General features: G+C 42.6%; 2 protein-coding genes across 4 annotated transcripts; one reads left to right on the forward strand and one right to left on the reverse strand.

Annotated features, from left to right (window-relative positions):
- The first annotated feature begins 17,730 nt into the window (after nucleotides 1-17,730).
- On the forward strand, nucleotides 17,731-36,861 carry ptbp2b (polypyrimidine tract binding protein 2b). Of its 2 annotated transcripts, XM_064939180.1 has the most exons (14): nucleotides 17,731-17,855; nucleotides 18,536-18,566; nucleotides 18,663-18,714; nucleotides 19,917-20,092; nucleotides 22,096-22,239; nucleotides 22,432-22,707; nucleotides 22,889-23,084; nucleotides 25,075-25,152; nucleotides 27,731-27,846; nucleotides 31,170-31,203; nucleotides 31,757-31,849; nucleotides 33,179-33,395; nucleotides 35,203-35,280; nucleotides 35,445-36,861. In XM_064939180.1, exons 1-14 carry the CDS (start codon nucleotides 17,848-17,850, stop codon nucleotides 35,572-35,574), a joined length of 1,629 nt encoding a protein of 542 aa, XP_064795252.1. In that variant the 5' UTR covers nucleotides 17,731-17,847; the 3' UTR covers nucleotides 35,575-36,861. The 2 variants fall into 2 exon arrangements, with proteins under 2 accessions (XP_064795252.1, XP_064795259.1); XM_064939187.1 differs by lacking the exon at nucleotides 25,075-25,152.
- Nucleotides 36,862-60,680: 23,819 nt separating this feature from the next.
- On the reverse strand, nucleotides 60,681-198,314 carry dpydb (dihydropyrimidine dehydrogenase b). Of its 2 annotated transcripts, XM_064939191.1 has the most exons (23): nucleotides 198,030-198,309; nucleotides 187,449-187,559; nucleotides 180,982-181,064; nucleotides 153,090-153,177; nucleotides 152,707-152,868; nucleotides 142,688-142,884; nucleotides 142,131-142,212; nucleotides 132,956-133,043; nucleotides 125,001-125,108; nucleotides 124,468-124,637; nucleotides 120,577-120,787; nucleotides 117,380-117,564; nucleotides 116,910-117,125; nucleotides 97,458-97,622; nucleotides 95,193-95,261; nucleotides 83,504-83,587; nucleotides 75,053-75,173; nucleotides 74,555-74,674; nucleotides 71,918-72,060; nucleotides 70,351-70,530; nucleotides 61,801-61,950; nucleotides 61,302-61,442; nucleotides 60,681-60,896 (listed from the first exon to the last, which is right to left on the reverse strand). In XM_064939191.1, exons 1-23 carry the CDS (start codon nucleotides 198,057-198,059, stop codon nucleotides 60,726-60,728), a joined length of 3,075 nt encoding a protein of 1,024 aa, XP_064795263.1. In that variant the 5' UTR covers nucleotides 198,060-198,309; the 3' UTR covers nucleotides 60,681-60,725. The 2 variants fall into 2 exon arrangements, with proteins under 2 accessions (XP_064795263.1, XP_064795270.1); XM_064939198.1 differs by lacking the exons at nucleotides 60,681-60,896; nucleotides 61,302-61,442; nucleotides 61,801-61,950; nucleotides 70,351-70,530; nucleotides 71,918-72,060 and adding an exon at nucleotides 72,992-74,342 and having other exon boundaries at nucleotides 198,030-198,314.
- Nucleotides 198,315-288,358: the final 90,044 nt, after the last annotated feature.

Consider the following 288,358-nt stretch of genomic DNA (forward strand, 5'->3'; position numbering starts at 1 on the left):
ACACAACAAAAAAAATCTACCTTGTCTAGCGTATTTTGTTTCCATCAGGCCATTTTTTATTTGATTTCTTATACCGTACTTTACTTGCATAAAAATGTTGGATGGAAACCTGGTTATTGAGCAGTGGTGTAAAGTACTTAAGTAAAAATACTTTAAAGTACTACTTAAGAAGTTTTTTGGAGGTATCTGTACTTTCCTATTTATATTATTAACAACTTTTACATTCCTAAAGTAAATAATGTACTTTTTACTCCATACATTTTCCCTGACGCCCAGTAGTACTTGTTATATTTTGAATGCTTAGCAGGACAGGAAAATGGTCCAATTCACACACTTGGCAGCGTAGCCTAGTGGTTAGAGCGTTGGACTAGTAACCGGAAGGTTGCAAGTTCAAACCCCCGAGCTGACAAGGTACAAATCTGTCGTTCTGCCCCTGAACAGGCAGTTAACCCACTGTTCCTAGGCCGTCATTGAAAATAATAATTTGTTCTTAACTGACTTGCCTGGTTAAATAAAGGTAAAAAACAGTCATCCCTACTTCCTCTGATCTGGCAGAATTACTAAACATACATGATTTGTTTGTAAATTATGTCTGAGTGTTGAGAGTGTGCTCCTGGCTATCTGTAAATTTTAAAAACATGAACATTGTATTTTCAGGTTTGCTTTAATATGAGCAATTTGAAATTATTTATACTTTTGATACTTAAGTATATTTGTGAAATTAAATGTACTTTGATACTTAAGTACATTTAAAACCAAATACTTTTAGTCAGTGGTGTGAAGTACTTAATTAAAAATACTTTAAAGTACTACTTAAGTAATTTTTTGGGTATCTGTACTTTACTATTTATATTTTCCCAATTCAGAACATCCCTGGTCATCTGATCTGGCGGACTCACTAAACACAAATGCTTTGTTTGTAAATTATGTGTGAGTGTTGGATTGTTCCCCTGGTTATCCGCCAATAAATCAAACAAAGAAATTATGCTGTCTGGTTTGCTTATTATAAGTCATTTTAAATGGTTTATACTTTTACTTGTACTTTAGGTACAAATACCACTTTTACTCAAGTGGTATTTTACTGGGTGACTTTTACTTGAGTCCTTTTCTATTAAGGTATCTTTACTTTTACTCGAGTATGAAAATTGAGTACTTTTTCCACCACTGCTTTTAGACTTTTACTCAAGTAGTATTTAACTGGGTGACCTTCACTTCTACTTGAGTCATGTTCTACTAAGTTATCTTTACTTCTACTCAAGTATGAAAATTGGGTACTTTTTCCACCACTGTTATTGAGACAGTGAGAAATGTAGGAGCTATCATCTCGCGGCGTGCCCTGCTTATGATTTACTGTCTTGCTGACTGCCGTGCTACAAACTTAATTCCCCCGGAGACAGGAATCAGAACCTCTCGTAAATTAAATGAATTAGCACAACATAAAATGCTTTCAAGAGGCATAATGAGAATAACATTTGAGATGTGGTAGGGACAGCGTAAAAAAAAAAATACCAACAGGTTTGAGGAGTAACTGATCCCTATATGTAATCAGTTACATTTAATCTGAAGACCAATTATGTTTTAACTGTAATCAGTTACATGTAATCTGATGACCAATTATGTTTTAACTGTAATCAGTTACATTTAATCTGATGACCAATTATGTTTTAACTGTAATCGGTTACATTTAATCTGATGACCAATTATGTTTTAATTGTAATCAGTTACATGTAATCTGATGACCAATTATGTTTTAACTGTAATCGGTTACATTTAATCTGATAACCAATTATGTTTAAACTGTAATCGGTTACATGTAATCTGATGACCAATTATGTTTTAACTGTAATCAGTTACATGTAATCTGATGACCAATTATGTTTTAACTGTAATCAGCTACATGTAATCTGATGACCAATTATGTTTTAACTGTAATCAGTTACATGTAATCTGATGACCAATTATGTTTTAACTGTAATCAGTTACGTTACCAGCAAAACTACAGATTACAGAAACTTTTGGAAAACTAGAAGATTACTTCATGGATTACCTTTAAATTCAAAAAGGATTTTTGTGAAAAAAATACATTATGACACCTTTGTTTTCTCGATGACTTTCAATTCAGTTTTGAAAAAAGGCACAAGTTTAAGTTTGCTACACCTGAGTGAGTCTGACCGCAAGTCAGAGACCACAATGATGACACAGTAAATGCATTTGATTTATCGTTTTTGTCTTCTTCTAATGCCTCTTAAGGGGAAAGTAACTGAAAGTAATCAGATTACGTTACTTAGTTTGGGTAATTCAAACGTTATGTTACTGACTACATTTTTTGACAGGTAACAACTAACTGCAATGGATTACATTTAGAAAGTAACCTACCCAACCCTGAAAACCAAGTAAAAAGGTCAAGAACACATTTGCTCTTAATAAAAGAAGTCCCAAAAGATATCGAGTTCAGGTTCTTGTAAGAATAGCCCTCATTACCTCGTCATGGCAGAGAGGATCACACCACTCATACTGAACACTGCTTGCTGAACCTAGAAGCATAAGTGAACATAAGATATTTAATTAACTGAAAATGTTACAGCATTTGTCTATTCAACTAAGCATCCTTGGTATCTTTTGACCAAATCCGTCTAAAAATCACATTATATGGCTGTGAAGGTTGCATACATATTTCAGTCTGGTATTGACTACAATAGCTAGAATATAAACAATGTTTATTGGTTTAGACTGTGCACGCTTCTTTTAAAAGCAAATAGGCTGGCAGAGACCGTGGTGAATGGACACGGTGAATGATGTCTGACATTACTGGCAGACTTTTCAACCTTGCTCTGAAAAACAAGGGAAAATGCTTTCATTCCTAGACACGACCTCACAAAGATATAACCACATCATGATTCTACCTATTGACTGGTATCATCAGTCTGATCTCTTGGCTCACAATGACACCGAATAAAGAAAGATCTGGGAGAGAAATAACTCTGGATGAGATGATAGACACAGTACAAGTCATGAGATGATAGACACAGTACAAGTCAAGATAAACTTTGACCAACCCCAGCCCAGCTCCAAGATCCATTTGCAGCCCTTGAGCAGAGCTGCCAACCATCAAACACTTCAAGCCGTCACGGCTGGGGGAAAGTGAGTGGCCATAAGAACAGAACTGTAGACAATTTAGAATAAGAAGGCCAAATCTCTACGGGCACATAAAACAAGAAGGCCAGTAACCTAGTGTCCTTTTCACACACTCGGCCCACTAAAGGAATCAGGGAGGTAATAAGAGTGGTGCCCTGACATTTTAAAACAGACACTTCACTGACCGAGAGTCCATTTCAAAGGCCACTTGGCTTTGCAAAAAAAGGAATGGTTTGTTGACTGAAGTTACAGAGGTCTTCTAGAGAAGCCCTTATGTTATTTGGGAAATGTGTGTTTAATTGATCTAAGGACTGGCTTTGTTCCATTTTGCTTTATTGGTATCTTTATCAATTTTGTCGCACAGATATGCTCAGGGTATTATGCAGCCCCAATGTCACCCATTTATTCCTTCAAGTACTTGATTGGTTCACTGCTCTTATTTTTTACATGTTTCATTTAGCAGGCACTCTTATTCGGAGCAACTTACAAGAGCAATTAAGGTGAAGTGCCTTGCTCAAGGGCACTGACCTTTCGGTTACTGGCCCAACACTCCTAACCACTAGGCTACCACTGCACAGCATAATAAGATGCGTAAAACAGCACCAGCGGATTTTGCCTAATGTTTTGACTTGCTTCTTAAGAAATACTGGCGGCCATGACAGAAGCCAAATGTGTGTTGACTTGGGGTTGTGGTTTGATGTGTGTGTTTCTTGGGTGTATACTTGCCAGACCCATCTATTAGAACCTTGCCCACAGCTGTTTAACCCCCAGTCAATAACGACAAACAAACCCCCTGCAGGTTTGAATAGGTTAGGGAGCTTTGAATTGGTCAGTAGCCTACAGAGTCATGAGAAGAATGCAATTGATCAATTTATGTAGATATTCTAAACTAAATGTTTCGATACATTTCAAATGTAGTAACAGGTCCATGTAGAATAAACAACCCTTTACATAATACCATAGAAGCAGGGTTCTGCTAATATAACACTTTTTATTGTCATTCTCAGCCGATACTATGATTATGTGCATTTTGTCTGGTGGTAATGGGGCTACATGTACCTTGGCAAACATGTCAGAGTGGTCATACCTTCCTGTGTGGTGTCCCAACCTCCCAAGGCAATAGCAAAGTCTAGAATCAATACTATTCATCAACAGCTCTCCTGCATTCACCAACGACACAAATTAATATACCTGCCTAACGACACACATCTGTAAAGCAAATTCAACAAATACTTGTCGTACCTTAAAATGGAGGGACCATGTACAAAAGGTGCTGTCATTTCTAAAAGGTTCATCCGATATGTATGAAAATACCCTCAAATTACAGCTGACAGTTTGGACTTCACCCTCATTGTCATTGTATCCTTTCAAACTCAAAGTGCTAGAGTACAGAACCAAAATAACAAAAAAATTGTCACAGTCCAATGAATTATGGTGCTCACTGTATAAGACAGAAGTTCCCCGATCCTCGTGAATACACAGGGTTTCTCCCTCCCCATATTGACCTATACAATTCAATAATAAAAAAAGACAATACAAGTAAACGTTGTCTAGTAAAAATGAAATGCAGAGTGCCAGGTCTCTCCATTTAGAGACTATAGTATCAAGCCTGTCACTCCGGACTCCATCTTGCAAGTCTCCAAGTGCTGGCTCCATAAATGCATCTGTGAACACATACACAGTCACTGTTCTATTACCCGTGGCAGTTAAGATAGTACATGTTTGTTTGTCAAATATCACCTATGTTGAAGTTTGAACAGGTCAGACTAAACCTACCCAATTCTGGTCTCCCCATCAACGACCGTTGGTGAGCAGGCAAGAGGTGAGGCAAGGTCTTTGCTAACGCCCCATCTGATGCAGCACTCCATCTCCCTCTTGGTCAAACAGTCTTTACACAGCCTGGAGGTGTGTTGGGTCATTGTCCTGTTGAAAAACAAATGATAGTCCCACTAAGCGCATACCAGATGGGATGGAGTGACAGGCTTGATACTAAAGACTGTATGACCAAGAGGGAGAGTGATGGCGTGCTGCATCAGATGACATGGACTCCACAATCACCCAACCTCAACCCAATTGAGATGGTTTGAGATTAGTTGAACCGCAGAGTGAAGGAAAAGCAGCCAACAAGTGCTCAGCATATGTGGGAACTCCTTCAAGACAGCTGGAAAAGCATTCCAGGTGAAGCTCGTTGAGAGAATGCCAAGAGTGTGCAAAGCTGTCATCAAGGCAAAGGGTGGCTAACCTGAAGAATCTCACATATAAAATACATTTTGATTTGTTTAACACTTTTTTTGGTTACTACATGATTCCCTGTGTGTTATTTCATAGTTTTAAGTTATTCACTATTATTCTACAATGTAGAAAATAGTAGAAATAAAGAAAAACTCTTGAATGAGTAGGCTTTGCACAACTTTTGACTGGTACTGTAGGGCGTCACTAGTTACCACAGTCACAAAGCCCGGCAATTTCTCTTTTTAAAATGTGATTTTAAACCTAACCCTAACCTTAAATTGCAATATAGCCTTTTACAATATTCCCATAATTCTATGCTTTACAGATGTATTGCAGACTGACTGTAGCTCCAGATCGGATAACATTCCGTTACGGTTTGTTGCTCCGAGTTCACTATATTAGTCAGATTTAAATTAGCTACCACGATAGCTGCATCCATTATTTAGTTTCCCCCTAGACAATACAGCATACAGTTGTATGAGTGACAAACTAACTACGCTAACGTTAGCTAACCTGCATCACTATCAAAAGATATCTACCTACACAAACAGCAATAACGTTATCTAACATTGTCGTTAGCTAAAATATACCAGAGGTCATTATATCCCAGTTTCTCAGGTTATGCTCCCCACAAACGGTTGTTGCACACCAAACGCTAGCATTACTGGTGCAGACTTGGGGACCGACACACTCCAAGCATCTATTCTGCATACTAGATAAGGTCCTTCTTCGGCAGGGCATGCAAACCATAGAACTTTGGCTGCGGAGTCATGATCAATCCGTATAGGGTCCGTTGTCCTTTGAACGCATTGCGGACGATGAAACAACAGAGCCCCATTCAATAAAGGGAAGTGAAATGGGAGGAGGGGAGATTTGCACGTGGATCTTTACAAAAGGGGGCATGATTTGTTAGACACAGACTTTCTGACAAATATTATCCTATGTATACTTTGTAGACAAATTTGACACTAGAATAAAAGTTTGACTCATATCGATGCCACATTTGCCGTTTTCAAATTGATTAGTTGCTTTTTAGGGGTAGTTGCTCTCTAATGAAAAACATCAAGTTCAGTATAGATTGGAGCAAACTAGTGCTATTATTTAGAGATTGAAATAACCCAGATCAGAAATTAATAATGACCTATCAAATTGAGAAAAATGTGAGCCTAAACTAATGCCTTAATTGGTCATCAACTCCAGGGCTTTGGAAATGACTTAATACTTAAATGGGTAAAGCCTTAGTTTTATAAAACACCTTCTGAGGAAAGGGGGCTAATGTAATTGGATAGAGAAACTGCCTGGATGAACACCTCTCATTGATTAATGTAGCAATGCTATCTAATCATATACCCACATCACTAAAAGACAACCCTGTGCTGTTTCCCAGATTAACAGTTCTCACAAAAAAATGTAATAGCTCAGAAATGATAGATTAAACACTTCAACATACAGAGCCACAACCAATCACTCTATATTCTTTCCTTTGTGGGGAGTGAATTGGTAGTTTTCTGGTAAAAAAAAAAAAGTGTCATACTAAGTGTGTCACGTAAACATACAGTGCTGTAAATCATTAACAGGTCTGTGAATTCTCAGCAGTGAAGGTTTATTTGAGGACATTAATCCACTTGACATTCTCCAGTCCCGTTCATCTTCCCTGGATAAAGAAGTAATCTTCAGCAGTGCCCTCTGAGGTGAGCTGGGGAACCAATGGAACAAAAACAGTGTGGTTTTCGTGAGGCAATAAATGAGAGAAAGCTGTAAAAGGAACTGTGAAAATCTAATTTGGGATAAAATATTAAAATGGTCCAACTCATGAAATGAAAATAAAGCAAGCGAATGGTTTGGAAATTCTGATGTTCATATGCATTGTATTTGGTTATTTTATGTAATATTCTTTTTATGGATTTAGATCACAATAATCAATCTATATTTCCTTGAGTATAATCAGTCTCAAGGTGCATTTTCTGTATCTTGGTAATTAAAACAGAAAGACATTGATTACAAAAAAATACTGATAATCAATGAAATCCTATGAACCCAGTAAAATGTATTGTTGAGTGGAAACTCCTTCAATCTCTAGGCCTATATGATGTACAACTCTCAGCCTAAAACCCCCAAGTGACAGATTGCATGGGGGTGTAGACATAGTGTGTGGGTTTGTATTACCATCCTCGAGGTTACCAGAAATTCTCCCTCGTGGGGACATTTCCCAGGTCCCCAGGAGGACAACGGCTATTTTAGGACTTAGGGGTTAGAATTAGGGTTAAGGTTAGGGTAAGGGTTAACGGTTTGGGAAAATAGGATTTTGAATGGAAATCAATTCTAGGTCCACACAGGGATAGTAAAAAATGTTGCTTTCAATACACTGATTCAGAAACAAAAAAGGGTGGACAGAAACAAAAAGGGTGGAATTGCATACTCCCTGTTCACTTTGTGACTGGGCCCCATTGCAATGAGTGTCCTGAAAATTGGAAATCTATTGGATATAATGACCAATGACTTATATACACACACACACAGTGCTGGAACCATTGTGGGCTATGCCTGGGGTGGTGAGAGAACCCATGACCAGAAAATGTCAACCAAAGAAAAACACGTATTATACACTGAACAAAAATATAAATGCAACAATTTCAAAGATTTTAATGAGTTACAGTTCATATGAGGAAATCAGTCAATTGAAATAAATTCATTTGGACCTAATCTATGGATTTCGCAAGACTGGAAATACAGATAGGCATTTGTTGGTCACAGACACCTTAAAAAAAATGTAGGGGCATGGATCAGAAAATCAGACACTATCTGGTGTGACCACCATTTTCCTCATGCAGCACGACACATCTCCTTCGAATAGAGTTGATCAGGCAGTTGATTGTGGAATGTTGTCCCACTCCTCTTCAATGGCTGTGCGAAGTTACTGGATATTGTCAGGAACTGGAACGTGCTGTCATACGCATCTATCCAGAGCATCCCAAACATGCTCATGGGGGACATGTCTTATGAGCTATTGAAGAACTGGGCATTTTCAGCTTCCAGGAACTGTGTACACATCCTTGCGACATCAAATCGAATATTATTTGTCACATGCACCGAATACAACAGTGAAATGCTTACTTGCAAGCCCTAACCAACAATGCAGTAAAAAAAACAACAACAAGAAAAAGAAATAAAAGTAAAAAATAATTAAAGAGCAGCAGTAAAATAACAGTAAAGGCTATATACAGGGGGTAGCGGGACAGAGTCAATGTGCGGGGGCACTAGTTAGTCGAGGTAATTTTTATTTTACCTTTATTTAAATAGGCAAGTCAGTTAAGAACAAATTCTTATTTACAATAACGGCCTAGGAACAGTGGGTTAACTGCCTTGCCCAGGGGCCGAACGACAGATCTGTAACTTGTCAGCTTGGGGATTCGATCTAGCAACCTTTCGGTTACTGGCCCAACACTCTAACCACTAGGCTACCTGCCGTAATATGTAGGCAGAGTTTTAAAGTGACTATGCATAGATAATAACAGAGTAGCAGCAGTGTAAAAGGGGGGGGGGGCAATGCAAATAGTCTGGGTAGCCATTTGATTAGATGTTCAGGAGTCTTATGGCTTAGGGGTAGAAGCATAGGGACGTGCATTATCATGCTGAGACATGATGTGATAACGGTGGATAAATGGCATGACAATGGGCCTCAGGATCTCGTCACGGCATCATTAAAATGCAATTGTGTTTGTTATCCGTAGCTTATGCCTGCCCACAGCATAATCCCACTGCCACCATGGGGAACTTTGTTCATAACGTTGACATCAGCAAACCGCTGTCCCAAATGACACCATCTGCCCAGTTGAAATGATTAATCCCTGAAGAGTAAACTTCTCCAGCATGCCAGTGGCAAGGTGAGCACTTGCCCACTGAAGTTGGATATGACGCCGAACTGCAGTCAGGTCAAGACCCTAGTCAGGACGACGAGCACACAGATGAGCTTTCCTGAGACGGTTTCTGACAGTTTCTTCAGCTGTGCAAACCCAGTTTCATCAGCTGTACTGGTGGCTGGTCTCCGAAGATCCTGCAGGTGAATAAGCCAGACGTGAAGGTCCTGGGCTGGTGTGGTTACATGTGGTCTGTGGTTGTGAGGCCAGTTGGACATACCGCCAAATTCTCTAAAACGACATTGATAGAGAAATTAATATTAAATTCTCTGGCAACAACTTCAAATTTGAAAGAAATAAGCTTTTCGTGGATCTAAATGGTTTTTCCTCATAATCTCAGACCACCATTTTATTATGTTTGAAATCGCAACAAATGATCTGCTCAGACCCCAACCAAGGATCATCAAAAGCTGTGCTTTAAATTCTTGGACAACCCAAAGGTTCCTAGATTCCTAATTTTGATACTGCCGCAAAGCTAACTAAAAGCAGCATTCCCCAAGAGAGGATGGCTTTCACTTCAGCAGTGATGAATTCACGAACTTCATTAGATAGCAAATTACGGACTCCTCTTTGAATCTACGTATTTTGCCAGGACCTAGGATCAATGGCGAAATTCCAGTTTTTTTTTTGTCTTGACACATTCATGAAAATAGCAATGTCCTCTAAACCGGAAAGCTGCATACTGCACCCTATTCCAACTACTGAAAGAGCTACTTCCTGTAGTTAGCCCTCCGATGTTGAAAATAATAAATGGCTCCCTATCCACCGAATGTGTACCGAACTCACTATAAGTAATAAAGCCTCTCTTGAAAAAGCCAAAACTCCCATTCCTCTCGAACAAAATTGAAAAAGCTGTTGCGCAGCAACTTACTGCCTTCCTGAAGACAAATAATGTATATGAAACACTTCAGTCTGGTTTTAGACCCCATCACAGCACTGAGACTGCACTCATTAAGGTGGTAAATGACCTTTTAATGGCATCAGACCAAGGCTCATCTGTCCTCGTACTCCTAAACCTTAGTGCTGCTTTTGACACCATCGATCACCACATTATTTTGGAGAGATTGGAAACCCTAATTGGTCGACACAGAGAAGTTCTTGCCTCGTCAAGATCTTATCTGCTGGAAAGATATCAGTTTGTCTCTGTGGATGGTTTGTCCTCAGACAAATCAATTGTACATTTCAGCGTTCCTCAAGGCTCCATTTTAGGGCCACTTGTTTTCACTATACATTCTGCTTCTCTGTGATGTCAAATATATCTGCTGTTGGATCTGACAGTTAATCTTGATTATTGTACAGTTGTCTCAAATAAAACTTTGAAGGACCTCAGATTTACTCTGGACCCTGATCTCTCTTTTGACGAACACATCAACAGCTTTTTTCCATCTTTGTAACATTGCAAAAATCATAAACATTTTGTCCAAAAATGATGCAGAAAAGCTTATCCATGCTTTTGTCACTTCTAGATTAGACAACTGCAATGCTCTACTCTCCAGCTACCCAGATAAAGCACTAAATAAACTTCCATTAGTGCTAAACACAGCTGCTAGAATCTTGACTAGAACCCCAAAAATTATCATATTACTCCAGTGCTGACCTCTCTACACTGGCTTCCTGTTAAGGCTAGGCGTGATTTTAAGGTTTTACTGCTAACCTACAAAGCATTACATGGGCTTGCTCCTACCTACCTATCTCTCCGATTTGGTACTGCCATACATACCTACATATACTCTACGGTCACAAGACGCAGGCCTCCTTATTGTCTCTAGAACATCTAAGCAGCTGGAAGCAGGGGCTTTCTCCTATAGAGCTACATTTTTATGGAATGGTCTGCCTAGCCATGTGAAAAATGAAGACTCGGTCTTGACCTTTAAGTCTTTACTGAAGACATATCTCTTCAGTAGGTCCTATGATTGAGTGTAGTCTGGCCCAGGGGTGCCAAGGTGAACGGCAAGGCACTGGAGCGACGAACCACCCTTGCTGTCTCTGCTTTGCCGGCTCCCCTCTCTGCACTGGGATTCACTGCCTCTGACCCCATTACAGGGGCTGAGTCAATGGCTTACTAGTGCTCTTCCATGGGTGCGTCACTTGAGCGGGTTGAGTCACAGACGTGATCAGACGTTATATCCTGCCTGGTTGGCCCTGCCCGGGGCTATCGTCCCCCCGACACCCCCCCATCTCAGCCTCCAGTATCTATACTGCAATAGTCTATGTGCCGGGGGGGCTAGGGTCAGTCTTTTATATCTGATGTAATTCTCCTGTCCTCAAATCACATTTTATTTGTGACATGCGCCAAATACAACAGGTGTAGACCTTACAGTGAAATGCTTACAAGCCCAACTTGTTGAGGATAGGGGGCAGTATTTTCACTTTGGATGAATTGCGTGCCCATAGTGCATCCTACTCTGTCCTAGATTGCTAATATATGCATATTATTATTACTATTGGATAGAAAACACTCTGAAGTTTCTAAAACTGTTTGAATTATGTCTGTGAGTATAACAGAACTCATAGGGCAGGCAATCTTCTAAACAAGAAGTGAAATTCTGAATGTGGGGCAACTTTGACGTCACCGCCCCCTCCTTTCCCAACAAGATATGGATCTGGTAGCACTTCCTACGCCTTCCACTAGATGTCCTCATTCAGTAGAACGTGTAATGGAGCATTTGCTGTGAATTTTGACCGAATGGGAGGGGAAATAGTCAGTGTCCCGGCAGAATGCCATTTTCCTGTGGCGCATTTCTCTGTGGGTGCCACCGTCGTTCCATTTGGCTGCAGATGAAAATGTATGATCCGGTTGGAACGTTATTGGATATATATGATAATAACATCCTGAAGATTCGACCTGGAATATATCTTTTTGAAGTTTTCATGCGAGTTGTCCTGGACCAGCCATCAGTTTTTGGGCACGTGAGCTGAAAGTGATAGCAAATGCAGCTAATTGGACACTAGCATTGGACATTATGGAACAAAACAACGATTTATTGTGGAACTATGACTCCTTGCACTACATTCTGATGAAAGATCATCAAAGGTAAGGGAATACTTATGATGTAATTTCGTATTTCTGTTGACTCCAACATGGCGAAGAAATACTTTTATGTCTAAGCGCTGTCTCAGATTATTGCAATGTTAGGCTTTTTCCGTAACGTTTAAAAAAAAATCTGACACAGCGGTTGCATTAAGAACCAGTGTATCCAGTGTAAAAGAACCAGTGTAATTATATGTAGAACATGTATCTTTAGTCAAAGTTTATGATGAGTATTTCTGTTATCTGGCGTAGCTTTCTATAATTCCTCCGGATATTTTAGAGGCAGTTCTGAACATGGCATCAATGTAAACCGAGATTTGTGGATATAATTATGCATATTATCGAACAAAACATAAATTTATTGTGTAACATGTCATATGAGTGTCATCTGATGAAGATTTTCAAAAGGTTAGTGATTCATTTTATCTCTAATCCTGCTTTTGTGACTATCTTTGGCTGGAAAAAATGGCTGCGTTTTCCCTTTGATTTGGTGGTGGTCTAACATAAATATATGTTGTGTTTTCGCTGTAAAACATTTTAAAAATCGGACATGATGGGTAGATGCACAAGATGTTTATCTTTCATTTGAGGTATTGGACTTGTTAATGTGTGAAAGTAAAATATTTCTAAAGAATATTTTTGAATTCCCTGCGATACCTTTTCAGCTGAATGGGGGGTGGCCATAACAACAACAACCAACAATGCGGTTAAGAAAAATACAAAAAAATTAACTTCTTGAAACTTCCCATCCCGGATCCGGGATCGTGACTAAAGCCTCAGGGTCATTAGCATAACGCAACGTTAACGATTTCTGAAAATTGCAAATAAAATGAAAATAATGCGCCTACTCTCAAGCTTAGCCTTTTCTTAACAACACTGTCATCTCAGATTTTCAAAATATGCTTTTGAACCATAGCAATTCACTAATTTGTGTAAGAGTATGCTAAGCTAGCTTAGCATTTTGAGTAGCATTTAGCACGCAACATTTTCACAAAAACCAGATAACCAAATAAATAAAATCATTTACCTTTGAAGAGCTTCGGATGTTTTCAATGAGGAGACTCTCAGTTACATAGCAAATGTGCAGTTTAAAAAAAATATATTATTTGTGTAGGACAAATCGCTCCGTTTTGTTCACGTTTGGCTATGAAAAAAACCTGTATACAGTTATAGCCTGAAGCTCATTAGCATAATGTAATGTTAACGATTTCTGAAAATCGCAAATAAAATGAAAATAATGCGCCTACTCTCAAGCTTAGCCTTTTCTTAACAACACTGTCACCTCAGATTTTCAAAATATGCTTTTGAACCATAGCAATTCACAAATTTGTGTAAGAGTATGCTAAGCTAGCTTAGCATTTTGAGTAGCATTTAGCACGCAACATTTTCACAAAAACCAGATAACCAAATAAATAAAATCATTTACCTTTGAAGAGCTTTGGATGTTTTCAATGAGGAGACTCTCAGTTACATACCAAATGTGCAGTTTTTCCTGAAAGCGTCTTTGTGTAGGAGAAATCGCTCCGTTTTGTACATCACATTTGGCTACCGAAACGATCCGAAAATTCAGTCACCTACAACGTCAAACTTTTTCCGAATTAACTCCATAATATCGACCGAAACATGGCAAACGTTGTTTGGAATCAATCCTCAAGGTGTTTTTTCACATATCTCTTCATTGATATATCGTTCGTGGAAGCCTGCATTCTTCTCTGAATTCTGTGGAAAAATACTTGCAGCTGACTTTTGCGCACCAATTTCGGCGCAGGACACCGGGCGGACACCTGGTAAATGTGGTCTCTTATGGTCAATCTTCCAATGATATGCCTACAAATACGTCACAATGCTGCAGACACCTTGGGGAAACGACAGAAAGGGCTGACTCACTCCTCTCGCATTCACAGCCATATAAGGAGACAATGGAAAACTGAGCCTCAAAAATCCTGCTCATTTCCTGGATGCCGTTTCATCTTGGTCTTGCCTGTAGCTCACGTTCTAGGGCACGCACAGAAAATATCTTTGCAGTTCTGGAAACGTCAGAGTGTTTTCTTTCCAAAGCTACCAATTATATGCATAGTCGAGCATCTTTTTGTGACAAAATATTGTGCTTAAAACGGGCACGTCTTTTTATCCAAAAATGATATAGCGCCCCCAGAGTTTCAACAGGTTAAATAAAAGTAACAAATAAAGAGCAGCAGTAAAATAACAATAGCGAGAGGCTTAAAAGAGTAACAGTGACTTAATAAAAGAGTAGCAGCAGTGTAAAGAGGGGGAGGGGGGGGCAATGCAAGAAGTCATTTGATTAGATGTTCAGTAGTCTTATGGCTTGGTGGTAGAAACTGTTTTGAAGCCTCTTGGACCTAGACTTGGTGTGCCGGTACCGCTTGCCATGCAGTAGCAGAGAGAACAGTCTATGACTGGGGTGTTTGACAATTTTTAGGGCCTTCCTCTGACACTGCCTGGCATAGAGTTCCTGGACAGCAGGAAGCTTGGCCCCAGTGATGTACTGGGCTGCACACACTACCCTCTGTAGTGCCTTGGAGGTCAGAGGGTGAAGTAGTTGCCATTCCATGCAGTGATGCAACCAGTCAGGATGCTCTCCATGGTGCAGATGTAGATCCTTTTGAAGATCTGAAGACCCATGCCAAATCTTTTCAGTCTCCTGAGGGGGAATAGGTTTTGTCCTACCGTCTTCACGACTGCCTTAGTGTGCTTGGACCATGTTAGTTTGTTGGTGATGTGGACACCAAGGAACTTGAATCTCTCAACCTGCTCCACTACAGCCCGGCGATGAGAATGGGGGTGTGCTCGGTACTCCTTTTCCTGTAGTCCACAATAATCTCCTTAATCAAATCAAATTTATTTATATAGCCCTTCGTACATCAGCTGATATCTCAAAGTGCTGTACAGAAACCCAGCCTAAAACCCCAAACAGCAAGCAATGCAGGTGTAGAAGCACGGTGGCTAGGAAAAACTCCCTAGAAAAGAAAAACTCCCTAGAAAAAACTCCCTAGAAATTTAATCTTGATCACATTGAAGGAGAGGTTTTTGTCCTGGCACCACACGGCCAAGTCTTTGACGTCCTCCCTATATGCTGTCTCATCGCTGTTGGTGATCAGGCCTACCACTGTTGTTAAAACAGCAAACTTAAGGGTGTTGGCGTCATGCCTGGCCGTGCAGTCATGAGTGAACAGGGAGTACAGGAGGGGACTGAGCACGCACCCGAGGGGCCCCCGTGTTAAGATCAGCGTGGTGGATGTGTTATCTACCCTTACCACCTGGGGGCGACCTGACAGAAAGTCCTGAATCCAGTTGCATAGGGAGGTGTTTAGTCCCAGGGTTCTTAGCTTAGTGATGAGCTTTGAGGGCACTATGGTGTTGAACGCTAAGCTGTAGTCAATGAATAGCATTCTCACATAGGTGTTCCTTTTGTCCAGGTGTGAAAGGGCAGTGTGGAGTGCAATAGAGATTGCATCATCTGTGGATCTGTTGGGGCGGTACGTAAATTGGAATGGGTCTAGGGTTTCTGGGATAATGGTTTTGATGTGAGCCATGACCAGCCTTTCAAAGCACTTCAAATCAAACTTTATTTGCCATATGTGCCAAATACAACAAGTGTAGACTTTACTGTGAAATGCTTACTTACAAACCCTTAACCAACACAACTCTCTAGGTAGTGTGGTCTACAGATTATCATGAGATACTCTACCTCCAGCGAGCAAAACCTTGAGACTTCCTTAGATATCGTGCACCAGCTGTTTACAAATATACATAGACCCTCACCCCTTGTCTTACCAGAGGCTGCTGTTCTATCCTGCCGTTACAGTGTATAACCCACCACCTGTATGTTATTCATGTCATCATTCAGCCGTGACTCAGTGAAACGTAAGATATTACAGATTTTAATGTCCCGTAGGTAGGATATACATGCTTTTAGTTTGTCCCATTTATTTTCCAGCGATTATACGTTGGCCAGTAGTACGGATGGCAAAGGCAGATTAGCCACTCGTAGGCAGATCCTCACAAGGCAACCCGATCTCTTTCCGCAATATCTTTTCTGTCTCATCTCTTTCTGGGATGAGGGCCTGTTTGGGTGTCTGAAGTCAATCTCTCTCGTCCGACTCATTAAAGTGAAATTCTTCGTCCAGTTCAAGGTGAGTAATCGCTGTTCTGATTTCCAGAAGTTCTTTTTGGTCATAAGAGATGGTAGTAGCAACATTATGTACCATATAAACTGTGAAAAAACAAACAAAATAGCATGGTTGGTTAAAAGCCTGTGAAAACGGCAGCTGTCCTCTCCGGCACCATTTTACACTTATCTGGTGTCCTGTGAGAATTTAAGTATACTCCCTCTAATTCTCTCTCTCTCCCGGAGGATCTGAGCCCCAGGACCATGCCTCAGGACTACCTGGTCTGATGACTCCTGGCTGTCCCCAGTCCAGCTGGTTGTGCTGTTGCTACAGTTTCAACTGTTCTGCCCACAGCTATGGAACCCTAACCTGTTCACTGGACTTGCCATCTTGTCCGGACCTACTGTTTTTGACTATCATCTATGAATGTTTGAACATCTTGAAGAACAATCTGGCCTTAATGGCCATGTACTATCTCCACCCGACTGGCCACCCCTCAGAGCCTGGTATCCTCTCTAGGTTTTGTCCTTTCTAGGGAGTTTTTCCCTAGCCACCGTGCTTCTACATCTGCATTGCTTGCTGTTTGGAGTTTTAGGCTGGGTTACTGTAAAGCACTTTGTGATATCTGCTAATTTAAAAAAGGGCTTTATAAAAACATTTGATTGATTATAAATACATTTGATTGATTGTGTATATGGACAATTTCAGCTCATGAAACATGGGTCCACTTCACATGTTACACTTATATTTTTGATCAGTGTAGTTGTACATTGATGAAGGATCTGAAGTTGCATATGTCATGAATAAGTAGTGTTAGTGAGGTCCAGTGGCTTGTGATTGAGTTTTTGCAAATGGTTTTATTTATTTAACTAGGCAAGTCAGTTAAGAACAAATTCTTATTTACAATGACAGCCTAGGAAAAGTGAGTTAACTGCCTTGTTCTGGGGCAGAACAACAATTCTTTACCTTGTCGGCTTGGGGTTGTTAGCTCAGGGAATCGATCTAGCAACCATTCAGCCCAACACTCTAACCACTAGGCTACCTGCCAGCTAACAGCTGAAGCTGTTGTTTCCCTTATTTTGTTCCCTTGTTTTCCTTATAATGACAATAAATGCAAGTGCAGGAATGTTTTGTTCAATAAAATGCTTTTAAAAAGCTAAGTAGCAAACAATAACACTTGCCTAAACTCATATTTAAAGAAAGTATATCTTTAAAATGTGGAATTAAGCCATACCCACTGATGCACTGTAGATAAGTGGAAACTCGGTTTTGTTCGGCATTTTCCGTCTCTCGGCACACTTCATGACAGCATTTGCGACCATTTTGCTGACGTGCTTGTGTGTCTGAGTGGAGCTGAGGTTTAAAGAATAAATATATACACGAAAATAAACCTCATTCGGCAATGGACGGGTATGTGTTCACGTTTGCATGTTGCTCTTAATTAGATTCGCTAAAGGTTTTAATGTTGTATGGAAATAGCTATTCAATAACGTTAGCAAGCTAGCTAACTCACTGGGCCACGTTTGCCTTCGTTCTTGACATGGTGCCCGTCTGCCACCCATCTTGTTAGAATTACACTAGCTAGCTAATGCGAGTACAGTAGAATTTGACATCGTGTGTCGATTGGTTTAACGAGCTACCCAGGAGGTGTGATGACTACGCTAAAATTGAATAGCGTCAATATTTCTACAAGTTCGTTTGGCAAACCATTCACAATGTCGTGTTGTTAGTCTCAGTATGTTCGCTACTACCTAGCTAGGCGTGCAGGCACCCCTGCGCTTTGTTATGGTAGTATGGCAGGTTTCCTTTGTCTCTTCCGATGAGTTAGGTGGGCACTTTAGCTAGCTATCGTGTACCGCAAGGTCTGCTACTCGAATATACTGAAGTAGAATTTGCAATGCGCGTTTATATTCAACCTGTAAATACGATGAATACACATTTAGCTAAATATAACTGAAAGCCAAAACTCACGCACTCTGGGAGCTGGTTTTAGCCTGGTTGGATAGTAGGCGTAGCTAACTTTATTATTAATTGCACACACCCTAGCAATATATTTTTTTGTTCCGTTAATTTTCATGTTTCTTATTCAGCATTGCCACTGATGTTGCAGTTGGCGTGAAGGTAAGTTTTCACTTTAGCACCTGACTTTTCAGGACACTTTCATCAATTGGGAAATGATGTACCAAATATATTAATGTATGCATTCTTATTTTACAGAGAGGCTCAGATGAATTAAATCTCTACAGCACCAGCCCTAACTCTGTGACTGGTGAGCACTTTTTCTCTCCCATATAGGAAAGTAAAGCTAAAGCCATTCACATTCTAACATATTACCCAGTCAATTGTCATTGACATGTTTTAAAGGCCCAGTGCAAACAAAAATGTGATTCCTTCCCCTGTGTTTTACATATATATTTCCACATTGCGGTTGGAATAATACTGTGAAAATGATGATGCCCTTTTTGTGTAAGAGCTGTTTGAAAAGACCGCCTAAGATTTCAGCCTGTTGTGGTGTGATGGAGTGGCGCAGTGGTCTAAGGCACTCCCTGGTTCAAATCCAGGCTGTATCACATCCAGCTGTAATTGGGAGTCCCATAGGCAGGCGCACAATTGGCCCAGTGTCGTCCAGGGTAGGCCAACATTGTAAATAAAAATGTACCGCCTCTGAGGCAGTAAATTAGTTAAACTAATAAGAGTTCCAAACTGCTCTGCCAATAAACAGCTAGTTTTCCCCTCCCCACTTGTTGCCCAGAAATGATTTGATGTTATGTTATGCTTAGTATTGTTGCTGCATTGTTGGGTTCAGGCCTTGTAAGAAAGGCATTTCACTGTACTTGCAGTGGTGGGGGAAAAGTACCCAATTGTCATACTTTAGTAGAAGTAAAGATACATTAATAGAAAATGACTCGAGTAAAAGTGGAAGTCACCCAGTAATATCCTGCTTGAGTAAAAGTCTGTTTTTACATATACTTACACATACTTTACATATACTTAAGTATCAAAAGAAAATGTAATTGGTATCAAAAGTATAAATCATTTCAAATTCCTTATTAAGCAAACCACACGGTACTATGTTTTTTATTTAATTTACAGATAGCCAGGGGCACACTCCCAACACTCAGACATCATTTACAAGTGTAGCATTTGTAATTGGTGAGTCCGACAGATCAGAGGCAGTAGGGATGACCAGCAATGTTCTCTTTTTAAGTGTGTGAATTGCACAATTGTCCTGTCCTGCTAAGCATTCAATATGTAACTAGTACTTTTGGGTATCGGGAAAATGTCTGGGGTAAGAAGTACATTTATTTTCTTTAGGAATGTAGTTAAGTAAAAGTTGTCCAAAATATAAATGGTAAATTACAGATACTCAAAGTATTTGTTCTTAACTGACTTGCAAGTTAAATAAAAAATCATTTTAAGGGCTGAGGACAGCTGATGCGATATATTCATGCATGATGCTTGATTTCACAGCTAACGGCAATGACAGCAGTAAAAAACTGAGAGTAGAGGACAGGATGGAGAGTCCCCCATCCCGGGTGCTCCACATCCGGAAGCTGCCCAGTGAGGTGTCTGAGACAGAGGTCATCGCCCTGGGCCTACCGTTCGGCAAGGTCACCAATATCCTCATGCTGAAGGGCAAAAATCAGGTGAGTTTTGTGGCGGAAATTGTCTTTGGTATTTTCTTTTATGCCGTTATTGTAGTGGCATGATTAGGGCCAGGAGTTTGTCCTTACCATAAAAAGCAGGGGTATGCAACTATGGAGCGGCTGTTCGGGGTGCTGAATAATATTATAAGTTGTACACTGCAAATTGACCATAACTATGCACAAAAATTAGATTTGTTTTTAAATATACAGAACTTAAAATAAGAACGCAATATGTAAAAAGATCCCAGAAATGTTCCAACTTATTTTTCTCAAATTTGGTGCAAAAATTTGATTTCATCCCTGTTTAGTGAGCATTTCTCTTTTGCCAAGATAATTCATCCACCTGATGGGTGTAGCATATCAAGAAGCTGATTAAACAGCATAATCATTATACAGGTGCACCTTGTGCTGGGGACAATAAAAGGCCACTCTGAAATTTGCAGTTTTGTCACACAACACAATGCCACAGATGTCTGAAGTTTTGAAGGAGCATGCAATTGGCCTGCTAACTGCAGGAATGTCTACCAGAGTTGTAGCCAGATAATTGAATGTTTTCATTTCTCTACCATAAGCTGCCTCCAACATCGTTTTAGAGAATTTGGCAGTACTTCCAACCGGTCTCACAACTGCAGACCATGTGTAACCACACCAGCCCAGGACCTCCACATCCTGCTTCTTCACCTGCAAGATCATCTGAGACCAGACAGCTGATGAAAATTCTGTCTGTAATAAAGCTCTTTTATGGGGAAAACCAATTCTGATTGGCTGGGCCTGGCTTCCATGTGGGTGTGCCTATGCCAACCCATGGCTGCGCCCCTGCCCAGTCATGTGAAATCTGTAGATTAGGGCCTAATGTATTTATTTAAATTAACTCATTTCCCTATGATCTGTAATTCAGTGAAATTGTTTACAATGTAGAATGTTGAGTTCATATTTTTTGTTCAGTATACATTAATTTCATACATTGAGACACGAGCACATCTTTTTTCAAAACTTTTATGGGAAAACTTGGTGAACAGATATCATAAATGGAATCCATTTTTTGCTGAATTCCTGGTGATTTTAGTCTCGAGTTTTTTTTTTAAACCAAAACAAACATGGGGCTGGTTTTTGGTTTGTGGACCGCCTGTTGCCGATCCCAAATGAAAAGGGATTTTTTTTTTGCATTGATTTTGGCCCTTTGCCTACTTCTGCAGAGTTAGAAACTTGTGTATATACCATTTGTATGTGTCTGCGTCCAGTATGAAGGGAGTTGCGAGGTAGTTTCTCGTACCAATAACTAACTAATGTTAGCGCGATGACTGGAAGTCAACAGCAACAGCTAGCATGACTTTTGCGCTACTGCTAGTTAGCAATTGCGCTAACCCTAGTTAGCAACTTTCTTCAAACTGAAGCAGAGCGGGAACATGGTATGAGTTTCTGACTCATCTAGATGAAGGGCTTCATTGACAATTTTGAAGTTTCCCTTAGCCTCACAATTGTTTTACCATTTTCTTTTCAAGACAACCAGGGCTACAAGTAGAACACAAAACATTTTGACAAACGGTTGCATTCATGACTTTTATTTACAAATAAGGTCCACCAAATCAAAAACTGATAGAAATGGATTCATATGAATGCAGTAAGTACAGAAATTGTTTGCTCACCGGAAAATGAATATCCAACTACTTAGTAACAACTGTGTGGAGTTTGACTGCAACTATGTATCTATCTATTGGTATCTACGGATGCAGTAGAAATGGACAAATCCAATTAAATCTGTAGCTTAAACACACAGTTTAAAAGGAGTTAAAGACCAAAATGCGCCTGCGTTACGGTGGGACTCTTGTGTTAAACCTCGCCCGAGCATTCCTTGTTCAGGACAAATGGTCAGGAACTCCTGACCCTAAGGTTTTACTTTTTTTTTTTTTTTTTTACCAAGCAATTTAATACTTTAATACTGGGCATAGAACAAATGTTTCCTCTTTTGTCTTTCTTAAAATTGTCCTTTGACCATGTGTAAGGCGTTCCTCGAGCTGGGTACAGAGGAGGCGGCCGTTACAATGGTGAACTACTATACGGCAGTGACGCCTCAGGTCCGCAACGTCCCAGTGTTCATCCAGTTCTCTAACCACAAGGAGCTCAAGACAGACAGTGCTCTCAACCAGGTGAAATTCTGTCCTTTCCCAGAAAATACACCTGTGCATGACTAGTATTGAGTCTCTAGTGTAGACACACAGAAATGTTGTACTAGGCAGCCTTGGCATTTGCGACTAAATCTATAAAAGTGCAGACTGCCATCTTAATTTCTTATTTTCTCTCTTCCTCGCTCTTCCTCTCTTTCATACATACCCGCCCAGCGTGCACAAGCTGTCCTCCAGGCAGTGTCGGCGGTTCAGGAGGGTGGCTCCCCCAACTCTGACACCAGTGCGCTGGATAGTGTTCTTGCGCAGGCCCCAAGCCCCGTGCTCAGGATAATCATCGACAACATGTTCTACCCCGTCACTCTGGACGTCCTCCAGCAGATCTTCTCCAAGTTTGGAACAGTCATGAAGATCATCACGTTCACCAAGAACAATCAGTTCCAGGCCCTGCTTCAGTTCAGCGAACCAGTCAACGCCCAGCAAGCCAGACTGGTGAGCAGGCATTCAAACCAGTAGTATATTCAGTTCCTCAGTTCTCAGTCAATTTACCTGTTAAAATGAAGGTTGATAACAATTCCGTTTGTGTCCTGGGCTCTCCAGAATATCACAATGTTGAAAACAAAAATTATAAAAACAAAAAAGCTATTTATATTTCATTCATCACTTTCTCCAGTCCCTGGACGGCCAGAACATCTACAACTCATGCTGCACACTGCGGATCGACTTCTCCAAACTGGTCAACCTCAATGTCAAGTACAACAACGACAAAAGCCGCGACTACACCCGGCCCGAGCTGCCCGCTGGCGATGGCCAGCCCTCCCTAGACCCTGCCATGGCTGCCGCCCTCAACAAGGACTCCTCCCTGCTTGGTAAGACCTGCCTCCACCTGTCCAACCATCTTCTCTCTCCCTCTGTTCTCTCTTCTTTTTTTTCAGACCTGTCCAGTCAGCTCTCTCCTCTGTATAAAAGTCAATACCACAAAGTGTTTTCTCTCAATGGGAGGCTGGGTATATACAGTTGAAGTCGGAAGTTTACATGCACTTAGGTTAGAGTCATTAATTCATTTTTTCAACCACACCTCAAATGTCTTGTTAACAAACTATAATTTTGGCAAGTCAGTTAGGACGTCTACTTTGCCTGACACTAGTAATTTTTCCAACAATTGTTTACAGACTGATTATTTCACTTATAATTCACTGTATCACAATTTCAGTGGGTCTGAAGTTTACATACACTAAGTTGACTGTGCCTTTAAACAGCTTGGAAAATTCCAGAAAATTATGTCATGGCTTTAGAAGCTTCTGATCATTTGAGTCAATTTGAGTCAAATGGAGGTGTACCTGTGGATGTATTTCAAGGCCTACCTCCAAACTGCCTCTGTTTGACATCATGGGAAAATCAAAAGAAATCAGCTAAGACCTCAGGAAAAAAAATTGTAGACCTCCACATGTCTGGTTCATCCTTGGGAGCAATTTCCAAACGCCCGAAGGCACCACTTTCATCTGTACAAACAATAGTACGCATAAACACCATGGGACCACGCAGCCGTCATACTGCTCAGGAAGGAGACTCGTTCTGTCTCCTAGAGATTAATGTACTTTGGTGGGAAATGTGCAAATCAATCCCAGAACAACAGCAAAGGACCTTGTGAAGATGCTGGAGGAAACGGGTACAAAAGTATCTATATCCACAGTAGTATGAGTCGACAAAACCTATTTCGACATAACCTGAAAGGCTGCTCCGCAAGGAAGATGCCATTGCTCAAAAACTGCCATTAAAAAAAGCCAGACTACGGGTTGCAACTGCACATGGGGACAAAGATTGTACTTTTTGGAGAAATGTCCTCTGGTCTGATGAAACAAAAACAGAGTTGTTTGGCCATAATGACCATTGTTATGTTTGGAGGAAAAGGGGGAGGCTTGCAAGCCTAAGAACACCATCCCAACTGTGAAGCACAGGGGTGGCAGCATTATGTTGTGGGGTTGCTTTGCTGCAGGAGGGACTGGTGCACTTCACAAAATAGATGGCATCATGAGGGAGAAAAATGATGTGGAGGTATTGAAGCAACATCTCAAGACATCAGTCGCAAATGGGTTTCCAAATGGACAATGACCCCAAGCATACTTCCAAAGTTGTGGCAAAATGGCTTAAGGACAACAAAGGCAAGGTATTGGTGTGGCCATCACAAAGCCCTGACATCAATCCTATAGACAATTTGTGAAAAAGCATGTGCGTGCAAGGAGACCTACAAACCTGACTTAGTTACACCAGCTCTGTCAGGAGGAATGGGCCGAAATTCACCCAACTTATTGTGGGACGCTTGTGGAAGGCTACCTAAAACGTTTGACCCAAGTTAAACAATTTTAAAGGCAATACACTCAATTTGTTTTTGATAGCATGTAAACTTCTGGCCCACTGGGAATATGATGAAAGAAATAAATAAAAGCTGAAATAAATCATTCTCTCTACTATTCTGACATTTCACATTCTTAAAATAAAGTGGTGATCCTAACTGACCTAAGACAGGGATTTTTTACTAGGATTAAATGTCAGGAATTGTGAAATTGAGTCTAATTGTACTTGGCTAAGGTGTATGTAAACGTCCAACTTGAACTGTACATATCTAATACTTTGTAGAGGTAGTAGGTGGATAATAGAAATCCCTACCAGTCCAGTAACACACCACGAAGTGACAAACAAAAGGAGGAACGAGAACAAAATGGGTCACTATATTATCGGCAGTCTGTTCTAAGCCATAAAAGGGCCTTGTCGATTTGCTTAAGCTTGTCTACATTATAACTACTCTCATGCCGCCCTACCCAACGTCTATATTTTAGCCTTTTCCTGTACACTCTGTAGGTACCCCCTCAGGAATGGTAGCTCCCTACTCTAGCGGTGGAGGGTTTCAGTCTTCTCTCTCTTACTCGCAGGGCGGAGGTAACTATGCTTTACGTTATCTTTTCTTTCTTTCACTCTCAAGTCTTACCTGGTGTGTCTTGTCTTGGGGCGAAAGAGACAGAAATAGCTGGTGATATAGCAACCACTCCTGTCAGACCAAGGAAGAAGACAAAATGTCTACTAGCATGTTTGACTTGTTTGAAATACACTGAACAAAAATATAACCGCAACAATTTTTATGATTTTACTGAGTTACAGTTTATATAAGGAAATTGAGAGATTCATTAGGTCCTAATCTATGGATTTGATATGTCTGGGAATACAGCTATGTATCTGTTGGTCACAGATACGTTTTTAAAAACAAAAAAAGAGAACCAGTCACTGTCTGGTGTGACCACCATTTGCCTCATGCAGCGCAACACATCTCCTTTGAGTTGATCAGGCTGTTGATTGTGCCCTGTGGAATGTTGTCCCACTCCTTTTCAATGGCTGTGCAAAGTTGCTGGATATTGGCAGGATCTGGAACACGCTGTCGTACATGTCGATCCAGAGCAACCCACACATGCTCAATGGGTGACATGTCTGGTGAGTATGCAGGCCAGAAGAACTGGGACATTTTCAGCTTGCAAAAATTGTGTAAAGATCCTTGTGACATGGGCCTGTGCATTATCATGTTGAAACATGAGGTGATGGTGGAGGATGAATGGCACGACGATGGGTCTCAAGATCTCGTCACGGTATCTCCCTTGCATTTAAATTGCCATCGATAAAATGCAATTGTGTTGGTTGTCCGTAGCTTATGCCTGCCCAAACCATAAGCCCACCACCACGATGGGGCGCTCTGTTTACAACGCTGACATCGGCAAACAAGCATTTCGCTATACCCGCTATAACAGCTGCTAAATATGTGTATGTGATTTGAAACCACTCGCCCACACAACGCCATACACGGTACGCTGTCTGCCAGGTACAATTGAAACCAGGATTTGTCTGTGAAGACCACACGTCTCCTGCGTGCCAGTGGCTATCGAAGGTGAGCATTTGCCCGCTGACGTTTGTTATGATGCCGAACTGCAGTCAGGTCAGGACTCTTGAGGACGACGAATACGCAGATGAGCTTCCCTGAGATGGTTTGTGCAGATATTCTTAGATTGTGCAAACCCACAGTATCATCAGCTGTCCGGGTGGCTAGTCTCAGACGATTCTGCAGGTGAAGAAGCCAGATGTCTCGGTCCTAGGCTGGCATGGTTACACGTGCTCTGCGGTTATGAAACCGGCTGGACTTACTGCCAAATTCTCTTAAACTAAGTTGGCGATGGCTTATGGCTGAGAAATTAATATAAAATTATCTGGCAACAGCTCTGGTGGACGTGTCTGCATGACAATTGCACGCTCCTTCAATTTACATAATCTGTGGCATTGTATTGTGTGACAAAACTGCAAATTTTTTTTGTTAAAAAAAATATTTGTATTGTCCCCAGCACAATTTGCACCTGTATAATGATCATGCTCTTTAATTAGCTTCTTGATATGCCACACCTGTCAGGTGGATGGATTATTTTGGCAAAGGGGAAAAGCTCACTAACAGGGATGTAAACAAATTTGCGCATAATTTGAGAACATTTTTTATGTGTATGGACATTTTCTGGGTTCTTTTATTTCAGCTCATGAAACATGGGACCAACACTTTTACATGTTGGGTTTTCATATTTTTGTTCAGTGTATGATAGTTGCTTGAGAATAACCAAGGATGTCGTTATGAACGTGTGGAATAATGAAAGGTTAGCTTTAGAGTTGACTAACCGTTCGTGTGTCTAACCTTTCGTGTGTCTTGAATATCTTTTGACGGGGTTTGTGTTTGCGTGAGCACGTGTCTCTGTGAGTGCACATGCTCCTGTGAGTGTGTCCGGCCCATTATGTAAATGTTTGGGCATGGAATGCACACTAGTGCATCGATTCCCAAACTAGGGGTTTGCAACCCCACGTGGGGTCGCCTGGTTTGAAAATGGAGTCGTGAGAGAAACTCGACAAGAACAAAGTGCTCGGTTCATAGAACCTCGGTACGTCAGTAACCTCTGGTACTAGCTGCTAGATGCGGTTGTAATAAAGTGGTGCCTGTTTTCCTACTACCAGTATGTCTTTCTTTTTAGAACAGTTTAATACTATGACCCCATCACTGAAAGAGAAGACTCAGGAACACGTACCTGTCTTCTGTTGTGCTTTACAATGCCCACAAGCCTCACAGAACTCATTAAAACAAAGTGGGCAAGACCAGGCACTAAATCAGACTGGGGGGGGGGTATTCCCCATTGCCTGATGATCTTCTAAACTTCCCAGTATCTGTCTGGTGCATTTCAGTCATTTCAAACCATACTTCCTTCAGATTAAAAAAAAAGCCCCAATTAAAAAAAAAAAGATTACATTGGCTGTTAATTGCTTTAGTTTTTTCTTTTATTATTATTTATTTATTTACATGGCGGGGTTGTGAAAAATGTTTATCAAAATTGGACCAACCCCTGCTGTAGCAGATGGCTGTGTGGTGTGCTTTGCCTGTGCTTGCTCTCTTGTGTCCCCATTTACCATGTTAACGTGCCTGGCTCTCTGGCCATTCCTCCAGGAGCCATCAGTCCTCTGAGTGCTGCGGCCGCAGCGGCGGCTGCTGCAGGGAGGGTGGCGCTCTCCGGACACTCTGGCTGCAGCGGCGTGCTCCTGGTCAGCAACCTCAACGAAGAGGTCAGTAACATCCCCCAGACCTCCCCCTTTTCTCTCGCTCTCCTCATACAGGGGGATCTCATGCTTCGCTGGCGTTACACACTTGTTCATTGTTTCTGACATGGACTTATGACCGGTGTTATTTCATGAGTGGAAAGGCTCAGAAGTTTGGCGGGAAATATCCCATCTGTACAATTTGGCTATTTAGTCCACCCTCACATTTAGTTGCACAAGTACTCAATATCTGCATGGAATTATCTATTACACCCCTTGATCAGTACACAGATCTGAAAATATATTTTATAAGATGGCTAAGACTTAAATCACTACTATATTCAGTGTTGCTCAGTATTCCTTGACTGTTATTCTATAAAGCTCTGCTGCACACACATCTAGTTTAGCCCTTAGAAATGAGACTGTCAAGAGACCCCTAATAACCTATTTCTGGAAAAAAGTATAATTAACCTGATTTTGCCACGCAGAACACATTTTGCATCGATTAAAAAAAAATATATATATATATTTTTCCCTGTATAAAGACTGACATACACGGGTTAGCTGACAACAAATAAACCTCACAAACGATGCCCACGATTCAATGGGCAGAAGTCTGTGTTGTGATTCTGTAGGAACGGATAGTTAGTAACAGTGAAAATAAGTGGCTCGTCTTGGATAGCATATTGTTTAGACGTCTGCAATAATTCGCTAGCTAACCAACAACTTTATCAACGTGTTTTGAGACAAGTGCTCATTGTGCAAATGTTTTTGTTTTCAATAGACATGGACAACAAATATAGTTTACATGTTGTCAACAATCGAACAGCCTAATAACTACACCGTGCGTGAGCGTTGCAAAATACATTTTGAATACTGTTATTCAATTATTGCACTAACACTGCTCGCGCACGCCAACGAGCGTCTGCGTTGCCAAGGGCTAAAATAGAAATCAGTTCTATTTCTGAAGCAGATCGCGCTTCAAGTTCTGCCTCTCCCATCTCCTCATTGGTTTATAGAAGTAGGTACCCACGTGCCATCTCCTCATTGGTTATACCCACGTGGGTGACTGAAAGACGCATTACCGCCACTGACCTCATACATCTAATTTATTAAATTTGCCGATCGCAATATAAAGTCAAGAGAAAGGAAAAAGCCTGGAAGGAAGAGAGATGACTAGAAACAATCCGGTTGACCGTTTTATGCGTGGATTACTTGGCGTAGTAGAGGACCTTGTGCATTTCAGGGACAATAACAACTCAATGTTTGTCCCAGGACAAATTAGCTAGCAACCGCAAGCTAGCTAAATAGGTAAATTGCCATAAATGTTTAATGCTTCTCGACCTGTCCCCAAATTAATATAATTGGTTCAGAGTTTGTTTTTTGATATTTTAACCTGTGTGTCGTGATCACGTTTGGTGTGGGGGGACAAAATACATTTATGCATGATGGCACACGCGCGCAGCCGGTTTGGGTTCCATGTAAACCAACCCAGTCTGTTTTGCCCCATAGTTGCGCACACTGTTTTGTTGCTAAGCAACCAATCCATCTATATAGACAGGTTAGCTTACAACGTCATGAAAATGATGCGTGCGAATCGGTGTCCAGAAGCCGCACGTTATGATTCTGAACGGTCAGATAGCAAGAAACAATGACAAGAAACAGCCATGTGGGGAATCGTAGGTGTCTCGTTTCAACTCCTTGTATCCTGTTAATGATCTTGTTTTTGACTGATTTCATGTCAATGCTAATATGGTTAAAATTTTCTAGCTAGCTAATCAACAAATGTATCGATGTATTTGAGACATTTGCCTATTGTGCAAATGTATTTATGCTTTCAATAAACATTTGGAGGCAACAGTTAACATGTCAACAGTCGATAAGCCAACCCTGTCTGTTTTGCCCCATAGTTCCGCTGCTAAACAACCAACCCGTCTATAGGACATCAGGCTTTAATTGAAGGGTTAGTCTGAGGGTGTAAGTACCAAGATGAGTGGATAGTGTTTCTCTGTCAAGCGTCATTCACCACGAGGAAAGACCGAAGGGTGGGAATGAACGAGGTTGCACATCCAGTCAAGAGATGTAATGCGAGGGATGATGATAATGAGGATGATGATGCATTCTCACATCGGTGCTCATTTATGTGAATTTTATGTTAGCCTCAGTGCTTGCATATGTTTTTTGTCTCCATAGCCTAAGTCAACTGAACTGCAGTTACTTCTCAGGCTCTGTCTTAGTGAATGGATGGGCTCTGTTCACTCTCTCTCTCTGCTATGCATTCTGTGCAAATTTTAACCACTGTCCTAAACTCTTTCTCTCTTTCTCCCCCTCCCTCCCTCCCTTTCTCCCTCTTTCATGTCAAGTGATAGTCCTTCCTAACTGTCATTCTTTTCTTTCAAGCCCCCCCTCCTTTACTCCTCTCTCCCAATGCCTTTCTCTAAGCTATGTCAAGTTGGTATGAACTGTGGGGGCTGTACCAACCACTCCCACCCCAAATTTTCTCAGCCACTGTCTCTCTATCTATGCTATATCTATAAATTCTCGACAGAAGTAATATTCTCTGATCATTTCTCTCTCCAAACACTGGTTTTGTGGACTTGAACATGATAAGTTCTGTTTATACCATAACTTTGTAAGGTGGTTTTCATGTCTTTACCTGCATGCCCCAAACGCTCCTCCTGGAAATTGATAGAGGGTAGCGCCCCTGCCACCCGCTTTAACCAATATTCCTGCATTTCATATGCTACCAAGCTTACTTACGTTACTAAAACCTTAACTTGAGACTCTTCTGCATGCCCAATCCATGCCCCCCCTCATCACTATTGGCCACAAACTAGGCTTGGGTGTAAATGTACTCTACTCCCCCTTTGGTCTCAGGTGTTGACATTTGGCACTATTATTTCCTTGTATGTTTGGGATTAAAGCCCCCCACAGCAAAACCAAATCCAGCCATTTTCTGACCAAACTCCTGCATTTCCAATGTACTGACCTGTTTTTATTTTTGTCCCCCACCCCAACTCTTTGTTTTTGATTTTACTCCGCATTGCTGCCCCCTCCCACCCCCCCTTCCCCTCGTTCATTCCCACCCTTCCGTGTTTCCCCCTTTGTGTCCTGTCCGCACCCTCCTCCTTTCCTCCCCCCTCCTTCCACACGTTCATGCTTTGTGCCTGAACAAAAATGTTCCTCCTCGGACCAACTTCCCCAATTAACTGCCTTGAACCCATGCTCCATGACCACCTCACCATTCTACGGGAAACCACCTCCGTTATGGATGATCTGTCCATCTCCGCTCTACCTCCGACTCTTCTCTCTACCTGTCTTACGCTGCTTGCTCTTCTCTCCTTCTAAAGATGGTTACGCCCCAAAGTCTGTTTACCCTCTTCGGTATGTTATCGTTAGCACTCTACCTTTTCCGTTTTTAGTTGTTTGTTTTTTTTACTCCATGTTCTTTGTTTTCTCTATCTCATTTGATTTATGCTTAGTATTTCCATAGTTGAGTAACTGTTTCATGTTTTTCTTTCACGTTTTGTTTAATCGCACATATTGATTCAGTTGAGTACAGATTTTGGCCTTCAAGGCCTCTAGTCTCATCTCTCTCCATCTCACTCCATGAAATAATTACGCTAATGCATGGTTGATTATTTGGCATGTTTTTATTTTTCATTTCACCAAGCTTGTTTTTTGGAGGGATTTTATCAGCATAGTCTCTCTCTCTCTCTCTCTCTCTCTCTCTCTCTCTCTGTTATAAGGCTATTGTTCGAAGACTCTTTGATTGGTTTAAATCATATGGATGATTGCTCCATCCTGTTTCACGTCTCATATTTAAACTCCCTAAAGCACTAACTTTGTCCTTCATGGTTCACTCCTCCCTCTCCTCTGCCTGCCTTTTGCTCTCTCCTCCTCTCCCTCCCGCCGTCTGCCTATCATTATAATGAAGGGGTGTACGGTGATGCTCAGCGCGTGAAGATCCTCTACAATAAGAAGGACAGTGCTCTCATCCAGATGTCGGACGGGAACCAGGCCCAGCTCGGTGAGTGGGTTCCCATTTGCCTTTCACATGCGTAGGCAACGGTTGGCAGGCTTCAGAGCGTCAGGCATCATGCATCTTGAAAACACGTAATTTAAAAAAAACAACAACCTGATTTCATATTATGAGGCGTCTTACCTTGCTTGAAAGTAGCATAAAGCCAAAATCCGACCATATCGTGGAGGCAATTATTGACTTCCATATTCCATTGCAACCAGTAGCCTCTCTCTTATGTTCTATTGGTTTTCAAATCGCCTTTCTTTCATTGTCCGGTAGTCATATTTGTAACCCGTGCTAGTTGTTGCATCTTTACTTGTCCTTTATTTTAATAAATATTTTTAATGGATATTTTTCTGTCAGATTAAACCCATCCCATGTGTGGTGTGCTGTTGACAAGTGTTTTCCTGCTAACTGAGTTATGGAATGAACATTTGCGCGGCATAACCTATTTATTTTTGCGCATTGCCTGCGCTTATAATGTGAAGACATTAAGCTAAATGTTCTGATCTGTTGCATCAGCCTCAAAGCTTCTTAAAGTTGTTTTGTATGTATCCTAGGCCTGCCTACTGGTTGTATGAATTTGGATCTATCGTCCCAGAGTCTGTTTGGAATAGGCATTCTTTCTCGCACAGAATGACTCGTCTTTGCTCGTCTTGTTGTCTGAGGAAGAATAACTGTCCACATTTACTTTATGAGGTGCGCATCGGAATTTCGTAAGGACGCACACCGTTGCATCCCATGCATCTTCGAGTTGCATGTTCTGTTTAAAATGAATTTCCACAATTTTAAATGTAATTAATTTCTGTCATTCTGAGCAGCACCCCTAATCGGGTTAAGTACCCAATGCATATTGATCCGATACATTTCTCAAATTTCCAGTGAATTCAAATCCTGCTGGTCAAATGTCCGGGGCCACATTTTCCTGGCGGAAACCTGTTCCTAACTAATCAGTTAATGAATCAATCAAGTACGAGGGAGGAGCGAAAGCCTGCAAACACTCAGCCCTCCGTGGAATGAGCTCGACATATGTCCTCCTAGGTGGATCCTAAAGCAACTCTTAACATTTCTAATACATGGTAGATATAAAGGATATAGACATTTGTATACTGTTAATGTTTTTTCTTTTCTTTTTTCGACAGTGTGCAGGCATCTATCCTTTCTATTAGGCTGTTTTTTAAACCTACGCACTTGTGATTGACATTATTTTGAAATAAGGACTATAAAAGAGCAGACGGCGTGTCATTGTTTCTAATTAATGGCAGAGAAACATCTCCACATTAACCACATGAGAAACATGTCACTGTACCATGTTTCCTATGTGCCTTTCCTCAGCAATGAGCCACCTGAACGGCCAGAAGATGTACGGGAAGATAATCCGTGTGACGCTCTCCAAGCACCAGACGGTGCAGCTGCCCAGGGAAGGGCTGGATGACCAGGGCCTAACCAAGGACTTCACCAACTCCCCCCTGCACCGCTTCAAAAAGCCAGGCTCCAAGAACTTTCAGAACATCTTCCCTCCGTCCGCCACGCTCCACCTCTCCAACGTCCCGTGAGTTTGTCTTGTGGTTTGGCTTGATTCTGTCTAACATTTCATGTTTGTTGTGTGCTAGCTAGTGCATTAGCATGGTCTATGGAGTTCCTCAAGGCTCTGTTCTCGTACCACTACTGTTTTCATTATATGCGGCCTCTGTTACACTACATGACCAAAAGTATATGGACACCTGCTCTTCAAACATCTCATTCCAAAATCTTGGACATTTAATATTGAGTTGGTCCCCCCTTTGCTGCTATAACAGCCTCCACTCTTCTGGGAAGGTGTTTCACTAGATGTTGAAACATTGCTGCGGGGACTTGATTACATTCAGCCACGAGCATTTGAGGTTGGGCACTGATTTTGGGCGATTAGACCTTGCTCGCAGTCGGAGTTCCAATTCATCCCAAAGGTGTTCGATGTGGTTGAGGTCAGGGCTCTGTGCAATCCAGTTAAGTTCTTCCACATCAATCTCGACACAACATTTCTGTATGGACCTCTTTGTGCATGGGGGAATTATCATACTGAAACAGGAAAGGGCCTTCCCCAAACCTTTGCCACAAAGTTGGAAGCACAGAATGGTTTAGAATGTTATTGTAAGCTGTAGCGTTAAGATTTCCCTTCACTAGAACAAAGGGGCCTTGCCCGAACCATGATAAACAGCCACAGACCATTATTTCTCTCCCACCAAATTTACAGTTGGCACTATGCATTGGGACAGGTAGCGTTCTGCTGGCATCCGCCAAACCCAGATTCATCCGTCGGACTGCCAGGTGGTGAATTGTAATTCATCACTCCAGAGAAAGCGTTTCCAATGCTCCAGAGTCCAATGGCGCAAGCATTACACCACTCCAGCCAACGCTTGGCATTGCGCATGGTGATCTTAGGCTTGTGTGCAGCTGTCTGCCAAGGAAACCCATTTCATGAAGCTCCCGAGAAAAAGTTATTGTGCTGGCGTTGCTTCCAGAGGCAGTTTGGAACTCGGTCAAGTGTTGCAACCGAGGACCCACTATTTTAATGCGCTTCGCGCTTTAGCTCTCAGCCGTCCCGTTCTGAGAGCTTGTATGGCCTACCACTTTACAGCTGAGCCTTTGTTGCTCCTAGACATTTCCACTTCGCAATAACAGCACTTACAGTTGACCAGGGCAGCTCTAACAGGGTAGAAATTTGACTAAATGACTTACTCGAAAGGTGGAATCCTATGATAGTGCCACGTTGAAAGTCACTTAGCTCTTCATTAAGGCCTTTCTACTGCCAATGTTTGTCTATTGAGATTGCATGGCTGTGTGCTCAATTTTTATGCACCTGTCCACAACGGGTGTGGGTGAAATGGCAGAATCCACTAATTTGAGGGGGTGTCCACATACTTTTGTGTATATGTATAGAGTATGTTATTTGGTTGCAAGAGTGATAGAACATTAGCATTGTTTATTTTTGCACAAGACTATTATTTTGCAGTTTTGCTACTGTATTTAAAGGGATACTTTGAGGTTTTGGCAATGAAGACCTTTACTTCCAGAGTCCGATGAACTTGTGGGTACCATTTTGTATTTCTCTGCGTGCAGTTTGAAAGATGCTGCTAAATAAAGTTAGCGCATACTGGATGCAGAGACCTAAAAATGGTATCCACGAGTTCATCTGACTGGGGAATTAGATAAAGGGCATCATTGCCAATATCCCAAAGTTTCCTTTTAAGGGTTGGCTGTAGTGCTGGTTCGGTCTTGCAATACACTTTAAACTACTTCAATTTACTTGTATCATTGCATTGACATGGCTGAATGTGCTTGCGTTGAGTTTCGCACACTGTTGATTTCGGATTCGACAGGGAGGACGTGACTGAGGAGGATCTGAGACAGCTGTTCTCTAACGCAGGTGGCACTGTGAAGGCATTCAAGTTTTTCCAGTAAGACACTATCTTTTAACTGCCTGTAACTTCTTATCAAATTTAGTCCCAAGGCTGGACCTTGGAACACCATTTGGTATATGCCACCATAATTTTACGACCTGTGTGTGTGTGTGTGTGACTAGATCGTGGTTATCTGATCACGTTCTTCTCCCCCAATATAGAGGCCACAAAATGGCGCTACTCCAGATGTCTACAGTCGAGGAGGCCATCCAGGCCTTGATGGACCTTCACAACTACGACATGGGCAGCAACCACCACCTGAAGGTCTCCTTCTCCAAGTCAACCATCTAGATGAACCATGCCATCACAACCCACCCCAACCCCTTCTCTGACAAATCTCAATGTGTGGTGCTCACCTGTTCAGTCCCCTCGGGGAGACCACAATGATACTCACCTCCTAGGGAAAACATTTGAACCAGTCATTCCTTTTTAGACAATATTGATTATCAAAAGACCCCACTCTAGATGTGACGGTAGTTTCTACGATGTCATTGTCGTAAAACATCACCTGTCTTGGTCCCCTTATCCCTCTCCGCCTTAGTTTGTGTGGTTGGCAAGCTCCCTCCCTATGTTCTTCACGAGAATGAATTGGATTCCCTCTTTTTCTTAGAATGAATCAGCGAAAATGTGCCTTACTCAGCAAAATATTCTCATCGTTTTGCCTCCTTACGTTTCTAAAAGTGATAGAGGTCTAGGCACATTCTGTTTGGTTGTGGTTTCTGTTTTGTTTTACCCTCCCCTTTTACGTTACTTGATGTTTACCCATTTGAAATGTAGATTTAATAGTTTTGCTTTTGCGCTTTGTTGATGATTAACCTGATTTAGCGGACTTAGATAAGGAAGCCCATCTCTATTCAGTTGGTTTGGTTGTTTAATCCCAAACAAGTCAAGACAAGGCCATTTTGTCCGGGTTGAGAATGATTACTGTAAAGGCTGTTGACGCCATTGTACACTTCACCTGCTAAGGATGACTGCTTAGGTGTTCCCTTACTGACTGTAAATGCTGTCTAAATGTTTTTCAAACCTTACTTGCGTATGTCAATGTTCCCCTTTTTTTTGGTCATTTTTTTTTCTTTGATTGGAAATGGCAGTGAATCTTTTTGAGCATGTACTAATGGGTCATGGTAGTAGTGAAGACATGTTGCTGTTGCATGCGTCCAACATCCAGATGGGTAATGTGTTCACTAGTCAAAGTGAAGTATGATTGTACATGAGGACGGACTACCTGTTGGGACCAAAGTAAATGTGCCTATAGTCCTACTTTACAATTTAATTTAAAAGAAAAGTATTTTCCAAAAACAAATGTGGATTATGTGTTTGAGAGGGGGAACAATACAAATCAAAGTCGAACCCTCGCAGAATGTTTCTCCTTGATTCCAATAATATTCTGTGCTGTTTTTTGGTCAAGAATTACCCTTAAACTACACAGCTTCAGTTGAAGCAGCAACAACAACAAAAAGATTGGAATGTGTGGGGAAAAGTTATCAATATTTTCTACATGGATTGAGTTTTTACATCTCAATTGTAATTATCAATATAGTTTGGAAAAGGCACGATTAAAAGCTCATTTTCTACCGAGTGAGTCCATGTTTGATGGTTCCTGCTGTGTGTACCTACTCTGATTTACATCTGTAGCATGCTCAATAAACTTTCCTGTAGCTCTATTCACCCTCTTCTGTCTCTATGCTCTCGCTTTCTTTCTCTTCTACACCTCACTCTTACTGTTCTGATTTTCTCTGCCCAGGGTGGGAAATCAAAATTTGTTTGTGGCACAAAACTGCAAACCAGAAGATAACTACATTTAAAGCATATTTACTCAATTTGAATTTCCCACCCTGCTTTCCACTCTTGCTTTACTGAGATCTCTCTGACTCGACTGTCACTGTATGTTCTCTAACCTCTACATTTTCAGCATGATCTCCTGTCTTTTGCTCGCTCTTTTATCTAAATCTCTGAAATTAATATTGTGTTATTATATTCGCCTATTTTAATTGAACTGTACAGTCCTGGCACATGTGTCATACTGGACCATATACTCAACCATAGGGGATGGAAATCCATTCTCCAACATTGTAATCTAAAGATGTGCAAGAAAATGACCTAGACCTGGGGTCTTCAACCATTTCTTGCCCAGGGACCCCCTTCATGCGTTAGTAAAATGTCTCGTCTTATCAGGTCAATGATAATGGGAAGTAGAAGTAATCAACATTTTAAAATGAATAGATGTGGTATATAGTTTATCATTATTTTCACCTCCACATAATTGTAAGTGGAAGTGTAAACTATTAGCTAGAAAGGTAACTCCAAACCATAGAGATAAGGGGACTCATTATAGACATTATAGTGTCTGACGGCATGGGCAGCGCCATTGAGGCAATTTTGAAGTAGTCCATTTTCTTCACGATTGGTTGATCACTCCTGGTGATCACGTTCGAAGTCCCACCCAGTTCACTACATTAAAATGATGGAAGACCTCAGTGGCACTGCTCAGCTAGTACAGCCTTTCATTCTCTATGCTCAACACATTTTCTCTAACAGGAGCTGCCTTGCTCATTAATCCATAAGAGTCTATTCTAGGTAACATTTAAAAAAATCAATTTAACTAGAGATATGTTTTTGTTGTTGAATGGGCTGTCTTAAGGTGGTTGAGCTACAGCGGTGTTTGTCAGACCAGGAGACATCCTGAAAATCAGTCTTGTCACAAAAACCTCTGTAGCGTCCGAACGGTTTGGCTAAACTAATATGAGCACTCTATGGAAAGATGAGACTCTCGCGAATACGACGGTGTTCTCCGTTTTTCACTATGACTCCCACAAGCCTCGGGACTTGTCTGAAGTTAACACTTACAAATGAATGGAAGAATGGTGGTAGTTTTGTGCTAAGACAAATATGTATCCAAAAAAACAAATATTTCCTGAGCTTTCTTATATCTCCTTCAAAATCTTATTCCTTATGATTTTTTGACTGTCTTTTTTGCCATTTATGAATGTGTTAGTCAATTTGTTTCTATGGGCTATAGTAGTAAAGCCTATAACCCTATTTGGATGGGATTCATTTTACTCGGAGAGGTAGGGTAACATTATGTGCACAAGCACAAAGCACCACATTCTTCATTTTTGTCACTTGCGAATATGCCATGTCAGTAATATTCACATGGGAGAGTAACAATTCCAGCCAGAATAGCCTACTCTTTTTCGGCAAACTTAGGTCCTCTGATAGTACTTACTGCGTGTAAATCTACATTCTTGTGTTTTGAGGGGTATTACAGTGTTCAACACCAATTCAGTGGCCTTGTGGTTAAAGTGTCAGCCCTGAGATTGGAAGGTTGGGAGTACGATCCCCGGCCGAGTCATACCAAAGACAAAAAATGGGACCCAATGTGTCTCTTCTTGACACTCTCCATTAAGGAGATACTGTAGATTGGGGGTAAGGCGTTAGATTGGGGGTACAGCCCTTCGATAGATTAGCATCCTGTCCAGGGGTGTACTTGTACATCATGGTGCCTCAGGCTACAGAAACATGTTATACTGTTGTACCATTGAGAGCATTGTGACTGGCTGCATCACTGCTTGGTATGGCAACTGCTTGGCATCCGATCGCAAGGCGCTACAGAAGTTAGTGTGTATGGTCCAGTACATCATTTGGGTTGAGCTCCCTGCCATCCAGGACCTCTATACCAGGTGGTGTCAGAGGACGGCCTTCACATTTTTTCAAGACTAGCCACCCAAGTCATAGACTTCTCTGCTGCCGCGTGGTACAAATTCACCAAATCTGGAACCAACAGGACACTGAATAGCTTCTACCCCCAAGCCATAAGACTGCTAAATATTTAACCAAATTTCTACCTGAACTATTTGCACTGACCTCCTCTTTGCACTAACTCTTTTGCACTAACTCATAAAATATGCCACTGCTACTGTTTATCCTGTTGCCTAGTCACTTTACCCCCTACCCATATGTATATATCTACTCAATTACCTCGTAACCCTGCACATCGAATCGGTACTAGTACCCCGTGTATATAGCCAAGTTATCGTTGCTCATTATGTATTTATTCCTCAAGTTATCTTGCTATTCTTTTTCTATTAGCATTGATGGGAAGGGCCGTAAGTAAGCACGCACATGACAAATACATATGATTTGAGATAGGCTCCTGCTACTATAAGCCGTTTTGGCTCGCACAAGCCAAGGCTCATGCAAGGCTACTTACAGCATTTAACAGGCACTGCTCACGGTTTGGGTAAGAACATGGGAACAAATTGATCACTCAAAAATTTGTTGCAAAAAAAACTGTGATATGCATGCGGCCGACTGATGAATTATCTGTTATGTCATATATCAGCTTTACAGTGCCTATTTCTCTTTTAAAAGATGAAGCTGATGACATTGTGGCAATGAATTGATAAATTGCCAAATACATCAGTTAATTAAATGTCTGCATACAGTTCATGGTTCTTATTGAAATTATTTGGACTTTCTCCAAATATTCACATCTAGAACAGCCTCCAGGCTTCCGTCGTCACGGTCAATTTTGAATGAGACATTTTTTGGGGGGACGGGTCAATTTGGTAAAACTAATCCCGTCCGAATTGTCCTCTGGAAAAACAGATGAGCTGGGGTAATAATTAAATAACCAACGTTCTATAGTAATACAAGTCCCACATACTCCAGTGAGTGTAATTTGCTCAATATTAGGAGTTGAGAATTAAAGTTGATATCATTACACAGAAGATATTCTCATATTTTCTACTGTAGGTATGTAATTCAAGATGTATTTATTTTGTTGTTGCTCGCAATATTCATATAAACTTTTGGACCCCCTGCAATACCTCAGACCCCCGGTTGAATACCCTTGATGTAGACACACTCCCAATGGACCTCCAGAATTGTAATCTGGCGGTCCAAGAAACAATTCTAGAAACATCCAATGGACCCCCAAAAAGGTAATCTCGACCAATGACTAGGGGGTCTTTTCAATCTGTAGAGTTGAAGCATACAAATTCTGCGATAGAAATGTAAATGTGATTTCCGATTGAGCCGATATAAGAAGCGTTTGCCGTGAATACAAACCCCTCTTTAGCGATGCGGATTGAATAGAGATTTAAGTATCAACTGTTAAGCAATCCCCAGGAGGTTTATCCAAGTCCAAGAAGTGTGTCCTAAATCTAGCTATTGGCTACTGTAAGTGATAGCAGGTGGACGTTTATGAGTCTTGTCCTGGAGGCAGAAATGATCGATTTCCCCTTAGATAGACCAGCTGTAAAGTTAAAATGGTCTACATTTGCTTTTTGGTCTTAATTTAATGTTAGGGTTAGGCATTACGGTTAGCAGTGTGGTTAAGGTTAAGTTAGAAATCAGATTTTATGACTTAACTTGCTAAGTGGTATTGCAATCATTTGGAACCGTGATTTTTCAAGATTATGCAAATTGCTAATATTTCTTCATCGGTTTTAAACATGGTTTAAAAATCGAATACACATTTGTGGAAACAGCGCCACTGTTTGCTCGAGTGCCTTTGTTATTGTTTTTATTTTGTTGATTAAAATGGAGAGGAGTGTCCGGCAGAATGGTAAAATAAATGGAGGAGCACTGAAGCGCTTTAGATACATGTGCGCAGAGGTTGCTTAAAGTAAACGGCATTCTAATGTCACCTTTTATGGAAAACAAGCCAAGAGTTTTACACATGCTCTGTTCTTGGGTCTCCAGTGCTGCGTGAGTGAAAAGTTGAAATGGAAGTAATGGACTCCCTCGCTTGCTTCTTTTACGGGAAAAAGTCCACAATGAAACTGACATTAAATGTGGAGAGTTATACCTTTGCATCTGTTGGCCAGCAAGTAGGCTCTTAATTTTGATGCCATTGTAGGCTACTGTAGCCTACCATTTGATGAAATGACGATATCACTGGAGTCATTGTAAATCGATTTGTGCCACTTGTGTAGCATACCTGGAGCAGGCAAACGGATAAAACAAATTGCCTATAGTTTGTTTTTGTTGTTGTAGCCTTGTGTTATTATGCAATTATTAAGGGCCATGTTTAATTAATTGAATTGTAAGTTAAATTGTGATCATTGTCACAGCTCTATCGCAAATGTATCATGCTCCATATTTAATGTCAGTTTCATTGTGGATTTATCCCTGAAATGAGATGTTGGTTTATCAAGTGCTATAGGCTACCTGCATCTAGCTCAGCAAACCATGGCAAAATTGAATTGGAATTACAATCCCAGATTAGCTTCAGCATATTGAAATAACAAGTCAATCTCGCAAATATGCCATAATAACAGCACAATTGCCAGAAAATAGCCAAACTTTAGTTTTTTGAAATTCATTCAAGTGTTTCTTGCACAGAAATGTCGAGATTCTCTGTCCAGCATTCATCACTCAAATTCATCTGTCGGATTTATCTATAGTTATGCACAAACATGATTTTATTTACAATTATAAACTGGGTGGTTTGAGCCCTGATTGTTTGAAAGCTGTGGTATATTAGACCATGTACCACAGGTATGATAAAAACATACGTTTTACTGTTCTAATTACGTTGGTAACCAATTTATATATATTTATACAACAGGTGGGTCTAATCCTGAATGCTGATTGGTTAAAACTGCATTCCACCCGGCGTCTATTCCATAAATTGCCACCGGCTAAATATATGACAATAAAATGCCTATTTACTCATTTCCATCTGACTGCGCAATCCATTGTCCATCAACCCAACCAAGCAATTTATGAGCTTGATCTCCAGTACAAAAAGCATCTAGACATTATCTCACATTTCTTTTAGACTAACATTTAGTTTTCAACAGCAGAGATTTGTATAAAATCTGTCTCTCCGATATTTGCAACATTGTTTTAATATTTAAATTCGATCTCCTGCTGTCCCATAGTAAAGAACGTTTCGGGAGTCGAGTAAAGAGACAGAAAGGCAGGCAGCGTTTCTCAGCCAGTCAAAATCATGAATCAGCAGGCAACAATTTTCTGGATATATACAACAAAAATATACATTGAAAAAAGGTAAAATGAAACACCGGTATTTGCAGTCTTTCCAGCATCAGTTTGAAGTGATTGTGTTACATTAGCTGTGTTGTTGGCTAGCTCATCTGAACAACAGTGTCCTGACGAGTGAGCACATTTTCTATTCCAGGCGAAATCGCGCCTCATTAGCTTCTTGTTATGGATGTAATCTAAATAAATGTCACTAGAAAACAAATGCAAATGCAGCTACTTTGCTGTTATTCTGGCTGCACTTTTTGACGTAACTGTAAGGTAGCCGTAGTTGGCTTGCTAGCAATCAAGGGATAAGAACGTTGTAACCAGTAGGTCAATGGAACACTGAGTCGCTTCCATAGATACAGAACAAAAAGACTGAACGACTGGGTCGCGTCTCTAGCAACCATAGATGGACTATATCTTCTGGAAGGATGAAATGGTATGAATAAATTCATCACAATATGTCAATTATTATTTGAATATGTTGGTAATCCATTGTATAATAGTGATAATGCCCTTGAAGCCGGTGTTTGGAGGATATATTGGCAGGGGTGTGGTTAGGCCCAAACACCGGCTTTGAGGGCATTATCACTTATATATATATATACACACACACACACACACACACACACACACACACACACACACACACACACACACACACACACACACACACACACACACAGTTGAAGTCAGAAGTTTACATACAATTTAGCCAGATATATTTAAAAACAGTTTTTCACAATTCCTGACATTTAATCCTGTTTTAGGTCAGTTAGGATCACTACTTTACTTTAAGAGTGTGAAATGTCAGAATAATAGTAGCGAGAATGATTTATTTCATCTTTTATTTCTTTCATCACTTTCCCAGTGGGTCAGAAGTTTACATACACTCAATTGGTATTTGTTAGCATTGCCTTTAAATGTTTTAACTTGGGTCAAACGTTTCGGGTAGCCTTCCACAAGCTTCCCACAATAAATTGGACGAATTTTGGCCCATTCCTCCTGACAGAGCTGGTGTAACTGAGTCACGTTTGTAGGCCTCCTTGCTCGCACATGCATTTTCAGTTCTGCCCACAAATTTTCTATGGGATTGAGGTCAGGGCTTTGTGATGGCGAGTCCAATACCTTGACTTTGTTGTCCTTAAGCCATTTTGCCACAACGTTGGAAGTATGCTTGGGGTCATTGTCCATTTGGAAGACCCATTTGCGACCAAGCTTTAACTTCCTGACTGATGTCTTGAGATGTTGCTTCAATTTATCCGCATAATTTTTCTTCCTCATGATATCATCTATTTTGTGAAGTGCACTAGTCCCTCCTGTAGCAAAGCATCCCCACAACATGATGCTGCTACCCCCGTGCTTCACGGTTGGGATGGTGTTCTTTGGCCTGCGAGCCTCCCACCTTTTTCCTCCAAACATAACGATGATCATTATGGCCAAGCAGTTCTATTTTTGTTTCATCAGACCAGAGGACATTTCTCCAAAAGTATGATATTTGTCCCCATGTGCAGTTGCAAACCATAGTTTGGCTTTTTTTAGGCGCTGCTGCGCCTTCTTCACGATGCTGTCTGTGTGAGTGGACCAATTCAGTTTGTCTGTGACGTGTATGCCGAGGAACTTAAAACTTGCTACTCTCTCCACTACTGTTCCATCGATGTGGATAGGGGGGTGTTCCCTCTGCTGTTTCCTGAAGTCCACAATCATCTCCTTAGTTTTGTTGACGTTGAGTGTGAGGTTATTTTCCTGACACCACACTCCGAGGGCCCTCACCTCCTCCCTGTAGGCCGTCTCGTCGTTGTTGGTAATCAAGCCTACCACTGTTGTGTCGTCCGCAAACTTGATGATTGAGTTGGAGGTGTGCGTGGCCACGCAGTCGTGGGTGAACAGGGAGTACACGAGAGGGCTCAGAACGCACCCTTGTGGGGCCCCAGTGTTGAGGATCAGCGGGGAGGAGATGTTGTTACCTACCCTCACCACCTGGGGGCGGCCCGTCAGGAAGTCCAGTACCCAGTTGCACAGGGCGGGGTTGAGACCCAGGGTCTCGAGCTTGATGACGAGCTTGGAGGGTACTATGGTGTTGAATGCCGAGCTGTAGTCGATGAACAGCATTCTCACATAGGTATTCCTCTTGTCCAGATGGGTTAGGGCAGTGTGCAGTGTGGTTGAGATTGCATCGTCTGTGGACCTATTTGAGCGGTAAGCAAGTTGGAGTGGGTCTAGGGTGTCAGGTAGGTTGGAGGTGATATGGTCCTTGACTAGTCTCTCAAAGCACTTCATGATGACGGAAGTGAGTGCTACGGGGCGGTAGTCGTTTAGCTCAGTTACCTTAGCTTTCTTGGGAACAGGAAAGATGGTGGCCCTCTTGAAGCATGTGGGAACAGCAGACTGGTATAGGGATTGATTGAATATGTCCGTAAACACACCAGCCAGCTGGCCTGCGCATGCTCTGAGGGTGCGGCTGGGGATGCCGTCTGGGCCTGCAGCCTTGCGAGGGTTAACACGTTTAAATGTTTTACTCACCTCGGCTGCAGTGAAGGAGAGACCGCATTTTTCCGTTGCAGGCAGTGTCAGTGGCACTGTATTGTCCTCAAAGCGGGCAAAAAAGTTATTTAGTCTGCCTGGGAGCAAGACATCCTGGTCCATGACTGGGCTGGATATAGATACTTTTGTACCTGTTTCCTCCAGGATCTTCACAAGGTCCTTTGCTGTTGTTCTGGGATTGATTTGCACTTTTCGGACACCAAAGTCCTTTCATCTCTAGGAGACAGAACGCGTCTCCTTCCTGAGCGGTATGACAGCTGCTTGATCCCATGGTGTTTATACTTGCATACTATTGTTTGTACAGATGAACGTGGTACCTTCAGGCAAAATTGCTCCCAAGGATGAACCAGACTTGTAGAGGACTACAATTTTTTGTAATTGTGATACAGTCAATTATAAGTGAAATAATCTGTCTATAAACAATTGTTGGAAAATTACTTGTGTCATGCACAAAGTAGATGTCCTAACTGACTTGCCAAAACTATAGTTTGTTAACAAGAAATTTGTGGAGTGGTTGAAAAACGAGTTTTAATGACGCCAACCTAAGTGTATGTAAACTTCCGACTTCAACTGATATATATATATATACCCCCTTTTTCTCCCAAATTGGTAGTTACAGTCTTGTTCCATCACTGCAACTCCAGTACAGTATTGGGAGAGGCGAAGGTCGAGAGCCATGCGTCCTCCGAAACACGACCCTGCCAAACCGTACTGGTTCTTGACACACCCCTCGCTTAACCCGAAAGCCAGTCACACCAATGTGTCAGAAAAAACACTGTACAACTGGCGACTGCAGTCAGTGTGCATGCGCCTGGCCCGCCACAAGGTGTCGCTATTGCACGATGGGACAAGGTCATGCCGCCCGGCCAAACCCTCCTTTAACCCGGACGACCATGTGCCAACATAGTCCGGGATCAAACCCGGGTCTGTAGTGATGCGTCTAGCACCGCGATGCAGTGCCTTTGACCACTGCCCCACTCGGGAGGCCTCTGGTAACCAGTTTATAATAGCCATAAGGCACCTCAGGGGTTTGTGTTATATGGTCAATATACCATGGCTAAGGGGTGTGTCCTAAGTATTGTCCTTAGCCGTGATATATCGGCCATATACCACAACTCCTCGGGCCTTACTGCATGATCATAGCAGTCAAAACCTGTTAAATCAACATGCATTGATGGAAAATTATCTGGCGAGTTTAATAAGGGCAAATAAATTTTCTTTTGCAACATATTTTTAAACTCACAATAATAATTATTTTGAGGGAAAACCGTATTTTACAAATTACACCGATTAACTCTTCTCTTGCTGCAGGAAAAAAACATTTAGGCTAGTTTTCCGACCTGGGCGGGTTTTGATGGGTCATTGGCCTAGAAACTTGAGCTAGACCTGGCAACCCTGCAGATAGACATTATACATTTACATTTAAGTCATTTAGCAGACGCTCTTATCCAGAGCGACTTACAAATTGGTGAATTCACCTTCTGACATCCAGTGGAACAGCCACTTTACAATATTCCAACTATGGGGCAAAACAGATGTGGTTGGCTTAGATTGTTCACATGTAAATTATATTTAGTCTCCAATGTTTATTGAAAACACAATTAAAGTTGCACAATGAGCACTTATTGTCTCACAAATACATTGTTACAGTTGTTGGTTAGCTAGCGAATTTTAGCCATATTTGCATAGACATGACATCAGTCAAAACACCTCAAAACAAGACATGGTATCAAGTACAAGACAAAACTAACTGAAATGAGCCACCTACGATTCTCCACTTGGCAGTTTCTTGTCATTGTTGCTAGCTATCTGGCCATCAAGAATCACAACACACAGCCTTCTGTCCCATTGAAGCGTGTGCATCATTTTCATGACATTCTGAATCTCAGCCAACCCATCTTTTCTGCTGTGCTATCGCACGTGTGATGATGTCAAAGTCAGTGAAAAAAAATACTGTTGTTTACAGTAATTTATTTGTTGCTGTAATATCCCAAACAGATGTGACAGTTTCACCAAATAAGGATTTTAGATTTAAAGTAGCCTCTGGTGTGGCCTCTTGGAAAAAAGAACAAAAACAGCAAAGAGCTGTTGCTATGTCCTGTGGCAGATCTAATAAATGTAATTTGAGCACCATGGGGCCAATGTGTACCTTACCAATTTCACAATATCAAGGTGATTTCCAAAAGATTGTAGAACATTTATCTAAGACAAAGATGTTCATGGCACCATCTTGACTTGGGGAAATTGCTGCCTGTCTCAATAGTAGTCAAAGACTGAATAATTCAACATCCCGTTCACTGAGCATATTTCATTAGTGCTGACCTCCATCTCGATCACATAATGTCAACAAGAGTGAAACAGGTGTCATTTTATTACATACAGGTCAAATTCTCCTCATTTTCAATACATTGTGTTTGTTAAGGTGCATTGGAGAAGCATCAGAGGAGTTTCTAAAAAAATCTTTTGGAGAAACAGCTGGTGGGCAAGACCGCCCCATGCAGTAAGGGCCCATCCACTACTTCTACATTGTTGACAGTTTTAGTAGAAATCCAGCAAACCCTTTCTTCTTCAGTAGACATCTTCATTCCTCTGCCTCTGACAAGCATTGGTGCTGGTGGGACACACTGCATACATTTATTCACAGATTAAAGCCGAAACGTGGCGAATGGCCCCTTTAAAACAAAATCGAATGGACTTTTATCTATATGCAAATGACTCCTCTCTCATACGTGGTTTCAATAATTAACGTGGATGACGGTTGACACTGGGGCCAGGATGTCTTTTGTCTCACTAGATAACCTGCTCAAGCTGCCTCTCATCTCTGATCGGAAACAATTAGTTTTGTTTGGAGACACAAGCTGGGCTCCCATGTTGCTGGTGTGCTTCTGTATACCTGAGCTATGAAAAGAGGACTGCATCACTCTGTACGGCTTTTTGGGCTTTGTAATTCCCCATATTTTCTTGAGCACATTTTTTTACATACATTTTTTTTTGTTGCCTTGACAGGACAAAATAAAATCACATGAACATCATATATACACCGTCATTTGAAAAGGATCCAACAGCATGAATTTGACATAGTGAACTCCCGCATCTCATTAAACTGAGCTCTTCCAGCTGTGTCTGAATAGATCAATGAAAAGACAAAGCAAATCAACAGCAGAGCTCTCTAATTCAGAAGCTCATGAGTTCCTTTGTGTTTGTCTGCAGATGTTCATGTAAAACATTAGTGACTATCAAAGTAGAGGGGCGTGGTTTGAGGCTGCAGGCTTCAAACATCACGAGACAAAGACGGCTACATTGAATTGGGATCTCTTTCTGCATACAACCGTGTCTTCCCCTCAGTACCTCCTTAGTAGGAATTGGGAGTTGCTGTGTTTCTTTGGAGTATGAAAATAGGGAGATAGTGGTGATGAATTCTCCCACTCCTCCTTTCTCTTCTCGTTCTCACTCTCTCGGCCTGTTTCTCTATCTCTCTCGCTCACTTAACCTGTTTCCCTCCCTCTCTTCTCTCCTGCTCTCCCTGAGCTGCTGACAGTGTGTAGCTGAGAGAGCCTTTTTTCCACAGTAAAAGTAATCACCTCCATTACCATCTATCAGGGGACCACCATTTAACAGCTGTTTCAGGCAGGCCTCTAAAAGGGAAAATATCTCCTGTTTCACACAGCAGAGTCTTGGACTTAAAACAGCAGGGCAAATGCCTGAGATTGGAACTGGTACATTTCGTTTCGTTGGAGCTGATGCTTAGAAAATCCTATTCACTGTACTTCCACAGGACTATTAGAGAGGAATTGTGTTCACCCCTGGAAATGTGGCAGTACAATTAACACACTGATGAAAATGCTTATTTTGCCAACATCATTAATTGGTAATTAATTAGTGTAAGGAAATGGGTTTGCTTCGGGAGAGGTACTTATGCCAAACCCTCTTCATGTTTGGCTGGCACAATGATGCCCTCCTGTTTGGTTTTTCCAATCCCCTGGCACCCAGCGCTGCCTGCCATTCCCGCTCCAGAGATCCTCAGTGGGCATAGGCCCAGGCCTGGCATTGCTACAGACCCAGAGCCAGGACCAGATCATGCTTACGAGCTGGTTATTGTTGGATGCCCCTTACCATGCACGTCTTGGATGCCCTGCCATGGATGCTCTAGCTTGCTCCGACAGATTGATTCAATTAAGGGCTCTATTCAATCAGATCAGCTTCAGCTGACATCCGCATAGCGGTTGTTTTGATAGTGTCGGAGGTGTAACTGTTTGAGCTGTCAAATCCACAACGGGCTCCCGGCATTATACCTAGAATGGATATTGCCATTGGCTGCACGGATTCGCATGAACAGAAATACCATGGAGCCTTGTTTACAAGTTCCAACACTAGAATGTGAAATGTAATTTGAGCGCAATTATTTCTACATAGCCTACACTTTCTCGTTCTGAACTTCTAACGCAACATCCGCTATGCAGGTGTCTGCTATTGCTGGTTCACACTTGATCTGATTGAATCTTGGCCTAAGAGAACGAACATCCCGGTTCTGCTTGGTAGGAAGCCATTTCTTAAAGCACACAGATTAGATCAATTATTGCTGGACTTAATTGGATAACATTGTAAAACTAACTTTGATAATACAGTTCAAACGAAACATGGAGGTTTGTTTTAAAGACTAACTTCTCTTGATGGGAAGCAAACCATGAGTAAGATGGATCAGTCAGCATTAGATACTTTTAACTCACACTAATGAATATTCAGGTGTACTGTGGCTAAAACAATACAAATAGTCACTGTTATGCATGTGTGCTCCGCCTAACAGTCACTCTTAACTCCATTACCCATCCAATAACCACTACAGTTGACACGCCTAGATAACTATTCAGTTGAGTTGAAGCCATCTAGCATTTACAATAAATGATCAGCCATGATGGCTCTCTCCTGTTGTCCTTCTAATTTGCCACACGCCACCATGGAGGAGCATGAACACCTCTCTTTGAGCTTCCTGGTAGTACCAATTACCTGAGGTCAAAGGTCAAGATGCTCACCGGCAGCTCCAATTTAACACTGTGTCAATATGCTAATTCACTGACATGGTGATTGTCAGACTGCAACTTGCAAATTAGTTAACAGGAGCAGTGGTACAATTCCTATTTCCTACTGGTGTTACTGGGAATTATTAGGGAAAGTTTTGATGAAGAATGCATGTCCCCTGTCAAACATCAATGCAAATACAATGATTATCTATTACACAATTACTACCGTTTTTACAGTGCTTTCAGAAAGTATTCAGACCCCTTGACTTTTCCCACATTTTGTTACGTTACAGCCTTATTCTAAAATTGATTAAATCCTTTTCCCCCTCATTGATCTACACACAATACCCCATAATGACAAAGCAAAAAGTTTTTGTTTTGTTTGTGCACATTTATTACAAATTAAAAACAAAAATACTTTATTTACATAAGCATTCTGACCCTTTGCTATGAGACTCAAAATTGAGCTCAGGTGCATCCTGTTTCCATTGATCATCCTTCAGATGTTTCTACAAGTTGATTAGAGTCCACCTGTGGTAAATTCAATTGATTGGACATGATTTGGAAAGGCACACACCTGTCTATTTAAGGTCTCACAGTTGGGGGGGCATGCCAGAGCAAATACCAAGCCACGAGGTTGAAGGAATTGTCCGTAGATCTCCGAGACAGGATTGTGTTGAGGCACTCCTGAGAATCATAGACATAGATGATTAGCTGCTTTGCTCCCTGACACAGGAGCAAGCAGTGCAAGACACGGCTTCCCTTGTAACCCACCTCATCGTTTTAGGTTACAAGGTAACAAATAGAACATAGAACATCTAGGTGTGTCTCTAATCGGGGCAACACTATCGGATGGCCACATCACGTCGTTCCGACAGTTCCACAGGGGTTCACCCTCAGAACTTTTATGTGAGTGCTCAGAGACTTCCAGCGTTGGGTAACTGCTCAACGCCTGTGTACACGACGTCACCTCAGTTGACAAAAAGATAACAGTAACCTCAGAATCTCTCTTTTTTTGTGAACAATTATTTATTTGTTTTTTCTTGCTTGTCATAGATAATTACGATTTCAAGATACAAATATGTACAATTCAATAAGGGGAAAACAAACAAACCAATTGTAAAAACACAAAAATGAAAACACAAAACAAATGAAAAAAGACAAAACAAAACATATTACAGATGGGTGCTGCAAAACTAGGCTATGAAAACAATCCCCAAAAATGATATTACTCCTGCCTGAACAGACAAAAATAAAATAATTAGAAATATTACATCAGAGAACATAATTTAGCTGCAGAGGATCAATAGCTTCTAAAAAATTGCTGTGGATTAAGTTTTTCTCACAAGCATTTACAGTCCGGAAGGCCGCAATTTGGGCAGCGCACACACCAAACATAGAACAGCTTGTTGCGTTGTGGCCATAGTTCTAACTCATAGAAGGATTTTGTAACCTCTGACCCTGGCACTTAGACTGGTACCCCTGTAACGTTCGTCGTTAAGGGGAGACCAAGCGTGATTGAAGTTCATCATATTTTATTAAAATGTGAACCAGCAAAAAAAACAATAAACTCTACAACGAACGAAAAGCTTCGTCGTGCAAAAATACATGGAACCAAACAAAGACAAGATCCCACAACAAAGGTGGGAAAAAGGGCTGCCTAAGTATGATCCTCAATCAGAGACAATGATAGACAGCTGCCTCTGATTGGGAACCATACTAGGCCAACAAAGAAAAAGAAAACATAGATATACAAAAACTAGAGTACCCACCCTAGTCACACCTTGACCTAACCAAAATATAGAGAATAAACAGGGATCTCTAAGGTCAGGGCATGACAGTACCCCCCTCCCCCCAAAGGTGCGGACTCCAGCCGCAAACCTGAACCTATAGGGTAGGGTCTGGGTCGGCATCTACTCTCGGTGGCGGACGTAGCCCGAACTGCTCTGGACTGGGAACCCCCGCTGGAGGCTCTGGACTGCAGCTCGTCGCTGAAGACTACGGACTGCGGATCGTCGCTGGAGGCTCCGGACTGCGGACCGTCGCTGGTGGCTCCGGACTGGGGACCGTCGCTGCAGGCTCCTTGCCATGGATCATCACTACCTGCTCCGAGCCATGGATCATCACTGGAGGCTTCGTGCCATGGATTACCACTAAAGGCTCCGGGCCATGTATCATCACTGGAAGCATCGTGCCATGGATGATCACAGGAGGCTCTAGGCCATGGATCATCACTGGAGGCTTCGGACCATGGAACATCACTGGAGGCTTTGTATGTGGAGCCGGAACAGGTCTCACCGGACTGAGGAGACGTCCTGGAAGTTTGGTGCGGGGAGCTGCCACAAAACGTCCTGGCTGGATACCCACTCCAGCTCAGTGAGTGTGGAGAGCTGGCACGGGACGCACTGGGCTATGAAGGCGCACTGGAGGCATAGTGCGTAGAGCTGGTGCAGGTTATGCTGGGCCGTGGAGGCACACTGGAGGTCTAGAGCTCAGAGCCGGCACAACGCGTCCTTGCTGAATCCCCCCTGTAGCACGGCAAGTGCGGGGAGCTGGAACAGGCTGCACTGAGCTGTGCTGGCAAACTGGGGATACCGTGCGTAGAGCTGGCGCAGGATATCCTGGACCAAAGAGACGCACCGGAGGCCAGGAGTGCTGAGCCGGCACAATCCATCCTGGCTGAATGCCCACTCCAGCACGGCAACTGTGAGCACCGGGTTGTGCATGCGCACTGAAGGCATGGTGCGCAGAACCGAATTACACGGTGCTTGACCGGTCACTCGCTCCCCACGGTAAGCACGGGGAGTTGGCTCAGGTCTGAACCCTGACTCTGCCAATCTCCCCGTGTGCCTCCCCCAAAAATTTTGTGACTGACTCTCGTGCTTGTGTTGTTGAGCTAACTCCTTGTATCGTCGCCGTTCGGCTTTCATTGACCTCTATCTCCTCCTTCGGACGGCGATACTCCCCGGCCCTTGTCCAGGGTCGTGCTCCCTCCAGGATTTCCTCCCAGGTCCAGTCCTCCTGACCACGCTGCTTGGTGCATTGGTGGTGGGATCTTCTGTAATGTTCATCGTTAAGGGTAGACCAAGGTGCAGCGTGATTGAAGTTCATCATATTTGATTAAAATGTGAACCAGCTAAAAAAACAATAAACACTACAATGAACTAAAAGCTTTGTCGTGCAAAAATACATGCAACCAAACAAAGACAAGATCCCACAACAAAGGTGGGAAAAAGGGCTGCCTAAGTATGATCCTCAATCAGAGACAACGATAGACAGCTTCCTCTGATTGGGAACCATACTAGGCCAACAAAGAAAAAGAAAACATAGATACACAAAAACTAGAGTACCCGCCCTAGTCACACCCTGACCTAACCAAAATATAGAGAATAAACAGGGATCTCTAAGGTCAGGGAGTGAAAACCCCCTTTCCTGCAGTTAAATGACCAAATAGCCCTTTAGTGGCCACATGTTTCAAAATGAATAAACATTATTTTATTTTTAAAGCAGAAAATCTGGTGTTTCTGTCAAACGGTTTTGTTATTTTTCAGTTGAAGTCGGAAGTTTACATACAATTAGGTTGGAGTCATTAACACTTGTATTTCAACAACTCCACAAATTTCTTGTTGACAAACTATAGTTTTGGCAAGTCGGTTAGGACATCGACTTTGCGCATGACACAAGTACATTTTCCAACAATTGTTTACAGACAGATTATTTCACTTATAACTCAATGCATCACAAATCCAGTGTGTCAGAAGTTTACATAGAGTAAACTGACTGTGCCTTTAAACGGCTTGGAAAATTCCAGAAAATTATGTAATGGCTTTAGAAGCTTCTGATAGGCTAATTGACATCATTTGAGTCAATTGGATGTGTACCTGTGGATGTATTTCAAGGCCTACCTTCAAACTCAGTGCCTCTTTCCTTGACATCATAGGAAAATCAAAAGAAATCAGCCAAGACCTCAGAAATAAAATTGTAGACCTCCACAAGTCTGGTTCATCCTTGGGAGCAATTTCCAACGCCCTGAAGGTACCACGTTCATCTGTACAAACGCAAGTATAAACACCATAGGACCACACAGCCGTCATACCGCTCAGGAAGGAGACGCATTCTGTCTCCAAGAGATGAACGTACTTTGGTGCGAAAAGTGCAAATCAATCTCAGAAAAACAGCAAAGGACCTTGTGAAGATGCTGGCGGAAACAGGTACAAAACTATCTATATCCACAGTAAAACGGGTCCTGTATCGAAACTGAAAGGCCGCTCAGCAAGGAAGAAGCCACTGCTCCAAAACTGCCATAAAAAAGCTAGACTACGGTTTGCAACTGCACATGGGGACAAAGATCTGTCCTCTGGACTGATGAAACAAAAATAGAACTGTTTGGCCATAATGACCATCGTTATGACCATCTTTAGATGCACTATTGTAAAGTGGCTGTTCCACTGGATGTCAGAAGGTGAATTCACCAATTTGTAAGTCGCTCTGGATAAGAGCGTCTGCTAAATGACTTAAATGTAAATGTAATGTAAATGTTATGTTTGGAGAAAAAAGGGGGAGGCTTGCAAGCCGAAGTTCACCAGCCCAACTGTGAAGCACAGAGGTGGCAGACTCATTTTGTGGGGGTGCTTAGCTGCAGGAGGGACTGGTGCACATCACAAAATTGATGGATCATGAGAAAGAAAAATTATGTGGATATATTGAAGCAACATCTCAAGACATCAGTCAGGAAGTTGAAGCTTGGTCGCAAATGGGTCTTCCAAATGGACAATGACCCCAAGCATACTTGCAAAGTTGTGGCATAATGGCTTAAGGACAACAAAGTCAAGGTATTGGAGTGGGCATCACAAAGTCCTGACCTCATTCCTATAGAAAATATGTGGGCAGAACTGAAAAAGCATGTGTTACACCAGCTCTGTCAGGAGGAATGGGCCAAAATTCACCCAACTTATTGTGGGAAGCTTGTGGAAGGCTACCCGAAACGTTTGACCCAAATTAAACAATTTAAAGGCAATGCTAGCAAATACTAATTGAGTATATGTAAACTTCTGGCCCACTGGGAATGTGATGAAAAGCTGAAATAAATCATTCTCTCTACTATTATTCTGACATTTCACACTCTTAAAATAAAGTGGTGATCCTAACAGACCTAAATGTCAGGAATTGTGAAATACTGAGTTTAAATATATTTGGCTAAGGTGTATGTAAACTTCTGCCTTCAACTATACAGTATATACAGTATATAAGGTTAAACATTGGGATGCAAACTCAAAATGAATACATTTCAACTCTATATCTGACATGGTACAGGTGTCTTGCAAATAAATTCATAAAAAATCCTACAATGTCATTTTCTGGATTTTTTTTTCTCATTTTCACTGTCATACTTGAAGTGTACCTATGATGAAAATTACAGGCCTCTCTCATCTTTTTAAGTGGGGGAAATTGCACAATTGGTGGCTGACTAAATACTGTTTTTGCCCCACTGTATGTAACATCGACCTATATGCTGACTCAGTGAGTGAGTTTATAAAGAAGTGCATTGAAGATGTACCCACTGTGACTATTAAAACTTACCCTAACCAGAAACCGTGGATGGATGGCGGCTTTCGTGCAAAACTGAGAGCGCAAACCACCGCATTTAACCATGGAAAGCGGTCTGGGAATATGGCTGAATATAAACAGTGTAGTTATTCCCTCCACATACAGTGCCACTGTCGCGGTCCACTAACAAGGACTGTATGCTCCCCCTCCCCTCCTTCTCCGTGGCTGACGTGAGTAAAACATTTAAGCGTGTTAACCCTCGCAAGGCTGCTGGCCCAGACGGCATCCCTAGCCACATCCTCAGAGCATGTGCAGACCTGCTGGCTGGTGTGTTTACGGACATATTCAATCACTCCTTATCCCAGTCTACTGTCCCCATATGCTTCAAGATGGCCACCATTGTTCCTGTACCCAAGAAGGCAAATATAACTGAACTAAACGCCCCGTAGCACTCACGTCTGTCATCATGAAGTGCTTTGAGAGACTAGTCAAGGATCATATCTCCTCCACCTTACCGGCCACCCTAGACCCACTTCAGTTTGCATACCGCCCCAACAGGTCCACAGATGATGCAATCGTTATCACACTACACACTGCCCTATCCCATCTGGATAAGAGGAATACCTATGTAAGAATGTTGTTCATTAACTACAGATAAGCATTCAACATCATATTACCCTCCAAGCTCATCATCAAGCTGGAGGCCTTGGGTCTCAACCCCGCCCTGTGCAACTGGGTCCTGGACTCTCTGATGGGCCGCCCCCAGGTGGTGAAGGTAGGAAACAACATCTCTTCTTCGCTGACCCTCAACACTGGGGCCCCTCAAAGGTGCATGCTCAGCCCCCTCCTGTACTCCCTGTTCACCCACAACTGCATGGCCATGCACGCCTCCAACTCAATCATCAAGTTTGCAGACGACACAACAGTAATGGCGAGACAGCCTACAGGGAGGAAGTGAGGGCACTCAGGAAAACAACCTCCCACCCAACGTCAACAAAACAAAGGAGATGATCGTGGACTTCAGGAAACAGCAGAGGGAGCACCCCCCATCCACATCGAAGGGACAGCGGTGGAGAAGGTGGAAAGTTTTAAGTTCCTCGGCGTAAACATCACGGGCAAACTGAAATGGTCCACCCACACAGACAGTGTGGTGAAGAAGGCGCAACAGTGCCTCTTCAACCTCAGGAGGCTGACGAAATTTGGCTTGACACCCAAAACCCTGACACTTTTACAGATGCACAATCGAGAGCATCCTGTCGGGCTATATCACAGCCTGATACAACAACTGCACCCCCCAGAGGGTGGTGCGGTCTGCACAACGCATCACTTCCTGCCCTCCATGACACCCACAGCACCCGATGTCACAGGAAGGCCAAAAAGATCATCAAGGTTAACAACCACCCGAGCCACTGCCTGTTCACACCGTTGCCATCCAGAAGGCGTGGTCAGTACAAGTGCATCAAAGCTGGGACCGAGAGACTGAAAAACAGCTTCTATCTCAAGGTCATGAGATTGCTAAACAGCAATCACTAACTCAGAGAGGCTGTTGCCTACCCAATCACTGGTCACCTTAATAAATGGATCACTAGTCACTTTAAACAATGCCACTTTAAATAATGCCACTTTAATAATGTTTACATATCTTACATTACTCATATCATATGTATATACTATTTTATACCATCTATTGCACCTTGCCTATGCCGCTTGGCCATTGCTCATCCTTATATTTATATTCACCCCTTTAGAATTGTGTGTATTAGGTAGTTGTTGTGAAATTGTTAGATATTACTGCACTGTCGGAACTAGAAGCACAAGCACTTCGCAACACTCTCATTAGCATCTGCTAACCATGTGTATGGTGACCAATAAAATTTGATTTGATTTGATTGGACAAGTCAATACATAAGCAAGAAGGGCTCTGCCAATGAACATTGAACACGAGTGATTAAAGGGCACGTCCAGACACATAATATCCTAGTTATAATCAGGGAGGGAAGGGGAAGTTATCTGGGATGCTGCATGAAGGCGGTGAGGGAGAGAGGATGCGTGGCTGGGTAGGGAATGTGAATGGCTGCCGGATCTTACCAGATGGATGCGGGAGACTCGCTGCCGGAACAGAGAACAGGGCCTCGGTTGTTAGTTTGAACTTTAGGCTGGTGCCTCAGATACCAGCTCATTGAAGAAATAAAAGCCATGTAGATTCATAAAGGTTTTCTGGACACAACCATTTTCCTGGAGCAGTACTGGATAGACTATGCAATGTATATGTATTTAAAGGGTGCACACAGTATACTGGGAGCAAGCTACATTGTTGTCTTTTGAATAGTAATGGTGAATGAACCCGTTTTCTCTTAATGTCAATGTTTCCATATGGTACCAGTATAAACCTCAGTGCAAGGCTGGTACATTTTCAGGACCAAGGACTGAATATTGCTATGTCAAACGTGGTCATCTTGTGAAATGATTAACGTTGGGTTAAAACATCTGAAGTATAGAGATGCTCCACTCTTTTAAAATGGTTTACGTTAAGACATCCGAAAATATGAAATGCCCAATTTTCAGCATGTCTGTCCACTCTTTCAAACGAGTACGCTTAATAGTTTTCAAATAACACCCTTTCATGGAGCGACTACCCTTATCCAGAGATGGCAACGATAGCATTTTAATTAACTCAAATTTAACGCTTTACCCAAATACACAGAACTGGGTGTTTGTTTGTGAATTCATTTGGAAAAATGAAGACAGAAAAGAAGGGATTGTGGAGAGATTGCATTAGCATAACAGAGAACACTCGTTGCATTGTTTTGCTTTTTATTCCAATCATAAACAGACAATGTTTTGTTTTTCAATTCTGTTCACGAATTATGAATATGGAATTAGCTTTCAGAATTTTCTCTAAAAGAGCTCACATATAATTGAGTAGGTATCTGGGTAACACTTTATTTAGATAGTCCATCATCTTTAGATACAGACTATCAGTAACATCTCAACTATTTACTAACCCCGAACTTAACCCTTACCCTAGCTCTAACCCTTACCTTAACCCTTACCCAAGCTCTAGCCCTAACCTTAACCCTTACCCTAGCTCTAACCCTTACCTTAACCCTTACCCAAGCTCTAGCCCTAACCTTAACCCTTACCCTAGCTCTAACCCTTACCTTAACCCTTACTCTAGCTCTAACCTTAACCCTTACCCTAGCTTTAACCTTAACCTTAACCCTTACCCTAGCTCTAGCCCTAACCCCTAACCTTAACCCTTAACTAACCTTAACCCTACCCTAGCTCTAACCTGAGGTCTAACCCTAACCTTAACCCTTACCCCTAACCTTAACCCTTAACCTAGCTCTAACCCTAACTAACCCTTACCTAACCCTTAACCCTGCTCTAACCTTAACCCTTACCTAGGTCTAACCTCTAACCTTAACCCTTACCCTAGCTCTAACCCTAACCTTAACCCTTACCCTAGCTCTAACCTTAACCCTGACCCTAGCTCTAACCCTAACCTTAATCCTTACCCTAGCTCTAACCTTAACCCTAACCCTAGCTCTAACCCTACCCTTAACCCTTACCCTAGGTCTAACCCTAACCTTAACCCTTACCCTAGCTCTAACCTTAACCCTTACCCTAGCTCTAACCCTAACCTTAACCCTTACCTTAGCTCTAACCCTTACCTTAACCCTTACCCTAGCTCTGACCTTAACCTTAACCCTTACCCTAGCTCTAGCCCTAACCTTAACCCTTACCCTTGCTCTAACCTTAACCCTTACCCTAGCTCTAACCCTTACCTTAACCCTTACCCTAGCTCTAACCTTAACCCTAACCCTTACCCTAGGTCTAACCTTAACCCTTACCCTAGGTCTAACCCTAACCTTAACCCTTACCCTAGCTCTAACCTTAACCCTTACCCTAGCTCTAACCTTAACCCTAACCCTAGCTCTAACCCTAACCTTAACCCTTACCCTAGCTCTAACCCTTACCTTAACCCTTACCCTAGCTCTAACCTTAACCCTAACCCTTACCCTAGGTCTAACCCTAACCTTCACCCTTACCCTAGCTCTAACCCTAACCCTTACCCTAGGTCTAACCCTAACCCTTACCCTAGCTCTAACCTTAACCCTTACCCTAGGTCTAACCCTAACCTTAACCCTTACCCTAGCTCTAACCTTAACCCTTACCCTAGCTCTAACCTTAACCCTGACCCTAGCTCTAACCCTAACCTTAACCCTTACCCTAGCTCTAACCCTTACCCTAGCTCTAACCCTAACCCTTACCCTAGGTCTAACCCTAACCTTCACCCTTACCCTAGCTCTAACCCTAACCCTTACCCTAGGTCTAACCCTAACCTTAACCCTTACCCTAGCTCTAACCTTAACCCTTACCCTAGGTCTAACTCTAACCTTAACCCTTACCCTAGCTCTAACCCTAACCTTAACCCTTACCCTAGCTCTAACCCTAACCTTAACCCTTACCCTAGCTCTAACCTTAACCTTAACCCTTACCCTAGGTCTAACCCTAACCTTAACCCTTACCCTAGTGTCACAGAGAGGAATCAGTTATATTAAACCAGTCTACACCTATAATGCAACTGAACAGTATTCGTGTTCTAAAGAGATATTTTACTCTCATTAATACAACCTAAAAGGCATATGATTGTCTAAAAGGATATATCGCATTAAAATCAATTCCTAAACAATGTCACCAAATAAGACATTAAAACTACACCTAAACCTTTGCTATAACCCCTTAGTTAATTTATAACTGAACTATAACCATTACATCATGATTGCTTTTCATCCCTCTTTGATCAGTGCATTACAATTTCCACTGGTCCAAAATATAATAATCAATGAACATGATTATCAATACATGCACCTTGAAGCATGGCCGCTTCGCCACACAATGTCCATCAACTCCCAGCAGGGCAGACAAAAATGTAAACCCCACATAGCGAGCCATTGTTTTAGAAATAACACAAACTATTTTGCGTCCGGTATAATTATTTCAGGATAATTGGCTTGGGAATATAAGGTAATTACCGCTTCTGGCTAATTATTCGTTTTCATAATAAAGGTAATTTTTCACTCTTTGCAATTACATAGCCAATCAATGGTGTAAGGTAGACATCGGGTCCCCTCTCTCTCTTCTCCCCCCTCTGCGGTGGCCAGGTATTGACTGGGTCATATTCATTAGAGCATGCACAAAAAATACATTTGAAAACATTTTGCAACGGGAAACAATATGACAATTTCTCATTGGTCGAGCCCAGGTAGTCTCTCCCTGTTTCAATTAAAATTCTTCCATTTGGCACATTATGAACACAGACCTGTTGTCTAGCCTTTAGCAAACGGGATTAACAGCTTGAGGCAGCCCCCTCTTAGGCACGTACGCCGTTGGCCTGGTAACCATTTTGATGCAGTCGATGATGGGGCAGACACTGAGGCAGAGAGTGCAGCCGGTACAGCTGTCAGTGATTACTGGGAAATGGGTCTCAGGGTCAAACGTAATAGCCTGCAAAAGAAGAGGAAGCAGAGAGACAGAAAAAAAGCTATTACATTAGAGCAATTAGTGACTCTCCATCGGAGAGAGAACTTATCCTCTCGATCTACTGGGTGGACAGAGAGAAAAAAAGAGAGGAGGGAGAAAAAACGAGTCCGCAACGCGACCACAATGGTGCAGAAGCATCCGGCCATGAGAACAGGTTACTCAAATAGAGTTTTACAGCACTGTGTAAGTATATCTCGCTCCAGTTGAGAAGATAGTTACCTAAACAAGAAAAGAGAGCTACATTCAAGTTGAGGGGACAAACAAGACAACGTCTATTTCCCAAGCAGAGCACTATGTAAGCCATAGGATGCCCTTTTGAGAAACACCACATTCCCAGAAGGCTGTGTGCGTGTGCGTATTTCTTAGTACCTGGTATCCTGAGTCGTTGCAGGTCATGTAACACTTCCCACAGTTGATGCACATCTCCTCGTCGATCAGAGCTATCACCTGCTCCTGGTTGTCCAACTCCACATAGGCCCCGATGTGCTTCAGAGCCCTGGCGATCACATCCTACGGGGACACAACAACGACAACAATTACAGTTAGTTACTACTAGTCTGGCAATAACAACGAGCAACAACAAGCAAAGCTAGTTAATGTACTAGTCTGACTGTAGGACAGGAAACGACAACAACATGCTCTGGAATGCTTTATATTCTTTATATAACTAGATACAAGTGTTACCCATGTTGTTATTGGTTTGAAATGACCTTAGAAAGGTCACAACACCCCTTTCATTAGGAACAGATGTACTATCACAAACACTAAAGCGGGAGTCTCAAAACTGGCGACCTGCCAGTGGCCCTATATAAATATATATAAAGACATAGCAAAGTATTATTTGTAATCCAGACAGCCCCTCTCTCACCTTCACAGCAGGAACTGGTTTCTTGGGCATGAACACGCGGGCAGCGTTGGTGTCACCCACAAAGTTGTCGTTGACATCCTGCAGTTTCTTCTTGTACTCAGCCAGCACTTCTGTCTTCTCCAGGAGGTAGGGTCCAAAGCTAGGCAGGCTCTGAGATAGAGGGACAATAGTGGTTTGGTCAGAGGGTATCAGAAAAAGGATGGTTTCTTGAGTATCAATACTTAAAAGGTGAGAGCGTCCTTGTATTTCAAAGTATTTTATATACCAAAAAGTGTTTATACTGTGGTACAACTTCAAACAAATAGAGAGAGAGAACTCAACATGGGCTACAGCACACCAAATAGCCTTGTCATAGTAGAGTGTCAACACGTTTGTACCACTATCAAATAAACGATTGGTCTACTATTAATTGAAAATTCTAAAAAAAAAAAAAATAGTATTTTTCCCAATTGAAGAACTTTAAAAAGATGGAACGTGCCACCAGTAAGCTGAAATCAATTAAAATTGTGCCAAGACAGGGTTCTGGAGGATGTCTGTGTAATTTGAAAATAATAATTATAAAGCATTACAACAGCCTGTGTAGTGATTGTTGCTTCCAGCCATCCCAATTCAGATGAAGACAAATGGAAATCAAATATGATCTAAAACATGCAAGTCAGACAGAATGAATCAAGTCATCATCACACGGATTACTATGACCACTGTTTTGCACGTGAATTAATCGGGTAGAATTCTAACATTTACCATCAGAGAAAACTCAATACTCTGTCTGTTTGAACATTTCCTTTAAAGTGGAAATGTAGACTGAGATAACTCCCCTGCCCTCACGCACAGACACAGCCTACATCCGGAAATATATTCACCTAGTCTAGCGAACCCTCCTCTCTAAAGAGCCATTCCTATTCACAGTCACACTCCATGGCTACATGGCGGCTATGGGAGGAGGAGAACAAGAAACCAGGCTCCAGCCACTCCACTCAGACTCCACTGAGAGTTGAGGGAACGTGCCCTAGAAACACACCTCACCACACACCACTCTGGATGGGCTGGGATATGCTGGTTGGGGTTGAATTTTTTTTTTTATGGCAGGCTGTCCACATTGGCATTCAATGTGAGTGCATCGTTATCATCGCCACCACCATTACTACGAAAACCCCAGGAGGAAGTTGAATGGGAAGCCATATAATAGTAATTTGAGGCACTAGGTGGTGTGACAGGGAAATTGTGATTTCCTGGAAGGATGATTCATCGTAGAGAGATAGTTTCCTGTCAGTTGGACACTAGCGAAGACTGACTGGCACCAAAATGGCTGCCTCTTTGTCTAACCAAAATGGCACCTCAGTCCTAACAAAGGCTGTCTGTCGGAACTGGACTTTTTTTGTGCCGCCGTCTTCACTCAAGGAGACATCTCGATAGAACCTGACTCTCACTTTTCACACGGTCAGCTGTCACTCGCTAGTCTGCCACTAAAAAGACCTAACAAGCCACATTTCTTTATCAGTCAGCTACAGTAAAAAACTTCTCTCTTGCCTTTGTCTTTTTTTTTTGCGCCACTGACACTACAACAGCGTGAGAAAAGCATAAAAGCCGGAGCCATTCGGAGCTGGGGGCCGGGGCCATCAAAGGCGTCAGGGTGACAAACGCTGGAATCTGTGTGAGCAGTGTTTATTCTCCGGCTAATGGCTGGGTCTGGGGAACGAGGAGACGCAGTAGCAGCCTTGATGTATTTATGTCCCTGTAGCGCTAACACCAGTGGGCCTAGCTACTCTGACTGACTGAGGCTCCGAGTAAAAGCATAACACCAGCCATGCAGGCAGGCAGCAGCAGCCATACTTTGACAGCCCTAATGAATCAGCTGTTATAGCCTCAAACCAGAGCGGCTTGGCAATGGGAGACCAGAGGTTTTAATCATGACAAAGAACAGCTACTGAAATACACACATGTGCACACACGCACACACGCACACACCCACACCCACACCCACACACACACACACACACACACACACACACACACACACACACACACACACACACACACACACACACACTCTCACACTCACACTCACACTCACACACACTCAACTCAGAGACGGGTACAAAGCTAATTAGTTGGATATTTAGCTGGAATCGGAGCTACTGCAGAGGCAGAGCGAGTCACTGGGTTCTTCAAACGCAGAGATTGAAATTCATTTCGAGAAAAAGCTATGAATAGAAGTCTGAGACAGGACGATTGATCAATGTGAGTTTATGGGGAATTTATATATATATATATATATAAAAAGGAATTAAAATAAAAACTTCAGCAATATTTCTCTGTGGTTTGTTGGCCCCAATGTGTGAGCCAGGGAGGCCACTCCTTAGCTTCTCTGTGAAGTGTTGCTGCTGCTGGTGGTGGTGGTGTGTGTGGAGCTAACAGAGATGTGACAGAGTGCTTTCAGCAAATGAAATTGTGTGTAAACACCCAGGGAGCATCGTTCAGTGGAACACTTAGGGAGAGCCACGGCCATTTAGAGGAGGGGAAATATCCTCCAATGTAACAGGGAAGAGAGGAACCACAGTCGGAGGCGCTCTGTGAGTGTGTGTGTGTGTGTGTGTGTGTGTGTGTGTGTGTGTGTGTGTGTGTGTGTGTGTGTGTGTGTGTGTGTGTGTGTGTGTGTGTGTGTGTGTGTGTGTGTGTGTGTGTGTGTGTGTGTGTGTGTGTGTATGTGTGTGTGAGAGAGAGTGTGTGTTTACTCAAGTCCTGCGCTATTTCTCTATGGCCATTCAAAATGTCCAATGGATTACAAAACATTCATATAAATAACACATTTCCTATCATGCTGTTTCTGGGAAAATACCCAATCTTTCCTTCACCTGATAAGAATAGGTTATTGAGACCACAGAGCTTCTTTTAACGAATACAGCAGCCAAAAATGAATCTACACTTTTCTGTTTAGGAAACAACAGCTTTTTATTGGAATATCTAGCCTATGTGGCGTCTATATCTAGCTACTGAAGGTGTACAGGCACAGCCAAAGCCCCCATCCTCCTGGGAAGCACCATGTCTAATTACAAACACAGCTCTCCAAAACACAGGGCGGGTCAATTATCTCACTACCCCTCTAGATGGTAAATCAAACAGCAACTGTTAAAGAGGGAAATTACTTGTGTGCTTGGCAGGGAAATGTAGCCATTAAAAGGCAATGCTTTGTATGTTGTGAGGAACACATATATAATGCCTTTATAAGGACGTGTAAAATACCTTATGAGGCATTATTGTGAATTATAAAGCTTCTAAGAATTTTGCAGGTATTCTGACTTTATGGATAATGAACCTCTTTGAAAATGTCAGGGGTTAAACTGGGCAGAAATTTGCCTCGGAGGTGCTCACTGTTCCGCTAGGAAACAATTCAGACTTTCCGGACATCGTAATAGGCGAGCAGTTAGCAACAGGTGGGCGTTTGGTTTGTGTGGACATTGATCAAATCATCCTTGTCCGCACATTGGCTTTTAGCTCACGTCAATTGGTCGTTGTTTGGAGAACATACGTTTAAGGTCTATTATGCCTATTGTGAGCCGTTTCAGAGTGGCCTTTCGTAATTGACTGTGGGCTGATATGAAGGTCAGTTAAGTGCCTCTTGTAGGAAGCCAAGTCGTTCAAATGAAACCTTTCAATATACGGTTCAGTTCCACATTCCTGCTCACTCCTCGTCCTTTAACAGCTCAAATGTGAACGCTGTAAAGGCACACACACACACACACACACACACACACACACACACACACACACACACACACACACACACACACACACACACACACACACACACACACACACACACACACACACACACACACACGGATAGACAGATGAACGCACTCATCATTAGCCTCCTTATAGCCATGGAAACCACTGCACACTCACACACACACACATACACACCCTAGACCCCCCGTGGAACCAAAGCTGCAATTCCTACCCCAATCCCCCTTCAACCTCCCCTACATAAAGGCGGTTGGGGGACATGCATCATGGGAATGTAAAGCTCTTAAATATGTGTTTGGCTGTGTGAGCCCCTCGGCCCGGTGCCTGGCTAGCTGTGGGGATCTGGCAGCCTAGCAGAGGTAATGAAGCTGTGTCTATCCTCTATCTGCCCCGCCTCAGCAGCCTGCCTCTCTCGCTTGCTCTTTTTCCACTCTCTCTCTCTGCCGCGGAGCATGCTACTGTGCACTGACCATGGCTGAAGAGGAGAGGAGAGTACAGGGGGAGGGGATCAAGCTGGGAAGGAGGGGAGCTGAGAAGGACGGCGGGAGGGTTAGGAAATGGCAGAGATTTGGTTTGTGAGATGTTCTTCAATATTTGTGTATTTGTTCAAGTATTAGGGCTTGTGTTTGTGTGTGTGTGTGTGTGTGTGTGTGTGTGTGTGGGGTAGAAAATGGAGCCTTCACATAGGGTAGGTTGAAGGGGAATTGGGGGTGGAATTGCAGCTTAGGTTCCACGGGGAGTCTAGAGGCTGTGTGTGTGTGTGTGTGTGTGTGTGTGTGTGTGTGTGTGTGTGTGTGTGTGTGTAGTGGTTTTCATGACTATAAGGTGGGTAATGATGTTCTGCTCAATAGAATAGTAGCTCATCTGTGATTCAAGGATGATATGAGGTATGGGGGGATTCACAATGGTGTGCTACACGGCAGACTATCCATGTTAATACACGCATACAAACAAGGCAGAAAAATAGGGTAGGGGTAACAAGTAGAGAAATGTTGCTCTCTGCTTTAAAAGAGACTGCATTGAAGCTACAATAAAGAAAATAAATTCTATTATATTGATAAATCAATATCCGTAATAAGAAATGAGGGTGTTCATATGTATATAATTGAAGTGATAAACAAATTGAGTGCCTTTCTGGGAGTATTTCTTTCCCTCAGCCACAGTCTCTCTCTCTCTCTCTCTCTCTCTCTCTCTCTCTCTCTCTCTCTCTCTCTCTCTCTCTCTCTCTCAAAACACATTTCCTCTCGGCAGTCCCTCCCTCTCTCTTTCTTTCTCTCTCTCTCTCTCTCTCGGCAGGGTGCATGAGGGTAATGCAATACCTTTTCTTCTGTCGCTTGTCTTGCCACATCATAGCCTGTTCAAAATGACCCTCTGCTTGTCCCAAAGTGTGTTTTCATCTATGTGTGTTTGTGTGTGTGTGAATGTACTGTACTTTCGACTGTGCGTGTTAATACCTGTATGTGTGTGTGTGTTGTCTTCCCGTGTGTGTGCGTCGTTGAATCTATGTGTGCCTGTGTGTGTTAGAGCGTGAGTGTATTCATTGAAGGCTGGGAGCTGAGCGGGTCAGCTGTGTGTCGTTTTCTCTGTTGACAGGCGTTGTGTCAAGGTAAGCGAGGCCTGGCTATAGAGACACTGTGAGAACAGCCTTTTCTCACCTCTCTCAATTAGCAGACCGAGGAAATGCCAGCACTGCCGAGGGAACAGTAGCAGGATACAGAGAGAGAGAGAGAGAGATACAGAGAGAGACAGAGAGCGACAGAGAGAGATACAGAGAGAGAGATACAGAGAGAGATACAGAGAAACAGAGTGGGGGGGGAGAGAGAGAGATGCAGAGAGAGAGACAAGTAGAGAGAGAGACTGGATGATGTACAGTGTGTTTATCATGACGTTAATAGTATTGTATTAATATATGTAATGTCCTTGGTTTTCAATGTCCAGACTGCTATCTGTGCGTAATGGCTCAAATTGAACTAGGTTCTCGAACTAGGTTCTCTCCTATTCTCAATAACTGTGACTGATTTTCCCCAATAATACAATACAAAACATGTTATCTAAACCAATCTGTCCATTTTCTATCATATGAGTCTGTGGCTGTGAGTCTCTCTCTCTCCACTCGAGATCACACTGTACAGACTCACACATTGCCCCCTCACCACATCTCCAATCTTCCTCCATGTAAATATACTAGAGGAATGGCCGATTAATTAGGGCCGATTTCAAGTTTTCATAACAATCGGAATATTTTTGGGCGCCGATTTGACGATTTTTAATTAATTATTTTATTTTATTTGTATACCCTTATTTAACTAGGCAAGTCAGTTAAGAACACATTCTTATTTCAATGACGCCCTAGGAACGGTGGGTTAACTGCCTTGTTCAGGGGCAGAACGACAGATTTTCACCTTGTCTGCGCGGGGGATCCAATCTTGCAACCTTACAGTTAACTTGTCCAACGCAATAACGACCTGCCTCTCTCTCGTTGCACTCCACAAGGAGACTGCCTGTTACGCGAATGCAGTAAGCCAAGGTAAGTTGCTAGCTAGCATTAAACTTATCTTATGAAAAACAATCAATCATAATCACTAGGTAACTACACATGGTTGATGATATTACTAGATATTATCTAGCGTGTCCTGCGTTGCATATAATCTGACTGAGCATACAAGCATACAAGTATCTAAGTATCTGACTGAGGGGTGGTAGGCAGAAGCAGGCGCGTAAACATTAATTCAAACAGCACTTTTGTGCGTTTTGCCAGCAGCTCTTCGTTGTGCTTCAAGCATTGCGCTGTTTATGACTTCAAGCCTATCAACTCCTGTCACTCGCTCTGAGCATTCTAGTAGTTGTTCCCCTTACTTTGCATGGGTAACGCTGCTTCGATGGTGGCTGTTGTTGTTGTGTTGCTGGTTTGAGCCCAGGGAGGAGCGAGGAGAGGGACGGAAGCTATACTGTTACAATGGCAATACTAAAGTGCCTATAAGAACATCCAATAGTCAATGGTTAATGAAATACAAATGGTATAGAGGGAAATAGTCCAATAATTTCTCTAATAACTACAACCTAAACTTCTTACCTGGGAGTATTGAAGACTCATGTTAAAAGGAACCACCAGCTTTCACATGTTCTCATGTTCTGAGCAAGGAACTGAAACGTTAGCTTTCTTACATAGCACATTAATTTCTTCTCCAACACTTTGTTTTTGCATTATTTAAACCAAATTGAACATGTTTCATTATTTTCTGGAGGCTAAATTGATTTTATTGATGTATTATATTAAGTAAAAGTGCAATAATTGGTATCGGCTTTTTGGTCCTCCAATAATCAGTATCGGTATTGGCGTTGAGAAATCATAATCGGTCCACCTCTAATACACACGCACGCACACACGCACGCACACACACACACGCACGCACGCACGCACGCACGCACGCACACACACACACACACACACACACACACACACACACACACACACACACACACACACACACACACACACACACACACACACACACACACACACACACACACACACACACACACACACACACACACACACACAGAGAGAGAGACAAATGACAGACTAATTGTATACTTATCCCCTATTCTCCCTCTGCCTCTATCCTTCATTCATTCGTTCATTCTTTCCACTCTGTCCCTGGTGTGGCGTTGCCATTGAAGCTAGTTGAGGCCGGCCACACAAAGACACCCCGTTGACGTTAGAATAAAGAACTCTCCAGCGACAACATGTTTGAAAGCGCACGCAAGTCTCCCTCGTCTTCCGTGTCGGAAGAATAGCCCCGCATCAGATAAAGGCTTTTCCAATTTCAAATATTCCTTCCACTTTGAAGGGTGTTTATCGCAAATCCAATAATTTGCATATTATTTTCTAAGTGTGTTTTCTGTACTTGCTTCTTTTGTCACGTAAAAATGACTGAAAGTGTGGAGGGATAGAGGTGGAATCACACCTTTGTCTGGTTATTGTTTGCTTCTTTTCTCAAGGAGAACTGTAATTGCTTGCGTTATCCTTGCGTTGTTTTAAGTATTGTTTTGATGTCGCCGGCATTCGGTTTTACTATGAAGGGTAAATGCGCCATCAAACAACAGAATATGGAATATATGCAAGGAATATACTGTATAGAAATGAGTCAGAAATTGAGGTTGGATTTATATGTGTGTGTGTGTGTGTGTCTTCGCCTTCTGCGAGGCAGTATAGTGCAGCCCCTGTACAATATCTTAAGGTTGGCATGCGTGACCTTTCGTGTTTTCTTATGAATTTACACTTTGAGGAAATCCGGGTGGTGACATTTCAAAAACACCTAGCTCAGTCCAATCACAAACAACTAGCCACTTGCCACAACTACCCCCCCCCCCCCCCCTGCATCTCACAGTATACTGGTACACTGGTGCACACTAGAACTACACTTTGAGGAATTCTGTTGGGAATTTATCTGATCAATAGTTTTACAGCTGTTGTCTGCATACAATATCAAATGGATAAAATGTAGCTACGGTATATCAGTACTCTGAAGTGCATTTGGTTGACTGTACACTCACTTCTGCAGGTTCAGCTGAAAGAACCAATCTATCCTAAACCATGCTGCACCCTAATTGCATTAGAACCTTTTCGCCTTATCTTTTTTTTTGGGGGGGGGGGGTAGAAAATCGCTGACGTAGACACTGGCACGGCGCTGGAAATAATTAACATGGAGTTTAGTAGTGTCCCTTTAAGGTTGGATGAGGAAAGGGTTGGGGAGGGACTATCCTGTAAAGGCAACCCATGGTGATGATGGTTGGACTCACCTTACCCACCAGTTCCTCCACACGGGTTACAGGTTTGCCCTTCTGGTGGCGCAGGGTGGGGGGAGACTGTCCATCCCAGCCAGTCAGCTCCTCAATACTCTTCAAGTAGAGCAGAGCCTTCAGGCCCAGGCAGTAGTCCTCGATCAGGGTGAAGTCTTGGTTCTGCACCGCACTACAAATCTGGAGAAGATGCATGCAGTGGAATGCATTTGTGTATTCGCTAACACACCCAGACAGTTGTGTCGTTGTATTCATACACACGTGGAGGTACAATTGTGGGAAATATTACTTTTTCACAGGTTTTTTCCGACAAACTATTGCCAGTAGACACTGGTAGTGCTTTGACGCGTACACATTGCGGGGGAAAGAAATCTGCCAATACCGACCTAACATTTTAGTGCCCGCAACTGTATACCCACACACACGTACACTAAGCGATGTGTCGGTCACCAGGAGGCTATATTTCTAAGAAGTAGCAGAGAAGACACACAGCCGTATGCAGCCTAATGTGTCAAAACCACCGAGGCTTTCACCGAGGGTGTCATCTATTTATGCTACATTATTTGGTGGCATAATGAGTGTGTTCGCATTTATTTATTTATAAACAGATTTCTGAGGCTCGGACCCCCCCACTGAGATAATAGGTTTATTTGCTCTAGCAACTTGTTCAGTGTATTATATTAGGATTAGGATTTACATGAAGCTTGTTACTGGCAATCTGTTGCCATAGCAGCCGGGGGTATACACAATCAAAGCGTTGGGTCATTTCCTTATTAGGCAGTGACAAAGCTTTGTGTGAAAGAAGATAATGTTTTTGTGTTGGGAAAGGAGAGAGGAAGGGAAGGAGAGGGGAGGAGGAATGAGGGAGAGACAGAGAGATCGAGAGTGCCGAAAAAGCTCTTTGATGTGATGGCTTCATCTTTCGTAAAAACAAGGAAGTAAATTCCCTGGGAAGGCGATTGATGTCGATGACGATCACTAATAGACTAATAATCATATAGACTGTAATGCAAGCTTGGAGTTAAATCCTATTAAAAATTGATCAGTGTTGAATATCAGACAAAAGACACATCGACGCTAACATGAATGTAACATGAATGTTCCACACTGAGCTGTTCTCAAGACTTGCTTTAGCCCTCATTTCCCTCATGTCCCTGTGTGTGGTTGAATATCCAATAAGTGTGATTATACTGAAAAACAACATACTGACACACAGCTGGGTACCCAGATGTGTAATCCGATCTGTTTGTGCATTTTTATCATTAGTCCTCATTTGTCATCTGACAATAAATGTTAGCACAACCTAACTATATCACAAGTCAACTACAGTACAAGTTGACTAGGTACCTATGACAAACAGATTTAGCTACCAGGCTAGTGGTTAGTGCACTTAAAAAAAATAAACCATTTTGATCTTGTCTCATCGCTGCAACTCCTCAACGGGCTCTGGAAGCGAAGGTCGAGTCATGCCAATTGTGCGCTGGGCCAATTGTGCGCCGCCCTATGGGACTCCCGATCACAGCCAGTTGTGATAGTAAGTGCACTTTTTGTTGATGTCTCTGCTTACCTGTAGAACAGAAGCTCCAGCGTGGAGGAACTGCAGGCCTGTCTCGGCTGAGTCGATCCCACCAGTCGCTAGGATGGGGAACCCTGGCAGGGCCCTGCCGATTGCGGATACAGCGCGCAGGGCAATGGGCCGGATGGCATTACCTGTGGATATGGATCAGAATTCATGTGGAAGGATTAATGAAAAGACTTCCTCTGCAAAAACGCATTCTTAGACCTACCTTTCTTATAGAAGATGAGATTAAACCAAACGCATATGTTGTGTAAATAGCATAGTTTGTCTGTTTCTCAATCTCTCCAGAAATAGATACAGTGTAACATATGAAGAGTACATATGGACAATCATCCAATCTCTATTTCTCACCCACACATGCAGTCATGCAGGCACACACACATACACACACACACACACACACACACACACACACACACACACACACACACACACACACACACACACACACACACACACACACACACACACACACACACACACACACACAGACATACATACATAAACACACGCACACACTTGATGTATGCACAAACACACACACGAACGCACACACACACACACACACACACACACACACACACACACACACACACACACACACACACACACACACACACACACACACACACACACACACACACACACACACACACACACACACACACACACACACACACACACACACACACAGTGTGAACACACTCCCCATTGGGGTCCAATCCAGGCCACTCTATCATTAGTTGGCTGTCATGGGGTCCCTACAGGATGGGGTTGGCTGTGCTCTGTGATCAGGCAGACAGATGGAGACATTTATCACATTACATTTAACCTGGTTCCCTCACTAGGTTCTCGCTCATTGATCACAGTATAGCCTTGTACACATGTATTTGACCAGAGAGGCTCATACGTGCACACGCTGGCAACACACAGACACATCCATATATACTTGAACATAAGCGTTCACACATGTACACACACAGAATCGCGACACACGCGCAGAAATACACACACACACACACACACACACACACACACACACACACACACACACACACACACACACACACACACACACACACACACACACACACACACACTAGGTTGACAGATAGAGACAGCACCCTCTCTCTCCTCCCATGCTAAATGATCCTCATTAACTAATGCCAGCCTCTGAAATTGGAATGATGAATTGAATCAAAGCATACATTTTTGCATATTCTCCATGGATGGTTAATTGTATGCATATTCATGGCTCTTGCTCTCTCCGCCCTCTTTGTTCCTTGGCGCTTCTACTTTCCTTCTCCTCCTCCTCTTCTCTCCCTCTTCCGACTGAAGTCTCCTAAATTGATGCTCTTCTACTTTTGTCTCCCCTCACCCTCTCTGGCTAAAGTCTCCTAAATTGATGCTCTTCTACTTTTGTCTCCCCTCAACCTCTCTGGCTAAAGTCTCCTACAGAAAATGTATGATGGTTCAGGTGGAGTTATTAATTTGTGTTCTGTAGAGAAGTTGAAATAAGGATGCAGTGGTAGAGAGGTACACAATGATTGCTGAATTGAGATTTGTGTATTTTAGGCCTTCAAAGAAAACTATACAGTCTATGAAACTATACAACTATACATGAAATGCTGCATGTTGAGTGGCCGCAATATGGTTGAAATCCAAAGAGAAATGAAGGAACTGATGATGATAAGGTATACTGTAAATTATCCCTTTTCAAGCATTCCTTCTTAGGTAAAATATAAAATAGGCAATCATTTTTGGTTAAGGGCCACATCGTGATGTAAAAAATCAGGTGAGTTATTTAAAAACGTATAGGTCCATACAAATTTCTACATAGGCTACTTTCTATCTAGTTTTAGACATGAAAGAGTGGCCTGGAGTCTTTTTTTAAACCAAAATATGTCCTCCCGCGGACCAGATTGAATGGGCTCGCTGGCCGGATCTGGCCTGCGGGCCGTTTGTTGCCCATCCTTGCTCAAGAATATACTTCTTCTCTTCCTTTACAACCGAGCGGGGGCCACCTATGTTTTATGTCAGTTGGACTCCAGTCCTTTTTTTCAAATTTGAAAAATCTAATGAGTGTCACTTATGGAGGCCCTCCTGGCCAAAAGTAGAAATGTGTGACCCACCCCCTCCTGGCCCTTTAGGACAGTAATGTTCAATGACCCAGTCGAAAGGGAGGGGAGGGAGCTGGACTGCCCCCAGCTAGGGGACTCCTGAGAGTATGGAGCTACAGCCCCAGCCATATACACAAGTTACACCAGGAGAACTACACTATGACAGCTGGTACTTCTTGCATGAAATACTGCCTCAATAGTCTCAATCCTCATTTTGAAATGCAGGCTGATTTCTTGACCCTGCGACTGGCTCAGAAGGTGTGTTGGCAGCTGAGAAAGAGGGAGGGAACGAGCTGGGAGAAGAGAGAGAGAGAGAGAGAGAGAGAGAGAGAGAGAGAGAGGGAGAGAGAGAGAATCATACTACGCACGCACACACACACACTCTAGTATACACACAGGGGCTTTACACCGACAGACTTGAACACACGATAGTGGACTGTAGCTGTAAGGTAATAGCACTGCTTACAAGACAAAGTGTTTGTGTGTGTGGGTGCGTGTTACTTACCAGACACTCCTCCGTAGGTGGTGCGCTTGCCCTTGCCGATGCCAGGCCAGGGGGTGCTGTCAGCTTTTAGGCCCATCATTCCAGACACTGTGTTGGTGGCAGTGACTCCATCTGCCCCTCCTATAACAACAAGACCACAGTCACTATTGAGCTTGATATTGCTGAAATTCCAGTCATTCAAAAATGGTTGTCTGCTGCACCTTCCCCTCCACCCCCCATTCTAGAAATACTTCAACCTCCCTTCACATCCTTTCCCAACATGAGGAAAAAAAGGAACAAATAAGAAAAAAGAGGATGGGGGGCAGGGATTTGAAGCTAGGTCTCGTTTCATTTCGGACCGACAACGTCAACAGCCAATCACATTGGATTTCACATAGTCTCACAGTAGGAGTGCTGATCCAGGATTAGGATTCTCCTGTCCACATAATCATATTCATGTCAAAGGCAAAACTGATCCTATATAAGCACTCCTACTCTGAGACTCTGGACTGTCGTTACCTTCGTGTGCAGCCTTCGCAATGTCCACGATGTTGGTGACGTTGGGCGTGAGCTTGGCGAAGAAGGGGATCTTGGCGGTCTGTCTCACCCACCGACAGATGTTCATCACCATCACAGGATCCTATAACAACAGATTCAGGATCAGTTTGAGGAAATAAATACAATATTTCACTTCTAGTATAGTATAATGAAGTTGTCCTCTGAAGAGGGGTGTTGCTGGCTCAACATTTTAAAAAGGATGATCTCACCCATTTTTCACGAGTGCTAACTTGTGAAGTTTCGAAAATGTTGACGTTTGTGAGGAATTAGGCCACTAAACCAACCTCCATCTGTTGTAGCATTGAAATGTTTGACAGGTTTTTGCAAATATACCCTTTTTGTCATAATGTAAGCACGTACGCGCACAAACACGCACACACAGCTCTGTCTGAGTTCCTCCTTTAAGCTCTGAGTGGAAAGAATACAGGTTCCTTCAAAGACCCTGCAGCTCCACTGTTGCATTTTCATAGCAGCTCAGTTGCTCTTTCTCCCTCTGTCTTCCTCCTCCTCTCTCTCCCTCGCTCTCTACCCTTCTCTCTACCTCTCTCTCTACTTACTACCTTCTTGCCCTTTGTGCTGTTTCTGTGCCCAATAATGTTTGTACCATGTTTTGTACTGCTACCATCTTGTGCTTCTGCCATGTTGGGTTGCTACCATGTTGTTGTCATGTTGTGTTGCTACCATGCTGCGTTGTCATGTGTTGCTGCCATGCTCTGTTGTTGTCTTAGGTCTCTCTACTTAGTGTTGTGTTGTCTGTCTTGATGTATGTTTCGTCCTATATTTTTATTTAATTTATTTTTATTTTTAATCCCAGCCCCCGTCCCTGTAGGAGGCCATTTGCCTTTTGGTAGGCCGTCATTGTAAATAAGAATTTGTTCTCAACTGACCTGCCAAGTTAAATAGAGGTTAAATAAAAAATCAAATGTTTATCAAACTCCTCTCTCTCTCTACTTTTCTCTCTATCTCTCTCTCTCCCTCTGTCTCTCTGTCTACCTCTCTCCCTCTCTCTCTACCACTCTCCCTTCCTTATTTCTTCCTCCTCTCTCTCTCTTTCTTTGCACCCTTTCTCAGGACACAGTTCTACTTGTTGGCACATACTGTTCACCCATTGGCAGTGGTATTTTGTTCTCCTGTGTTAACTGAAGTGAGATTGATGATGGCTGAGCCATATCCCCAAGGTACTGTGGTAAAGGCTGCCTGTCTGTCCACACCAAAGTTATTGACAACCTTGTTAAAGATGAGCAATCATGACTGTATAACATAAATAATTAAAATACTGAGTTGTTTTGTATGCAAAAAAAGGGGGAAATTATATTACTTCATACTAATACAATTGCTCAAAGAAAGACAAGTAATATATTTTTTTCTCAAAAGGTAAGGATCAAAAACAATTGACACCCCTAAAGATTCTTATAAATAAAGTAGTCAAAAGTTTGGTATTTGTGACCCATTTCATGAAACTAGGCATATGTCACAGGTCACTACTTCACAGGAGAGCCATTTGAACGTAACCTTTTTTTAAATTATCAAAATGTGTTTTTTGGCAGAAATGCCATCTTGAACATGTGAACTTTCATGTGCCTTAATAACAAACTTGTATGCCATCTGTAAATACAAATACAATTGTTAAATTATGAGCCTAGTTGTTTTAGCCACAGAAAAAGTCATCAACCTTACCGCTAGCCATGATTGGCTGAAATAATGAGTGGACTGGACATGTCGAGAGATGACTTTGGATTGGTCTGACGTATAGCACGCTTCTGTCTATTTGAGCAGGTCAGTATGTCTAGGTAATCCTGTCTAAAAATACTTATAAAAAAATGTATCGTGTAGTAAAACTGCATAAGTGTTGCTCTCCACTTTCTGGAAGACCGAGTTTTGAAATCTGTGGAATTCGAGTATGATAGCTAAGGAGATGAAGAAAACACCTGTCTCCGGATTACATCTCCAACTAAGGGCAACCATGTCATCCGACAGGAAACATGTCTGTCCATTATGTATACGGGTAAGATAGTCTAGCTAGCTACATGTTCATATATTACACATTTCTAATTTTGACAGAAAAGGGGTTTCATTTCAAGTTAAAGTGTACTGTTAGCTAGCTAACGTTAGCTGGTTGGCTCACTAGCCTAATGTTAGCTAGCTAACATTGAACCTGGTTGGTTAGCTATCTGCAGATTCGTGCAGTGTAGTAATGTCATGATTTGGGATTATGGTTCATTGTTTAGCTATCTACATGTCTTAACAAAAGACTCCACTATGCAAGCAACCATTTCAGGTGAGTGTAATTTCAGAGCACTCTCGTCTGAGTGTGCCAAAGCGCAGAATAACTGATGAATTTACGAACTCTCAACACCCGTTGAATATGGCTGGAGTCAGTAAACGTTGGCAAAAAAAGCGTAATTAAATTGTTGCCTGCAGCACAGTTACAGTCACCAACGCTCTGGATAACATGAAAACAGCCTAACCAACTCTGCGAGGGCGAGTAAAAATGGTCAGAGTTTGGGTGGGGGCTAAAGATTAAGAGGATGTGAACGATGCGGAATGGGTGTAGACAAAGAAGAGCCCTCCAGTAGGTACCAAAACATTCAAAGGCCATTTTCTCAAAAGTGAGGTTACAAGTTTATCAACTTTCAGCTGCCGCATGCATCCCTTAAGTATGTAAAAAAGCACCATTTCAAATATTGCTACATAAATACGAATCAAGGCAGTCGGTCACATTTGGTCCCATATTCCTAGCATGCAGTGACTACTTGTTTGATGCATTTGCCGTTTGTTTTGGTTTTGTTTCAGATAACTTTCTTCCAGTAGAATATGTTTTTAGGGCCTCTCGAGTGGCGCAGCAGTCTAAGGCATTGCACCACAGTGCTAGACGCGTCACTACAGACCTGAGTTCAATCCCAGGCTGTATCACAACCTACCGTGATCGGGAATCCCATAGGGCGGCGCACTATGGGCCCACTGTCGTCCAAGTTAGGGGACGGTTTGGCCGGAGGGGCTTTACTTGGCTCATTGTGCTCTAGATACTCCTTGTGGCTTCCCGGGTTAAGCGGGTGGATGTTAAGAAGCGCGGTTTGGTGGGGCATGTTTCGGAGGACGCGTGACGCAATAAGACAAGATCGAAATTGGGGAGAAAAAAGCTGTAAAAAAATGAATCAATATTTTTTTTGAACACTTCCCCATTAAATGTGGACGCTACCATGGTTATGGATAATCCTGAATGAATTGTGAAAAATTATGAGTTACAGAGGGACAAAGATCATAACCACAAGACATGCTATCCTCCCCTGTTGTTGGTAAGAGTTTAGCATGTCAGCATGTCTTCGGGGTATGATATTTGATCTTTTTTTATAGTGATTGGTGCCACTATTATTATAGTGACTCAATCTGTGTTTGTGATACTTGTATATGGCAATGTGATTAGCCTGAGGTAGCATTTGTCCGTTGAAACCATTAAAATCTGGGTGATGCACAGCATACTAAACAGCTATTTAACAGTGCAGGTCTTCTGCCCAACGAGAGCCTTCTCTGTGGTTCTCTAAGTGTGAACTCTGTTCCGCTGTGTGTGTATGTGATCATTAGTGTATACGTGTGCGAATACACTTATATTTGTGTGTGTGTGTGTGTGTGTGTGTTTGTGTGTCCACCAGAGTGGGTCGTGGGAGGGATGTGGGCGGCATGTGTTTTTAACAAGGCTGGCAGCGAAACACAAATGAGAAAGCCTGACCGGGGGAAGAAACTGGAATGTATATGGATGGGAAAAACGGAGTGATGGAGAGAACACAAGTGAAAGAGGGAGAACGGATGATTTTTATTGTTGATTGTAATGTATTATTCAACATGGGATCATGCAAATAAAGCTTCTTTGAATTTGAATGGCAAGTGTGAATAAAAGTTAACAAATACACTGAGTGTACAAAACATTAGGAAGGATTTTTAAGCCTTGAGACAATTGAGACATGGATTGTGTATGTGTGCCATTTCGAGGTTGAACAGGCAAGACAAAAGATTGAAGTGCCTTTGAACGGGGTATGGTAGTAGGTACCAGGTGCACCGGTTTGATTGTGTCAAGAACTGCAATGCTGCTGGGTTTTTCACACTGAACAGTTTCCTGTGTTTATCAAGAATGGTCCACTACCCAAAGGACATCCAGCCAACATGACACAACTGTGGAAAGCTTTGGACTCAACATGGGCCAGCATCCCTGTGGAACGCTTTGACACCTTGTAGAGTCCATGCCCCGACGAATTGAGGCTGTTCTGAGGGCAAAAGGTGCAACTCAGTGTATATGGCAAGAAACAGAAAATGAGAGATGACGGAGAGAGAGATGAAGGAGGGATGGGAATCAAGAGAAAGGAAGAGGAAGGGAGAGAGAGGGTAAACAGTGTAAATAGCTATGTCAACAGCTGGAGTAATGACAGAGGATTGACAGATCAGGGGAAGAAACAGCCTTTCATGTCCATAATGTGTAGGGATGTTGGAGAATGGGGTGCATCTGCAGTTTGCGAGAAGAAAGGAATAGGTGTGTGTGTGTGCATGTGTGTGTGTGTCTGTCTGTATAAAAAACACTAGCAAGCCTGTCCTGGAAGGCTAAGACTGTGTGTGTTTTAACAGATGCTGTGGTAAGAACCTAATGTCCTCACAGAGGGTGGCGATGCTGGTCTGTGAAGCAGGCACACACACTCACACGCACACTCCTGTGACAGCTTTTAAAAGACTTTGGGCTGCAAGTGTGTGCTGCAAGTGTGTGTGCAGCAACCAAAGCCCCTGGCCTGCAAGGACCTCTCTCAACAATGTGGATGTAAAGTACTGCCTCCTGCAGCAACCTACCATTAGGCCTCCCCTAACTCATCATACCCCTCCCACACGCCACACAAGCCCAGAGAGAGGTGTCCTCTTTGGTAGAGCTTTACATTTTTGATCCAGTGCAGCCTGCATGGGCCAATATGACATATGCTTCCCTTTGTCTCTTTTACAGGGTGGTGGGTGGTGCGGTGAGGCCCAGGAAGACCATCTCGTGGTGTTGAGGGACATTAAGTGCCACTATATATCAACGGCTCCATAAAAAAAAGCCTGTGCAGCAAGGCAATAGCTCTGATCCTCGGGCACATCGTCTACTTTTGATCTCGGGGGGGCTTTTGTTTCGGTTTTAACACAATACTTCAATGTGACTCCTGTATTGAGGGAAAGGCCCATCAAAGTGACTGGGGCAGAAGTAAAAGATGGTTTCCTTGCACTGAGCTGGAGAGGGATCTATCCGCGCAGAACAAAGCATAGATCGAATAGAGGAGGGGGGATAGAGTTTTGGAGGCTTTGTGGGCTACGCCTTCAGAGGAAGGGAAAGGGAATAACAGGAGAATGAGAAGCACGACCATGGACAGCTCCTAGGCCTTCAGAGGAGAGTGAGAGGGAATCACAGGAGAATGAGAAGCAGGACCATGGACAGCTCCTAGGCCTTGGGGAAGGCAATATGAAGGCATGTAACTATGTACTGCTTTCTTTCTTGGGCTTAGGCTGTGATACCTTTAATTATGTGTGTGTGTATACCGTGTGTGTCAGCATATGTGTGTGTCTGCACTCAGTACACTATATATGTGTGTACATTCTGTGTGGAGGATGTAGTATCAGTGGACACACACACACACACACACACACACACACACACACACACACACACACACACACACACACACACACACACACACACACACACACACACACACACACACACACACACACACACACAGAGACAGAGACAGAGAGAGAGATATGTTTATTGGACTGCTGATGGAGAAGCGTGCCACAGCCAGCCCCTCTCCCCGTGAGGATCACTAATTTGTTTTCTAAAATTAAAACTGACCTGGGGGCTGTGGTAATGGCCACGGACATAACACATTAAAGTAGCACACGTGTCCAAAACCCACAAAACGAACTAATTTCAGTTATCTATATTTTCTCTATTCTTATCTATCTACAGTTGAAGTCGTAAGTTTACATGCACCTTAGCCAAATACATTTAAACTCAGTATTTCACAATTCCTGACATTTAATCCTAGTAAAAACTCCCTGTCTTAGGTCAGTTAGGATCACCACTTTATTTTAAGAGTGTGAAATGTCAGAATAATAGTAGAGAGAATGCTTTATTTGAGCTTTTATTTCTTTCATCACATTCCCAGTGGGTCAGAATACACTCAATTAGTATTTGGTAGCATTGTCTTTAAATTGTTTAACTTGGGTCAAATGTTTTGGGTAGCCTTCCACAAGCTTCCCACAATAAGTTGGATGAATTTTTGCCCATTTCTCCTGACAGAGCTGATGTAACTGAGTCAGGTTTGTAGGCCTCCTTGCTCGCACATGCTTTTTCAGTTCTGCCCACAAATTGTCTATGGCATTGAGGTCAGGGCTTTGTGATCGCCACTCCAATACCTTTGTTGTCCTTAAGCCATTTTTCCACAACTTTGGAAGTATGCTTGGGGTCATTGTCCATTTGGAAGACCCATTTGCGACCAAGCTTTAACTTTAACTGATGTCTTGAGATGTTGCTTCAATATATCCACATAATTTTTTTTTTCATGATGCCATCTATTTTGTGAAGTGCACTAGTCCTTCCTGCAGCAAAGCACCCCCACAACATGATGCTGCTACCTCCTTGATTCATGGTTGGGATGGTGTTCTTCGGCTTGCAAGCGTCCCCCTTTTTCCTCCAAACATAACGATGGTCATTATGGCCAAACAGGTCTATTTTAGTTTCATCAGTCCAAAGAACATTTCTCCAAAAAGTACAGTCTTTGTCCCCATGTGAAGTTGCAAACCGTAGTCTGGCTTTTTGGAGCACTTTCTTGTGGAGCAGCCTTTCAGGTTATGTCAATATAGGACTCGTTTTACTGTGGATATAGATACTTTTGTACCTGTTTTCTCCAGCATCTTCACAAGGTCCTTTGCTGTTGTTCTGGGATTGATTTGCACTTTTCGCACCAAAGTATGTTAATCTCTAGGAGACAGAATGTCTCCTTCCTGAGTGGTATGACGGCTGCATGGTCCCATGGTGTTTATACTTGCGTATTATTGTTTGTACAGATGAACGTGGTACCTTCAGGCGTTTGGAAATCACTCCCAAGGATGTACCAGACTTGTGGAGGTCTACATTTTTTTTTCTGAGGTCTTGGCTGATTTCTTTTGATTTTCCCATGATGTCAAGCAAAGAGGCACTGAGTTTGAAGGTAGGCCTTGAATTGTGATACAGTGGATTATAAGTGAAATAATCTGCCTGTAAACAATTGTTGGGAAAATGACTTGTGTCATCCATAAAGTAGATGTCCTAACCGACTCGCCAAAATACAGTTTGTTAACAAGAAAGTTGTGGAGTATTAATGACTCCAACCTAAAAGTATGTAATCTTCCGACTTCAACTGTATGTTGTAGTCTTACTAACATCCACAGGCCTAGCCAGCATAATGATATAATTGTAGTTCTAGTCTTTGTAAGATCTTAAATTGATGCCACCTCCAGCATTGAGATCTGTTTTCAGATGGTCATTCCCTGTGGTTAGTTCTGTAGCATAGCTTTTGTGCTGGGAGGTCAAAGCTTGTTGTTAGCCATCCTGGAAGATGTACCAGCAAGCAGCCGTAATCCCATGCTTATGTGTCATTAAATCATTTCCCTTGCATTGTCTTAGAATCTGAAAAAGATGTCATCCTGTGTGTGTGTGTGTGTGTGTCTCCCTCTCTCTCTGTGCCTATATGTGTGTGGCCACCGTCGGTGTGATTAAATGCTATTTCCTTGCTTTAGTTCACGCAGAGGTTACCTGCCAGGAGGCAGAGGCCTGTGATTAGCCTTGTGTCCTTACAGAGGGGGGATCCACACACAGTGCGGTGCCCCCTGCAGTGCTCATCATAATTTATGAGCACTGCAGGGGGCACAATGGTTCTGTCTCGTGTTTAAAGGGAAACAGGCCCAAGTCCCCTGGCGATCACAAACTGCCAGGGTAAGAAGGCGGCAGATGGAGGAAATCAAGTCAAATCACAGCATTGCTGTTAGAAAAGGCACCAAGTGCTACATTTGTGGTAGTGATTGGATTTTTTTGGTTCAGGCCCATTTTGGGGATTTTGACACATTTGTTTAAATCGTTTTAATCTGTAACTTTTAAGGGTTTATTACAAGATGAGTGTATGTATTCATCAGAGTGTTTCTCTGAATCTCAAGTGGAATTCTGTAATAAATATTTTTGGGGTGTAACAAAATTGTATTTTCAAAGCAATTGGCTATGTGTATTGAATGCATATTAAAGAATGGCGAACGATCGACCCAGGACAGAAAGGGTTGGATGAGGAATTTAAAGGTCTAAGTAATTAAATGGTTTTGCCAGAGTGTGTGACACTGGAGGAGTGTGTGTGTCAGTGTGATGGTAGATACCTGTCCACAGGCCAGTCCCATGCCCCTTTCTCCCATTCCATGGGGACAGGAAAGGTTGAGCTCCAGTGCATCCGCCCCGGAGTCCTAGACAGAAAAACACACACACAACCAGCAGCTGCATCGATGTCAATGGGACATTCAGTGACAATTCGACTTAAGAGTGGAGATTAGGGTTCTCCCCGATGTGATTTCTCTGTGATAAAAGGAAACAAGGGAACATCCCAGCTCGGTCCCCAAGAGTTGTTTTGAGTACATTTTACTGTGACATGTTAAAATCTTCGCATAGCATAAATGATGACTACCGAACATAACAGTTCTCAAGTACCTGTCATGCCATCTGCAAAGATACAAGTAAAAGAAACGACACGACACATCTACATTAGTATCAATGGCAACAGAAATAAAAACACTGCATGCATGAGCACGGGGATACTGCAGGAAAACACATTTCAAAGACAGACTCAACTGAGATGCGAACCGATCATTGCAAAGGGAAAACGAGTGCCTAACACCTTAAAAAAAACACTCTTAAAATAGCTGTGGAAACTTGTTGTTGACACGTCAAAGAAGCTATAAAATAATGGTGCTGGTGGATGGGAGAGGAGAAATGGGTAGCGGTGGTTCATGGGAGGAAGGAGAGTACGAAATAAGGCATTCAACAGGCAATTACACTGTGGAGAAGCGTTCTGACAATGAATCAAAATGGCGGAAGCATCGGGACGATTTCCAGAGACCCTTTATTTCTCAGTCCCATCCAGCATGCCTGCAGAATGTCAGGGCACCACAATCTATGGCCTTCCTCACAACTGACAGCCATTAGAGAGCAAGAATGAATAATAAGGGTTTTAGCCGTTCTAAAGGAGAAGGGGGAGAGAGTGGTTGGATAGCCGGATATAACTATTTATCATAGTCAGCTTTCAGGAGAGGGGGCATGTTGGTCGTATGGACCTCAAACTAAACTCCATGGTTAATTAAGCTAAATGGATGGGAGAGGGGAATGTATTGAGCCAAAAAGCAGAGGAGAGTGGACAGTTTTCCTAAAAGGGGCTGGCGGATTTCCTAAAAGTGTGCTTTCATCTTTCTCTGTGGGGAGGGCATGTTTTTTTAAACGGATGGCAATGAGTAACAAAGTCTGTATACCTGTGGGTCATCGTTCAGGCAAACATAAAACATTGACTGTTCTTATGGACTTGCTCATGCCTAAAAGAATTGTGTGAAAGACAGCATATCTGCATCATTTGATCACCTGCCATCCCTAACATTTCCACATACACTAAGTCATTAATGTTGACTAGTTAGTACACCCTGTCGCCGTGAGCTCACCTGATTGCGCCAGTCAATGTAAATGGCATCAGACAGCATTGGATAGTGCTAAACCCTAGACATCAACATTCTAATAACCAAGACAATAGAAGGAAGGGAAGCGATTCACTGCTCTTCATCTTTACGCATTAAGTTTAAGCTGTCCAGAATGATGGACGCTGTGTGTGTGTGTCTGTTTATGTTTGTCTGTGAGAGCAGGTGTATCTCATTTTGCCTGTGAACATCTCAGGGCTCTGCAGATACGCTACACTTCAGAGCCAGAGGCCTCAACACACACACACACACACACACACACACACACACACACACACACACACACACACACACACACACACACACACACACACACACACACACACACACACACACACACACACACACACACACACAGCTCATTTATTAGGGCTGACGTTAACTTCGACAGAGTTTAAGTACCCCAGCTTGATCAAAGCTAAACTAGCCCTCACTATCGAAAATGTTATCACATCAAGGCTGCCTTGATAGACAATTCATCTGGGAAAATAAAAAGCATTTTTGAATGAATTCAAGGCTGACATTAATAAAAGGCCTATTCAGTTGGAGAGACTCAAAGCTGAAAGTAAGTCTTGTTGGAGAATATCTGTTTGAGGCACAGTACAGCCCCTTATCAGACCATAAGCTCTAGTGGTTAGCAACAGCCTCACCAGGAGCTAGCTAACAGTCCCATGTTGGAGGGAATCCATCCGTTACAGTTTTTCTCAATCAACATACAAGCTATTGTTGGATCTGTGTTGAGTCGTACAACGGAACGGCGATGATCAAATGCTCAAATACATTTTTAGAACTTCTGATCTTGCCTTAGTACCTGACTTGCATATCTTAGACCACATTTAGCAAAAATTGAAATACAAATATTCTCGGTGAACACAAAATTCACTGTTAAGTGTTTGGTTCACAGAATATAAACACATTGTTTTCACCAGAAGAGAAACGTGTGAAATTATGTTCTCTGTTTCCAGTGCAGTAGTATCAGTAAATGCTACTGCACAAAATTCTAAATCACCCCGTCAGTATCACACTATGTACAATATATGGAAAGATCTAGGCATTGGGGACTGTCTAATTGTTTGCATTTTTTATAATATTGGGGGCATGCAGAGATTGAAGTTGGGTTACTCCTAAGTCATCAGATTCAACACTGTGTCCTTCTAAACTTTACTTAGGTGTGGATTAAGGCCTGTACAGTGCCTTCGGAAAGTATTTAGATCCCTTGACTTTTTCCACATATTGTTACGTTACAGCCTTATTCTAAAATTTATTAAATTAAACAATTCCTCATCAATCTACACACAATACAACCTAAACGGAAAAGCGAAATCAGGTTTTTAGAAATGTTTGCAAAAACAAAAATACATTATTTACATAAGTATTCCGACCCTCTGCTGTGAGACTCAAAATTGAGCTCAGGTGCATCCTGTTTCTATTGATCATCCTTGAGATGTTTCTACAACTTGATTGGAGTCCACCTGTGGTAAATTCAATTAATTGGATATTATTTGGAAAGGCACACACCTGTCTATATAAGGTCCCACAGTTGACAGTGCATGTCAGGGCAAAAACCAAGCCATGACCAAGGAATTATCCATAGAGCTCCGAGACAGGATTGTGTCGAGGCACAGATTTGCGGAAGGGTACCAAAAAATGTCTGCAGCGTTGAAGGTCCCCAAAAACATAGTGGCCATCCATCATTCTTAAATGGAAGAAGTTAGGAACCACCAAGACTCTTCCTAGAGCTAGCCGTCCGTCCAAACTGAGCAATCGGGGGAGAAGGGCCTTGGTCAGTGACTTGACAAAGAACCCGTTGGTCACTCTGACAGAGCTCCAGGGTTCTTCTGTGAATATGGGAGAACCTTACAGAAGACCACCATCTCTGCAGCACTCCACTAATCAGGCTTTTATGGTAGAGTGACCAGACGAAAGCCACTCCTGAGTAAAAGGAAAATTACAGCCCGCTTGGAGTTTGCCAAAAGGCACGTAAAGACGATCAGACTGTGAGAAACAAGATTCGCTGGTCTGATGAATCCAAGAATTGAACTCTTTGGCCTGAATGCTAAGCGTCACGTCTGGAGAAAACCTGGAACCATCCCTACGGTTGTAATAGTCTGGGTGTAGCTGGTGCAGAGGAGTCTGGCACAGGACAGCAGAGATGCGTAACACAAGTAACTTTACTCAAATATTCCAATAACATGTCATAATACCGAGCCCACAATAACGGACCGAACATACATAAAACAATCACGCCCAAAAACCATGGTGAAAACAGAGGGTTACATAATAAACATGTAATTGGGGAATTGAGACCAGGTGTGTAAAAAAAAACAAAAAAACAAATGGAAAATGAAGAGTGGATCGGCGATGGCTAGAAGGCCGGTGACGCCGACCACCAAACGTTGCCCGAACAAGGAGAGGGACCGACTTTGGCGGAAGTCATGACAACGGTTAAGCATGGTGGTGGCAGCATCATGCTGAAGGGATGTTTTTCAGTGGCCGAGCCAGGGAGACTTGTCAGGATTGAGGGAAAGATGAATGGAGCAAAGTACAGAGAAATCCTGTTTTTGCTTTGTCATTATGGGGTATTGTGTGTAGATTGATAAGGGAAAAAACTATTTAATCAATTTTAGAATAAGGCTGTAACGTAACAAAATGTGGAAAGCCTACAAAAAAATTAGCAAACCAGCCTTTGTATTGAATACATAGAATTGGATTGTGATGATACTGTTGAATGAATCCTGCAATCAATGTGCAGGAATAATATTTGATTTGTATGAAATTGTTTGGTGAAATATGCATTAAAGAAGCATAATTGACCATAATTCTGCACCTTGGGATTGTTGTACTTCCAATTTTGATCATAATTATTTAGTGACTGCAAAATCTAGTAGGATTTTCAAAATACATACTAACTTTCTGTTTGGTCTGCTTGGACTGAAGAGATAAGTATGGTGCATCTACATCTGTATTGCTTGCTGTTTCTGTATAAGCACTTTGTGACAACTGCTGATGTAAAAAGAGCTTAAAAATACATTTGATTGATTGATTTGATTGAGTGATTGGTTGTGTTAATCTTGTTAAGACAACCAATCTTGTTCTTTCGATTAATGTACTTGCAATTTTTATTATATTATATGGTTTTGATGAATGTATTTATATTGAGAGAAATCAACAACATTTTGAAAACGCATTTACTGTTTTGCGAACTCTGTTTGAAAATTGTCTTCTTTGTTCCAAAAAATGCTTTAATGAGATTGAGAAAAACTGGAGATGTGTGTCAAGTGTGCTACCTCTCTGGCCTCTAGGTCACTAGGCTGCTCGTTATGGCACACACCTGTCACCACCGTTATGCGCACCTGCATGTCATTAGACTCACCTGGACTCCATCACTTCCCTGATTATCTTCCTTATATATGTCACTCCCTTTGGTTTCTTCCCCAGCCGTAATTGTTTCTGTTTCAGTTTCATGTCTGTGCGTTGTTCGTGTTTCTTGTTTTGTATTATGTTTTCATTTATTTATGAAATGATTTGCTCACAGAACTTTCAATGTACAATGTGACTCGTGTCGTTTCAGGAAACTAGGCGTATGTCGCAAGTCATTACTTCACAGGAGAGGCATTTGAACATAACGTTAAAAAATAAATCTAAATGACATTTTTTTGTCAGAAATACATTCTGGAACATGTGAACTATCATGTGCCTTAACAAGAAACTTGTATGCCATCTGTAAATACAAATACAATTGTTAAATTGCGAGCCAAGTTGGTTTAGTCACGGAAAAAGTCAGGAACCTTCCCGCTTGCCATGATTGGCAGAGGTAATGGATGGGCTGGACATGCCAAGAGATGAGGTCAGATTGGTCAGCCATGTAGCACGCTTTTGTTTATAACATGAGCTGGTCAGTATGTGTAGGTAATCCTTTCTAACGCAGCGTTTAAAAAAAAATATATCACATAGTAGAACTGCATAAGTGTTGCTCTAAACTTTCTGAAGGACCAAGTTTTGAAATCAGTGGACGCCTGGTGGAAATAGAGTATGATAGCTAAGGAGATGGAGAAAATTCTGCCGTTTGATTGCAAATATGCAGAGGGATTTGGAAAGAGAACACAGAAGGCTGTTGTATGAAACCTGTCTCCAGATTATATCTTCAAATTTAGGACTACCATGGTATCCATGACAGAGAGGAAGAAGTGTCCAGCCATGGAAGATAGTCTAGCTAGCTACATTTTCAGATATTATATATACTAATTTTGTCAGAAATTTGTTTTCATTTTAAGTTATTAAATCTTACTGTTAGCTGGCTGGCTCGCTAGCTAATGTTATGTGTATGAACTGTGTATTAATATTATTCATATCTCAGAGCCATTTGCATTACTAGTCAACCTAATATTAGCTCGCTAACATTGGTAAGATACCTGCAGATTCATGCAGGGTAGTAATGTTATGAGTTGGGATTATGGTAAATTATTTAGCTAGCTATCTAGCTAGCTAACATTTTTATTTTTTATTTTACCGTTATTTTACCAAGTAAATTGACTGAAAACACGTTCTCATTTACAGCAACGACCTGGGGAACGAGCCAATTGCAAACTGGGGATTGAACCTGGATTGAACCTGGTTGGTTAGCTACCTGCAGATTCATGCAATGTAGTAACGTTATGAGTTGGGATTATGGTTCATTCTTTAGCTAGCTAGCTAGCTACATGTTTACAAAAGACTCCACTATGCAAGTAACCAGTTCACTACACCTTCTGTATCCTGTGCATGTGACAAGTAAACTTTGATTTTATTTGATGTAGTGTGTGTTTACCAGAGACAGTAATGTGAAGAACATGACCTGCACCAAAGTCAAATTAGGATATAACATTAGGCCAGACAGTATCCAAGTTCTAAAAATTCTCCGGAAGAATGTCCTGCTTTTGTTTCGTCACACTCACAACCATAAATTATTTTCTGTAATTGGCTCGCCATTAACTTGTGAATAGTGATCTTTTGTGAGTTTATTTTCCTGTAATAATGAAGGCAAATGAGCGAAAGTGAAGATGTTGTCAGCTATATGATATGGTCATTATTTGAACTAGCAAGCCAGCTAACTTAACATTAGCTAGTTAGCTAACAAGCTAGAAACAAACCCAAATATAGTTTAGAAGGTTGCTTTTAGTTGCATGGTTTGCTAGGTTGACATATACAGTACTACATTCATTCTTAGAGTTTATTTGTGTTAAAATACACTAGTTATGCTATTTTGGACCACCAGGCTGCTGAAGTCATGTATTTATACTTTTTCATAACGACAACGATAAGTTTGATGTCAGACGACAATAAAATGTTCTTGATGTCATTGCGACAACTGTCAATAGACATATTATAAACCAGCCTTTAGTCTTGAAATCGTTGGTTGTTTGGTACATGCCTCATGTGAATCCGGGGCAAAGGCTGAATAGGTGTAGATAAAAAGTGAAGTTACAAGTTTATTAAAACTTTCAAAGCAGAATTACTATCCCATTGTTCCTCAACTGTAATGTATGATATACCATTTTCTAGCTCCGAGTCTGTACTTTTATCCAAAAAAAACAATTTCAAATTTTGCTACATAAGACGAATCGAGCCACAAACACCATTCCCTAGCAATGAAATACTATGCCACTACTACTACCATTATCAATCACCACAGTGGATTTAGCATGCCTGATGCAAACACAACAGTGTTGGTTTCACATCAATAACCACGAGTTCAATAGGGCTATGTGAGGTGACAGAGCAAAGCTGAGAAGGAACGATAGAATAAAAGATAGATTTTAGAGGCAAACATCCACATCGGAGGAGAAAATGAATAACTTTTTTTGTTATGATTTCTTTCTTTCTCTTTCTTACACTCCCTTACTCTTTCTCTCTCTCTCTCTCCTTTCTCTCTCACTCTCCCCCTCACTCTCCCCCTTACTCTCTTCCTCCCCTTCTCTCCCTCATCTTTCTCCACCTCCCTCCCTCACTCACTCACTCACTCACTCACTCACTCAAATTCTCCCTCCCCTCTCCCTAAAATTATGTTGTTGTTTTTTTACATTGGATAAAAATGAACTCTGTTTGAAACATTGTTCCAAAAAATGCTTGTATGTGATTGAGATAAACTGTAAATACCATTTCCTAGCAATGAAATACTATGCCACTACTACTACTACTATTATCAATGATCACAATGTTTTTAGCCTTCCTGATGCAAACACAACAGTGTTGGTTTCACATCAATAACCATGAGTTCAATAGGGCTATGTGAGGTGACAGAGCAAAGGAACGACAGAAGAAATGAAAAAACATTTTATGATTTATTCCCTCTCTCCATTACTCGCTCTCTCTCTCTTTATCTCTCTTTCTCTCTCTCTCTCCGTTACTATCGGTCTCTCTTCCTTACTCTCTCTAAGAATAATAAGAATAAGAAATAAAAGTAATTAAAGAGCAGCAGTAAAATAACAATAGCGAGACTATACACAGGGGGGTACTGGTACAGAGTCAATGTGCGAGGGCACCGGTCAGTTGAGGTAATATGTACATTTAGGTAGAGTTATTAAAGTGACTATGCATAGATTATAACAGAGAGTAGCAGCGGTGTAAAAGAGGGGGAAGGGGGGGGGGGGTGGCGATGCAAATAGTCTGGGTAGCCATTTGATTAGATGTTCAGGAATCTTATGGCTTGGAGGTAGAAGCTGTTTAGAAGCCTCTTGGACCTAGACTTGGCGCTCTGGTACCATTTGCTGTGTGGTAGCAGAGAGAATAGTGTAAAACTAGGGTGGCTGGAGTCTTTGACAATTTTTAGGGCCATCCTCTGACACCGCCTGGTATAGAGGTCCTGGATGGCAGGAAGCTTGGCCCCAGTGATGTACTGGACCATTCACACTACCCTTTGTAGTGCCTTGAGGTCGGAGACCGAGCAGTTGCCATACATGGCAGTGATGTAACCAGTCAGGATGCTCTCAATGTGCAGCTGTAAAGTTTTGAGGATCTGAGGACCCATGCCAAATATTTTCATGATCCTGAGGGGAATATGTTTTGTTGTGCCCTCTTCACAACTTTTTTGGTGTGCTTGGACCATGCTAGTTTGTTGATGATGTGGACACCAAGGAACTTGAAGCTCTTAACCTGCTCCACTGCAGCCCGGTCGATGAGAATGGGGGCATGCTCGGTCCTCTTTTTCCTGTAGTCCACAATCATCTCCTTTGTCTTGATCACCTTGAGTGAGAGGTTGTTGTCCTGGCACCACACGGCCTGGTCTCTGACCTCCTCCCTATATGCTGTCTTGTCATTGTCAGTGGTCAGGCCTACCACTGTTGTGTTATCGGCAAACTTAAGGATGGTGTTGGAGTCATGCCTGGCCGTGCAGTCCTGAGTGAACAGGGAGTACGGGAGGGGACTGAGCATGCACCCCTGAGGTGCCCCTGTGTTGAGGATCAGTGTGGCAGATGTGTTGTTACCTACCTTCATCACCTGGGGGCGGTCCTTCAGGAAGTCCAGGATCCAGTTGCAGAGAGAGGTGTTTAGTCCCAGGATCCTTAGCTTATTGATGAGCTTTGAGGGCACTACAGTGTTGAACGCTGAGAGGCAGTCAATTAATTCTTAGATAGGTGTTCCTTTTGACCAAGTGGAAAAGGGCAGTGTGGAGTGCAATAGAGATTGTATCATCTGTGGATATGTTGGTGCGGTATGCAAATTGGAGTGGGTCTAGGGTTTCTGGGATAATGGTGTTGATGTGAGCCATGATCAGTCTTTCGAAGCACTTCATGGCTACAGACATGAGTGCTACTGGTCAGTAGTCATTTAGGAAGGTTACTTTAGTGTTCTTGGGCACAGACCACTATGGTGGTCTGCTTGAAACATGCTGGTATTACAGACACGGACAGGGAGAGGTTGAAAATGTCAGTGAAGACACTTGCCAGAAGGTCAGCGCATGCTCGCAGTATACGTCCTGGTAATCTGTCTGACCCTGCGGCCTTGTGAATCTTGACCTGTTTAAAGGTCTTACTCACATCAGCTGCAGAGAGTGTGATCACACAATCTTCCAGAACAGCTGGTGCTCTCATGCATGTTTCAGTGTTATTTGCCTCGAAGCGAGCATAGAAGTAGTTTAGCTCATCTGGTAGGCTCGTGTCACTGGGCAGTTCTCGGGTGTGCTTCTCTTTGTAGTCTGTAATGTGGGGACGATGTCATCGATGTGCTTATTGATGAAGCCAATGACTGATGTGGTATACTCCTCAATGCCATCGGAGGAATCCCTGAACATATTCCAGTCTGTGCTAGCAAAACAGTCCTGTAGCTTAGCATCTGCTTCATCTGACCACTTTTTATGGATCTAGTCACTGGTGCTTCCTGCTTAAATTTTTGCTTGTAAGCAGGAATCAGGAGGATAGAATTATGGTCAGATTTGTCAAATGGAGGGTCGAGGAAGAGCTTTGTATGCATCTCTATGTGTGGAGTAAAGGTGTTCCAGAGTTTTTTCCCTCTGGTTGCACATTTAACATAATGATAGAAATTTGGTAAACCAGATTTAAGTTTCCCTGCATTAAAGTCCCCGGCTACTAGGAGCGCCGCCTCTGGGTGAGCGTTTTCTTGTTTGCTTACAGCGGAATACAGCTCATTCAATGCTGTCTTAGTGCCAGACTCAGTCTGTGGTGGTATGTACACAGCTACGAAAAAAATACAGATGTGAACTCTCTAGGTAGATGGTGTGGTCTACAGCTTATCATGAGATACTCTACCTCAGGTGAACAATAGCTTGAGTCTTCCTTACATATCATGCACCAGCTGTTATTTACAAAAATACATAGTCCACCGCCCCTTGTCTTACCAGACGCCGCTGTTCTATTCTATTCATATAACCAGCCAGCTGTATGTTGATAGTGTCGTCGTTCTGCCACGACTCATTGAAACATAAGATATTACAGTTTTGAATGTCCCGTTGGTAGTTTAATCTTCCGCATAGGTCATCAATTTTATTTTCCAAAGATTGCACGTTTGCTAGCAGAATGGAAGGAAGTGGGGGTTTATTCAATTGCTTACGAATTCTCCGAAGGCAGCCTGCCCTCTGGCCCCTTTTACATCGCCTCCTCTTCACGCAAATCACAGAGATCTGAGCCTGTTCCCGAGAAAGCAGTATATCATTTGCGTCGGGATAGTCAGACTTGTTAAAGGAAGAAAAAAGGATTCTGCCTGCCCATGGTGAGTAATCTCAGTCCTGATTTCCAGAAGTTATTTTCGGTCATAAGAGACAGTAGCGGCAACATTATGTACAAAATGTCCTTTTAAAGTCTATATAAACTAGAGACCTGCCGTTTGTCTCTATACCCTGGTGAAGACAGCTTGGCTGTCAAAACTTTGGTATTCAGTTATTGCATCTGAGCTCCTAGATTGTGAGGCTCTCCTTTTCTTTTTCAAGGTTTCACATCAATAACCATTAGTTCAATAGGGCTATCTCTCTCTCTCTCACATACTCTCTCTCTTCTCTCTCTATGATTTAGTTCCTCTCCCTCTCCCTTACTCTCTCCCTCGTTCTCTCCCCCTCTCAATCTCTCTCCCCCATCTCTCGCTTGTTCTCTTTCTCTCTCTCTCCCCCTCTCTCCCTCCCTTTATCTCTCTCTCTCTCTCCCCCTCTTGTGAACTCTGTTTGGAAGATCGACAACATTGTTCCAAAAAATGTTTGTATGAGATTGAGAAAAACTGTAAATACCATTCCCTAGCTATGAAATACTATGCCACTACTACTACCATGATCAATCATCACAGTGGTTTTAGCATGCCTGATGCAAACTCAACAGTGTTGGTTTCACATCAATAACCACGAGTTCAATAGGGCTATGTGAAGTGACAGAGCGAAGCTGAGAAGGAACGATAGGAGAAACGATAGATTTCAGAGGCAAACGTCCACATCTGAGGAGAAAAAGAACACAAAAAATAGTTTTATGATTTATTCCTCAGTTTGTGAGCACAGTGGGTTTCTGTTGCCTTTGAGACGTAAATCCGATGCTATCTAATGCAAATTTAATGTAAGAAGCTGCTTTTTCTCAAAGAGACCAATGAGGCTTTAAGCCATGAATATGGATGCCGGTCTATTTCAGAGTGATATTCTTTAAGGTATCTGTTAAAGCATTTTTTTTAAACATATTGACATGCGTGTTTTTAGAGAAGACAAAGGAACTCATTTAAATCCATTTGTTTGGTACAAAACAGTTGGCCCAAAAGAATGTGAATGGATCAAATTGAACACTCACTTTCTTGACTCTTTCTTGAAGTCCAGCCCTGTAAAGTCAGGTTATATTCTGAACCAACAGACAACACAAAATGGACTCACCTCTGCCATTTTAGTAAGCTCAACCCAGTCGGCTTTGTTGTAACCACACATGATGCTCGAGATGACAATCTGAAAAAGAGAGAGGAGAGTGAGCGAGAGAGAGAGAGAGAGAGAGAGAGAGAGAGACAGAGAAAGAGAGAAAGAACGAGAGAGAGAGAGATTAAGAGAGAGAGAGGGAGAGAGAAAGAGATAGAGAGGGCAAGTAACAACTGTGATTTCACCTGCTGTGCCTTATCTTGTCTGAGAGCCTGAGAACACATAGTGGTTTCAAAGACTACACAAACCTCTGAGAGAATAACAGAGGAACAATATAATGTGTCTTTCGCCCATCAGTCCTCCGCACTCAATCCTCAACGGTCCTCAGTCCTGTTGTGGAAACTATAATCTACCCATAAAGTAGGGGAGATATAACTCTCCCTTTCATTGCTCTGGATTTTAAAAGACACAAATAGGCTGATGTGTCCACAATGCACAGAGGGACATGCCTGCCTGTGATGTAAGTGTGTGTTTGATTTTATAGATCCTGCATCTTTCCATGTCCGTATTGTTGGAGACTTGTGATAACCCTTCATCCTCTTTACCATGGGAGTCGGCTACTGAACTGCAAATATTGATTACGGGCCAGTTGAAGTGGAAATGAATAGCAAACAATGCTACGTTTCTCCCCCTGATCCACTCTCAAGTGGCACATGCTACGTACAGTGTCTAGACTATTGTTGGTGAAAACGTCTTTAGTATCTACACACATTGTTTGAAGACAGACAAACGTACATGCAGACGTGCCGACAGACAGACTGACAGGCGGTGTGCACGGCAGTAGAACCGTTCTAGCTGGACCCCATCCCGAGGAGGCGGTTTACAGGGGCATTGTGAATTGCAGTGATAGTGGGGCATGTGTCTATCTGTTTGTCCGTCCATCCGCCGGCTTGCCTGTCTGTCCGTCTGCCTGTCTGTCTGCGAGGAGCAGAGCCGAGCCTAGCAGGGGGATCCTCCTGTTATCTCTTTAATAATGGAGTAGTGTGAGTAAGTGAGCCCATCCACCAACACCCTCTACACTGCCTCTCCAGGGACCCCCGGCAACACGGCAACTGTCAATCACCGCTGATATGGAGATATTAGAAGAGGGGAGGATGGGGCTGCACCTTTTCACTTTCTTCCCGCTCCCTCTTTCTCCCTTTATTCTGTCTCCCTCCTGCTCCCTCTCCCTCTCTCTCTCTCTCCCTTTCTTTCTGTCAATTTGTCCCTATGTTTCCCTGGTAGTCTCTCTTTCTCTTCCCTTTTTTACAATTCCATTCCTCAGGTGCAGCATTATTACAGGCATGCCCGCTGCCTGTAAAACCTGACACACACACACAGACCACTCCACTCCACAGTCTCAATCAGTCCCCTCAAGGGAGAGGTGTCTCAATCTCCCCAGCCCCTACAATTTCACATCATTTGGGGAGGGCTTTTGTTATTAATCACTCCCCTTCTCTGAGTATTCATTTTGCCGAGCCGAATACGCCGGTGACCTTTAACCTCCAGGAGGCACGCGCTGGGATGAGTTTGGCTCTGCCTTCACCAAGGCCCCTTCAAAGCAACACAGGTGGACCGAGGATGGCAACCCACAAGGTCACGTCATGTTGAAGATGAGCGTAGAGGAAAACAGGAATAATGAATGGTAATAATGGGGGAGGGAGAATGGCCTTGACCTCCCTGAAATCAATGAATTTTTTTATGGATGTCTCTCAATGGGAACTACATATTTATGTTTTACTGCATTGGTAAGTAATTTGGGGAGGATGGAACAAGGGGATGGGCTCTGGCAACCAGGTAAAGGAGGATGAGATCAATTGTGAAGAGGATTTCTGGACCTGAGCTTGGTGTAGAAGCACAGCAGTGTAATACAGTGTAATCACTGTAGACTAAATGGGACAGTCTGACATGGATATACAGTAAATACCCCTACAGGAAACACAAATAATCCCTGAGGAGGTGGGTATTATGTCCAATGAGACAGGCTCACTGCATTTTTCACTGTAATTCATTCTGGACTAAATAAACGTTTGAGTGACATTTATTTAGCTGAAAAAGATTGGTTGAGTCTTCAAATAGTAAACTACAGAACCGAACCAAGCTAAACTGAGCTGTACTGTGCTGGCCTGGTTACGCATCCACCAAAGTTGTTACTGGAAGAAAGCTGAAAAGACTATGTGAGAGTATCGTAGCACAAATCGGTTCCAATAGATATGTGAAATGGGCATCTGTGGAAAAGAGTGAACTCACATTCTTGGGAAAGTCTGTCTTCAGCTCTTTGACACCCTGGCACCAGTAGGCAGCCGTCTTCTCACTGATCAGTTCGATGTTGAGGAAGGAGCCCTGTCCGGGGCCGAACACATGACCTGACGTGGTGCCACGCACGATACGGGGAGAAACATTAGTCACCAGGTCCTGTGGGAAGAATCATAGGAATGAGAGAAATGACGCTCCAAGAAACAAAATAGCTGACTGTTTTGTTAGGTCAGGCCAGTGATGGAATGAGCAAGATTGATCCATTACCATTTTTTTCCTGGCTATAACCGTTCAGTATAATTCGGGCTGTGGTGGAATTATTGTCATCAAAAGGAGAGACTTTTAGATTTCTTCAAAACAATCAACTTTATTATTTAATTACTGCACCCCTGGAGGTGATCACTGAGAACTCAACGAGCTGGTTCGAGCCACAGCATTTTATAGCAAAGTCCATCCTCCTTCAGTCTACATGACAAACAACAGATGTATGGAATGGGTCACAAGGTTAAAATTTGCATGAAAGATACTTATAATTCACAGCAGACAGTATCTGCTATAAAAACAGTTCTCATTGTGTAAAGACCAGGGTCTGTCCCCCAACTCCATACTGGAACCATCTCTCCCTGGTACCCCAGTACAGAAACATTAACTCATGTTCTGGAATGCGGTGTCACCCAAAGACATTGTAAATCTTCTAGAGGCCCATCCTCAGTAGAACACACACAGATGAGCCTTCTAACAACCCCTTATTCTGTTTCATAAAACAACCATTTGATGCAATAACAGCATTATAACATAATCTTGTAATTTCCACCATTGAGCTCAGAGTTTTTCCTTGTCAGGCCAATTGGTCAACGAAATCACCTGCTAACATGACTCAGCTGCATGAACAACATGACATTACATCTTATGAATAAGAGGGAGGTGCATGGTCAATATTTGATAACTATAATGTCACTTAAAAAATGCTGGCTTCAATTGTGAATCTGAATGTCATGTTTGATTCAAAGCCAATGAGAAGAGCTGTTGAATCTAAAGAAGCACCACTCATATTCATGATATACAGTTACTTATAAATTCACCACGGAGACATTGATTTTTGAAGATGTTTCATTCTGCTCTGGTTACTATTACCAATTAGTAGAAACCAATTTGCATAATCTAATAAAAAAACGAGCCCATATCAAACAATTGCAACAATAACACACTAATAGATGTAATGATATTTGGTTTATGTAGTATCTTTAGTGATAGAAATAATGCAGACATAATCTGCAATGGGTTTAGAATCCTAAACTCCTAAACGAATGCTATCGTGGCAAAAATTCAAGAGAGCATCACAGCCAACAGTAGAATTCATTGTGATCACGCATTTGTTTCCCTGTGACATCTGCTGTGTTCACTGCTAATAGTTGGGCTTTATCCACAGGGCAATGTTTGAAGGATTTAGCTCAGCGCTGCACTGTGAGTTCAGTCAACTATGAAGGCAGCTCCTCGCTAGCTAACCCTGATGAAGTGCAAGACAAGTCACGACAAATTGTTTGAAGTCGGCGAGTAGAAAGGAATACGAATGAGATTAGATAAAGCTCTGGACAGACGTGGGAGCCACGTCTTTCGATGAACAAATACAGGATGATGGGTGAAGGGTTCGGTGCGTTTGCACATACGGAATCAATCACATAAAATAGTAAAGTAATCCATAACTCCAAAACACACACAGGCTAGGCTACAGTACCACACGCACGCACACGCACGCGCAACCACGCACACACACAACCACGCACGCACGCACACACACACACACACACACACACACACACACACACACACACACACACACACACACACACACACACACACACACACCACCACCACCACCACGTAATACATGCACCTGTGAAGAAAACATGACCAGTAATCTCTGTAACAACATCAAATCAAATTGTATTTGTCACATGAGCCAAAGTGGGGGAGCGTCAATGTAAATAGTCCGAGTGGCCAGACTATTTACCACCAATCCACATGTATTATTGTCCTCAACAAGGATTTAGATGCTATAGGTTACCGGGTCCTTTGTGTCTGGTTTTCTGCTAACCATTGGGCTATCACAACAGTCCAGGTCAACTAATCAATCCCCACAACCTAGCACCTTTATGAAAAGACGTGATAAAGAGAGCTCAGATATCACAGCCACGGCTCTAGCTCCTCCAACACAGAGACAACCAAAGATTGGCCGTCGGCCACGAGAAGGCACATTCCAGGTGATTACCGAACAGCGGTTAGTTACATGGTCTCTTCCCTCAAGACACTATTCATTCTTTCTGCAGGGAGGAGAAGCGAGAGAGAGAATGATGGAGAGAGTTTTAGAAATATACGTTTTTCAGTTGCACACCGTGCGGGCCTGGCTATTTTTAAAGCTGACACAGAAACCATTCGACCACAATTATCTCTATTACTACATCCATCATTATCGCCGGAGGGAGGGATGTACGTGGCCGGGGGTGGTGGTGGATGCTAGTAAGTGAACAATTCTCTCTCTCTCCCTCCCTCTCTACCTCTCCCTCTCTCTCTTTCTCTACCTCCCTCTCCCTTTCTCTCTACCTCTACCTCTCTCTTTACCTCTACCTCTCTCTCTCTCCCTCTCTACCCCTCTCTCTACCTCTACCTCTCTCTACCTCTCTCTCTCTACCTCCCTCACTCCTTTTTCTCTCTCTCTCCTACTCTTCATTCTTCATGGTGAATTTAAATCCCTCTCTTTCCCCCTCACCCCTCTCTCTCTCTCTCCCCCTCTCCCCGCTCCCTCCCTCTCTTTTCTCTCTCTCTCTCCTACTCTTCATGGCGAGTTTAAATCCCTCCCTTTCCCCCTCTCACCCCTCTGTCTTTCCCTTACTCACCCTCTCTCTCTCCCCCCTCTCCCTGCTCTCCGCTCCCTCCCTCTCTCTATCTCTCTCTCACTCTTCATGGCGAGTTTAAATCCCTCTCTTTCTTCTCGACCTCTCTTTAGCAGATGTTTTTAGTAGTCCACTTGTTGCCCTGTCCTGCCCTGTGCTGGTGGCTGACTTGCCAGCCGGGTCAAGAAGACCAAATGGAACATCCCACAGCTCAATCATACCTTCAGCTATAGCTCTGGTGCCACCATGTTCTATCTGTAGGTTAATCACCATGACCCTCGATTGAATGCTAAGCCATTTTATTCTATGTGACATTAGAGGGAGGGCAGCAGGCATATAATATATTGGGAGGTGATTCTACCTACTTTGTTCTGATTTCTTTGGTCCAGACAGGGCAAGTGACCTGCGTGTTAATTTACTTAGAGTTTTTCTTTCTTTCTATTTGCCACTTTGATCTATGCATTTTTCATAAACAATCTGAATCTAATCCTCCTCCCATTTGTCATCTTAAGTGGTTTCATGACCCTGTAAGTTCCGTTTAGAGGGAGAGGCATGCATACTCACGGTCTGGGCAGAGAACAGAGTTCCTAAGGGCTGTGGCAAATTGCTTTCAATATCTCGTTTTTCTCTTTCAATCAGAGCCACTACAGCGCAGCAGCTTTCAGTGCCTGAAAAGGCATGTCTTGGGTATGACCTAAAATTGTCATCTTTTAAAATCAGTCCCTTTATCACTCTGGGAGATGCATTCATGCTCCCTGTGTTTCAAACTTTTTTGGCTCATTTTGGAAATATTCTTGAGATATTCATATATTTGGAAACTATAGGCAAAGAAATGCATCTAGGAATGCCATTTTGTGGCAAAGTGCTGAAATTGAGCTTCACATATAATATGAAGCGTTTTCTTGCCAAACACGATGCAAAACTAAAAGGTAGCAACAATAACAACGAGAGTGTACTTTGAGTGAAAATGTCATTTTGTGACCTACTTCCCTAACGGTGTTATAAACAGAGACATATCATTGGGCAATTTAAACAATTAAAAATGGCCTCCGGCGATTGTTTTACTTTTACTGTTGAAAAGTGATATCCCATTGAAGTACTAAGTCATTTGAAAATGACTGCAAGAGAAATATAAGTGCCCTTGCCCTAAGGGACTAAGTGGTCATAGTTAACACATTAGACAGAATGAACGCATGCTGACTTCAGTGAGAAAAAAAAATGGCGTCCGGTGCTTGAGAAGAATAAATAACATTGCTGAATTCAACCCCTCAGAAGGTAAACATCAGAACGACAGTTCAAAAACGACGTCAACAAAGTTTGTGTATCACAAGATAGGTAAGTTTGTCCTGAGAATAATAAACCAAGATTGACATGATTCTTGTTTTTTTTTATTCATGTGATGCAAATAATGAGCTTCACACAATTACCACAAACAACAAGCAACCAGGCAATAAATTAGCTTCTCGTACAAAGAAGGCTAAACTCATAAACATAACACCCACTGGTAATAGACAAGCATTAAAAAGTTTTTTGTTTCTGTAAATCTATAAAGTTTTGACATCTATAAAGTTCTTCCCACACACTGGTAAGTAGGCAGACTTTCACAAACATAGAATGACCAATTACATAAATCTCTCATCTGTAAATTTAGACCTGCTTTTCTTATAATGATTTCACACATAAACTATGAGACAGGGTTCAGCTGCCAGACAGTTGTTTTAATTAGCAAACAAAGCGATTTAACTCTTCAGTTTTCAGGGACATGGAAAAAGTGACCCTTACATAAAAGGCCCTATTTTGACAAGGCAAGAAAGGCGCTAGTTTCGTTTCAACAATATCCTAATACTCAGTGCTTGTAGTGGAATCAATTGAGATGCCTAATTCTGTGGTGTGTGTGTGCGTACGAACACATTTTCTTCTGTGTATTTAGGTAACGCTATGGAGTTACTCTGGCCTGTACCTGAATACCTGTGCTACACCAGCAGCAAAGGCCTCTGGGAGGGGGAGGAGCCACCCACACTGCATCCCCTATGAGATCACACATAACAAATTGGCACTAATTTCAGGAAGATGGCCGCCTAGTCTCTGGCCCTGTATCGATTTCCCGCCTCCTTCTGCCTTCTGGACACATGCGGCCATCAGGGACAGAGTGGGAAGATGCTCACTGCTCACGTCTGATGAAGAGCAGGCAGCAGACGGACAGTACAGATGGGAGAGGCTTAGCTATACATAGGGATGACATCTAGAAGCCGGATGGTTGACTGAAGAACAACACTCAGATCCCACCACCAGAAACGGAAAACCTTAAGTGGTCAAGTTGAATTAAATACGAATAAGGATACGTTATACATTTAAACAACCAGGCGGGGGTGGTAACGGATGGTAATCCTGACATAGCGTAAGGTACGTTTTCATTATTGAGTATGAGGGAGTTCTTGATGGGAGTTCTTGAGTTCTTGATGACTATGAGTGCAGAGCTAATTCCACATTATTGTTACCTTCTGAGGGCGGCCTTTGTGACACTTGTAGTTTGCAATAGCTAATTTGAGATACACATACAGTATTTCATATTATTGGTTAGAGCAAACAATATCTATTATTGTTTCTCAGCCCTGCCATCCTCTGCCTTTCCATATCTCTGCAGTGCATCTCACACTTACCCCTGTTTCTTCTGCCTATCAATGACAGTTTCCTATATATACCACCTAGCTACCACCCGAAGAGACGCAACAACGGGAATGAATCCATCCACCAACCACTGCCTGCTATTCTAGGCGTAACCCTAATTAAGCATCTAGCATAATTAGACAATTTACTGGGTAATTAGTAGGCAATTAGCTGACATCTCTCTGATCTTTGCAGTACTGACTGCTTTGACAGCTCGGGCTCTGTGATATACGCTCTGGGTCCTCGCCAGCCTATGGCCATTTTCACTTATACTGCAGCTCAGTGGGGCGGAAATGGCACCTTGGTGCTTTGCCTGATTAAATATAATGTAACTGCAGGGGATACACATCTGTTTCATGGCCTGGAACATCCTTCCCATCCCATTTCACCGGCTCCACCGGGAACAGTTTTGACCACTGTTGACAGTCTGACAACGCCATCAAGAAATGCCAATGATCATCCAGCATAATTGTGCTGTAATGAAAGGGGAGATGGGTAGACGAGGAAATGTAGAACGAAGCACTAGCACTTCCAAAATGGCCTTTTAGGTACGTTAATGTTTGGAGGAAACGTCTCAATCCTTACTCATGTGATCAAGTAGGTTGATTCTTTGACCTGTCTATGCAGTGTGTGAGAGACTGTACTATACTGAACAAAAATATGAATGCAACATGGAACAATTTCAACAATTTTACTGCGTTACAGTTCATACAGTTGAAGTCAGACATTTACATACACCTTAGCCAAATACATTGAAACTCAGTTTTAGGATCACCACTTTATTTTAAAAATGTAAAATGTCAGAATAATTGTCAGGATTTGGCCAGGGTTGTTCCGGGTTTTGGTCACTAGATGCCCCCATTGTGCTTTTTGACCTTATGTTTTTTCCCTTGTTCCCCATTATTATTTGCACCTGTGCCTCGTTTCCCCTGATTGTATTTAAACCCTTAGTTTCCCTCAGTTCTGTGCTCTGTGTTTGTATGTTAGCACCCAGCCCTAGTGTTCTGTGTATTCTTGTCGATTCCGGTGGATGCTCTTGTGGAATTCTGTTTTTGTTTTTGAGTATCTCTTGAGGCTTTTTTGTGCTATTCCTACCACCTTTTGGATTTGCCATTTTTGTATTGAAGGACTTCTCCTTTTTACTTTATTAAATACACCGTCTTAAGTACTGCTGTGTCTGCCTCATCTTCTGGGTTCTGCTGACTATTTGTGGCTCAGTTGGTTAAGTGACTGTTTCTCACTCCGGAGACCCAGGTTCGTAACCGGGTCCTGACAAATAATAGTAGAGAGAATAATTTATTTCAGCTTTTATTTCTTTCATCACATTCCGAGTGGGTCAGAAGTTTAAATACACTCAATTGGTATTTGGTAGCATTGCCTTTAAATTGTTTAACTTACATCAAACGTTTTGGGTAGCCTTCCACAAGCTTCCCACAATAAATTGGGTGAATTTTTGCCCATTCCTCCTGACAGAGCTGGTGTAACTGAGTCAGGTTTGTAGGCCTCCTTGTTCGCACATGCTTTTTCAGTTCTTGCCCACAAATTTAGGTTATATAGGATTGAGGTCAGGGCTTTGTAATGGCCACTCCAATACCTTGACTTTGTTGTCCTTAAGCCATTTTGCCACATCTTTGGAAGTATGCTTGGGGTCATTGTTCATTTCGAAGACTCACTTGCGACCAAGCTTCAACTTCCTGACTGATGTCTTGAGATGTTGTTTCAATATATCCATATAATTTTTCTCTCTCATGATGCCATCTATTTTGTGAAGTGCACCAGTCTCTCCTGCAGCAAAGCACCCCCAAAACATGATGCTGCCACCCTCGTGATTCACGGTCAGGATGGTGTTCTTCGGCTTGCAAGCCTCCCTCTTTTTTCTCCAAACATAATGATAGTCATTATGGCCAAACAGTTCTATTTTTTTCCATCAGACCAGAGGACATTTCTCAAAAAAGTATGATCTTTGTCCCCATGTGCAGTTGCAAACCGTAGTCTAGCTTTTTCTGGCGGTTTTGGAGCAGTGGCTTCTTCCTTGCTGTGCTGCCATTCAGGTTATGTCGATATAGGGCTTGTTTTACTGTGGATATAGATAATTTTGTGCCTGTTGTCTCCAGCATTTTCACAAGGTCATATCCTGTTGTTCTGGGATTGATTTGCACTTTTTGCACCAAACTGCGTTCATCTCTTTGAGACAGAATGCGTCTCCTTCATGAGTGGTATGACGGCTGTGTGGTCCCATGGTGTTTATACTTGCGTACTATTGTTTGTACAGATGAGCGTGGTACCTTCAGCCGTTTGGAAATTGCTCCCAAGGATGAACCAGACTTGTGGAGGTCTACAATTTATGGAGGTCTTGGCTGATTTGTTTTGATTTTCCCAATGAGTCAATGAGGTTGAAGGTAGGTATTGAAATATATCCACAGGTACACCTCCAATTGACTCAAATTATGTAAATTAGCCTATCAGAAGCTTCTAAAGCCATGACATAATTTTCTGGAATTTTCCAAGCTGTTTAAAGGCTCAGTCAACTTAGTGTATGTAAACTTCTGTCCCATTGGAATTGTGATACAGTGAATTATAATTTAAATAATCTGTCTTGTAAACAATTGTTGTAAAAATGACTTGTGTCATGCACAAAGTGGATATCCTAACCGACTTGCCAAAACTATAGTTTGTTAACAAGAAATGTGAGGGGGGGGGGTTGAAAAACAAGTTTTAATGACTCCAACCTAAGTATATGTAAACTTCCGACTTCAACTGTATAAGTAAATCAGTTAATTGAAATACATTCATTGGGCCCTAAGCTATGGATTTAACATGACTGGGCAGGGGCACAGCCATGGGTGGGCCTGGGAGGGCATAGGCCCACCCACTTTGGAGCCGTGCCCAGCCAATCAGAATAAGTTTTTTCCCCACAAAAGCGCTTTTTTAAAGACCGAAATAATCCTAAACTTCATCAGCTGTCCCAGTGGCTGGTCTCAGATGATCATGCAGGTGAATGTTGATGTGGAGGTCCTGGGCTAGAATGGTTACACGTGGTCTGCTGTTGTGAGTCCGGTTGGACGTACTGCCAAATTCTCTAAAATCACGTTGGAGTTCGGCTTTTGATAGATTTTTTGAAAATTAACATTCAATTCTCTGGCAACAGCTCGGGTGGACATTCCTGCAGTTAGCATGCCAATTGCACGCACCCTCAAAACTTGAAACATCTGTATCATTTTGTTGTGTGACAAAACTTCACATTTTAGAGTGACCATGCCACACCTGTCAGGATATGCCACACCTGTCAGGTGGATAGATTATCTTGGCAAAGGAGAAATGCTCACCAACAGGGATGTAAACAAATTTGTGCAGAACATTTGAGAGAAATAAGCTTTTGTGCGCATGGAACGTTTCTGGGATCCTTTATTTCAGCACATGAAACATGGGACCAACACTTGTTGCATTTATATTTTTGTTCAGTATATATGATCATGTGTGCAGTCTGAGGTCAATCCATGTTCTAAAGAAACATATCCACCTTTACTATTGCAATCATTCAGTTCGATTTGATCAATCGCAAGGGGAGAGAACCTTGGATATGTTTGTGTGTGTCTGGTGAGTGTGGTGTTGCATGAACTCCAGTCAATGACCCGCACATGAAACAAAATCAAACCTAATTCATTATCTATATTTTTTTAAACCTGTCGATGAAACCCGCTCATGACTCCAGTTCAGTTTGATTAGTGAGACCTCCTGGATGGGAGCCAAGGCAGCCCTAAGTTTGTATTATATTTATCTAACCTTTATTTAACTAGGCAAGTCAGTTAAGAACAAATTCTTATTCATAATGACGGCCTACCAAAAGGCAAAAGGCCTCCTGCGGGGACTGGGGCTGGGATTAAAAATAAAGTAGAAATATAGGACAAAACACACTGTCATGTCTTGTTATGTCTGTTCCTGTCCTTTCTCTTCATTCTCTCTCTCTGCTGGTCTTTTTAGGTTACCTTCTCTGTCTCTCATCCCTCAGCTGTTCTACATTTCCCCTAACTAGCTGATTCTCTCTTTCCCCACCTGTTCTCTCTTCCCCCTCTGATTAGGTCTCTATTTCTTTCTCTGTTCCTGCTACTTTCAGTGTCTGATTCTTGTTTGTGTTTTTTGATGCCAGAAGCAAGCTGTCGTCTCGTTTGCTTCCACCTTGTCCTGTCCTGTCGGAGTCTGCATGGCAGGTGCATCCTGCATTATACTACGTTCTTTTGTTCCATTGACTACGTTGGAAGAGGATTTATGCCATTCCTGTTTTTTATTAAAGAACTCTGTTTTCTGTTAAAACCGCGTTTGGGTCTTCACTCAAGTTCATAACAGAAGAATCAGACCAAGAATGGACCCAGCGGCTCCGGACCCTTTTCACTCCGCCGTCGAGATCCAGGGAGCGATGCTAGGCAGACACGAGGAGGAATTGTCTGCTGCTCAACATGCCGTTGAGACCCTGGCCGTCCAAGTCTCCGACCTCACAAGACGGGTTCACCAACTCCACCTCGATCCACCGCCCACTTCCAGGGTTTCCGAGTCTCCGGAGCCCAGGATCAACAACCCGCCGTGTTACTCTGGGGAGCCCACTGAGTGCCGCTCATTCCTCACTCAGTGTGATGTGGTGTTCTCTCTCCAGCCCAACACTTACTCCAGGAGCGCAGCCCGCATCGCCTACGTCATTTCTCTCCTTACCGGACGGGCGCGTGAGTGGGGCACGGCAGTCTGGGAGGCGAGGGCTGAGTGTATTAACCAGTATCAGGACTTTAAGGAGGAGATGATACGGGTTTTTGACCGTTCTGTTTTTGGCGAGGAGGCTTCCAGGGCCCTGTCTTCCCTATGTCAGGGGAATAGATCCATAACGGATTATTCTATTGAGTTTCGCACTCTCGCTGCCTCTAGTGACTGGAACGAGCCGGCTTTGCTCGCTCGTTTTCTGGAGGGTCTCCACGTCGAGGTTAAGGATGAGATCCTCTCCCGGGAGGTTCCTTCCAGTCTGGACTCCTTAATAGCTCTCGCTATTCGCATAGAGCGACGGTTTGATCTTCGTCGCCGAGCTCGTGGAAAGGAGCTCACGTTCTCCGTTGCTCCCCTCTCCACATCACTGCCACCTGCCGCATCACTGCCACCCTCCCCGCCGGCTCGGATGCTGAGCCTATGCAGCTGGGGGTATTCGCATCTCGGCCAAGGAGAGGGAACGGAGAATCACCAATCGCCTCTGTCTCTACTGCGGCTCCGCTGGTCATTTTGTCACCTCATGTCCAGTAAAAGCCAGAGCTCATCAGTAAGAGGAGGGCTACTGGTGAGCGCAACTACTCAGGCCTCTCCTTCTGGATCACGCACTACCTTTCCGGTCCATCTCCGCTGGCCCGGTTCATCTGCTTCCTGCAGTGCCTTGATAGACTCTGGGGCGGAGGGCTGTTTTATGGACGAGACCTGGGCTCGGGAACATGACATTCCTCTCAGACAGTTAGGGAGCCCAGGGCCTTGTTCGCTTTAGATGGTAGTTCTCTCCCCAAGATTCAGCGTGAGACGCTGCCTTTAACCCTCACTGTCTCTGGTAATCATAGCGAAACCATTTCTTTTTTAATTTTTCGTTCACCTTTTACACCTGTTGTTTTGGGTCATCCCTGGCTAGTGCGCCATAACCCTTCTATTAATTGGTCTAGTAATACTATCCTATCCTGGAATGTTTCTTGTCATGTAACCTGTTTAATGTCTGCTATCCCTCCTGTTTCCTCTGTCTCTTCTTCACAGGAGGAGCCTGGCGATTTGACAGGGGTGCCGGAGGAGTATCACGATCTGCGCACGGTGTTCAGTCGTTCCAAGGCCACTTCTCTCCCTCCACACCGGTCGTATGACTGTAGTATTGATCTCCTTCCGGGAACTACCCCCCCGGGGTAGATTATACTCTCTGTCGGCTCCCGAACGTAAGGCTCTCGAGGATTATTTGTCGGTTTCGCTCGACGCCGGTACCATAGTCTCCTCCTCCTCCCCCGCCGGCGCGGGGTTCTTTTTGTTCAGAAGAAGGACGGGTCCCTGCGCCCATGCGTGGATTATCGAGGGCTGAATGACATAACAGTTAAGAATCGTTATCCGCTTCCTCTTATGTCTTCAGCCTTCGAGATCCTGCAGGGAGCCAGGTTTTTCACCAAATTGGACCTTCGTAACGCCTACCATCTCGTGCGCATCAGGGAGGGGACGAGTGGAAGACGGCGTTTAACACTCCGTTAGGGCACTTTGAATACCGGGTTCTTCCTTTCGGCCTCGTTAACGCTCCAGCTGTCTTTCAGGCACTAGTTAACGACGTCCTGAGAGACATGCTGAACATTTTTGTTTTCGTTTACATGGATGATATCCTGATTTTTTCACCGTCTCTCTCGATTCATGTTCAGCACGTGCGACGCGTCCTCCAGCGCCTTTTGGAGAACTGTCTTTATGTGAAGGCTGAGAAGTGCACTTTTCATGCCGCCTCTGTCCCTTTTCTCGGTTCCGTTATTTCCGCTGAGGGCATTAAGATGGATCCCGCTAAGGTCCAGGCTGTCATTGATTGGCCCGTTCCTAAGTCACGCGTCGAGCTGCAGCGCTTTCTGGGCTTCGCTAATTTCTACCGTCGTTTCATCCGTAATTTCGGTCAGGTGGCAGCTCCTCTCACAGCCCTTACTTCTGTTAAGACGTGCTTTAAGTGGTCCGTTTCCGCCCAGGGAGCTTTTGATCTTCTTAAGAATCGTTTTACATCCGCACCTATTCTTGTTACACCTGACATCTCTAGACAGTTTGTTGTTGAGGTTGACGCGTCAGAGGTGGGCGTGGGAGCCATTCTTTCTCAGCGCTCTCTCTCTGACGGCAAGGTCCATCCTTGCGCGTTTTTCTCTCATCGCTTATCGCCGTCAGAACGTAACTATGATGTTGGTAATCGCGAACTGCTCGCCATCCGCTTAGCCCTAGGCGAATGGCGACAGTGGTTGGAGGGGGCGACCGTTCCTTTTGTCGTTTGGACTGACCATAGGAACCTTGAGTACATCCGTTCAGCCAAATGACTTAATGCGCGTCAGGCTCGTTGGGCTCTGTTTTTCGCTCGTTTCGAGTTTGTTATTTCTTATCGTCCGGGCTCAAAAAACACCAAACCTGATGCTTTATCTCGTCTCTTCAGTTCTTCTGAGGTCTCCACCGACCCCGATGGGATTCTCCCTGAGGGGCGTGTTGTCGGGTTGACTGTCTGGGGAATTGAGAGGCAGGTAAAGCAAGCACTCGCTCACACTCCGTCGCCGCGAGCTTGTCCTAGGAACCTTCTGTTCGTTCCCGTTCCTACTCGTCCGGCCGTTCTTCAGTGGGCCCACTCTGCCAAGTTAGCCGGCCACCCCGGCGTTCGGGGTACGCTCGCTTCCATTCGCCAGCGTTTCTGGTGGCCCACTCGGGAACGTGACGCGCGTCGATTTGTCGCCGCTTGTTCGGTCTGCGCGCAGACTAAATCTGGGAACTCTCCTCCTGCCGGCCGTCTCAGACCGCTTCCCATTCCCTCTCGACCGTGGTCTCACATCGCTTTAGATTTTATCACCGGACTGCCTTCATCAGCGGGGAAGACAGTTATTCTTACGGTTGTCGATAGATTCTCTAAGGCGGCTCATTTCATTCCTCTCGATAAGCTCCCTTCTGCTAAGGAGACGGCTCAGATCATTATCGAGAATGTTTTCCGAATTCATGGCCTTCCGTCTGACGTCGTTTCCGACAGAGGCCCGCAGTTCACGTCTCAATTTTGGAGGAGTTTTGCCGTTTGATTGGGGCTTCCGTCAGTCTCTCGTCCGGCTTTCATCCCCAGTCTAACGGTCAAGCCGAACGGGCCAATCAGACTGTTGGTCGCATTTTACGCAGTCTTTCTTTTCGTAACCCTGCGTCTTGGTCAGAACAGCTCCCCTGGGCAGAGTACGCCCACAACTCGCTTCCCTCGTCTGCTACCGGTCTATCCCCTTTTCAGTGTAGCCTCGGGTACCAGCCTCCGCTGTTCTCATCTCAGCTCGCCGAGTCCTGCGTCCCCTCCGCTCAGGCTTTTGTCCAGCGTTGCGAGCGCACCTGGAAGGGGGTCAGGTCGGCACTTTGCCGTAATAGGGCGCAGACTGTGAGGGCCGCTAATAAGCGTAGGACCAAGAGTCCTAGATATTGTTGCGGTCAGAGAGTATGGCTCTCCACTCAGAACCTTCCCCTTAAGACAGCTTCTCGCAAGTTGGCCCCGCGGTTCATTGGTCCGTTCCGTATTTCCCAGGTCATTAATCCTGTCGCAGTGCGACTTCTTCTCCCGCGCTATCTTCGGACATGCGCCCTCGGGGCCGTGGTCATCAGTACCTAGTGGATTGGGAGGGGTACGGTCCTGAGGAGAGGAGTTGGGTTCCCTCTCGGGACGTGCTGGACCGTTCGCTGATCGATGATTTCCTCCGTTGCCGCCAGGTTTCCTCCTCGAGTGCGCCAGGAGGCGCTCGGTGAGTGGGGGGGGTACTGTCATGTCTTGTTATGTCTGTTCCTGTCCTTTCTCTTCATTCTCTCTCTCTGCTGGTCTTTTTAGGTTACCTTCTCTGTCTCTCATCCCTCAGCTGTTCTACATTTCCCCTAACTAGCTGATTCTCTCTTTCCCCACCTGTTCTCTCTTCCCCCTCTGATTAGGTCTCTATTTCTTTCTCTGTTCCTGCTACTTTCAGTGTCTGATTCTTGTTTGTGTTTTTTGATGCCAGAAGCAAGCTGTCGTCTCGTTTGCTTCCACCTTGTCCTGTCCTGTCGGAGTCTGCATGGCAGGTGCATCCTGCATTATACTACGTTCTTTTGTTCCATTGACTACGTTGGAAGAGGATTTATGCCATTCCTGTTTTTTATTAAAGAACTCTGTTTTCTGTTAAAACCGCGTTTGGGTCTTCACTCAAGTTCATAACACACACGTCACGACAAGAGAGACACCACAACGCTACATAAAGAGAGACTAAGACAACAACATAGCATGGCAGCAACACATGACAACAACATAGTAGCAGCACAAAACATGGTACGAACATTATTGGGCACAGACAACAGCACAAAGGGAAAGAAGATAGAGACAACAATACACTTTGAATGAAGAGATGGAGATAAAACTGTTAATTTTGACTGTTTTTTTTGCAGCTCATTCCAGTCGTTAGCTGCAGCGAACTGAAAAGAGGATCGACCCAGGGAATGTTCGTGCTTTGGAGACCTTTAACAGAATGTGACTGGCAGAACGGGTGTTGTATGTGAAGGAGGAGGGCTGCAGTAGGTATCTCAGATAGGGGGGAGTGAGGCATAAGAGGGTTTCATAAATAAGCATCAACCAGTGGGTCTTGCGACGGGTATTCAGAGATGACCAGTTTACAGAGGAGTATAGAGTGCAGTGATGTGTCCTATATGGAGCATTGGTGGCAAATCTGATGGCCAAATAGTAAAGAACATCTGGCCGCTCGCGAGCATCCTTACCTGGCGATCTATAAATTACTTCTCCGTAATCTAGCATGGGTAGGATGGTCATCTGAATCAGGGTTAGTTTGGCAGCATGGGTGAAAGAGGAGCAATTACGATAGAGGAAACCAAGTCCAGATTTAACCTTTGCCTGCAGGTTTGATATGTTCTGAAAGAAGGACAGTGTACCGTCTAGCCATACTCCCAAGTACTCGTATGAGGTGACTACCTCAAGCTCTAAACCCTCAGAGTGGAGAGGGGCATTCGTCTTACCAAACCACATGACCTTTGTTTTGGAGGTGTTCAGAACAAGGTTAAGGGCAGAGAAAGTTTGTTGGAGACTAAGAAGACTTTGTTATAGAGCGTTTAACACAAAATCCTGGGAGGGGCCAGCTGAGTATAAGACTGCATCATCTGCATGTAAATGGATGAGAGAGCTTCCTACTGCCTGAGCTATGTTGTTGATGTAAATTAAGAAGAGCGTGGGGCCTAGGATCAAGCCTTGGGGTACTCCCTTGGTGACAGGCAGTGTCTGAAACAGCAGATTTTCTGCCTTTATACACTGCACTCGTTGAGAGAAGTAGTTAGCAAACCAGGAAAAAGACCCCTCAGAGACACCAATACTCATTAGCCGGGCCCACACGAATGGAATGGTCTACTGTATCAAAAGCTTTGGCCAAATCAAAAAAAATAGCAGCACAACATTGCTTAGAATCAAGGGCAATGTTGACATAATTTAGGACATTTAAGGTTGCAGTGACACATCCATAACCTGGGAAACCAGATTGCATACCAGAGAGAATACTATAGACATCAAGAAAGCCATGTCTGGATTTGAGCTGTGAACCCACATTTGTAATTGATACATGTTAGGTAATAAGCTACTAGTGTTAACGTGCAGAAAACCCAGGCTTTTACAAGAGCAGAAATCAGTGAAAAAGATATCAGAGCACAAGTCAGAATTGGTGCTAGCAACAGTAAATGGGCCAGGCTGTACATGCACATTTCCAGATATCATAAGCAGTAATACAATCAGGGCACGGCAGAGGACAGGGAGAGCTCTGCAGTGTTGATTTATGACATTTGAAGGGCAACAAGATTATATTGTATAGCAATTTCATCAGGTAACATGAATACAAAGCCAGTGAGAGGTGGTTAGAATACAATGGGAGGCCAAGAGTCCATGTGAGCAATAGAGAGTCAGAGTCCCGAGTGTGGGAACAAACATAGTCTGTCCCACGGTTGGGTAAACAAGCAAGTTTACCCAACTCTCCCTCCTTGGGAGATGTAAGTCACACACACACACACACACACACACACACACACACACACACACACACACACACACACACACACACACACACACACACACACACACACACACACACACACACACACACACACACACACACACACACACACACACACACACACACACACACACACACACGCACGCACACGTTAGAGAGGCTAATTGAGCCGTAAGGGTTCAAACCTCTTCAGATCCATGTGCTCCAGCTTCACAAGACCCAGTGAATCTACCTGGGATCGTCTCATTACATCAATCGAGGATAGAACTGGTCAGTGTTCAGGACCGCGACCGTGACCCCTTCAACAGCAACCCAAGCTGCTTGACTGTCATGTCACTCAGTGATGAGATGTGGTTGAGACAGGGTTTACCAACAGGTTTACCAGGACTCTGGTCTGATCCCTATGTCCTTGATTTACATCCCACGGTAGAAGCAATCCTCGCCAGAAGGGAAAAAAACATTTACATATGCAATGTAGTTCATTAATTATAATGAATGGAATTGCCGCCTGCAAGTTTAAGCGAGTGGGCTTCCGTTGTATCGCGCCATACGGCAATTAGCTATTCCGCACACGCACACCGTGTTAGGATATTTCCATATCCACTGTGACAATCAGGCCATGCGCCCTGAATGCTATCGATGCGGAGCGGCTGGGGTGTTGCGATCAGGGGGGGGGGGGGGGGTTTGCTTGGCGGGTAGGGGGAGAACAGGATATTAAAAAGAAGTCCCTCATGTTTAGGGTATAATGATGGAACAGAGGAGCACTGTTGACACACTACTTTCTTTATCCTTCACAGGGAGAGAGACAGGAGAGGCTCAGTGCAATAGTTTGACATACAAAGCACACAATAGAGTGCAATATGATTTCTGTTTACAGAGCTATGAGCTGGGGGCGAGCTGCTGCACTGCTGGTAAGCAGGAGCTATTGGGGAATAGTAAGGCACATGGCACTGACATTGACCAGTATGAAGAGCAAAAGAGAGGTAGCGAGTGAAAAATGTAACACAACGCTACTGTACACATTCCAAATCAAATCCAATTTTTATTTCGAGAGCACATTTCTTACAGGGGCTGTATTTCAAAGTGCTTGACAAATAAAATGAGTCATTGAGAGGGAGGAAGTGAGGTTAAAAATATGGATTTTGGCCAAAGGCTAACTTGCAGAGTCCAAGGTGTTTTAATGTATTTGTCCTCAAAATACATCTACAGGTTCCATGTGAGTAGGGTGTTTTTCGATGCTCAAGGACATGTACAGGTTAGGTAAGTAGTAAAGCCTGCACAGCAGGATCTGTACAGCAGATGCCTTGGAATGTGGACTCAACTTTAGAACACTTTTAGGGTGAAGGAAAATGCCTGAAAAACATTGATACTCGTTGAACTATCCCTCTAAGTAGTGTTTAAAGGGATAAACAGGCATGATGTTTAGAGGCAGGCTCGTTGCAACTGTAATAATCACTTTGGATAAAAATATTTAAAAAATTGAAAATACAAATAAATCCAATGTCTATTTGAATTACTCTTAGTAGTTGGACCATCATCCAGGAGTGTGCTTCTTGAAAAACTGTCACTCTTAGCACTATAGATTCAAGTCCTTATTTATTATTTTTCAGGCAGAAACCAATTTCTTAATTGAATTTGAAAGCTCGGTGAGACTTCCACCAATTAGTCATAATAGATTTTTTTAAAACTGTTCGGAAAAAGCATGGCACCTTTTGGCCTAACCAAATACTCTAACAAATTCTCAACCGTCTGGTAACAGATTTCCACTCAATTTCACACGAGATAATAATTTCTTCACCACAGTCGGAGAAAAAAAAAACTTAATGTGAGACTGCACCTGATGCACTACCCTAATTGTTGCTATAGCGATGCCTTACACAACTCCGAACAAGCGCTCCTTGTTTGGTCTCTCTTTTTTTCAGCAAATGTCCATTTCTAACTTCACTAATAAAGAGCTGCCAGCGAGAACAGAGCAAACAGATGTTACTGATTAATTTCCCCATCACTAGAATTAGAAAGTAAATTAAAACAAAAGATTTTCTGCTGGAGCTCAATAAGCAACTAATGGCTTTCGCTCTCTCTCTCTCTCTCTCTCTCTCTCTCTCTCTCTCTCCTTTCTCTTTTTTTCACTCTCCTGTCAAGAGCAAATGTTACATTGCTAACAAGGCAGATGCATCTTGTTCTAATGGGAGCGTGTTGGTTTAGCTGGAGTGTCTGCCACCTGACGGGAGCTCATTACCGGGGAGCGTGTTTGCGTGTGAGGAGCGCTTTACTGCATTCCTTTATGAGTTATTAGGGCTTTATTAATGCATACGCCTGTGGATGGAGGCTGCTTTTATGTGCTACCGTTATGACTCGGAGCCTTGGCCAAGGTTAGACAGGCTCAAAGACAAGGCACAGAGACACGCAACGGTCTGTTCATAATGCTTATATGCTCAACACTGCTGTAACACTGTGAAACATTTGCATGCACGCGTATGTCAAAAATGTCAGCGTTGCCAATAACGTCAGTGTCGCTCCTGGATTTGTCACTAGAAGTCGCTAGATGACGTTTTGCCATTGCTGCGATGACGTCACAGCACCAATTTGCCTTGCTGTGGCTCAACTGCGGTCCCCCGATGTAGCGTTTTCGCTGCACACCACCTCTCCTTGTGCTTCCATGCCTGCATGTGCGCCGTTGCTGCAACTTCTGTTGCACAGACAGCTTCTCCCACTCTCGTTTGCTGCAGAATTGCGTGGGGAAAGTTTCTAAATGCTATCAAAACCATAGAAATCATCTGTTCCAAAACTCCCCAAACGCAACCTGAAAAGTAGCTGGGTTTGTCGCTAGTCTCTTTCACCAATAAGAGTCGCTGGAGGGGTCTGAAAACTTGGTAAATATAGCGACAATGTCGCTAAATTGGCAACACTGCACACACACACACACACACACACACACACACACACACACACACACACACACACACACACACACACACACACACACACACACACACACACACACACACACACACACACACACACACACACACACACACACACACACACAACCATTAACAGCATACTTGTAACGTGCATGTGTGCATCTCTCTCTCTCGGTCTCTGTCTGTCTGTACCTTGTCCAGTCCAAAAGTCTTGGTGAGAGCGAAGCCCCAACCCTGTTGGAAAGCCCTGCGGATCATGGCCGTGCTGGTGGTGGGGGGAGCACTGGCCAGGCCAAAGGGGTTCGGGAAGGTGATGCCACACATCTCTACACTGATGTCCACCATGTCGATGGCACAGTTGAACAGAGGCAGAGCGGGGGTGCTGTCCACTGTCTGGCTGTGGAGGGACTGTAGGGAACAGAAGCAGAATTGCAACAGGTTTTAGGAAGGCATAATTGTTGTAGTCATCATCATTATTGTCTGTGCGGTATTCATTAGGCACCAAATAGGGTAAACACAGACAAACAGGGAGGGACTAGCTGGACATGTCCAGCAACAAATGTTTCCATTCTAAAACGTTTTGCTACGGTGTGCAGTAATGAATACGACCCATGTATAATAGCCCATTCAACTCTGCAGCGGGTCATAGTTGTCCCACCCACCTGGAGGTACTTGTGGATGTGCCAGGAAGCCTGCTTTCCGTCATTGACAGACTCCACTGTGGTGTTGGCCAGGCCTGCGATGTCTCCGCCAGCAAACACCCAGGGCTCACTGCTCTGCATGGTCTCAGGGTCTAGGTCTGGAGTGCCCCAGCGGTTCAGCTTGATGGGAGCCATGGCATCCTGGACTGTTTAGAATGAGACATAACAGACATGGTTAATATGACATTATTACAATAGACAGAAGTCCCCAAAGGTCAGGGGTCAGCACATAGCAGCGGGAAGATGTTTGGGGGTTGGGGTGCTGCGACGATGGTGGGAGAGGGATGTTTCTCGCCGTGCTGCAGATGGCCGTATCAGTTTGCTAATACAGGAGTAGTAAAGGCCCAGTGCACCACTTTTGTGAAAAACTTTTTTTACTATAATTTTTTTCAGGGGATGCTGCAGCACCCCTAGTTCCTGGGTTAGCAGGTCGTGTTATGTTTGTAAAGGAGCAGAATAATGAATGTGTGTACTGTATAAGACATCACAGGGGGATATTTGATATACTGTAACTTATTCTTTATTGATACTGTCCCCTTGTTGTCCCTCTTGGTACTGCATTTGGACTGACAGTTCAATGATCATTGTAAGTGGAGGGTCCATCACACAAGCACCCCCCCCCCCCCCCTTTACTGTAGGAAGGCTGTGGAGTGTGACATGTCAGAGACTCCTGAGATCTTCTCCTTAAATAACATCACTTCTTCCACAGACCTCCACTCTATCTCTCTGGAGATAACTCCACTGACAGATGCTGATTGCTGAGCTCCATTAGTGAGAAGAATCCATGCTGTCATATGGGCCTCTGCCAGGCAAGACTACACACACACACACACACACACACACACACACACACACACACACACACACACACACACACACACACACACACACACACACACACACACACACACACACACACAGAGACAGACAGACAGACAGACAGACAGACAGACAGACAGACAGACAGACTGCCTCCTCTGTGAGCTGGTGATTCATACTGTACAACTACTAGCTAGGTAAGCATATAGTGGTATTTATCAATTAATCCACTATCTGCCACTATCTAATCTGCTATCAGCATTTATTAGTCCTCTACTTTACTGTACAATGACTGAGTTGAAACTCACTGTATCGGAGATTTTTGATGACAGATAGTGATACTGAGACACTGGTCAAGGCACCTTCCTGTAGGCTGTAGGCTATGTAGCCAACTATACAGTATATGACATACAGTGAGCTCCAAAAGTGTCGGGACAGTGATAATTTTTGTTGTTGTTTTGGCTCTGTACTCCAGAACTTTTGATTTGAAATGATTCAATCCATATGAGGTTAAATTGGAGACTAAGCTTTAATTTGAGGGTATTTTCATCCATATCGGGTGAACCGTTTAGATATTACAGCAGTTTTTGTGTATATTCTCCCCATTTTTGGGCACCAAATGTATTGGGACAAATTCACTTATATGTGTATTAAAGTAGTCAAAAGTTTAGTATTTGGTCCCATATTCATAGCACCCAATGATTACATCAAGCTTGTGACTATACACAAACGCACAAATATCATACCTCCCCCAACATTGCTAACCTCCCCTGTTATTGAAATGGTGAGAGGTTAGCATGTCTTGGGGGTATGATATTTGTGTGTATGTAACGTTCTCACTCATCATTATTCACGATTCATTCAGGAATATCCATAATCAAGGTAGCATGTGTTTACAATAAAAGGGACTCCAAAATGACACTACATGATTTACCATACATTTCTATTGTGCACAAAATGATCTGAAACACAACCAAAACAAACAGCAAATGCATCAAACAAGTTTGTAGGAATATGGGACCAAATACAACACTTTTGACTACTTTAATACACATAAGTGAATTTGTCCCAATACTTTTGGTCCCCTAAAATGGGGGGAATATATACAAAAACTGCTGTAATATCTAAACGGTTCACCCGATGGACAAAAATACCCTCAAATTAATGTTGACAGTCTGCACTTCAACCTCATAGTCATTGTATCATTTCAAATCCAAAGTGCTGGAGTACAGAGCAAAAACAACAACAACAATTGTCACTGTCCCAACACTTTTGGAGCTCACATTGTACATTATGCAAAATACATGACATTCAACAACGATTAATCTATGCAAGTATTAATAGAGTATGTGAGTGTCACATATTGTCAAGCGAATGGTCTAAACCATTCTAATAGCTGCCTCCTGTTTAGGCTAATATTTGGTTGTCCGTAGACTAGGTTCAATCACCCAAAAGGTCTGGATGATCTCAACAACATACACAATAATCAACACGATCCTCTCATTTCCAGCTTATGGGTTGTAACCAGCCCTGCTCCCTCTGTGAGTGATTCGTACCACACACCCTGCTGAAATCTACAATCTGCATAAGTACAGATAAGTGGAGCCACAGAGAGGTCAGAGATCTCAAACTCAATTCCTGAAAGGGCTGGTGTTTGTTTTTGTTCTAGCCCAGCACGAACACATCTGATTCAGCTGATAAAGGTTTTTAGTGAGGACAAATTCTTTGTTTATTAGCTAGATGAAGCGTGTTAGTGCTTGGTTATAACAAAAACATGCACACTCACTGGCCCTCCAGAAATTACATTTGACACCTCTGAATGCTCTATTTCTCTATAGATTGGTGTGAAAGAAATCCCATACAGAGTTTCCAGATACGTGACAGGCCACCATACAGGCAAAGGGAAGTATGGAGAATGGATTCTGGGGTGAGCGATGAGTGCCCTGTCCCGGGCAGGCTGTCTGCTGGGGCACTAACACTGTAGCTAATCTCTTACAAGACCTTGGCTGCCACAGATGACAGAGATCACTTAATGCGAGGTCAGTGTGGATTTGGATGAAATGCCCGGCACGTTCTTGTATGGTACGTTTAGTGTAGAGGTGTTCGGCGACTGAGAAATATTGATTAGACCACACCTAAAGTGGAGCTGTATTTCAACGTAATGTATTGTCATGTATTTTAATGTAATGCATATTTAGGGTCTGATCATCAACATTCTGACAGTACTCTGCCAGTTATGTAGGTATTCTGTTTTATCAGGTCAATCCTTCAACAGTCACTTCTAAGGGTACTTCAATGAAGGGGGCATGTTTGAACATTCCCCTTCTGTCAGACGTTACTTTGAGGGTCAGTCAGCATGGAGCCGAAGGCGCTGATGATATAATCGGCTTTGAGCCGGACGATCTGGTCCTCGTCCTCCAGCCAATCGCCTCGCTCCGTCTGCTCGGTGCGGCAGAACTGCAGGCCGGCCACTCGGCCGTTCTTCATGATGACCTCACGGGGGAACAGGAAGGGAAGAAACTCACACTTCTCCTCCTTGGCCAGCTCCATCTGAGGAAATGGAGAATTTTCATTTTTATATTGTCCTAAGTTCCCAACTTCACAGCCTGCAGAACTTTCAAGGATGACATGTGTTTTGAAACCTGACAAAAGACGTTTAGATGTGATGTTGATGCCACATTTAATGCGGTTTAATATATCCCTTAGTCTAAGGGCCCGGGGCTGGGTTTCTACTAAGCAAATATTTGGAATTGTTTTAACATGGCCATACCAAGGATAATTTAGCTTTTGGAATTTACAGACCCCTGTAGCCACATAAAAAAATACAGTACTTACTATAGAATTCTGTAGTAAACTTGTACTATACTGTAGTATGCCTCGATCGAGTAGCGCTTACTATAGAATTCTGTTTTTTTTTCTATACGCCACACTTTTCATATAGAGGTCATATTAGTTGGTCGCTCAAACCGTTTGAACGCTACACACAATTTGGCACATCGGCAGTACTGACTTCAGACAAGTCCGTTGAGTCTGTGAAGCTTGTGGGGGGGATCACAGAGCAAAAATGAAGAACAGCACCGTGTTTGGGAAAGTCTCGTCTATCCATAGAGGGGTATTCATTTGTAGGCCAAACGGTATGAACGATAGATGTTTCTATGAGATTTTGGGGACGTCTCCTGGTCTGGCAAACACCGCTGTAGGTTCTGCCACTTTTCTTCACAGATGCAGAAGGCCGACAAATTGACTCAGCCCATGCTAGAAAACAGATATCTCTGAAACACTGATTTTCATGGGGATTTGTTTTATTATGCTAAATACATTTCTGCGCGGGGGTGGACATCAACTGGGGGGGTAAGGTCAAAACCTCTGAATCGCTGAATCTGTTGATAACCCAAAACAAAGACAGACTTTATTTACAGGCTATTTATGTTCATCCAGAGTCAATTTTCACATCTTTCTCCCATTCCCCCAGCTATGGCTTTCTTTGAATTCATGATCAAACTTGAGGAATTCCGCAGAGCAGCTTAAAACCAGTCAACGACACAGGTCTAATTACTGTGTCTGTCCACAGCGGTGCACAGTAGGGGGACAGACAGGCTGCTATAATGGCCATCGTTCCCCCCTGCTGCTGTTAAGCAAATGAGTTCAAAATCCTGGGCTCACGCGGTATAGTCACCTCACTGCCACCCCTGGTATAAAAACCTTGGCCGCAAAAAAAAAGTTTAACGGACAAAAACAGAAGTTAGATGTCTCTGTTCTATAATAATGGATGTTACATATGTTTCAAATCAATTCAAATCAAATTGATTTATATAGCCCTTCATACATCAGCTGATATCTCAAAGTGCTGTACAGAAACCCAGCCTAAAACCCCAAACAGCAAGCAATGCAGGTGTAGAAGCACGGTGGCTAAGAAAAACTCCCTAGAAAGGCCAAAACCTAGGAAGAAACCTAGAGAGGAACCAGGCTATACAGCTATGTGAGTGCCTTCGGAAAGTATTCACACCCCTACAAATTAAAAATACATCTGAAATGTCTTGAGTCAAGTATTCAAGGCCTTTGTTATGGCAAGCTTAAATATGTTCAAGAGTAAAAATGTCACATCAGTTGCATGTATTTCAAACAGATTCAACCACAAAGACCATGGAGGTTTTCCAATGCCTCGCAAAGCACGGCACCTATTGGTAGATGGGTAAAAAGAAAATAGCATTGAATATTATATGGTGAAGTTAATGGCACTTTGGATGGTGTATCAACACACCCAGTCAATACAAAGATACAGGTGTCCTTCATTGCCGGAGAGGAAGGAAACCGCTCAGGGATTTCACCATGAGGCCAATGGTGACTTTAAAACAGAGTTTAATGGCTCTGATTGGAGAAAATCGTGGATGAATCAACAACATTGTAGTTACTCCACAATACTAACCTAATTGACAGAGTGAAAAGAAGGAAGCTTGTATTGATTAAAAAACATAAATACAACATGCATCCTGTTTGCAACAAGGCACTAAATTAGTACTGCAAAAATTGTGGCAACGCAATTAACTGTTTGTCATGAACACAAAGTTGTTTGGGGTAAATCAAATACAACACATTACTGAGTACCACGTTCCATATTTTCAAGCACAATGTTGGCTGCATCATGTTGAGGGTTTGCTTGTAATCGTTAAGGACTGGGGAGTTTTTCAGGATAAAAAAAGAAATGTAATGGAACTAAGCACAGGCTTAGAGGAAAACCTGGTTTAGTCTGCTTTCCACCAGTCATTGGGAGATGAGTTCCCCTTTCAGCAGGACAATAACCTAGAACACAAGGCCAAATCTACACAGGTTGCTTACCAAGAAGACAGTGAATGTTCCTGAGTTACAGTTTTGACTTAAATCTGCTTTAAAATCTATGTCAAGACCTGAAAATGTTTGCCTGGTAATAATCAACAGCCAACTTGACACAGCCTGAAGAATTCTGAAAAAATACTGGACAGATGTGGAAAGCGCTTAGGCCCCGATTCCGACCTGAGTTAAAGGTGTGTAAATGGAACGTAAGTCCTTTTTTTATGAGCTTTTCTCAATAAGTATTCTGGCTTTGAACTTAAGCATGAGAATAGCATGCTATTCACCCACTATTCGTTAGAGGTGGAGTTCGAATAAATGAAGGCGTGGCAGAGGTGTGTCTACAGATACGTCGTATTCTGACCTTGACTTAAGGTCAGAGGGAACCATAAATAAGCTGGCGCGAACCAGTCAGTTCCAAGTGGAAAACGCATCTTTCTTTTTTCCCCGCCAGACATAACAACATTCTCCATGCACTGTAATTTATAAATGAAGAGCTATTGATAAGAGCTAGGTAAATTAGTCATGTGTATGGAGAAGGGGATTGTAAATACACATAGCAATTGTTTTAGATCATTTTTCTTTAAGATCCCTGGAGACAAACTGAAAATCACATTAACAATGGCTTGAATTGTGGCCCCCTTTCCAATGTGAAACCGCATGAGAAAATCTGTTGGCCGGCAAGTGGGAGAGTTTTCAGCGGTTTAATTATATTTATTCAGAGCCTGAAAGGTAGCCACAACTGCAGAGCCCGTTATGGGACTGAATAAGATAAGTCTGACTACCAAATACTGAGAAGTGTGTAGATAAAGTGTGCCTAGGACAGGCATAAATTCCTAAGTCATTATGATGTATTGTGTGTCGACGGGTGATGGGGAAAAAAATCCATTGAATCCATTTTGAATTCAGGCTGTAACACAACAAAATGTGTATTAAGTCAAGAGATATAAATACTTTCTGAAGGCACTGTATGTACCGTATGTTTGAAACTCACTTTAAATTACCTAACTTTCTTAGTATCATTATTTTTATTATGTTCTTTCTGTTTCCATGGTATCAAGGCTACTGATGTCACAACCGGCTGTGATTGGGAGTCCCATAGGGCAGCTCGCAATTGGCCCATCGTCGTCCGGGTTAGGGTTTGGCCGGGGTAGGCTGTCATTGTAAATAACAATTTGTTCTTAATTAACTGACTTGCCTAGTTAAGTAAATGTTCAATAAATAAGAAAATGTTTAAAGTGATGGTTCAGAACAATAAGTCTTAAAAAATGTATATATTATTGTTTTGTGGGAAAATTCCAGTTTCATAATCCACTCAAGTTGTTTTTTCTATTTCTTTCAATTAAACAGAAACAACTAAACTACTAAAGCCAGGGTCTGAGAAGCTCTAGCTTCGTATCCACCTCTTCGGGGACGGCACGGATGTTAGTGAAGCCCTTCCTGAAGACCACAAAGACCCGGCGGGCACCGCAGCGCAGGGCAGAGGTAGCACAGTCGAACGCTGTATCACCGGCACCTAGGACAATGACCACGCCACGGAGCTCGGGCAGTTGAGACTTACAGCTGCACATGCCTGAGGGATAGAGAGTGGGGGAGGACGAGGGAGAGAAAACAGAGAGAGAGAGAGAGACAGAGACCGTGATGGACAGAGGGAGGTTGGAGAGAGGAAAGAGAGAGCAATAAAACCAGGTAGCTCTTTTAGCCTGCTCTTACGTTTCCAAACGCCAAACATGTTTTCATATCAGTAGTACTGATATGCGTTTGCTGTCTGAACATGTATTATTTCTGAACTGACTGCGCCATTTTTGATTGTCAGACAGGCATCTGATTTCATGTATTTTAGTCTAAGTACACACCTGCGGTACACAATGACAAGTGTACCTAATTCTGTGTGACTATGAAAGTTACTTTCTTTATCATTTCCTTTAAGACGTACCGGCTTTACTGGCCTTGGCCACCAGTGGCAGGAAGTCCTTGGATGTGTAGAATCCCTGGTCCACTGTCAACCCCTGGAAGATCTTAGCCTTGTTTGCCTGGGGCAGACCTGTGCCAAACCAAAACCATCACCAAGAATGAGCCAGTTAACATAGCAGACATATCCATCCATCCCTGAACCCAACCATTTCCAACGTTCAGTCATTGTTGATGACCTTTTCCCCCCACCATTAATACTGAACTCCTGGAGTAAATTATACAAAATTGGATTTTAACAGATCACGACAATGTAGTGAGGAAAAAACATTTGTCAATATTGTACTGAATCTATGTGTTCAATATGACTTTCATAAGCCCCTTCATTATGAGATGAGGACAGTAATAGTCAAACTCGTGTTCATAAAACCCACAGATTTGAATCAATAAATTATTCCAGTGAGAGAAGTGGACCAGTAAATCAGAATTACAGACTAATAATCTCTTGGTTAATCATTTTCATGATGTAGGGTTATAATCGTTGTAAAATATACAATGGGATTCTCTAGTACCTTGCGATTGAGCCAATGAGAGCCAATAACGGCCCACTTATGAACTGGAGCAATAACCAGGGAATACTGTTATCTTATAGTCCTCAAACGACATAGCTATAATATACACTGAATGTCCAAAACATGACGAACACCTTCCAAATACTGAGTTGTCGCCAATGCTTCACACAGTTGTGTCAAGTTGGCTGGATGTCCTTTGGGTGGTGGGCTATTCTTGATACACATGGGAAATTGTTGAGCGTGAAAAACCCAGCAGCATTGCAGTTCTTGACACTCTCAAACCGGTGCGCCTGGCACCTGCCACCATACCCCTTTCAAAGGCACTTCAATCTTTTGTCTTGCTCATTCACCCTCCGAATGGCACACATACACAATCCATGTCCATGGGGGGGTTACTCATTACTGCTCTGTCATTACATTTCAGACAGAGTGCATTCTCAACAGTTGCCATGTTCAATCGTCAGTGCACAGTGTAAATGAATGCAAAAAAGGGAATGCTAATTTTACTTGACTGCTAGAATACATTAGCTCTAAGAAGTGTATAATCAAAGACATGTTCAATCAAATTTTGTCCAATTTTCCCTTTTAATATATATATATATATATATATATATATATATATATATATACACATGTATATATATATATATATATATATATATTTTTTTTTTTTTTTACATACAATATGAATAGCTTATAGATAAAAAAAGGTGTTGTGTTAATTGTATTGACTGTGCCAATTACTGGTTGATGAGTAGTGATGAATAGTGATGAACGGTGATTGATGGGCTATGAGTGATAGTACATCAATGCTTGAAGGTCAATCTGGATGATTACCTCAGAACCCAGAGTCACTTGGTACCGCTGACTGTATGTGTGTGCTGTCATTTACAATGTCAAAGGTCACTAAGAACCAATCCGATCTCTTTATGTACATATTCTTGTTCAATTTATTTCTTCAAATCAAATAGGAAGACTGGATAACCATGGCAGGTAAATTTTCGATTGCGATGGTATATTTCTGTGAGTGTATTTTTTATGTTATCTATCAATGCTGCAAATGTTTCCTTTCCTTCATTCGCTATTCATTACTTGACAAACCTTTCTCTAATACATAAACAATCCAAAATGTTAACCCCCAACGCCCTTTTATGTTGCAATTAAATTCCATGCAGTTATCTTTTTGTACAAAATAATCTGCAGTTTAAATTTAAAGACCTTGCCTGGGGTTTCAGTTGTTAGGAACGAATATTAATGATGTTAAATATCATAGTTTATTCAAAGAAAGACAACCTGAGATTCACCTCATTCAGAACACAAACGTTAGAAAGAAGGCATAATTCTGGAAATGTTTTTTTTGTAATCAAATAAAATATTTCTGAAACTACAAAGGATGACGTTTGTCCTTCAGACAAATAACTGTATACAAAGCAAACTGGATTTTAGTCGTGTCTGTTGCTAAAAAGGCAATTTCCTGACAAAGAACTCAATTACCCCCTGGGTAACTCTGAATGCTTTAACACACATACGGTATATCACTTATCAAACAAAGACAACAGTGTCCGTAACAACATCTGTCCAAGTGATATTTCTTCACCTTCTTTGGTATAGCACCATCTTCAAGGAACTTGGTAACACTTTTTCTACGAGCAGCTCGTTAGACGATGTTACCGACACAAGCGATAGTGTATAAAACAAGCTCGGGAGGACAGGAAGTGGAACTCTAAGAGTGTTACATGTCTACATACTTTTCAATAAAAGAACAGTAATTAAAATACATAACCATGTCTAGTATGTAGACTACCTACCTACTGTACTAGAGAACATAACACAATGTGCCACTGCTAACTGTGCTTAGGACAGAGAGATCCTCCAGCAGAGTAACAGCATGTTCACCCTCCTCTGTGGCAACACTGACAGATGCTCCATGCTCACTCAGTTGGTTTTATACACCAGGGTGTCCATTTGCATTCTGTGCCAAGATAAATAAAATAAAAAAGAAGAAAAATGCTAAGAAGGGAATGACAAAGTGGACTTTCACAATAACACTTCATAAGTAATGCCATCTCATTTTTCAGGTGTGTGCATCCCATTTGACTGGGAAAGGTGCTTTGGCTCCGGAGTCGGGCGGAGAGATTCTGAAGTGAAGGGAGGTAATGCCTCTGAGGGTCATACATCATCGCCTTTCAAGTGGCTTCTCGCTCACTCTGAATATCTCCCTCTCTCTCTCTTTGTCTCTTGTCTCTCAGTGCTTGGCTCTGCTTGGCCAGCCCTCGTTTATCACGAACTATCGCCCACTGTGGCTTTGGCTGACAGTGGGGAAACAGCAAAGAGAGTAGTGATACTACTGTAACGTTACTGTAATTTCTCTGTAGTTCTGTCAGGTCAGGTACCCATGAGTATTGGGCGAGTCACTGGCCTTGTGTGAACAGCTACTATGTACTGTATGTTTTGTTACACTAAAAAACAACTCATTTTATGCTATGGGCTATGTTTAGTAAGGCTATACGGTAAGCATAACGTCTGTTCATAACCATTTTTTGACTATTTTTGTGGTGCACAGTAGCAACAATATTTGTCAAAAACAGCAGCACCTCCATACCTGCTCGAAACCTGTTCAATGGACCTTATTTATTTATTTTTACACCAAAGGCTCTTTTTCTTAATTTGATGTCCTTAATGCACCTCTTTCATGCTATTTCCAGCCACAGCACATCAGTGTACTTCCTTTGAACCTCACTGTTGAGAAGAGCTCCCATCAAAAGCTTGTTTTTATGGGAAATGACATTGGTTCGTACAAAGTAATATTGTGTGCATTGCAGAATTTGTAGTCTATACAATCTGCCTGGCTTTATGCCTTTGAAGCAAGCCATTTTTGAAAAAGCACCATCTGAGAAAGGATCTTGAGCTTTGAACAATTGGAACAAGAGAGTGACTCACACAAAGATTCCACTGCTATAACCACCATCAGGACCATCAGCAACACAACAGCAGTGGTAGGTAAAACAATGCACGTGTTAGCCAGCGCACTTAACTGCCAGAGAAATAACCCTTTGCTCTTCAACCTGCTCTAACATTCTGAACAGTGGGAAACATTTGCATGTCAATCTCAGCAGGGGTTTTGACATTTAGAATAAAAAACAGAACTGGTAAAAATTTCACAGAAACAAGACTTTCATTTTCTTTCTGAATTCCAATTTCTTCACGTTCTGCTATGAGAGAAGAAAAAAAGAGAAATCCCTGAATAGTTGAAAGGTAACTCCATGTTCTAATTACCAAGCCACGCACCAAAAGGCTCCAAACATAATAAATACTATGCAGCTTCTTTTCATTACAATAAAGGAAAGGCACACACACCACATAGCTAGGCCTCCCACCAGGGTTATTTGAATTTCCGAAAATCAAATCAATATAGGCATGGCAGAGTGTATTCTCTTATATCTCTAAATATAGAATTTCATTTGAAACCAAATTACTTCCGTCTAGCATCTCCCTTCACTTGTGTGAGTAAGAACAAGGTATTTCATGAGATAAGGAGCCATACTGTTAACTATGGTCACCAGACTGTGCAGAGGAAGAGAAGGAAAGTGACAGCGGCAACAGGAGACTATATAGAAGTGAGAATGAAGCCCCTTGTTATAGTGCCTTGTTACGAGAATGAGGGAGACAAAAAAGAAAGGAGAGAAAAACTAATGAGGCAGATAACAGAGGTGTGGACTCGAGTCACATGACTTGGGACTAGAGTCACATGACTTGGACTCAAGTTACAAATGTAATGACTTGAGACTCGACTTGATAGAAAATAAAATGACTAGAGACTTGACTTGGGCTTGAAGCCTCAACATACTGGACTCAACTATGACTTGAAATTGATGACTTGAAAGGATCTAGCCAGGTTTTACAACACAGTCTCTGTGGATTACTCTCCACGCAGCCATAGACAGGAGCCTAGACAGTAGCCACACCATCGCACCTGAAAAAAAGGATATTTGTGAGGAAGACAGGGGCTATCCAGTTGGCAATGAGAACTCCTGTAGGCAAGCGGCCCTCCAAAGTGATAGCGTGTGGTGCAGGTTTTATATCCGTCTTCTGCAACCTCCACAGCAAATCAGGGCCGTAGCCAGGGTGTAAGTCCCATTTCAATACATTTTAAGAAAGTACAAGCTAATTTACTGCATTTCTATACAATTTCAAAAAATCTAAAATGCTATTTGGAGAACAGCAAAAAAAATGACCCCAACCATTATCAAAATGGTTGCTGTAGTTTCATCACCTCAGTTAATCCACAAATACACAGCCTATGAGCTATACAATTAGCCGCTACACATTATTACCTCACGTTAACTCATTAAACACTATAATTTAATACATAAAGATGGTTCTGTTCGCAGAAAAAGTATTTAAATAACAAAAGGTAAACAAATATCTTTGCTTTACAGAACTTTTTGTTGTTGCAGTTTTACAGCTAAATTCATGCAATTCTACACATTTTGCCATGGGGTGGGGAAAACATTGTGTTCTTTCTTAGAGTTCCACTTCCTGTCATACACAGCTTGTTTTATATTCTAACGTTTGTGGTGGTAACACTGTCTATTGAGTGAGACTGACTAAAAAAAAATCAATGGGGGGACCCCTGGAGGTTAGGGCCCCTGGGCTCGTGCCCTGCTCACCAACAATGTGGCATCACGCCACAATTACTAGCGTTGGCCTACCGGTCTGTTGGTATGAAACTGGTTCAAATATAGAATTGACTTATGAAGCATGCATTTGAAATGTGTTGTTAAAAAGTATTATCACATAATTGAAATATGTTGTAGACAAAATAATGTAAAGGGCAGCCTGGCAGCCTCAATAAATAGGCAAAGATTTGTAATTGAACAAGTCATTGCATGTATAGATTATTATATATATTTTTTTTACTTGACTTCAAAAAACTTGACTCGACTTGACTTGCTCTTAGAATGCACGACTTGGACTCGAGATCTGATCCATTCTACTTGGGAACCCATTCTACTTGGGAATCAACTTGAGACTTGGACCTTGTAACTTGAATAATAGGGACATGGCCTGGCAGATAAATATATGAAGTAGACAAAGACAGAAAGATAGAGCACTACAACTGTGGGTTTCACTACAGCATTCATTGCTACAGTAAGTACTGTGCAGTAAGTAGCTCTGTCTCACTTTAGTCCCATTGAACACCAAATGGAACAGACAGAAATGTCAGTCTGGTGAAATGGGAAAGGTAGTGTTAAGAGGATAACTCCCTCTCTCTCAGACAGACCCTTCATCGTGATTGCAGAGGGGCACCGTGGCACAGTGCGTGACTTATGTAGCTGGCATACTGGAGATTTTAAGAGCCTCCGGTGCCATCAGTGTATTATCAAGTCAATCAACCTCCTGTACATATATAGTACCTTCAGGACGTATTCACCCCCCTTGACATTTTCCACATTTTGTTTAGTTACAGCCTGAATTTAAAATTAACAAACATTTAAAGTGGATTTATGTATTTTGAAAAAAATTACATTTCATGAAAACTGAAAAGCTGAAATGTCTTGAGTCAATAAGTATTCAAACCCTTTGTATGGCAAGCCTAAATCATTTCAGCAGTAAACAATTACTTCACGAGTCACATACGGTATTTCACAAATAAGTTGCATGGACTCACTCTGTGCACAATATTAGTGTTTAACATGATTTTTGAATGACTACCTCATCTCTGTAACCCACAAAAACAATTGTATGTAAGGTCCCTCAGTCGATGGATTTCAAACACAGAATCAACCACAAAGACCCGGGAGGTTTTCCAATGTCTCACAAAGGACACCTATTGGTAGATGGGTAAAAATAGAAACAATGAACATTGAATATCCCTTTGAGCATGGTGGAGTTATTGATTACACTTTTGATGGTGTATCAATACACCCAGTCACTACAAAGTGATGGTGTCCTTCCTAACTTATTTGCCGGAGAGGAAGGAAAACGCTCATGGTTTCATCATGTCCAATGGTGACTTTAAAACAGCAACCACAGCTAACAGCAACCACAGCTAACAGCAACCACAGCTAACAGCAACCACAGCTAATGAAGTCACTGAAACCCTTAACAAAGAGATACAGTCTGTTTTGGAATGGGTGGCCGGTAATAAACTGGTCCCGAACATCTCTAAAACTAAGAGTATTGTATTTGGTACAAAACATTCCCTAAATTCTAGACCTCAGCCGAATCTAGTAATGAATGGTGTAGCTGTTGAACACGTTGAGGAGACTAAATTGCTCATTTGATTTGATTTAATAGGATCCCCATTAGCCGACGCCAATGGCAACGGGATACTAATAAATCAAATCAAATCAAAGCAGTTAGATGGCTGTGATAGAAAACTGAGGATGGATGAACAACATTGCAGTGGCTCCACAATACTAACCTAAATGACAGAGTGAATAAAAGGAAATCTGTACAGAATTAAACATATTCCAAAAACATGCATCCTGTTTGCAACTAGGCACTAAAGTAATGACGCAAAGAAAATGTGGCAAAGCAGTTCACTTTTTGTCCTGAATACAAAGATTTATGTTGAGCACAAATCCAATACACCACATTACTGAGTAGCAGTTTCCATATTTTCAAGCATAGTGGTGCCTGCATCTTGTTATGGGTATGCTTGGGGAGTTTTTCAGGATAAAACATTTATGGAATGGAGCTAAGCACAGGCAAAATCCTAAAGGAAAACCTGGTTCAGTCTGCTTTTCACCAGATACTGGGAGATGAATTCACCTTTCAGCAGAATAACCTAAAACACAGTGCCAAATCTACACTGGAGATGCTTACCAAGAAGTGAATATTCCTGAGTTGGCCGAGTTACAGTTTTGACTTAAATGTACATGAAAATTATGGCAAGACCTGAAAACGGTTGTCTAGCAAAGATCTACAACCAATTTTACAGAGCATGAAGAGTTTCTGAAAGAACAATGGGCAAATGTTGCACCATCCAGGTGTAGAAAGCTCTATAGACTTTCTTAGAGACCCAGAAAGACTCACAAATATAATCGCTGCCAAAGGTGATTCTACAAAGTATTGACTCAGGGGTGTGAATACTTATGTAAATGTGATATTTCTGTATTTCATTTTCAATACATTTTCAAAAATGTCTAAAAACATGTTTTCACTTTCCCATTATGGGGTATTGTGTGAAGTCGGAAAAATATATATTTAATCTATTTCAATTCAAGCTGTAACACGACAAAATGTGGAATAAGTCAAGGGGTATGGATACTTTCTGAAGGCACTGTACATCTGAAAGTCTTTGAATTTGAGTAATTCGTCCTACTCTTAAAATTAGAGAGTTGCTTTGCACAACACATTTTATTTTATGTAAGGTAAGAAATTATATATGCAAGTGACTGACCAATTCCAATGAAGACAGCCTGGAATCCCTCGTCTTTCAGAGAGGTCAGGCTCATCCCGTTCATACCCAGTCCCTTCTCTAGGACAACCTGAGAGGAGAAAAGTAGCACGTTTGTCACAGCTTTCGTTGTGGGAAGGAGGAGCGGACCAAAATGCAGCGTAGTTATGATTCATTTTTATTAAATACGGAAACTATACACGATAAACAAACAAAATAACAAACGTACGAAAACCGAAAACAGCCCTATCTGGTGCAAAACACAGAGACAGGAACAATCACCCACAAACACACAGTGAAACCCAGGCTACCTAAATATGGTTCCCAATCAGAGACAATGACTAACACCTGCCCCTGATTGAGAACCATATCAGGCCAAACACAGAAATAGACAAACAAGACATCCAAGATAGAATGCCCACTCAGATCACACCCTGACCAATCAAAACATAGAAACATACAAAGTAAACTATGGCCAGGGCGTGACAGTACCCCCCCTGAAGGTGTGGACTCCGACCGCAAATCCTGAACCTATCGGGGAGGGTCTGGGTGGGCATCTGTCCGCGGTGGCGGCTCTGGTGCTGGACGTGGCCCCCACTTCACTGCAGTCTTCCCCCACCTTGTCCGCTTCTGTGACCTCCCAGGGAGACTTCTGTGACAGGCGGGAGACTCCGGCAGCAGCGCCGGACAGGCGAGAGACTCCGGCAGCAGCGCCGGACAGGCGAGAGACTCCGGCAGCGCAGGAGAGGAGAAAGGCTCTGGCAGATCCTGGCTGACTGGCGGATCTGGAAGAATCTGGCTGACTGGCAGATCTGGAAGAGTCTGGCAGACTGACGGTTCCGGCAGATCCTGGCTGACTGGCGGATCTGGAAGAGTCTGGCTGACTGGCGGATCTGGAAGAGTCTGGCTGACTGGCGGATCTGGAAGAGTCTGGCTGACTGGCAGATGTGGTTGACTGGCGGATCTGGAAGAGTCTGGCTGACTGGCGGATCTGGAAGAGTCTGGCTGACTGGCAGATCTGGAAGAGTCTGGCTGACTGGCAGATCTGGAAGAGTCTGGCTGACTGGCAGATCTGGAAGAGTCTGGCTGACTGGCAGATCTGGAAGAGTCTGGCTGACTGGCGGATCTGGAAGAGTCTGGCTGACTGGCGGATCTGGAAGAGTCTGGTTGACTGGCAGATCTGGAAGAGTCTGGTTGACTGGCAGATCTGGAAGAGTCTGGCTGACTGGCGGATCTGGAAGTGTCTGGCTGACTGGCGGATCCTGGCAGACTGACGGCTCTGGCTGCTCCATGCTGACTGGCAGCTCTGGCTGCTTCATGCTGACTGGCGGCTCTGGCTGCTCAATGCAGATTGGCAGCTCTGGCTGCTTCTTGCAGACTGGCAGCTTCATGCTGACTGGCAGCTCAGGCAGCTCTTTGCAGACTGGCAGCTCCTTGCAGACTGGCAGCTCCTTACAGACTGGCAGCTCCTTGCAGACTGGCAGCTCCAGCTGCTCCATGCAGACTGGCAGCTCTGGCTGTTCCATGCAGACTGACAGCTCTGGCTGCTCCATGCAGACTGACAGCTCTGGCTGCTCCATGCAGACTGACATATCTGGCTGCTCCATGCAGACTGACAGCTCTGGCTGCTCCATGCAGACTGACAGCTCTGGCTGCTCCATGCAGACTGACAGCTCTGGCTGCTCCATGCAGACTGACAGCTCTGGCTGCTCCATGCAGACTGGCAGCTCTGGCTGCTCCATGCAGGCTGGCAGCTCTGGCTGCTTCATGCAGGCTGGCAGCTCTGGCTGCGCTAAACAGGCAGGAGACTCCGGCAACGCTGTAGAGGCGGAAGGTTCTGGCTGCGCTAAACAGGCGGGAGACTCCAGCAGCGCAGTAGAGGAGGAAGGCTCCGGCAGCGCTGGAGAGGCGAGGCGCACTGTAGACCTGATGCGTGGTGCTGGCACTGGTGGTACTGTGCGAGGACACGCACAGGAAGCCTGGTGCAGGGAGCTGCCATCGGAGGGCTGGTGTGTGGAGGTGGCACAGGATGGGTTAGACCGTGAAGGCGTGCTGGAGGTCTTGAGAGCAGTGCTGGCACAGGACATGCAAGGCTAGGGAGGTGCACAGGAGGCCTGGTGCATGAGGCTGGCACCAACAAAGCAACTCCCTCATTACTCTCTCCTCCAATTTCCCCATTAACTCCTTCACAGTCTCTGTTTCGCTCACCTCCAACACCGGCTCTGGTTCTGTTCTCCTCCTTGGCTCCTCACGATAAACAAGGAGAGTTGGCTCAGGTCTTACTCCTGACTCTGCCACACTCTCCCTGAGGCCCCCCCCCAAGAAATTTTAGGGGCTGACTCTCGGGCTTCCATCCGCTTCGCTGTGCTGCTTCCTCATACCGGCGCCTCTCCGCTTTCCCAGCCTCCAGTTCTTCCTTGGGACGGCGATTTTCTCCAGGCTGAGCCCAGGGTCCTTCTCCGTCTAATTCGTCCTCCCATGTCCATTCCTTCTTTTGTTGCTCCTGCTGTTGCTTTTGCCTGTTACCACGCCGCTTGGTCCTGTTGTGGTGGGTGATTCTGTCACAGCTTTCATTGTGGGAAGGAGGAGCGGACCAAAATGCAGCGTAGTTATGATTAATTTTATTAAATACGGAAACTATACACGATAAACAAACAAAATAACAAACATACGAAAACAGACCTATTTTTTTTATTTTTTTTTATAAAAAATAATTTATTACCTTCAATACCATTCATTCTTTACAACTCATAATTTTCATACATACTCCAATAATGGTATTTTAATTTAACTAAACAACAACCCCAATCAAAACCTCAGGGGAGCATCTTCCCTCAACCGTCACCCTACAAACTACCTTTCCCTATCTCCCCGTCCCTAATCTATCCCCTTACAAATCTAAATAACACCCAGCCCTAAACCCCCCTTCCACCTCTCCCGAGCAGCATGCAGCCCCCACTTCCTTTCCTCCCTCTTCATCCTCCCCCTCAAATCTCCTTCCACCCTCCTCACTATCCCTTCCACCCCCCCAATCTCTCCCTGTCTTCACCATGTTCTGCCTGGCTTCCCACAGCCCCCGTTTAAAGAGACTTATGGGAAGCCAGAGCAGAAACCTGTCCCTATCCGTCCCTCTCGCTCTCCCTACACCTCTCTCTAACCTGGCCCACGTCAATACAAAATCCCCCCTTACCAAACCTAACAACACCCGTGCCCTAGCCCATACTACTCCGGCAAAGGCACAGTCCCAAAAGACATGGCGCACAGTCTCCTCCCTGCCACAAGAGGATCTTGGACAGGTGGGGGATTGCACCAAACTATACCGGTACATGATGGAACGTACCGGCAAGCACTTATGGAGGCTCAACCAATTCAGGTCCTTGAGCCTGTTGTCCAGACCCCGCGCCTGCACCCCCTCCCAGACCACTTCCGAGATGCCCACTTCAGGTGCCGGACTCCCTGCCTTTCTGACCTCCTCGTACAGGTGCCTGTGATCTAAACCTACTCAGGCAACTTCAACCTCAGGGTGCGCACGCAGCCACTTGGCCGCATGACCAAAGTGCCACGGCAGCTGTTCCGCCCGAGGACCCATGTTAGACCACACCATTACGCTTCTCGCCTGATACGAGAAGAACACCCGCAGGAGGTAACCGGACGGGTGTATCACTGGATGAGCAAGCTCCGTTAACAAGAAAGAAACAAAAATTGCATCCAGCTTGAGGGGGAAATGTGGTACCCCCCTACCTCCCTCCCCGATGGGACAGAGCATGCGTGCCCTGGCGACCCACTCGCACCTGCCACTCCACATGAACTGAAACACAAGCCTCACTAGAGGCCTCCTCAGACAAGCCGACAATGGGTAGATGTACACCAAATACAAAAGAGACGGCAACACATCCACCTTTAGGACCAGGACTGCCCATAAATGACAAATACCTAGCCTTCCACATTGCTAGCTTCCTCTGTACCACTGCGATACGCATGTTCCAGTTTAGCGTCGCTGAGCCGGAGGTCTCAAAATGGACCCCGAGAATCCTCAGGGCTCCCTCACAGAGAGATAACCCCCCGGGCACATCCGTTCTACCGCGCCATCTTCCAAAAAACTTGACGGAAGACTTTACATGGTTCAGAACCGCTCCCGACGCTCGGGTGAAATCCCCAAAGATGGCAAGGGACCTTGTCAGGCACGAGTCCTTGCATAGCAGCAAGGAAGTGTCGTCGGCGTACTGCGTCATCTTAACACGCAGCCCACCACTTCCAGGGATCAGCAAGCCTTCCACCCCTGTGTCTGCCCTAATGGCAGCCCCCAGAGGCTCCATGTACAGAACGAAGAGGAGAGCCGAGAGTGGGCACCCCTGCCTGACCCCAGACGAGAGGTCAAAAATGTCACCCAAGTGACTATTTACACTAACTCGGCACCACGCTCCAACATATAATGTACGAATCCATCCTATGAACTTCTCCCCAAATCCTAATCGACCTAACACTCTGAATAAAAAGGATCTATTCACGCGATCAAAGGCTTTCGCCTGATCTAGCACTACTACCATTAAAGGCAATCCTCTATCTTCAACCCAAGCGATGGAGTCCCTGATTAACTGTAGGTTCCATCTAATAGAGCGGCCCTCTACCCCGCACGTCTGATCCTCATGGACGACGTAGGGAAGGGCTGTGCGCAACCGGTCTGCTAAAACCTTTGCAAGTAGCTTGTAATCTACACACAGCATGGTCAACGGCCGCCAGTTGCCAAGGTCTGTTACTTCCCCCTTCTTATATAAAAGTGACAGCACACCAACAGCCATTGATCCCCCCCGGGACCTCCGTCTCAAGGATGGCCTTCAAGACTTCGAGAACCACTGGTCCAAGTATACCCCAAAACTTGAGATAAAACTCAGCCAGCAGCCCATCCATCCCAGGCACCTTCCCTTTTCCCATCCTCCTAAAAGCACTCTCAACCTCTTCTAGTGCGATCTGGGCCTCCATCACTTCTCTAATGTCCACCGGCAACCGCCTGGACAAGTGTTCTAAAACACATTTCCCTGCTCTACATCTATTTCCCTTTCCTTAAATAAACCTTGGAAATGATCAGTTGTCACTATGACCATATCCTCTAACTATACTACCATTTTCTTCCCTAACGCCATGCATTACCTTCCTACTCTGTCTGAACCTAACCGACTTAAAGAACATAGCAGAACAAGTCTCATTTTGTTCTAGAAAGCCACTATGCGCACGCTCCAGGAAAACTCTAGCCTTCCGCTCCTGCAACTCCCTGAGCTGCGCCTTTAGGGTTGAGGATCTCTCCCAGTCAAACGACCCGCCGAGGTTGCCTGCCTCGTACTCGAGTTCAATTAACCTTTGGATACGATCCACCTCCCTCCTCTCCTCCCTTTTTTCCTCTTGCAATACCCTATTATAAAAGCCCTAATCCTCACCTTAACTAATTCCCACCACTCTAACACCCCCTCGCACATGGACCGGAGGCCTTCAAGCCTCCAAAAGAAACCAAAAAACCCATCAACAAAATCCTGCTCCTCCAGCACCTCCCGATCTAACTTCCAGTACCCCCTACCAAAAAGGCAGACTGGCGACCCCACCTGCAGGAGCACCCCGTCGTAATCCGAAAAGAAAACAGGCAACAGCCGCCCAGACAACTTACCCAAAGACCTGGGTACAAAAATATAGACGAGCCTCCGCGCAACACCCCTGGAGTTGCGCCATGTAGGACCGGCCATTTTCGGAGTAGTGTGCAGGCCACCATCAACCAGACCATGGCAAGTCATTAGCCCGGTGATGGCGCCTGCACTGCTATCCCCCTATTCCTAAATCTGTATTAAAATCCCCCCCTATCACTAATTTCCTATTTGTGACACACAGGGGCGCCAGACCATTTAAACTAACAAAAGTAAAATTAGACCCCATGAAATAAAAACATGTAATACACTCAAATACTAAACCCAGACACAAAAAAAACAAAAACAGGAGACTTGTCCGATGCTCCCCTGCTCCATATCTACCTGTGAAAACACCATCGACATCCCCCCCTCTTCCTCCATCTCACCAACCCAGGATGCAGGAATAGTGTTTGGCTCCGGGGTGCCCTGCACCCTGGGTCTACCCCCACACTCCTCCCCCTCCCCAGTGCTGCAGCTGTTTTGGAAGAAAATAGGGGAGGCTGAGTCCCCAAACAAAAAACTCCCCACCTCCTCCTGTACCCAGTCCTGAGTCTTGTTAGATGTGACCCCACCCACCAGAAGTTGAGGGTCTGGGGAAACCAGCAGCAACCCAGAGGTTTCTCCCACCCCCATCACTCTCTTGACCATCCCCTCCCTCTCATTGTTGGCCAATCACACCCACCTCTTCATTCTCTTCTTTGGTGATGGCGGCAGTGGAGAGATACCACCCTCCCCCCTGCCAGCTCCTCCACCATACCCCTCATCTCTTCCACCAGGGCACTTTCCCCCCACTCCACTTGCTCTTCCACCGTCTCCTTCTCCACCACCCCTTCCTCGCTTTCTTCTCTCTCATGCTCCTCCACTCGCTTGCCTTCTTCCGCCGCTTTTCCTGGTTCTCCTAATCCAGTGCCTTCCGTTTCCTTCTCTCTTCCATCCGCCGCTTCTTGCTCCTCCTCCTTCCTTGCGGCCTTCCCCTCTGGACCTGTACTTTGGTCATGAGGCGTGCTTCCTTCCCCTCTTCTTCTTCCCCCATCCCCCGCCCCTGCTCCCCCACCAGCCGCAGACGCGTATGACCTCTGACGAGCCGGGCACCCTCGCCAAAGGTGTGCTGACGAGCCACACCCGTGGCACGCCTTAGGCTTGTCACAATCCCTCGCCTCGTGCTCCCCAGATCCACAAATTCTGCATTTCCTTGCGTTCCACGTGGCGAAGATATGCCCGTAGGCCATACAGCGCCTGCAAAATGGAGGCTGACGTGCATAAAACAACGTCCCACTGTCAGCCCCCAGGGAGAACATAGCAGGAGGATGAAGGTATCCACCATGTCCCTTTGGGTCCTCCCTGAGGAGGGCCTGGAAACCTGTCCTCCCATTCCAAAACCCAAGAGAGTCTTTGAGGTGCCTTGCTGAGGAGACGTTATCCATGTATCTCCCCAGAAAGGCCCTCACCTCTTCGTCCTTAACGTATGGGTTGTATATGTTGACAGTTACAACCCTAAAGTTGTTCTTCGCCAGGCTTGTAATTTCATAGTGGCTCATCGGCTTCTCACCTCCCACTGCTCTTGCCCTTCTCAGGATATCATCGTGTTTTTCCTCTGTATGTAGTGCCATGTCGTATGCTCCCTCCAACGAGTTGCCTTGGAAACAAAACACGTCCTTCACCGTCAGCTTTAGAATCCCCATCAATATTGTCCTTCCAAAAGTTTCCCGTCCTAAAGGCTCCAACTCCTTTTCCTTCCAAGCAAACCGAATCGTGTTGGCCAGCCCAATCCCAGGGACCGACCGTGTTGAAGAATTTTGCACCATCTCCGCAAGGAGAATGGCGCACCCGTCTCACGTTCTCTTCTCTTCTCTTCCAAATCAAGGAAAAAAGAAAAACCAAAATGACCGAGCCTATTCTGGTGCAACAAACACAGAGATAGGAACAACCACCCACAAACACACAGTGAAACCCAGGCTACCTAAATATGGTTCCCAATCAGAGACAATGACTAACACCTGCCCCTGATTGAGAACCATATCAGGCCAAACACAGAAATAGACAAACAAGACATCCAACATAGAATGCCCACTCAGATCACACCCTGACCAATCAAAACATAGAAACATACAAAGTAAACTATGGCCAGGGCGTGACAACGTTAGACATTTTAGGGATTTTGTGCATTTGCCACTGTATTATTAGCTGTAAGTTAACGTACTTACTGTAAGTTAGTAATCAGTGACATTTGTAATTACAACTAGCTTAAATAAATAAACACAATGAAATAGAAGTACAAAGACAATAGGACAATGGTTGGATAGCATTAATCTGGGGTTAAGTAACTACATGGAACAGGGACAAGAGGACACAGTCACAACAGCGGTCTATTTGTTTGTGTTTGTCACTGGTGTAATAGAGTGAAGTCCTTCTCATTTCCCCCACACTCTTTCTCTCAATTAAATTAATTGAGAGGCCATCGTAATGGGATTCATTTCTGGAGATGAATAAAGCCTTGAAGTAATTGGTCAGAACACAAGAAGAAATATCTACCTTCCCTCCCTCCATCCCTTCGCTTCGATCTAGCCAACCTCAAGGAATGCTGTCTCCCTCGCTCTCTCTTTCTTTTCCCCATGTCTCTCTTTCCTTTCTCTGTCCATCTTTCTTTTTCTCCCCTTTCCCTCTCCACCTTTCCCCCTGCCCCATCTCTTTCTCCCACTCCCTCACTCTCTTCCCTTCTCCTTCTCTCTCTGTCACCCTGTCAAATAAATAAACAATTAAGAATAAATCAAATTAATCACGGTCAGGTGAGCTGGATGAGTAGTATTGATTGGCCCTTTCCCAGGCCGTGGCATTCAGACAATGACCAGATGGATGCCACTCGCCGGAGGAAGTCTCTTTGTCACTTAGCTTCCCCCACCGTGGCTTCTAATTGTCTCCTTCTGCCCTGTCCCTGTTTGTTTGTTTAGGGCTTTCTGTTGTCGTTATTAATGTCACTGATATTTTCCTGGTGAAGGGTTCATAGCTCTTGACAGTGAGAGTGAGACTGCTGCGTGTGAGTAAGCATTGTGTGTCGATGGTTGGGTGAATGTGCGTGCAGTCAAGTGTATACCAGCAATGAGGTGGTGTGTGTAAGCAGTCAGGTGTGGTGAGGTAGTGTGTGTAAGCAGTCAGGTGTGGTGAGGTGCTGTGTGTAAGCAGTCAGGTGTGGTGAGGTGGTGTGTGTAAGCAGTCAGGTGTGGTGAGGTGGTGTGTGTAAGCAGTCAGGTGTGGTGAGGTGGTGTGTGTAAGCAGTCAGGTGTGGTGAGGTGGTGTGTGTAAGCAGTCAGGTGTGGTGAGATAGTGTGTGTACGCAGTCAGGTGTGGTGAGGTGGTATTTGTGCACACGTGTGCCTTCGTGTGTGCTTGCGTTCTTGCTTGTGTGTGCGTGTGCTTTCGTGTGTGTGTGTGCGCACGCACATGCATTCGTATGTGCACGTGTGCTTGCTTTCATGCATGTGTGTGTGCGTGATCCGTGGGCTTATTACCTTCACCCCCAGGTCTTTCATCAGCTCAATCTCAAACTGCACCACCTCATAGGGCAGGCGGAACTGAGGGATCTCTGCAGTACTGAAACAGAGGAATAGAGGAAGAAGTGAAACATTACCAGTTATTAATCACTAGCTATCCATCAAGTAAATAAATCATCAATACGAATAACATCTGGTCCACTGGATAACTTAGCTAAGGCTTTTATACAAAGGTCTTATCTCTGAAATGGAGTGCCACGGTGTCAAAATGGTTGAATGTAAAAGAATTACCAACAGGATTGTGCATCCATTGGTCACATCCTGTATAATGCGTTGAGTTAACGTAGAAGCAGCATAAGGAGTTCATACGCGTAGACAGTATTCCATCATGAATTGTTATGACCAGGCATTATGTACAGAATGTCATGCTTATAGAAGTGTTGTGTGAGCATCATGACTGTGGCTCCAAGTAGAGTGTATTGCAATTTCCCCCTGAACTCACACACAGTACAGATAGACTCACATCTAATTCAATTCCTAAGTCTCGGGAAATTAGTAATAATAAGTGCAGCTACCTCAAGCCGCCAATGTATTTCTGTTTCTCGAACACGGTGATGTGGTCATATCCCAGTCTGGCCAGGTAGGAGGCACAGCTGATGCTCGCCGGGCCGCAACCAATCAGAGCGATCTTGGCATGAAAGCTCTCGGGCATGTCATCCGGAGGCGGCAGGTCAGGGTTCCGCACCTGAGGAATTCCCATTTTGCTGAAAACCTGGAATGAAAAACGACGGTACGAAGTCTTAAGAAGAAGAAAACAAAACATTTCCAGTATCCGTTTGACAGGCCAGGAAAAAGTTCATATGGACTTGACATTTATGGTTGTCACATTGGACAAAGGTCAGAGCCCTGAGTGGGCTGGGATTTTAGTGTGAGGGGCATTCCAAAAGAGGAATTGCACATTAATATGTGACATTTGATATGAGAGGAACTGACAAGTTGAAATTGAACAAAATGATTACAGTCCATCTTTAACCCCACTGCTACTTGTTGAGATGGAGGACTGATGCTCTCGATGGTGGTTCTGTGTTGAGCCATGCTCGCCAGTCTGCAGTAGTTTACAGTATCATAACTCTATTTTCCACTGAACCTCTGACACACTATGGCATTTTTATTATGTGGGTACTATGATAATGGTGCATCATTTATGTGCAGCTACAGAATGTGAGCTGAATAGCCTGCATATCAGATGAGCAAAGTTGGCAAAATTACATACGTGTATTTTCAGAATGTTTGGGTACTTATGGTATTTTTTTAATTCTGCAAGCATCTTTCTCCTGTACCTTTAGGGTACCTGGGTACTATAGACGTCCATCTGGTACGATTTTGTTAAAAGATTAGCTTCAAGGAACATGATGCCAAAGTGAATACATTGCATTCAATGAGGTGAAGATTATCCTCACACTATTGATGCCTAGAGAAAGGCACCATGGGACATGATGCATAAGTGAATACATTGCATTGAATATTTTTTACGATACTTTTGTATGTTGCCTGTAATAAATCATAATTCACTTACATGTTATTAAATAATAAGGAAAAAATATATTCTCAGAATGCATTAGATCAAACACTGAATGGAAGGGAGCAGTCTACTGTAAGATATTATGGCAAAAATACAAATAAAATACTGGTTGACATCTTTGAAATATAATCAAGCTAATGTGAAACGGCCCATCCCAACGGGGCTTACGTAAAAAAATATCAAAAATGCTTGTTTTTACAGATGACAAAAGTTCAGATTCTGAGCTGCAAAATGGTATTTCAAACAATGTGATTGGAGGAATAATGGGACATTATTCTGCTTTAAAATGTGATAATCTTGATAATCTCGTAGGAAACAAGTAGGAGAAAAAAGCCCAGAGCTCTGCTTTGTTTACGTCCATTCAGCATCATTCACACCCTCTTAAGCCATCGACCCACCCATCTCTTTAAGAAATCACATGTAAATGTTTTGCAAACCGTCTCCATGGTCAACCCCTCCATTATCTCAGCCAACCATGGATAGCTAGGAAGGATCCTGTCATTCACCTTATATAGCTCAATGTTTTCTCTTTGGCTAAACTTGTCTCATAATTTACAATTTTTCATATTTGTATCTGCTGTCCCCTTTGTTACTGTTGCAACATTGGACAACATTGTCTGTTTAAGCGAAAGATCAAGTGTATTTTTGTGCATCGCATGCATCTCAATCCACCGCATCCACCTATGCCACACTTCCACATCTGCGGTGAAAGGTGACAGAGCGAGAGCGGCGTCTTCTCGCAAGATCGTCTGCAGTGTCCAAGTGGTTTGGCCTAGAAACGGTTATGACCCCTCTATGGAATGATGATACTGCCCCGGTACCAGTTGAAAAAAAATGGATGGAAGTATGTGGAGACTGTTGAGTGCCAAAAATAAGGGGTTCAATACATATTAAAAACTATGTCTGTTTCCTGATCTTTCTTATACAGTATCTCTCAGATAAAGGACAGACACTTCCTTTAGATTTTTGTTTTTGTTTTGGGGGGGGGGGGACTATCTGTTGTTCCATATAGTGAATCTGTTATTCAATGTGTTTGTATAGGCCAATAGCAGTAAGGCCCAACATAAAAAAACAACAACATTTGTATCAAATAATATATATATTTTTCAAAATCAATAGCTAAATTATCCTTGGTATGACCTTCTTAAAACAATTCCAGCCCCCCCACCCAAATAATTATTTACAATGACAGCCTACCCCAGCCAATTGAGCACCGCCCTATGGCACTCCAATCTCAGCCGGTTGTGATCCAGCCTGGAATTGAACCAGGGTTTGATAACTCTAGCAATGAGATGCAGTGCCTTAGACCACTGTGCCACTCAAGAGTAGGGGATTAGAGAATGGAGAGAGAGAGAAAGAGAGAGAGGGAGAACAGCTATAAAAACCATCAGACGTGTTACGCAACTAATAAACGCTGGTTTGATTTTGTCTGTCTGTCTGTCTGTCTGTCTGTCTGTCTGTCTGTCTGTCTGTCTGTCTGTCTGTCTGTCTGTCTGAGTATTTACCCAATTTACCCATTGCAGCTTTATCACCACTGTTTTTGCCTTCAATGCATTGTCCTGATTTATGTGAACTCCCTTTACACACATCTATGCATCAATACCTTTACTCATATCTTTTTGTATTGACTTAAGCATCATGCCACGTGACTAATCACCCTCCATTGAATGCAATGTAATCACTTAGGCATCATGTCCATGATACCTTTCTCTAGCCTTCCATAGTGTGATGCTAATCTCTCCCCCATTGTAAGCAATGTATTCACTTAGAAGTTATGTCCGTGATGCCTTTCTCTAGGCTTCCATAGTGTGATGCTAATCTCTCCCCTACTGAATGCAATCACTTGGGAGTCATGTTCCTCGAAGCCTATCTTTTTACAAAATCATACCAGATTGATGCTTATCAATGATATCATGTTGTGGCATCCCACTGTCCCTTAATCAGCTACACTGTTGACCTGGGATGTCCTGTGACAACTACTGTGATTTGGTGTTCTTGGAAGCAATGTTTCTTCTGGCAATTGGACCGCTTGAAAAAAGACCCGTAACAGGTATCTGTATTGGTAAACATGAATATACAGAGACAATCTCCGGGTATACCTGACCAATATTGAAAATTCAAAGCCCCTTTGCTAAACATATTTTTAGAATACTGTAAAATCTCAGCATACAAAATGAACGCGGAAAATATCAATATACAGTTGAAGTCGGAAGTTTACATACACTTAGGTTGAGGTCCTTAATAAAACTATTTTTTCAATCGCTCTACAAATTTCTTGTTAACAAACTATAGTTTTGGCAAGTCGGTTAGGACATCTACTTTGTGCATGACACAAGTAATTATTTCACTTATAATTCACTGTATCACAATTCCAGTGGGTCAGAAGTTGCAGAAAATGATGTCATGGCTTTAGAAGCTTCTGATAGGCTAATTGACATAATTTGAGTCAATTGGAGGTGTACCTGTGGATGTAGTTCAAGGCCTACCTTCAAACTCAGTGCCTCTTTACTTGACAGCATGGGAAAATTAAAAGAAGTCAGACCTCAGAAAAAAATGTAAACCCCCACAAGTCTGGTTCATCCTTGGGAGCAATTTCCAAACGCCTGAAGGTACCAAGTTCATCTGTACAAACAATAGTACACAAGTATAAACACCATGGGACCACGCCTGAAGGTACCAAGTTCATCTGTACAAACAATAGTACACAAGTATAAACACCATGGGACCACACAGCTGTCATACCACTCAGGAAGGAGATGCGTTCTGTCTCCTAGAGATTAATGTACTTTGGTGCGAAAAGTGCAAATCAATCCCAGAACAACAGCAAAGGACCTTGGAAAGATGCTTGAGGAAACAGGCACAAAAGTATCTATATCCACAGTAAAACGAGTCCTATATCGACATAACCTGAAAGGTTGCTCAGCAAGGAAGAAGCCACTGCTCCAAAACCGTCATAAAAAAGCCAGACTGCACATGGGGACAAAGATTGTACTTTTTGGAGAAATGTCCTCTGGTCCAATGAAACAAAAACAAAGCTGTTTGGCCATAATGACCATTGTTATGTTTGGAGGAAAAAGGGGGAGGCTTGCAAGCTGAAGAATACCATCCCAAAATTGAATCATCGGGGTGGCAGCATCATGTTGTGTGGGTGCTTTGATGCTGGAGGGATTAGTGCACTTCACAAAATAGATGGCATCATGAGGTAGGAAAATTACGTGAATATATTGAAGCAACATCTCAAGACATCAGTCAGGAAGTTAAAGCTTGGTTGCAAATGGGTCTTCCAAATGGACAATGACCCCAAGCAAACTTCCAAAGTTGTGGCAAAATGGCTTAAGGACAACAAAGTCAAGGTATTGGAGCGGCCATCACAAAGCCCTGACCTCAATCCCATAGAAAATTTGTGGGCAGAACTGAAAAAGCATGTGCAAGCAAGGAGCAAGGAGGAATGAGCCAAAATTCACCCAACTTATTGTGGGAAGCTTGTGGAAGGCTACCCAAAAAATTTGACCCAAGTTAAACCATTTAAAGGCAATGCTACCAAATACTAATTGAGTGTATGTAAACTTCTGACCCACTGGGAATGTGATGAAAGAAATACAAGCTGAAATAAATAATTCTCTTTACTATTATTCTAACATTTCACATTCTTAAAAGAACGTGGTGATCCTAACTGACCTAAGACAGGGAATTTTTACTAGGATTAAATGTCAGGAATTGTGAAAAACTGAGTTGAAATGTATTTGGCTAAGGTGTATGTAAACTTCCGACTTCAACTGTAATGGCAATAGGAAGAAGAAGAAGAATAGCTCAGGATCTACAGCAATCCTATAAGTGGACCTAGGATGCTTAATAAGTGACAACAAATACACTGTATAAAGATATAACTCTATTCCAATTAAATGGAACAATCTTCACATAAATCATACAGGTAGAATAAACCTATTCAGTGTTTTTGTATTTATTGTCAGTAATACCAATTACCCCACCGAAGACATATACTTGGTCATAACAGACTTCATATGGGAAAATAAAATGTATAGAATAAAAAGGAAAGTTGTACATCTTCCTAAGTCTGAGGGTGGCCTTCTAGAATTGTATCAACTCCTTACCCAAGTCTTTATCTTGTGACATATAGTCAAATAAACTAAATAGGAACAATTGGTACATATTGAAGATGTGCATATCCCCAGAAGATTTGTACGCATCTATTTTCAACGGATAAAGCTAAGAACATTAACAACTTCATATTTAACAACACTATAACAATATGGAAGAAAATGAAACATATTCTACAATAACCAATATTACTCCCCAAAAACACAACCCTATGGAACAATCCTTGGATTGCTTTTCAGAATTCACGGATAAATTGGTCCACGTGGAAAACTAATAGCATAGAAAACGTAAAAGACTTGCAAACAGGAAAAACATGTATTTCCATGACAGAATTGAAAAGCAATTTTGGACTGACCCATGTAGACATTTTAAAATACATGTAACTTAAAAGTTACATGTCATGAAAATAATTTTTGAAATATTTTGGACATCAGAGCAACCTTATTTGAGTCAGAAAAGGTAAGATAGGTAAGATATAAAAAACCTTGCGGAGAGCATGCCAAATTGACAATCTCTTAGATTATTTTATTTTAATTTATGGAACCAAGACTAAATTAAAAGGAAGCGATGTTGGCACAAGATGGAGGGAATGTTGTAGCATAACTAACGAAATTACAGTTGATTAAAATGTATGCTTAATCCAGTATAAACTAATGTATAGAATTTATGATACAAGAGACAGAATTCTACAGGCAAATTCTACAGACAAATTCTACAGCACAACCGCAGAGTCATGTGTAAAACTAGTAATGACTCAATAATCCATGCTTTCTGGGAACACTATAAAGCCCAAAAGTTATGGGCGGAGCTGGAAAGTTGTCAGACGTATTACAATATAAACATCTTTTTAATTTGTCTGTTTGCATATTTCAAGACATGGCATTATGGGGGTGTAGTGAGATACCCAATGGGCTGGACGATTCTCTTCTCATCACTCATCTTGAAAAACGTGCACTAAAAACTTGGAAATCAGTCAATCCACCATCATTATTAACACAATGTAAAAATTGAATAATTTATTATTGAAGGGTTTGAAATAAAATAGCATGGGCGACCGAGAAAAACGAATTGGTACAATTTAAGGCCTTGTGCCAAACAATAACGCAGGCACTAGGGAGGGCGTATGAACATGCAGGTCTGGGCAGAGAAAATTGATTCCTTGTTTGTGTGCGTCTGTAAGTTGTTGATCAAATCTGTATGTTTGTATGTGGTGTGGATATTTTTTAATTTAAATTTTTTTTAAAATAGATATACTCTACCAGTCAAAAGTTGTAGAACACCTCATTCAAGGGTTTTTCTTAATTTTTAAAATGTTCTACATTGTAGAAAAGTAGTGAAGACATCAAAACTATGAAATAACAAAGGGTGGCTACTTGAAGAATCTCAAATATGGAATCATGTAGTAACCAAAAAACTGTTAAACAAATCAAAATATATTTTATATTTGAGATTCTTTAAATAGCCACCCTTTGCCATTATGACAACTTTGCACAACCTTGGTATTCTCACAACCAGCTTCACGAGGTCATCACCTGGAATGCATTTCAATTAAGGTGTGCCTTCTTAAAAGTTAATTTGTGGAATTTCTTTCCTTCTCAATGTATTTGAGCCAATCAGTTATGTTGTAACAAGGTAGGGGGTATACAGAATATAGCCATATTTGGTTGAAAAGAACCAAGGCCATATTATAGCAAGAACAGCTCAAATAAGCAAAGAGAAATGACAGTCCATCATTACGTTAAGACTTAACAGCAACTCAATACGGATAATTTCAAGAACTTTGAAAGTTTCTTCAAGTGCAGTTACAAAAACCATCAAGTCCTATGATGTAACTGGCTCGCATGAGAACTACAACAGGAATAGAAGACCCAGAGTTACCTCTGCTGCAGAGGATACATTTATTAGAGTTACCAGCCTCAGAAATTGCAGCACATATAAATGTTCAAGTAACAGACACATCTCAACATCAACTGTTCAGAGGAGACCAGAAAGAAACTACTACTAAAGGAGACCAATAATAAGAAGAGACTAAATTGGGCCAAGAAACACGAGCAATGGACATTAGACTGGTTGAAATCTGTTCTTTGGTCTGGAGTTCAAAATGGAGATTTTTGGTTCCAACAGCTGTGTCTTTGTTAGACGCAGTGTGGGTGAACAGATGATCTCCACATGTGTACTTCCCACCGTATAGCATGGAGGAGGAAGTGGGATGGTGTGGAGGTGCTTTACTGGTGACACTGTCTGTGATTTATTTATTATTTATAGGCACACTTAACCAGCATGGATACCACAGCATTCTGCAGCGATATGCCATCCCATCTGTTTTGGGATTAGAGGGACTAACATTTGTTTTTTAAACAGGACAATGACCCAACACACCTCCCTCCATGCTGTGTAAGGGCTATTTTTTTCAAGAAGGAGAGTGATGGAGTGCCGCATCAGATGACCTGGCCTCAACAATCCCCCGACCTGAACAAAATTGAGATGGTTTGGAATGAGTCGGACAGCTTAGTGAAGGAAAAGCAGCCATAAAATGCATATGTGGGAACTCCTTCAAGACGGTTGGAAAAGCATTCCAGGTGAAGCTAGTTGAGAGAGTGTGCAAAGCTGTCATCAAGGCAAAGCGAGGCTATTTGAAGAATCTCAAATATAAATATATTTTGCGCTTTTTTTGGTTACTATATGATTCCATATGTGTTGTTTCATAGTTAAGATGTCTTCACTATTATAATACAATGTATAAAATAGTGAAAGTAAAGAAAAACCTGTGAATGAGTAGGTGTTCTAAAACTTTTGACCAGTAGCATATATATATTTTTTTTAAAGCTCTGTGTCTCCATCAGACCTCAATCGAGGAAATGCTGTTGCCTGTGTGTATTAGAGAGCTAGCCTGTGGAGCAAGTGTGTGTGTGTGAGAGAGAGAGAGAGAGAGAGAGAGAGAGAGAGAGAGAGAGAGAGAGAGAGAGAGAGAGAGAGATACAGTACATTTAAACATTCTTGCAAATGTATCAAAAATAAAAACAAAAATATCTTATTTACATAACTATTCAGACCCTTTGCTATGAGACTCGAAATTGAGCTCAGGTGCATCCTGTTTCCAGTGATCATCCTTGAGATGCTTCTACAACTTGACTGTAGTCCACCTGTGGTAAATTAAATTGTTTGGACACGATTTGGAAAGGCACACAACAGTCTATATAATGTCCCACAGTTGACTGTGCATGTCAGAGCAAAAACCAAGCCATGAGGTTGAAGGAATTGTCCGTAGAGCTCCGAGACAGGATTGTGTCGAGACAGATCTGGGAAGGGAACCAAAAGATTTCTACAGCATTGAAGGTCCCAAGGAAACACAGTGGCCTCCATCATTATTAAATGAAAGAAGTTTGGAACCACCAAGACTCTTCCTGGAGCTGGCCACCCGGCCAAACTGAGCATTCAGGGTGAAAGGGCCTTGGTCAGGAAGGTGACCAAGAACTCAATGGTCACTCTGACAGAGCTCCGGAGTTCCTCTGTGGAGATGGGAGAAACTTCCAGAAAGACAACCATCTCTGCAGGACTCCACTAATCAGGCCTTTATGCTAGAATGGCCAGACGGAAGTCACTCCTCAGTAAACGGCACACGACAGCCCGCTTAAAGAAACCAAAAGGAACCTAAAGAACTGACAGACCATGAGAAACAAGATTCTCTGGTCTGATGAAACCAAGATTGACCATAAAATAGCTGTGCAGCGACGCTCCCCATCCAACCTGACAGAGCTTGAGAGGATCTGCAGGAGAGAAGAATGGGAGAAACTCTGCAAATACAGGTGTGCCAATATTGTAGCGTCATACCCAAGGAGGAATGAGGCTGTAATCGCTGCCAAAGGTGCTTCAACAAAGTACTGAGTAAAGGGTTTGAATACTTATGCAAATGTGATATTTCCATTTTAAAACATTTAAAACAAAAATGTCTAAAACTGTTTTGCTTTGTCATTATGGGTTATTGTGTGTAGATTGGTGAGGAAAAAAAAAAACAATTTAATACATATTAGAATAAGGCTGTAATGTAACAAAATTTGAAAAAGTCAAGGGGTATGAATACTTTCCGGATGCACTGTATATAGAGAGAGGAAGAGCGAGAGAGGGAGACAGTGAGAGAGAGTGTGTGTCTTCGTGAGTGTGTGTGCATACATATGTGTTTGTGTGTGTGTCTGTGTGTGTGTGAATGCATGTGTTCCTGCGTGTCTTCTCGCGTATGTGTGTGCGTAAGCGTTTGTGTGTGTAGAGGCAGGATAGGGATCTCAGAAGGGGTTATCTAATCATCAGTCTGATAAACAACCGTGACCTTTCGCATTTGGGGAGAGAGGAGCTGTCACTCTGTTGGAGACACACGCTTTACAACCCTGAGAAGGAAGGAGAGGGACTTGGGAGGGGAGGAGAGGAGAGGAGAGGGGAGAGGAGAGTGGAGGGGAGCGGAGGGGGGAGGACAGGGGGAAAGGAAGGGGAAGAGGGAAGAGGAGGGAGGCGGACAGGGAATAGAATGAAGCAGGAACAGCGAAGAGAGAAAGGAAGCAGATGGGGAGAGATGGCTGAGTGTTTTTGTTCCGATTACTGCTGTGGGCTCAATGGAGAGCAATGGAGAGCAGTGGAGTGGAGGGGTTAGAGGAACCGTACATAGAGAGCTGTGGTGGCTATATCTGGACATTTGATACAAGCAGCACATCACAAATTGTAATGTAATATTGTAGCTGAAAGTCCTTAGCCTGGGTACTAGTCTGTTTGTGCCAACAAACATTTGGCATATGACACAGAGCGGAATGCCTAGAACAAGAATCTGCAAATGGCTTTATCTAAAGGTTCAATACTGAGGTCAAAACTAATTTTCCCTAAATATATTAGGGCAGTCTACGTTACCTCCACAGCAAACTGCTGCAGGCCCCCAATGTTGATAGGTCCTTCCTCGGAGGCGAAGAGGTTGCAGCCCCCCACACAGAGCTCCGAGGTGGGGCACACCATCCCACACGTCAGCCCCAGGGGGTTGTCCGACAGGATGGCCTTGGCCGCTCCATAGTAGTTCTGACAGAAACAAATACACACACAGGCATGTTGATATTGCAGCAACACAGTGGAGGTGAAAGAAAGGTACCGGTTGAATTGGTCAACTCTAGAGTAACTATACATACAGTTAAAAACGCATTCATCTTTGTGTTAAGGTAAATCATATAAAGGAATTTGACGATATACAATGTCTATGCATTCCTATGCTGTATGTCCATCAAGAGAAAGCACTTTCTTGCCTTGTTTGAGATGCTGGTGATGAAGGACTTGATCTCCAGGTTGGTGGGGCAGCTCTTCTGGCATGGTGCATCAGCACATTTCAGACACCTGTGGGGATGAAAACATGATTACATTCACAATATACCAATCACCTAAAAATGACAGTAAATGATTGTTCCAAAGCATTTCAGATACCTCATGTATAATATTTGACTCCAAACAATTTCTCTGTTATGATATGCCCCAATAATAAGAACAGGCACCACTTTTTGCATCAAAGGCACAGATGATACCATTGTATTACTATTGTATTGATACCATTGTATTAGTAGCCTATGTGAGGTTGTGAAGAGTAACCAATCATCCGACAGTCCTGATTGGACGAAAGAGATGCTGTGTGTGTGTTCAGTGGTAGCCCATGTATCTGATGCTGTCTGGACCAAAAGAGTATAACATGTTGCCACCACAGCATTTGATTGATTGATGCCAGCAAGCATTAGGCCTCCCCTGATGGAACAATCGTCAATGAATTAGCCAATCAGCGTTGAGCCCCCCCCCCCCCCAGTTTGGATTTGGCTTCAGACCAATCACACCACTTCCTTAAAAACTCCAAAACAACATTTTCAGAAAAACATGTCTGTTTCTGGTCTGCTTGTGTTGCTGTCCTGTAGTTGCCAATTCGTCCCTTTCCTACGCCATGGCTGGAGATGAGGATTTGGATTTATTTCTCTGTACGGGCCAATGCTTATGACAACGAATCTGAACTAACCATAAATTAATATGTTGTGCCACTGGCTGAGATGATTGACGTTCAATACGTAGCCTAGATGTAGCCTAGTAGACTCTCGTTAACTAGCTCGCTAGCTTAGCTTGTCCACAAGAGGAAGTTAGGCAAGCAAGCATTTTAGCTAGGTAGCCTATGACAACAAAAACTACAAGTGCACTGTATGACAGAGCAATAGACCGCTTTGCCAACATGAAAGATAGGAGGATGACATTGGCATTCAACTAGTCTGAAAGGAGGGTAAGTCAACATTTGTTGTTTTACTTGCGCCCACACACACACACACAAATCAGTACCATGGACAGCCACATGATATTTAGAAACATTGATTGGACTAAATTGTTTTCGGAATCTTGACATTTGCTTTCAGTGTATTAAACTAAGCCTGTACACTGAGTGTGAAAAACATTAAGAACATGACATGACATAGGTGAATCAGATGAATCTATTTTTAAATCCAGTGTAGATGAAGGGGAGAGGACAGGTTAAATAAGGATTTTTAAGCCTTGAGACATTTGTGACATGGATTGTGCATGTGTGCCATTCAGACGGTGAATGGGCAATACAACATATTTAAGTGTCTTTGAACAGGGTACGGTATTATGTGCCAGGTGCACCAGTTTGTGTCAAGAACTGCAATACTGCTGGGTTTTTCACACTCAACAGTTTCCTGTGTGTATCAAGAATGGTCCACCACCCAAAGGACATCCAGCCAACTCAATGAATCTAGGCAGTTCTGAGGGCAACTCGGTATTAGGAAGGTGTCCTTAATAGTTTGTACACTCAATGTAATAGCCTTGTTGATTTGATGATGTTTAAATGTTTAAATTGAAATGGTACTGAAATAGCGGAGGCAGTGCTCCTGAAGTCTTTGTGCTGACTTGCGATAACTCTCTGGTTCTAAATCAATAGTTGTTTAGTAAGCTGTCAAAAAACATTAACTTGCTTGACCATACTATAATTGATATAACGGTTTGCTACATGCAATATTTGCTTTGTGGACTTCACTGGACAGGTGTTGCTCTCCGGTTTTGTGATGAAATAAATACGTGTCATTGAATTTATTCCTCCACTGTGACTGTCATCTTTTTGTTGTCATATAGTATGTCACGTGGCATATGAACGAATGGATTATAGAGCAAGCAACGCAATTATCACAACATCGTTTTTTTTTTACTGGCTTGGCTCAGTGATTTTACCCACACACCACTACTGGATGCAACTCTAATAACGATTTGAAAAAAGTTGCATGAAAGGCATGTGCTCTGCTCTGTTTCTTGCACAGGCTGCACACACTTAATCAGTCTCTCATTCACAATTTGACACACACTTTTTTAATAATCTCACCAATCAGACTATCGTCAATTTAATCTGGTCTTTACATACAGCCTACTAATACATGTGTGGAATTATTTTTGACTCAGAGTGGCCCACCACAACAACAACAAAAATAACTCGAAGTGAATGGAGAAAGCTCTTCCTGTGGCTACGTTTTTAATATACCAGGTAGGCTACACCAGTTGTAAAATGTATTAATGCGCTTGATTTGAAGAGTTTAGCAATAGATAGGCTATAGCAGCATGAGAAAGCTGGGATACTCCTTTAAATAGTGGTGTCAGGACCCGGTTACGAACCTGGGTCTCCAGAGTGAGAAACAGTCACTTAACCAACTGAGCCACGAATAGTCTGCAGAACCCAGAAGATGAGGCAGACACAGCAGTACTTAAGACGGTGTATTTAATAAAGTAAAAAAGTCCTTCAAATACAAAAATGGCAAATCCAAAAGGTGGTAGGTAAAGCACAAAAAAGCCACAAGAGATACTCATAAATAAATAAACAAAAACAAAAAAACAGAATTCCACAAGAGCGTCCACCGGAATCGACAAGAGCACACAGAACACTAGGGCTGGGTGCTAACATACAAACACAGAGCACAGAACTGAGGGAAACAAAGGGTTTAAATATAATCAGGGTAAATGAGGCACAGGTGCAAATAATAATGGGGATCAAGGGAAAAAACATAAGGTCAAAAAGCACAATGGGAGCATCTAGTGAAAAAACCCGGAACAACCCTGGCCAAATCCTGACAAGTGGCCAGTCAAAACTCTGTTTTTACACACGATTGTGCAATGAACTGGCCTTATAAGAACACATGTATAGGCTCCGTAGGCTACGGGCTCTCCAACCTTGTTCAAGGGTGTCCTAGGCATATATGCAACACTTCCAGTTATCTAGCCACTACATGATGCATGGTGCATGTTGCATGGTGCATGTTGCATGTTGCATGTTGCATGTTGCATGGTGCATGGCGCATGTTGCATGGTGCATGGTGCATGGTGCATGATGCATGATGCATGCGATTTGAAAGAAATCACAAAAAAATGCATACACTGTTTCTTGCCTTAGTCTGCACGCGCTGGGCATCATTCACAAGTGATAATATTCTCACCCATCCTCAATGTAATCTTGTCTTTACATATACTAAATATATATATATATATATATATGTGAAATTAGTTTTGATTTAGAATGGGCCATTGTCATGTACCATGGACAGGGGAAAAATACATCCGTATGCACATGGACAGCGAATAGAGGACCCTTTACCTGCGGTTCATTTTCATTCAAGCCAGGTTGGCTACTCCGGTTGTAAAGAGAAGCAATGTGCTGAGTATTAGGAAAGTTGAGAAATATATAGAGTAGGCCTAGTTTATAAAAAGCTGATGGGATCCTCCTCTTTTTAATAGAGGCCATCACAATTTTCTTACACAATTGCATAGCCTATATAAATGTTATACAATTCATGCATCAACCAGCTATGAAGAGCTGGCTCTCTCTGCACAACATGTGTCCCTATTCCGCTCATTCTTTGAATGCCAGGGCTCTCATGAAGTGTTTGATTAGATTTTCTATTGCATTTGCCTTGATGTCAGAGTGATTAGAGGGACAATAGAGAGCTGAGTACCAGGCCATTAGCGATTGGCCGTTAGTAAGTTTGGTAGGCTACTAATGACCATCAGCGGCATCAGAGCGCAGTTTTGGAGAAGCCTAGTTACCGTGACTCAACGGCCAATGTGGAATTTGACTGCGGTCAAGATTCATGACTGCCGGTGTGGCGGTAATACGTCACCGTAACAGCCTTAAGCCCTTTGTCCCATGGAGACAGTGGGGTCCAAAAACAAACGACTCCGTAATGGTGGTGGAGACGCCATATTGGTAGACAACAACACACCATCGCTAAATTATACATAGGTTAATTTGGCTGGGCCTGATTAAATATTCATGAAGTAACAAAATGGATGCAGCGCTGCCAGTCCTGTCAAACGACAAGACCTCAGAGAGATAGAAAGAGGAAAAGAGAAAGAAAGAAAGCAGGAGGCGGGACTGAGCATGTGTGCTGCCTATGTGAAGCTTGTTTTGTGTTTCCCCTACTAAACTAGCCAAAGTAAACAGCCTTTAAAAATTGACAGGCTTTGGTGAGGATGCATTTTGTGTTTTTTTGTTTGTTTAATTAATTGCAGTTTCTCTTTACTTTTACCTCATCAAATAAAGATGCATAATTTCGAACACGGGAAAACTTGCAAATAAATATCCTCTTTATCCCTGTCTTTCTTTCCCTCTACTTTTCACTCTCTCCCTTTTTCTTCCACCCCCCCCTCTCTCTCTCCCTCTCTCTTTCTATTTGTATGGAAACATTGAAACATTAAAATCGCAGATGACACAGCCACAGCAGTCACTTCAGCTTTCCTGACCAGCGGCTCTCCAAAATGTCAAGTGAAAATAACTCACAGACAATCCTATTTGATCAGGAGTTGTAAATGGTCTGTGGCAGTGCGTGCCAGGATCCTGAGTACCACTAACAAAGGGTCTTTCTCTGAGCCACTCTGAGTAGAACACCTGTGTCTTTTCAGGTCATGATTAAAGGCAGGCACAACACACAGACTTCCAAATGCATTCTTAATCACATTAAATATGAGAGAGAAAATGTGTACCCACAAAGGGTATAGTTCGATGGTTTATCTGGAATCCATCCTTTGTAGTGAACCTGTTGTGAGTGCTCAATAAACATGTAGAAGTGGGGACTGAAATCCACTAATATGACCTCGTAATCACGGCTTGGTTCAAAGTCGATAGATTTACACGGATGTCGCAACTCCCTCAATGTAAACTCCTTAGGTTGAACTTCAAAGGACGAGTTCGCTGAGTGGTTAAGGTGATGGACTACTAATCCATTGTGCTCCGCACATGGGTGTCCGACTCCCATTCCTGTCACACAACATTTGCTCTTTAGGGGTGGCATGTAGCCTTGAGGTTGCAGCCTAGGAACAGTAACTGAAAGATTTCTGGTTTGAATACTGGAGCCGACAAGGTCATTTAAAAAAAACAATGTTGCTGTGCCCTTGAGCAAGACACTTGCTCCAGGGGTGCTGTACAATGGCGACTCTGGCTGTGACCCCACTCCCTGATGGTGTCTCAGGGGGAGTTTCCATTACAGGACAAATATAAGCACCCCCCCCACACCCACAAACGCCAACTTTTCAACTTTCTAGAACTATTATAGCTTACTCTCATAGGGATTGGAGCACACACAACACTATCACAAACAACCTTGAGCAGAAACATAAACAAATGCTATCCCAAACTAACCCGGGAGAAAACAAAGACGAAGACAGCGTCATAAAACGACAGAGAAGCGTCCACCCTTAAGGCTGTACTATATCTCAGCACACCAAGGCAATAATACTACAGCCTTTATTACAGAGTGGTAACTATAGCTAAGCCCCCACAGCTTCTTGCACACACACACACACACACACACACACACACACACACACACACACACACACACACACACACACACACACACACACACACACACACACACACACACACACACACACACACACACACACACACACACACACACTATAGGTGAGCCCCCTCCCCAGCTTCTGTCTGTCTCAGGACGTCTGATGGATGTCTTCTCACCGCTGCCTCCAGTCTCTTGCATTATTAACCGACCAACCGGGGAATCTCCTCAAACATCACCACTCAAGGGTACCAGCCTTATCTAACCAACCAGAGACAGAGATACAACAGCCTCAGTCACAGTCATAGGAGTAGTCCCGGATCTGGGTGACACAGAGCTCTGGATGACAAAAAGCCTATAAAATATTCACCTGATATTGGTCTAATATTCTAAGGGGCCTTACCAGAATTGTATATTACAATTGCTTAAAAACCCAGTACAGATGGGGACACACCCAAGGACACCTCTTTCCATGCTGCACACCTAACTTCCAACGCTTCCCATGGCATCTCTAAACAACTCTTCTCTTTCCTGTGAACACAACAATCAAACAATTCTAGGCTCGTCCTCTCCTTGTTCTCTTTGATTCAGCAGCCTGTTCTATTATTTATGGTGGCTTTGTTTTCAGGTCTTAAGATGTGTGGCAAATGAGCCACAGAGGGAGGTCAACTGGCTCCTGACCCACCATTATACATTCAACTCAGGCTCCTGCATTAGACTCCAACACCTTGTTAGGTTGCCATTGTGGCGCCATCTCCAACTGTTGTCCTGCACTGTCTCTATGTGTGTGTGTGTGTGTGTGTGTGTGTGTGTGAGTGTGTGTGTGTGTGTGTGTGTGTGTGTGTGTGTGTGTGTGTGTGTGTGTGTGTGTGTGTGTGTGTGTGTGTGTGTGTGTGTGTGTGTGTGTGTGTGTGTGTGTGTGTGTGCGTGTGTGTGCGTGTGTGTGCTACTCTATACCCTCAAAGCGCATTAACATGTAGCACGTTATGCTATCTGGCTATCTGATACTATTTTGGCTTAGCCCTGGGGATTTGATGGAAGAGAGAGAGAGAGATTATGGCATGTTTAAGGGATGTCAACGTAGCTGTCAGAGCTGTCAGGATGCAGTAGACTGGAGGTCCACAGAGGAAGAAGGTCTACCAGCTGCACACAACGCCCACTAAGCCTGGCCCTGCCATAGGAGACACACACCGTCGATTCTAATGCTAGGACCAACCCCACACCTGCTACCCACAAGGGAGAGCTGTGGTGCGTGGGGAGGCGGGTGGTTGGGGGGGTCTGTGTGTTGGGGGTGTGCGAGGTGTGTGTCTGTGTGTATGTGTGTGTGTTCGCCTACAGCAGTGCCTTAATAAAGCATCTTTAAAAGGCAGCTATCCTGTATTGTTCAGCTTTAAATACTCTGTAGGCTGTATGAGGAACGTGTATGAGGAACATCACAAACCATACTCATCGTTTTTAGGCCACATAATGAGACATTACAAAAACAGACGTATATCGCCACCTTTTCTCACTTACATTCCTTGAAAGCCATTGAAATGAGTAGGGCACACTCTCTTTCCACAAAAGTATCATTCCACAATAAACAAATACACCATTACAGACTAGTACTTGGACATGAATGACTTTTTAAAGTGCTGCACAACCTCTTAGAGTACCAAAGACCCTGGGGAAACCCTTCACTCCTTCAGATGGGACAGGGGACACATTATAAAAGCCATCGTCGCCAATCGTCATAATGAGAGCCCTGGGGAACACGCGTGGAGGGACGAGACCGTCCACTCCAAAACCAGGCGCTGTCATCATAATTACACAAACTGCCTTACGACGTGACCAATTAAGACTGGCTTCAGTATAAAATAAACCCTCCTCTTTCTCTCTGTCCGTCCTGCTGTCTATAGCTACTCGTGCTGGGTACTAGGGAAGGGGGAAAATCAGTGGAAAGGGACACTTTTTCTTCTCTTCTTGTCATAATGAATCCACCTTCCTGGTGTGATGCCGAGGAGAAGAGAGGTGGGGGACTTCAGTCGCAGCAGTAATGGAGTCTTTGAGGAAGACGAGGTGTTGCTCTTCCTAATTAGTGACAACGTAATGTCTCAGGGACTAATGATGGCACCTTACTTCAATCACCAGGGATATCAATGCCTTTCAGTGTCTCTGTGTTGAAAGCCTTTTTGTCTGGTCACAACTCACAAGTCTCTGATGGGTCCTTAGCAGCTTCAAATGCTCACTGTCGATTTTATAAAGGAAAAAAAGATGTTCAAAAACTGAGCCAAATGGCAATCCCTCTGCAAAAATACAGCAAATGCTGAAAATAAACTACACGTCAGTGCACATAAGACACACATATGAAAATACACCGAAAACATCAAAATACACAGCTAAAAGCAACAATGCGATGTCAAAACAAGCTGACATTGAGGTTAAAGAAAATCAATTTACCAGATTTTGCCAATATTTACATTTGGACAAAATCTAGATGTCAATATTCTTGTAATGCTTTTTGTATAAAATAAAAAAAAGTCTCAATTTGAGCACATTCTGAATTTGCGGTTAATCGGGATTCATCACAGTAAATTCTAATTGTTCGACAGCCCTCGTATGTAAGGAAGGATAGACTCCTTTATCCTGTTTCTGTTCTGTTTCCATACTGTTCTTTACTAAATAACCCATGTAAAATCCACCTCACCTTTAGTTGTACAACCCTGTTGCAGGCAGTGGCGGCTACTGTTGGTTGAATACCCGGTGCTAGGAGAGGAGTGGTGGTGGTTGGAGTTTATCAACAAAATTGCATGACAGAAATATGATGGCAAGTTTTCAAACTACCAATAGTTTTTGTGAAGATAAATAAAGTGATATGTACATTTGAACATAAATGCATCTGTTTCATGTTTGCATGTCCGAATGACCACTGCTGCCCATGCTGCCACTGAATAGATTAGATTCTACTTTTTAGAACAAGCAGCCAGCTCACAAACAAATTAGTGCACCAGAAGCAGCGAAAATACATGATCTAACTAGGGTATAGATAACGTAATGTCACAAAGCATGATGCACTAGTAACATAACTTTCATTCTCAAATAACTTAATTTAGCAGAGTTAGTCAATAAAGTTAGTCAATAAAAATAATATATACATACATATATACTGTGCCTTCGGAAATTATTCAGACCACTTGAATTTTTACACATTTTGTTACGTTACAGCATTATTATAAAATGGATTTGAAAAAAAAAATATCCTCAGCAATCTACACAATACCCCATAATGCCAAAGCAAAAACAGGTTGTTAGAAATGTATGCACATTTATAAAAAATAGAAAACATTAGACCCTTTGCTATGAGACTCGAAGTTGAGCTAAGGTGCATCCTGTTTCCATTGATCTGTAACGTCTGCTTCCAACTCACACTCACAAACACCTAGATCCCCTGAACGCAGCTCACTTTCCAGCCCACTTTCCAGCTCACACTCTCAAACACCTAGATCCCCTGAACACAGCTCACTTTCCAGCCCACTTTCCAGCTCACATTCTCAAATACATAGATCCCCTGAACGCAGCTCACTCTCCAGATCCAAATCACCTGTTCACACACCTGTATGTCATTATCACACACTATTTAGTTAAGTTCTTTGCACCCCATTATTGTGAGGTATTGTTTGCTTTGTGACACACTTCTATTCAGAGCGCTGGTTTTCCCGTAATTTAATCCTCCCATGTATGATAGTTTTTGCCTGCCTCACTAACGACGCCTTTTGCCTATTCCCTACCTGTACTTTAGCCTATCGGATTTCCTGTTATCAACCTATTGCCTGATCTACTGGATGACGTTACTAGCCTTTTCCCTTGCCTTTTTGGACCCCCTGTGTATGACCTTCTGCCTGCCCCTGGACCCAGCTACCTGCCTCCTCCTGTGGTCCTTTACCAATAAACACCTGCTGTGCCCTGTGCTTGAAACCGGCTCTCTGTCTCCCATCGTGTTCATTACAGAATACCTCACCAAAAACGACAGATGGACTCAGCGGAGCTGCAGCTACGTCTAGCCCGACAGGAGGGACGAATCGATGAACTGAGACCTCCTTCACCAGTCCATTCCTGCTTCACCGATATCAGGTGCCACAGCCTCCTCTTGTTCATCTCCCCCATATCCATGCCTAATAAATATGACAGCTCCCCAGGGAAATGTCAAGGACTTCTCATGCAATGTAACCTGTACATAGCCCATCACTCCGATGACTTCAGCACTGACCAAGACAGGGTGGACTTCATCATCTCCCTACTCACAGGCAAAGCTCTGGATTGCGTCACAGCCCTGTGGGCCGCTCAAAGTTCTGATCTGTCCTCTGAACCACGCCCTCTTCAAGGAGGTGTTCGACCATTCAGTTTCAGGTCGTCACATCGGGGACCTGTTATGTGAGCTGCGACAGCGCCGTCGCTCTACCACTGAGTATGCCCTTGAGTTCCGTACCATGGCTGCTGGCAGTGGATGGAGTGAACCAGCACTTCTTACAGGCTACCGGAGGGGTCTTAATCGGGAGTTACAGATCGAACTGGCCTACAGAGGAGATTTAACAGACCTAAATCAATACTTCCGGATGTCCATATCCATTGGCAACCTACTGGTGGACCGCCAAGCTATACAGTCGCCCATGGCCTGTGAGTCTTCCACTCCCTTCTCTCGTCCAGTGTAATAGCCCTGAACCCATGCAAATCGGCCGCGCCCCTCTCACACCTTCTGAGAGACATCAGAGGTTACGTGAAAACCTGTGCCTCTATTGTGGAGAGAGTAACCACCTACTCAATAGCTGTCCGATTTGCCCCCCACGAAGGGGTGATCACAGCCCTCCACTTCCACCAGGGTAAGCACCTTTACATTTTTAAATATTACCAAAAGGCAGTTTTGTATCCCGGCTCTTCTTTCTGCTAATGGGACCACTCAGTTTGTGGAGGGACTAGTGGACTCTGGGGCTGCAGGTAATTTCATTGACGAACAATTGGCACACCACTTAAGAGTCAAACTAATCCCTGTTAATCCTCCCATTAGGATTAATGCGCTGGACTGACAACCTCTCGGAACTGGTCTTGTGACTCACCTGACCGAAAGTATCACCCTTCAGATTGGCCTCCTTCACTCTGTGGTCATTCAGTTAATGGTGTTGTCTTCGCCTAAAGAACCCCTCATCCTCGATCACCCATGGCTAGGCCTTCACGACCCTGCCATCTCCTGGCGGAAAGGGGAACTGCTGTCATGGTCTCCCGCCTGTTTTAAGAACTGCGTCAATCTACTCTGTCGAGCCACCTCCATAGAAGGATCGGAGTCTGCCATTCCAACCCACATCCCACCTGTATAAGCCCAGTTCCAGAGTGTCTTCAGCAAAAAAAGGTGTCCATTCAGCCCCCTCATCGCCAGGAGGACAGCGCGATCGACCTTCTTCCTGGGGCATCGCCCCCTAAGGCTCGGATCTACCCCTTGTCCATCCCAGAGAATGAGGCTATGGACACCTATATAGAAGAGGCTCTCAACATGGGATTCATGTGTCCATCCATGTCGCCAGCTGCATCCAGTTTCTTTTTGTGAAAGAAAAGGATGGTAGTCTCTGTCCCTGCATAGATTACCGACCCCTCAATGGCCTTACCATCAATAATCGCTTCCCTCTTCCTTTGATTCCGGCCGCACTAGAACAAGTTGGACAGGCTACCATCTACTCTAAACTGGATCTACGTAGTGCATACAACCTAGTCCGTATCTGAAGTGGGGATGAGTGGAAGACGGTGTTCATCACCGCTAGGGGTCACTACGAATACCTGGTTATGCCCTACGGTCTCACCAATGCTCCCGCAGTCTTCCAGTCCTTCATGAATTAAGTTTTCCAGGACATGATCAACCAGTTCCTCATCGTGTACATTGACGATATCTTGATCTACTCTCCCTCCATTTCAGAACATGTACAGCATGTGCAACAGGTCCCGAACGGCTACAGGACCACCCTCTTTATGTCAAGGCTGAGAAGAGCACATTTCACATCACTACGGTAACCTTCCTAGGTTTCGTGTTGACACCAGGAGGGACCAACATGGACGAAGGCAAAGTCACGGCTGTGCTTAACTGGCCCAAACCTACCACCGTAAAGTAATTACAATGTTTCCTAGGATTTTCCAATTACTACCGCCGGTTCATCCAAAACTGCAGCAGCACAACCGCTCCTCTCTCAGCTCTCACCAGTCAAAAAACCCATACCCTCCAATGGACCGACACCGCCCTTACTGCATTTCAGACCTTGAAATGCCTCTTCACCTCTACACCCATCCTTAGGCAGCCAGATCCTACCCTTCCTTTTGTTCTGGAGGTTGATGCATCCGAGGTCGGCGTAGGAGCGTTTCTCTCTCAGTGTGTACGGACACCTCCTAAATTACACCCATGTGGCTTCTTTTTCAAGAAACTGTCACCCTCAGAGGAACTATGATGTTGTGAACTGAGAGCTCCTCGCCATTAAGCTGGCTATCAAAGAGTGGCGCCACTGGTAAGAGGGAGCTTATCACCCATTCCTTGTTCTTACCGACTACCTCAATTTGGAGTACTTAAGAAGTGCTAAGAGGCTCAACCCCAGACAGGCTCGCTGGGCACTCTTCTTCACCCAATTGAACTTCAGCTGCACCGTCACCTATCTACCTGGCAAGAAAAATGTGAAGGCTGATTCCTTATCCCATCTATTTAACTCCCCTTTCTCTATTCCAGCTCCCAATCCCATCCTGCCTCCGTCTTGTGTCGTGGGACCCATACAGAGGGAAATCCAATCAGCCGTCCAAGAAGCCCTACGCCACAACCCAGCACCTCCCGACACCCCTGCAGGCAAGACCTACGTTCCGGCGTCCATCAGGCCCCAACTAATGCAGTGGTGCCATACCTCGCTGAGTTCTGGCAATCCCGGGATCACCCGATCCACGGAGCTACTAACTGCCTCCTCCTGTGGTCCTTTACCAATAAACACCTGCTGTGCCCTGTGCTTGAAATCAGCTCTCTGTCTCCCATCGTGTTCATTACATGATTCTGCAGTTTGATTGGAGTCCACCTGTGGTAAATTCAATTCATTGGACTTGATTTGGAAAGGCACACAACTGTCTATATAAGGTCCCACAGTTGACAATGCATGTCGGTGCCAAAACCAAGCCATGAGGTTGAAGGAATTGTCCATAGAGCTCCGAGACTGGATTTTGTAGAGACAAAGTCCTGGGGAAGGTTGCCAAAAACATTCTGCAGCATTGAAGGTCCCCAAGAACACAGTGGCCATCCATCATCCATAAATGGAAGAAGTTTGGAACCACCAAGACTCTTCCTAGAGCTGACTCCTGGCCAAATTGAGCAATCGGGGGGAAGGGCCTTGGTCAGGGGGGTGACCAAGAACCCGATGGTCACTCTGACAGAGCTCTACAGTTCCTCTATGGAGATAGGAGAACCTTCCAGAAGGACAACCATCTCTGCAGCACTCCAACAATCAGGCCTTTATGGTGGAGTGGCCAGATGGAAGCCACTCCTTAGTAAAAGGCACTTGGAGTTTTCCAAAAGGTACCTAAAAATTCTCAGACCTTTGGCCTGAATTCCAAGCTTCACGTCTGGAGGAAACCTGGCACCATCCTTACGGTGAAGCATGGTGGTGGCAGCATCATGCTGTGGGGATGTTTTTCAGTGGCAGGGAGAGTGCTCAGGACCTCAGACTGGAGTTAAGGTACAGCTTTCAACAGGACAACGACCCTAAGCACACAGCCAAGACAATGCAGGAGTGGCTTCGGGACAAGCCAGAACTCGAACTTAAACCTTATTGAATATCTCTTGAGAGACCTGAAAATAGCTGTGCAGCGACGATCCCCATCCAGCCTGACAGAGTTTGAGAGAATCTGCAGAGAGGAATGGGAGAAACTCCCCAAATACAGGTGCACCAAGCTTGTAGCATCATACCCAAGAAAACTCGAGGCTGTAACAACTGCCAAAGGTGCTTCAACAAAGTACTGAAGAAAGGGTCTGAATACTTATGTAAATGTGTTATTTCAGTTTTTTATTTTTTATAAATTTGCAGAAAATTCTAAAACGTTTTTTTACTTAATCATTATGGGCTATTGTGTGTAGATAGATGAGGAAAATGTATCAATTTTAGAATGAGGCTTTAACGTAACAAAAAAAAGTCAAGGGGTCTGAATACTTTCCAAAGGCACTGTATACACTACATGACCAAAAGTATGTTGACACCTGCTCGTCGCACATCTCATTCCAAAATCATGGTTAATATGGAGTTGGTCCCCCCTTTACTGATTTTGGGCAATTAGGCCTGGTGCGGTGTCGGTGTTCCAATTGTTTCCAAAGGTGTTCGATGGGGTTGAGGTCAGGGATCTGTGCAGTCAAGTTCTTCCACATAGATTTTGACAAAGCTTTTCTATATGCACTTCACTTTGTGCACGGGGGTCTTGCTGAAACAGGAAAGGGCCTTTCCCAAACTGTTGCCACAAACCTTTAAGCACAGAATCATCTAGAATGTCATTGTATGCTGTAGAGTTCAGATTTCCTTTCTTGAACTAAGGGGCCTAGCCCGAACCATGAAAATTAGCCTCAGACCATTTTTCCTTCTCCACCAAACATTACAGTTGGCACTATGCACTGGGGCGGGTAGCTCCTGGAATCCCCCAAACCCAGATTTGTCCTGTGGGAATGTTAGATGGTGAAGCGTGATTCATCATTCCAGAAAATGTGTTTCCAATGCTCCGGAGTCCAATGGTGGTGAGCTTTACACCACTCCAGCCTACGCTTGGCTTGCTGATGGTGATCTTGGGCATGTGTGCACCTGCTCAGCCATGGAAACCCATTTCATGAAGCTCCCCACTTACAGTTATTGTGCTGATGTTGCTTCAAGAGGCAGTTTGGAACTTGTTAGTAAGTGCAACCAAGGATAGAGGATTTTTAAGCGCTACGAGCTTCAGCACTAGGTGGTCCCGTTCTGTGACCTTGTGTGGCTTACCACTTCATTGGCTTAGCCATTGTTGCTCCTAGACGTTTCCACTTCTAAACAACACTTACAGTTGACCGGGGCAGCTCTAGCAGGACAGAAATTTGACAAACTGACTTGTCCTATGACAGTGACATGTTGAAAGTCACTGAGCTCTTAAGTAAGCCCATTCTACTGCCAATGTTTGTCTATTGAGATTGCTTGGCTGTGTGTTCGATTTTATACACCTGTCAGCAACGGGTGTGGATGAAATAGCCGAATCCACTAATTTAAAGGGGTATCCACATACTTTTGTATATACAGCAACAATTAAAAGTTTGGACACACCTTCTTTATTTTTACTATTTTCTATATTGTAGAATAATAGTGAAGACATCAACACTATGAAATGTCACATATGGAATCATGTAGCAACCAAAAATGTGTTAAACAAATAAATATATTTGAGATTCTTCAATGTAGCCTCCATTTAACTTGATGACAGCTTTGCACACTCTTGGCATTCTCTCAACCAGCTTCATGAGGTAGTCACCTGGAATGCATTTCAATTAACAGGTATGCCTTTAACGTTAAACTTCTTAGGGTTGAAATCCCGTTAACCGGATCAATATGACAACAGCCAATGAAAGTGCAGGATGCCAAATTCAAAACAACAGAAATCTCATAATTATAATTCCTCAAACATACAAGTATCTTAAACCATTTTAAAGGTAATCTTGTTGTTAATCCCACCACAGTGTCCGGTTTCAAATAGGCTTTACAGGGAAAGCACCACAAACGATTATGTTAGGTCAGTGCCATGTCACAAAAACACACACAGCCATTTTTCCAGCCAAAGAGTGGAATCACAAAAATCAGAAAAAGAGAATTAATCACTAACCTTTGATGATCTTCATCAGATGACACTCATAGGACTTCATGTTACACAATACATGTATGTTATGTTCGATAAAGTTAATATTTATATAAAAAAATCTCAGTATACATTATGTTCAGTAGTTCCAAAAACATCCGGTGATTTTGCAGAGAGCCACAATTTACAGAAATACTCATTATAAATGTTGATGAAAATACAAGTGTTATGCATGGATTTAAAGATATACTTCTCCTTAATGCAACCGCTGTGTCAGATTTCAAAAAAGTTTTACGGAAAAAGCAAACCATGCAATAATCTGAGTACGGCGCTCAGACAACAAATACATATATTTGCCATGTTGGAGTCAGCAGAAGTCAGAAATAACATTATAAATATTCACTTACCTTTGATGATTTTCATCAGAATGCACTCCCAGGAATCCCAGTTCCACAATAAATGTTTGTATTGTTCGATGATGTCCATCATTTATGTTCAAATAGCTACTTTTGTTAGCGTGTTTGGTAAACAAATCAAAACTCACGACGCACGTGAGACCAGACAACTAGTTGCAGACGAAATGTCAAAAAGTTCCATTACAGTGCATAGAAACTTGTCAAACGAAGTATAGAATCAATCTTCAGGATGTTTTTAACATAAAACTCAATAATATTCCAAGGAACAGGAGCTACCTCTCGTGTGAATGCGTGTGACCAGCGCGTGACTGCTGGCAGACCTCTGACTCAATCCCCTCTCATTCGGCCCCCCTTCATAGTAGAAGCCTCAAACAAGTTTCTAAAGACGGTTGACATCTAGTAGAAGCCTTAGGAAGTGCAACATGACCAGTATCCCACTGTATCTTCAATAGGGGCTGAGTTGAATATCGACCAATCTCAGATTTCCTACTCCCTGGTTGGATTTTTTTCTCAGGTTTTTGCCTGCCATATGAGTTATGTTATACTCACAGACATCATTCAAACAGTTTTAGAAACTTCAGAGTGTTTTCTATTCAATATTATGCATATATTAGCAAAAGGGACTGAGGAGCAGGAAGTTTACTCTGGGCACCTTATTCATCCAAGCTACTCAATACTGCCCTCAGCCATAAGAAGTTAAAAAGTTAATTTGTGGAATTTCTATCCTTCTGAATGTGCTTGAGCCACTTAGTTGTGTTGTGAGAAGGTAGGGTTGGTATACAGAATATAGCCCTATTTGGTAAAATACCAACTCCATATTATGGCAAGAACAGCTCAAAAAAGCAAAGAAAAACAATAGTTAATCATTACTTTAATACATGAAGGTCAGTCAATACAGGACATTTCAAGAACTTTGAAAGTTTCTTCAAGTGCAGTCACAAAAAACAATCAAGCGGTATGATGAAACTGGCTCTCATGAGGACCGCCACAGGACAGGAATACCCATAATTACCTCTGCTGCAGAGGATAATTTCATTAGTGTGACCAGCCTCAGAAATGGCAGCCCAAATAAATGCTTCACAGAGTTCAAGTAACTGACACATCTCAACATCAACTGTTCAAAGGAGATTGCGTGAATCAGGCCTTCATGGCTGAATTGCTGCAAAGAAACCACTACTAAAAGACACAAATAATAAGAAGAGACTTGCTTGGGCCAAGAAACACAATCAATGGACATAAGACCAGTGGGAATCTGTCCTTTGGTCTGATGAGTCCAAATTTGAGATTTTTGGTTCCAATCGCCATGGCTTTGTGAGATGCAGAGTAGGTGAACAGATGATCTCCGCATGTGTGGTTCCCACCGTCAGACATGGAGGAGGAGTTATGGTGTGCGCTTAGTGGGACTAGCATTTGTTTTTCAACAGGACAACAACCCAACACACCTCCAGGCTGTGGAATGACTATTTAACCAAGAAGGAGAGTGATGGAGTGCTGCATCAGATGACCTGACCTCCACAATCAACTGACCTCAACTCAATTACGATAGTTCGGGATGAGTTGGACTGCAGAGTGAAGAAAAAACAGCCAACAAGTGCTCAGCATATGTGGGAACTCCTTCAAGACTGTTGGAAAATAATTCCAGGTGAAGCTGGTTGAGAGAATGTCAAGAGTGTGCAAAACTGTCATCAAGGCAATGGGTGGCTACTTTGAAGAATCTGAAATATATTTAGACTTGTTTAACAATTTTTTTACTACCTGATTCCATATGTGTTATTTCATAGTTTTGACATCTTCACTATTATTTTACAATGTAGAAAATAGTAAAAAATAAAGAAAAAGCCTTGAATGAGTAGGTGTGTCCAAACCTTTGACTGGTACTGTAAGTATGCAGACCATTTACGCAATAATTTGTTGAAGCACCTTTGGCAGCGATTACAACCTTGAGTCTTCTTGGGTATGGCGCTACAAGCTTAGCACACCTGTATCTGGCGAGTTTCTCCAATATTTCTCTGCAGATCCTCTCAAGCTTTGTCATGTTGGATAGGGAGCATCGCTACACAGCTATTTTCACATCTCTCCAGATATGTTAGATCGGGTTCAAGTCTGGGCTCTGGCTAGGCCACTCAAGGACATTCAGAGACTTGTCCCGAAGCCAGTCCTGTCTTGGCTGTGTGCTTAAGGTCATTGTCCTGTTGCAAGGTGAATCTTCGCCCCAGTCTGAGGTCCTGAGCGATCTGGAGCAGGTTTTCATCAAGGTAATCTCTGTTCTTAGCTCCGTTCATCTTTCCCTTTCCCTGTCTCCCAGTCCCTGCCGCTGAAAAACTTCCCCACAGCATTATGCTGCTGCCACCATGCTTCACTGCAGGGATGGTGCCAGGTTTCCTCCAGACGTGATGCTTGGTATTCAGGCCAAAGAATTCAATCTTGGTTTCATCAGATAATCTTCCTTCTCATGGTCTGAGAGTCTTTACGTGCCTTTTGGAAAACTCCAAGCGGGCTGTCATGTGCCTTTTACTGAGGAGTGGCTTCCGTCTGGCCACTCTACCAAAAAAAGGCTTGATTTGTTGGAGTGCTGCAGAGATGGCTGTGCTTCTGGTTCTCCCATCTCCACAGAGGATCTCTGGAGCTCTGTCAAAGTGACCATTGGATTCTTGGTCACATCCCTGACCAAGGCCCTTCTCCCTCGATTGCTCAGTATGGCCCGAGAGGCCAGCTCTAGGAAGGGTCTTGGTGGTTCCAAACTTGTTCCATTGAAGAATGATGGAGGCCACTGTATTCTTGGGGACCTTCAATTGTCAGGACCCGGTTACGAACCTGGGTCTCCGGAGTGAGAAACAGTCACTTAACCAACTGAGCCACGAATAGTCAGCAGAACCCAGAAGATGAGGCAGACACAGCAGTACTTAAGACGGTGTATTTAATAAAGTAAAAAGGAGAAGTCCTTCAATACAAAAATAGTAAATCCAAAAGATGGTAGGAATAGCACAAAAAAGCCTTAAGAGATCCTCAAAAACAAAAACAGAACTCCACAAGAGCATCCACCGGAATCGACAAGAATACACAGAACACTAGGGCTGGGTGCTAACATACAAACACAGAGCACAGAACTGAGGGAAACTAAGGGTTTAAATACAATCAGGGGAAACGAGGCACAGGTGCAAATAATAATGGGGAACAAGGGAAAAACATAAGGTCAAAAAGCACAATGGGGGCATCTAGTGACCAAAACCCGGAACAACCCTGGCCAAATCCTGACAGAATACCCCCCTAGGAACGGCTCCTGACGTTCCTACCAGCTCTCTCAGGGTGGAGGGCCCTGAACTGACGAATGAGGTCAGGGTCCAGGATGTCTTTGGCAGGAACCCAGGAGCGCTCCTCGGGACCGTAGCCTTCCCAGTCCACCAGATACTGCCAGGACCGCTGCACCCGGCGGGAATCCAGTATCCGATGGACGGTATAAGCCGGCTGGCCTCCAATGACACGAGGCGGAGGGGGAGGTCTGTCTGCCGGGACAAGGGGAGAAAAAACAACAGGTTTTAACAATGAAATGTGAAATGTGGGATTAATCTTAAGGGATCTGGGTAAGTGTAGGCGATAAGAAACTGGGTTAACTCTCCTGGCAACCTTGAAGGGACCGATGTATTTTTGGGACAGCTTGCGAGACTCCACCCGTAGAGGTAAGTCTCTTGTGGAGAGCCAGACTCTCTGGCCGGGGCGCAGGGTAGGCCCGGGACGGCGACGTCTGTTGGCTTGTTGTTGGTACCTCTGTGAGGAACGCATAAGATTAAGACGGGTCTTCCTCCACATAAGCCGACAGCGTCTGACGAACTTCAAGGCTGAAGGCACTCTGACTTCTGCCTCCTGGTCCGGGAACAATGGAGGAGCATAGCCAAACTGACACTCGTGCGGGGACATACCAGTGGAGGAGGAGCGCAAGGTGTTGTGCGCGTATTCGGCCCAAACAATAAAGGATGACCATGTGGACGGGTTGTCACGAGTCATACATCGGAGGGTGGTTTCCAGCTCTTGATTCATCCTCTCTGTTTGGCCGTTGGACTCCGGATGGTACCCTGAAGATAGACTGGCAGAAGCCCCCATGAGTTGGCAGAAGGCCTTCCAAAACCTTGAGGCGAACTGGGGACCTCTGTCAGAAACCATATCTTGAGGAATGCCGAAGACTCGGAACACATGATTAATTACCAACTCAGCCGTTTCCTTGGCAGAAGGTAACTTAGTCAGAGGGACGAACCTGGCCGCCTTAGAAAACCTGTCGATTATGACTAGGATAGTAGTATTGCCATGGGATGGAGGAAGTCCAGTAATAAAGTCCAATGAGTTATGGGACCAGGGTCTGTGGGGAACAGGTAAAGGGTTAAGGAGTCCTTGAGGGCGGAGGTGAGAAGATTTGCCCTGGCAGCATACGGGACAGGCATTGACGAAAGTGGCAACGTCTTCTCTTATGGTAGGCCACCAGAACTTATGCTGGATGAACTCCAAGGTGCGACCTACGCCCGGATGACAGGTGAGGCGAGAGGAGTGCCCCCACAGAAGGACCTGAGTCCTCACTGCCTTGGGGACAAACAACCGATTGGCAGGACCTCCTTTCGGGTCCGGTTCGCTAGCTTGAGCACGTCTCACGGTATCCTCAACTTGCCACGAGATCGGAGCCACAATCTTAGCAGCAGGAAGGACAGGCATGTCTGTGTCATCTCGAATGGCAGGAGCGTAGACTCGGGACAGGGCATCCGGTTTGAGATTCTTCGACCCGGGCCGATAGGTGAGGATAAACTGGAATCGATTGAAGAAAAGAGACCATCTAGCTTGTCTAGAGTTCAACCGCTTCGCCTGCTGGATATACTCCAGATTTCTGTGGTCCGTAAGCACTTGAAACGGGTGAGAAGCCCCCTCGAGCCAGTATCTCCATTCCTTCAATGCCATCTTAACCGCTAGGAGTTCACGATCCCCCACATCGTAGTTCCTCTCAGTCGGGGTAAGCCGGTGTGAGAAGAAAGCGCACGGATGAAGCTTCTTGTCTTCACCCCTCTGAGACAGGACAGCTCCAACACCAACCTCTGATGCGTCTACCTCCACCACAATTGGTTCATCCGTAGTCGGTAGTATCAGGATGGGAGCAGAGAGAACGCGCTGCTTGAGTCCTTGGAAGGCCGTCTCAGTTTCTCTTCCCCACAAAAACCTTGCATTGCCACCCTTGGTTAAAGCTGAGAGAGGGGCTGCCACCAAGCTGAAGTTCTTGATGAACTTGCGGTAAAAGTTTGTGAAGCCCAGGAAACGCTGAACTTCCTTAACGGATTTGGGGGTGGGCCAATCCGCTACCGCCTCTACCTTCCTGGGGTCCATTTGGACTCGACCGGGTTCCACTACAAATCCCAGGAATTGTACTCGGGATGAATGGAATTCACATTTTTCCGGCTTAACGTACAGATGGCTGTCCAGGAGGCGTTTGAGTACTTGTCTGACATGCTTAGTGTGTTCTTGAAGGGAGCTCGAAAAGATGAGGATGTCATCCAAGTAAACGAACACAAATATGTTAAGCATATCCCTAAGCACATCGTTTATGAGCGCTTGGAACACCGCTGGGGCGTTGGTCAGGCCGAAGGGCATCACCAAGTATTCATAGTGACCAGTAGGCGTGTTGAAAGCGGTCTTCCACTCGTCACCAGGTCTGATCCGCACAAGATGGTATGCGTTCCGCAGGTCAAGCTTAGTGAAAACAACTGCTTCCTGGAGCAGCTCGAAGGCTGTGGCCATAAGGGGTAGCGGGTAACGGTTACGGACGGTTATGGCATTGAGTCCCCGGTAGTCGATGCAAGGACGTAATCCACCGTCTTTCTTGGCCACAAAGAAAAACCCTGCTCCCGCCGGGAGGTGGATGGACGCATGAGGCCTGCTTCCAGAGCGTCCTTGATGTAGGTATCCATAGCAGCTCGTTCGGGTGGAGATAGGGAAAAGATCCGACCCCTGGGGGGCAAGTGCCCGGAAACAGGTCGATGGGGCAATCGTAAGGTCTATGGGGTGGTAGCATGGTAGCCCTCTGTTTGCTAAACACCAGTTTGAGGTCATGGTAACACTCGGGAACTCGGGTCAGGTCGATAGATTCTAAAGACTCGGGAGTAGAACTCGGGGAATTCTGGAAAATACAAGTAGCTTGGCACGTAGGACCCCACTGCTTGATAGTGCCCACAGACCAGTCGATGTGAGGGTTATGGCTGTGAAGCCAGGGGTATCCAAGGATGAGAGGGAACTCGGAACAGGAGATCAAATGAAAGTTCATCAATTCCTGGTGTTGTGAAACTGAAAGTCGCAAGGAGGTAGTGACATGAGTGACAAGTCCAGATCCCAAAGGGCTTCCATCCAATGTAGTGACCCTAATGGGTTCACTTAGAGGTCCAGAGGGAACGCCATTCTCCTTCGCCCAGACACCATCCATGAAGGCTCCAGAGTCTACCAAGGCTTGAAGGTGAAGCTTGTGGTTGTCCCAGGAGAGGGTGACTGGAATGAGCAGACGGGAGTTGGACGGATGGGAGGAGGTTATGTTTCCCGTTACAGTTCCCCCGGTCTGTACGGGACAGAGCGTTTCCCTGGAGCCCGGGACACGTGGAACGGAAATGGCCCGGTTTGCCGCAATATAGACAGCGTCGCTCCCTCATCCGGCGGTCTCTCTCAGCCTGGGAGATGCGTCCAATCTGCATGGGTTCCGATGGAGCCAGCGAGGATAAAGGTGGGGACTCGGAGCTGGGACTGATAGGGGCTAGAGGTCTACGGTTGAGTTCTCTCTCTCTCAGACGCTGGTCAATGCGTGAGGCCAACTTGATCAGGGACTCGAGATTGTCCGGTGGTTCCCGAGTGGCCAGTTCATCTTGGATAGTGTCGGAACGGCCTTTCAGAAAGCACACCGTGAGCGCCTCGTTGTTCCAGCCACTTGCTGCTGCCACCGTGCGGAACTGGATGGCATAGTCCGTCACGCTGCGCCAACCTTGGTGGAGAGTCAGGAGCTGTTTGGCTGAGTCAGAACCACTGCTTGGGCCTTGAAACACTCGTTTGAATTCCTCAGCAAAGGCAGAGTAGCTGGCACAGCAGGAACTATGGGCATCCCACACAGCAGTAGCCCAGGCCAGGGCTTTTTCCGACAGCAGCGGCTTCGTGGCGTTGGACAGTCTCCTGGTGGTGGGACAGCATGGCAAAAAGGTCCTGGGAACTGGCTGCCTCTGGGTTCATTTTTGGCTCTGTGTTTCTGTCAGGACCCGGTTACGAACCTGGGTCTCCGGAGTGAGAAACAGTCACTTAACCAGTCACTTAACCAACTGAGCCACGAATAGTCAGCAGAACCCAGAAGATGAGGCAGACACAGCAGTACTTAAGACGGTGTATTTAATAAAGTAAAAAGGAGAAGTCCTTCAATACAAAAATAGTAAATCCAAAAGATGGTAGGAATAGCACAAAAAAGCCTTAAGAGATCCTCAAAAACAATAACAGAACTCCACAAGAGCATCCACCGGAATCGACAAGAAAACACAGAACACTAGGGCTGGGTGCTAACATACAAACACAGAGCACAGAACTGAGGGAAACTAAGGGTTTAAATACAATCAGGGGAAACGAGGCACAGGTGCAAATAATAATGGGGAACAAGGGAAAAAACATAAGGTCAAAAAGCACAATGGGGGCATCTAGTGACCAAAACCCGGAACAACCCTGGCCAAATCCTGACATCAATGTTGCAGAAATTTTTTAGTACCCTTCCCCAGATATGTGCCTCGACATAATCCTGTCTCTGAGTTCTACGGACAATTTATTTGACTTCCTGGCTTGGTTTTTGACCTGACATGCATTGTCAACTGTGGGACTTTATATACTGTAGACAGGTGTGTGCCTTTCCAAATCATGTCCAATCAATAGAATTTACCACAAGTGGACTCCAGTCAAGGTGTAGAAACATCTCAAGGATGATCAATGGAAACAGGATACACCTGAGCAACATTTTGAGTATCATAGCAAAAGGTCTAAATACTTATGTAAATAAGGTCATTCTGTTTTTGTTTTTTTATCAGTTTTCGCTTCATCATTATGGGGTATTGTGTGTACATTGATGAAGAGAAATCCATTTTGAATTCATTTTAGAACAAGGCTGTAACGTAACAAAATGTTGAATAAGTAAAGGGGTGTGAATACTCCCACAACTGGTATAATTAGTGGCATAAAATGCAATTACAATGAGCTTTTTGCTTTAGCTCCATCTGAACATGACAGAGAAGATCTAGGCTCACGTGAGGAAGTAAGCCGCCTGGCATGAGAGACTCGTTGGGAGGGAGACTAGAGCAGACCCCAGAAGTTCTGACTGAGTGCATATTTGAGCGCCTCAGGACGGTCCACTTACTTTCTGCTGTGGAATCCAGCGATTTCATTGGGGGTAGTTCCCCCGCATAGCAGCCAAAACAATCCAAGCAATGTTTGTACGGCTGTGCACCATGCTGCTGTTGCTAGCAGAGTCACTGAGTGGTAGAGTAGTAAGTAACTGAACACAGCTTGTTTTGAACAATATACTTTTCAAACAGAAATATGTGCACATTTACCACACTTATGTGCATTTAAAACATAATCTATGAATGATATAATACTGTACATCGAGGGTTGGATCCATTTCAGGGAACAGAATCAAAATACAGAAAATAACAAAGTAATTTGTGGAACAGAACCCGAACTGAAAGTGATCTATTCTGTTCCGGGAACAGAACTGTTATTTTAAAAGCATGGGAACCAGTTAATATCGCTACTTTACATTCCAGACATTCTTTTCCAGTCCCACAAAAATCGCAACAATGCATCTATGCAAAGCCCTCACTCTGTCATTCAGAAACGTATACCAGCATCTGCTTGTCAGCCCGAAATGTTGTGCCAGTGGGTGTGTGTGTTTGTGTAAGCTACCTCCCCTTCCCCTCTGAAGCACAGCCTCCTGACAACGTTACAAGCGTAATTCAGAAATTAGGGAGATGTTTAATTAGAGAAGAATGGATCGACTTTTTCAATGCTAATTAAGGATACTATAGTTATCATGTTTCACATTGGATTTCTTAACCACGATACAAAAAGGTAAGACGTGTTTTGAATTCTAGTGCTGCTCTACACACAAAAGCCTGTTAGTTAGCTAGCTAATGTTGGCTCTTGTCCAATGGTAAACCAACTCGGAAGTTCAAAGATTTTCAAAGTTCCTCAATAGAAGCTGCTCCGCCATAGGTATAATTCTGTGGGCCAAATTCAGACAATGCATGTCATAACATGATGCCCTGCGCTTCAAAGCATGCTTCCTCCATCCTCGTATAATTCTGTGGGCCAAATTCAGACAATGCATGTCATAACATGATGCCCTGCGCTTCAAAGCATGCTTCCTCCATCCTCTCTCGTTCTCTCCTCACCCTCAAAATGTTAGTTGCATCTCACGCTCTACACTGTGACTGACAGCACAGTGTGTGTGTTTTTCTTTCATTGTGATTAAACCATGCTGTTATTGCAAAATACAATTTGCTCTTAATGACTTCTCTATACAGATTAAATCACTTACCCGCTACAGAGCAAGCTGCTCTATCAGCACTGATTGGTGGAGTAAATTAATGTTGAGCTAAATTGTAAAAATACACTACCGGTCAAAGGTTTTAGAACATCTACTCATTGCAGTCGCATTAAACCATCAAGCGCTATTATGAAAATGGCTCTCATGAGGACCGCCACAGGAATGGAAGACCCAGAGTTACCTCTGTTGCAGAGGATAACTTCATTAGAGATACCAGCCTCAGGTGGAAATGTGTCCTTTGGTCTGGAGTCCAAATTGGAGATTTTTTGGTTCCAACCGCCGTGTCTTTGTGAGACTCGGTGTTGGTGAACAGATGTGTATTTCCCACCGTAAAGCATGGAGGGGGAGGAGTTATGGTGTGGGGGTGCTTTGCTGGTGACACTGTCTGTGATTTGGCTACTTCGAAGAATATAAAATATATTTTGATTTGTTTAACACTTTTTTGGTTACGATTCCATATGTATTATTTCATAGTTTTAATGTCTTCACTGTTATTCTACAATGTAGTAAATTGTACAAATAAAGAAAAACCCTTGAATGAGTAGGTGTTCTAAAACTTTGGACCGGTAGTGTATATATATACTTCAGAGGTTTAAAAAGGAACAGAAAGGAACGATAAAAACCGGTACTGTTTCTGGTTTGAACAGGTACATAACTTTATTTTGCAGTGGAATGGAACAAAAAAAGAATGGTTCTATTGGGGAAAAATGATGTTCCAACCCCCATAACTTTATTTTGCAGTGGAATGGAACAAAAAAAGAATGGTTCTATTGGGGAAAAATGATGTTCCAACCCCTGCTGTATACATCACTTCCTGGATCCTGGATGACTCAACATAAGTGATGAGAACAGGATGTCAGCAAGCTGCAGCAGTCCGTGGCCACTGACAACACACCCCACCAGCCCTACCACCCACCCACCCACCCTCACACTCAACCCCTCATCTCCTACCCTAGGAGGTACACACACACACACACACACACACACACACACACACACACACACACACACACACACACACACACACACACACACACACACACACACACACACACACACACACACCCACCCTCATACTCAACCCCTCATCTCCTACCCTAGGAGGTACACACACACACACACACACACACACACACACACACACACACACACACACACACACACACACACACACACACACACACACCCTCCTTACCCTAGGAGGAACACTCCCCCTCCCTCTCCGACTCCCCAGCCCTTCCTTTGCCTTTTACTGTGACCGTGGTGAGATAAAGGCACGGGCTGGACTTTGATGTCAGACGTTATTAGCTGTCAGGGAACCTGCATCTTTCACTAGCATTGCAGTGGCCCTCGCCCGCTCTCACATGTAGGGAATAGTGGGGTATGTTGAGCCATTTTTTTTTTTTTACATTAAGCATCACTCTGTCAAGGCAAAAATAGTATTCTTTCTAATAAAAGATATCTACATTTATTTTTTTAGGATGTTGTCTATACCTGGAAATAATCAGAGTTCATGTAAACATAATAGTGTTGAAAACATAGCTTAGAACATAGAAAGCATAGTGGACATGGTAAGTTGAGCCGTAACAACCCAACTGACCTTACAACTATGCTGGCTGTGTTGACTCAAACAGAGGGAAGCATAGTCCAACAGAATAAAGTTCACTTTCACTGTTTCAAAATAGTTCCGAAAAGTATTGATCAAACACACTCTGTTAACAGAACTAGTGTCATCTTGTTTCAAACCTGTGAATCTTATTGGCTGCTCAAACAGAACTCACAATGATAAAAAACTTAACCATATACAGTACTTTATTCTAGTAAAATGGCTTATGGAACCATTATTATAATTATTATATTTCAGTACAGTCTATCTATATGTATGTTTTGGTCATGTAATGTACTTCTACTTATGGCAGACTTTGAGATGTATGCATGTTATTTGTCACTGTGGAATTAAATCGGCCCTTGATGTAGCTAGCCATGTGGTAAAGCAAACATCTTCAGACAAGAGAACAGATTGGCAATCTTGTCACAATGTCAAAGGTCTCCCTCCTGTGATTTCCAATGACTGCTAAATAAATCTTGAGCTCTAATTGCAAACACCCTTATGAGTCAACGCTTAAAGTACTCCAATACTGCCTGGGGACTCCCATAAGCATTATTTTCTAGCGAGCAGCAACAAATGAAACATTTACATTTTTTCCCAGCGTGCAGCCAGGCTTGGCGTTTCCTGTGTTTAAGAGCCAAGACGCTGGCCTCGGGGGAGGCCTCCCCTTCAGACAAATGCACCCCTCCGAGAGGGAGAGGCTGAATGGTGGCTATGAAACTCATTTGTTCCTCCAATAATGAGGAATGACTTAGAACCCCCACCCCCCATCCCCATCCTTCCATCACCACTCCTGTCATGGCAACGGGGACGTTTCCATGGTGACCCCCCCCCTCCTCTCCTCTCCTCGCTTCCTCCTCTCACCTGAACGCCTCGCGGAGTGCCCCCCGTTCGCTCAAAGTCGTGTGCTTGATGTCGTCGAAGTTGTTCTCCAACTTGACGCAGCTCTGGAGAGAGAGAGAGATTCTATATTAAATACTGTAGCATGATGAGATGACGAGTCCATCCTTTGAAACAGAGCCATGAAAATACTATAACAGCTGAATACATTCTAAACTAATACATTACCATAGAGATTAACTACGATTTATATATATGACTTTTTAGGAGGATTAGACCACTGAGTACTGCACTATAGCTACAGACCTCTTATGAATTACAAGCATTTCACTGCACTCGCATTTGCTAACCATGTGTATGTGACAAATCAAATGTGATTTGATTTGATTTAAATTCCCTGTTTCAAATAAGGAAGATTAATTTGTGCTATTTAACATGGTAACGCGACACGGTTTACATTATCTGGGGGGATTTTTTTAATTAAGATCCATTTTATAACGTATACAAAGTCCACCATACGCCGTTTCCTTCATCCAATAGCCTAATACAGTTCAGGCCCAGACTCAGTTCACTGACTTAATCCTCTTGATGACGCACAATGGGAGAAAAGACTTGAGAGAGAAACCATTCAAGTAAATACAGCCATCACAATAGGCCCATTTGATTAAAGAGCAGGGAGAAGTTTGTGTAGGGAGTGGAGAGAAGTTGCATAGGGAGTGGTGTGGGAGACTTTATAAAGCTAATGCATATATCATTTTCTTCCTCCTGCCTCCTACCATTAAAAACACCGGAGGCACTCAGGTAATCGATATGCACGGTGCCTAGTGAAAGTCTACACACCCCTTGCACAGTACATTCCCCAACCCCTACTGATCTACACAACCTACTCCACATTCTCAAAGTAAAATATGTTATAGAAAAAAAATATATATATCTCTTGATTGCGCACGTCTTGTGAATAATTTGGAATAATATTCTACCGACTTTGCACCTCTTAGCGCAACACACAGTGCATTCAGAAGGTATTCAGGCCCCTTGACTTTTTCCAAATTTTGTTACGTTACAGCCTTGTTCTAAAATGTATTTTTTTAAAAATAACCTCATCAGTCTACACAAGATACCACATAATACCAAAGCGAAAACACGTTTTTAGAAATTTTTCGAAATGTATTACAAATAAAAAACAGAAATACCTTATTTCTATAAGCATTCAGACAATTTGCTATGAGATTCGAAATTGAGCTCAGGTGCATCCTGTTTCCATTGATCATCCTTGAGATGTTTCTACCACTTTTTGGAGTCCACCCGTGGTAAATTAAATTGATTGGACATGATTTGGGAAGGCTCACACCTGTCTATATAAGGTCCCACAGTTGACAGTGCATGTCAGAGTAAAAAACAAGTTCGAAGGAATTTTCCGTAGAGCTCCGAGACCGGATTGTATCGAGCCACAGATCTGGGGAAGGGTACCAATCAATTTCTGCAGGGTTGATATTGGCCTCCGTCATCCATTCTTCTTAAATGGAAGACGTTTGGATCAACCAAGACCCTTCCTAGAGCTGGCTGCTTGTCCAAACTGGGCCTTTTTCAAAAGGGCCTTTTTCAGGGAGATGACAAAGAACCCCATGGTCACTCTGACTGAGCTCCAGAGTTCCTCTGTGGAGATGGGAGAACCTTTCAGGACAACCATCAATCAGGCATTTATGGTAGAGTGACCAGACGGAAGCCACTCCTCAGTGAAAGGCACATGACAGCCCGCTTTGAATTTGCCAAGAGGCACCTAAAAGACTCAGACCATGAGAAACAAGATTCTCTGGTCGGAGGAAACCAAGATTGAACACTTTGGCCTGAATGCCAAGCGTCACGTCTGGAGCAAACATGCCAAAATCCATGCATGAAGCATGGTGGCAGCAGCATCATGCTGTGGGGATGTTTTTCAGCGGCAGGGACTGGGAGACTAGTCAGGATCAAGGGAAATAAAAACGGAGCAAAGTACAGAGATTGATGAAAACCTGCTACAGAGTGCTCAGAACCTCAGACTGGGGCAAAGTTTCACCTTCCAACAGGGCAATGACCCTAAGCACATAGCCAAAACAACGCAGGACTGGCTTCGAGACAAGTCTCTGAATGACCTTGTGTGACCCAGCCGGAGCCGGGACCGATCAAACATCTCTGGAGAGACCACAAAATAGCTGTGAAGCAACGCTCCCCATCCAACCTGACAGAGCTTGAAAGGATCTGCAGAGAAGAATGGGAGAAACTCCCCAAATACAGGTGTGCCAAGCTTGTAGTGTCATACCCATGAAGACTCGAGGCTGTAATTGCTGCCAAAGGTGCTTCAACAAGGTACTAAGTAAAGGGTCTGAATACTTATGTAAATGTTATATTTCAGTTAAAATGTTTGTAGAAATTTGCAAAATTTTAGGTTGATGAGGGAAAAAACTATTTAATCCATTTTAGAATAAGGTTGTAACATAACAAAATGTGGAAAAAGTAATGGGGTCTGAATACTGAATACTCCAAATGCACTGTTCTTCCATTGTTTTTGTCAAAATTGCTCAAGCTCAGTAAATTTGGTTGGCAATCATTAAATGGACAGCTATATTCAAACATTGTCTCTGGGTTACACTCTGTGTTGTGTTGTATTGGATTTGACCCAAATCTGTAGTTTTTAAATCAGAACAAAAAGTGAATGTTTCTGCTGTGTTGTCTTGCTGTATTACTTAACAGCCTTGATGCAAACAGAATGGACGATTTAGAGAGATTTGTTTTTTAACACAGGCTTCCATATTTTCACTTTGTCATTAGAGGCCAGTAATGTGGAGTGAATGCAATATTGTTGATCCATTTCTATTTCTAAGTATTGTGGTGGCAGCATCATGTTATGAGTCTGCTTGTCACCAGCAGGGACTGAGGAGTTTGTTAGGAGCAAAATAAATATGAAAGGAGCAAAGCCCAGGTAAACCCCCCTAAGTCATCTGAAGACCTAACCCTGTGATAGAAGTTATTTTTTTCTGAGGGACAATTACACACATTTGAATGGCAAAGAGGTGTGGAGTGTTTCTGAATGGTCTAGACTCCGCCCTGACTTAAATCTGCAAACAAGGTTTGAATATTGCTGTCCATCAATGATTCCCAACCAACTGAGCTTGAGGAATTCTGATAAAAACATTGGATATACCATGAGGTCCGACATTATTTACAACCTTGATAAAGATGAGTAAAAATTACTGTATATCATTCAAATACTGAGCTGTATTGTATGCAAAAAATGAAAGTGAAATTCAAATCAAATGTTATGTCACATGCCCTAACCCATAACCATCAATGCAGTTTTTAAAGAAAAATAAGAGCGAAGACAAATATTTACTAAATAAACTAAAGAAAAAAATAAAAGAGCAACAATAAAATAACAATAACGAGGCTATGTACAGGGAGTACCAAGTCAATGTGCGGGGTTACAAGTTAGTTGAGGTAATTGAGGTAATATGTACATATAGGTAAGTGTAAAGTGACAATCAAATCAAATTTTATTTGTCACACGCGCCGAACACAATAAGTGGAGTAGACCTTACCGTGAAATGCTTACTAACGAGCCTTTAACCAACAATGCAGTTCAAGAAATAGAGTTAAGACAATATTTACTAAATACTAAAATTATATTATTCTATACAATTGCTTGGAGAAAGAGACTTTGTTTAACAAGTAATATAATATTTTTTGGCAAAAAGGTAGGGGGTCAAAATTATTGACACCCCTGTTTTCAATACCTTTCAATAACTCACCTTGCGAGGATAATGGCACTGAGCCTTTTTCTAAATTGTTCTATGAGATTGGAGAACACATTGGGTGTCACGACTTCTGCCGAAGTCGTTGCCTCTCCTTGTTCAGGCGGTGCTCGGCGTTCGACGTCACCGGTCTTCTAGCCATCATTGATCCATTTTTCATTTTCCATTGGTTTTGTCTTGTCTTCCCACACACCTGTTTTCAATCCCATTCATTACCTGTTGTGTATTTAACCCTCTGTTTCCCCTCATGTCTTTGTCAGAGATTGTTTATTGTCAGTGTAGTGCTTTTTGCGTAGGTGTGCGACGGGTCTTCGTACCCATATTTGTTTATATTCATTTTTCTATTTAGTGTTATGGAGCATGTTACTTGGACATTATTAAAAGACTCCATTTTACACTCCGTTTGACTCTCCTGCGCCTGACTTCCCTGCCACCTATATACATATCTCTGACATTGGGAGGGATCTTAGAACAGTCCTCCATACAGAATCCTTCCAGATCCTTGAAATCCTTTGTCAGCTCTTATGTACTTCCCTCTTCAATTCAAACCACAGGTTTTCAAAGGATTTCAAGTCCTGAGAACGAGATTGTCACTGCAAAATGTTGATTTTTGTGACCAATTAAACTTTTCTTTGTGGATTTTGATGTGTTCTTGGGGTGATTGTGTTGCTGGAAGTTCCATTTCCGGCCAAGTTTCTGCCTCCTGGCAGAGGCAACAAGGTTTTTGGCTAACATATCCTGGTACTGGGTAAAGTTCATGCTGTCGTTGACCTCAGCAAGGCCCCAGGACCAGTGGAAAGATATTAGCCCCATAACATCAAAGCTCCACCACCATATTTTACAGTATGTATGGGGTTCTTTTCTGCTCATGCATTCTCATTTCGACCCCAAACCCACCACTAGTGTGTGTGGCCATAGAGCTCTATTTTAATTTCGTCCAACAAATGTAAATGGCTGGAGTTTGCTAAACGGCATTGACACTTGGATATGAACCGGTGCTCTGGTCAGATGACATGAAAATAGAGCTCACTATGTTGCTCTAAGATTCGCTTTTTTGGATGGTAGAATGATATTTAAAATTATTCACAGCTGTCTTGGCTGCCAAAGGTGCTTCACCAAGTATAAACTCAAGGCTGTGAAGACATACGCAATCAATACATCCTCATTTAGTATTTGTAAAGCGATAGGAAAAAGTTCTATAATTGTTCTTTCACTTTGAAAATGTGGAGTAGGTTGTGTAGATCGATAGGGGGAAAAAAATCTAATTTAATCCATTGTTAGATTTAATTTTAATGTAGAGAAATGTGAAGACTGTGCAAGGGGTGTGTAGACTTTCACTAGCGACTGTACTTTTAAATGCATACACGTTTTCTTTCCTACCCCACATTCAAAGTGTAATATATTGAGCTTTGTCGTGGTGCTGCTAGGAATAACATTAAAAGCTGCGTTAACAGTACTTCAATTGTGACTATTATATTATGTTTGTGCTTTAGGATGAACTAATAATAACGTGTTTGGAAGAATCAACACCAAAACACTCCATGTGTTCCCATTCAAACATCTTGCTGTTTTCGCTCCCTTGTTTCCTTCCCTCAGGGAACCCATATTAGTCTACATATTGTAATCAGCTGTTTTGGAGGGTCCTGCTATTGCTGTGCTATCCTGTTATGACAGGTGGAGATTTTCTTCCCATGTGCAATTACCTTTCCCCCCCAATCAACCTTGCCCTCTGACCTCTTGGATAACACAATGAATACACTTGCCAGTCTGCCTTAATAGAATTAGCCCTTACAAAACCAACACCTCTGTGACATCTCGCCCGGGGGGTTACCAAGAGGCACAAGCTTTTCATTAAAAACAAAACCTTGCCAATGCCAATTTAACATGTTGAGTGTGAAGTGCGGTGGACAGTTGAAAAGGCTGTAACGTTTATGATTTAGGACTTGATTCTGTAAAGTCTAACATGTTAGCCGAGCTCATTTGTGCTATACAATACAATATACTGTAATTACATTTCCAATTACAACCGCCAGCACAGGTCGCCACTGGGATAACCAATGACATTTTCACTGAAATTACCAGTGTTGCATTTATAGTCTGCAAAGGATTTGTCTAATCCAACATCTAGAGACCCTATTATTAATAATTAGACAAAATGCTTAGTGTTGGGAATTGCCGACATAATATAAGCATCTTATTAATATGGGTTCTATGGAAACGAGATTGTTCTATTTATTAGAACAATCACCACACGGCAGAGGGGAAAAGCATAAAAAATGTGAATTTGAAAATGGTTTTGAGCCTTGACTGAGGCTGGAGCTATGAGACGATAAGCAGAGGAAATGTGCAATATTTAACCGATTTAGGGCAGCAGCTGCTGGGTATGGTCTTTCTGATTCATGTCCCATTAAAGCTGATACTTCAGGCTGTTGATAGGCACTCCAAAATATTTCAATGAGGACTGAAGAGGGAAGCGTGACATTAAGAATGATTGGGATATGAATGTAACTACATCATCGGATCAGGGCTTTTTTCTCACTAAGTGACCTCTCCAGAAAAAACTTTGGGCCCTAGTTATTTTTCCTGGGCCTACAGTTTTTCTGGGGTGGGTCACAAGGTCAGGAAAAATGTCTGGCCCTAGAGATGAACATGGAGCATAATAAAAAACAGTTTGTATAGAGGAAGGAAAGATGTCAGACTTACATCACAGCTCTTCTCTGGGTTTCTCTTCCAGTGTTTCCTTTCTGTCTTCTTGGCGCCCGTTGAGTGGATGGCAGCGTGGGTCTGCACCCTCGGGTTCAGAGACAGGATACTCTGTGGCACATTGAACATGGCTCATTAACACAGGGCGGCTTATTGACCCAACACACTATTGTGAAATAGACAATTCGTGTCTGATTCACAATAAGCTGTGAGAGTGGGTTGCAACACCACAAAGGTCTCAGTCTTGAGTGGGTTTGAGAGTAGTACATGTGAGGAAATGCAGGTTATATTGGAAGAAACAGAGACGTTAAAAGGAGAGAGCATTGAGGCACATAGGAATTGTTTTAGGCCGAATCGTTAATGGTAAGAAGGATTTTTTTGTGTGTTTTAGTAAAGCATATGTTTACCTTTAGGCTACATGTTTATATGGAGAGAAAATGTCAATGTCTACACTAAAAAATAATCATAAAGTAAATCATTTTAAAATGTAGCCTGTGACACTTTGCTTCTTGAAGGTCCAATATCTTGAAAACTTGACTGCTGACATGTAAAATATTATGGGACTTTATCAACAGTGGACTAATACAAAAATGCTCAAAGATAGTTCTTTAATGGATTTTCCCTTCACACTGATTGTGCTAAAACACCATCGGATTGTAATATCAACCTGTATTAATTACACAACACATTCATCTAATCCATAATTCACAAGCAGGCAAATGCACCGTGAAACAAGACCCACATTGAGGCTGAGTACTAGATTCTCACCCTATGAGGTATCGTTCTCTGACACCCATTGCCCATTGATTCACGGTTGCCAGTCAAATGATCATGGTATGAGCAAGTCTTTCAAGATGGACACCAATGTAGAGCAGAGTCCTCTGTTCAGATGGCAAACACAATTAACAGCCAAGCTAACTGAGGGAGAGGAGGGAAGTGGGGGGCATAAACAGAAAAGGAAACAGCTATCACTGGCACACTAATACTCATTTCATGCTCTTTGTAGGGTGAAGGGGAACCATGTCTGCATTAGTTTCAGTACACACGACTAGCACAATCAGATAAAGGGAAGAACAGAAAGGCCAAGTGCAAATTGAAATGAGCCACTTTTGGTCCTGGTGCTGAACTGAGACTTGAAGGCAGCTTGTGAGGCGGGTGCCAGCCGGTTAATACCATTAAAGCTTGAAACACAAAGCAAAAGCAGATCCAAGATGTCATTCAACAGAGACCCGCATACGAATGAACACAGATGAAAGCCCCACAGCTCTTAGTACGTTTATAAGTAGAGTGTAAATTGTGGTACGCTGTTATCAAATGTTTCAGAAATAACTTTTTTGTCTTGTCAATGTCTGAATGTTTTTCAGGTCATGACAAAAACCACAACAATGAAACGGGGCTGCTATCTGCAAGTTATTTTCTCTCTTAGGTTTCAGTGGGGGAATGATCAGGTCAGCCAAACCTGAAGCAACAATTTGCACTTCAGTGAGAAACTGAGGTGAATCTATTATTAAAACCACTATCAATGTATGTAAGGGACGTATAGAGAGTACACGCTGTATTCAGCCTATGGCACAGTGCCTGTTGTGTGGAAACAGTTGTATTATTTTGAGATGCGGAGATGCATTTGTGGTATTCTTTATCAGACTTTGCCTATGATTCAAGTTTCATTCACTTCTATAGTTAGGCTACACCCTAAAAACACCAGAAAATGAACCAAGCACAGTTCTGAAAATAGCTTTCATTAATATTATATGATATTGATAACAGCCCTCTATTTTATTAAAGAGTAAGACTACATTATCAAACAAATAATTTGGGGAAGTGGCTTGCTATGCCTTTAGGGTAGAGAAAACCATTCCCTCAGGAGGAATCCAGATACAATTTTAAACACAATTATATTCTCCTTTCCTCGCAGTCCCATGAGGAGCAGTGGAGGCTGACTTTATCAGTCTCTACTGATCACACCCGGCACCCACATCACTAATTCCACAGAGTCAGTAAAATCACAATCAAACACTGCAGAAATTAGGAAGCGATGTCAACCGTTTAGCAGTGGCATTTAAACTCTGGACTGCTGATGCTATGTTTCGGCCATTGAGCGGCTTGAAGCCAGCAATCGGCCATATTGGCAGTCCACAATAGGAGCAGTCCTCCATAGGAATGAATGGAATTCTACAGTGTTTCAAATAAATGCTTCAAGGACAAAATTATATGTATTTAAGTATTTTTTCTTATTGTAGTGGGAACAGTAACATTAACATTATCTCAGAATGCCATTTCGCATCGATTGTATAATAATGCTAAAATATATGCATCTGGAACTTGTCTTTCAGCATCAGTAGAACACACCTGACTCTCCTCCACCAGTCATACCCAAGGAGAATGGTCTAATGCCTCCCATCAAAAAGAGAGCTGGCCCATGCAAGCAAAGGCAGCAGCGCAGTCATCAACGATAGTACATGCACCATTTCTTCACCAACTACGAAATTGGGGAAATACGTGTGCACCTGAATTGCGATAACTGCAGTGGCCAAAACAATAACAAGTTTGTGCTCTGGTATTGTGCCTGACGGACAATGCACAAGCTCCACCACAATCTTGACCTTCACTTCCTGATCACAGGCCACACCAAGTTTGCCCCCGACTGGTTCATTCGGCCTCATCAAGCAGCGCTTCAGAAAGACCAGAGTGAACACTGTCTGAGATTGCTGGTATTGTGAAGGACAGCACTGTGACAGGGGTCAACATCCCACAGCTGGTTGGACTGGAGGATGGTACGGTGCTGGTGGAAAGCTACAGCTGGCAACAACACTCCATACTTCAGGCCGCTGCTACAGACAAGCAGTACCAGCACTTCAGGTGAAAATCATTTTCATTGCATTGCATGAGGTTATTCTTCTTATCTAAACTTGTGAGGTGAATTGATGTTGTGCAGGGTTGTAAATGCCTTCTGATTTGTTGTTGTTGTTATTCCCTGTTTTACAGCTTTGTAGCCTGCTGTTGTCGCCAAGGAGATTTCGGACTGTCGGGACCAGGTTTCAGCTGCTGCGCAACGCTGACATCCTTCCTCCCACAGATGTTCTACTTGTACAAGCACGACCTGAACTGGACACAGCTAGACAAACTTATATTTTTGAGAAGATCAGGGAGTTTTGCAACTAAGTCAAGGGCAGGACAGAAACAGGCTCTCCGAATATAGATTCCCTTGTTCATTCGTGGTTCTGACGGACCAGTCATCAGCACTATCTGCAGTGCCTCTATTCAAATTACCCTCTCCTAACACGTAAGTTGCTGCTACACATTTTTTTGTTATCCTGCTGCTCAGCCACTTTACCCCTGATTTTATGCATATACAGTAACTACATCGTCCATCATTGATATCGTTATTGATATTGTTCTTGTACATACTGTATATTTGATTTTGACATGATCTATTTCTGATATTGCTATTATGCAAGTAACCATTTGGCTGTACCGTTTAAACCTTCTGTAGAGATTCATCCACTTAGCCAGACTTATAAATATAAAATGAAAATTGATATGTGTGGATGTAACATGATTTTGTGACATACCACAACAATATCAATTGTCCACCACATAAATATATGGTGCATCCACATAAATACATGGTGCATCCACATAAATACATGGTGCATCCACATAAATACATGGTGCATCCACATAAATATATGGTGCATCCACATAAATATATGGTGCATCCACATAAATACATGGTGCATCCACATAAATACATGGTGCATCCACATAAATACATGGTGCATCCACAGAAATATATGGTGCATCCACATAAATACATGGTGCATCCACATAAATATATGGTGCATCCACATAAATACATGGTGCATCCACATAAATACATGGTGCATCCACATAAATACATGGTGCATCCACATAAATATATGGTGCATCCACATAAATGTATGGTGCATCCACATAAATACATGGTGCATCCACATAAATATATGGTGAATCCACATAAATACACGGTGCATCCACATAATTATATGGTGCATCCACATAATTATATGGTGCATGCATTTGTTTATTTATTGTACATGTGCACCTCACTCAGGTTTCAACTCAGGTTGCATGTCCTTAACTTATGTATGGAATACTATGTGATAAGTGCGTGGGGAACAGTATATAAAGTATACTAATGTACTGGTGTGAAGGCATTTGGGCAGTGGTCAAATACTTTAAAGTACTACTTAAGGTTTTTTTTGAGGGGGGTTGCGGCTATCTGTTCATCACTATTTATATTTTTGGCAACTTTTACTTTTACTTCACTACATTCCGAAAGAAAATAATGTACTACTTTTTACTCCATACAATTTCCCTGACACCCAAAAGGACTTGTTACATGTTGACAGGAAAATTGTCCAATTCAAACACTTGTCAAGAGAACATCCCTACTGCATCTGATCTGGCAGACTCACTAAACACAAATGCTTAGTTTGTAAATTATGCCTGAGTGTTGGAGTGTGCCCCTGGCTATCAGTCAATAAAAAAAGAGAGAAAATAATTGTGCCGTCTCGTTTAATCTAAGGAATTTGAAATGATTTATACTTTTACTCAAGTATGACAATTTAGTACTTTTTCCACCACTGGATGTGGCTGGGGGTTCTAGCATTTCTTTCACATGACCCATCAATCAAGTGTGTCTGGGTAAGTGTTATCTAATATTTATAAAATATTTTTATCTGAACACTTTCTGTTTACCTGGAATTTTTCTTTATTATAGGCTACTACCACTTTTAGTCTTAATCTTTACTACAATACTCGCTGTTTAGCACATGACCTCATGTGAATATTTATTAAAGAGATGAGTGAGGCTGGCTTAAGAGGGTGTGAACAATGCAGAATGGCTGTAGACAAAGGAGAGCTCTCCAGTAGGTACCAGAAATATTCAAATGCCCTTTTCTCAAAGGTGAGATGACAACTGTATCAACTTTCAGAGCAGAATTACTTTTCCATTGTTCCTCAAAAATGTTATGTATGATATACCATTTTGTCTGAGTCTCTATTTTTATCCAATGTAAAATATTTTGCTACATAAGACTGAATCCAGTTGGTGATTCACATATATAGTGCCAGTCAAAGGTTTGGACACACCTACTCATTCAAGGGTTTTTCATATTTAAAAAAATATATATATTGTAGAATAATAGTGAAGACATCAAAACTACAAAACAACACAAATGTAATAAGTTAGTAAACAAAAACGTGCTAAATAAAAGAAAATATTTTCAATTTGAGATTCTTCAAAGAAGCCACCCTTTGCCTTGATGACAGCTTTGCATTCTCTCAACCAGCTTCATGAGTCTTGAACAGTCTTGAAGGTGTTCCCACATATGCTGAGCACTTGTTGCTATTCATTCACTCTGGGGTCAAACTCATCCCAAACCATCTCAATTGGTTTGAGGTTGGGTGTTTGTGGAGGCCAGGTCATCTGATGCAGCACTCCATACTCTCCTTCTTGGTCAAATAGCCCATGGGTCATTGTCGTGTTGAAAGAGAAATGATAGACTCACTAAGTGCAATCCAGATGGGATGGGGCATCGGTTCAGAATGTTGTGGTTGCCATGCTGATTAAGTGTGCCTTGAATTCTAAATTAAATCACTGACAGTGTCTCCAGCAAAGCACCCCCACACCCTCACACCTCCTCCTCCATGCTTCACAGTGGGAATCACACATGTGGAAATCATCAAATCACCTACTCTGCGTCTCATTAAGACATGGCGGATGGAAACAAAAATCTCAAATTTGGACCCATCAGACCAAAGGACAGATTTCCACCGGTCTAATGTCCATTGCTTGTGGATCTTAGCCCAATAAAGTCTCTTCTTATTATTGGTCCTTTAGTAGTGGTTTCTTTGCAGCAATCCGACCATGAAGGCCTGATTCACTTGATTTGTAAAGTATTTATTTGGGCTGCCATTTCTGAGGTGTAGTTAACAATGAACTTATCCTCTGCAGCAGATGTAACTCTGTAACTCCTGTGATGGTCCTCATGAGAGCCAGTTTCATCATTAGCTCTTGATGGTTTTTGTGACTGCACTTGAAGAAACTTTCAAAGTTCTTGACATTTTCCAGATTGACTGACCTTCATGTCTTAAAGTAATGATGGACTGTCATTTCTCTTTGCTTATTTGAGCTGTTCTTGTGATAATATGGACTTGGTCTTTTACCAAATAGGGCTATCTTCTGTTTACCACCCCTATCTTGTCATAACACAACTGACTGGCTCAAACACACTAAGGAGGAAAGAAATTCCACAAATGAACTTTTAACAAGGCACACCTGTTAATTGAAATGCATTCCAGGTGACTATCCCATGAAGCTGGTTGAGGGAATGCCAAGAGTGTGTAAAGTTGTCATCAAGGCAATGGGTGGCTACTTTGAAGAATCTCAAAAATAAAACATATTTTGAGTTGTTTAACACTATTTTGGTTACTACATGATTCCATATGTGCTATTTCATAGTTTTGATGTCTTCACTATTATTCTACAAAATAGCAAAATAAAGACAAAACCTGAGTAGGGGTGTGTGTTGGCAGGGAGGGGGGGCTCAACACTGCGCCCCCTATAAGTAATTTAGTGTATATATAAGTCATTGTTCACTCATAGGTGTAGCCTACATACATTCAGAGATAATTTTAGTTGGACACCAATGATCCTAGTAATAGGCTATTGCAGCATGGTATTTCTATCTTACTTTTAGGTTCAACTTCATGAAACTGAAGGGGCATGAATAATAGCACAGTGCAAACAAAGAGCTCTGTCAGTCTCCCTCCAATTTCCCCGAATGCCATTTTGAATAGCATCATACTTCAAACAAACTTGACTAAGGTCTCAGAATGCCCAGAGATCAGTACAAGAGACCCCAGCCACTCCCTCAGAGATTCTAGTCTTTCATAAAAGTAACATATTTCCTCCCCGGAGCTGGATAGTTAAACATCAGCTGGCAATTCACTGTCTTATTGCCCTGTGTCTTCACCTGGAAATCGATAGATGAATTTCCACATATTGATCCGCCATGGGTGAGATAAAGCAACAGTATCCTACTGCACTACACTGGGGGCATTCAGCAATATTAATTCAGTTCCAACATCTGATGCAGTGATACAGGTTATGGAGAGTGTAGGCTGTCCTGCTTGGGTTCATCCCTGAATATCGCTGTATTTAACTAGAATGGGGAAATTAAATCTAACAAAATCGCACAACTAAAGGACATGGTCCAAGGCCAAAGGCCCAATTCGATTGAAACCAGTTTATAGGCTAAAGCAACATAGCATTTCTCGCCTAGGGGGAGAAAGCATGCTTGAATCAATATTAAGTTTGTTCTCTCCAGTTGCACAAAATATAGTGGCTCTAATATTGCAAACAGAAATCCAAATATACTCTCTCAAATTGCAAGAAAAAGAACATGATTGTGATTGGATAACTGCCCCAGCCAAGGGGACCTTATCTTGCACGAGGAGGAGGGCTGAGTTGAGGGTGGGAAGCGTTGTGGTGCAGAAGTTCAGAGCACCACACGTCCCTGACCTCACAAGCAGGGCCAGAGGGTACTTAAACACACTGTACCGGGAGGAGGAGGAGGACTGTCACCTGTGTTCAGGGGAATTATTTAACTAAAGGAAAAGGGGACAGCAGAAGACGGATGATGTGTGATTTAGCTCACTGTTGGGCGGAGAGAGAGAGAGAGAGATAAGAAGATGGGCGGAGGAGTGGGAGAGATGGGGTGGGCCAGGGGGGGGGGCAGTCTCATGTTGGCAAGTCCTGGAATGATCTGTGACTTGCTGATTGATTAACAGAGCAATCAAAGTGAACTTACCCAGGAGCTACATTTGCTAGGCCATCTATTTACATGTCAGTGGTTCTTTGTCGCTGCACACGATATAGAGCCACTGATTCCAATAGGTTAAAAGTTCTGCGATAGGTAGAGCGAGATTAAGAGAAATAAGTGTATGTGTCAGGTAATCACCATGAAGAATCACGCTTAAAAGGGATAAGAGGAGAATCATTGACAGAATCACTGTAAAAACTTCCCAGCAAACAGTGAACGTTCCTGCAACAATTTTTTTGCGTGCATTTCTAGAAAGGGTTAACGGAACGTTCAAAGAAAAATGTTACATCCATGTCATGGTACCATCCCTAGCTGGGAACATCTGTCAAATGAGAGACTGTTAGAAAGCTATTTTGACCTTGTCAGAACGTCCCTAATGCCAAGGTAAGTAGATAGTTCTTGGGGTCTTTATAGTGTCAAATCATGTTCAGTCCTCTACAAACAGGTCAGCAGACACTTTTATGACCATCACAACGCCACAATACGCCCGAAACAGAACATTCCAGGAAATCCAAATGTCCTCTTGGTTATTGTTGAAGAGATAAGATAAAGATTAGCTCGTCTATTGGTTCATGACCTCTTATCTCCAAGCACACTCTGATGCAACGCCTGTGCATCCCGCCTGCATCACCTGAACCTCGACTAACATTCTCTCTTTAGGACTTTATGCTCTTTGACAAATGTGTAAGTTAATGTTTTTGCATGCGTGATGTATGTGATAGATCCCCCCCCCCTATGCTATGCTTTACTCAAATTGTTAAATCACTGGGTTACATATCCTTGGGTTAAATATACAACACGTCATGGGTATAGTGTCACCATTGCCATACATTATCAATGAGTGGCATACAATACGGTGGAGGGACGTTGTGGAACATTAAGCTTATATCGCAGTAGGCCGACATTAAAAGTGCGGTATATATATCACGTGGGTGATCACTCAGCTGGGGTATAAAACGTGCAGTGCCTCCAACACTTGTAGGATTATTCTAAGGGGTTTCATGCTTAGGCTTACAGCCGTTAAAATCCTAGACGTTGACACTGAGGCGGATGTCTGCGAGACACACGTTTCCTTGTCATCATTTAAATGGCAATTTTTGGTGCCTATGTTGCCAATATCCTGTCCCTGCACTTGACTTGATAGTCCTGTTCTGGAGGCTGGCCTGGCAGGGTTCAGGGCCAGACATAAAGTGTATAGACCTTTCTGTAAGCGGACACATTAATCTCATTTCTAACGAACACTGATGGCCATCCTAGACATTTTTAATGAATCCATGAGCACACACAAAGGTGCACGTTTAGCTTTCTCACAAAGGCAGGATATTAAAAGGAGACGTCTCCAGCGCAGCACAAGATGAACGGCCGGTTTAATTGCCCCGCAGACGGCCGTTATGATGACATTTAGTGGGGTATTTTCGACAGCCGACAGGAGTCATTTAGACCACGTCTTAAGCGCACCCTGACACAGCCAAGGTCACATGAGTGTTGTCATAACAGCCATTAATAGAAATGCTAATGGAGGCCGTCACTTACCCCGGGACACTCTCCATTCAAATGTCTTCAATAAAAGGAAGTCTACATGTCACCTAGGCAGAGGTGTAGGTATTGTCAAAGGATATTATGCATGCCCATCCACCGGCATGTCTTGGGTTGGTTTAATACAATGGTGTATTCAGTAATACCAGATATTATTGTATAAAGCTCATATTTTTTAGAGGTTATGTAGGCCTAGGTCCCATCATTGATTACAGTATTTGCAAGGTGAGTCATACTAATTTACAGGCATGGATTATACTCGGCCTTCTGGTCAAATGGCAGATACAAAATATCCTTATTCCTGTTTTTTGTTGGTTCAGTCTACATAAGCTGTTTTGCCTTTAGTAAAAGTGGCCTATGCATGGTGTTGATAAAAAAAAAATGTGTAGGCTATCGAAGTAGTGGAATCCCCAATCGACTATTATTACAATGTTTAGGACAATTCTTAAAGCAACGGTTATTGGTTTGTAAATATTTTTTCCCCCCATCAAAATAGATAGGCATAATGCAATCATGCATCTGGCTGCCCTTGCACAGTCCATGGTGCTGAAACTTCAGTGGTAGCTACAGAATGATTGGCTAGTATGAGAAGGAAGAATGAATTCTCGTGCTAGCTGGTTTAGTCATTTATTTTTTACAATTGCATTGCCCGAACAAGCGTGTGAGTCTATCACATAAGGAAAAGACTGAAAGTAGTCGGCAAACCTCCATGAAAAGCTTGCATGTGCTCTCTTAGACTGAAGAAAGGGTCTCGCGGTGCCACTTTATCTAACACCTTGCTCAAAATAACACTACTTACTACCTTACTTACTGACGGACTTCATTGTCCCCATAGGGAAATTTTGTTGCAGTGTCATTTACACAGTATACTATTTTAAGGTAAGTTCTCTTTCTCCTTCAGCCTAAAAAAACAAGTAATAAAAAATCCCAAAGAAAAATACCTCCATAAATTGTCAAACCTGAAGAGTAGGCTAATTTGTAAATTCCTGCTCGATGCTCCAATCTGTCTAATTCTAGCAGTTTGTCAACCCAGATTTATTTACGATATGGCTCAAGCAGGTAGGCTAAACACTGCGCATAAAAAGTAAAGCAAAAAGACACCTCACTCCCAAAACCAGGGGTCGCAAATTGAGATTACAAGCGAACATAACAGATTAACAGCTATAAAATCATGTACCTCAATGTCCGGAAGGTCTTTACTCAGCATGTTTCTCTTTTGGTCATTTGTCTGTCAGGTAAAAGTTCAAATAAACCGTTCGGTTTGTGTGTTCAAAACTTCTCTTGTGCTCTGTAGTAGCTTATTCCATTCAGAGTTTGGATGCGCTGTCTGAAACATCAAATATTTATTTAAAAATGTGCATCCAGTTAAACACAGCAGCACATATGTTGTCCATAAAGACTGTTGTGTTTCTTTGGACCAATAATAATTTTGTTAGTTCGAAACGGTGGCGCCAGACATGTCATCACACTGATAAGGGAGTTTGAAAGGTTAAAGTTTGTTATGAGTCCATTATAAGGCGAGGAGGGGGAACATAGCATGGATAACTGTTCTGCATCATGTTGAACCGGCAGCCCCCCACCCCCCCCCCCCACACACACACACTGGGCAAAACACACACACACGCACGCACGCACGCACACACACACACACACACACACACACACACACACACACACACACACACACACACACACACACACACACACACACACACACACACACACACACACACACACACACACACACGGACACACACACACACACTTACATATATACATGTGCACCAACTGGGCAAAAACTGGTTGTTTCTGCATCATTTCAACCTGAAAAGTCAATGTGATGACTGTTCAAACAAGGTGGAAAACCTAAAGTAAGGGAATTTAGTCTTTTTTTCACCCGACTGTTTTACCTAAATCCAATGACATGGTGACGTGGTGAATTGACATTAGTTGACAACCAAATGTAAATCAAAACTAGACTTTGAACTGACATCCGTTCCCAGTTGGTAGGCTACTGTAGGTTGCTGCGTTGGTTGCTGCCTTTCACCACCACGGTTTTCAAGGACAGTTGTGCAACCCTGGCCATGTGCAATAAAAGAGCTGTGATTTGTCTTTCAGTTGCAAACAAAGATATTGGAGGAGACACACTGTCCAGGGGCCTCATTTATAAAGGTTACGCTCATTTATAGCGTAAATGTCACACATTTCTGCGTGCACCATTTCTGAAAAGTCTCCTCACATACAAAAATATTAGGAATTATACACTTGGCACATGCCATACCATAAATACACATGTTTCCGGTTATAAATCAGACCTATCATAAAACTGTGTGTGGGTGAACGAGAAAAACTCCCTGCATTTACCTTTTATGTTGACAATAACTTCCTTGGCTTTATTTGCGGTATTATTTGGAACTATTGGCATTAGGCCACGGCATGCAAACAACTAATTGTTGTTCAATATGTAGTATATCAATAGATTACTGGGTTTCTATAGTCTGCCTTGGTATACGTTCTAAGATGCGCAATGATGTCATGTTCCTATAGCCCACCACATGTAGCCTACCCATACAGTCAACTATTTCACGTAAACTATCGGTCCATTTACTGTGTTGTTAGAATGTTTTATTCTTCAGCAGTAATGTATGCTGTATCTGGGAAAGGACTGTCCGTTTCTGAAAGAGCAGTTTCTGAAAAGCAACTGCAAATGTTTTGGACCTGTTAGCAGAACGTTTGAATTCATGGACTGATGGACTGCCAGTGAATTCTGAAACATTGTCTAAGGCAGGCTACTAAAATAGAAATGCAATTACAGTACTGACAGTAGGTTACTAGTAGTGATGCACCGATATGACATTTTTGGCAGATACAGATATCCGATATTTAACATTTTAGTGGCCTTTTAAGCATTCTAGTACAGTTAAATAGTTAACACACACACATGGATGCAGCGGTCTAAGGCACTGCATCTCAGTGCAAGAGGTGTCACTACAGTCCCTGGTTTGAATCCAGGCTGTATCACATCAGGCCGTGATTGGGAGTCCCATAGGGCGGCGCACAATTGGCCCAGTGTCATCCGGGTTTGGCCGCGGTAGGCCGTCAATGTAAATAAGAATTTGTTCTTAAACTGACTTGCCTAGTTAAATAAAGGTCAAAAATATACACACACACCACACTGACCAAAAAGTTATTTTGTTGTAATGTCCCCATTACCAGTTAAGCATAATCAAAACCTTTCACTTACTTGCTGTGCTGTTTCATTGTTCATTTGTTCAGTAATTTCATTCTCAACCAGGATTTCTATGGAACGCTGTTTGGGTCGTTGCATGTCAAAAATAACCCTATTTCATGTGTCAAATATGCATGTTGACGAATCAGGACCTGAATATAACTGCAAGTCACATAATCATTTAACGTGTTCATCAATTTTTTACGTAGTGATTACACATTGATTACACTATCACTCGTATTTCATATGTCACAATGATCCAGCTATAATGCTGGTCAAGTTGTCTCGTGCATCTACAGTGCTGGTCATTAAAAAAAGCTAGCTCGCTCATGGATGCAAACAATGTTCTTCACCCAAAACAAAGCAAAACTACATAATCTAGGTGTCATCATCTAAAATAACCCTAATTTATAAAACAGTTATTGTTTGATAAATGGTGGTCGGACCCATCTATGTGAAGCTAGCCACAATAAGGATTAGCCACAATTAGTGGACTTTGCGGTTAGCCTTCAAAATAAAAGTATGGCATAATTTGACTATTTGTGTTAATTTCTATCACTGTCAATAACATACTTTTATTATGAAGGCAAACCACACATTCCACTATTGTGCCAAATCCTTATTGTGACTAGCTTCACAACACATAACCCGGTCCGGTCGACCCTCACTAGTCAGATGAAGCTAGCTGGCTGCTTATAACGTTAGCTTTGGGCAACAGGTTTAAGTAGCTGGCTCACTATTTATTATCATAAAAAGAAGTTCAATTTCAATAGGCGAACAACAAGTGGCAACCTAGCTAATACTTCCTAAGCAATTCCTAAATCATTGTTAAGAATAATGAAAATGACTGCAGTTTCTACTGGTCATTATTTTCATGCTGGTTGTATTGGTGCTAGCTAGGTACCAAGCTAGCTACCCCAGAAGTTGCGGTCGAAAAAATGATGCTTTATTACCAATGCGGTATTGTAATCACATCATTCGTGACCGGTGTTTGCTTGTTTGCAGACTTTTTTGTACAGCTTTGACAGTGCTACTGTATATTTTTTGACACACAAAGACCCAAACGACGTTTCATAGTATGCATGTCATGAAACCATTAGCAGTAACGCTATTACTGTGTAACTCCGGTAGAGTAACATCTGAAAAATAGCGCACTTGGTAGTGTGTACCGGTGCTCGACCAGTTGGTGAAAGCCAACATCACCCACAACAAAGAATGGTTGATTGTCAAGGGCAATGAATTCCATTATCTTGGCTTTAATGGATTTTGCCTTTGAGTGACTGCTCAAATGACTGCTCGACTTGTTGACTGCTCGATCCACACAGCAGACATTGTGGGCTAGGTTAGTAATGATGTGTTGCACGTGTAGCACAACATTTTACGTGGCGTCATTACGTCATTATATAGGTATGCACGGTAGCATTGACGTTTTTAATCGGTTTATAACATTTTCAACAGGTACAAAGTATCTATATCCACAGTAAAATTAATCCTATATCGACATATCCTGAAAGGCCGCTCAGCAAGGAAGAAGCCACTGCTCCAAAACCGCCATAACAAAGCCAGACTACAGTTTGCAACTGCACATGGGGACAAAGATTGTACTTTTTGGAGAACTGTCCTCTGGTCTGATCAAACAAAATTGAACTGTTTGGCCATAATGATGTTTGGAGGAAAAAGGGGGACACTTGCAAGCTGAAGAACACTATCCCAAATGTGAATCATGGGGGTTGCTGCATCATGTTGTGGGGGTGCTTTGCTGCAGGAGGGTCTGATGCAGTTCACAAAATAGATGGCATCATGAGGTAGAAAAATTATGTGGATATATTGAAGCAACATCTCAAGAAATCAGTTAAAGCTTGGTTGCAAATGGGTCTTCCAAATGGACAATGACCCCAAGCATACTTCCAAAGTTGTGGCAAAATGGCTTAAGGACCACAAAGTCCAGGTATTGGAGTAGCCATCACAAAGCCCTGACCTCAATCCTATAGAAAATTGGTGGGAGGAACTGAAAAAGTTTGTGCGAGAAAGGAGGCCTAAAAACCTGATTCGGTTACACCAGCTCTGTCAGGAGGAATGGGCCATAATTCACCCAACTTATTGTGGGAAGCTTGTGGAAGGCTACCCAAAACATTTGACCCAAGTTAAACAATTTAAAGGCAATGCTACCAAATACTAATTGTAAACTTCTGACCCACTGGGATTGTGATGAAAGGAATAAAAGCTGAAATAAATCATTAACTGACCTAAAAGAGGGAATTTTTACTAGGATAAAATGTCAGGAATTGTGAAAAACTGAGTTGGAATGTATTTGGCTAAGGTGTATGTAAACTTCCGCCTGAAACTGTATCTATTTCCTAGGCAACTAGGTCTAATTAAATTAGAGATGCGGATGATCATTTGTTGTATGGCTCCTTCCGGAATATGAACCCATCACGGCCAAAAAAAGGTAAATACTTTATTCTGCAATGGTTAATAAAATAAAATAAATAGCAACAAGATCACTATGTCTAATTATTTTAGATTCTAAAAACAAAACACAAATCTTGACAGTAATGGAAAATGGCTACATTTCTGTTCATGTGTTTTTGTGTTTATTGTTTTTCAAAAAAACATTTTCATCAAAATACTTATATGCCAGCTTACAATACACTATTTCAACCAATAACAGATGTGCATATGCATGGTGTAACGTTTGCGGGGAAGTGAGCACATTCTCACTGTATAAATGCCAACTGTTGTGTACAAACTGGTGAATACACCGTTTAAGTTATGTTTTGTATATGTGCGCGGTTTATAAATGAATCCCATGGACATTGTTTGAATGATGAAGGTATCTCTAAAAGGCAAACATTCAGGTGCCTGCAGTTACATAGGTCTGCTCTATATTATACAGTAGGGAAACACTGGAAGAGCAAGATGATTGTATACACATGTAGCCTATCAGACAATACAATTCAATAAAATACAACTTTATTAATTTCAGGGCTGTAGCAGGGCATTAAACATTTAGAACAACACACAAACAATCTACACATTGACAGAATGTAATTCAATCCCAGTAAGTGCAGTGAATGTAACAAAAGAGATATATAAAAGTATAAAGTATAAAATAACCATGCCCAACTGATCATCTTTAAGAGGACTCCCTCATATGTTTTGATAATTACCAAGAACCTCTAATGATATCCACACATAAAATAAGTATCTGAGCATTGCAAGTGTGTGGAATGGTGAATATAATTGAATTTGATGACAGAGGTATGAACTGCATCAGGACAGTGCAAGTGGGTCATTGTGGTGTGTTACTGTACACTGGCTCTTGAACACACACACACACACACACACACACACACACACACACACACACACACACACACACACACACACACACACACACACACACACACACACACACACACACACACACACACACACACACACACACACACACACACATACTTACCTCATGCCATTAGTTGTACATTTTTACTTCCTGTTAGCAGCTCACTCAGACAATCCCATTGGTCAGTGTGGTGTGAAATTGTCCCCTCCAGAAAGCTTTAATAGATTTGCTTACAAACAGTATATTCATATTGTACACCAGCCAGCTCAAGGTCAAATACTGGGTCAGGAGTTGATTGATTGATGTGCATGCTCAACCAATCCGGTCCACTGTCCTAGGCCTGACAAACATGGATGTGATGATTCAGCAGGAATTCTGTCTGGGGGAGATGTCATTCAAAGTGAGTTGATTTACAACTCCTGGCTCTGGCTGGCACACTGTCGGCTGGTGTAAACCCTAATGCATCCATCCCTTAAATACACATGATTAAATTACGAGAGAGAGAGAGAGAGAGGGAGAGAGAGAGAGAGAGAGAGAGAGAGAGAGAGAGAGAGAGAGAGAGAGAGAGAGAGAGGGAACGTAAAAACAAAGACAAAATGTATTGATTTTAAATAATGTATCCACTATGCAGGACTGTGTACCCTTCTTTTCTTACACATTGCTCATATCACATTCTGAGGTTGTTCTTTGCCATCTGTCTTTTTCCAGCGAATGCCAGGGATCTCCGGTGGGGGACTGTTCATGTTGTGTTCTGAATCCACTGAGGGGCTGACACCTGGTTGTGGACAGAAGAGATAAGGAGCTGAGATGGTGTTGAGCTAAAAGAGACAAATAATGTACAAGAGATCAGGCAAGTATACTCTTATCTTAAAGTTATTGTAATATAATAAGCATATTATACATATTGCATACCCTTTATTCATCAGAAGGATTGCAGTTGTTATGAGTGACGATTGTGGTCAATATTCCCAAGGTTTGACCAATATTCTTTTTTCCTAACAGAACTGTAGATGAAGGTTGATGTTTATTGGGATGAGTCTTGTCCTGTAGGCAGGACTGAGAAATTTCCACTAGATGGGTTTGTTTCTTCCACTAGTCGAAATTGTCTACAGTCAATATTTTTTTTAAACATTTTTGGTCTTAATTTAAAGTTAGGGTTAGGCATTAGCAGTGTGGTTAAGGTTAGGCTTAAGGTTAGGTTTAAAATATGAGTTTATGTCTTTTCAGCTGTGCCAGCTAGTGACCACTGCAGAGCTGCCTTCAGAACAAGATTCATTACACGAAACGCAAACCTGCGTAGTAGGCTTACCTCCATCTAAGTCTAAGTGATGGTAAGGAGAAACACTGGCTCATATACTGTACCTTCAGAAATTATTCACACACCTTTACTTTTTCCACATTTTGTTGTTTTATATCCTGAATTAAACAGTTATTCAACTGAGGTTGTCACTGATCTACACACAATACCCCATAATATCAAAGTGGAATATTGTTTGTAGACATTTTTTTATTAATAAAAATTAAAATCTGAAATGTCTTGAGTCAATAAGTATTCAACGAGTTAACCCCTTTGTTATAAGGTCAGGAGTAAAAATGTGCTTAACAAATCAGATACAGTATACATACTAGAGGTCGACCGATTATGATTTTTCAACGCCGATACCGATACCGATTATTGGAGGACCAAAAAAGACGATACCGATTAATCGGACGATTTTTATTTATATATTTGTAATAATGACAATTACAACAATACTGAATGAACACTTATTTTAACTTAATATAATACATCAATAAAATCAATTTAGCCTCAAATAAATAATGGAACACGTTCAATTTGGTTTAAATAATGCAAAAACAAAGTATCGGAGAAGAAAGTAAAAGTGCAATATGTGCTACGTAAGAAAGCTAACGTTTCAGTTCCTTGCTCAGAACATGAGAACATATGAAAGCTGGTGGTTCCTTTTAACATGAGTCTTCAATATTCCCAGGTAAGAAGTTTAGGTTGTAGTTATTATATAAATTATAGGACTATTTCCCTCTATACCATTTGTATTTCATTAACCTTTGAATATTGGATGTTCTTATAGGCACTTTAGTATTGCCAGTGTAACATTATTGCTTCTGTCACTCTCCTCGCTCCTCCCTGGGCTCAAACCAGGAACACAACGACAACAGCCACCATCGAAGCAGCGTTACCCATGCAGAGCAAGGGGAACAACTACTAGAAGGCTCAGAGCGAGTGACGTTTGAAACGCTATTAGCGCCCGCTAACTAGCTAACCATTTCACTTCGGTTACACCAGCCTCATCTCGGGAGTTGATAGGCTTGAAGTCATAAACAGCGCAATGCTTGACGCACAACGAAGAGCTGCTGGCAAAACACACGAAAGTGCTGTTTGAATGAATGTTTACGCGCCTGCTTCTACCTTCCACCACTCAGTCAGATACTTAGATACTTGTATGCTTGTATGCTCAGTCAGATTATATGCAACGCAGGACACACTAGATAATATCTAGTAATATCATCAACCATGTGCAGTTAACTAGTGATTGTGATTGATTGTTTTTTATATGGTAAGTTTAATGCTAGCTAGCAACTTACCTTGGCTTACTGCAGTCGCGTAACAGGCAGTCTCCTTGTGGAGTGCAACGAGAGAGAGGCAGGTTGTTATTGCGTTGGACTAGTTAACTGTAAGGTTGCAAGATTGGATCCCCGAGCTGACAAGGTGAAAATCTGTCATTCTGCCCCTGAACGAGGCGGTTAACCCACTGTTCCTAGGCCGCCATTGAAAATAAGAATGTGTTCTTAATTAACTGAGTTGCTGAGTTAAATAAAGGTATATAAAAAAATATAAATAAATCGGCGCCCAAAAATACCAATTTCCGATTGTTATGAAAACTTGAAATTGGCCCTAATTAATCGTCCATTCCGACTAATCGGTCGACCTCTTATACATACAGTGCCTTCCGAAAGTATTCAGACCCTTTTGTTACGTTACAGCCTTATTCTATTTTTTTTTTAATTATTCAGCAATCTACACATAATACCCCATAATGACAGAGTGAAAACAGGTTTTTAGAAATTTTTATTTACATGAGTATTCAGACCCTTTGCTATGAGACTCGATTCTGAAACAGTGCATCCTGTTTCCATTGATCATCCTTGAGATGTTTCTTCAATTTGATTGGAGTCCTCCTGTGGTAAATTCTACTGATTGGACATGATTTGGAAAGGCTCACACCTGTCTATATAAGGTCCAACAGTTGAGAATGCATGTCGGAGCAAAGCCACGAGGTTGAAGGAATTGTCCATAGAGCTCTGAGACAGGATTGTGTCGAGGCACAGATCTGGGAAAGGGTACCAAAAAATGTCTGCAGCATTGAAGGTCCCCAAGAACACAGTGGCCTCCATCATTCTTAAATGGAAGAAGTTTGGAACCACCAAGACCCTTCCCAGAGCTGGCCTCCCGGCCAAATTGGGAGAAGAGCCTTCGTCAGGGAGGTGACCAAGAACCCAATGGTCACTCTGACAGAGCTCCAAAGTTCCTCTGTGGAGATGGGATAACTTTCCAGAAGGACAACCATCTCTGCAGCACTTCACTAATCAGGCCTTTATGCTAGAGTGGCCAGATGGACGTGGCCTGTTTGGAGTTTGCCAAAAGGCACCTAATGACTCTCAGTCCATGAGAAACAAGATTCTCTGGTCTGATGAAACCAAGATTGAACTCTTTGGTCTGAATGCCAAGCGTCACGTCTGGAAGAAACCTGGCACCACCCCTACGGTGAAGCATGGTGGTGGCAGCACCATGCTGTGGGTATGTTTTTCAGCGGCGGGGACTGGGAGACAAAGATGAACAGAGCGAAGTACAGAGAAATCCTTGATGAAAACCTCAGACTGGGGAGAAGGTACACCTTCCAATAGGACAACGACCCTAAGAAACACCCAAGACAAGGCAGGAGGTGCTTCGGGACAAGTCTATGAATGTCCTTGAGTGGCCCAGCCAGATCCCGAACCTGAATAAACTTCTCTGGAGAGACCTGAAGATAGCTGTGCAGTAACGCTCCCCATCCAACCTAACAGAACTTGACAGGATTTGCAGAGAAGAATGGAAGAAACTCCACAAATACAGGTGTGCCAAGCTTGTAACTTGTAAATGCTGCCAAAGTTGCTGCAACATAGTACTGATTAAAGGTCTGAATACTTATGTAAATGTGATATTTCATTTTTTTTAAATAAATTTGCCAACATTTCTAAAAACCTGTTTTTCTTCGACGTTATGGGGTATTGTGTGTAGATTAATGAGAAAAAAACTAACATTTTAATCAATTTTAGAATAAGGCTGTAACGTAACAAATTGTGGAAAAAGTCAAGGTCTGAATACTCTCCAAAGGCACTGTATATACAAAAGTATATCCCCTTTCTGGATTCGGCTATTTCAGCCGCACCTGTTGCTGACAGGTATATAAAATCGAGCACAAACAGGCAAATAACGGTGCAGTACAACATTGATGTGCAAAACGACATCTCAGAACGCACAACTCGTCGATCCTTGTCACGGATGGGCTATTGCGGCAGACGACCACACCGGCTCCAGTGTGTACACAATCACCAACACTGGACTGTTGAGGAGTGGAAAAAACATTGCCTGGTCTGACGAATCCTGGTTCCTGTTGTGTTATGTTAATGGCAAAGTCAGCATTTGGCATAAGCAGTCCATAGCACCATCCTGCCTGGTGTCAATGGTACAGGCTGGTGGCGGTGGTCTAACGTAGTGGGGAATGTTTTCCTGGCACAGATTAGGTCCCTTGACACCAATTGAGCAAAGGTTGAACGCCACAGCAATCTGATTTTTTTTGCTAACCAGGTGTATCTCTTCATGGCTACAGGGGGGTCCAACCGGTACTAGATGGGTGTACCTAATAAACTATCCACCTAAAATGTATAGATAAAAAATCTGAGAACAGTAATATTTTATACACACATGAAGGTACCCATAAGCAAAAGTTTCTGATGAATATATCTGTTTTATTGCGGATGTAGCGTTTAGAAATAAATTCTTCATATATTATATCACCAGCATCACATCACATAATTTACAAAAGTGTTTTATTTTAAAGACAGAATCAGTGTGTATCTGAGGATAGGTAAAGAGTTTCACCTGCAAGTTGGCCTCTTTTCCCCCCTTAAACCTAAAACATGATTTCACATGAAATTTCACATGTGAAATCATGTGAAAACATGTTTTTGGAACACTTCACATGATCACATGTTTCACCATGTGTGGTTTCATGTTATTAAATCCCACTGGGAACAGCACATAATTTCAACGTGGATAATTGGGTAATATGTGGTTGATGCGTTGATAAATTAGATTACAACCGATATTCACCTACTCAAAAAGACAGCAGAAAGTTAGTTGAATTTCCAATGTTTCCTCACTATGCTTTCAACCATCTAAAAGTACAACCAAATTCCAATGAAAAAACAATATCTGATTTCTCATTTAGGTGTCACCCAAATGTCTATCACTGCGCGTTCAACCATTTAAAAGCAAAGTTCAAAGGGGAATACAATATCAGATATTTGTTTTATCACTGGTCTTCTAATCTAATTTGTGTATTTATTATTATGTATTTCACTTTTAAATTATTTTGATATTCTCTCTGCATTGTTAAGAAGGGCCATAAGAAAGTACACTGCTCAAAAAAATAAAGGGAACACTAAAATAACACATCCTAGATCTGAATGAATTAAATATTCTTATTAAATACTTTTTTCTTTACATAGTTGAATGTGCTGACAACAAAATCACACAAAAATTATCAATGGAAATCAAATTTATCAACCCATGGAGGTCTGGATTTGGAGTCACACTCAAAATGAAAGTGGAAAACCACACTACAGGCTGATCCAACTTTGATGTAATGTCCTTAAAACAAGTCAAAATGAGGCTCAGTAGTGTGTGTGGCCTCCACGTGCCTGTATGACCTCCCTACAACGCCTGGGCATGTTCCTGATGAGGTGGCGGATGGTCTCCTGAGGGATCTAATCCCAGACCTGGACTAAAGCATCCTCCAACTCCTGGACAGTCTGTGGTGCAACGTGGCGTTTGTGGATGCAGCGAGACATGATGTCCCAGATGTGCTCAATTGCATCAATACCTTCCTCTTGCAGGAACTGCTGACACACTCCAGCCACATGAGGTCTAGCATTGTCTTGCATTAGGAGGAACCCAGGGCCAACCACATCAGCATATGGTCTCACAAGGGATCTGAGGATCTCACCTCGGTACCTAATGGCAGTCAGGCTACCTCTGGCAAGAACATGGAGGGCTGTGCGGCCCCCCAAAGAAATGCCACCCCACACCATGACTGACCCACCGCCAAACCGGTCATGCTGGAGGATGTTGCAGGCAGCAGAACGTTCTCCACGGCGTCTCCAGAATCTGTCACGTCTGTCACATGTGCTCAGTGTGAACCCTCTTTCATCTGTGAAGAGCACAGGGCGCAAGTGGCGAATTTGCCAGTCTTGGTGTTCTCTGGCAAATGCCAAACGTCCTGCACGGTGTTGGGCTGTAAGCACAAACCCCACCTGTGGACGTCGGGCCCTCATACCACCCTCATGGAGTCTGTTTCTGACCGTTTGAGCAGACACATGCACATTTGTGGCCTGCTGGAGGTCATTTTGCAGGGCTCTGGCAGTGCTCCTCCTGCTCCTTCTTGCACAAAGGCGGAGGTAGCGGTCCTGCTGCTGGGTCGTTGCCCTCCTACGGCCTCCTCCACGTCTCCTGATGTACTGGCCTGTCTCCTGGTAGTGCCTCCATGCTCTGGACACTACGCTGACAGACACGGCAAACCTTCTTGCCACAGCTCTCATTGATGTGCCATCCTGGATGAGCTGCACTACCTGAGCCACTTGTGTGGGTTGTAGACTCCGTCTCATGCTACCACCAGAGTGAAAGCACCGCCAGCATTCAAAAGTGACCAAAACATCAGCCAGGAAGCATAGGAACTGAGAAGTGGTCTGTGGTCACCACCTGCAGAACCACTCCTTTATTGGGGGTGTCTTGCTAATTGCCTATAATTTCCACCTGTTGTCTATTCCATTTGCACAACAGCATGTGAAATGTATTGTCAATCAGTGTTGCTTCCTAAGTGGACAGTTTGATTTCACAGAAGTGTGATTGACTTGGAGTTACATTGTGTTGTTTAAGTGTTCCCTTTATTTTTTTGAGCAGTGTATTTCAATGTTAGTCTACACCTGTTGTATACAATGCATTTGACAAATACATTTTTATTTTAATTTTATTTCAATTGCATAACCAAATTACCTGTATTGCATTTCAACGTTTGAGATTCTGCACAGACTATTACAGAAATTGTGAAAATCTCCACCGACCTGCGTTGATCTATGCATGCTATCTTAAACATGAATGCTTTATATGATTACATAAGAAGAAATGTATAGTAACAGAAATCTCAAAATGTGGCCATTGATGAGTTAAATATATATAAAATATATCCCATTTAGCAGACGCTTTTGTCCAAAGCGACTTACAAGTCGGCTGGGGCCACTACTTTTACATATGGGTGGCCCCAGCGGGAATCGAACCCACGACGCTTGGCGTTGCAAGCGCTATGCTCTACCGACTGAGCCACACAGGACCCAGTCGGTAGTAGTTACAGTACTCATTTTAAGATTCAATGTTGCATTAGTTGTAAGATATTATTAACTTTAGGCTATTTACTGTAATATACAAATGTAATATTGAATTGTGTTTGGTTGACAACACAACCAAATATCAGCATTTAAAGGAGATGTATCTACTGCTTGGATTAATTCCAGCTGAGCCAATGGCTTAATCCCATTTGTTAACGTCTATTTGTGGTATGCAGGTAACAATTGTGAGAAGCATTGGAGTCGATTTAGGCCAGCATCCCTATAGAACACTTTCGACACGTTGTAGAGTCCATGCCTGGATGAATTGAGGCTGTTCTGAGGGCAAAAGAGGGTGCAACTCAATATTAGGAAGGTGTTCCTAATGTTTAGAACACTCAGTGCAGATTCCACATCGCAGAACGTTGACAAATTACGTTGCAACAACATTGATTCAACCAGTTCGTGCCCAGAGGGTTGTTGCTTTACATGTTGCAACATGTTATCACATTAACTTCACATAAGATCATGTGATCACATGAAAATATGTGTTTTTGGAAAGCTTCACGTGTTCACATGTGAAGTTCCTGCAGTTTTCCATTAGGACCTCCTCTCCTTCCTTGTTTCTACTTCTGTGGCTACATTCAGAGCTTGTTTCGTCCCAGCACACAGCAGGTGAAATGCTCTCACAGAGCTTGACGTTCAAACACCTGCGTAATTGTGCAGGTTGGTTTTAGTAATGCGGTACACTGGTGTGCATTGTACTCCCTCTCCTAGCAGGTGTGTTAGTATTACTGTGTGTGTGGAGGAGGGGGGGCTGTGTGTGTTCGTGAGAGCATGCATGTGTGTGTGTGCGTGCTTGTGTGCGTTCGTGTGTGTGCGCATGTGTGCGTTTTCACTCCTGTGTAGTAGCTGTTGTGGCTTATGTCTTTTAGAGAAATGCTCCACTATTGTCTTTCCACACACGTTCTTGGCATAACAATCAATAACGGGCAGCATTTATTGATTTATTGGAACTTTTGCAAGATGGGATCTCTTGAGATTAACCATCTCGTTTTCAGTCGTGTGCCCCAAAAAAACAAGAATAATGTCAACTAGTGTCTGATAACAATAACAATGAAATAATTAAAAATTAAAAATTAAAACATACATTGCCCTACAGTGCTTCAATACATAATTATTCCTTAGAAACTCATTTGAATATCATAAAACATTTGTTGCAGCGACAGGGTATTGTTTTAACACTCTCATTCCATTAAAACACTCTAAGATCTTATTCTAATAAGGCAAACCTTAGGCTAATAGTTTTTCCCCACATTAATATTAATGTTTGGAAAATGTAACTGTTGTTGTAGCTAAGTTGTTCCTGCTGACAGCTCAAAAGCTTAAGGCGCCACACTGATCAGAGAATGCACTTGATTCCGGGGCAGCATCAGGTCTACAACTGAAATGTCTGCTGTTGGGGGTACTCAGCACTATTCAAAGGAAGTGCTTTGTAACACCAAAACAAGTGGCAACTGAGCTGCCACCAACTTGAAGGAGACAAAACCCTAACTTTGCTGGAGTATTGGAACACATCATCCTGAGAAGTTTTGATACATTACATGCTGTGTTGTAACACCTTGCCAGGGTCTGGGAGCACTACTGGAAAATATTGAAAACACTGTTTTGTTGTTTTGAGTCTTGTTCAGTGCAGATTTAGATACGTTCTCTTTTGGTGTTGTTTCCTCTGTTTATAGCTTCTAAACACCATTATAGTGTTTCAAATCCTGTCTAGTGCAGAGTTAGATCACTTCTTCTGGAGTATTTCATGGTTAACATTGGTTTATGCATCTGATCATTTGCCAGTTTAACCCATTTTGGCAGGCAGTGTCTAGAGGTTTTACAGTAAGAATTGCAGGATACTGTATTTGCCTCTACCATAAAAAGTTAGAAATGTGGGAATGGGTCGTCTCATCATTGAACGTAATTTAGCCTGCCGGTTTTCATATCATTCATCATGATCCATTACACCTCATGGCACAACAAGCTGCTTAGTACTAATATAGATGATACATTTCTTTCTTCAAACATGGATACAACATTTTGTAAAATAATCATTAAGTAAAAAAAAAATGGAATTACCCTCAGTCCTCTGAAGACAGAGCCACGTGGCAAGATAGGAAGTGCAATGAGATTAAAACCAGACTTCCAATGGGTTCAATCACAAAATGTCCTCTATCTTTGGTATTGTCATAAAATATACGTAAATTCATATTAACTTGGTTTTTATTCTTAAATCTTTTGGTGAAATGAAATGAACAAATCATTGAAACGCCTTGCAATAATTTGTAGTAACTTCTGCCTATCTTTTTATGTTTGTTTTTGTTTTTGTTGTAAATTTCAATTCACCAAAAATGACTTTTTACAGAATGGCTTTGTGGTTGTGTGTGTCAAATTCCAATGAAATGTACCATCAATTGCCCCAGAAGATGGGGTTCAATTCCTGCTTCCGCCTGTCTTTCACTCCTTCTCTGTCTACCTGTGTTCCTAATCTGTCCAAATAAAGCATTACACAACTTATTGTGTATCATAACAATTACATTGGGTTCCAAAACCAGATCTCAGGTTAGGTGCACTACTTTTCACGGCTTTATTACACAATCTCTGTGTTCTGAATCGTTCTATTTTTACAGTGTAGGACCGCATTACAATTGAAGAAATATGCAGGGAAACTTTCATAGTTAACATTCATAACATTCATAAAAAGTCAATCTCAATAGAAAACAATGGCACAGGTGTCATGCAAATGCTAGTAATTAGAAATTATAATTATCATGCGTGGGCAGAAATTTCAATTTTTAGACAACACTCTTCAGTAGTCATAATCTCTTTGGGGTGAAAAATGAATAACCGTTAGCAGCCCTATATCAATTGAAGGACATTTACCGCCCTCCCATGCGACTGTGTTGATTATTTGCACTGGGTTACACTGTACTGTACTATACATCCTCCATAGAGTCGTGCCGCTATTCACCATGACTAATTGGAAGTTAAAGAGTTATTAGTGTTGTGCAGCAACCCATGACTCACCTCCCACCACGCTTTGATCCCCAGAGAAAAAGGGCTCCGATGGAGTTATATAAACGCCACATTGCGGGCCACTCAAATAGAGTTCTGAGATATTAAATGCAGTCATAGGCAAACATAGTAGAGTATTGCATTTGGAGTCGTCTATAATGCATTACATCATCTATACGTCATTGATATCAGTTGTTATAAATGACGTAATCGACACACGTGTGCATCAACAAAAACTAAGTAGAGTGGAAAACTGGACATGTTGGTACTTATAAAGAAGTGCCTTCGTTGGAGGATAATGTGGCAGGCTTTGGCACAGGCATTTACATGACGGCACACAATTGTTTATTTTCGTCTACAGTTCAACGTTAAAATTGTGATTATGGCTAGACAGTTGATGAAAAAGATCATTCCTAATGCTGTTGTGTAACCCACAGTAAAGCAAGGCTTCAGCGTCTGTGGAATGGAAGTAAATCAAATCAAATCAAAGCTAATTTGACATGTCATATGCGCCGAATACAACAAGTGTAGACTTTACCGGGCTTACTTACAAGCCCATAACCAACAGTGCAGTTCAAGAAGAAGAAAATATTTACCAAGTAGACTAAAATAAAAAGTAATAATAAAATTAACACAGTAAGAATAACAATAATGAGAATATACAAGGGGCACCGGTACTGAGTCAGTGTGCGGGGGTAAAGGCTAGTTGAGGTAATCTGTACATGTAGGTGCGGGAGAAGTGACTATGCATAGGGAACAAACAAACAGCGAGTGTAAAAAAGACAACAGTTGTCGCTATGCTGTTAACTGGTGCTTCTTGTGACCGCCTAAAATGTCATCAAACGCTTCCACCTGCTTGGCTTACTGTTTTTCATGGTAACATCTTGATAAAAATACCTTAATACCTTCATACAATCCATATGTCAATTAGTGCTTGCTTTAAAAAAAAAATTATTTAATGCCATTTTTGGGGGGCTCTTGATTTCTGGGTTTGCTGCTTGCATTGACATAGAGGAGATTTACTGTATGTGATGTCTTGTGTTTTTATGGCAATAGAAACTCGTCCCACATTCATCCCGGTTGGATTAAGGCTTGAAAATGAACATACTGTATGTCAGGGGTAGGCAACCCTGGACCTGGAGTGACGCAGACACTTCATGTTTTTGATTTTACAGACCTGGAAGCTCAGCTGTGATTAATTTAGGCAATCTCTGAACTAATCAATTAGCTCAGTTGGTCAGGTGTAGAGCGTAGTTGGAACAAAATCCTGCAGTACCTGCGACACCCCAGGAACAGGGTTGCCTACACCTGCTGTATGTCATGCTTGAAATTCTGCCTGTACGTTCCAGCGCTCTAACTGTTGGTTTAAAATGCCGTCTGGCATCTCTGTGTTTGGAGCCGCAGACCGACCTCCAACACTAACAAGATTCAAGGAAGCCTAAACCCATGATGAAATAACAGCGTAAGGCACTGCAATCATGTAACTTAAAGTTCCAATGCAGCTGTTTTTATCCCTATGTCAAATAATTTCTGTCTAACAATGAAGTACACTACTGCGATTGTTTTAAATTCAGATGGTCAAAATAAACAAAAATGGCTTCATAGTAAAGAGCAAATTCTCAAGCAAGAATTTTATTGCGAGTGGTCTGAGTGGAGAGGGGAAAACTGAAAATTAGCTGTTATTGGCAGAGACATTAGGAACTCCTTCTTATTGGTCTATTAACTAATTTACCATCTGGTGATGTCAACGGGCAGGCCAAAAACTCCATCCCACCAAAACAGGCTGAAATTTCATGCGGCCTTTTCAAACAGCCATGTAGCATATTTCAGTCAAATATATTCATAACTAAACTTCTCATTGGTCTGTCTGTGCTTCTGTCTTTAATGAGCTGCACAGTATGTGTAAGTATTCCTTTCTAATGCGGCTTTTTTAAAAGGTATCATGAAGAACTGGAAAACTGTTGCTAATGCTCTCCACTTTCTGGAGGACGATTGTGCCATGCTGAGTCTCTCTGACTCTGAAAATGTATAATTGAACCAGACATTGTAGAGTCTTCTGTAACGGTGATCAACAAGGCTGTTATCACGGAAGAAGTTGATTGAGTTTTGAAATAAGTGGAATGCCCTGTGGAGGCAGAGTATGATAGCTAAGGAGATGGAGAAAATGCTGGCATTTGATTGTAAATAGGTGGAGGGAGTCAAAGAGAACACACAAAAGGCTTTTGTACAAAACACCTGTCTCTGGATTACATCTTCAAACTAAGGGCAACCATGGCATGCATCGGTGACAGATGGAGATTTCATCCATGTATAATACAGGTAAGAGAGTCTAGCTAGCTACATTTTCAGATAGTATTCAGTGCATTCTGAAATTATTCAGAATCCTTGACTTTTTCCACATTTTGTTACGTTACATCCTTATTCTAAAATAGATTACATTGTATTTTTTTCCTCATCTACTGTATCTACACACAATATCCCATAATGACAAAGCAAAAACTGTTTTATAGAAATGTGTGCAAATTATTATTTTTTTAAATATCACATTTACATAAGTATTCAGACGCTTCACTTAGTACTTTGTTGAAGCACCTTTGGCAGCAATTACAGCCTCAAGTCTTCTTGGGTATGACGCCACAAGCTTGGCACACCAATATTTGGGGAGTTTCTCCCATTCTTCTCTGCAGATCCTGTCAAACTCTGTCAGGTTGGATAGGGATCGTTGCTGCACAGATATTTTCAGGTCTCCAGAGATGTTCGATCGTGTCCAAGTCCAGGCTCTGGCTGGGCCACTCCAGAGACTTATCCTGAAGGCACTCCTACACTCTATTGTCTGTGTGCTTAAGGTTGTTGTCCTGTTGCAAGGTGAACCTTCACCCTAGTCTGAGGTCTTGAGCTCTCTGGAGCAGGTTTTCATCAAGGATCACTCTGTACATTTCTCCATTCATCTTCCCCTTGATCCTGACTAGTCTCCCAGTCCCTGCCGCTGACAAAAATTCCCACAGCATGATGCTGCCACCATCATGCTTCACCGTAGGGATGGTGCCAGGTTTCCTCCAGATGTGATGCTTGGCTTTCAGGCCAAAGAGTTCAATCTTGGTTTCATCAGCCCAGAGAATCTTGTTGCTCGTGGTCTGAGAGTCCTTTAGTTGCCTTTTAGTAAACTCCAAGTGGGCTGTCATGTGCCTTTTACTGAGGAGTGGCTTCTGTCTGGCCACTTTACCATAAAGGCCTGATTGGTGGAGTGCTGCAGAGATGGTTGTCCTGGAAGGTTCTCACATCGCCATGTCCAATCAATTTAATTTACCACAGGTGGACTCCAATCAAGTTGAAGAAACATACAGTGCCTTGCGAAAGTATTCGGCCCCCTTGAACTTTGCGACCTTTTGCCACATTTCAGGCTTCAAACATAAAGATATAAAACTGTATTTTTTTTGTGAAGAATCAACAACAAGTGGGACACAATCATGAAGTGGAACGACATTTATTGAATATTTCAAACTTTTGTAACAAATCAAAAACTGAAAAATTGGGCGTGCAAATTTTTTCCCCATTCCTCCTTGCAAAACAGCTCGAGCTTAGTGAGGTTGGATGGAGAGCATTTGTGAACAGCAGTTTTCAGTTCTTTCCACAGATTCTCAATTGGATTCAGGTCTGGACTTTGACTTGGCCATTCTAACACCTGGATATGTTTATTTTTGAACCATTCCATTGTAGATTTTGCTTTATGTTTTGGATCATTGTCTTTTTGGTAGAAAAATCTCCTTCCCAGTCTCAGGTCTTTTGCAGAATCCATCAGGTTTTCTTCCAGAATGGTCCTGTATTTGGCTCCATCCATCTTCCCATCAATTTTAACCATCTTCCCTGTCCCTGCTGAAGAAAAGCAGGCCCAAACCATGATGCTGCCACCCCCATGTTTGACAGTGGGGATGGTATGTTCAGCGTGATGAGCTGTGTTGCTTTTACGCCAAACATAACGTTTTGCATTGTTGCCAAAAAGTTCCATTTTGGTTTTATCTGACAAGAGCACCTTCTTCCACATGTTTGGTGTGTCTCCCAGGTGGCTTGTGGCAAACCTTAAACAACACTTTTTATGGATATCTTTAAGAAATGGCTTTCTTCTTGCCACTCTTCCATAAAGGCCAGATTTGTGCAATATACGACTGATTGTTGTCCAATGGACAGAGTCTCCCACCTCAGCTGTAGATCTCTGCAGTTCATCCAGAGTGATCATGGGCCTCTTGGCTGCATCTCTGATCAGTCTTCTCCTTGTATGAGCTGAAAGTTTAGAGGGACGACCAGGTCTTGGTAGATTTGCAGTGGTCTGATACTCCTTCCATTTCAATATTATCGCTTGCACAGTGCTCCTTGGGATGTTTAAAGCTTGGGAAATCTTTTTGTATCCAAATCCGGCTTTAAACTTCTTCACAACAGTATCTCGGACCTGCCTGGTGTGTTCCTTGTTCTTCATGATGCTCTCTGCGCTTTTAACGGACCTCTGAGACTATCACAGTGCAGGTGCATTTATACGGAGACTTGATTACACACAGGTGGATTGTATTTATCATCATTAGTCATTTAGGTCAACATTGGATCATTCAGAGATCCTCACTGAACTTCTGGAGAGAGTTTGCTGCACTGAAAGTAAAGGGGTGGAATAATTTTGCACGCCCAATTTTTCAGTTTTTGATTTGTTAAAAAAGTTTGAAATATCCAATAAATGTCGTTCCACTTCATGATTGTGTCCCACTTGTTGTTGATTCTTCACAAAAAATACAGTTTTATATCTTTATGTTTGAAGCCTGAAATGTGGCAAAAGGTCGCAAAGTTCAAGGGGGCCGAATACTTTCGCAAGGCACTGTATCAAGGATGATCATTGGAAACAGGATGCACCTGAGCTCAATTTCGAGTCTCGTAGCAAAGAGTCTGAATAATTATGTAAATAAGGTATTTTTTAAATATATATATTTTTATAAATTTGTACAATTTCTTAACACGTTTTCTACTTGTGATTATGGGGTATTGTGTGTATATTGATGAGGAAATGTTTTTATTTAATACATTTCAGAAAATGGCTGTTATGAAGCAAAATGTTAAAAAAGTCAAGCGGTCTGAAAATGTTCCGAACGCACTGTACATATACTCTGGTGGTTCACTTACAATGAAAGGCTTTAAAAGCGAAGAATGTCGGAGAATGTCGGAGCACCTGAACAGTTTACTCAGTCACCTCTAAGCAACTTCTTACCATAGCAAAATCCCCCCCCCAAAAAAACGAAACAGGATAAATATTTTCCTGAAGAGTTAAATCCCTCAAAGCTTGCTTTAGATCTCAGATGTCCAGTTTGAGCTTGATCTAAAATAGTCTGTAGTTTTTGGGGAAAGAGCATCGGCTTAAGGCAGCCTATTGATTTTATTTTACATTTATTTAACTAGGCAAGTCAGTTAAGAAAAAAATCTTATTTTCAATGACAGCCTAGGAACAGTGGGTTAACTGCCTGTTCAGGGGCAGGACAACAGATTTGTACCTTGTCAACTCGGGGATTTGAACTTGCAACCTTCCAATTACTAGTCCAACACGCTAACCACTAGGCCAATTGATTGTATTGACTCTTTTTTTTACACACTTTTCTGCTTTTCTTTCAATAAAGTTAGCCACATTACTGTGAACATCAAAACTTTTCCCAGATTGATTCATTCATTTTATTTGCCAGTTTTAAAATACATGTACACACAGTACATACATTTTAAATACGTGACATGCATAACACAATGAAGTCAGAAATGTATTTTTATTAAGATATTTATGGCCCTATGTTGGAGTGGAATAGCTTTCAGACAAACCTCTTACCTTGGAATTGCCATGAACCATACATATACTCTGGTGGTTCATTCCCAATGAAAGGCATCAACATGACTATTGAGACACTGAAATAAAAAGGCCACATTTCGCAGCTCAACCTGCTTGCCCTGTATATCTGTCAATATATCCCAGTCCAGACAGGTCTGTCCATTATCTGACTGGTATAAACACAGCTTTGGGCCTTAATTGACTCAGCAGGGATTCTCTCTTTTACCTTTTGTTCCTTGCAGGAGCACTGTCAGAAAGCACAGGGATTAAACACTCTCTGCCTGCTTGCCTCTACCGCTGTGGTGGTAAGGAAGGAGAGGATTACCTTGAAGGAAAGGGGGGTACAGCCAGCTACACCGCTACACCTTTGAGTCTGCTCGGGGCTGTTTGGGCCACTGGTTGAAGTCCTTTATAGACTCAAAGAAGGAAATAGTACTAGGCGCCGGACAGCTTTCACCTTTAAACTGTATCGATGGGCCCCTGTTTTAGCGGACCACTAGGTTGCCTGTAGCTTTGCAACGGTCAATGTCGGGCTCCTGACGCTTCTTATAGGAGTTTGTTTCCTCTGCTTGGAGAAGAGCAGTCCAGGTTCCTACTCTATATTCGAGAGGTTGGTAAGACAATGTGACAAGGTGTTCTCAGTCTTGTTCCTTGTCCCAGGATCTGGTATGAAGCTACACCATTCAGTCGGGTGTCCATCGCCTCAAGAGTGAGAGTGTAAAGAAATCACAACAGCGTGACATACAGTTGAAGTCGGAAGTTTACATACGCTTAGGTTGGAGTAATTAAAACTTGTTTCTCATCCACTACACAAAATTCTTGTTAACAAACTAGTTTTGGCAAGTCGGTTAGGACATCTACTTTGTTCATGACACAAGTCATTTTTCCAACAATCGTTTACAGACAGATTATTTCACTTATAATTCATTGTATCACAATTCCAGTGGGTCAGAATTTTACATACACTAAATTGACTGTGCCTTTAAACAGCTTGGAAAAGTCCATAAAATGATCATCATCTGGACAAACAATAGTACGCAAGTATAAACACCATGGGATCAGGCAGCCGTCATACCGCTCAAGAAGGAGACGTGTTCTGTCTCCTCGAGATGAACGTACTTTGGTGCGAAAAGTGCAAATCAATCCTAGAACAACAGCAAAGGCCCTTGTGAAGATTCTGGAGAAAACATGTACAAAGTATCTATATCCACAGTAAAATGAGTCCTATATCGACATAACCTGAAAGGCCACTCAGCAAGGAAGAAGCCACTGCTCCAAAACGACCATAAAAAAAGCCAGACTATGGTTTGCACATGGGGACAAAGATCATACTTTTTTAGAGAAATGTCCTCTGGTCTGATGAAACAAAAATATAACTATTTGGCCATAATGACCATCGTTATGTTTAGAGGAAAAAGGGGGAGGCTTGCAAGCCGAAGAACACCATCCCAACCGTGAAACACGGGGATGGCAGCATCATGTTTTGGGGGTGCTTTGCTGCAGGAGGGACTTCGGCACTTCACAAAATAGATGGCATCATGAGGCAGGAAAATTATGTGGATATATTTAAGAAACATCTCAAGACATCAGTAGGGAAGTTAAAGCTTGGTCGCAAATGGGTCTTCTAAATGGACAATGACCCCAAGCATACTTGCAAAGTTGTGGCAAAATGGCGTAAGGACAACAAAGTCAAGGTATTGGAGTGGCCATCACAAAGCCCTGACATCAATCCTAGAAAAAAATCTGTGGGCAGAACTGAGTAAGCTTGTGTGAGCAAGGAGGCCTACACACCTGACTCAGTTACACCAGCTCTATCAGGAGGAATGATAATGCACCCAATTTATTGTGGGAAGCTTGTGGAAGGCTACCCAAAATGTTTGACACAAGTTAAACAATTTAAAGGCAATGCTACCAAATATTCATTGAGTGTATGTAAACTTCTGACCCACTGGGAATGTGATGAAAGAAATAGCTGAAAGAAATAATTATCTTTACTATTATTCTGACATTTCACATTCTTAAAATAAAGTGGTGATTCTAATTGACCTAAGACAGGGAATTTTTACTAGGATTAAATGTCAAGATATGTGAAAAACTGAGTTTAAATGTATTTGGCTAAGGTGTATGTCAACGTACGACTTCAACTGTACCAAGGTGTTAGTTTAAACTGGTAGACTGGCCACCACCCTTCTGAACTCCTGCCAGGAACCAGGAGACCCAGGGCCCTCTAGCGTCCCACTATCTTGCCAATTTCGTCATTCTGTTGGATCACTGTTCTCCCCAGGCGGATGATCGGCTACAAAAGCCTTAGTAAGGTCATCCGAAGTGTGGAGAAAGTTCATCAATAGTGCCATCAGAGGCATTGTAGATGAACCATCTCTGACCTTACAATGATACCAGCCAGCATGGCACAGGGTGGCGTGTGGGACACATTGACCCCGCAGGTGACAGATGGCAAGGTGTGACATAGACACAATCTGAATCTGCAGGAGCACCATCCAAGCCGAAGAGAGATGGAGGAGTCACAGAGAGGGAGTTGGGTCGACAACCATCAAGCTGTTAGTGAAGCCCTCCGGTCCATTTCACATTGCACCGTTTCTGTTCTGTTTTCTTTTCTTTAGGAACTCAAGGATTTAGTGCCTGTCACATAATGAAATTAGTGACATGTGACTCGAGGCAACAGCTGTGAGGAGCATTGCATTATATTCTCCCATAGCATTGGTTCAATCTACACTAAAGCTGGTCAGAGTTAATCAGTTAACTCAAGTTCACCTTTTTATCATTTTTGTGCATTCATATTTTTTATTGTAATTCATCGCATTGTTTGAAAGCATTCAAAATACACTGAAAACATCCCAACTACATAATCTATACAGCAAATGCAATGCAAAAACACATATACATATACATATACAGGTTGAAGAAAGCGTGCTTTCTCAATTCACTTACTCGGGAAAACTGTTACTTTAGACAAAATCAAGAAGTCAATATTATTGGAATGTTTTGTTTGTATGAAAGATCTTAAATTGCAGTTTAATTTGAGAAAATTCCGAATTTGCGATTAATCACAGTAAATCCTGCGATTCAACTCAATAAAATAATTGCATCGTTTGACAGCCCTAATCAACACTAATACTGGAAGCCAGTGTGAAATGTGTACAATACATTACACACTAGATGTTCTCTGTAGGTCCTGGCAGGAGCATGTTTTACATAAAAGACCTGCTGTAGGATTAGCAAAGACAATCATTTCCAAAACCATGACCAAGCCAATACATGCGCTTTAAATAAAACATTTTGTTCTGCCAACCGAACGCTATCCAAAAGCTCTCAGTCGCCGAGTGCAGAAGTGTTATTGTGATGCTGTGAAAGAAACTGGTGAAAGCAGAAGAAGGCACTCTTTCTTTGATCTTGGAGACGGCCCTGGCTTGCCAAGCCATTTGTTAAACAGAAGGATTCACTGCTATGTGTGTCAATGTGTCAGTTCAGTGCAAACAAATCTGGCAACTGTTGATTTAGAATTCCAGCGAGCGTGTCAACTTTTTTCAAAAGACAAACAAAGAACTCTGGGAGAGCATCACTCTGTCTGTTTATTTTCACGCTTCCCATCAGAAGGCAACGAGGTGCAGCTTGTTGTATATAGACAAAATATCTGCTGGCCATGCAGGCAGCACGCAAAGATATACAAGTTATTTCCGAAGAATATGCTAAAATATTGATGTATTGTGGGAAAGCAATACACAATACATACATTAGCTATCAAATATCCCTTTTACATCCATCTGAGAAAAGAAACACAGGATATTTGTATATATACTGATGAGGAGCAACCAACAGGGCTGTAGATATTCAGGTTGAAGTGTATAGCAAAACGCAACACCTCTGTAAAATGCCTCCAATAACACCAAGCCGAAAAACATAAAGCAAACTGAAGGTGTCTGTGAATGTGTCACAAAGCTTTGGATTCTCAGAACAGGAAGAGCTTTAACAGTAAGAAGAACTCCACAGCACCACATTTCTCTCAAAGCTCTCATTCCAACAGACCAGTGGCCCCGACTTTGTTAAACACACACAAACACATTCTTACACAGTAGATGCACACCGGCAGCAAAACATTTTTAATTGTACCTTTTTAGAGAGCACTACAGGGTATCGTTTAGTGGTGCGTGTGTGTGTGTGTGTGTGTGTGTGTGTGTGTGTGTGTGTGTGTGTGTGTGTGTGTGTGTGTGTGTGTGTGTGTGTGTGTGTGTGCGTGTGCGTGTGTGCGTGTGTGCGTGTGTGTGTGTGTGTGTGTGTGTGTGTGTGTGTGTGTGTTTATCAATGCAGATGAAAATTCCCTGATGGACTAATTATCACAGAATAATTAAAGATATGGAGCGAGAGAGAAAGCGAGGGAGGGAGGAAAGAGAGGGAGAGAGGAGACCAGATGATGGAGTAAACCAGGGTCCAGGAGATGATTATGTTCCAAGAGGTCAGGGCTTCCACACACACACAGAGAGAGAGAGAGAGAGAGAGAGAGAGAGAGAGAGAGAGAGAGAGAGAGAGAGAGAGAGAGAGAGAGAGAGAGAGAAATTCTGCTGTGGCATTAGTGTGGTGTACATGGTCATTGAGTTCCATATTGTGTACTATTTATTTTTCAGCTCTTTAGATTGGAATACATCGCAAATCATTTTTGGTATTAAGAGATTTTAAAAAAGCATCAATGGCACATGAATCAGAATAAAGGAAATATTCCAACGAAGCATTTACAGAAGGTGACGTCTTTTGGACATGTTTATTCAGTCTTCTCAGGACGGGACACCTTTTTATGGTCTTTTTTTATGTGCAGTCCAAACGAGCCTTGATTTAAACATCCAAAGACATGTATGTTTGGTTCAGATTTGGTCCAGTCCAGACGTGCCTTGATTTGGCTCAGACAAAGACGTCTATAATTGGTTCAGATTTGTCCAGTCCAGACGAAATCTGAACGAATCATAGACATCTACAGTACCAGTCAAAAGTTTGGACAGACTTACTCATTCAAGGTTTTTTATTTATTTTCACTATTTTCTACATTGTAGAATAATAGTGAAAACATCAAAAACTATGAAATAACACATATGGAATCATGTATTAACCTCTGCGCACTGAACCCGTTAGTGGGATTAAATTCGACAACATACGGTGAATGCTACATAAATAGTCATATTAAACATTCATGAAAATACAAGTGTTTCACATGTTTCGAAAGCCTATAATCTTGCTAATCCAACTGCGTTGTCAGATTTTAAAAAGGATTTACTGCGAAGGAATACGATGCGATTATCTGAGGACCCATAAAAAAAACTATTTCAACCAGCACAGGCGTAACAAAATCACAAATTGCAATAAAATAAATAGTTTACCTTTGACAATCTTCTTCTGTTTGCAATCCCAATGCTCATTGTTACACAATGAATGGTCTTTTGTTTGATAAAATCAATTTTTATAGCCTAACACGAAACATTTTGTGAACCGCTTGTGTCGTGAATTCTGTCTCATTCAATTTTCGACGACACAGTCGATGTAAATACACACACTAAACATGACTTTTCCAGTCATGTTTGGTATCATTGCAATCAACTGGTTGTTGGTAACACAACCAAACGTGATGGGACTTTTCACGGGACGTATTGACTGAAAGAAACCGATTTGAAGACAACAAATAATGAAATCATTGTGCACCAATGATATGACCGCTGTTTCATTGATTGACTGTATTTTAACCCAATGACCACGGATCGTCTAGCTGGGTAGATAGCCAATGAGCTGAGGTAAACGGCAATATTAAATGGTTATATGTTGGAAGACAAACCCATGTAGTAAACTCCGGCGTAAAGAGGGTCATTCACCATTGAAGATTCATACTGGAAGTAGCGCATGTTACGCACAGCACTATTTGGTAAAGCACATCTTCAACTGTTTATATATCAATCAGTATGGCGACTAAGTAAGGGAAAGCTAAATCTAAGTCTAGATATACAAATGTAAACACAATTTTAGAAGAAATTAATCGGGAAAGTGAGACAGAGATTGTTGGAGGACGATTCATTTAGCTAGCATAGCTTTGATTACCAAATAGAGGAATATTTTTTGAATGGAGAGGACATCGTTTTGGACTGGTAAGTTCTTCTCATGCTAATGCTGTTGTTTGAAATTAATAATATAAAATATTATTTGTGATTTTATTTTATTTTAGTGTCAATATATAAAAATGTAATGAAATGTGTAAAGTACACATAGGCTTTACATTGTGGGTGGGGGTATGTTTGTATGTATGTGTATGACCCATAGCCTATGTTTGTATGTATGTGTATGACCCATAGCCTATGTTTCTGTGTGTATATATACATATTGTGGATTAGAGGGAGCATGGCCGAGATGCGTGTGTCTGCCGCTCCACCCCACCCCACCGCCACATGAAATAACCTATTTGAGGCTGTTGACGGGAGGGCAGGCCCACAACAATGGCCAAAGTGAAATGGAGACAGTAGATACAGCTGGTCTGTTGTAATATAATAAAGACAGTAGATCTAGCTGAAATGTCATAATATAAAACAGACAGTAGATCTAGCTGGTCAGTCATAATATAATAATATATAATAATATATTCAACCTTATGTTCCCTGTACTCTATATATATCTGTTTATTAAACCTGTTGATACAGGGCTCATATGTGAAACTATTTTGTCTGAACATTTTCTTTCACAGTGACACTGACTCCGAATGGGAGCCCCCAGTGGCAAAGTGTCCATCCCCCACTGAAGCTGGTTCATCCAGCCGGACACCTGTTGCCTCAGCGCTACTGGGGCATGGACTGCAAAACATGTCCCCATTCCAACTGCAATAAGCAAGAGCATGGGAGGCGTGGACCTGTCAGATGCGCTGATAGGCTATTACAATGTTCTCCATAAGTCGATGAAATGGTACAAGACCTTCTTCTATCATTTCATCGACATTGCTGTGGTGAATGCATTCATCCTACACAAGGAAATGGCTAAGAGCTGTGGAAAGCCCCTCTCCCTCTGTCCCTTCTGCTCCTGCCACAAGTGGTGTTCATCTGCCCAAATGTATTTCTGCAGGCATGGATGTGCCTCAGGTCAAAAGGTGCACCGCATGGAGGCGTCGCTGTGTTCTATGCAAAATGAAGTCCCCCATCACCTGCACCACATGCTTGATGACCCTCTGCTTTACAGCAGAAAGAGACTGCTATGGCACCTGGCATCAGCAGCACAATATTGTGAGGGTCTGACAAATATTGAAAGTGTTATTTTGTAAATGTATATTTTTTTTCTTCATGTTTTTTTTCTCCATTTTTTTGGGGGGGGGTGTGTTAGAATACAATTTTGTATATAGTTATTCCATTCAAAATGTATAACTTCACCAATTTGGCCACTTGGTTACATTTGGGCTACTTGTGTGGGACACCTGGGTTACTTCATGATAAATGTCATGTAGCACACTCATTTTGGAAGTTATCATTCTGAAACTTTGCACAAGTACTGTTGCCCTCTTATGTTTTTCACTGAAATTGTCCCCATCATCCTACCTGAATGTTTGTTTTGTCCTGTTCATTTTAAAGATGATGATACAACAATAAATAGAAACAATTGTATTACATTGTATTATCTAAACCAGATCTATTGTGTTATATTCTCCTATATTCAATTCACATTTACACAAACTTCAGAGTGTTGTCTTTCAAATGAAACCAAGAATATGCATATCCTTGGTTCTGGGCCTGAGCTAGAGGCAGTTAGATTTGGGTATGTCTTCAGGCGGAAATTGAAAAAAGTAGGGGGATAGCTGTAAGAGGTTAAAAGCTAACAGATGGGAGCAATAATAAATATTCTGTTGCACTCTTGAATTGGCTCGCTCTTCTTTCCTATATTAAGATGCTTGAAAAAGTATTGTTTTGATTTAATGCTCACTTTATTGAGAATGTATGTGCAGTTAAAACTTGGCCATATAAAAAATATATTGTCAAATACACCAGATAAGTGCATGTGTTCTTGTTTTAACATGAAAATACTGTAGTTGTTCTATCATTCAGCCTACAGAAGCAGCCAATGTGTGGTGCTCAATGTAGGCCTACATTCCATGAGACTTTTGAAAAAACATGCAGGGTTTGACATGAACCTGTTCATCCACTTGCCCTTCAGACAAGGAGGTGCCTGAAAATGTTGTGTTGTTTGATGCAAGAAACCCCTTCACAAAATGAATTGCATTATTATTCCCATACCATTATCACAGAGAATCAGACAAATTATGCTACCGTCTGCTTATTGGCTACTTAGCTTATTCAAGCCTGTCTCAAAATACAACAATGCCCCTTTAGATAACAAAAAGCTCTTTACCTGACTAGCTTTTCAAATATGTGTAGAAATGTACACGTTTTGTGCTCTTGTAGGAAGCAATCACTCCTCTATTTCTGACTACGAATGATCTTTAACTGGGCTAATAACTCACTAACTAGCAAAAGTTATGAACAAAATGTGCACACGTGGCTACATGCAGCTTTGATCTCAAAACAAGCACATCTACTCATGAGCACAGGTGTAAACACGGTCCAGTTCAAAGTAAAGGGCATAGATCCATATACGGCAATGGTCTATTTGCATATAAGCAGCTCTGATTGGCTATGCCGCACTGGTCTGTGTGGAGTACGGGCATGAGTCGTGGGCAATAGAATCCTACTCTGATGCGTTCTGCCTACAACAAAAAGCTATTGCATTGTTTGTTTAGTTTCGGAATGTTGCACTGAAAGTGGCTAGTATTGTGTTGACTCAATCACAATTTCCACAGTGAAGGGAAATGTTGATAGTGTTAACTAAGAGGGGAAAACTCTAGATAGTTGAGTGAAGATCAATCTCAGGCTGATTTTTCTTCTACTTCTACTTCTACTTTCTGGGGAGCTGCTCGACAGTCTCAGGGCCACTGCACGCCCACAGTGCAGCTTAGAGGGGACATTGGTGCTGGCCCATATTGACTCCAATGCTTCCCACAGTTGTGTCAAGTTAGCTGGATGTCCTTTGGGAGGTGGACAATTCTTGATACACAAGAGACATGGGAAGATGAAAAATCCATCAGCGTTGCAGTTCTTGACACAGTTCTTGCACCTGGCACCTACTACCATAACCCGTTCAAAGGCACTAAAATCTGTTGTCTTGCCCATTCACTCTCTGAATGGCACACATACACTTGTCTCAAGGCTTAAAAATCCTTAATTTACCTGTCTCCTTCCCATTATCTACAATGATTGCAGTGGATTTAACAAGTAACATCAATAAGGGATCATAGCTTTCACCTGGATTCACCTGGTCAGTCTGTCATGGAAAGAGAAAGGCTTCTTAATATTTTCTATACATATAAGAATACACATTTTCAACATCTGTAAATTACGTCTTTTCAGCATCTGGAAAATACTTTTCTTCGACTTCAGGAAAACATGTTTATTCACCTTTCATTCAGCACCTAAAATGCACCTGACGTCAACATAATTTTGCTTCCTGGGAGGCCTCAACTCTATCATCCTGACTTGGGTTGTGGATGCACTATGATCATATTCAGACAATCCCAAGCATCTCAGTGCAGTCCAATGGATCATCAATTGATCGTGCTGTGGAACTCCAATACGCTTTTCACAGTACTGTGGCAAACTGAGCTGAACCAAGCCAAGCTGTACTTGGATGGAAAGGTTGCATATCCACCATAATTGTGGAAACTGTGCTGGAATGGACAATGTCAAAAGAAAATATCAGAGTCAGCACAGTACGGTTCAGGTCAGGCTTTTACTGTGAACCAGGAACATGACATGTGTTGTGTAGATGATAGAGTACTGGTAGATATCGTGTAGATGATAGAGTACTGATAGATATCCAGTACTATAGCAGATCATCTCCAGCCTCCTCACCTACACACAATAATGTCAAATTGGAATTATGTTTATACACAATTTTACAAATTAATAAAAAATGAATGGCTCAAATGTCAATAAGTATTCAACCCCTTTGTTATGGCAAGCCTGACTAAGTTCTCCTGAAGTCTCAGGGCTAGTAAAGAATTGCATAACAAGTCACATAATAAATTGCATGTACTCACTCTCTGTGCAATCATAGTGTTTAACATGATTTTTTAATGACTACCTCATCTCTGTACCCCACACATAAAATGATCTGGAAGGTCCCTCAGCCGAGCAGTGAATTTCAAACACAGATTCAACCACAAAGACCATGAAGGGCCCATGAAGGTCAAAGAAGGGCACCTATTGGTAGATGGGCAAAATGAAAAAAGGCAGACATTTCCCTTTGAGCACGGTGAAGTTATTAATTACACTTTGGATGGTGTATCAAAACAACCAGTCATTACAAAGATACCGGCGTCCTTCCTTCCTAGGGATTTCACCATGAGGACAATGGTGACTCTTAAACAGTTACGGAGTTGAATTGCTGATAGGATAAAACTGAGGATGGATCAACAACATTGTAGTTACTCCACAATAATGTATATATTTTTGTGTTGAACCTTTATTTAACCAGGCAAGTCAGTTATGAACAAATTCTTATTTTACAATGACGACATACCCCAGCCAATCCCTTCACTAACCCGGACGGCGCTGGGCCAATTGTGCGCCTTCCTATGGGACTCCCGATCGCAGCCGGTTGTGATACAGCCCGGGATCGAACCAGGGTTTGTAGGGACACCTCTAGCACTGAGAAGCAGTGCCTTAGACCGCGGTGCCACTTGGGAGCAATACTTACCTAAATTACAGAATGAAAAGATGGAGGCCTGTACAGAATACAAATATTCCAAAAATATGCATCATGTTTGCAATAAGCCACTTAAGTAAAACTGCAAAAAATGTGCAAAGACATTTTCTTTATGTACTGGATAAAAGCGTTATGTTTGGGGCAAATCCAACATAACACACCACTGAGTACCACTCTTCATATTTTCAAGGATGGTGTTGGCTGAATCATGTTATGGGTATGCGTCTCATCGGCACAGACTGGGGAGTTTTTTTAGGATAAAAATAAATGGAATAGTGCTAAGTACAGACAAAACCCTATAGGAAAACCTGGTTCAGTCTGCTTTCCAACAGACATTAGGAGACAAATGCACCTTTCAGCAGGACAACAACCTAAAACACAAAGCCACATATACATTGGAGTTGTTTACCAAGGCAACAATGAATGTTCTTGAGTGGCCTAGTTACAGTTTTGACTTAAATCGGCTTGAAAATCTATGGCTAGACTTGAAAATCTATGTCAAGACTTGAAAATGGTGGTCTAGCAATGATCAACGACCAACTTGATGGAGCTTGAAGAGGTTTTAAAAGAATCCAGTTCTGCAAAGCTCTTAGAGACTGACCCAGAAAGACCCACAGCTGTAATCGCTGCCAATGGTGATTGGAACATCTATTGACTCAGGGGTGTGAATACTTATGTAAATACTTATGTAAATTTATGTATTTATTTTTTTAAATGTGCAAAAATTTGTTGAAACATGTTTTCACTTTGTCATTTTTGGGGTATTTTGTGTAGATGGGTGAGAAAAAAAGATTTGATCCATTTTGAATTGAGGCTGTAACAACAAAATGTGGAATAACTCAAGGGATATGAATACTTTCTGAAGGCAGTGTACATATTGTACTACAACTTCTGTTCTAATGTTCTGTCTGCTCTATAATCACAAAGATGGTAGGAAACATAGCATTCGAATTCTAGAATATCAGGTAAGGTTAACACACCCTTGAATACGGAGGTAGATAAGGACAAAAAGACAAACAGAACATTAAGCCCAGGTCCTGGAAGAAAATAAACATCTGCTTATTTTTGGGGGGAAGGGGGGGGGGGTAAATTACTTTTCAAACCATTACCTTCAGCCACGCCACAGTGTACTACATACAGACTTGAGATAATTGGATGGTTTGAACACTCACACGTGTGTGTTCATTCCCTATCTCCTTTCTGTCTTTCTGTATTTAACATGGGTCTGAAGAACTGGTTGGAGAACTGCTTGAATCAACATTGTTTCATTTAAAAAAATGCTATGTGATGACGTTGAATGAACGTGGTAAACTGATTGGATTTGCATAAAGTCATCAACCTAAGCAATTGTTGTCTTTTTTCAACCCAACTTTTAACTTAAATCCTATGTCATGGTGATGTTTTGTTCTTGTTTATTTCATGTTGAATGCACGTTAGTCGACAACTCAACCAAATGTAAATCAAAAATAGATGTTGAACTGACGTCTGTGCCCATTGGCTACAGATTGCCGCTGAACTACACTGACCAAAAATATAAACACATGTTTCATGGGCTGAAATAAAACATTCCAGAAATGTTCCATACCAACAAAAAATGTATTTCTCAAAAATTTTGGAAACACATCCCTGTTAGTGAGCATTTCCCCTTTGCCAAGATAGGCACGTCGAGATTCTGATTAAACAGCATGCTGAGGACTGGGTGGGCATGTGCCCTCCAAGGCACACCCATGGCTGCACCCCTGCCCAGTCATGTGAAATCCACAGATTAGGGCCTAATTAATCTATTTCAATTTATTGATTTCCTTATATGAACTGTAACTCAGTATACATGTGGAAATTGTTGCTAGTTGCAGTTACATTTTTTTCCAGTAGATTGCTCTGACAGACAACTCTACATCTTGAAGGAGTGGATGATCTATCAGGTGTATGATTTAGGCGTGGTGCGTTTCACTGTGTCATTACTAAAGTCTGTGTGTTAGCCTTTGCTTAGAAAGTCTCTGAAGTTCTCCATTTGCAATGCATTGTTAAATCTAGCCAGGCATAACTACAGTGGGGAGAACAAGTATTTGATACACTGCCGATTTTGCAGGTTTTCCTACTTACAAACCATGTAGAGGTCTGTAATTTTTATCATAGGTACACTTCAACTGTGAGAGACGGAATACAAAACAAAAATCCAGAAAATCACATTGTATTATTTTTAAGTAATTCATTTGCATTTTATTGCATGACATAAGTATTTGATCACCTACCAACCAGTAAGAATTCCGGCTCTCACAGTTTTCCTTAAGAAGCCCTCCTGTTCTCCACTCATTACCTGTATAAAAGACACCTGTCCACACACTCAATCAAACAGACTCCGACCTCTCCACAACGGTCAAGACCAGAGAGCTGTGTAAGGACATCAGGGATAAAATTGTAGACCTGCACAAGGCTGGGATGGGCTACAGGACAATAGGCAAGCAGCTTAGTGAGAAGGCAACAACTGTTGGCACAATTATTAGAAAATGGAAGAAGTTTAAGATGACGGTCAATCACCCTCGTTCTGGGGCTCCATGCAAGATCTCACCTCGTGGGGCATCAATGATCATGAAGAAGGTGAGGGATCAGCCCAGAACTACACAGCAGGACCTGATCAATGCCCTGAAGAGAGCTGGGACCACAGTCTCAAAGAAAACCATTAGTAACAAACTACGCCGTCATGGATTAAAATCCTGCAGCGCATGCAAGGTCCCCCTGCTCAAGCCAGTGCATGTCCAGGCCCGTCTGAAGTTTGCCAATGACCATCTGGATCATCCAGAGGAGGAATGGGAGAAGGTCATGTGGTCTGATGAGACAAAAATATAGTTTTTTGGTCTAAACTCCACTTGCCGTGTTTGGAGGAAGAAGAAGGATGAGTACAACCCAAAGAACACCATCCCATCCGTGAAGCATGGTGGTGGAAACATCATTCTTTGGGGATGCTTTTCTGCAAAGGGGACAGTACGACTGCACCGTTTTCAGGGGAGGATGGATGGGGCCATGTATTGCGAGATCTTGGTCAACAACCTCCTTCCCTCAGTAAGAGCATTGAAGATGGGTCGTGGCTGGGTCTTCCAGCATGACAACGACCGGAACCACACAGCCAGGGCAACTAAGGTGTGGCTTCGTAAGAAGTATCCCAAGGTCCTGGAGTGGCCTAGCCAGTCTCCAGACCTGAACCCAATAGAAAATATTTGGAGGGAGCTGAAAGTCCGTATTGCCCAGCGACTGCCCTGACACCTGAAGGATCTGGAGAAGGTCTGTATGGAGGAGTGGGCCAAAATCCCTGCTGCAGTGTGTGCAAACCTGGTCAAGAACTACAGGAAATGTATGATCTCTGTAATTGCAAACAGAGTTTTCTGTACCAAATATTAAGTTCTGCTTTTCTGATGTATCAAATTCTTATATCATGCAATAAAATGCAAATGAATTACTTAAAAATCATATAATGTAATTATCTGTATTTTTGTTTTAGATTTCCTTCTCTCACAATTGAAGTGTACCTATGATAAAAATTACAGACCTCTACATGCTTTGTAAGTAGGAAAACCTGCAAAATTGGCAGTCAAATACTTGTTCTCCCCACTGCAACTCTTTTAAAATTGCAACACATCTTAGTTACCAAACTAGGGCTCTGGTTCTATGACTAACAGTTTAAACACCCCTCAAAAAAACTGCCAAAGTCTTTATCTTTGTCTGGCCACTGCGGAGGAAATGGTGCCTTGCTAATCGAGAGGAATTGTCTATCGATTAAGGGGAGCTTATGTGTGGAGACGACATTCTTCTCCTGGAGGAGAGAGAGCAGCCAGTCAGACAATCACAGGGGAATAATTGAAGAGTAAACATCGAAGTGTCCTGGGGTCAGATTTAGCCATAACACTCCAAAGGCATGAATGAATATCCTCTCATTTGTTTTGTATTACAGAGATAAAAAAAAACTATGGACATGATTAACATGATAAAATCACATAAGCTTTCACATATTTCAAATGGTTTGTTTATTGTTTGTCATATTGTTTTTCGGACCACAATATTTTACAGATTGTCTGGGTTTTCAACATGCCATACAAATACAGTCAATTAACGAAAATGTCTGATGAGAAAATTATGTTCAAAATGTCATAAACTGAAATTACAGATTGTCAAAAGCATGCCCGTTTGTCCTGCCAAACACACAGCTTTGCTAACAGTTCATTGAGTTCATTGTCTGACTGTGAGCTACAGGGCTCCCCTACTGGTAGGATCCAATTATGACAGTACAAATAGATTCAATAGATGCTCGAGCAGACATTTGCCTTCTCCTTTCAGTCTTAGATAAGCTTGAGATTGATAGGATCATTAGATTCATAGCAGACTCAAGAGATGTCATGGTAGCATTTTTAGAGGAACTTCAATTATGCTATTTATTTTATGTGATCTCATCTAATGCAATCAAACGTAAGCTCTCTGGCCAAATTGATAAGTCGGTGGATGATTTGTCGAAGGGCAAGAAATTAAACAGCATGATTCAGCAGAAAATGACCGTCACAATAACACTGTAATGCAGGCCTCATTGATTTCCACCAGCGTAAGCTAAGAGAGGGTCATTTCCCGACACCATTAAAGCGTAATGACTCTTCTTGATGCGCAAATCATTTTGGATGAGAATGTCCCTTTGTCGCAAACACATTAAGTCAGGGAATGATGTTACTGGGCTTGCAGAATTTATCTCCAGAGGGACGGCCTGTATGGCGCAAGATTGTGGAATAAATTAAATGTGCCAGTGCAGATTCTCTGGGTATTGATATTTACTCTGTGATCACTAACAACCAGCTCTCTGTAATATAATTTAGTATTGATACACAGGAATAAGGTATAATATACATATGTTGGGTTCAAATTCAGTTACTCCTTCATAGTTTTTCATTCTCTTGACATATTCTCCCAATCTACTCTTTCACTCTTAATGAGGTATCCGCAGGCAATATGGCCATCTCTGGGCAGCAGTCCTGAGGCCAGAAACCGTGTTACCACAAAATCTATTTGTATGCAAGCTAAATGTTGCGTAGGAGGTCTTTTGTATTTTTAAGACCAATACAAATGTCCATTACTGCACCAAGCAAGCCTGTAGTACAAGACACGACTCCCTAAAGTGAAAACGAACATAATAGCCTGTTTCATCCGGAAAGGCAAAATGAACAAATTGTACAAAATGCTAAATAATAAATAAACACTGGTGGAGTCGATACACAGAAGACACAACATTCGTCAGAATGGTTAATCAAATCATATTACACTGCACAATAATACGATACTGCGAAAAAACATCCTGGGAGAGGTAACTGTAAGAGTTTAATCTCTCTCTCTCTCTCTCTCTCTCTCTCTCTCTCTCGCTCTCTTTCTCTCTCTTTCTCTCTCTCTCTCTCTCTCTCTCTCTCTCTCTCTCTCTCTCTCTCTCTCTCTCTCTCTCTCTTTCTCTCTTTTTGCTGCTAGCGTCTATAGGGGCTGGAAAGCGTAGCTGAAAGCCCAGTAAAGTAATTAGTTTTTGTTAATCTGTCCAGTTACTTGATAAATGGTCCTGGATATGGAAACCAGGCAGTCATCCTGGCTCTACTTTGGCTCATGCAGCGGGACGTTAGCTCCTTTAGCTCCTCCAAGTCAGTGTCGAGAGGACTCTCCTCAACTACGCGTATTCTTAAGCAATAACAACGTGATCCGTATTATCCACCCAAGAATACCCGTCACCGAAGAGAGTCACAGAGGAGGGGGAGGAAGAGAAGAGAGGGCATTGGGGACAGCAGCAGGGGAACTCAAGAGGTCCTCAATAGTAGTGTGAGCCTGAGTGATGTCATGTTCTCTATGAGTTGAGTGATTGATTGAAGATAGCCTGCTGCCCGAAGGATGGGGCAGGTGGGGCCCTCCATGTCAGATGTGTTCTGCAAACAGAAATGAAGACACTGTGCATTTGTGAACCGGGACTGTGATGGGAGGGGTGAGTGTGCCTGGGCGGGTGAGTTTCTATGTGTATATTCACGTGTATGTGTGTGTGTGTGCGTGTACAGAGGGAGGAACTAGGAAGTTGATGTCTCATTAATGGAGCTCTTACCTGCAGGCACCAATCAGACCATTCTTCTCCTCGGAATTCCCTTCATTCGATTGCACTCCTTTGTGGCACTGGGCAATCAGTTTTTACTGACGCAAATCCAAGCAAAATGAGAGCCCTGGAACAAAAAGAAAGATGCCAGTTAGACAAACAAACATGCATAAACAAATAAGTAAATAAAAACAACTGGATAAATGAGTGGCAAATGTTTCGAGGGCTTGCTATGGAAACCATGGCCTTTCAACCCTGCCTTTAACATCACGATTGCCAGCTTCATTAATAGTCAACTGTGCTCTAGCCACACTACATTCAAGTACACACACACACACACACACACACACACACACACACACACACACACACACACACACACACACACACACACACACACACACACACACACACACACACACACACACACACACACACACACACACACACACAGTAATGCACACACACACACCAAAGAACACGCAGACACACACACATGCACACACACATGCACACATGAACGCACACACACACATATTGCACAAAAGACAGGCATAGAGGAGAAATCCATTAGCAGCAGGAGGCAAATTACAGATCGTTTGGAAAAAAGGGGAGGAAAAAAAGGGACGGCCCTGCAATGAAGGCTGTCAGAAACAGGAACAATGACTGTTATTAGAGCTCTCATTTTCTGAGGGGGGCAGAGGCTTTCTGTGGCCAAATGACAGAGGGGAGTAGTGTGTGTGTGTGTGTGTATATGTGTGTGTGTGTGTGTGTGTGTGTGTGTGTGTGTGTGTGTGTGTGTGTGTGTGTGTGTGTGTGTGTGTGTGTGTGTGTGTGTGTGTGTGTGTGTGTGTGTGTGTGTGTGTGTGTGTGTGCGTGCGTGCGTGCGTGCGTGTGTGTGTGTGTGTGTGAGAGTGAGTGTGTTTCACAATTTACCGTGTGAATGTACCGCGTGAATGTGTGAATGGAATTCACTCAGGCTATGTCTGCTCCTGTGATTTGACAGTGCACAGCATGTGTTTTTGGATATCTTTTTTTGTTCTGCTGTTGAACAGTATCATTACTGTTGAGTGGATATGTACAATTATGCATCTCTTGTTTCTGTTCTAGTACAAATGTCTACTTGATAAATAGTAATACTTTAAAGCATTTGCTGAGATAATACTGTACGTGCCCCGCTTACCATTTTGTGTGAAATTAAAACACAAGACATAGCTGAGTAAAGGAATTGAATAAACTAAAACACCAAATGAACACTACTGAAAACTAACACTTGGACTTGTATTACCATGTCAACTGGACATTTGACCAGTTCACACACACACACACACACACACACACACACACACACACACACACACACACACACACACACACACACACACACACACACACACACACACACACACACACGCACACACGCACACACGCACACACTCTAAAATCACCACAAAATGATTTAACATGGAAAGAAAGAGGCAGCTTTAAAATGAAAAAAGTTTAAAGCTCTTTCCCATTTAGTAATCCGGTAATTGTACTGTATCAATGAAACTCTAACGTTAGGGTCATCTACTTGCAGTTGACAACAAGAACACCTTTAATGTCAGCAACATTGCACCCCTGAGAGCAGTAATAGCCATACTTTACATTGAAACTCAAACACAGTCATATGCTCCATTGAGCACAGAGGCACTGCAAATAGGAACCACCATACACAGAAACACCAAAAAAACCTGAGATGCCGACAGCTGTCCCATCAAACTGACACACATGTCAGCTTATTCAAACAACTCTTTTTGGTCATCTTGTTCAAACAACCCAAAAGCAAACCTATAAGGGATGTGTGGTCTACCAAATCAATCCCAAAATTGATTCCCATAATACGCCTGATACTAGAGAAGTTATATTGCTAACAGAGCCCCTATTGCTCTCTGACTTGTCTTTCTCCGATGCGGTGTCCATACTAGGGCTGATCACATCCTGCCACAGCCCTTCTACTGAGACAACACTGAGAGAAAGCAGACAGAGAGAGCAAATCGAGGAGCAGATTTCAGCACCACCTCTGTGGACAGCTCCGCTACAGTGCTGTAGCAGCCATCTACAGCTCCACCAGAGTATGGCAGGGACAGAGAGAAGGCAGAACGCCCATACAACAGACAACCTGGGTTACGATACAGAGACTACTCTTTGATGTGATTTGAATATTTTCAGTGGTAGCAAGATAAGACTTTTGAAGCCTTGAAAGCTTAAATGTAACCCTCCTACAAGAGCCTAATGCCACACAACTAGGGTGTGATACTATAAACAGAGCGATACAAAAAAAAGAGGTGCCACAACAATCTGTAAAACTGAGGAATAATGATAGAGAGAGGGGAGAAAGGAGAGTTGTCTTTGGTCGGTACTTTCCGCCTCTCTTTTACCCACACACACACACACACACACACACACACACACACACACACACACACACACACACACACACACACACACACACACACACACACACACACACACACACACACACACACACACACACACACACACACACAATGATTGTCCTTTAATTGCAGAATGGAGAATCCAATGAATATGTTAATGGTTAACCACACACTTTACAAATCCATAGCAATCCACCAAACCGGACACTGACAATGACAAGATTTACACACTCGTCACGCTTCACTCTGACACAAAATGTAAAACAATAAGAAGAAGAAGAAGAAGTAGAATAAGAAAGAAAGAAAATCTCCCCTCATAGAATTTCAAGGGAAAGTTATGGTGAATCTGCATGAAACCCTCATCCGCTGAAGTAGGCTTACCCTTAAATTCCTGTTCCTCCTGAGAGAGAGCTTCCCTTCCACTGTGCACAAAGCCGGAGAGTCAGTCATCTGACGTCGCCTCGCCTGCGAGGAGAAGACTGGGATCGTTAAGGCTGCAGTTGCTGCCGACGGTGCCGTGCGGCCCCGTTCCATGCTTGATTCATGTGGGTTACCATGCTAGTGAGAGCAGGGAGCACAGAGGATAGAGCGCAGGGAAATATGTGCTCCTACTGCCGCCGCTGGTGCATTGAAACAGGCGTAACCCCCCCTGTATATCTTCAGCCTCTATGCTGGACGCCACAGCCCCAAAGCACCCAAGACCCACCGAGTCTGTCAGTCAAACAGTCAGTAAGGCAACCAGCCAACCAGCCAGCCAGTCTTTCTAGTCCCGGAGATGCACTCTTCCAGTATGGTAGGTGGTAGAGAACGTAGGCACAGCTCACTCATTAAGGGGGAAAAAAATAAAATAAAAACAAGAAGATTGGAAAGTCACTGATCGGAGCCAGTTATTGCACTCGCCAAGGCAAACAAACTCACGGACGGATAAAGAGGGACTGAGAGACTGAGGGAGAGACAGCGAGAGAGAAGGAGGAAGAGAGGGAGAGAGAGAGGAGGAGAGAAAGAGAAAGGGAGCAATAAAACGTCCAACCACAGGGCTTCTAGGAGCAGAGGACCGTCATTTGTTCTGAGGAGAAAGAGAGAGAGAGAGAGAGAGAGAGAGAGAGAGAGAGAGAGAGAGAGAGAGAAAGAGGGAGGGAGGAGGAGTGGAGGAGAGAGTAATTAGATTTGAGCAGCAACACAGTTACCAAAAGCAGTGAGTCGTGAATCGGTGGCATCTAATGGTGGATTAATTGAGGGAGATCCGCCTTGCAGTCTCGCATTGGTGACATCCCATCAGGGAGACCAATGCTCTCTGGAGACCAGGGCTAATACACAACCCAGCTAGCTGCTATTCAAGAGACGTTATTCAAATAGATAGATGTAAAATAGCATTAACCAGCAACTGAGAGTAACCCATCTTTGAAGTTAAATGTTTGTAAGTGTCTATGATGTTGAATATATCCATCATCACATAGAGAGAAAATTTACCTCAGAGTTAAAGGATATTTTAATTCTTAAAAGTCTAAGCTGTTGAATGGTCATTCCATGGACCATTTAGCTATTTGATTTGGAATTTTAGGACCCCTTTAGGTATCAAAAAAACAAATATGATTTGATAAAATGTAAAAATTGACCTTTACTACTATAGCCCATAGAAATGCATTGAATAACACATTCATAAATGGCCAAAAAGACAGTAAAAAAAGGAATCCTATGGAATAAGGTTTTTAAGTGTCTTTCCTATATCTAGGACATATAAGAAAGCTCAGGAAATATATATATATATATATATGTTTTACACATTTAACCCCTTTTTTAGGGTACACACAAAACTACCTCCATACTTCCATTCCTTTTTTACACCGGTACTGGTTACCGTCAGACAAGTTTCGTGACACTTGTGGTAGACGGAGAGCAAAATGGAGAACACTGTCGTTTTTGGGAGAATCTCACCTTTCCATAGGCCAAACCGTTCAGACACGACAGATGTTTTCTTGAGAAGAACGATTTCCGGGATGTCTCATGGCCTGACAAACATTGCTTTAGCTCGGCCACCTTCCACCGCAGATGCGGGAGGCTGCCTTAGGCGGATTCGGGAGATTGAAAAAACAAACATATCTCAACAACAAAAAGAAAAGATATCTCTAGATTAAATTGACAGATTTTGGATGTGGATTTTTATTTTTATTTTACTTTATTGACTCACCAGTGCACCAATAGACTCTAGGAGGGTTTAATGGTACAAATAATTATTAGGTTGAAGAGGTGATTTAATTTATTCAGCCCCTTTGTTTAGGCAAGACTAAATTAGTTCAGGAGTAAAATGTTTCTTAACAAATCATATAATAAGTTGCATGGACTCACTCTGTGTGAAATAATAGAGTTTGACATGATATTTGAATGACTACCCCTTCCTCTGTCCCCCATTCATACAACATCTGTAAGTTCCCTCAGTCAAGTATTGAATTTCATACACAGATTCAACTACAAAGACCAGGGAGCTTTTAAAAAGCCTCAAAGAAAGGCGGTGATTGGTAGATGGGTAACAACAACAAATAAGACATTGAATGTCTCTTTTAAGCATGGTCAAGTTAATAATTATGCTGTGGATTATATATTAAACCACCCAGACACATTAAAGATACAGTCCTCCTTCTGAACTGAGCTGCAGGACAGGAAGGAACCTGCTCAGGGATGTCACCATGAGTCCATTGGTGATCGTAAAACAGAGTTCAATGTCTGTGAGGTTAGAAAACTGAGGATACTAAATGTGCATGCATCTTGTATGCAAAAATGAACTAATGTAATACTGCCCCAAAAAATGACCTAGATGCACATTTTTATGTTTGGGGCAAATCCAACACAGCACATCACTGAGTAAGTTCCACAACATATCACTGAGTAAGTTCCACAACACATCACTGAGTAAGTTCCACAACACATCACTGAGTAAGTGCCTCCTTATTTTCAAGCATGGTGGTGGCTGCATCATGGTATGGGTATGCTAGACATTGGCAAAGACTGGGGAGTATTTCCGGATAAACAAAACGTTATGGAGCTAAGCACAGGCAAAATCCTAGATGAAAACCTTTGTCAGTCTGCTTTACACCAAACACTGAGAGGAATTCACCTTTCAGCAGGACAATTACCTACAGCACAAGGCCAAATCTACAGGGGAGTTGCTTACCAAGAGGTCAGTGAAAGTTCCTGAGTGGCCAAGTTACAGTTTTGACTTAAATCTGCTTGAAAATCTACGGCAAGACTTGAAAATGGCTGTCTTGCCGCGATCCCCAACATCTTGACAGAGCTTGAAGAATATTTAAAAGAATTATGGACAAATATTGCGCAAACCAAGTGTGCAAAGCTCTTATAGACTCACCGCTGTAATCGATGCCAAAGTTGTTTCTAACATGTATTAACTCAGGGAGCAGAATACTTATGCAACGTCTGTAATCCAGTTATTTCATTTCTATTTTCTTTCTTTTAATGAAATGTTCTTCCACTTTGACATTACAGAGTATTTTGTGTAGATTGTTGCCAAAAACGGACAGTTAAATTAGTTTTAATCCCACGTTGTAACACAATAAAATGTGAAGAAATCCAAGGAGTCTGAATACTTTTGCAAGGCACTGTATGTTGGGTGGCCGTGAAGACATTGTCATTTCAAAAGTACTTTGAACTCTATTCGGTGAGAGTGACTTTCAAAGGCCTACATTTTCAATCACTCCAGTTTGAAACGATTTAAAGCTGTAGTAGGTTAATTGTTTGATTTAAGGGCGATAATGCGAAGAAGTGTCTCCCTGTATCAAATATACCTATAGCCTACAAAGCCTTTGCATACATCTATGAAACATAACCCTTTACCTTTACAATGACTCCATTAAATGCAATCATGTCTTGCATTTGTCTTGATTTGACATGCAAGCGACTCTTCATTTCACGGCTGACACACAGTTGAACTCGCAATATTCACCACAAAGCAAACAAAAAAATGATTCAAACACCAGAAAGGTGCACCTTGGGGCCCAAAAGGAGATACATTATCTTGACTAATGTGGCACCTGATCATATTACGAAACACTGTATTGTTATAGCACCAGTTCCTCTGCTGCAATATTTCCATGTCCTCTCATAGTGATATTTCAAGAATGACATCTTTACACTTAAAAGAGCTATTGTTTGAATACGTCATTGAGATATTTAATAAAGCTTTACTAAACCCATATCTCAGGGGAAGTGGGAGTCGACATGAGCAAACACGTGTCAAAGGCCGGTGCTTTCACTTTATATGGAATAATCATTCAACTTTCTGGTAAACATTTTTATATATTAAAAAAAACAAACATTTATTTTAATCCGATAGAGGCAGATCGCTGCACAAAAGCAACGTTTTAGCTCTGACAATTTCCATGGTAAATAGTAAATAATAAAACACGTAGAGTGGTGGAGTTCAGAGAAGACAAAGGGGATTTAGCTTGTTCCCTTGTTTCCTGATGGGTGGAAATCTACTGACCCCTATTGGTCAATTCGATTAGTACTTCCTCCTCATTACAATATAATTGATTGGGGAAGTAAGACATTGTCTTTCATGTGGTCCTCATTACAATGTAATATCGATAGAGTTTTTACCCCAGTAGAGTCACATTTTTTTTAATCGTATATAGCACTCTATATCCTTCTCTACTCCATCACGAATGAACAATATTCAATGACTACCTAGTAATGGTTTGAAGTCTCTCTATGGCATTGCCATAATAACAGAAATCATACCAGCTGACTAAAGCAAAGTAGTTAATGTACTACTAGTGTGTAAAGATGTATGACAGAATTATAGGAAATATGGCTGAGCTATAGAATAAACACTGTATATCACATGGATCTCTCTTCTCTCCCCCTATTCTCTCTACCTCCTCTTTCTCTTCCCCCCTCTCTCTCTCCCCCCCTTCTCACTCTCTCTCCCCCTCTCTATCTCTAGCTGAGCTGACACAGTCGGTTGGAGGAGGTCCTGGAAACGGCCCATCCTGTCAGATTAAAGAGAATTGGAGGGGAACGGGAAGCTTTTTCCCCCATCTCTCCCCCTTTTCCCTTTTCATTACCCAGCTATACATGCTAATGATGCTCTCTTTTATGCAAATCACCAGCTAGTTTGGAGAGGTGCATGTTGCTGCTGCCATTGGGACAGCTCTGTTTTTGTATAGTCTAATAGGGCCATGGGAAGTGGTCGACATGAGGGAGCAAATGAAGCACACATGAGTAGATTCGTTAACAAACACACACACACACACACACACACACACACACACACACACACACACACACACACACACACACACACACACACACACACACACACACACACACACACACACACACACACACACACACATGCCCATACGCATGCACACACATGCACGCGCAAGTGCCGACACACACACACACAAAACAAACAGTGATTTTTTTGTAAATAACAGAATTTTCTGTTTGATATCATGCTAAGACAAACCAGGTGAAAAAGTAGAAACATTCTCAAATATACTATTCACCAATTCTCCGAAAAAAGTGTCAATGCCTCTGTCCCCAATGCTGTTCTCTATCTATAATGCAGCTCTTTTCGTCAGGAGTCTCCAGCTATTTGCCAGTTAGCTGTTTTTGGCCAATACACCAAAGAAAAATTATTTTCAGCGTAATTCATCATATGAATGGTTTTCCTTGGGGGGAAGTCACATTTAATGCACTGTATCGGTATATGTTGGGCCTTACTTAACTTATATTGGCCAACCCTTACATTATATCTGGGCCCCGTTCACTGTAGTGGAGCAGAGATCTGATGTTTAATATCATGTATGCGGGAGGTACCAAGCCTTTAATCAGACCTCTGATCAAATCCTCTGGTAGATGGCAAGACGCAGATCTCAAAGACTGTAAATGGGGCCATGCACTGTGGATCAAAACATACAGTCATTACTAATTCCTATCACAGCACACACACGCATGTATGTTTAAATTTAAAATCAACAGGTGCAGTTAATCTGCGTTGCATTGCAGCACACACAGGCCTAGTCAAGCTGAAAGAGTGTGTGCCAATGGGTGGTGTACCAAATCATGTCAAACATATGAGCTCTTGATTGGGCGTCCACTTCAGCATGAGCTCCTCAGCAGCACGGCGGCGGTGTGCTAGCAGACAGTAGCTGATGGGCTGTTGACACATTCTCATTATATCAAGCCCACGTCGCTTTCTGACCCTAGGCAGCCTGGCCCCAGCTGTGGTTATTTTTAAACATCCTCACCCATGTCATTATCAGGTCTGTTTTAAATGTCTTTAAAATGTATTTTATTTGGTTTGTTGCACCTTAGCTATGTGTGAATTATGCTGTTTCAGATTCTGAATGATATAAAGGAATAAAATGTATGGTTTTGGAGATTTGTGTTGTGATGATTGGTGGACAGACAGACAGACAGACAGACAGACAGACAGACAGACAGACAGACAGACAGACACAGATTTTTTAAATAAAACAGAACATCCCAAAAGCTTGATCCCGCATAATGCCATTAATAAACTGGAAAACCATCGAAATACAGATTACCCTGAACTGATGCTAGTGTCTATCCTATTCAGTCTTCCTTTAGCCTAGTCCAGTGAACCTCAAATGGCTTCGGCGAGACGTTTCGTCAGTAAGAACCGTAATGACCAAGAGGCAGTGTGTTGGAATGGACTCCAACCAGGCTAGAGTTCAATAGTGTGGGTACATCGCCGTAATATTGCCCCCTCAACCCGCTGGCATTTGGAGAGATTTCCCTTGGACCAAAATCAAATAATGCTTTATTTGGACTGCCCGTGTAAACCGCTACATAACCCGCCATTACACTATTATTTCCAATTTCCAGATTGACTTCTCTATCAACCCCGAGAAAGTAAGGGTCATTGAGCAAAATTACCAATAAGTTTGAACAAAAGGAGGCCTATTTTAGACCTGAATAGAAATTATTGACGAGGTAGCGGCTGGTGGTATCTTTTGTTACAGTTGGGAGAGGGGGAGAAGACGGGAGAGAGGGGAGGGAGGTAGAGGGAAATTGATAGATACATTTGCAGACAGAGAGAATTAGAGAAATAGAAATAGATAGAGTTAAGACAACGATGAGAAAGAGAGTACCATGATAAAGAAGCATGTCTTTTGAATGTTGATTTGTCCTAAGCAGTTCTCAAAAAATGGTGTACTTGGGGTAGAAAGGTTGGCTTTTGGGATATTAATAATAAGTTATTATGAAAATTGCCATGATATTTTTCATGGCCATTTTCATGATACCTTAATATTAATATTAATGTTACTAAACCTTTACTAAAGATGAATGGCCTGGATCGAAGAAGGAAACCACCATGACTTTGCCAGTGCATTGTCAGACTGTGACAGTGCATTGCCAGACTGTGCCAGTGCATTGCCTATTCAGCAGGACCATATAGGTCTCCCCACCAGAGCCAGATCGTGTGCCAGGTGGTGATTGATCCACTTTGTTTTATCATCTCTAATTAAACATTCACACCCACAGGCTTCTCCCCATCGCCAAATCCAATTTCCTCACAATCTCAGTTCCAAACGCTGAGAAATCTCTGTTAGTAACAATAAACAGAGCAGTGTAATGAGTAAATAGGATAAAACGGCTCATTTACCATATCGCAGCTGACTTGATCATTTGTATTGGTGAGCATATTGAGAGAAAGGGGGGTGAGTGAAATGAAAGAAGGGCAAGTGAAACACTGTGCACACTGATAAAGCTAAAGTCATTCCGCTATCTAAGAATGGTAAAGCGCCCTTTACTGGTTCTAACAGCCGACCAATCAGCTTGCTGTCTCTTAGCAAACTTTAGAAAAAACTGGTGTTTGACCAGATACAATGATATTTATCTGTGAACAATCTTTCAGCATACTTATAGAGAAGGACACTCACCATGTACTGCACTGACACAAATTACTGATGAATGTCTGAAATACATTTATAATAAGAAGATTGTGGAAGCTGTATTGTTAGACTTCAGTGCAGCCTTTGATATTATTGACCATAATCTGTTATTGGAAAAACTTGTGTTACGGCTTTAAATAATCTGCCATATCATGAGTTGAGAGCTATCTATCCAATAGAACACAGAGGATTTTCTTTAATGGAAGCTTCTCTAATATAAAATAGGTCAAATGTGGTATCCTGCAAGGCATCTCTTTTGGCCCTTTACTGTTCTCTATTTGTACCAATGATCTACCACTAGCATTAAACAAAGCCTGTGTGTCTATGTACACTGAAGATTTAACATTATACACATCAGCAACCACAGCTAGTGAAATCACTGCAACCATAAACAAAGAGTTGTAGTCTGTTTTGGAATGGGTGGCTAGTAATAAACGAGTCCTGAACATATTTAAAACTAAAAGCATTGTATTTGGTACAAATCATTCCTTACCCAGCAAAACTATTGGTTCTGTGAAAGTTCCCACACCATTCATTGGGTTACGGCAAATATTCTCATAACACAAAAAATGTTCAGTTTGTGATGATAATTATAGAATGTTTGTTTAAAACATTCACCTGATGTTGCAAGAACATTCCTAGAAAAGATTTAATCTGCTCTTGAAAGGTTCCCTGAATGACTCAATAAATTGTGGGAACAGTCTGGTGAGAACTTTGTGGGGACATCAGAAAAGACATGTTCCTGAAAACACAAAAACTGTCCACTTGAACAGATGATTCTAAAATGTATCTTTTAGGGTGCAAAAAACATTCATCTGATGTTATAGGAATATTCCCAGCACCCTGTTACGGTTTTCTGTATGCGAAGGAGAAGCGGACCAAAATGCGGCGTGTAGATTACGATTCATGTTTAATGAAAAAAAACACACTAAACACAAACACTACAAAACAATAAACGTAATGAATGTAACGAAAACCGAAACAGCCTATACTTGTGTAAACTAACACAGAACAAGGACATAGGACACTAAGGACAATCACCCACGAAACATTCAAAGAATATGGCTGCCTAAATATGGTTCCCAATCAGAGACAACGATAAACACCTGCCTTTGATTGAAAACCACTTCAGACAGCCATAGACTTAACTAGAACACCCCACTAAGCTACAATCCCAATACCTATGAAAAAAGCCCAAGACAAAACACATCACATACAAAAACCCATGCCACACCCTGGCCTGACCAAATAAATGAAGAAAACACAAAAATACTTAGACCAGGGCGTGACACACCCATTTAGTCTGTTCTTTCAAGGTTCCCATAATGTTTCATTAGGTTGTGGGAACAGTCTCGTGAGAACATGGTGGGGACATCACAAAATATATGTTCCCAAAACACAACCTGCCGCTCCCAAGTGGCACAGTGGTCTAAGTATATATACAGCTCTGGAAAAAATTAAGAGACCACTGCAAACCATGTTAGGTCAGCACCTAGTCACAGAAAACCATCCAGCCATTTTTCCAGCCAAAAAGAGGAGTCACAAAAACAGAAATAGAGACAAAATTAATCACTAACCTTTGATGATCTTCATCAGATGGCACTCATAGGACTTCATGTTACACAATGCATATATGTTTTGTTCGATAAAGTTCATATTTATATCCAAAAATCTCAGTTTACATTGGCACGTTATGGTCAGAAATGCAATGTCTCAAACAAACATCGAGTGAAAGTGCAGAGAGACACATCAAATGACAGAAATACTCATCATAAACATTGGTAAACGATACAAGTGTTAAACATATGAATAAAGATAAACTTCTCCTTAATGCAACCGCTGTGTCAGATTTCAAAAAGGCTTTACGGAGAAAGCACACTTTGTGATTCTGTTAGGTCTGCACCTAACCACAGAAACCCATACAGCCATTTTCCAGTCAAGGAGAGTGTCACAAAAGTCAGAAATAGCATTAAAATTAATCACTTTGATGATCTTCATCTGGTGGCACTCCCAGGTCTCCATGTTAGACAATAAATGTTTGTTTTGTTCGATAATGTCCCTCTTTATGACCAATACCTTTTTGTTTGCGCGTTTTGTCCAGTAATCCGAATGTTTAAGGCGTGTGCACTAAGTCCAGACCCGGATCCGGGATCGTGAATACAGCCCCAGGCTCATTAGCATAACGCAACGTTAACGATTTCTGAAAATTGCAAATAAAATGAAAATAATGCGCCTGCTCTCAAGCTTAGCCTTTTCTTAACAACACTGTCATCTCAGATTTTCAAAATATGCTTTTGAACCATAGCAATTCACTAATTTGTGTAAGAGTATGCTAAGCTAGCTTAGCATTTTGAGTAGCATTTAGCACGCAACATTTACACAAAAACCAGATAACCAAATAAATAAAATCATTTACCTTTGAAGAGCTTCGGATGTTTTCAATGAGGAGACTTTCAGTTACATAGCAAATGTTCAGTTTTTCCTGAAAGAATCTTTGTGTAGGAGAAATCGCTCCGTTTTGTACATCACATTTGGCTACCGAAACAAACCGAAAATTCAGTCACCAACAACGTCAAACTTTTTCCGAATTAACTCCATAATATCAACCGAAACATGGCAAACGTTGTTTGGAATCAATGCTCAAGGTGTTTTTTCACATATCTCTTCATTGATATATCGTTCGTGGAAGCCTGCTTTCTTCTCTGAATTCCATGGAAAAATACTTGCAGCTGTGGTTTGCGCACCAATTTCGGCGCAGGACACCGGGCGGACACCTGGTAAATGTGGTCTCTTATGGTCAATCTTCCAATGATATGCCTACAAATACGTCACAATGCTGCAGACACCTTGGGGAAACGACAGAAAGGGCAGGCTCATTCCTCTCACATTCACAGCCATATAAGGAGACAATGGAAAACGGAGCCTAAAAAATCCTGCTCATTTCCTGGATGCCGTTTCATCTTGGTTTTGCCTGTAGCTCACGTTCTAGGGCATGCACAGAGAACATCTTTGCAGTTCTGGAAACGTCAGAGTGTTTTCTTTCCAAAGCTATCAATTATATGCATTAGTCGAGCATCTTTTTGTGACAAAATATTGCGCTTAAAACGGGCACGTCTTTTTATCCAAAAATGATATAGTGCCCCCAGAGTTTCAACAGGTTAAACGTTTTTAAAAAGTACAATAAAGGTTAGTAGAAACATGCCAACTTCTTGCGTCGAGCAATCCCGGATCCGGGATCCTATTTATAGCCTCATGCTCATTAGCATAACGCAATGTTAACTATTCATGAAAATCGCAAATGAAATGAAATAAATATATTTGCTCTCAAGCTTAGACTTTTGTTAACAACACTGTCATCTCAGATTTTCAAAATATGCTTTTCAACCATAGCTAAACAAGCATTTGTGTAAGAGTATTGATAGCTAGCATAGCTATAAGCCTAGAATTCAGCCAGCAACATTTTCACAAAAACAAGAAAACCAGTCAAATAAAATCATTTACCTTTGAAGAACTTCAGATGTTTTCAATGAGGAGACTCTCAGTTACATAGCAAATGTTCAGTTTTTCAAAAAATATTATTTGTGTAGGAGAAATCGCTCCGTTTTGTACATCACGTTTGGGTACCAAAAAACCCCAAAAATTCATTCATCAAAACGGCAAACTTTTTTCCAAATTAACTCCATAATATCGACTGAAACACGGCAAACGCTGTTTAGAATCAATCCTCAAGGTGTTTTTCACATATCTCTTCATTGATATATCGTTCGTGGATGTCTACTTTCTCCTCTGAATCCCTTGGAAAAAGACTTGCAGCTGAAGATGACGCACCAATTTCGACGGAGAACACCGGGCGGACACCTGGCAAATGTAGTCTCTTATGGTCAATCTTCCAATGATATGCCTACAAATACGTCACAATGCTGCAGACACCTTGGGGAAACGATAGATCGGGCAGGCTCATTCCTTGCGCATTCACAGCCATATAAGGAGACAATGAAAAACAGAGCCTCAAAAATCCTGCTCATTTCCTGTTTGAAGTTTCATCTTGGTTTCGCCTGTAGCATCAGTTCTGGGGCACTCACAGACAATATCTTTGCAGTTTTGGAAACATCCGAGTGTTTTCTTTCCAAAGCTGTCAATTATATGCATAGTCGAGGATCTTTTTGTGACAAAATCTTGCGCTTAAAACAGGCACGTTTTTTTTTAAATAGCGCCCCCATAGATGTAAGAGGTTAAAATCAATCATCCGGTTGTTTTTGTCATAAATAATCAATAATATTTCAACCGGACAATAGATTCATCAATAGGAAAGGAGAAACAAGAAAGGCGCGTTCCCAATCAGGGGCATGGCTGCTATATCTCCCTCATTTTTCAGAGTAAAAGCCTGAAACAATGCCTAAAGACGGCCACATGTAGAGGAAGCCATAGAGACCGTGAACTGGGTCCTAAGTCTTTGTATGGTGAATAGGCTTTCAATGGAAAAACAGCCTTTCAAAATAATAGTACTTCCTTGTTGGGTTTTCCTCGGGTTTTTGCCAGCCATATCTGTTCTGTTATACTCACAGACATTATTTTAACAGTTTTGGAATCTTTAGAGTGTTTTCTATCCAAATCTACTACTTATATGCATATCCTATCTTCCGGGCCTGAGGAGCAGGCAGTTTATTTTGGGCACGCTTTTCATCCAAAATTCCGAATGCTGCCCCTTACCCTAGTGAAGTCAATAAAATACTGACAACATTCCCAAAAAATATTGTCATTTATTTATTGGCAGAAAATGACAATTGGTCAAAATAACAAAAAAGATGCAGTGTTGTCAGACCTCAAATAATGCAAAGAATATACGTTCATATTCATTTTTAAACACAGTACTAATGTTTTGACTTATGAAGATTTCAGAAGTCAATATTTGGTGGAATAACCCTGATTTTCAATCACAACTTTCATACGTCTTGGAATGCTCTCCACCAGTCTTTCACATTGATGTTGGGTAACTTTATGCCACTCCTGGCGCAAAAAATCAAGCAACTCGGCTTTGTTTGATGACTTGTGACCATTCATCTTCCCTTGGTATAACGGTTTTCTTTAGGTGAAGGAGAGGCAGACCAAAACGCAGCGTGGTTATATTGATTCATGTTTAATAAAAAAAGAAACACGAACACTACAAAACAATAAACGTGGAAAACCAAACAAAGCCCTATCTGGTGCAAACACAGAGACAGGAACAATCACCCACAAACACACAGTGAAACCCAGGCTACCTAAGTATGATTCTCAATCAGAGACAACTAATGACACCTGCCTCTGATTGAGAACCCATACTAGGCCGAAACATAGAAATACCCAAATCATAGAAAAACAAACATAGACTGCCCACCCCAACTCACGCCCTGATCATACTAAATAAAGACAAAACAAAGGAAATAAAGGTCAGAACGTGGCAGTACCCCCCCCCCAAAGGTGCGGACTCCGGCCGCAAAACCTTGACCTATAGGGGAGGGTCTGGGTGGGCACAGAACATTCCCCCGATGTTCCACAATTTCCAAATAAGTCTGTTTTTATGATGTTCACAGCATACTTGTTCTAGGTAAGCATAATACTAAATTGATGTTCACGCAATATACATTTGACCTTGTCTTGGAGGTCCTCAGAACATTTCAAGAACATGTGAAAATGTTCCATTTAAGTTCTACCTAATATTACCACAACATTCTCAGCATACAAACGTGTAGCTCCTTAATAAATCATAGGAAAGCATGTTTAGAATAAATCTCCATTATGTTTCCAGATTGAATGGAAATTCAAGAAACACATTCATTTGACGCACAGCACATTTGAACAGCATTTAATCATACAAACACAAGAATATATTTTACACTTCATATGTTGACAATCTGCACATATGGCATTTGAACCTGCAATGTTTGGTACCTAAGCCAGGGTCACTTCTGCTTTTCAGATCATGGAAAATAAGGACCATTTCAAGCTGCTTAAAGTAGATATTATATCGGGTACACTTTTTAAAGTTGAACGGTACATTTTTACACAAAGTTTAATATTTTAGTTAGTCTAACTTCTGCGGGTCTGCCTGGATGTATACATCTGAACGAAATAAAGACATCCTCTTATATAGCAGATTATATCTGAGCCTGAACTGTAAAAAAAAATCAACATGGTCAATGGTCAACATGGTTAATGAAATTGTGGGATTGAACCTGCAATATTCAGCTCAACATTCAGATCATTAACCCTCTGCACCACCAGGGGATAACTGTGGATTTTTTTTCTCTCAGTCTAATATGTCAATAAGGACACAGAAGACAATTTCTGAGTTATTAAAATGGTCCCATACTCTTCATATGCTGTTTGAAATGTTTTTACACCTGAAAATAAGCATTGTATAATAATCCTCACAACTGGACAGCTTTTGTGTTTTGGGATCTTTTGTGGTGTACCCACAATGTTCCCACAACATGTCCCAGAACCTAATGAAACATTCTGGAAACCTTTAAAGAACAGATTAAATGTGTTCTGGGAACGTTCTTGTAAAATCAAATGAATGTTTAATGCACCCTAAAATAAACATTGTATAATCATGTGCACAACTGGACAGTTTTGGTGTTTTGGGAAAACATATTTGTGATGTCCCCACAATGTTCACGCCAGACTGTTTCCAGAACCGAATGAAAATTTCTGGGAACCGTGAAAGAACAGACATAATGTGTTCTAGGAATGTTCTTGCAACAACAGGTAAATGTTTTATACAAACATTGTATAATCATCAGAATGACTGGATAGTTTTTAGTGTTTATGAGAACATTTTCCGGTAGCTAAGAAATGTTGTGGGAACTGTCACAGAACCAATTTTGGTTTGGTGGGAAAACACCTGGAAACCTAAGAACACATTTTGGGGAATAGTCTGTGATGGTTGTTACAGATATTGTGTATAACATTTTAATGAATGTTAGAAGAACATTCCAATGATATTTAATTTAAAACACAAATACATATATACAGTACAAGTCAAAAGTTTGGACACCTACTCATTCAAGATTTTTTTCTTTATTTTTACTATTTTCTACATTGTAGAATAATAGGGAAGACATCACAACTAGGAAATAACACATATGGAATCATGTAGTAACCAAGAAAGTGTTTCTTCAAAGATTCTTCAAAGTAACCACCCCTTGCCTTGATGACAGCATTGCACACTCTTGTCATTCTCTCAATCAGCTTCATGAGGTAGTCACCTGGTGTCACGACTTCCCCCGAAGTCGGTCCCTCTCCTTGTTCGGGCGGTGTTTGGCGGTCGACGTCACCGACCTTCTAGCCAGTCTTCCTTCACACCTGGTTCCAATCCCATCAATTACATGTTGTGTATTTAACCCTCTGTTTCCCATCATGTCCTGGTCGGAGATTGTTTGATTGTATGTTTGTGTATTATGTGTTGGTGCGCAATGGGTTTGTACACACTTTGTAATTCTGGAGTTTTGTGAAGCACTGATTAAACAACTCCATTTATATCAAGTTTGATTCTCCTGCGCCTGACTTCCCTGCCACCAACACACACCCATTACACCTGGAATGCATTTCAATTAACAGGTGTGCCTTGTTAAAAGTTCATTTGTGGAATTTCTTTCCTTATTAGTGCATTTGAGCCAATTAGTTGTGTTGTGAAAAGGTTGGGTTGGGATACAGAATATAGCCCTATTTGGTAAAAGACCAAGTCCATATTATGGCAAGAACAGTTCAAATAAGCAAAGAGAAATGGCAGTCCATCATTACTTTAAGACATGAAGGTCAGTCAATACAAACTTTGAAAGTTTCTTCAAGTACAGTCACAAAACCATCAACAGCTATGATTAAACTGTCTCTCATGAGGACCGCCATAGAAAAGAAAAACCCAGTTACCTATGCTGCAGAGGATAAGTTCATTAGTGTTACCAGCCTCAGAAATTGCAGCCCAAATAAATGCTTCACAGAGTTCAAGTAACAGACACATCTCAACATCAACTGTTCAGAGAAGACTGCATGAATCAGGCCTTCATGGCTGAATTGCTCAAATAAACCACTACTAAAGGACACCAATAAGAAGAAGAGACTTGCGTGGGCCAAGAAACACAAGCAGTGGACATTTGACCGGGGGAAATCTGTCCTTTGGTCTGATGAGTCCAAATTTGAGATTTTTGGTTCCAACCGCCGTGCCTTTGTGAGATGCAGAGTAGGTGAAAAGATGATCTCCACATTTGTGGTTCCCACTGTGAAGCATGGAGGAAGAAGTGTGATGGTGTGGGGGTGCTTTGCTGGTGACACTGTCAGGGATTTATTTAGAAGTCAAGGCACACTTAACCAGCATGGCTACCACAGCATTCCGCAGTGATATGCCATCTCATCTGGTTTGCACTTAGTGGGACTATCATTTGTATTTCAACAGGAAAACAACCCAACACACCTCCAGGCTGTGTAAGGGCTATTTGACCAAGAAGGAGAGTGATGGAATGCTGCATCAGATGACCTGGCCTACACATTCACACGACCTCAACCCAATTTAGATGGTTTGGGATGAGTTGGTGTTATGAACTTGAGTGAAGACCCAAAAGCGGTTTTAACAGAAAACAGAGTTCTTTAATGAAAATACAGGAATGGCATAAATCCTCTTCCAACGTTGTCAGCGGAACAAAAAGAACGTTAGTATAGTGCAGGATGCTCCTGCCAGGCAGACTCCAACAGGACAGGACAAGGTGGAAGCAAACGAGACGACAGCTTGCTTCTGGCATCAAAAAACACAAACAAGAATCAGACACTGAAAGTAGCAGGAACAGAGAGAGAAATAGAGACCTAATCAGAGGGGGAAGAGAGAACAGGTGGGGAAAGAGAGAATGAGCTAGTTAGGGGAAATGTAGAACAGCTGAAGAATGAGAGACAGAGAAGGTAACCTAAAAAGACCAGCAGAGAGAGAGAATGAAGAGAAAGGACAGGAACAGACATAACAAGACATGACAGTACCCCCCCCACTCACCGAGCGCCTCCTGGCGCACTCGAGGAGGAAACCTGGCGGCAACGGAGGAAATCATCGATCAGCGAACGGTCCAGCACGTCCCGAGAGGGAACCCAACTCCTCTCCTCAGGACCGTACCCCTCCCAATCCACTAGGTACTGATGACCACGGCCCCGAGGGCGCATGTCCAAAATCTTACGAACCCTGTAGATGGGTGCGCCCTCGACAAGGATGGGGGGGGGGAGGGACGAGCGGGGCGCGAAGAACGGGCTTAACACAGGAGACATGGAAGACCGGGTGAACGCGACGAAGATAGCTGGAGAAGAAGTCGCACTGCGACAGGATTAATGACCTGGGAAATACGGAACGGACCAATGAACCGCGGGGCCAACTTGCGAGAAGCTGTCTTAAGGGGAAGGTTCTGAGTGGAGAGCCATACTCTCTGACCGCAACAATATCTAGGACTCTTGGTCCTACGCTTATTAGCGGCCCTCACAGTCTGCGCCCTATTACGGCAAAGTGCCGACCTGACCCCCTTCCAGGTGCGCTCGCAACGCTGGACAAAAGCCTGAGCGGAGGGGACGCAGGACTCGGCGAGCTGAGATGAGAACAGCGGAGGCTGGTACCCGAGGCTACACTGAAAAGGGGATAGACCGGTAGCAGACGAGGGAAGCGAGTTGTGGGCGTACTCTGCCCAGGGGAGCTGTTCTGACCAAGACGCAGGGTTACGAAAAGAAAGACTGCGTAAAATGCGACCAACAGTCTGATTGGCCCGTTCGGCTTGACCGTTAGACTGGGGATGAAAGCCGGACGAGAGACTGACGGAAGCCCCAATCAAACGGCAAAACTCCCTCCAAAATTGAGACGTGAACTGCGGGCCTCTGTCGGAAACGACGTCAGACGGAAGGCCATGAATTCGGAAAACATTCTCGATAATGATCTGAGCCGTCTCCTTAGCAGAAGGGAGCTTATCGAGAGGAATGAAATGAGCCGCCTTAGAGAATCTATCGACAACCGTAAGAATAACTGTCTTCCCCGCTGATGAAGGCAGTCCGGTGATAAAATCTAAAGCGATGTGAGACCACGGTCGAGAGGGAATGGGAAGCGGTCTGAGACGGCCGGCAGGAGGAGAGTTCCCAGATTTAGTCTGCGCGCAAACCGAACAAGCGGCGACAAATCGACGCGCGTCACGTTCCCGAGTGGGCCACCAGAAACGCTGGCGAATGGAAGCGAGCGTACCCCGAACGCCGGGGTGGCCGGCTAACTTGGCAGAGTGGGCCCACTGAAGAACGGCCGGACGAGTAGGAACGGGAACGAACAGAAGGTTCCTAGGACAAGCTCGCGGCGACGGAGTGTGAGCGAGTGCTTGCTTTACCTGCCTCTCAATTCCCCAGGCAGTCAACCCGACAACACGCCCCTCAGGGAGAATCCCATCGGGGTCGGTGGAGACCTCAGAAGAACTGAAGAGACGAGATAAAGCATCAGGTTTGGTGTTTTTAGAGCCCGGACGATAAGAAATAACAAACTCGAAACGAGCGAAAAACAGAGCCCAACGAGCCTGACGCGCATTAAGTCGTTTGGCTGAACGGATGTACTCAAGGTTCCTATGGTCAGTCCAAACGGCAAAAGGAACGGTCGCCCCCTCCAACCACTGTCGCCATTCGCCTAGGGCTAAGCGGATGGCGAGCAGTTCGCGATTACCAACATCATAGTTACGTTCTGACGGCGATAAGCGATGAGAGAAAAACGCGCAAGGATGGACCTTGCCGTCAGAGAGAGAGCGCTGAGAAAGAATGGCTCCCACGCCCACCTCTGACGCGTCAACCTCAACAACAAACTGTCTAGAGATGTCAGGTGTAACAAGAATAGGTGCGGATGTAAAACGATTCTTAAGAAGATCAAAAGCTCCCTGGGCGGAAACGGACCACTTAAAGCACGTCTTAACAGAAGTAAGGGCTGTGAGAGGAGCTGCCACCTGACCGAAATTACGGATGAAACGACGGTAGAAATTAGCGAAGCCCAGAAAGCGCTGCAGCTCGACGCGTGACTTAGGAACGGGCCAATCAATGACAGCCTGGACCTTAGCGGGATCCATCTTAATGCCCTCAGCGGAAATAACGGAACCGAGAAAAGGGACAGAGGCGGCATGAAAAGTGCACTTCTCAGCCTTCACATAAAGACAGTTCTCCAAAAGGCGCTGGAGGACGCGTCGCACGTGCTGAACATGAATCGAGAGAGACGGTGAAAAAATCAGGATATCGTCCATGTAAACGAAAACAAAAATGTTCAGCATGTCTCTCAGGACGTCGTTAACTAGTGCCTGAAAGACAGCTGGAGCGTTAACGAGGCCGAAAGGAAGAACCCGGTATTCAAAGTGCCCTAACGGAGTGTTAAACGCCGTCTTCCACTCGTCCCCCTCCCTGATGCGCACGAGATGGTAGGCGTTACGAAGGTCCAATTTGGTGAAAAACCTGGCTCCCTGCAGGATCTCGAAGGCTGAAGACATAAGAGGAAGCGGATAACGATTCTTAACTGTTATGTCATTCAGCCCTCGATAATCTACGCATGGGCGCAGGGACCCGTCCTTCTTCTGAACAAAAAAAAACCCCGCTCCGGCGGGGGAGGAGGAGGAGACTATGGTACCGGCGTCGAGCGAAACCGACAAATAATCCTCGAGAGCCTTACGTTCGGGAGCCGACAGAGAGTATAATCTACCCCGGGGGAGTAGTTCCCGGAAGGAGATCAATACTACAGTCATACGACCGGTGTGGAGGGAGAGAAGTGGCCTTGGAACGACTGAACACCGTGCGCAGATCGTGATACTCCTCCGGCACCCCTGTCAAATCGCCAGGCTCCTCCTGTGAAGAAGAGACAGAGGAAACAGGAGGGATAGCAGACATTAAACAGGTTACATGACAAGAAACATTCCAGGATAGGATAGTATTACTAGACCAATTAATAGAAGGGTTATGGCGCACTAGCCAGGGATGACCCAAAACAACAGGTGTAAAAGGTGAACGAAAAATTAAAAAAGAAATGGTTTCGCTATGATTACCAGAGACAGTGAGGGTTAAAGGCAGCGTCTCACGCTGAATCTTGGGGAGAGAACTACCATCTAAAGCGAACAAGGCCCTGGGCTCCCCTAACTGTCTGAGAGGAATGTCATGTTCCCGAGCCCAGGTCTCGTCCATAAAACAGCCCTCCGCCCCAGAGTCTATCAAGGCACTGCAGGAAGCAGATGAACCGGGCCAGCGGAGATGGACCGGAAAGGTAGTGCGTGATCCAGAAGGAGAGGCCTGAGTAGTTGCGCTCACCAGTAGCCCTCCTCTTACTGATGAGCTCTGGCTTTTACTGGACATGAGGTGACAAAATGACCAGCGGAGCCGCAGTAGAGACAGAGGCGATTGGTGATTCTCCGTTCCCTCTCCTTGGCCGAGATGTGAATACCCCCAGCTGCATAGGCTCAGCATCCGAGCCGGCGGAGGAGGGTGGCAGTGATGCGGCAGGTGGCAGTGATGTGGAGAGGGGAGCAACGGAGAACGTGAGCTCCTTTCCACGAGCTCGGCGACGAAGATCAAACCGTCGCTCTATGCGAATAGCGAGAGCTATTAAGGAGTCCAGACTGGAAGGAACCTCCCGGGAGAGGATCTCATCCTTAACCTCGACGTGGAGACCCTCCAGAAAACGAGCGAGCAAAGCCGGCTCGTTCCAGTCACTAGAGGCAGCGAGAGTGCGAAACTCAATAGAATAATCCGTTATGGATCTATTCCCCTGACATAGGGAAGACAGGGCCCTGGAAGCCTCCTCGCCAAAAACAGAACGGTCAAAAACCCGTATCATCTCCTCCTTAAAGTCCTGATACTGGTTAATACACTCAGCCCTCGCCTCCCAGACTGCCGTGCCCCACTCACGCGCCCGTCCGGTAAGGAGAGAAATGACGTAGGCGATGCGGGCTGCGCTCCTGGAGTAAGTGTTGGGCTGGAGAGAGAACACCACATCACACTGAGTGAGGAATGAGCGGCACTCAGTGGGCTCCCCAGAGTAACACGGCGGGTTGTTGATCCTGGGCTCCGGAGACTCGGAAACCCTGGAAGTGGGCGGTGGATCGAGGTGGAGTTGGTGAACCTGTCTTGTGAGGTCGGAGACTTGGACGGCCAGGGTCTCAACGGCATGTTGAGCAGCAGACAATTCCTCCTCGTGTCTGCCTAGCATCGCTCCCTGGATCTCGACGGCGGAGTGAAAAGGGTCCGGAGCCGCTGGGTCCATTCTTGGTCTGATTCTTCTGTTATGAACTTGAGTGAAGACCCAAAAGCGGTTTTAACAGAAAACAGAGTTCTTTAATGAAAATACAGGAATGGCATAAATCCTCTTCCAACGTTGTCAGCGGAACAAAAAGAACGTTAGTATAGTGCAGGATGCTCCTGCCAGGCAGACTCCAACAGGACAGGACAAGGTGGAAGCAAACGAGACGACAGCTTGCTTCTGGCATCAAAAAACACAAACAAGAATCAGACACTGAAAGTAGCAGGAACAGAGAGAGAAATAGAGACCTAATCAGAGGGGGAAGAGAGAACAGGTGGGGAAAGAGAGAATGAGCTAGTTAGGGGAAATGTAGAACAGCTGAAGAATGAGAGACAGAGAAGGTAACCTAAAAAGACCAGCAGAGAGAGAGAATGAAGAGAAAGGACAGGAACAGACATAACAAGACATGACAGTTGGACTGCAGAGCGAAGGAAAAGAAGCCAACAACTGCTCAGCATATGTGGGAACTCCTTCAAGACCGTTGGAAAAGCATTCCAGGTGAAGCTGGTTGACAGAATGCCAAAAGTGTGCAAAGCTGTCATCAAGGCAAAGGGTGGCTTCTTTGAAGAATCTAAAATCTTGTCATTTGTTTAACACTTTTTTGGTTACTACATGATTCTATATGTATTATTTCATAGTCTTGATGTCTTCACTATTATTCTACAATGTAGAAAATAATAAAAATAAAGAAAAAACATTCAATGAGTAGGTATGTCCAAAGTTTTGACTGGTAATCTATATGTACTGTATTTTGTTATCCAAAACATTATTTTAACATTTTTGGGATGCTATCCTAATGTTAGATAAAACTCTTGCTAGAACTTAATGGGATTCTTAGCAAATGTTTTGGGAATGTTCCCCGTTTGCTGGGTAAGTTCTAGACATTAGCTGAATCTGGTAATGAATGATGTGGCCATTGACAAAGTTGAGGAGACTAAAGTTCTCGGCGTCACCTTAGACTGCAAATTGTCATAGTCAAGGAATTTTGATTCAATTGTTGTGAAGATGGGGAGAGGTCTGTCTGTGATAAAGAAATGCTCAGCTTTTTTAACACCACTGTCGACCAAACAAGTCCTGCAGGCTCTATTATTATCTAATCTTGAATATTGCACAGTGATATGGTCGAGTGCTGCAAAGAAGGGCCCAGAAAAGCTGCAGCTGGCCCAGACCAGAGCAGCACGTCTTGTATTTCAATGTATACAAAGGGCAAATGTCAACAGTATGCATGTCAGTTTCTCTTGGCTCAAAGTAGAGGGGAGATTGACTGCATCAATTATTTTTTTGTGAGAAATATTATGTTGAATATTCTAAATTGCCTGTATAATCAGCATATAGCACTGACAGACATACTTACCCCACCAGGGGTCTCATCACAATCCTCAAATCCAGAATGAATTCAAGGCAATGCACAGTATTACATAGAGCCATAATCACATGAACATCCTTCCAACTCATATTACTCGAACAACAAACAGCACAACGACTCTCCGCAATCTCTACCAATGTACGTGTGTGTGAATGTCTGTAGGACCTTTTTTTTGGTTCTATAGTTAAACGTGTGAAGTTTTGTCCTTGTGCTGTTCTTATCTATTGATGTTCTGTATTATGTCATGTTTTATGTCATCAGTGGACCCCAGGAAGAGTAGCTGCTGCTTCAGCATCAGCTAATGGAGATCCTAATAAAATACAGAACAAAAAGACTAACAGCAGGGTAGCCCACCTTATACACTTCACAGGGACGCTAATAACATTCATATTCCATGTACAGTACACTGCAGTATTTACGTGGCACCGTTGGCATCTATTATCACCTACTCATGCCTGTGTTGTATTGACTGCTATGCTGCCTCAGAGTTTGGTCTTTTTTAGCCTCTTTAATCTTTAATGTAGATTACCAGGGTTAAATATATCTTAAAATATATCAAAGAGAATGCCAGCAGCTTGTATAGTGTAATTGAAATCAATAGCGGACAAGGTCTCATTTGATTTTCCTACAGGTCTCTCCCCGCTTCCATTACTCATTGTCAAGCATGCTATTCTACAAACACCATGCATCCAATGGAGGCAAGGCAGCTTTTCAACCCAAGGCCAATATATAATTATTAATAAATGGTTGTTATAAGTCAAATAGATTGGAGACATGTCTGTCTGTTATGCTGATTCCAGCGTAAAAACACTTGTCTGCGACATGTATTTCTTGTCCATATCCAAATGAATAGGGATAGATTGACTAGACAAGTTGTATTCTAATTATGATATCGATTAGAAAGTGTAATATTACATAGATGAGGGACTGTATGCTGTATACATGTATTATTACATTTGTAATACTCTTACTATATGTCAAGCTAAAACTGATCATCTAGTAATGTCCTTTCATAACTTCTCGTATGGCACTGGCAGTAGACAAGTATTTTATTGGTTACTTGCGCATAATACAACAGGTGTACACTTTACCTTGAAAATCTTACTTACCAGCCTATTCCCAACAGTGCAGAGATAAAATAAAAATATTTGCTAAGTAAAAAAGGAAATAGTAAAACAATAAAATAACAATAATGAGGCTATATACACGGAATACAAGTACCGAGTCAATGTGCAGGGGTACGAGGTAAGGTGATAAAGGTAATACAACATTTAGATGTAGGTAGGGGTAAAAGTCACTTGGCAATCAGAATATACACAGAGTATACCAAATATTAGGAACACAGTCCCAATATTAAGTTACCCCCCCACCCCCACTCTCCCTTTTGCTCTCAGAACAGGCTCAATTCAACAGTGCATGGACTCTACAAGGTGTCGAAAGTGATCCACAGGGATGCTGGCCCATGTTGACTCCAATGCTTCCCACAGTTGTGTCAAGTTGGCTGGATGTCCTTTGGGTGGTGGACCATTCTTGATACACACACGAAACTGTTAAGCGTGAAAAACCAGACGCCATTGCAGTTCTAGACACAAACCGATGAAGTTCTACTACCATACCCATCCAAAGGCGCTTATGTCTTTTGTCTTGCCCTTTCACCCTCTGAATAGCAGACATACAGTCCATGTCTCAATTGTCTCAAAGCTTAAAAATTATTATTTGACCTGTCTCCTCCACTTCAGCTACACTGATAAAAGTGGCTTTAATAACAAATGACATGAATGAGAATCGTAGTTTTCGCCTGGATTCACCCTGGTCAGTCTATGCATGGAAACAGCAGGTGTTCTTAATGTTTGGTATACTCAGTGTATAATAAACAGAGTACCAGCAGCATATGTGAAGAGTGTGAAAGTGTGTGAGTGTGTGTGTGTCACTCCCTGATCTGTTTCACCTGTCTTTGTGCTTGTCTCCACCCCCCTCCAGGTGATGCCCATCTTCCAGTGTATTTATACCTGTGTTCTCTGTTTGTCTGTTGCCTGTTCATCTTGTCTTGTCAGGTCTTACCAGCGTGTTTTCCCATCTCCCTGCTTTCTCAAGTTCTGTTTCCTAGTTTCCCCAGTGCCATACGAGAAGTTATGAAAGGACATTACTAGATGATCAGTTTTAGCTTGACATATAGTAATAGTATTACAAATGTAATAATACATGTATACAGCATACAGTCCCTCGTCTATGGTGCGCTAGCAGAGAACAGTCAATGACTTGGGTGGCAGGAGTCCTGGGTGAACAGGGAGTACAGGAGGGGACTGACCATGAACCCATGAGGGGCCCCGTGTTTAGGGTCAGCATGGAGAATGTGTTCTTGCCTACCCTCACCACCTGGGGGCAGCCAGTCCGGAAGTCCGGGACCCAGTTGCAGAATGAGGTGTTCAATCGCAGACTTATTAGCTAAGTGATGAGCTTGGAGGGAACTGTGGTTTTGAACGCTGAGCTGTAGTCAGTGAATAGCATTCTCACATAGTTGTTCCTTTTTGTCCAGGTGGGAAAGGGCAGAGTGGAGTGCAATAGAGATTGTGTCATCTGTGGATCTGTTGGGGCGGTATGCGAATTGAAATGGGTTCACAGTTTCTGGGATGATGGTGTTGACGTGAGCCATGACCAGCCTTTCAAAGCATTTCATGGCTACAGAGGTGAGTGCTACTGGGCAGTAGTCATTTAGGCACGTTACCTTGGCATTCTTGGGTACAGGGATTATGGTGGTTTGCTTGAAACAAGTAGGTATTACAGACTCGGTCAGAGAGAGGTTGAAAATGTCAGTGAAGTCACTTGCCAGCTGGTCAGCACATGCTCTGAGTATGATCTCTGGTAATCTGTCTGGCCCTGCTGCCTTGTGAATGTTGACCTATTTAAATGTCTAACTCACATTGGATAGAGAGAGTGTGATCATACCTTCCTCCGGAACACCTGGTGCTCTCACACAGGGTTCAGTGTTGCTTGCCTTGAAAGGAGCATAGAAGGCCTTTAGCCCATCTGGTAGGCTCGTGTCATTGGGCAGCTCTCGGCTGAGTTTCCCTTTGTAATCCGTAATAATCTGCAAGCTCTGCCACATCCGATGAGTGCCAATGCCGGTGTAGTAGGATTCAATCTTAGTCCTGTATTGACGCTTTGCCTGTTTGATGGTTCGTCGGAGGGCATATCGGGAATTCTTATAATCTTCCGGATTAGTGTCCCCTCCTTGAAAGCAGCAGCTCTAGAGTTTAGCTCAGTACAGATGTTGCCTATAATTGATTGGGATATGTATATAAGTTCACTTTGGGGATGGCGTCGTAGATGCTTTTATTAATGAAGCCAGTGACTGATGTGGCAAACTCCTCAATGACATCAGATGAATCTCAGAATATATTCCAGTCTGTGCTAATGACACAGTACTGTAGCTTAGCATCCGCTTCATCGGACAACTTCGAATTGAGTGTGTCACTGGTACTTTGTGTTTGAGTTTTTGCTTGTAAGTAGGAATCAGGAGGATAGAGTTATGGTCTGATTTGCCAAATGGAGAGGTTTGTATGCACCTCTGTGTGTGGAGTAAAGGTGATTTAGAGATGATTTCCTCTAGCTGCACAGGTGACATGCTGGTAGAAATGAGGTAAAACGGATTTCAGCTTTCCTGCATTAAAATCACAGGCCACTAGGAGCGCTGCCTCTGGATGAGCATTTTCTTGTTTGATTATGACTCAATACAGCTTGTTGAGTGCTGTCTTAGTGCCAGCATCGGATTGTGGTGCAACAACAATGGCGCTGCACTGGAAAGCAGCTGTTTTACGTACTTTACGGGTTTTACAGGCTCTTGACCAATGTTGTGTATTTTTTGGCACTGATCTGAACTTTTTTTGCATAATGTTTCCGAAAGAGCTTTTGGATATCAGAACAGCTTTCACTAACCTCAATTTGGACAAGGGTTTTACTTCAATGAGTCAGAGGTGAAAGACATATTTTTTTTTTCCGGACCAGGCCTAAATCCCCGAAACTCGAAGAAGGAGTAGACGGCGCTATAGAGGCTGCACACTGCACACCCTAATGAGACTACACACCAATATGTCCACATTCAAGGCCAACACTGCACATCACTGTTTACATTATTGAGCATTTCCCTCCATGGAACCAAAGACTGACCAACCACCTGTCATCATCACTCCAAGTGCTAAATACTTCGGAACCAATCAATACCTCATAACCAATCAAAATAATCCAAGGATCAATCACAAGGATCTGTAGAACATTAGAATACTTCAAGACTCCGAACCTTAATAAACTGCAGTTCAGATTTGATTGTCATTATTTGACAGTGATAAAATGTAAAGTTGTACATTTCCTGACCACAAATATGTTTTTATTAACCACTAAGCCTTTTGTTCTTATAGGAAATTGACAATATAGTACATTTAGTTATTTCTGGCAAGGCCATTGAGTGATATCCAGCTAAGGTTCAGCCACAACCCTCTACCATTACTAGAAAACATGATGCTGCCTGATTATAGGGTGTCAGGTAGCCTAGCGGTTAATGTTGGACCAGCAACTGCAAGGTTCTGCTGTTCTGCCATTGAGCAAGGCATTTAACCCCCAATGGAAGGGTTTGGTTAAATGCGGAAGACAGATTTCAGTTCAATGTATTCAGTTGTGTAACTGGTTAGGTGTCTCCTAACCAATGATCTTCTTTCACAACCCCCTTTGAAGATTTCTTTATCCATTTTCCCTCACAATGACAGCATGCATAACCAAAGGTCGTGCGAGTGGCTGCTTTGGCGTTAAGTAAAATAGACGAATGTCAGAGCAGCAAAGGTCAACATGTAATCTCCTCTTATTGTCTCATCCACATCGGCCCACCGAGTGCCGAACGACCAGCAGTATCGACATGTTTACATTAACGATTTATCTTCAGGTTTATTATTCACCTCGTTGGGTCCAGTTGTAATTACAGTAGTATGTTTCTATAGTAACTAGAATTGACACTGAACACGTTTGACATAAATGTTAACTATGTTTGTTGGTCTTCTGTCTTTATGTTAACGGTTGTCAGTGGTGTACATTGTTGTTTTACTAGTTATTTCTAATCATTGTTTTGTCCATGCTGATTGAATGATACGTTTACACCAAATATAGTGTTTGTGATTCCTTAATAGTAATTATCTCATATTTTCAAATAAACAACATTATGATTGTTGATCATTGACTACCGTTTCATTCTCTCTGTTATCTGCTTGAATAGTCCTGTCTAGACTAATTAATAACTGATCTGGGATTTCGGAAAGCATTTTAAAGACTACTTGGTGATATTAATCCTCACAAAATAAACAACATTCACGATTGGACTGACTAGGTGGGTGCCTTAGCTGTGAGGCAATAGCCAAGTCTCCAGCAAAAATAACATATTGTTTGATTACGGATATGAGTAGGGGAAGATCGGACACCACAACGATGTCTCCAATAGTTTTATAATGAGTACTATCTCTTCTCTGACCCTGGTTCAGCAGTATCGACCATTATCCGTCCACGCGTCGTGTGATTTGTATTTTAATAGCTGCGGTAGTGACAGTGTCAGGGAACCCAATAGCCAATAGCCATTTACAGTCATTTGTAAACCAGATGGTGACAAAGTTTGCCTCTGTAAAGTAAGTCTAAATGTTGCAACAATTAACTACAAAATACATTGAAATCCATTTGACAGAACTACAAATGAAAGAACAGTTCCTTGATGCTAACTATTGACTATGATCTACTTCATAAATCACTCATGGGGAAAATTGCTCATCTGGAAATAAGAACGATGACGTTCAACAGTTTAGTCGGCTACAGTTTACTACCATGTGTATATGGTTTAAAATCATCTGTTAAAAACCTGAGTAGATTCACAGTTCATCCTGGCAGAATCATAAATGGTAAAAACATAGACGTTTGAATCATTTTCCTTTTGGCTGTATCTGCTGTAAATAATTCACACAGCTATTCTGACACATTTTAATTGAACAAACAGAGCATCGAACACAGTGTAATCATTAATATCCAGTCACAGTGTCCTTGTGGACACATACCATACACACTGTCCAATGAAGTCTTCCCTCACCAATCTACCGCCTATCATCATAATAATGTCCATGCCAGTTCATACAGTGAGGACATTTTGATCATTCATGTTCTTCGGTTAGAAGCGGGGGTTTGTGGCACGCATCCTATCAACCCCCACTGTTCCTGCACGGCTCTCTACTCAGCAGGTTACCCCCGCTATGTGGCCTGCATCCATTTTGGTCATGTCCTGGGGTGTGGGCTGTGTGTGCGGTGGGGGAAGGGGTGGGTTTGCGGTTGGGTTGGGTGGGTGGGATGTGTGGTGTGTGTGTGTTTGCACAAGTGTATGTGTGTATTTTTCCCAGCCCCTGGACTGCTTGGCACTAAGCTCAGTCTCCTCTCCTGGCTGTTTAGAATCATTAATGTTCTCCAAACGGCTCAGTGCTCCCGCATCCTGCAGAGTACAGTGGACTGTAACACATAGCCTGTTGGGAAGCTGATAAAAACCCAGGGAGCTGGGGGATTTGGAAATAGAATCAAAGTCCAGCTTAAAAAAAAGGACTGCATTCGATCTTTCCTGCACTGCTCCTTATGAAGATGTGAGAAAAATAGAGAGAAGGAGGAAGAGGGAAAGCGGGAGTTAGAAAACATGAAGTTGGTCAGATACGCTTGGTTGACTGTTTGGGGAAGTCATATCAGACTCTGTAATGGGAATTTGTGATGGGACCCAGAGATGAGCGAAGAGCAGAAGTCTGTTTTCTCTCTCTCTCTCCCTCTATCTTTTTCACACTCACAGATGGACCTCCAAATGTTTTGGGGGAGGAGGACGCTCATCGTGTTGGTAGCGAGGGTATATTTGGAAGTGAAACAGACAGTGTGGGACATGAAACAGACCACTGTTGTTGCTCACTGCTGATGCACAAGGGACCATCATGCAGACTGTGGCTTGTTGCTCATCATAGCCACTCATTCACCACCCAGCATAACAAACTTCAGTCAGAGTCAGGATCATTAGTCTAATGGTTGATTTGATATATTGATTGTAAGTAAAGGACAGATTGATCAGTGGGCTCATTTTGTGTCCTTTAGGGCTGCTATATTATTGCACCTTTCACATATACTACTGAAACCAGCCAAGTATGGGTAGCTGCAGCCCAATATGGTGACCGGAATATGGCCGAGTGGTTGTGTTGAAAGGAGTTGGTGTATGGAAAGCAAATCAGCTAATTGGGCAGATTTGTTGCCAGTCAAGACCGTTTTGAGTGGCTGATTGGGCTGCACAACTAAAGTGGCCATCTTTTTCCCTCCCATGATTTTATTTCAAGTAGGATAGCAGCGTACACAAGAAATAACTAGTACTGATAACCATCTAGTCATCTTGATACATACATACAGTCTACTACTCAATGGGGAGGGCATGAACGTCAAGAACACCTGGATACAGTGCCCTTCATTCCCGCTTGCCAAGTACTGTTAACAGTGTGGGAAGTAACAGTACACCCATAATCAGTACTTTTAATTTAAAACATTTTTTTGTCAGTTTTATAACTGAAAATTATTACAATTATTTGTGCAAAACATACAGTGAAATAGCACTCAGAATCCTGTGGCTTCAAAAGTCCAAACTCTTGTGCTACGGTTGCTCCCAAAAAAATTTGAAATAAAACATAGCTCAATCAAAACCGTCTAACCGATAACAGAGTCTTTTTGACACACCCGCTCCTTTCCACACGCCCACTACTTTCCTTGACTCTCAAAGCACTTCATGATGACGGAAGTGATTGCTACGGGGCGGTAGTTGTTTAGCTCAGCTACCTTTGCTTTCTTGGGACAGGAACAATGGTTGAAGCATGTGGGAACAGCAGACTGGGATTGAATATGTCCATAAACACACCAACCAGCTGGTCTGCGCATGCTCTGAGGACGCGGATGGGTATGCCGTCTGGGCCTGCAACCTTGCGAGGGTTAACACGCTTAAATGTTTTACTCACGTCGGCTGCAGTGAAGGAGAGTCCGCAGGTTTTGGTAGCGGGCCGTGTAAGTGGCACTGTATTGTCCTCAAAGCGAGCAAAGAAGTTGTTTAGTCTGTCTGGGAGCAAGACATCCTGGTCCGCGACGGGGTTGGTTTTCTTTTTGTAATCCGTGATTGACTGTAGACCCTGCCACATACCTCTTGTGTCTGAGCCGTTGAATTGCGACTCCAGTTGGTCTCTATACTGACGCTTAATACAATGCTTGTATTAACCAAAAGTTCAATTTTGGTTTCATCTGACCAGAGCACCTTCTTCCACATGTTTGGTGTGTCTCCCAGGTGGCTTGTGGCAAACTTTAACAACACTTTTTATGGATATATTTAAGAAATGGCTTTCTTCTTGCCACTCTTCCATAAAGGCCAGATTTGTGCAATATACGACTGATTGTTGTCCTATGGACAGAGTCTCCCACCTCAGCTGTAGATCTCTGCAGTTCATCCAGAGTGATCATGGGCCTCTTGGCTGCATCTCTGATCAGTCTTCTCCTTGTATGAGCTGAAAGTTTAGAGGGATGGCCAGGTCTTGGTAGATTTGCAGTGGTCTGATACTCCTTCAATTTCAATATTATCGCTTGCACAGTGCTCCTTGGGATGTTTAAAGCTTGGGAAATCTTTTTGTATCCAAATCCGGCTTTAAACTTCTTCACAACAGTATCTCGGACCTGCCTGGTGTGTTCCTTGTTCTTCATGATGCTCTCTGCGCTTTTAACGGACCTCTGAGACTATCACAGTGCAGGTGCATTTATACGGAGACTTAATTACACACAGGTGGATTGTATTTATCATCATTAGTGATTTAGGTCAACATTGGATCATTCAGAGATCCTCACTGAACTTATGGAGAGAGTTTGCTGCACTGAAAGTAAAGGGGCTGAATAATTTTGCACGCCCAATTTTTCAATTTTTGATTTGTTAAAAAAGTTTGAAATATCCAATAAATGTCGTTCCACTTCATGATTGTGTCCCACTTGTTGTTGATTCTTCACAAAAAAATACAGTTTTATATCTTTATGTTTGAAGCCTGAAATGTGGCAAAAGGTCGCAAAGTTCAAGTGGGCCGAATACTTTCGCAAGGCACTGTACTGTACTCGATACCATCTACTGCATCTTGCCCATGCCGTTCTGTACCATCACTCATTCATATATCTTTATGTACATATTCTTCATCCCTTTACACTTTAAGGTAGTTGTTGTGAAATTGTTAGGTTAGATTACTCGTTGGTTATTACTGCATTGTCGGAACTAGCAGCACAAGCACATCCACTCGCCCATACTCCAGGTCGCCATATTTCGCTGCAGCTATCCCCTTCTCAATCCAGCAGGAACCACTAGCAGAAACCAGATTTCCATATCAGAGGTAGGTAAGGACCCTGGAGTTCTTTTGACATGGATGCTTCTAGGCTGATTTCATGCAAGAAAGTGAAGCTGAGGAATGGACATGTTTGGCAAGGGATAGTGTCATGATGAGTACTGACAGTGCTACTGACTAAAGTAACAAGAGTTTGGTTAGGCAATTGAATATGACTAAGTTCTCTTACCACAGGAACAAGCCAAGCCATGCTGATGTGTCCCGACAGATGACAGGTCTCTGAACAGTGCGATTATGGGCAGACCCGCACAGCAGCTTCAAAACTGGTGCCAGGGGTCTGGGATGAGAGGATGAGGGTAATTCAAGGCAGGGGGAGGTGGGTTACAGAGGGTAATGGCACACATGGGACTGCCAGGGACACACACACGCACGCGCATACAAACACACACAAAACACACACACGTACAGACCCCCCCCCCCACACACACACACACACGCACACACACCAACACTTACTCCTACATACTTTGCAAGCACTGCACGTTTGGCCACACGCTCCCTCTGCCCTCTGACATAAAACAATGGCACCCTTGTTGCCTCTCACAAGGGGGAGTCATTAAAAGTGAACACTGCTGTGACAAACCAGGTGGAGATCAATGGAGGCTGCAGCATACAGGAAGAGATGGCAACTCAATGGAAACACACTCCTAGCTTTGAAGCTGACACTGTCAGCTACTGCATACCGCTGAACCAGGCGACATTGTAATAATTTTTATTTAATTATTTTTTTACAGTGAACCCAATGAGCAAGGTGCAGTATAAAGACCTGCAATGCCTTTTAAATTCAGCCTAGAGTTCTTTAGGATATGGTTTCTATTGTAAAAGAGAATGACTTAGATACCTGGTTAAACAAAGATTATACAGTGTCCAGGATGTTCAATGTCAACAAATTAATCCGTCTGATATTCCATATAAATGTCTAATACTGTTGCCACAAAATTGCTTAGATAATGTTATATCCTTCCTTCTCAAGTGTCTTGTTGTATAAAGCCAGTGGTACCATGCCATTTCAAAACTGGTGTAATGTGCGCCCAGTTTAAGTCTAATCTCCTGTGTGTTTAGGCCAAATATTGTCCCCTTCTTCCAATCCACACTCAGGGGTGGACAGCTCCATTACAACTCCCATAGCTGGAGGCATTGTCTCTCCCCAGCCAACCACTGCACTCTGTAGACGTAAATAAAAGCACAGGTTTTTATTTCGATTGGGGATGAAATATTCATGGCGTATATTTTATTCACAGGCCAAGCCGCTACTGCTACACCGGTGCAGCTCTACAGCTGTTGCAGTCAGGTTTTCGGGAAAGGCTGTGGTTTCTCTCCCTCTCTCTGTGTGTGTATTGTTTACATATGCCCTTAAGAGACAATACATTTCACTTCAAAAACTACAGGATGTATCAGAATATATAAATATCTCATTCATGTGTATGTGGTGTACAACTACCTCCCTCCCCCCAACGCATACAAACACACACGCCCGCACACGTGCACGCACACACACACACACACACACACACACACACACACACACACACACACACACACACACACACACACACACACACACACACACACACACACACACACACACACACACACACACACACACACACACACACAGTGTTCACAGCCTTTGAAACAACCGTAGAGCGATACAAAACTGTGTTTTTATTCAAGACCTGTATGCATTTAATTCTGTCTTGCGTTTTTTGTTGTTGTTTTGTGGTATTTTTAAGGAGTATTGTCTGGAGATGGATGTTTTGACACTGTATACAGTCACTCGTATTATCCCGTTTTTAGGAGACTTTACAGGATATTTTCAGATATGAAAGACTGTATCAGGTTATTCACACTATCCAACCGACCATGGGATTTGATTACTGGCATATAACCTCAGTGACTGTAAACAGCGAAGCAGAGACAAGACCAATAACTGGTGTGTTTTGTTTCTATTTAGAATTTAAAATATGACAATTGCTTCTCCACTTGGAAAACCAACGGTATTAACACACCTGGGAAAAGACAGGAAATGACTCAGATGGAAGCAGAGTAGAAATGATTTACAGGATTCACCTTGACTTTTAAAATGTTTTGTCACTTTACAGCCTTATTCTAAAATGGATGAAATCGTTTTTTCCCCCCTCATCAATCTACACACAATACCCCATAATGACAAAGCAAAAACAGTTTTTGTTTCAATTTTTGCAAATTATACAAAAAATAAATGGAAATATCACATATATATAAGTATTCAGACCATTTACTCAGTATTTTGTTGAAGCACAGCAATTAGAGCTTCAAGTCTTCTTGGGTATGACGCTAGAAGCTTGGCAAACCTGTATTTGGGGAGATTCTCGCATTCTTCTCTGCAGATCCCTCAAACTATGTCAGGTTGGATGGAGAGCAGTGGTGCACATCTATTTTCAGGTCTCTCCAGAGAAGTTCGATCTGGTTCAAGTCCGGGCTCTGGCTGGGCTATTCAAGGAGATTCAGAGACTTGTTCGGAAGCCACTCCTGCGTTGTCTTGGCTCTGTGCTTAAGGTCGTTGTCCTGTTGGAAGAAAAAACATCACCCCAATCTCGCTCTGGAGCAGGTTTTCATCAACGATCTCTATGTACCTTGCTCCGTTCATCTTTCCCTCGATCCTGACTAGTCTCCCTGTCCCTGCCTCTGAAAAACATCCCCACAGCATGATGCTGCCACCACCATGCTTCACCGCAGGGACGTGACGCTTGGCATACAGGCCAAAGAGTTCAATCTTGGGTTCAACAGACTAGAGAATCTTGTTTCTCATGGTGTGAGTCCTTTTGGTGCCTTTTGGCAAACTCCAAGCCTTTTACTGAGGAGTTGCTTCCGTCTGGCCAGAGTACCATAAAGGCCTGATTGGTGGAATGCTGCAGAGATGGTTGTCCTTCAGGAAGAGTCTCCCATCTCTACAGAGGGGCTCTGTCAGAGTAACCATCCGGTTCTTGGTCACCTCCCTTACCAAGTCCCTTCTCCCCCGATTGCTCAATTTGGTCGGGCAGACAGCTTTTACAGGCTTCCTTCTTTTCACTCTGTCATTTATTGTGGAGTAACTACAATGTTGTTCATCCATCCTCAGTTTTCTCCTATCACAGCCATTAAACTCTGTAACTGTTTTAAAATCAGGATTGGCCTCAAGGTGAAATCCCTGAGCGGTTTCATTCCTCTCCGGCAACTGAGTTAGGAGGGATGCTTGTATCTTTGTAATGACTGTGTGTATTGATGCACCATCCAAAGTGTAATTAATAACTTCACCATGCTCAAAGGCATGTTCAATGTCTGCTTTTATTCCATTTTTGCGAGGCATTGGAAAAAATCCCTGGTCTTTGTGGTTGAATCTGTGTTTGAAATGCACTGCTTAGATGAGGCTCCCGAGTGGTGCAGTGGTCTAAGGCACTGTATCTCAGTGCTAGAGGCATCACTACAGACTCTATTTTAATTCCAGGCTGTATCACAACTGGCTGTGATTGGGAGTCCCATAGGGCGGTGCACAATTGGTCTGGGTTTGGCCGGGTTAGGCTGTCATTGTAAATAATAATTTGTTCTTAACTGACTTGCCTAGTTAAAGATAATTGTATGTGTGGGGTACATACAGTGCCTTGAGAAAGTATTCGGCCCCCTTGAACTTTGCGACCTTTTGCCACATTTCAGGCTTCAAACATAAAGATATAAAACTGTATTTTTTTGTGAAGAATCAACAACAAGTGGGACACAATCATGAAGTGGAACGACATTTATTGGATATTTCAAACTTTTTTAACAAATCAAAAACTGAAAAATTGGGCGTGCAAAATTATTCAGCCCCCTTAAGTTAATACTTTGTAGCGCCACCTTTTGCTGCGATTACAGCTGTAAGTCGCTTGGGGTATGTCTCTATCAGTTTTGCACATCGAGAGACTGAATTTTTTTCCCATTCCTCCTTGCAAAACAGCTTGAACTCAGTGAGGTTGGATGGAGAGAATTTGTGAACAGCAGTTTTCAGTTCTTTCCACAGATTCTCGATTGGATTCAGGTCTGGACTTGGTCATTCTAACACCTGGATATGTTTATTTTTGAACCATTCCATTGTAGATTTTGCTTTATGTTTTGGATCATTGTCTTGTTGGAAGACAAATCTCTGTCCCAGTCTCAGGTCTCTTGCAGACTCCATCAGGTTTTCTTCCAGAATGGTCCTGTATTTGGCTCCATCCATCTTCCCATCAATTTTAACCATCTTCCCTGTCCCTGCTGAAGAAAAGCAGGCCCAAACCACGATGCTGCCACCACCATGTTTGACAGTGGAGATGGTGTGCTCAGGGTGATGAGCTGTGTTGCTTTTACGCCAAACATAACTTTTTGCATCGTTGCCAAAAAGTTCAATTTTGGTTTCATCTGACCAGAGCACCTTCTTCCACATGTTTGGTGTGTCTCCCAGGTGGCTTGTGGCAAACTTTAAACAACACTTTTTATGGATATGATGCTCTCTGCGCTTTTAACGGACCTCTGAGACTATCACAGTGCAGGTGCATTTATACGGAGACTTGATTACACACAGGTGGATTGTATTTATCATCATTAGTCATTTAGGTCAACATTGGATCATTCAGAGATCCTCACTGAACTTCTGGAGAGAGTTTGCTGCACTGAAAGTAAAGGGGCTGAATTATTTTGCACGCCCAATTTTTCAGTTTTTGATTTGTTAAAAAAGTTTGAAATATCCAATAAATGTCATTCCACTTCATGATTGTGTCCCACTTGTTGTTGATTCTTCACAAAAAAATACAGTTTTATATCTTTATGTTTGAAGCCTGAAATGTGGCAAAAGGTCGCAAAGTTCAAGGGGGCCGAATACTTTCGCAAGGCACTGTAGATAAGGTAGTCATTCATTGTAATGATTCTCTTCTTCGTCTGAGGAAGAGTAGTCAAGATCGGACCAATATGCAGCGTGGTAAGTGTCCATGTTAATTTATTAGAACTGAACACACAAAACAAAATAACAAAGTGAATGAAAGAAACGAAACAGCCCTGTCAGGTGAAACAACCCACTAAACAGAAAATAACTACCCACAACTCAAGGGCGAAACCAGGCTGCCTAAGTATGGTTCTCAATCAGAGACAACGATTGACAGCTGCCTCTGATTGGGAACCATACCAGGCCAAACACATAGAAATACAAACATAGAACAAAACATAGAATACCCCACCCACACCCTGACCAAACTAAAAATAGAAACATACAAAGCAATCTACGGCCAGGGCGTGACATTCATGTTAAACACTATGATTGTAAACAGAGTGAGTACATGTTATTTGTTAAACCGGTTTTTATTCCTGAACTTATTTGGCTTTCCATAACAAATTGTTTGAATACTTATTGACTCAAGACATTTCAGCTTTTCATTTTTTGTTAATTTGTAAATATTTCTAAAAACATCATTCCACTTTGACAAATTCAGGTTGTAACCCAAGAAAACATGGAAAAAGTTGAGTGGTGTGAATACTTTCTGAAGGCACTTTATGTTTGTAAATTAATTTGATCAAGCTATGTAGGCTATTGATTAATAAATAAAACAAACATGTTTTTTTTGTGTTTTTTTGTAATACTAGTCAACTAGTAGTTGACTTCAGCTAGCCAGCAAGATAGATTCCCAATTTCCCAACCTCATAATTAGCAACCAAGCCATTTCAGGCTATCAATCAAGTTAGAGTAGCTTGTCTAACTGTAATGGCTGGCATGCCTGCTGGCAAGGTTGCTAGACTTTTAAAAAAAGCAAGCAATTACTAAATGTACTGAATAAGACTCACGTTCCTTTAAATCTTTTACCCAGATTTTATCAGAGACGCAAAGAGGCATATTGAGTTTCTTAAAAAAGAGAACAACCAATCAGGAGGATACAGACAGCTCAAGAGGTATGCTTAGATATGCAGAAAAAATACTTGGTTTAAATGTAATCTGGCACCTTATGATCATACCATGATATTTGTGTATTAATATTGATTCCGTGATATGTGATATGTGTATTGATGAGGTGTGTTATAATCCCATGTACTGGGTTGAAATGTGGACGTAATATCCTGGGCATGTTAGTGTAGTATATTGTGATGTGTGATATACAACAGTCAGAATGACAATTCAACAGGTAAAGAGGTATGCTTATGAAACCCGTGCAGAAAAATAGACTTATATGTTTTTTACATACATTAGGCATAATGATTATGGCTCTAGATTGCAAGAATAAGCTGTTTCAGGTTTTAGATTTTTTTAAAGTTCTCTTCCACCCCCCCCCACTCCATCCTCCCGTACTTCGTGACCCCTCTAAAATAACGGGTGCATGACGCCCCTGGACCAGCTGGTCATCGGTGGCACTGAAAACAGAACAGCAGAGCAGCACTCTGCGTAGCATCTCTGATTAGCTAAACCGGTGCAAATGGGCATCCTGTTCTAACAGTGCATGATAATGAGAAGTCTAAATCAATATCAGAGAGGCGAGGGCGAGCAGAAGAGCCCTGAAACAGGGCCAAATCACTGCTCCTTCACAATGGGCTCATTAAAGCCTTAGGTTACTGCAGGCCGTCATCACTGGGATCTATAGCAGCCTGCCCACCCACCCACCCAGACTCTCTCGCACACAGGCACACACAGGCACACATACACGCACGCACGCACACACACACACACACACACACACACACACACACACACACACACACACACACACACACACACACACACACACACACACACACACACACACACACACACACACACACACACCCTTGTTCACCCCCACTTCCCCATAATATACGTGGCTATGCGAGGTCATAGTGGTCAGGCTGATACTGATACTCTCCTATGCAGTGGAGGATGCATGCAGAGGTGATGTGGAGGATAGAGCATCCTCGCTGCATGGGGGGTCTTGACTAGGGTTGAATTAGGAAATGAAGGGTTACAGCAGCGTGTTCACATCATACCTATTCTGTTCATAGTGGAATGTGTGAGTTGTTTTACAACATTTGTGTATGTGACAAGTATGTGAGTGAATATGTGTATATGCATACATCTGTCTGTGTGAATGCCTTTCAGCATGTCACATACAATTGCTAAAAACGTTAACATGGTCAGCCTTAGCAGCATAAACAACAACTAGCTAAATGCATTGAGTGAGAGATTTGGCATTAGGTCAGAAAATTATGGGGAGAATGGGAGAGTATGCTCGGTGAAGCTGCCATAAGCCGAATGATTTAAATAGGCTCAGTCTCCTCTGTACAGACGAGTAGCTGCTCCCAGTTTGGAAAAACACATCTCTCTTTCTCTTTAAGTCTGTCTATCTCGCAGTATGTATGTGTATTGTACAGTATAGTAAAATACTGTATGTCTCTCTGTGTGTCTGTGTTTGTGTGTCTTTCTTGTGTGGGGAGATTGAGATTGTGTGTGTCTTGTGTGTGTCTTCCCTCAGTCACGCCCTCTCAGTCTCTCTGTCTGTTTCTGTCTCTATCCTCTACCCTTCCCACCTCCCCTCTCAGTCCCTCTGTCTGTTTCGGACTCAATCACTCTCTACCCCTCTATTTTGTTTTTGAGCTTGCCTCTGACTTCCATTATGTGTTCTCTCTTTTTTTTTGATCCACTCTCTCCAGTGATGGAGCCTCGTTATTGGAACGACATCCGTGCTTGTTTACAATAATACAGGTGCAATATCCTCTGTTTCAGATGCTGGGGAAATCAGTGTGGCACATGGCTGACAACTACCTCTACTGAGATGTCACGTCCAGCTTGCCTTCCCATCAGCACGGTGTCAGAGAGTTCACCAGTGTTTCTGTATGTGTGTGTGTGTTACTGTGGGTGTGTGCGTGTGTTTCTAAATTGTTTTACAACTTCTAAATTGTATTTCACTTGACCCTTTCTTCTGGGAGCCATCGGAAACCCCCACTGATCACTGTAACACCAGTGTAGTGCAACATATTCTCACTGTAGTAAATGAGAGTTGGTCTTTGTGTGACTCCAGTGGAGGGAGGGAGAGAGTGAGTGGGAGAGCGAGAGAAAGTAAGAGAGAGAGAGGAAGATAGAGCAAGAGCGTGTGAGAGAGAGTGAGAATGAGAGAGAGAGAAAGAGACTGGAGAGAGAGAGAGAGACTGGAGGAACAGAGAGGATTATGAGAATGTGCTGAGATAAAGTGAAACGAGAGATCTGAGGAAAAGACAGTCAGAGAACAGAGGAAGAGATACAGAGAACACAGGGGGATAAAAGAGTGGCGACACCCACCATTACAGTACAGACTGTTAGGGTGTATGTGTATGTGCATGTGTATGTGTGTGTGTGCGTACGTGTGCGTGTGCACATGTGCGTGTGCATGCCTGTATATGTGCATTTGTACATGCACGCCTGTGTGTGTGCCTGCGTCTGTGCATGTGTGACCTTGCTGGTGGATTTTTCATTGAGTGTGTGTGTGCCCTGACTTACATCATACGCAAGGGCACCTTTGAAGTCCATACAGTCCAATCTTGGGTACACGTATCTACCAAAGCCTAAGAAACTTCCTGGCCTCTTGCTACAGAGATAGAATGTTTATATCCACCTTAATCTCTACTTAGGAGCAAAGCATTTTTCAAGAGACTATCTTCTTCCAAACACTGGTATGGGCTCATTGGTAGCACAGTTACAGTCCAACAGGCTGCAACTCTATCAACTGGGTGAATAAGGTTATCTCCGGTGCATTGGCTATTCTAATACAGACTACAACAATATTGTACACCCGCACCGACCATCACCATTTAATGGACATCGAGCTACATTCATTTTGGGAATCCTTATAGGGTGACCACACTTCCTGATTTGGCCTCGTTTTAGATTTGGTTAATTAAGAAACGCTATCGGTCATGACTGAATTCAAGTGTGAGTTGGTTTCAGGGTGGGGTTTGATGTTGGTGTCTTGTGTGTGTCCGCAGGTGGGAAGAGTAAGCCAAACTATTTAGCCAATTAGCTTCAGCTGTCTGGTGTGCGACTGTGGCAAAGTTGGTTTGGCTTTGGATACCCTATCTCTGGGGCTAGTTAGAGTGTCAATAAATGAGACAATATAAATATTTTCATGTTCTACACCTTTTAGTTTTCTCATTAAATGCTTTCAATATTTGTATATGAATTTCTACAATTTATAGTTGGTTTGAGGTTATGTCATTTAAATTTGTACACATTGCCCCATGTACATTGTGTAATATACCTATGGTCCCTTACTAGCCCCATAAGGATATCCAAACCGAATTTACCACAGCATTACGATTGGGTCGTGTGCAGCTGCACTCCAAACTGAGGATTACTTGTATGCTGCCAGCTATGGGCATGTTGACAGAATTGAAACAAACCCAACCTTCACTTACAATTGTAATGCAGTCATGACAACAAGCCTCACAAAACTCAGTTTTGGATGAGATTGATATTATGACAAAATAAATCCTATTTACACTTTGTAGTCAATTTTGACCATAGAATATATATATATATTTTTTGACTCATATCGATGCCACATATATTGTTTTCTAAATGAGAAGTTGGTTTTTAGGGGCAGTTGCTCTTTGACATAATCGCTAATAGCATTAGCCATCAATTCACATCCTTACTCTGACCAAGCCTTTCTCCTCTTACTCTCTTGGAATAAAGGTGCTATCTAGAACCAAAAAGGGTTATTCGACTGTCCCCATAGGATAACCCTTTGAAGGATCCCTTTTGGTTCCAGGTATAACTGTTTTGGTTCCAGATGAAGTTCTACCTGGAACCAAAAAGGGTTCTCCTATGGGGACAGTTGCAGAACCTATTTGGAACCCCTTTTTTCTAAAGGGATCCAAATTGACTGTGGGGGAGGGGTGGTCCAAATTAAGGGGGAGGGTTGTCCAAAAAAATGTGTCGCTTTGGGGAGGGTTGTGTGTTTGTTTTTTTTGACATGACCAAAAGTTTAAGAACAGCTACTAATTCAACGGTTTTTCTTTATTTTTACTATTTTCTACATTGTAGAATAATAGTGAAGACATCAAAACTATTTTTAAAAAACACATAAGGAATCATGTAGTAACCAAAAAAGTGTTCAAATGTATTTTATATTTGAGATTCTTCAAAGTAGCCACCCTTTGCCTTGATGACATTTTTGCACACTTGGCATTCTCTCAAACAGCTTCATGAGGTAGTCACCTGGAATGCATTTCAATTAACAGGCATGCCTTGTTAAAAGTTAATTTGCGTAATTTCTTTCCTTCTTAATGCGTTTGAGTCAATCAGTTGTGTTGTGACAATGTAGGGGTGGTATACAGAAGATATCCCTATTTGGTAAAAGACCAAGTCCATATTATGGCAAGAACATCTCAAATAAGCAAAGAGAAACAACAGACCATCATTACTTTAAGATATGAAGGTCAGTCAATCTGGAAAATGGCAAGAACTTTGAAAGATTCTTCAAGTGGAGTGGCAAAAACCATCAAGCGCTATGATGTTACTTGCTCACATGAGGACTGCCACAGGAAAGGAAGACTCCTTTGCTGCAGGATAAGTTCATTACAGTTAACTGCACCTCAGATTTGCAGCCAAAATATATGCTTCACAGAGTTCAAGTAACAGACACATCTCAACATCAACTGTTCAAAGGAGACTGCATGAATCAGGCCTTCATGGTCAAATTACTTTAAAGAAACCACTACTAAAGGACACCAATAAGAAGAAGAGACATGCTTGGGCCAAGAAACACGAGCAATGGACATTAGACCGGTGGAAATCTGTCCTTTGGTCTGATGAGTCCAAATTTTAGTATTTTGGTTCCAAACTCCATGTCTTTGTGAGATGCAGAGTAGGTGAATGGATGATCTCCACATGTGAGGTTCCCAACGTGAGTCATGGAGGAGGAAGTGTGATGGTGTGGGGGTGCTTTGCTGGTGACACTGTTGGTGATTTCCTTAGAATTCAAGGCACACTTAACCAATATGGCTACCACAGTATTCTGCAGCGATATGCCATCCCATTTGGTTTGCGCTTAGTGGGACTATCATTTGTTGTTCAACAGGACAATAACCCAAAACACACCTCCAGGCTGTGTAAGGGCTATTTGACCAAGAAGGAGAGTGATGGAGTGCTGCATCAGATGACCTGGCCTCCACAATCACCCGACCTCAACCCAATTGAGATGGTTTGGGATGAGTTGGACAGCAAGGTGAAGGAAAAGCAGCGAACAAGTGCTCAGCATATGTGAGAACTCCTTCAAGACTTTCCTTGTGAAAAAGCTTTCCTTGTGAAACTGGTTGAGAGAATGCCAAGAGTGTGCAAAGCTGTCATTAAGGCAAAGTGTGGCTACTTTGAAGAATCTCAAATATAAAATATATATAGATTTGTTCAACACTTTTTTTCGATTCCCACATGATTCCATAAGCGTTAGTTCAAAAATGTGGAATAAGTCAAGGGGTCTGAATACTTTCTGAAATGCACAGTATGCAAGTGTATATGTATTTATGTAAAAAAAAAGTAGGGACCAAAATGGAAATAAATTTCCTAACTTTGTTGTTCAATCCCAGTCACTTTTTAAAATATTTGCGTTGTCTTGGCTGTGTGCTATGGTCGTTGTCCTCCTGGAAGGTGAACCTTCGCCCCAGTCTGAGGTCCTGAGTGCACTGGAGCAGGTTTTCATCTTTCCCTCGATCCTGACTAGTCTCCCAGTCCCTACCACTGAAAAACATTCCCACAGCATGATGCTGCCACCACCATGCTTCACCATAGTGATGGTGCCAGGTTTCCTTCAGACGTGACACTTGGCATTCAGACCAAAGAGTTCAATCTTGGTTTTAGGTGCCGTTTGGCAAACTCCAAGCGGGCTGTCATGTACTTTTACTGAGAAGTGGCTTCCGTCTGGCCACTCTACCCTAAAGGCCTGATTGGTGGAGTGCTGAAGAGATGGTTGTCTTTCTGGAAGGTTCTCCCATCGCCACAAAAGATCTCTGGAGCTCTGTCGCCTCCTTGACCTAGGCCCTTCTCCCCCGATTGCTCAGTTTGGCCGGGCGGCCAGCTCTTGGAAGAGTCTTGTTGGTTCCAAACCTTTTTCATTTAAGAATGATGGAGACCACAATGTTCTTGAGGACCTTCAATGCTATGAAAAAATGTTGGTACCCTTCCCCAGATCTGTGTCTTGACACAATCCTGTTTCGGAGCTCTACGGACAATTTCTTCGACCTCATGGCTTGATTTTTGCTCTGACATGCACTCTCAACTGTGGAACCTTATATAGACAGGTGAGTGCCTTTCCAAATCATGTCCAATCAATTGAATTTACCACAGGTGGACTCCAATCAACAATCAAGTTGTAGAAAATTCTCAAGGATGATCAATGGAAACAGGATGCGCCTGAGCTCAATTTCGAGCCTCATAGGAAAGGGTCTGAATATTTATGCAAATATATATATATTTTTTTTAATTATACATTTGCAAATAAATGATTGCTTTGTCATTTTCTCTTTGCCATTTTGTGGTAGTGTGTTTAGATGGATGAGGAATTGTTTTTTTTTATAATCCATTTTAGAAAAGGGCTGTAACTTAACAATATGTGGAAAAGGTCAAGGGGTCTAAATACTTTCCGACTATTTTTTTTTTACTGACAATTAAAATCTATCAATCAATTCAAACTGTGCAGTGGTCAATTGATGAATGGAAAGAGACACCTGTTACAAAACATCAAAACGTTTAATGACCCTCGGAGATTGTCAAGCCAAGCCTTCTGTATTGGTTAAGCTTACGAAGAAGGGAGGGATGTATTATTTTCTGTTCAAAGAGATTGACATAGTTTATTTTTTGTGGTGTTAAACGCAAACCATGGTACTGAAGTGCCCGAAGTAGGTATGCTTTGTTTATTGGTTGTGATGTGCATTGGCACAGAAACCTGTTGCTGGAAAATGGATATAATTATAAATATGGCAGACAAATTTTGAAAATCTGATTTCCCCCTTGCTGATCATTTTCTGCAGCCAGCTCTGATGGTAGTCTAAAGAAACAGGCAAGGAGGGTGAGCTCATCTATGGTGGTCAGCAAACCCCCAACATTCTGGCTTGTAGCCCCGCGTGGCCTCGACTGTGCTACAAAAGCATGCTGAAGTGGCAAAGTCGATATCCATGTCTATAAACAAAGGGTTGCTACAGTTATTGTTATTTGTGGCCATTAACATTCTTTTTATTTCATTCGGTGAAGGGGTAGGGTGTTCAATTTATTTTACTGTACAAGGAGAGGGTGATGTGGAAATATTTTTAATGTCAGGGAGGGGGGTGCATCTTTTATTATGACACCTTGAGTTGGACCAGAACCTCAACCCCAATAAATTTCGATTTGTCCCTAGGAGTGTACAATACCATTCTATCCAGACAGGGTATCTTGAGGAGCCTTCACAGCAGCCAGCCTGACCAATGACACTAATGTATCCACTGTCAGAGAGATAGGATGTGACATTAGGGAGGGCTGATCTATGGAACCTGCTGTTGAGTGGGCGGCTAGGTTAGTGATAGCTATAGCGTTAACCATGATGAGTGGGTGGCTAGGATAGCGATAGCGTTAGCCATGATCTGATTACCAGCTTGCATTGATGGAGGTCTGGGACAGCCACATCAGCATCACCAGCCCCCAATTCAGGACAGGATGCATGGCCTTCCTTCTCACTACTGGCAAATGCTGGAGAGCAGCTAAGAAGGCATTTATCTTCATGGGGATATGGGGTTTTCTGTCTCCCTGCATGTGTTTGGTATAAAGTTGTGTCTCCATGTTGTCTAGCTAGCAGGCTGACTTCCATCATCTCTAAACGTATTAGACCCAGGGTTTTGTTCTCCTGCTTTTATGCAATGCCATTTATACATTGTGCCAATGCCATCAAAGTCGATCTTTAATCAATGTACAAACGATTGTCATGTTAGAATTTTTGATTTCTTTATCTCTGTGTAATTCCATTTTTTTGTGGTTTCAGATTTCTGTTTTCATGTATACATGCTTTTATCTGGGAATACGTTTCAGATTTGAAATTAATCGGGTTTGAATGAATCTTATATAATCTGATAAAGAGAAAATTCCATTATGAAGTTAGTTGGATGAATAGGGTCTGGTTTACTTGACCTTTTCTGTGTCTGTTGCCACAGCAGGCTGATATCCCACCAGTGCCAGGGCTGACCTTTGTCAAAATGCCCTGATGTCACCCAGTCTGAGGGGAGGGCAAGGCCCAACTCACTTCCCTATAGCTTGTCTAAAAGGTTAGAGACAATTTGACAGTGACAATGAAAGCAATCAATGGCTGCAGCACACACCACACACCAAACCATAGCCCCTATGCCCTATCCCCTACTCTCTACGCACCACAGTAGATCAGGAAGGATTAGATAGGGAGAAGCAAAAGCTCTACCTGGTCTATTAGAGGGCAAGGTGGAGACATTACCATTTTGATTATACCTGGCAGAGATAGGTGTTGCATACATGTTTTGACCTTACTGTACCTTACCCTAAATACGCCATTGGAAATGCTTAAAAATATAGGTGTATAGGAAAAACATGGGATCATATGAAACACATAATTCATTTGCCAATAGAACCATGCTCTAATTATTTCAGTACATTATGGAAATTATATATTAAGCCAAAACTATCAAGTGGATTATTTTGACCATGTTACACAAAGGGTTTCCCTTATGGCATGACATGCAGACGCACCAATAAACTCCCAGAACAACAGTGACACCTTTTGGATGAATCACAGAATAGAGACACAACATAATCTGACCAATGATCAAGGATCAGTCTGCAGCATTTACAGAAATACTGGGTGGACGGACACTGGATCTCAGATGAATCGGTAATGTCATATAGGATAAGTATGGCCTCTGTACCAAACGATTGATGATCAATTATTGTATTTACGGCAATCGAAATGGAAGTAGTACTCAAAAATGTGGGGCAAAAAAATCAGAATTGTCTGCCTGTGTAAACGCAGCCTTATACTTACTGTGCTTCAAATGATATTTCAGGGATCGTGTAGCAAAAGTCTTGGAGTTCACTTCATACCTCTTAAAATGTTCCAATTAGGAGTAGATTAGAGCTGTTTTCCTGGAGCTGTTTTGGCGGGGCACATGTGAGCCCCGTTCCTTTGTGAGAGGAAGCCAGTCCTGTGCCGTATCTGCCGGTGCTGGATGGAGAGGCCTAAGACAGCTGGAGATGGGGAAAGTCAGCCGTCTGACAAAAGCCTCTAATTTCTCTCTCATTAGAGTCACTCATTCACCCAATAGGTTTATAGTCCCTTTGGAGTACATTTAAAACATTTTTTTTAAAGGATTCTCTTCCTTATTTTTTTGGTGAAAGTGGATTTCTCTACTGGTGTTATAATCACTGTCCTAAATCCACGGAGGGCTTGTTCACATTATGGGATAATACAATTGGAACTCAGCATTGAGGAGTAGGCTCTCACACCCTCAGTGATGTATCCATTTTTTTTCTCCAGAAAATGTCCAAATAAATATATGCATACAACATTAAAAGAAGCATGAATCGTGTATACAAACCTTTTAATCTGTGTAGAGGATTTATGTCTATCGTATGTCATGTTACATTTATTTGAATTTGATGGTGCATTTCAACCTTATGGATCTCCTCTCCTCTACTATTCCTGTAAAGTATTGAGCTGCTGTCAGCTTTGACCTGAAAAAAAAGGTCGGTGAAAGAAAATCCAAAGAGGATAAAGAGGTGATGATGAAACTGATTTTAAAAAAGCACAGGGTTCATTAGCTTATACTGCTCATATTGTGGCGTCTTACCTCACCCTTCTTTCTCTGCAGTAAATAAAAAAAGACTACGGATTGTTTGATTTCAATTTGATTTGATTTTCAAAACAACTATAGTATCGTTAGTCATTAAAGCTGCTGAAACATTTCACAATGCAATGCAACCACATGATTTCAAAAACACTTCCTGAGAGGTAAATCACCTTTTAAAGGAATATCATAATATAGCAAAATATTGAGTTTCTAGCCATGATATTGGGTATTGGAGACCTGCGCCATTTAAGGCACAATGTTTGTTTATTTGCATGTGGAGCTGCACAACTGTCCTACCTAATGCAAATCAAATCAAATCAAAGGTGTACTAACAGCTTTTATCCAATAGGTGGGGGCATTGCAATAACAAAAAAAGTACCCACTCAGAAAAATCATCCTGCTCTTTTCCTGATTTACCTTGGGAAAGCAGAAATGTTACAATTAATTAGCAAATAACATAGTATATTTTAGTTAGTAATCAATATAATACACCCAAATCGATTTTGAGTCCACTTAGGGAGTTTTGCCTGACAACTGACAACTTCCTAATATGGAGGTCATAAAAAGCCAAACAATCTAAGGGAGTTCACCAAGTTCACAGTGGCTCAGTTGGTGTTTAAAAAATATATATTTTAGTGTTTCCACGGCAATATTGTTTTAACAGCAGGCTTAGTCATTGTAACTAATAAGATGACCTGGCTAGAGAGAGAGACAGTACAGGACCAGAGATCACTGAGAACAGTATGCACAACCCAGCTGCTAGCACATTTGGTTCCTTGGAAGTTGTTGAAACGTAGGTTTTTGGTTTCCCATTGGTTCTGGGAATGAAGCCACAAGTTTCCTAACTGGTGAAACTGAACGTTTAAAAAAAATATATAGAACGGAAGTGAAAATGTCACCTGTTCTCGGAATGTTAAAGCTGCAATATGTGACTTTTTGGGCTATCTGACCAAATTCAGATAGAGATGTGAGTTATAGCTTTGCCATTCTTATTGAAAGTAAGTCTAATAAACGGTAGATCTGTTCTATGTGAGCTATTTCAATGTTTCCCTTCTTAAATTTCATTTTTGCATCTTTTGCTTTCGGGTTTGTACACCAGCTTCAAACATCTAAAAATACAATATTTTTGGTCATGGAAAATATATATTTCTGTGATTTAGATGGTACAATGATTCCCTACTACAC

The sequence above is a fragment of the Oncorhynchus masou genome, chromosome 3 (assembly GCF_036934945.1).
Source record: "Oncorhynchus masou masou isolate Uvic2021 chromosome 3, UVic_Omas_1.1, whole genome shotgun sequence".
In the NCBI taxonomy this organism is placed as follows: domain Eukaryota; kingdom Metazoa; phylum Chordata; class Actinopteri; order Salmoniformes; family Salmonidae; genus Oncorhynchus; species Oncorhynchus masou.

Bases quoted from the DNA above. Each gene is read 5' to 3' on its own strand.
- ptbp2b (XM_064939180.1), top strand. The intron at 18,567-18,662 runs GTAAGTTTTCAC...CTTATTTTACAG, and splicing joins ATGTTGCAGTTGGCGTGAAG to AGAGGCTCAGATGAATTAAA. The intron at 33,396-35,202 runs GTGAGTTTGTCT...CGGATTCGACAG, and splicing joins CTCCACCTCTCCAACGTCCC to GGAGGACGTGACTGAGGAGG.
- dpydb (XM_064939191.1), bottom strand. From the start codon at position 198,059: ATGCTGAGTAAAGACCTTCCGGACATTGAG. The intron at 181,065-187,448 runs GTAAGTCTGACA...CTCTCTCTCCAG, and splicing joins ACCCAGAGAAGAGCTGTGAT to AGCTGCGTCAAGTTGGAGAA. The intron at 70,531-71,917 runs GTAAGCAGAGAC...CATCTTCTCCAG, and splicing joins CTGGAGCTTCTGTTCTACAG to ATTTGTAGTGCGGTGCAGAA.